General features: G+C 43.2%; 3 protein-coding genes and 1 long non-coding RNA gene across 14 annotated transcripts; 1 reads left to right on the forward strand and 3 right to left on the reverse strand.

Moving 5' to 3' along the window:
- Window positions 1-21,322: 21,322 nt before the first annotated feature.
- On the reverse strand, window positions 21,323-23,454 carry LOC309339922. The gene is made up of 2 exons (XR_014155661.1): window positions 22,182-23,454; window positions 21,323-21,772 (listed from the first exon to the last, which is right to left on the reverse strand). It is a non-coding gene; the product is annotated as an uncharacterized lncRNA (long non-coding RNA).
- A 4,489-nt stretch (window positions 23,455-27,943) lies between these two features.
- RBM26 (RNA binding motif protein 26) lies at window positions 27,944-74,134 on the reverse strand. Of its 4 annotated transcripts, none has more exons than XM_081858066.1 (22): window positions 74,050-74,134; window positions 61,744-61,862; window positions 60,384-60,520; window positions 59,604-59,692; window positions 57,548-57,765; window positions 56,171-56,431; window positions 55,653-55,892; window positions 54,683-54,820; window positions 53,885-54,025; window positions 52,373-52,481; window positions 51,013-51,172; window positions 49,631-49,795; window positions 48,224-48,355; window positions 46,786-46,857; window positions 43,971-44,099; window positions 39,930-40,004; window positions 38,498-38,668; window positions 37,096-37,200; window positions 35,628-35,837; window positions 34,176-34,262; window positions 31,258-31,371; window positions 27,944-28,772 (listed from the first exon to the last, which is right to left on the reverse strand). In XM_081858066.1, the coding sequence occupies exons 1-22, from the start codon at window positions 74,106-74,108 to the stop codon at window positions 28,683-28,685; spliced, it is 3,021 nt and encodes a 1,006-aa protein (XP_081714192.1). In that variant the 5' UTR covers window positions 74,109-74,134; the 3' UTR covers window positions 27,944-28,682. The 4 variants fall into 4 exon arrangements, with proteins under 4 accessions (XP_081714192.1, XP_081714191.1, XP_081714193.1 ...); XM_081858065.1 differs by lacking the exon at window positions 74,050-74,134 and adding an exon at window positions 70,519-70,842; XM_081858067.1 differs by lacking the exons at window positions 43,971-44,099; window positions 74,050-74,134 and adding an exon at window positions 70,519-70,842.
- A 70-nt stretch (window positions 74,135-74,204) lies between these two features.
- Window positions 74,205-138,150, forward strand: NDFIP2 (Nedd4 family interacting protein 2). 4 transcript variants are annotated; one of them, XM_081858320.1, is made up of 9 exons: window positions 74,205-74,345; window positions 118,748-118,907; window positions 119,393-119,532; window positions 121,015-121,074; window positions 125,050-125,137; window positions 128,711-128,835; window positions 131,229-131,295; window positions 132,813-132,918; window positions 135,880-138,150. In XM_081858320.1, the coding sequence occupies exons 1-8, from the start codon at window positions 74,283-74,285 to the stop codon at window positions 132,914-132,916; spliced, it is 807 nt and encodes a 268-aa protein (XP_081714446.1). In that variant the 5' UTR covers window positions 74,205-74,282; the 3' UTR covers window positions 132,917-132,918; window positions 135,880-138,150. The 4 variants fall into 4 exon arrangements, with proteins under 4 accessions (XP_081714446.1, XP_081714448.1, XP_081714447.1 ...); XM_081858321.1 differs by lacking the exon at window positions 74,205-74,345 and adding an exon at window positions 107,677-107,796; XM_081858322.1 differs by lacking the exon at window positions 121,015-121,074.
- Window positions 138,151-164,049: 25,899 nt separating this feature from the next.
- On the reverse strand, window positions 164,050-176,282 carry LOC309340549 (uncharacterized protein). Of its 5 annotated transcripts, XM_081859407.1 has the most exons (9): window positions 175,950-176,277; window positions 166,552-166,628; window positions 166,115-166,146; window positions 165,864-165,980; window positions 165,656-165,735; window positions 165,346-165,439; window positions 165,164-165,247; window positions 164,972-165,076; window positions 164,579-164,840 (listed from the first exon to the last, which is right to left on the reverse strand). In XM_081859407.1, the coding sequence occupies exons 1-9, from the start codon at window positions 175,958-175,960 to the stop codon at window positions 164,604-164,606; spliced, it is 837 nt and encodes a 278-aa protein (XP_081715533.1). In that variant the 5' UTR covers window positions 175,961-176,277; the 3' UTR covers window positions 164,579-164,603. The 5 variants fall into 5 exon arrangements, with proteins under 5 accessions (XP_081715531.1, XP_081715533.1, XP_081715530.1 ...); XM_081859405.1 differs by lacking the exon at window positions 175,950-176,277 and adding an exon at window positions 164,050-164,572 and having other exon boundaries at window positions 164,789-164,840; window positions 166,115-166,915; XM_081859404.1 differs by having other exon boundaries at window positions 166,115-166,628; window positions 175,950-176,282.
- Window positions 176,283-266,788: the final 90,506 nt, after the last annotated feature.

The following is a 266,788-nucleotide window of genomic DNA, read 5'->3' on the forward strand; positions in this document are numbered from 1 at the left end:
TTGCATGTTCCCTACTACCTACAAAATCATACCATTGTAGAGTTGGAAGGGACCCTGAGGATTATCTCGTCTAACTCCCTGTAATGCAGGAATATGCAGCTGTCCCATACGGGGATCGAACCTGCAACCTTGGCATTATCAGCCCCATGCTCTCACCAACTGAGCTATCTAGCCTTGTGCAAATACATACATCATCATCAACATTTTATTTATGTGCTGCCTTTCCATAATTCAAACCACGCTCAAGGTGGCTTGTTGTTGTTTAGTCGTTTAGTCATGTCCGACTCTTCGTGACCCCATGGACCAGAGCACGCCAGGCACTCCTGTCTTCCACTGCCTCCCACAGTTTGGTCAAACTCATGTTGGTAGCTTCGAGAATGCTACCCAACCATCTCATCCTCTGCCGTCCCCTTCTCCTTGTGCCCTCCATCTTTCCTAACATCAGGGTCTTTTCCAGGGAGTCTTCTCTTCTCATGAGGTGGCCAAAGTATTGGAGCCTCAGCTTCACGATCTGTCCTTCCAGTGGGCACCCAGGGCTGATTTCCTTAAGAATGGATAGGTTTGATCTTCTTGCAGTCCATGGGACTCTCAAGAGTCTCCTCCAGCACCATAATTCAAAAGCATCAATTCTTTGGCGATCAGCCTTCTTTATGGTCCAGCTCTCACTTCCATACATCACTCCTAATATGATTTTTTTTTTTTTACATATTTACGAACATAACAAAAGTAATCACAAACAATAAAGAAGACATCAAAAAGTACACAAAACCGTGAGATTAGGGATTAGCGTGCAGAGCAAAAGCATAAAATACATGTGCAAAACTGCCTTGCTAGATGATGCAGCTACTCAGGAGTCTGCCACAGCCTCAAGATGCAAAATTAAAGTACCATATTTTTCGCCCCCTTTGCCATCGTTATGATTTTCTTCCATTTGTTAATGGCTACTGTACAACTCCTCTTCCTTGCCCGTGGTAGTGCTTTCCTAGGCGTGTGAAGAAAAATATTTACCGTGGGATAGAAAGGCAGCTGCTGAATGGGTTTTTGTAAAAACAGAAGAATACAAGCTCTCTGCTTGGGAAGCATTTGGTGAAAAAGTTGGAGCATTTTTAAATCAGATGGTCTGAATCTGCTTTGAATCCCTTTTATTGCAAGAGGAAACCTGGGACGTTTTTCTGTCTCAGTGATCTCAGCTTGGCCTCTATCAGTACCATTAAGTGTAGAATAGCTTGTAAACAACTTGTCGCCAGGAAGGCTCAGGATCAGGACCATAGTGGAGACAAAGGGTTAAAGCCCCTCTCCAAATGTTAGGGTCACAATCCAGAGAGAGATCTCTGCATTGGCAATTTGAGTGAAAAAACAAGAATGCTGCACTTATAACAGGGAGCTAGCGGCTGCTGTTTAGGAATCTGAGTTAAAATCTAACTTCAGCAAGGCTGGCAATGCCCAAGATTTTACAAGAGATTCATTTCAAAGTTGTGAGTAGCAGAATTCCTCCCTGTGGTAAAAAGAAACCACAGTTCTCTCAAGGCACACTGTGATCCGTGAGGATAAAACAGAAAGTGAGCGTTAAGCATCTAGAAATTCACTCCTAGGTAGGGCTGCCATTTTCCCAGACATTACCGGGATTTCAAAGGTGGAATTGACATCCAAGGGGAATTCCCGAAAGGTGGCACTTTGTCCTGGATCTCAGGCAAGTCAAATTTGCGTTTTTTGGTGCTTTTTAAGAAAAAAGCTCAACAACTTTGGGGGTTCCTGAAAAAAGCTCCACAATCTTGGGTCTTTCCAAAGAAAGCTCAACAACTTTTGGGGTGTCGTTGTATTTACTTTTTTGAAATATGGCAACCCTACTCATAGGGCCACACAGGAGCCAACTCCTAGGGGCTGAAGGGAGTTCGGTCCACCCATAAAATTCTGAGGAAAATTTTGTTGGAAAAACGCCCCCGGGGAAAGGTGCCAACTTCCCAAGACACCGGGGCTTCTCTCCGGTGGTCACTCTCTGGCTGGAAATCTCCCTCAGTCCAGAGAGACCGGCAGTAAGCGACCCCTCCCTCCGGAGAGCACACTTGCATTCTTCTGCCAATCCATCACAGAAGAGAGAGTCCGTAGTCTACATAAGACTGTACAAGCATGACTGCTCTCCTGAGCAGTAGAACACAAGAGTCTCCGACTCGACTCCAGCTTCAACTCAGAAGCGAAAGTAACTCACAGTAACTCCCCGGTTACAATGAGAACTGGCAGAGACTTCCTGTCTCAAGCTCAGAGACATCACATGATGTCATAAATCTAGCTGCCTGCTCGCAGCTGGTGGGAACTGAAATCCCAACACACACACACACACACACACACACACACAAGTTAATGGGTATTGCCATTCAAATGGTGTGTCTGTGCCACATAATGTGATCGACTGGGGGGACAGACGGACACAGTTTTTGTAAAGAAAAAGCTCAACAACTTTGGGAGTTCCTTAACAAAGCTCCACAATCAAGGGGTCTTCCTAAAATAATAATAACAATTCAGCAACTTTTGGAAATATGGTAATCCTATTCTTTCAACGTAATTATCTATGGTTTAGGGTGCAATTCTACCAGTCCTCACTGCCCAGTGGGGCTGACAAGAGCGATGGGGCAAGCACCGCATTAGCAGCCGGGCCACACACAGTAGCAGGGCCAGAAGGGGGTCAGGCTGAATGCTGGGCGAAGGACCCAACAGTTTTGACATTGGCTCAGACCCTCTCCTTCCTTTCCCCCATAATGTCCCAGTTTGGAACTGGCCACTGGCATTTCTGCCCACATGTCTAGTGGAAGGTTACCAGACATCCCCGTTTCCTAGGGACAGTCCACGGATTTATAAATCAGTCCCCATACAAAATCCTATCATTCCTACTGAAGTTGAAAAGTGTCCCCGGATTCATTGAAAAAAATCTGGTAACCTTAGTCTAGTGGTCAGAAGGGAAGCTGGCACACCGACATTACCTTCAAGGCAATGGGTGGTAGGAATGGATGGAAGGTCCCCTCTGATCAATGCAGTTCCCCCAAAAGATGCTAAGTGGTGAGTTGCTCTGCCAGTTTGTGTTTGTGTGTGGAGGTTGTTTTATTTTAATCTTGATATTGCAAGTTGTCTTAATTGTTTGGTTTTTTTCAAACAAAAAAACAAAACCCAGGAAGGTAAGGTATAACTGTTTTTAATAAATTACTACATCATCTTGGGAACTGTAATTTGGAGAAGATGCTGAGAATTCATTCAGCCCACTTCACAGATAAGAACAACAGCCATCGGAATTCCTCAAGGAGAGGGAATGACTATTAAACCAAATGTAAAGACATGCATACATCACTACTGGATGGAAGTGAGAGCAGAACCATAAAGTAGGCTTCTTGGGAGAAAAGCAATAGCAAACCTAAAGGTAAAGGTAAAGGGACCCCTGACCATTAGGTCCTGTCGTGGCTGACTCTGGGGTTGCGGCGCTCATCTTGCTTTATTGGCCAAGGGATCCGGCGTACAGCTTCTGGGTCATGTGGCCAGCATGACTAAGCCGCTTGTGGCGAATGAGAGCAGTGCACGGAAACGCCGTTTACCTTCCCGCCGGAGCAGTACCTATTTATCTAATTGCACTTTGACGTGCTTTTGAACTGCTAGGTTGGCAGGAGCAGGGACCGAGAAACGGGAGCTCACCCCGTCACAGGGATTCGAACCACCGACCACCTGATCGCAAACCTAGACAGCATCTTAAAAAGCAGAGACATCACCTTGCCGACAAAGGTCCGTATAGTTAAAGCTATGGTTTTCCCAGTAGTGATGTATAGAAGTAAAAGCTGGACCATAAAGGAGGCTGATCGCCGAAGAATGGATGCTTTTGAATTATGGTGCTGGAGGAGACTCTTGAGAGTCCCATGGACTGCAAGAAGATCAAACCTATCCATTCTGAAGGAAATCAGCCCTGGGTGCCCACTGGAAGGACAGATCGTGAAGCTGAGGCTCCAATACTTTGGCCACCTCATGAGAAGAGAAGACTCCCTGGAAAAGACCCTGATGTTGGGAAAGATGGAGGGCACAAGGAGAAGGGGATGACAGAGGATGAGATGGTTGGACAGTGTTCTCAAAGCTACTAGCATGAGTTTGACCAAACTGCGGGAGGCAGTGGAAGACAGGAGTGCCTGGCGTGTTCTGGTCCAAGGGGTCACGAAGAGTCGGACACGACTAAACGACTAAACAACAACAACAAAGACATGATCTGTGTCAGTTCATGAAATCTGAAATAATCTTCAGGTGCTGCAGTGGAATGCTTTAAGGTTCACGTAAATTGGATATTTTGTGCAAGAGCTCAGGAGCAGATTTGGTTGCAGTGGTTTTGTGAAGCTGGCAAACATTGCTGGGGAGGTGGTGCTCTGCAGCCATTGTTTCTGCCGAATCTTCAATAGATCTGGCTCCTTGCTAGATTTACTTTTGTTTAGCTTTAAGAGTTCCTTTAAAAGCTAGCCTATTTCGGTGGAAGTGGCGTGCGAATAGGGATAAAGAGACCAATTAACCATTTTTTCTTGCCTGTTCCCTCATACCCAGACATGTTCCGTACAATCCCCAGTTTTGATGTATTATTTTAATTAATCCAAGTCTCTTTGATTTCTGGGGGGGAGAAGAAGCAGGTTAGCAAATGTAACAATGCTCGGGAGTTTCTTTATCGTAAAAGACACATAATTTCAAGCATTTAATAAGGTAGATTTATTCTGGGTAGTTTAGTTTGCCCAGGCACTCAAACAGCCCTCCCCAAAGACAACATTAAAAATGTGATTAGTTAGCTGCCATCAATAACACAAAATAGAAAAACGCTCTCTGAAGGGACAGCTTTGTGGAGGGCACTGCACAGTGTGTAGTAAAAAATATATGGCCTAATAAGTTTACATTTGCAGGCTCATTTGTTAAAACTCTTGAATTTCTAATTTGTGTCTGAAAGATAAATGGATAGCACCTCAGTAAAGTGTGAGATTAATACTGATAGATGGGGATTCGGTTTTTTGCTAGGCTCTAACTTCCTTGCAACCCAGTAGGCAGTTTATGGGAGAAACCAAATGTAAATAAAAAGGCCGCACATTATTTACGTTGGTCAAGACCAATTACCTGGGATATTGTTCTTCGGAACTTTATAGTATTGATGCAAATTGCCCTTATCTAATTATTGTTTTACTGTGCTTTGGTAATCGGGACTGTTGCAAAGTGTAACTCTCTGCTAAAAGGGACTGGCAGCCATCAGGTTGAAAAGGAACCTTTTTTGGGGTGCAGGACACTTTTGCGGGAGATACCAAGCAGATACCAGAAAGATAAAGGATTTCGATGAGTTTTATTTTCAGTTTTCAAGAATTTACAAGTACACATCTTAGAATCATGTACTTCCACCACAAATACATATCAGACTCCCCCCGCCGCCTTTGTGGTTTCTTCTCTTACTTAGATTTTTAACACTGCATTTTCCACTTTACTCCTGTTGTAATCTTGGTAATACTTTTCACTGCTCGATTTAAGTTAACCTTACCAACGCACTTAGTTGCATACTATAAAAGGAAAGATAAAGGATTTCAAATCGGCTCCGTTAAGTTTCAGTTTGAGATCAAAATTTGCAACCGGAAAGGAAGTGAGGATAATGTTAAATGGAATCTTAAAGAATTTATTATTATTATTATTATTATTATTATTATTATTATTATTATTATTATTTGTACCTCATCCATCTGGCTGGGTTGCCTGCCCTAGCCATTCTGGGTGGCTTCCAGTATATATAAAAACATGATAAAACATTACACATTAAAAAGCTTCCCTATACAGGGCTGCCTTCAGATGTCTTCTAAAGGTTGCATAGTTACTCATCTCCTTGACATCTGATGCCATTACCAAGAAGGCCCTCTGCCTGGTTCCCTGTAGCTTCACTTCTAGCAGCGAGGGAACTGCCAGAAGACTCTTGGAGTTGAACGATGGGGATGGAGGTAAAGGTAAAAAGGTAAAGGTAAAGGACCCCTGGACAGTTAAGTCCAGTCAAAGGCGACTATGGGGTTGCAGCACTCATCTTGCTTTCAGGCGGAGCCAGCATTTTTCCACAGACAGCTTTCCATGTCACGTGGCCAGCATGACTAAACCACTTCTGGTGCAACAGAACACTGTGACAGAAACCAGAGAGCATGGAAATGCCGTTTACCTTCCCGCCACAGTGGTACCTATTTATCTACTTGCACTGGCATGCTTTCGAACTGCTAGGTTGGCAGGAGCTGGGACAGAGCAACGGGAGCTCACTCCATCAAGGGGATTTGAACCGCCAACCTTCTGATAAGCAAGCCCAAGAGGCTCAATGGTTTAGACCATAGCGCCACCCGTGTCCCTTGCTCCTTCAGGCATACAGGGCCTAACCATTTAGGACTTTAAAGGTCAGCACCTGGCTTGTTCATCCCTTCATTCAGTTCTTATGCACCTGGAACTACCCTTGGCCTCCCCACTTCTTCTCCCCACCTCTAGTGTCCTGCCTTTCACCTGCTCTTTTTTATTTGGTCCCACTGACTTTTCTCTTTTTCTTCTCTTTTTCATTTTATTTCTACTCTCTCCACCACACCCCTACTTATAGGAAATAAACATCCCCTGGTTGGCAAGAAACCATTGATTATAAATGGTCATAATTGTACCAACTTATAGCTGTGACTGGCGTAAATTTCCAACTCTCCTATTTTAATTTCTTCCAAGTTATTCTTGTTTGTTTAGTACGGCGCTCTTTATATTTTGTGTGTAACAGGCAATTAAATCAGGTACATTTTCTAACATGTTCTTGAGGAACAGCCCAAATATCTAAACGGCCTGACCAATGGCATCTGTTCCATATAATCTCATTATTCTCAACATTGAGCAAAATGGTGTAATTACTGTAGGAGGTTTTATTCAGTTGTGAAATGGCTGGTTAAATTGTTTTAACCAATGATCTGTAGAAACGCTAATCGCACTTTCATAGCTCCTTTCCCAGCAGCAAATACAAACATGGGCAAGGTCTGGATTCTCAAGTTTAAACATCAATGGTATTTAAGGTATTTTTATTTTATTTTTTAAAAAAACAGGGTTGGTCATGTAAAAACGAAACTAGGCAGGTGTGAGGCACAGGGGGTCCTGAAATGGCAACCTCTGAGATCTCAAGTGGAGATTCAGCCTGGGCAGAAGAGAAGAGCTGCTAAAAGGAATACTCCGACAAGGAAGCGTCTGCTTATTTAATCTTTCCTGCTGCAAGTATTTAAGTGAAACATTTAAATATTCTAATAGACTAATGTTTTCTTATGCATTCTGAATAAATACTGCTTAGTAATTGAAACCCTGCCAGCAACTTCATTTGCTTACATTCATCCTTTGCTATCCTGCCTTTCCCTCTGTATCATCCCCAACACCGAAATTCGGATTTGTAAAGTGTGGATTCAAGCGAGCTCTAGTAGGAGCAGGAGCTGCTTGCAGTAGGGTTGCCATATATCAAAAACTAAAAACCAGGACACCCCCAAATTGTTACTTGTTGAGCTTTTCTTTACAAAAATGCCAAAAAAAGAGGCAAATTTTCAATTGGCTTGCCTAAGATCCAGGACAAAGCACCGCCTTCCAGAAATTTCTCCTGGACATCATTTCCACCTCTGAAATCACAGTAAAATCCAGACGTATGGCAACCCTACTGTAAGACTACTCAGCGAGATCATGATTATATTGAGGTGGCTCTAGAAGCAGACGTTCAGGCTTTTAATCCCTATGTTATGCCTGCTTCAGAAATTCTAGGACAAACCTAAATTCCATGCATCTAACTTCAGATAGCGCTAATACAGTAAGGGACAATGTGTTAAATAAGGGTAAGATGCAAGCACATATAAAATGCTCCAAGAACACTGAGCCAGCTGTTCTCAAACTGATCCCGTTTGCTGACAGTCATCAACAATGGCTGGGCAATCACACGTACAATTTCTTGACTGGGAGTGGCCACCGAGACCAGTGGCGTAGCGTGGGGGGTGCAGGGGGGGCCGGCGGCACCGGGCGCAACATCTGGGGGGGCGTGCTCGCACTTGCAGCTCTCTGCCCCTACTAAAATCCACGGGTTAGGGGGCACAAATTACTTGCCTTGCCCCGGGTGCTGATAACCCACGCTACGCCACTGACCGAGACCATATAACACCAGTCCTGAAAGATCTTGGCTCCCAGTATGTTTCTGAGCACAATTCAAAGTGTTGGTGCTGACCTTTAAAGCCCTAAACGGCCTCAGCTGAGTATACCTGAAGGAGCATCTCCACCCCCATCGTTCATCCCGGACACTGAGGTCCAGCTCCGAGGGTCTTCTGGTGGTTCCCTCCCTACGAGAAGTGAGGTTACAGGGAACCAGGCAAAGGGTCTTCTAGGTAGTGGCGCCCACCCTGTGGAATGACCTCCCATCAGATGTCAAGGAAATCAACAACTACCTGACTTTTAGAAGACATCTGAAGGCAGCCCTGTATCAGGAAATGTCTAATGTTTTACAATTTTTTATGTGCTGTAAACCCAGCCAGATGGGTGGCGTATAAATAATATAATTATTATTACTATTATAGTGATACCTCGGGTTACAGATACTTCAGGTTACAGACTCCGCTAACCCAGAAATAATACCTTGGGTTAAGAACTTTACTTCAGGATGAGAACAGAAATTGTGCGGTGATGGCGCAGCAGCAGGAGGCCCCATTAGCTAAAGTGGTACCTCAGGTTAAGAACAGTTTCAGGTTAAGAACGGACCTCCAGAATGAATTAAGTTCTTATCCCGAGGTACCACTGTATTATTATTATTTGGATGTCAAGGAGATAAATAACTATACAACTTTTAGGTATATGGCAGCCCTAACTTAGAGCCAGACAAGGGGTGGTCTTTTTGATTTCCACCTATCACACACACAAACCCAGCTACAAACACTTTTCTAGACCTCAACCCCTTAAGAAACCCTTAAGCCTTACGAGGAATGGTTGAGGGACTTGGGTATGTTTTGCTTGGAGAAGAGAAGGCCGAGAGGCGATGTGATAGCCGCCTCAGAGTATCTGAAGGGAACATGGAGCAAACTTGTGCTTACTGCTCCAGAGGGTAGAAACCAAACCAATGGCTTCAAGTTACAAGAAAGGAGATTCCCATTAAACACCAGGAAGAACTTTCTGATGGTAAGAGCTGTTCAACAGTGGAATGAGCTATCTGAAAAGGTGGTGGACTCTATGCCTGACGCTACCTGAAGCAGTGTCTCCACCCGCATCGTTCTGCCCGGACACTGAGGTCCAGTGCCAAGAGCCTTCTGGCGGTTCCCTCGCTGTGAGAAGCCAAGTTACAGGGAACCAGGCAGAGGGCCTTCTCGGTAGTGGCACCCGCCCTGTGGAACACCCTCCCACCAGGTGTCAAAGAGAAGAACAACTACCAGACTTTGAGAAGACATCTGACGGCAGCCCTGTTTAGGGAAGCTTTTAATGTTTAACAGACCACTGTATTTTAATACTTTTTTGGAAGCTGCCCAGAGTGGATAGGGAAACCCAGCCAGATGGACGGGGTATAAATAAATAATTATTATAATATTATGATTATTATGCTTCATTCACCATCTGTCCGGGATTATTTAGCTGTGATTCCTGCACTGCAGGGAATTGGACTGGATGACCCTTGGGGTCCCTTCCAACTGTATAATTCTGTTTGTCGAGAGACATTGGGGGCTACAGCATAAAGGAGGTGGGAAAGCCCATTCTTGTGCTTGCCAGTGCTTGCCCCATAATACCCCAACACAGCATCACTCTGAGGCATTGTGGGAGATATACAAGGTGGCTTTCACATCCTCCCTTGTTAAAGCAGTTGTCTGAGAATGCTGTGTGCCCGTTTCAAGATCAGAGCCTATCATTCTTATGGTGTTGATAGGAGTAAAAAACCTAATTCGCTTTATAACTGGATGAGCAAGCATGAAAAAAGAAAAAACAAAAGTTTTGCACATGCTAGAACTTATTATAGGAGAATAGAGTTCTCTGCAGAAAATCAAATTGCATGTGTGTGGATACTTTGCTAGCTCTGCAAGAGAACGTGGGGAGAGGGAAAGAATGGAGGGACGGTTATTTGCCCAGGTAGACAAGGGAAAATGAGAAAAATCCCTGCACAATTCACAGAGGTACTAATGGAAGCGGGAGAAAGGACTGCTGTTAATCAAATGTCAATAGATGTCTAATAGGAGGATAGGAAGGAGTTGTGTGTTTGAGACCTAGGGGAACGGCACAAAACAGTTTCCCACTAATATTGGTTCAAAAATTAAATGGATCGTTAGACTTCACACATACCTTGTGTCAGTTCTGTACAAACATTCCGTCAAGAAATTTTACAAGCGGGCAAGGGGGGTGGGGGAAATACCTCTAAAAGTAAACTTGGGATCATGAGTCCTCACCAGCTCAGTTTGTACATCTTAGGAATTAAGAACTGGCCATCTGGGGTGAAAAACAGATGCACATTCAGGTGAGAGATGACCACATAAATGAAGGTGGAGCAGAAAATCTGTGGGTCCTCTAGATCAGGCTCCCTGAAACTCAACCCTCCAGATGTTTTTGGCCTATAACTCCCATGATCCCTAGCCAGTGGTCAGGGATGATGGGAGTTGTAGTCCCAAAAAGCTGGAGGGCCAAGTTTGGCCATGCCTGGCTTATACGTAAACCCGGCACTTAGTTATAACTTATTTAGGAGACCACTGGAAGCAGATGGAAACAAGAGCAGGATTTTGACTCACTTATGTAAAAAATATTATGGATAATATGGCTTGATATAAAAAATTGGACTAATATGCAGTTGTAGATGTTTCAAATAAGACTCCATGGATGGGATGGGGGGGTGAGTCTTGAGATTTGGAGAATCCCCTCATACAGTATGATTCTATTGATCTCTGTTTATTTGTAGTTTTTATTTTAAGACCAATAAAATGTCTTTTTTTAAAAAAAAAAAAAGACGAAGTCTGGATATTATGTGACGCACACCAATCCCTCCACTTATGTGGCAAATCCATTGGTGTGTAGAGTCTACTTATAACCTGTAGTTCTGCCCCCCCCCCCTCATTTTTCAGTGTTGATTAAAACACAGACCCTTACACTTAACAGATGTCATTTGCTATTACGCTTTTCAAAATTTAAAAGCCAAACAATGTGTTTTTAACAGCAAAACTCCCTGATCCCTTAAGGCACAATGTTGGAGCGTAAGTGCTTTTCATAAGTGTTGCAGCAAACATTATTCAGCTTTCGCTGGCTGGCATTTAAAAGCCATTCAGCTATTCATTCCTGGATCCATGACCTCAGTGTGGAGAGCCCGGACTTGAGCTTTCTTGTCACCGCACAAGTCGGCTTTTGTGGAGTGTTAAGGATTCACACATGTAATCCCATAAAGAATTTATCCATACCCACAATACCTTGACTCAAACAACTACATTTCCACGGCAGCAAGCACACACATTTGCGCAGTTCATCTCCTCCTCTTGCACTGAACCAAGAACACCAGGGACTCGGCTACATTAGTAAAGAAAAACATTTTATATGCATTATAACACTGTGACGCCAGATGGCGCTGTGGAGTCCCGTCTTTCACCAACGGGATTCCCCTCTTTGAGGTTTACAATGCGTTTTCCTGACCTGAAACGCTTTTCTGATGTGTCTAGATCCAGCCCAGGTCAAACATCTGAACTGGCCGTAGATAAAAGATATACTTCATACCTGTTTTACACCTTCAGGGTTGATGTGTATGTATATGCAACAGATACACACTTTGTAATAGAATGCTACTTATGCTGAAAGTTATAGTTAACATATGGAATTTCTTCCCACAAAAGGTGGTGATGGCCACCAATTTGGATGGCTATACAGTGGACACTCGGGTTGCGAACGTGATCCGTGTGAGATGCACACAGAGTCATTTGCAACTGGACTTATCTGTCAGGGGTCCTTTACCTTTATCTTTATATAGCCAAGATGCACAGCCCTATAGCGTTGTAAAGGAGAATCAGGGGAAGGATTAGCAACAGGGGAGATGTCAGGGAGAGGGCAGCAGTTGGGAAGAACAGTTAGGGAGGTAGGGAAAGATGCTGAGATGGAGATGAGTAAGTGAGATAAGAGAAAGAATAGGTTAAAAGTTGGTGGTTTAGATAGCTGTCGAAGAGGGGATTGGATTAAAGTCAGAGCCAATCTTTGTAAACCTTAACGCAATGACTACTTTTCCCGATTGGTGTTTTTTGTCAACAAATATATTCAGCAGTCCTTAAAGCAATGAATGTATTCTGGAGGATTCTAGGAATAGCATGTCTCATCAGTCCATGTACTAACTTTGAGAGGCAGAGTTAGGCCCCATAAAAGGAAAATCCTACTGCTCCCTGTAACTCAGTCGGAAGTGGCAATATGTGGAGTGCTGAGGAAAGGATAGACTCAGTGGAATAGCTGAATAATAATAATAATGTCATTATTTATTATATCTCGTGCATCTGGCTGGGTTTCCCCACTCTGAGCGGCTTCCAACAAAACACTAAAATACAATAACCTATTAAACATTAAAAGCTTCCCTAAACAGGGCTGGCTTCAGATGTCTTCTAAAAGTTTGGTAGTTATTTTTCTCTTTGACATCTGGTGGCAGGGCGTTCCACAGGGTGGGCGCCACTACCGAGAAGGCCCTCCGCCTGGTTCCCTATAACCTCACTTCTCGCAATGAGGGAACCGCCAGAAGGCCCTCAGCGCTGGATCTCAGTGTCCGGGCAGAACGATGGAGGTGGAGACGCTCCTTCAGGTATACTGGACCGAGACCGTTTAGGGCTTTAAAGGTCAGCACCAACACTTCGAATTGTGCTCGGAAACGTACTGGGAGTCAATGTAGGTCTTTCAGGACAGGTGTTATATGGTCTCGGCGGCCACTCCCAGTCACCAGTCTAGCTGCCACATTCTGGATTAGTTGTAGTTTCCGGGTCACTTTCAAAGGTAGCCCCGCATAGAGCGCATTGCAGTAGTCCAAGCGAGAGATAACTAGAGCCTGCATCACTCTGGTGAGACAGTCCACAGGCAGGTAGGGTCTCAGCCTGCGTACCAGATGGAGCTGATAAACAGCAGCCCTGGACACAGAATTGACCTGTGCCTCCATGGACAGCTGTGAGTCCAGAATGACTCCCTGGCTGCGCACCTGGTCCTTCAGGGGCACAGTTACCCCATTCAGGACCAGGGAGTCCTCCATATCCACTCGCCTCCTGTCCCCCCAAAACAGTACTTCTGTCTTGTCAGGATTCAACCTCAATCTCTCCTCTCCCCCGCCTGAAGATCCACATGGTCTTTCTGTTGTCGTCTGCACTCATCCTGCACTCATTTTACCATCCCCTCCTCCCGATCCGTGTGCTTTTCCTCCCACCCGACTCGCGAACTGCATGCTTTCAAATGCCTTCCTGCCCGATGGTCTGTGCCCCAACCCTGCGCTCTTTTCAACACCCCCTCCTCCCGATCTGCATGCTTTCCCCCTGCACAATCTTTGCATTGAAACCTCCCCCTCTCGCCCCAGCCTTACCTTTGCAGGCTCTTTCTCCACCGCTGCAGCTAAGCCTTGGCCTTTTTGCATCCTATTCGGCCTCAATGAGGTTGCCGGAAGCGGAGCACCTGAATCTGAATGTGCTGCATATGTGAATATGGCGGTGGCAGAGGTAAACCACACAATGGCAGTGGAGCCTATGGCGGAGGCTGCCTGCCCTGGACCGTTGAGTTTTGTGTATATGAGAACATCTACCCTGCATGGGAGCATTTAATTTGCACAATGGGTTGCCATATGCCGAGGTTTCCCTGGAAATTTTGAACGGTAGCTGAAATTCCCACCTAGACGAGACTTGGCAGCCGAATCCCGGCAATGTCTGTGATTTTCCAGACTTATGGCAGCCCTAGGAATGATGCTTTTGATGCTTTTGAATTATGGTGCTGGAGGAGACTCTTGAGAGTCTCATGGACTGCAAGAAGATCAAACCTATCCATTCTGAAGGAAATCAGCCCTGAGTGCTCACTGGAAGGACAGATCGTGAAGCTGAGGCTCCAATACTTTGGCCACCTCATGAGAAGAGAAGACTCCCTGGAAAAGACCCTGATGTTGGGAAAGATGGAGGGCACCAGGAGAAGGGGACGACAGAGGACGAGATGGTTGGACAGTGTTGTCGAAGCTACCAACATAAGTTTGACCAAACTGTGGGAGGCAGTGGAAGACAGGAGTGCCTGGCGTGCTCTGGTCCATGGGCTCACGAAGAGTCGGACACGACTAAATGACTAAACAACAACAGGAATGACACAAGAGTCAATATAATCCAAATATTAATCTGGGGCTGGAGCAATCCAACCCACCATGACTTTTCAGGCTCTGATATCACCTAGTAGCATGTTTTTTTTAGACAGGGATCACAAGATCTTGGATGGTATGAGATGATTGGGAGCAAGGAATTCCTTTAAAAAATCACTGGAAGAGGCAGATTGGAAGTGATCCTTTTTGTTTCTATAATATGCATGAGCCAAGAATACAACAAAATGGATGAAACCATTTTAAAACCAATAAGGGGAAACAAGTTAAGTGTAGAGGAATTTTAGAGATTCATCAGAAATTTCCAATATGGCTTTGGTTTGGGTTTTTTTTTTTTTTTTTTTTTAAGACAAAACATTTTGGAAAAGAAAATGATCTGCCATACTCATATGGCATTCGGATATCTATTAATATTAATATATAATACTCAAACCGCTATATCGAATGTAAGAAGTGATATCACACATATTTTTTATTATGGTCCAAAGACCCACAAAAACAGTTTCTAAAGCAAAATGCAGCAGGAATACAGAGAAAACATCCCAAGGCAGCCACTATGTTTTATCCAGAGGATGTTGATTTCTAATTCTTATGACCTCCGAGAGAAGTTTTGACACGGCCAGGGTAATAACGTTTGTCTTCCCTTCGAGAAGATACTTGAGATAGGTTTCAGAATTTCCAGGTAAATTTACCAATAAGGGTTTAATTATGTGATCCCTGGAAGTAACTTTAACGATGACAACAAGTAGCAATATATTCTGCCAACACAATAAAAAAAACCACACAGAATTAGAGAGGGAGGGCACTCAACATGCCAGTACACAACCGCAAATATCAATTTAGGGAGATGCAACTGCCGTTGTCTTACCAGGTTATGTGTTTGTTTGCCGTGGTGGCCTAATTTCGTCAAGTAGATGAGCCGACATTAAAAGCTGGGGGGAGAGGTAAGTAATCCCCAGGGCGTGAGGTTCACGCAGACAGTTTAAAAGGTACAGGTATGGTAGCATAACGGCACGGCAAATTTGAGAAAGGGGGTCTGGATGATGAACAGCAAAAAGCCGGCAAATCAGATTTTTCACAATTAGTTGGACAACAACTGTGACAGGTTCGGCGCTTAGCGTTTTCATTTGTGTGCTCAAATTTGGTTATCCGTCCTCTTTTATGCAAATGTGATGTGACAGGAAAAGCTGAGATCACTCAAGCAGGCCGATCCCTCACAACAGGAGCTGGAGCCGTACAGAGGAGAGGCCCAGATTAAATGGACCGAAAGCTGATGGAGAAGTGACAAGGAGGAGAGCTCTGGAAATCTCATGAACTGATTTTCTTGTTTTATTTTATTTTATTTTCTATTAACTGATATTTTATTGGGGGGAAATTCAAACATAAAGCAGTAAAGTGATACAAAAAGAAGAAAAAAGCACAAAACAAAGAGCTGTGTAAAGGGGGGGAACATTATTTGAATACATACCAAAAACACCCAAACCCATACATTCTTTGATAAATTTGATATTGTTATCCTAATACAGTGGACCCTCTGGATATGAATGTAATTCGTTCCAGGGGTCCGTATGTACCCCCAAAAAGTAGAGGCGCTGCTTCTGCACACGCACACAGAGCAATAGAGCGCTTTTGCACATGCAGGCAAGGCGAAACCCGGAAGAATACACTTCTTGGTTTGCCGCTTTCACAGCACGAAAGTTACATTACCCAAAGGTAACGTAACCTGAGGGTCCACTGTACTAATAGAAATATTAATAGTCTACGTTTTGTATAAATCCGTTCCAAATATTGTCATATTTATCCAAGCAGAGTCTACGTCTGTAAGCGGTCCGTTTGTAGGTTGCAAGTGTTATCATATTATCAACCCACCGATTAAAGGAGATCAAATCTTCACTCTTCCAGTTCATCAATATCAGGCTCTTGGCTACCATTACAGCTCATATAATCCATTTTTGTTGTCGGGTTGTTAACTTCCATATAGTAGGTATATAGTTCAGAAGAATATTCTCTGCTTTTAGTTTTTTTTCCGGAACAGTCATAGTTATACAATCCAGAGCTTTTTCCCAAAATTTAGTAAGTATAGAACACCGATTTTAAACTTCTCCGGGAAGGTGCACGCTGCAGGACCTCAAATGCCAACGCAAATGTGTCAAAGCAGAACAATAAGAAATGAATGCCAGTTGGGCGTATACCTTCATCAAAGCCAATGCATTTGCCCTCCGTTGTGAAAAGAAGAAAATACATGATGAAGATTGTAATAATTGGGTTATGCATCTTTTTACGGGACTGTGACACTTTATGGAATGGCACTTGAGGAAGAAAGCGGGGGGGGGGGGAGGGAAGAAAGAAAGAAGAGAATGCAGACAAAGAAAAACATACTAGCCTAAGAGTTACAGTGGTACCTCTGGTTACGTACTTAATTCGTTCCGGAGGTCCGTTCTGAACCTGAAACTGTTCTTAATCTGAAGCACCACTTTAGCTAATGGGGCCTCCTGCTGCCGCTGCGCCGCTGGAGCATGATTTCTGTTCTCATCCTGAAGCAAAGTTCTTAACCCGAGGTACTATTTCTGGGTTAGCGGAGTCTGTAACCTGAAGTGTCTGTAACCTGAAGCGTATGTAACCCGAGGTACCACTGTATTGGACTATACTTGTTTAACTTGTTTAAACAATTCGCCTTTTGCTTAACCCAGTCCCTCTACGGATATACAAATGGTACAGCAATAGAAAGAACTGGCCAGTAAATCTTACAGCACTCCAGAGGGTTCAGTTACTACGATGCTTGATTGAGCTGGAAACAGGGCTGCCATGTGTCCTCTTTTTCCAGGACACATCCTCTTTTTCAGGGGTAAAATTTCAGTCCGGGCGGATTTTTAAAATTTGCCAAAATGTCTCTGGCTATACTTTCTGGATGAGACATAGACACAACCGGTGGTTGAAGATTTGCCTTCCTCTTCTCTTCTCCTCCCCGCCCTCTCCCCGCTCAGCAATATATCACAACTTCTATAGCCTACATATAGTTGGGATATTTAAAATGAGTGTCATCATAGTGTCCTCTTTTTTGCTCTTCAAAATATGGCAACCCTAGTCAAGAAAGGATGTCTTTAGCCTAAACCTGACTATTCAGAAGTCAAGTCACACTGAATCCCGCATAGTATTGCAGTCCTGGCCACAGGAGAGAAAGAAAGAGAGAATAGTGTGCATAGCTCCACTAAACGGCAGGTAAATTTTGATAGAAAAATTACAGATCAGAGATTTCATCCAGGTTTTTTTAAGAAACAGTCTCCCACTTGTAATATAAACCAGAACTACCCCGAGAGCTGGTGCCTTCCATCTCAACCAGTTGAAGAAATGAACACTTGCATTTTTCTGCACATAAAACAGAGTAGCCTTCCATGTTTCAATTTTTTTCATGTTTTTTTATATACTTCTGTTATAGCCACCAACTTTCACACGGCCTAAAGCCTGGAGCCGTCTCTGCATACTGTGAGAGGAACAACAGCTTGGTCTCTAGCCAGAGCACCCTGTTAAAAGGTATTTTCTTAATAAATAAAAAAGCAGAACCCACCATACCAGTAGCTGGGGCACAACCAAGCCTAGACACTACTTATCCCAGTGCTTAGCCGAGAGAGACAAGTAATGAACCTCATTCAGTGTCCTAAGAATGCATACCCCCAACATTTCTCTGATGAAAATAGGGACATCCTATTCAATAATAGGGACGTGGGTGGCACTGTGGGTTAAACCACAGAGCCTAGGACTTGCCGATCAGAAGGTTGGCGGTTCGAATCCCCGCGATGGAGTGAGCTCCTGTTGCTCGGTCCCTGCTCCTGCCCACCTAGCAGTTCGAAAGCACGTCAAAGTGCAAGTAGATAAATAGGTACCGCTCTGGCGGGAAGGTAAACAGCGTTTCTGTGCGCTGCTCTGGTTCACCAGAAGCGGCTTAGTCATGCTGGCCACACGACTCGGAAGCTGTACGCCAGCTCCCTTGGCCAATAACGCGATGAGCGCCGCAACCCCAGAGTCGGTCACGACTGGACCTAATGATCAGGGGTCCCTTTACCTTTATTCAATAATAATAAAATAATAATACTTTTATTGTTTATACCCCACCCCAACAGTCTGTTCAGCAGCCTCAGCTTTTGTAGCTGGAGTCAGTCAGGGCCCTACCCTTCCAGGCCAGGCAGAAAAGGTCCTACATATTCAATAATAAGAATACCAATAATAATTTTACTATTTATACCCAGTGGCGGAGCTCACGCTACAGCACCTGGGGGTGGAGAGCAGGTGGGCGCGGGGCTTGTGAGTGTCCTGGGGGCGTGGCACCCAGTGTGGGCAGGGGGTCAGCCGTGATGGCACCCCACCGTCTGCCAGTGTTTATTTTTTTAAAAAAATAATTTTTATTAATTTTCATAAACAAAAAAACACACAAATAAAAACATTCACAAACAACACATGACTTCCCCATGCCTCCCCTTCACTGCACCCTTGTTTCAAATTTTTTAGCAATCCTTCATTCCATTTCTATATTTAATTTCCCTCAAGGTTCTCTTGACTTAAATATTTACAGCTATAATTCTCTGTTTCTTAGCCCTTGACATTTTATCAGTCTGAGATTTTGCAACAGTTCTTAAGATATATTTTAAATTTTTTCCAGTCCTCTTCCACTGTCTCTCTCCTCTGATCACGGATTCTGCCGGTCATCTCTGCCAGTCCCATAAATTCAGTCACCTTCGTCTGCCATTCTTCCAGAGTAGGTAATTCTTGCATCTTCCAATACCTTGCCAGGAGAATTCTTGCTGCTGTAGTTGCATACATGAAAAAAGTCCTATCTTTCTTTGGTACCAATTGGCCGACCATACCCAAGAGAAAAGCCTCTGGTTTCTTTGCAAATGTCCACTTAAGGATTTTCTTAATTTCATTATAGATCATTTCCCAGTAGGCTTTAACCCTTGGGCAGGTCCACCAAAGATGATAGAAAGTTCCTTCACATTCGTTACATTTCCAGCATTTGTTATTGGGCAGCGTCTGCCAGTGTTTATACCCCAACCAACAGTCTGTTCAGCAGCCTCAGCTTTTGTAGCTGGAGTCAGTCAGAGCCCTACCCTTCCAGGCCAGGCGGAAAAGGTCCTGCGAGGCAGGGGGCAGCTCTTCCAGGGCTCACAGCTGAGATGAGTATTTGAGTAGTTAGCAATGTAACAAATAATTGACGACACTACAGGCTGCCTTATGTATGCACATGGAAGTTCATCTTTTAACATCAGAATTCAATTTTTTTTTTCTACTAGAGGCCTAACTCACAACAAGAGGAGAATTTATAACATTTGTATTGCATCCTGCAGCCAGAAGCAAATTATAATATCCTAGCCTCACAGTCTATATGTAAAGTAAGACCAGAACTATCTAGTGATCTTCATAGCTGAGTTGAGGAACGCTACTCACACTGGGATCTACCTCGCCACAAGTCATCTCCTTTAAACAAAGAGGTCTTAATACCCGCAAATGAAATCAGAGCAAGGGATCTCAGCTAACATGCAGGAACTATGAGTGTTTCAAACTCTGGTTAAACTGCGCCAAGCAAACTTCCCCATTTTAAATTCCTTCCTTCGCACACAGATGGGAAACAGAGCTGGTTACGTTCAAAGGAAAAACCAAGCCACCACAGAAACGAGTATTTCAATGTCACAAGCTATGGTTGCTGCCACAATGACTGGTTGTAGCTACTTTTTTGCTTCCTCACATCGTCTCATACTTGATTGAACTTGGCAGGATACGTCTCAAGAAACTCGTGTGTATCTTATCTAAATCATTATGATATGCTTGTATCCATATTGGGATCTCAAAAAGTAGCTGGGATGACACTTTAGCTTGAAAAATCCAAATAGCAGCTGGTATAAATTGGTTAAAGTCTTATGAATTTATGTTCCAAGTAGTCTAACCGCCACTTGCTCAAAGGTCTTCTTTTCCTTTCTTCCTTCTGCTTACTGTCTCAACCAATACTTTCATTCCCCCCCCCCAATATTCAAAGGATAAGCTTCCCAGTGAGAAGGATTAACTACCTCTTCCAGCGACCAGAAGGTTATCATCATCCTACAGAACTAGTATTTGAAAAGGGGAAGAAGAACATGGATCGTGGAAAGATTAAAAGGATGAGATGAGGAAACGGAGAATGGTTGAGGTATAAGGAACCATTGAGAATAATACCCCTCACCCTGACACAACGTCCTTTGGGGTCTTTATGTGGCTAAAATGCGGCCTTGAATTTTGACAATATCTCTTGCTTGTCTAGACAAGCTGGGGAAGGCACTTGTAGCTACAGATGACATCTGGGCATCTAGAGACAAAGATGTCACAATATGTCACAGACTGCCTCTCCCCACATAAACAGACCCGGATTTTGCAATCATCAACCGCGGCCCATATGCGGCCCCCAAAAGAATGCCCAGAAGGGCTGAAAAAGGTTCCCCACCAATGGTATATGTTTATAGGCACCAGTTCCTGGGGGACGAGGCACTTTGGGGCCCCCTCCAGGTTTCCTTTATTTGAGGGAGGCAGGACCCCTCTATGTTCAGAAGGTGTTTGGCTTCACCCCGTTGTGCGTGTGATAACAGGGTGTCGCGTAGGGCCCCCTCAATCATCCCGAGAAGTTGGCGCCTCCGTACACATTAATGATGTGCAGGAATTGTGAGAAGTTGCTGGAGATAAAAATAAGAGAAGGAAAGGAATGGAAAGGCTATACAACACGCCTGTGTTGAGCTTCTCTTCACCAGATTGTGGGCAAACTACACATTCAAGCTGCTGATCTAAGCATATGCCAGGAACGGAAAAACATTAGGCCAATCCATCCAAAGCATTACTACCCCAAAGTAGGATACTGGGAACCATGAAAGAAATTTTCTAATATCTTAACACATTAAAAATATCTTCTTTTGCGGTCTTGAAGAAAGTTGTGCATTAGTATTTTCTTTTTTAAAAAAAGACTATTTTAAAACTACCACAACATAATGAGCATTTAGTCGACTTTATTGCTGAGTTTTGGCAAACGTGCAACTTTCCTACGTTTACAAGGAACGGAAATGAAAATTGCTCAGGAAAATGCTAGAAAGACACCTGAACCTTTTAAAAATAGTGTCTTTTCCCTCTCCTGGCGAGTTGGAAGTTCATTCCTCCCCGCCTTTCATGTTGCAAATTATCGTTTACATAGCCCCATGATCCATGTGCTGGCGACTTTTCTGGCACATCAAGAACACGCAAAGCCTCTTCCTGTGCCTTATGCCTTTGGAGCAGCTGGCTAGCTAGGAAGCCATCATTGTGACCGTCTGGAGATTATCGGAAGAGAAGACAGAACTATAACAGCAGCTGAAAAACAAAGCAAAAAATTGTGCAGCTGTGGAGTCTTCTCTGTAGGATTATCTATTTCTTTTCTGACTTGCTATGCTATGCTTCAGCAGCAACCTGTAGGAAGGGCAGGTAATGCAGGCAGGTAGAGACAATAATATACCTTACAATTGGGAATCGCCTTCCAGGTCACGAAATCATCACCAACCATGCATTTGATAAGAAGCCATGCGGTGACTTATAAGGTTAACAAATCACAAATCACATTATCTCAGTGGCTCTCAAAGCAGAGGAGGCTAAACTCTGAACTTTTGACGGAACCAGTTTTCAAGTGGGGCCTTTGTAAGAATGTGTAACCTCAACGCAAAATACTGGCCACAAACATTCATTCATTCATTCGACGGGAAAGGCCCAAGAGAGGGGAAACTGACTGAAGAGGAGCCGGCATGTGTGAGAAAATGAATTTGGTTTCACTTACGGAGACAGACTGCCCCCTAGCCTTCAACAAACAAAAGAAACCATGTACATAACAGTATTATTGCCATCAACATGTTTCTACTTCGTTTTCAGAAAATCTGGACGGAAAGCGTAGCTTTTGCTATAAAAAGGAAACTTTCTTCAAACTTGGCAACGACCTGCAAAGCATGTGTGTTCTCAAAATCTGGTCTTTGAGCAGATTGGTGGCCTTCTACATCCTTGCTACAGAAAAAAAAGGGGGGGAATTAACAGGTGAGGAAAGCTTTCAGTCAGAAGAAGCACGATCTGCAGGGATTTCAAAAGCACACATGCAAATCAAGGGTCATTTAGTCCAACGCCTTGCAATGCAGGAATCTAAACTAAAGCATTCAGGATTCAGGACACAAGGTCAAGCAACAGCCCTCTCCTGTTCTTGCTTGACAGCACTGAGAGACAAACCACATTTGAATCTATATTCAACACTTAGCTATCATGCCTAGTAGCTGATAAGACTTCACCTCCATGAATTTGTCTAAGCCCCTTTTAAAGTCATCTAAGCTCGAGGGCAACACTTATGAACATCTGGCGGTAAAATCCATAAACAGAATTATGTCCTGTGTAAAGTACTTTCCTTTGTCGGCCAGACATCTCCTTACCCAAAAGTTTTGTTGGGTGGTAGGTTTCAAGAATTATAGGAAAGGACCCCTTATCACCAAAAATGAAAGAACAGCTGTTATATTTCAAAAAGTAAAAACCAACACACCCTAAAAGATGTTGAGTCTTTTTGAGGAAGACCCCAAAATTGTTGAGCTTTTCTTAGGAAAACACCAAAGTTGTTGAACTTTTTTTCTTTTCAAAAAACACACAAAAATCCCCACACCCGTGGTTTTCCAATTGACTTGCCCAAGACACCGGGCGAAGCGTCACCTTTTGGAAAATTTCCCCTGCATGTTGATTCCACCTTTGAAATCCCGGGTGTGTGGCAGCCCTAGATATAGACCTAGCTGAGATGTCAAAATTGGCATGTTAAAGCCTGGAAACCTCTCATGGACTTTTTATGTGAAAAAGAAAATGGTATAATGATTACCTGGATTGGAGATAATGTTTGTTGATACAGAAAGTGGCTTAGTTGGGTGTTGGATTGGACAAAGTGAATATTGTCTTGATATCGCATATAGATGTAGAATCAGAAGCTCTTTACTTTCTGAATCTTATTTTTCTAACTTTCTCTTTTAATCTCTTTTCTCTTTTTCTTTCTTTCTCCCCCCCTTTTGTGTTTTTTATTGTATCTAGATAAAAGTCTTGGTTTGGTTTAAAAAGGGGGGAAGATATTAAGCTTTGTATTTGCCATTATAAAACTTAAGACTATTTAGAGATAGATAGATAGATAGATAGATAGATGATAGATAGATGATAGATAGATAAGATACGATACGATACGATACGATACGATACGATACGATACGATACGATACGATACGATACGATAGATAGATAGATAGATAGATAGATGATAGATGATAGATAGATAAATATTGAAAGGGAGGAGGAAACTCTAACCAGTCTCTCAACACCATGCATAAAGGCATGGAATTATAATTGGCAAAAATACATTTAGATTTTGCAGGCAAAAAAAAAATCTACTTGAGTGTCATAAAAGGTTTTGTTTCAGGGTGGCTCAGTTGTTTCCTACAACCTAGGCTCAGAATTAACAAGAATACAGACTGACAATAGTTTGAAAAATGCAAGGAGAAAATAATTATTTGAGACAACAGCCTGTGTACCACTGATCAAATGATATGCTGCATTTTCTAACCAAGCAAGTATTGAAATAATTTAACATGCAATCCTCGTCAAGTCTCTTTAACAATGTGGAATGTAAATGAACATTAAAATTCTGAAATGTCCCCCTTCACATGATATTAATCAACAAATCTGATAACAAGCTATACTGAGCCACTCATTTTTGTGGGGGAATTGGTTTACATAAAGGGCCCTTTTTGATCAAGTAAATTTTGTCACTTAACAGATCAAAGCCAAAATGAGACCAGATGAGCCATGTTCATTTCAATATTTTCAAATTTGACATTCTGTTATGGTGCTGAAAGGAAAATACCGTCCAGTTAGAGGCCTGACAAAAAATTAAGCATTTAATACAGAGTAACAATGATATGGAAGATTAGCAATTACTTTTTATATAACACGAAAACACTCAGAATGTGGGAAACATCTAGGGACTCCAATGTCATAATGCATTTGGCAATGAATATTAAAAAATACTTTTAATACCTTATTAGATATAAACCCAAAAGCAGATCCCAATAGGTGTTTTTTTAATCAGTGGTACTTTATAAAATACAAATTGGGGGGAAATACCTTCAATAATGATGGCTGTTGAAGTCTTTTGTTTATCTAGTAGTTCATCCATTTTGGAAATGTTCCATTTTGGAAATTTTATGTTGACAGATTACAGAAGGTGCAAAAGTTGTTTTATTAATTTAAAATGGAGCAGTTAAGGTGAGAGAAAGCAACGAACTTACGAAAACATCAGCAAAATCCTCAGTTGCTTATTTTTGGAGGCTGATCCTTGCTGCGTACCATGGTATCCAGTTGGTTCTGTCGAATCCAGGATATGATTTTGACATGTTGCATTCAAGCTTGGGAAAGTTCTGTAAAACAAGGAAGTTCATTTGAGGATAAGCCGTGTTTCTTTAATACTAGTATGATAAATTCTGCAGTAATATTTGGCCGTATACACCTTTCTTCTTAAGTCAACTGCTTTTAACCCTGTTTTTTTTTCTATTTTGTTGTTTTCAAGACTTAACTAAGAGTATCTAGTCATTACTTTTTTAGAAAAACACATTTAAAGCCTGCCTTTAAGAGAACTCAAGGGGAGTCTCCAAACCAAGCACTAACCAGCTCCAGACCTGCTTAGCTTCAACAACTTTGCTTTGCTTTCCAGTAATAGACCTGTCTAGAAACGACATTTCCAGCATACAACTCAATGGCTTGAATTTAAAGACAGTTCATAGAATAATGTATCTGATCCAAGCCTGATATTGGGCAATTCCCCCTCCCTTAGGGGTCCCTGTGCCCCATCACATACAGAGGTGCCTCGCAAGACGAAATTAATCCGTTCCGCGAGTCTCTTCGTCTATCGGTTTTTTCGTCTTGCGAAGCAAGCCCATTGATGGCTTAGCGGATTAGCGCTATTAGCGCTATTAGCGGCTTTTAGCGGCTTATCGGATAAGCAGATAAGCGGCTTAGAAAAAGGGGGGGGAGGGGAAAAAACCCGCAGGAACTCGCAAGACATTTTCGTCTTGCGAAGCAAGCCCATAGGAAATTCGTTTTCGAAGCACCTCCAAAGTAACTCCAGTTTTCATTTAAAAAAAGAAGATTTTATTGGTACCATGTTTCAAAAACATAACATGACACATAATTTATTAGGGTACATTGGACCTCGGATTATTAACTTAAAATTCCTCCTTGGGCTATCACGAAATCTTGGAGGAGGAAACAGAAATCTGGAAGTTAAATACTGGGGTAGGGGGCTCATAGCAAAAGAGAAAATAAATCAGAATACAAATAATTACCTAGGTGAAATACTGGGTTCTTAGTAAGCGGCAGGAGTTCAAGGTAGCCCAATAGACAAATAAGATCCCCTGGCCCCCAAATCAACAATGCAAGAAAGAAATCAGTGGTACAAGTTCACACTAAGGAGAATGTTAACTCTTGTGTCATGATAAAATTTGGAGCAGAATTAAGCCCCAGGACCTGCTTCACCAAACTTTTTAGTTGGTGGGCAAATTTGTAGAGTAGAGACACTGTCATGGGCACAACCTCTTCTATCAGCTACAAGAGAGTATGTTTTTCAAGCCTAATTTCAGCAGGGTTGGTTCTGCAGTACCTGTGTCCCTGCTACAAGGGCTGGGCAATATCTGTTTTTCAATATCAGGATATATCAGCAGCTAGCTACCGCGATATGCTGATATATCACAATGTCTGGAATGTATCTCCCACCTTAGGGGAGGAAGAAGCAGTCAAGATACATCGTCCAGCCCTACTGAGCAAGCCCCCCTATTGCTCTAGCTCACAGGAACTGGAGGGGCAGAGGCTTCCTTAAATTGCTCCGCTGGGGGCGGGAATCTGAGTGAACCCCGGTAATGTTCCGGCTCGCACGAGCTGGGGAGGGGGGCTTCCTCAAAGCCACAGGCAGGTAAGGCAGGCAAATGGAGCCCCAAAAAGTGCTTGCCCGGACTCAGATTCCCATCTGCCTGCGGCTTTGCCACCTGCCTGCGCCTTTGCCATCTGTACTGCCAACTCAAAATGTCTGAAACCGGCATCGTGATCTGAACGCCGTACCAGTTTCTGACCATTTACCAATACATTGCCCAGCTCTATCTGCAACATTGGAGACCTCAGGGTAAAATTCACTCTCGCGTTTCAATGAACCCCTGCACTGCTTTGTAATGGGTTCATAGTGGGGTGTTTTTTTTTTGGTATACACAGGAACATACAGAAAAAGGTTTACAAAAAAATTAACAAATCTCCTCCGGCATTCTCTAAGTTGTATAAGCACACTCTTAAGAAGAATAAAAATGATAAGACGAAACGCGAAGTTATTTTCTCTAGCCTATTTGAGAAGTTGTTGGGAGACAGAACAGACCCCAGCAAGCTTAAGAATTCGGTAGTTTCATCTTCTTGTTCATTTCAACATGGGTAATCAGACCCCACTAAGCCGGTCAGGGAAGTATGAAGTGCTTCAAGTTGCTAAAAAATATTTGACAATATTTTGAAACAGCTGCCGGAGTCCATAGCAACTCCATTAGCTTGCAAGAGTTAACTTCTCTTAGGTTCCCAGCTTACATGGCTTACCAATAAGGCATGTAGACAGTACAGTTGCGATACAAAGAACAAATCAAAATTAAAGATGGGGGGGAAAGACCAAGAGTTGCGGCTCTCTTTGTTGTTTTTCAAACCATCTGCCTGAAATGAAAAAAGGAAATCATCAGAACAACTGTTCATCGGGTGATAAAATATAAAGGATGGAAAGCATAACTTTAGAAGGAAATATAACAGCAATCAATTCAATATTTAACTGGCTTAATGGATTTAAAATTGAGTAATTTAAAACTGATGGTAGTCAGAACAACCTAGGAAGAGGCCTCGTGGAGTGATGAAGTAGAATAGGCCTGCTGTAAATAGAAGGGGAGGGTTTTAAAAAATAATACTTAACACTGGAGAATAATGGATGCCCAAAGCTGTAAAGGCAAAATAGACACATTATAATCTGGTGCTAAATTTTATCTATAGGGTAGATGGCAGGGGCAAGGAGGCATGACTGGTCTGGCTACTTCTGGGTTCCTCCCTCCCAGGAAAGAACCTATCAGTCTGCCCTATCATTTGTAAAGTGATTGGAGCAGCTTTCTGAATGCTCCTGTTTTTTTTTCCTCCCGTTGTCCCTTATGCTTTGTCTATTACAGCATAACCCATTGTGATAACCTCAATTTTTATTCTGTGTGCAATATTGAGAGCTTAATGAAGATTAAATAAAATTAATACCTACCGGTCACGTCACTTTGCTGCATTTCTTTAAACGTGAGCTTCTGCCACACAAGAAAAACAAGCCCTCTTGCTTTCTCAAATATGAGTGTGGCCATGCTGTTCTTGAAGCAAGAACTCCCTTTGAAAGCCTGGTTCTGAAGTTAGGTAGCCAGCTGGCAATTTAAATTGTGCGTAAAAGGATTTTCAGCATTTGGCTTCAAGGCCAAATTGTTTCATCGTTTATAAGGTTGAAATAGTGATAGTGATTCAGCTCTTTTCGTGAATATGGGGGGGTGGGGGTCGCCACATGGAATGGTCTCTCTTTTTTTCCAAATTTTTTTCTTTGTTATCATGGGCCATAGTATAACGTCATTATTGCTTTTTTTTTTTTTTTGCTTTTTTTCCCCAAGACCATTCCATCTCTTTATTTTTTTAAACATCTTAAAGTGATAAGGAGATATATGCAAAGCAGTCATACACTGTATCATTAAAACTCATACGTAAAATACGTACACAAATCCAACAAAAGGCTAGTACATAGTAAAGCCTAAGTATACTACTATGCAATATTATGAATACGTAACTTTAGAGACTTCAGTTTAGTAATGTTATCTATTATTATTTCTGAAAACATTCACAAAGATCTTAAATGCAAATTTCCATTCCATACTTGGAATAAAACAAAACAAAACAAAAATCTATGTTATAACAACTCTTGGTCATCTTGGTGTGTGACCAATTCTTTAAATTACAAAGAACCCAAAGAATTCCGTAATGTTTCTGTAGGAGTAATAAAAACATTGCATATGTTCCTAATATGATGTCTTTAGCAATCATTTACCGAAATGTAAATGCAACTCAAACATCAATCACTCAAAAGACGGGACCAATCAGCTGCTTGAGTCTTATCTGAAATCCAAATTCACCACTTTCACCCAAACTCCTCGAAGTACAAATATGCAAAAGTACATTAGAAAATGCTAATGCAACACAGGAACAGTTCTAGCATTCTCAGCAATCCGCTGAATCATCTTCTCCAAGAACGAGATTCATTGTCGTCGTCTTCTTCATCATCATCTTGAAGCAATGAGTCATCTACCAGGGATTCTTCCTGAAACTGAAAAAGAAATGTTTCGTAAGACCCTGCCGGAAGCACTGAAGATATGAAATTCCCTAACAAAAAAAGGGGAGGGTGGCATTCAGGCACCTTTTAGGACTATGCAAATTACTTCTGCAGTTTGAAAGAATGGGGAAAACACAATACCTGTGAAAATCAGAATGTTAGCATCTTCCACGCCAATTGTTGATTATGAAGATTAACAAATGGAGGGAAATTCTATAGATCATGAGATATACATCTCATGCTGGGATTCATTTATTTATGTTAAGCCGTTATGCTGCTGCAAACTGTATAATGCTTTGAAAAGCTATCTAATAAATTCTAAAAATCAATGATTTATTCTGTAAGTGACATGAGGTATGGATAATGGTTGTAGGTCTTGTCTGGACAAGCCAACTTCCAAAATGTGATTAATGTTCCTGGCTAGTTTTGGCAAACCACCGTTTAACCACACTTCAGTGTGCATGTAACAGCAAACCATGGCTAGCTACAAATGGATAAGAAAGTTTCCAATCTCCTTGTTGTAACTGCACCAGAGGACTAGAGGGGAGAACATGAGTCATTTGCTCATTTAATTTACATCCAAACCAGTCGTTCTTGTTATTATGGACCAGCCCACACAGGGCTCACAAGGGTTGAAGTCCTGTGCTCTGAACACTCAGCAAGACAGCAGGTGCATATTCAGTTTTGGTTTGCATGCCACATTAAAACATAGTTAAAATAAACTTTTTAATGTAAACATGCATTGTCCTGGTACATGTGCTGAAATCACAAGCTAAAACAGTCCCCCTGACCCCTTCCTGCTGCTGCTGTACTGCTGGGAAACAAACCATGGTTTGGCTGGTCATTATAGCCAACCTTGGACTTGTGGTTTCTTTCCCTCCATGCAATCTACAAGATATAAGCCCTAAACAAACCTTGCTATCTAGTAATGCACATATATTTTACTTCCATCCTGAGCATTTTGGATAGGGTTGAACCCAAGTAAGGGTCTAGCCACTATTGAGCCAAAATTCTCCTATTATTTATTGAATATAGATAATTACTTAATATTTATTTAAATAAATATAATATTTTTGCAATGAACACATACTACTAGTTCAGAACGAGAGATAATCCATACCAGTGAGAAGTTATGAAACTAATTTTTCATAAATGGAGTGTGCATTTTCTAGGAGGTGCTTACGCAAAGGTCAGAGCCAAAACCCATAAATAACAGAAAATATCCTGACATTAGAACAGCAACTCTGACAAAATTTATAGTGAAAGCAATGTAGGTTCTCACTCATAATTTACTCTACATACATCCAGGACCTGGTGATTACAAATATTCTATTTCAATACTCCTTGGTGTCTGTGCTAGAAGCACTCGTGAAATTCTATCTTAGGAAAAGCTGACATTTAAGAAATACAAAATGCTTGAGGGAACTTTGATTGGAAATCCATTATGCATGGGAATTTATTGAAGAAAAGAGGGGTTCTGTAATAGTGGAAGAGAACGTAAATTAATATAACCTGGTTAAGTAAATCAGAAAAAGGCCAATGCATACAGGAGAGAAAACATGACTTAAGTAACAGAATGTATATTAAGACTATGAGCTAGTAAAAGGGGGAAAAAGGGAAAATATAGGTGTGTGCTGTGCCAAAACTATTACAAATGCAAAGTACACAAATTCAGAGAAAATTAAGGACTCCCAATTGCATCGCAAGAAGATAGCAAGAGAGTTTGCAGTATTTTTACATTCAGCATATACACCAAGTAAGATCTGAATATCAACCACTAGCAATAGTTCTGCATGAAAATTATTATCTGAGCATGCTATTTTGAATGCACTAGTTTGATGCTGTAGATAGAACCGGAAGTCTCAGTTTTAAATTTCTGCTTAGCCACAAAGCAATCTGGATAGCTATTGGCAACTCACTCTCTCTCACACAGCTGGTATAAGGATAAATACGATAACATGACCCCTAAACTACTTGAAAGGGGGAACAGTAAACAAAATGTAATAAATATATAAAAGTTGCTCCAATGCATGGAAATTGTAGGGATATTAAGACGAAAGTGTGTATATGAACTACCCACTCAACTTTTGAATCATAATCTATGGATGGTATCTGATCAAGTCTTATTCCTAGTAGACTCACTGAAATAATGGACACTTATTAATATATTATTTTACATTTTACTAATATGAAATAAATTGCCTTTCTTCAGTGGGTCAACTGAGTATGATCTGGTTGCATACTATCCGTAAGAGCTTTATATTGACATCCTCTTTTCAATAATTGTTTTCAAGTTTTCTGCTAATATTTCTTTTTACCCAAAAAGACACACGCTCCCCCAGAGAAAACAAGTGGTATTAGTGTTACAAAATCACCAGAGCTGTTATGAATCTGCAAAAGCTATCTTTATTAAACAGCAACAGTAACAAGTTTTCTATTCCTTCGTCCGTTTGTCAAGGAGGAGGAGACGCAAACTTACTTCTTCTTCATCTGGTTCAGTCTCCTCCGTTTCCATCGTTGAGATATTTGCGACTGGCTTGTTCCAGGCCAACTTCAGGTCTTGCCCTTTGAAGCGAGATCCATGGATAGCAGCCTAAAGAGAACAGCAATATTCTCTTTATAATGAAACATGTCCTCTGGGGGGAAATAGTTGAATGGCAACAAATACCAGAATAAACTGCATGCACCTCTGCATAACTAGGCTGCAACTGAAGTAATTGTCCCAACTCTCAGGACTTTTGCTTTTAGGACAGTATTTCACTATGCCACATGACAAATCACTTTGGAAAATGTGTGTATTAACAAAAGCAGGTTATGATATAGCATTGGGAGGTGGGTTTTTTTGGGGGGGGGTTGTTGTTTAAAGAACAAATCAACACCCCAGTGGGCATCCCCAAGTCCTTTGGCAAATTTTAAGCCTAGGTTTCAATGCAGGTGTGCTGTATACAAGGTATACTGTAGTCTTAGTATTCTACTGCAGATTACTATTTCAAAGGTAAACGTGCATGCAAGCCTTTCCAGATTTCTTTTGGTGTCTACACATACGCAAGGCAATGAAGAAAAATGATTTTTTTTAAAGTCCTGAATTATTTCAACATGCAGGTAGCATGCTGTTCAGAGAAACCAACTGTTACTGAACAATCTCCTCATTGGTGTTTTGCTTTTGAAATATTGATACTTTTTAATCTTCATACATTATTACTACTGCCCAAAACGGGGCATCCTGAAAATAAAACTGAGTTGGTTTTTTAAAAAAATCAACTTAAAGAATATAACTTATTCTGCCGAAAAGCATTCCATTTTCTTTAAAGGCTTGGTAATTGAAATGTAAAAAATAAAAAAATTAACCTATGGGATATTCATGCCTTCTTAAGTACCAGCTGCATTAAGTGGCTGCTTTGGAAATAGTATGTTCAAATTAAAGTAACATGAACTAGCATAAATCAGTGTTAGCAACATTCCGAAATAACTGCCACAGTCACAAAAGATTTATAGTACAATCTGAAAGTACAGCATAATGTGAAATGTGGAAACAATTACATGTTTGATGACATCTGAACATGAATTGTGTGATATTAAGGTCCCCAGGTATAAATTTTAAATCTGTACATATAAATTTATGATCAATTTTAAAAGATTCCATGCCTATTAAAATGCACCACAGGAGTGGGTTTTTTGTCCATGGTCTCATCACAATGTCACAAACTGGAATTTTTAAAGAATACTTATATATGACATTTGGGTTCAGAAACAACTTGTAATCTTTGAAAGAAATTACTGCAACATAAAAATGCAACATTTTACGACTAGGGAATCCTCCTCACCCTTCCAAGCTCAAATGCACACGGCCATAAAACTTAAACCTCTTTCATTCAAGACGGTAAAATATTAGCTACCATTCCTTCAAAGAAAGCTATAACTACTTTGAAGATTAACTTCTACTACCAATTATTATTTATAATATATTTGATTTGCTAACAAGTAGAAACTTAACTTGCAGATATTTGATTTATACACTATGAACTTTTTTTTTGTTAGTTTTACAGCTAATCAAGTTCCTCTTCTTGTATTTGAGAAAATATTCATATTCATAACACAATCAGATTGAAAGTTTTAGAGAAAACACAAATCTGTTGTTCCATTCGCAATGTCACAAAGGACCCCTCTTCAAGCACTCAGGGTTTTGGAGAGCATCTTTGGGGTCTTAATCTTTCCAAAGTTATTTTGCACAAAACTTTGCTTCGCCATTTAGTGATGAAATACTGTTAGAAGCTGCAAGATGTTAAAGAGAATCCTAGTTGACAATCCCTGTGCTCACAAGCATGGAAAACAAACGTGTTACAAGGAATTTAGGCCGTAGCTCTTTCTCACAAGCATGAAAAACAAACGTGTTACAAGGAATTTAGGCCGTAGCTCTTTCTAGCTTTGATAAAGCACATTTTCTCTTGATTCTTCAACTAAAAGCTGAGAAAGAGAACTACAGCCAAAGAAAACGCCAATATGACAAAAGCTGATAAATAGAACAGAGGTCAGCGTTTCAAACTGCATTTTACACACACACAACCATGAAGGGAAGAATTCAATGTAGCGCTGTGGCAATCATTCCCTAGACCAGGGGTCAGCAAATTTTTTCATCAGGGGGCCAGTCCACTGTCCCTCAGACCTTGTGAGGAGCCGGACGATATTGGAGCGGGGGGGGGGGGGATGAGCGAATTCCTATGCCCCACAAATAACCCAGAGATGCATTTTAAATAAAAGGACACATTCTACTCTTGTAAAAACACACTGATTCCTGGACTTCCCGCGGGCCGGATTGAGAAGGCGAGTGGGCCAGATCCGGCCCGCGGGCCTTAGTTTGCCTATCCAAGCCCTAGACACAAGCATTTCCATATGATGCTTGGAACGAACCCCCCTCTCCACATTCTGCATGCTGTTGTGGAGGTTCTCTCAACGCTCCCACAGCCCATCGGTTGTCTGTGTGGTAGCCCGGGGTGGGGTGGAGAGGGAAGATCCCTGCAAGACCAGCAGAAATCCTTCCATTAATGGGACTCCTTAACTGAAACCAATCCAAAGTGCTTAAGGTTACATTGCCAGATACACTTCATTATAGGAAATGCACCCCCCCACCCCCCTGGTCGCAGTCCTTCGTCCGCCAACATCTTAGATTGAAACGGGAAAATGAGAGCAAAGCCTCTGTACACACTCACTTTATTTCGGTGGTTTGGTCTTCATTATTTAATTAAATAACTGAAGCCAGACAAAGCGTATACTAATTCACGACACATGTATTACAGGTAATAGAAAGGGGTGGAACACAGAAGCTCTGTACAATAGTTAGATGCCGTTAAACTCAACCTTGCCACCTAACAAGAAAACAAAAAAGGAGGATATACTTACTGCCTCAGCTTCTGCTCTCGTCTTGAAAGTAATCACTGCATGGAGAGACGAGTCATCTATCTGGCAGTCTTCAATTTCACCATATTGCTTTTTAAGAGGAGGAAAATTGTCACCTTACTGAAATAATCTCTCCTTGATGCATAACATGCAAGGGCTGTTAACAGTTCTGGATTGATAACGCAACCTAATGGTCCAAAATCTTCTAAGATAGTTGTAAAATAAACCATCCCCCAAAATTTAAAAAAAATGGAAGAACAGGAAACTGAAAAATGAAACTTAAATATCAAGGAAAACAGATATTCAATTTATAAATAGGTCATTAATGATAACTTTTATGATTCCAAAGAGCAGCCCAAGAATTTATTATGTCGGATGTACTTGAAATTTGACCTGAAACTTTGCTTGCTTTTGACTTTGGATCAAGAGAGCTATTTTCAGTTCTTAGTTCTGCTAAGGGTAGCTTCACATGAGTTTGTGAAATAAATTCCATGTAGAAAAAAACATAGGCATCGAGTGTTTTACACAGGTCAGGGAATGGCTGTTGCCTTTCTAGTTTATTTATTCACAGTAGAAACAAACAGTTGCAACATACTTCAAATTATGCAACAGCACACTCTTGAGATAATTTCTGTGCAGAAAAGCCAACGCGTGTGAGAGGTGCCCATTAGTCTTCTCTCTGAATGACTGTTTGCCAGCACGGACGGACAAGTTAGGAAAGGCATCAAAACAAACCTGCAGTCGTGACTATAAGAACCAATCATCCTTGTCCACTGCACTTAATTTCACATACTTGACAGGACATTATTATAGTGCCCGCCTAGCCTAAGGCCTTCCTCCGGAAGTTAGAGATGCATATTTGATTTACAACACTTTGCTGATTTTCACTGATCGCAATCACATTGCAACAGAATGTTAGGTTTCTAAGACATACAGTGGTGCCTCGCAAGACGAAAAGAATCCGTTACGCCAGTCTCTTCGTCTTGCGGTTTTTTCGTCTTGCGAAGCAAGCCCATTAGCGGATTAGCGGCTTAGGGGCTTAGCGGATCAGCTGATAAGCGGCTTAGCGGATCAGCTGTTAAGCGGCTTAGCGGATCAGCTGATAAGCGACTTAGCGGATCAACTGTTAAGCGGCTTAGCGGCTTAGCTGTTAAGCGGCTTAGCGGATCAGCTGATAAGCGGCTTAGTGGATCAGCTGTTAAGCGGCTTAGCGGCTTAGCTGATAAGCGGCTTAGCGCCTTAGAAAAAGGGGGGGGGGAGGAAAAAAACCCCGCAGGAACTTGCAAGACATTTTCGTCTTGCGAAGCAAGCCCATAGGAAATTCTTTTTGCGAAGCACCTCCAAAACGGAAAACCCTTTCGTCTAGCGGGTTTTCTGTCTTGCGAGGCATTCGTCTTGCGGGGCACCACTGTATTATCACACTGAGATCAGGAAGGCAGTGGGGCGGGTACATACCGCAAAATGTGGAAGGAGATCTTCTCGGTCGTTCTCTGTAAAAGCAGAGATTTCAAGTGCCCTTGGACGATGATCCACCACGGCATGGATAGGAAGACCTCTTCCCCGACCCCGGCCTCGTCCTCCCCTGCCTCTGCCGCGAGACGCACCGCGACCTCGTGTATGAATTCCTCTCCCACGACCCGAGGACAAAATCCCTCGTTTCGCAGCCTAACATGAAATAACAACAACATCTAATACAAGCCAAACTTATCCATATGTGTTATGCTACTGTAAACCTTAAAACATCTCAATGATATACCAGTATTATAATTATTTCCACATTGCAAATGGGGACTCAGGGGAGATTGTCTAATTGCAGTGTTTCCCAAACTGTTTTCAGACTGCAGTTCCCTTCATCCCTGACCACTGGTCTTGCTAGCTACGGATTGCGGGAGTTGTAGTCCAAAAATAGCTGGAGACCCAAATTTGGGAAACGCAAGTCTAATGCTACCTCAGGAATTTATGGAATAGGTAAGATCTGAGCCAGACTTGCCAACTGACAGCTTATTCTCTTTGCAACACCACACCAAGTCACCTTGAATAGCAAACCTCTTGAAAGACAACCCAGAGCAATTACATGCAACAACTTTCATAGGCACAGATTCTAGGACTCCCAAAGACATTTGATCATTCCAGATGCTTACATCCACCCATTCATTTTCTTATCTTTCTAATATGAGGCAGTGGTCAGTCTGTTTTGTCCTGGGCCAAATTCATGTCTGCCCGATTTAGGAAATACTATGTGCCTGATGGGATTACAGGCTCTCTTCCCATGGGTACGCTGCACTGAGTCAAAGATGCAAGGCAGGCAGAGGAAAACACAGGTGGAAAGATCCTTGAAGACTTTGCCACTTCTTATTTCCATATTCTTGGGGACAGCATGACAGCAATATATATATGGTGCAGCCAATCACCTAACAGGGCAGCAAATGCCAGTGTATGAAGTTTAGGCCTGGTAAAGGCACTTCCAAAGAAATGAAATATGAAAGAATGCTGATCAAGCTGGCATTACGTAACACTTCATTTTAATATGCTTTGCAAACCGATAAGAATTGGGAAGCAATAATTAGCAAAATTCAGTTTCAAAGAGAAAGAGAACTAACTTTGCATCAGATGACCTTCTGCCATTCATTTCACTTCACTCTAGAAGTCTGGGCTTAACATACAATCATTTTAAGGTAATGCATTATTTTCAATGCGCTCGCGCTCTTTTAAAGGCAGTGAATCGAAAACAGACATTTCAGTAACTGCTTAACAGTTCTAAACACCAACAGCACCACCTAGGGGAACATTTTGAAAATGCATGCTGCTACCAAAGTTAAGTTATTTGGATGTTCCTTTGGATAACTGTTACACAAATTCACTGGGGGGGGGGGATACATGTGGAATAGTGCCGTGTTGACCATCAAAAATGAAATCAACTTACTTCAAGCTGCAGTTCTGTGTACTTTCGTCTTAGTTCAGTGACTTCTTCGCCTGCCTGCATCTTCTTATACAAGTCCAATTCAGTGTCCAGTAGTTCTTTTTGCATCTAAGGGACACTAAGCAATTTAGTATGCATTTCTTAACTCGTGCAGAAAACGTGGCAGTAAATAGCCAGACTCCAAAAGAGCATTACAATGTTTCAAGTTTTAGGGGGAACGTCTTCAAAAGAAACATTAGCTGACATCTACAGAAAGGATGATTGCTAGGTTAGAATAAGGACCCACTTCTTTTTTTAACGGGGTGTAAAGCCAGGAGGGTAATGCAGTTTTATTTTTCTCAAATTTCAAAAATTGTCTCCTCCTCTCCCACACTGAAAACCGCCTTAAAGGTAAAGGTAAAGGGACCCCTGACCATTAGGTCCCGTCATGGCCAACTCTGGGGTTGCAACACTCATCTCGCTTTATTGGCCAAGGTAGCCGGCGTACAGCTTCCTGGTCATGTGGCCAGCATGACTAAGCCGCTTCTGGCGAACCAGAGCAGCGAAAGGAAACACTGTTTACCTTCCCGCCATTTACCTTATCTACTTGCACTCTTAAAACTATGGAGAGACCTGGTTTGAACAAAGACATTGGATTCTTATCTCATTATACATGACAAAGCCATTTTTCACCTTCTCACCCCTTGCTTTTTCCTGTTAGACCTATTGCAGTCGTTAAGAGTCGTCAACAGGCTCATCGCAGCTATCTGCCAATCACCCATTCCCACCACCCTTCTGAGTAATACCCCTCCCCACCTTCTCACTATATAGAAAGGTCCGGTGACTTCTGTTTCAGTGTATCTGAAGAAGTGTGCATGCACACGAAAGCTCATACCTAGAACTAACTCAGTTGGTCTTTAAGGTGCTACTGGAAGGAATTTTTTTATTTTGTTTTGACCATGGCAGACCAACACGGCTACCTATCTGTTACTTGCACTCTGACGTGCTTTCGAACTGCTAGGTGGGCAGGAGCTGGGACCGAACAACGGGACCTCACCCCGTCACGGGGATTCGAACCGCTGACCTTCTGATCAGCAAGTCCTAAGCTCTGTGGTTTGGATTTAGCATAACCTTGGTGTGTTGTAATGACCCACCAGTGACAGGTGAATGGATTCAAACTTCTAGTCAGCCATAAAGGTCACTTGGTGGTTTTAAGCAAGTCACTACTTCTCAGTCTTATCTATTTCATGGGACTGTGGTGGTGGGAAAGAGAGAGTCCTATGTATGTTATCTTGGAGGATAAGCAAAACAAAAATGTGATCAATGCATCCGCTCCCAGCTTTCCGCAGCAAACTTATACATCCAAAGAAAATGATTTAAAGAAAAGATAGCTTAAAAGCATCCAATGATGACAAAATACAGATACCTGTGTTTTTGTTTTCATGTTTTTCAGGGGAGTGCTTGCTGGAGTGGAGACCCCTTTCAATTCATCCTTTAACTTGGTAATGCTGTTAGTCAAGGTCTCTAGAGTTTTCATGATTTCAGCTTTGTCCTCCGGTTTCATCGTTTTATTCTTCTCCAGTTTTGAAATCAGCATCTATTGAAATTACACATATTACTAACAGGAATCCTTTACACGTGGGTTATTTTTCATCTTCGAAGGAAGTTTATCTAAGCTCCCCACCATCGCACACATTTATGAAGACACAAGTTGTTTTTTTTAAAAAAATATATCCATACATAATAAGGAAAGCTGCCAAATATCCAAAATGGCACCAACATCCATGGAAAACAGCTCCAACTGGAGAGAGGAATTAGACAACCCTTAGATTCTGATGTAGGAACTACAGTCTTGACACCAAACTTAGTGCGCTTAGAAAGATGCATTGAGAACTCTCCAATACAGATTTCCACTAGTCATTCTTGTAACTCTTCTACAAAATTTGTCAACTGTGCTCTCCTCTGTGAAGAGCTGGGAAAGAACAGCTAGGACAACTTGTGGAAAAGCTTGGCGGCGTTTGGCAGATTTGAACTGAATTTGAAGCTCTCCACAACTTGACTTGGGAATATTTTTTATTCTTAAAGTAGTACTAGCTTGGCAGTAACACCAGCTGCGAATAGCATGGATTGTTTCATCTGAGAATCTGGAATTATTTTTCCATGAGCCAGATGCAAAAGGTTCTGTCCACGGAAGGAGTTATTTCGTTTTTGGAAGGAGTGGTTTACCTTCCACAGGGGCTTCCATGAATGAAAGTGGGAGGGCGATTCTTCGCTAGTTCTCCCTTCAGCCCTGTGGCATCACCTCACACAGTTTGGGCCTTCCAGAGTGGATTTTTGGTTGGCGACCCAAGCGGAATTCCACTCAGATGACACAGACTAATACCTAGGATACGGAGGCAGAGGCTTCCACCCCATTAATTCCATCAGCACTTTCTGTTTTACTTGCAAAGTTTCATCTGGGTGTGCACAAGCTCACACTGCCCCAGATTCATTAAGTTTAGTGGGATCCCTATGAGCCCTGGAATGATAAGTAAGATTTGTGTTTCACCTGAATCACCGCTTAGCAACCTTTACAGCACAGGATTTTACGGTGACGTAGCAAGCACTGTGTCTTATAACATTGCTTCTCAAACTATGTTGCTGTGGTGGATCAACAACCCACCCACAATATGCCATTATTTGGTTCCTGAAGTATCTTTTTCAACCTGGGCTGTGATGGGGTCATGGACCAGCAACTGATGGCTTGTGGACCAACATCAGTACATGGACCACCACTTTGAGTAGCACTGTCTTATAATACATCAATAATTATTAATATTATTCAACAGTAGTCCAGTTGCATTAATGTATATATTTACCTTTTGTGTTTCAATGTGCTTTTCTAAAATCTCTTGCTTTTTCTTTCTCACGTCTTGCTGAAGTCTTAGTGCCTCCTGGAAGCATAAAAACACAATTATTATCACCCATTGTTAAACATAAGCTGATGAGTAACTGCGCAATTCCACCCATTTTATCCATATATTCTGTCCGATTAGAATAAACCAATAATGTGGAATGAACCGATGTGACTGAGCATGGGCACGCTGAAGGTGATCTCCAATAATGGTAGCCATACCGCTAACTGGTGCCTATGTCTTAGTGTAGCACAACAGCAGAATCCAATGGGTATTTTGCATTTGTGAAAGATCATATTCAGCCCCTAATGCAACTACTATTATTAAACTCTGTATGCTACCACTTGCACAATGTCAGTTCTCAAACATCTTGAGCGAACAATACATGGAATCTCGCCTTGAATGGTTATGTGATATCATCTCTTCCTATATTTATAACTGACACAGAACAGCAGTATACGCAGTTACATCATTTGACAACCGATATTTTTTGACCAAATGCTTGTGTTATATCTGCTCCTCTGGACACTTGTACACTCCCTTACCATATTCAGGATTAAGAAGTGCAAGGTTCCACGCTTTGCTATGGGGATGCTGCACGATTGCATCATTTATATATTTAGAGCTTTTTGTGCATTACTTTTTGTCACAGGTGCCATTCTGGAATTCCAAGATTACCAATTCTGTGCTGTTTACAGGATTTGTTGGAGCATTTCTAAAGTTAGGGGTCGGGAGGATGCATAACTTTTATGGCTAAATTGCACCTTTCTAGTAGCTAAATTAACAAAAATATTGAAAATATATTGGATTTCCAACCAATATGCATTAAGAGCCTACAGAAAAATAGCTACACATAGCAAGGAAATGCAATTCATTAAATCTGGAATGCATTCTTAGGACCGCTTCAGTAAATGTTTCTGAATTCCTTGTTTCCTTTCTGTTTGAACTTTCCATGACTCTTTGAATAAGGAATTGCAAATGAAGCTGTTTTATGTTAACAGAAATCTTTACTGGTTCATCACAGTTGTGACTGCGCATTTATGTGTTGTTTTTTTTAAAAAAACCATATTAGCAGAAAGTTTTCCATTTTGAGGCAAGACACGGTAATGACAGTCATATGCTTCAGTTTCATAACTTGAACAAAAGTGAAAATCAACACAGTTTAACAGAGAAAATTTGTCACAAAGCATGTAAGACTCTAAGTTAAGGAAATAATTATCGCTGTAACCCTATGTGGCCTATTTTGCTATTCCAAAATCAGTTTGTTCTCCTCAAGAACAATTTCTTAAAGCATATTAATCATATTTGTCACCTGCATCATGACTTTCAGAGCAAGATATCCAGAAACCCAATTTCTGGTGACAAATATGATTAATATGCAAGGAAATTAGAGGAATTACTTTTCCCAATGATTAAATACAAAAAGATCTGACACAAATCTGGGTTATTCTGAATCAATGGCCTCTGAGAAAGAAATCTGCATATTTGGTCTCTGCAAGTGAAGAAACCAGCCTGCAGAACTGCTACATTAATGGGACTACAGTACTGAGTAAGCCAGTTGTTTTCAAGTGGAGGTGAATCCCATTCATGTCTGAATTACAATTGAAGAAAATGTGATGCAATAAGAGACCCCTTACAAAATATTTGATCAAATGAATTTTATTTTACTGATTTTTCTGTAGTAGCTGAAACAAATTTGAACTTGCAAGAGAAGTGAAAGAAACTCTTATCATGACAACTTTCTAAAGTGGTTAATACCAGATTTGTAAGAAATCAAACTTGTTTCTGAAAGCAGGTAACTATGGATCTCACCCCTTTTTATTAGAAGATATGCATAGAAATTCTAAAACGTTAGAATTAGGTGTCAATGTTTCAGATGTATTGCACATAATAGCCCTATGTGGCATCTCTTAACCATAGTTGGGCACCAAACTGAAGGGGTGCTATTCAACTTATTCAGAGTAGACCCATTTAAATTAATGAACATGACTAAGCGCTATTAATTCCAAGAGGTCTACTCTAAGTAAAACTTAGCTGAGTATCACTCAAGGCCTTTCCCCAAATAATCCAGACCATACAGAGAAATGCAAAGGTCAATAAATGATTCCAAATTGTTATGTTTGGAGACTAAACTGGATAATGCAAGAGTTTCAATTGGTGAATTATCAGATTTACTTAGATAACATAGATGTGTTGCTCATCTTGGGACATTAGGAAGTAAATTTACGAAGTTTATTTATCTTAACGGCAAAATGAAGTATGCAGAATGTCAAATGATTTCTACCACTAGGTGTTACGTATATAAATAATACCAGAGTTCGCTTCTCCTGATAAATTTTACCACCTGCATCCCTGTTCTGAAGATCTTATCACCTACCGCAGCATTCAAATAAATTCTCATGCCCATAGCAAAGTTCAAATACTAATCACCTTCCCCTAACTATAAAAAAAACTATAAAAAATTTTCAACTAATGAAAAATGGTTTGACATTCTGAAAAGGAATGTGCACAATATTATGTTTTTATACTAGGGTTTCTTCAGCGAAATACTGTGCAGAATACTGCAAATCTGATGTTGGAAACTTACAGCCCTGAAAGGAAAATGCCGATAAAACATTTTACACTTGTCCAAATCAAGTGAAAAAAGAAACAAGTCTCCTCTCCAAGGATAATGAGAAAATGTAAGACGTTAAGAGAAGAGAAGCAGCAGCTTAAGGAAGATTGCTCAGGATTATTTAACTCTAGAAAAGGGAGATGAATACACCCAAAGATGAAGTGCATTGGTAAAAAAGGTAAGAAAATTGGTCCACTATGTTGTGAAAAAAGTGACGACTCAGAAAGCTATGCAGGAAGAACAGCAGCAGAAAATACATACTACTGTAAAATGTAACATGAAACAAAGTTCTGTCCTTAAGATCAACACAAGATTAAACTGCTACTTGGGGCTAAGGGCATTTCAGTAATTGGTACTGAAGATGTTTCTTTCATGCTTTTGAGTGTAAGATCTTCAAATAGCTCATTGTGCTTTATTGTGTAGAGGTCATCGTTTGTCTTCTTTTGTCCACAGTACAGGGATTTAGCGGGCCAGACGTAATTCATGATGGTATTATTTCTATATAGGTGCTGAATACCAGAAGTTAGGCACCAAACCAAGTCTAATGAAAGTCACAAGATATGAGTAACTCCTATCTAACTTCCCCTACATTCTTCCTTTGCTTCTGCACATAAATCCTGCTTCCATCTTGCTTTATAATGCTGAATCTGCACCTGAATTTCCACTAGCCATGAACTGCTCAACCTTCAGTTTACAAATCCACCGCTAACGTTGGCTGCAACTGATTTGGAGTAGAGCGTTTTTAGCAAGCACACTAGTGAGGACACTATAGCATAGTTAGCTCGAAAAATGGAAGGGAAGGGAATCTGTTAAAAAGAGGGGAAGACGCAGAAAAGGGAGCATCTTCAATCTAATCGTTGTTAGATGATCAGAAAGCTTTAGCTTGCATCTGGCCTGACCCACTGTAAGAAAGGCATCCTTCACCTACAAGCACAACTGCAATTACAACTGTCTTATCTTTTTGTAAATCGCTTTGGGGTTTTTCTTACATTCAAGCAGTATATAAATATTATGAAATAGAAAAATAATTCACACAACTAAATTCTAACAATTGGTCTGAGTACTATATCTTCTGCAACCCTAGAAGCCAAGTAAGATAATCAAATGGCATCTAGCAACCCACTGCCCTAGGTAGCAAAGAGAAAATTACCCCTCTTCCTAAAATGTGTCCATGAAAGCAGATTCAGGTTTAGCCTTTACTGAGAAGGTGCACCAACAAAACATCTCAAACTGCAACTTTTGAAATAATTTTCAGAACTTGACAGAGATTCTGGCAAAGGCACAGTATCCAGCTTCTTCAGGAATAAGCAATCATGACAAACTATGTTCTAGATGTTGCAAATTTCTAAATAAATTATTGCTGTTTTATAAATAAGCAGAGTTCAATTTACCTGTTTTTTCTTCTGTGCTTCACTAGAATCTAGCATGGAACTGTTAACAACAGGCAACATTTTCTGCGCTGCTTTCAAAGCAGCTGGGTTATACACTGTTTTTGTCAAGCCAGTAGAAGTAGACAACACCTACAGAAGGAAACCATTTTATTTTGCTAGTAAATAAAGAATTCGTAAATATAGGATTCAAAGTATATTACTCCAAGACAGATGCTTGTTGCTGTGATTGCAAAGATGACATGAACATAAAAAATGGAGTAAACAGACTCATGTCAATTTAAAGACAGGCTAGGACTGCCTCTAAAGTCAGAATTCCAGAATTGTTTTCTATATGTTGCAGAAAACAATCTACTTGAGTTTTATCAACATGTGCCTCTGTTTCAGCAGGAAAGTTGTGCCTGGCAGTTTCTATATAAATCAGACTATGCAATATAATCAGTTAATTAAGAAATGGGAGTTCCCATTTTTTCACTTATTTCGGGGTGAATATTTTAAGTGCTGGCAAGTGATGTAGTTACAAAGTCATAGAAATCCACAGCTGGAGTATAGCTAATAAGATCAATTCCCAGCTGCCAGCAATTGCCCGAGATGTTTGTATGTCCCTAGCATCCTAGAAAGAAGCATTATATCCAACATGGAATATGGTTGGTTAAAAAACATACAGCTCAAATAAACAAGCAAGCCAAGCTGCATGCAAGCCAAGAATTATGCAGTATTGGAGGATGAAACACAACAATTCAGTAAAATTGACTTGGGGAGAGATTCATTCCCACTGTGGAACAAATTGATCACTTACACCCAAGTATACAAGCAAGACACATAAGTACACTTCTGACTACAGAACCCTAGGATATAGTAGCTCTATAGCCAAGGGAGATATCTGCTTAGCAAACCTAAGAATTTCTACATCGCTAAAAAGTCTTTCATTGAAAAACACAAACTATACAGAGATTAATGTTCTTCTCAGAAGTTCCTAGCACAGTAAAACCTAGAAGCAGATTCTCCACCGATCCCTACCCGCTCACCCCCAAATGGTTGTTGCTTAACATCTGAAGATATCCAGTGGGATTGTTGACTTTCCCCTTTGAATGGCAGATCACCACCCTGCCATACAAAATTGCTTTTAAACATTGTTCGGCTTCAAGAGAGTTTTGCTATGCAGTACTGAATATTATGGTCTAAGAAACAAGTCTCAGAAATACACTCCATAAACTTAGCACAGATCTTATTCGTCACCCAACCCACACGCAGGGAAAAAACAATAAAGCGGGGAAAGGTGTTAACTCTCTTGGCTCACATTGTGTCACAAACGAAAGGATTCACAAATAAAAAAATCAGAATCAGTCTTATTTTGTATTGTGCATCATCAAATACAGAAGCAACGCTATCAAGCCAAACAGTTTGTTTATATGCATATCGAAGCTATGTCAAAGTCGAAGTAGATAACACCTATAGAAGGAAACCATTTTCAAAATATTCCTTTAACAATCACTAGAAATAAATTCTAGGCTGTCAAATCTATTGTAAGCATTCACAAACATGCATGACCTCAATTTAAGGTTATTCTCCCACCCCCTTTTCTGCAACACTGACCCTATTCACACGTTACTTGCAAGTAGGGCATAATAAGTATCTAGAACAAGCAGCTGGGCTGTGTTCTTAGCATGACCTGAGTCTTTCCCCACTCCTCAAAAACCATCAAATGTTGTATGAACAAAAAGCCCAATATGCTGAGTTCCTGCAGCACTCAATCAGGACACCTGATCATGTGGGTGTCCTGTTCGTGTGGAGCCACTACTCGTGAGCAAGAGTCTGCCACACATAGTGCTACATTTGTGGGGAGAAGGAAAAACACACAATGCTGTGGGCAGGCCTAAAAGCATAGCTCTGCTCCTTGCTCTATGTGCTTTTATGTCCAACTGACAAGTAAGATGTTAACAGGGCTTCCAACTAGCTTTCAGAAAGCTTATAGCACGAAGCGTGAGCAATTTTATCCAAGTCAAATGATCCTGAAGCACATTTCACTTATATTGGTTCAGCAAAGGCAAGAAGCTAAGTCCACAATCCAAGGGCAGCAGTAGATGAAGATGCTGCACCTATTCCAGACGACCTCTCTTTCCCCTTTCTATCATGCAGTTTTCACCAAGCAGAACAGAAGAGCTCTAGAAGGGAGCAGCATCTCAATCCTGCGGGATACAGGTCACCCAAGCAGACTGGGCAAGCAGTAAGGCAACAGCAAAAGCAACACCGAAAGCAAAATGCAGAACTCAGCAGAAGCTACCCCTCACTCACTAAGAGCATTCAGAGTTTTCAGGAAGAAGGCAGCTCACCCATGCAGTTCCAGCTCTTATTGAATATCCTAGACCTCCAAAGAAGTAGAATCACGGTAAGGGATGCCTGTCACCAGATCTCAGAGGCCATTTCCAACGGACCATAATTTTGTCCATTCTTCATTCATAGGCCCAATCTCAATTTAGTATTACAAATGATAACCCTGTCATGCAAGCTCCTGCCGAAACCACAACCATTTAGGTTTCATCCTATATATACTGAAAACTTTATTTCATCTTAACTTTGTCAGCAAGGTTTAGTTGTGTTCAATTCACTGCAGAGCTCTATTCACTGGAAGGAGGAGGAGGAGGAGGAGGAGGAGGAGGAGGAGGAGGAGGAGGAGGAGGAGGAGGAGAAGAAGAAGAAGAAGAAGCATGCAATCATTTTGCATTCACATGTTTAATGGACATTAGAAGCACCTATGCTAAATGTGCATGTGATATTATTGCTATGTGACAGTTCAAGGGCACTACTATTTCCTTACCTTTTCAGTGGTTGGAGTAGGTGGTTTAGGTACAAAGCCCAGCCTTTCCTTCACAGACAGTTTTGTTACATTCTAGGAAAAAGAATTTTAAAAAAATAGTTTGTGATCATGTATTTTTAAACCAAGCACGGGCACTTCTCACTTTAACTGAAGCTATAAGCAAAGCCATTATTTCTTAAGCTTCTGCATTTTCAAATATTATTTTAAGTTCAGTTAGAAAGGCTGGCCTGGTTGGTAGGTAGGCCGGAGAGATGGATCTAGTACAGCCTCCATGAGGTTGAAAGAAAAGGTGCTTGCAGTATACGAGAGTAAGGAGCACCACTTTAGCAGTCATGGCCAACAGGTTCAAGAATCTGTCCCGCCCACCTTTTGCTGGATGTGGTAGGATTCAGGAGCTCCATTGCTGGCATGGCAGGTGCCTATCCCAGCAACAAGGAGGTCAAGGTAGTGAAAAGTTGTCAGAGCACCATGGTAACACATCCTCCTGCATTATCACAAGACCCTGTAGCTTTGCAGGACCTTGAGGGTTGGCAGAGAGATGTCAGCAGTTTGGAAGCCATGCTACAAAATGCTTGGGAAGAGCAGGCCAATGAGATGCAGCAACAAAGCTTGCAAAAGGGAATGTGGAGAGGCTAGGATGAAGAAGAACGCATCAGGGCATCGATGAACCAACCCCCTTTCCTCCAACTAAGGTCACATGGTTTCCACACCCAGGCTGAAGCTGTGCAGTAGTTCTCGTTTGGATAATATACCAAGAACTGCATGAAGACAGAGTGCAAACCGATTTAACAAACGTGAATACAATTCATCAACTCAACAGTGTGCTCTCTGCATTTTCTTTAGAGGGCACACCGTTAAGATAATCTTATAATGGAATTAGGAGTTATGGGAAGCACACAGATATCACAAAAAATAGCAGTGCCCCGTCACTACCTCAATCTCCCTAAAACATGTGACAAAATGACATTGTTTTTCATAGTTCCATAAAAACAGAAAATAAAAATTGCTTTGCCCATATTTTTTCCACATAAAGAACTTTGCATAAGTGTATAGGTTTTGCTTGTAAAATAATTGACATTTTCCAATATTGGTATGATATGTATTTTGTACCAAGACTTTTAATATTACCCAACCAGCAGCATAAAAGACAGATCATTCATCTTTGACAAAACAGTTTATCACAAGGGTATTATGTCAGTTATCGTCTAGGGCTGTGAAAGTGAGTTTTTCTAAAGAGCCTATAACCTGGTCCAAAAAATGAAACATGATTTTTTTACCAATTGTCTGTATTAGGAGAAAAAAAACCATTTATAAATTTCAGTATGTTTATTAAATAAAGGCCACCAATTTCTGCTAAATAGAACCCTTTATCAAAGAGAAAATTTCAGTTTAGTTTTACAGATCTCTTAATATTTTGGAAAACAAATATTATACCCACCTGAACAGCTTCTGTACTGGCACTCTGAGCTTCAGCAGGCTCAATGTTACTGGCAGGTACTGGACCTAATCGTTCCTTGACAGACTGCTTCACAACAGGTAAAATGGGCTGTTGAGCTAAAGGCTGCATTACCTTAAAAAGAAGAAGAGATCTTTATGGCAACACATGAACATTTCAAAATGAACTTTTCACCCCCACTACCATTTTTATGTTTAAGTGCAGATGTTCTCATTCTTCCATTGCTTTCTAAACTGCAAGTATTCATCTGCTGAATAAATTTCCTAAGCTAAGCATCAAATACTTTTGAAGGAGCATTTATATTTCAGAGCAATTGTTTACAAGGCTGCAGTATTAGAGTAAATTCTAAGTCTAAAAATGAATTACTTCAAAGTCTAAACAGTCTGACAGTTTGTTTTTACTAACCATTGTTGGAATAAATCGGAATTCTTCATTCCAATGTCACTAGGAAGTGTAGTTCTAAACCATAAGGTGAAAAATATTCTCCTTTCTTGAAGGAGAAGCATGCAAACCTAAGGTTCATGCAGACTAATTTCTGAAACACTGGACTCTTTGGAACATAAAGCTAAGCCATTGTTTGCTTAAATAGTGTGGCTTGTTTGAACATTTGAACTGAACACAGTCCTGTAGGCTAATCATGGTTTGTCTTCTAGCAACAAGCCCTGATGTGAAGCCATGGTTTTTTGATGGCTTGTTTTAACTATGGTTTGGTATTATGCCTGAACAGCCTTGCTTAACCATGGTTTAGTTAGCTACTCTACCCCAGGTGCTTGCCAGGCTACAAAGGAACAATGCAAAAACAGGTGGAAAAGCAAGCAAGCCATGGCTCATTTGTTCATCTATGAGATTACTCGGGGTTGTTGAGCAAACCATGGCTTGGAGTTAGGTGCAAATGCAGCCACTAAATTACATCTGAGCCAGGCTGCTATCTTGTGTTTGTAGCACATCAGATATTACCGTATTTTTCACTCTATAAGACGCACCAGACCATAAGACACACCTAGTTTTTGGAGGAGGGAAACAAGAAAAAAAATATTCTGAATCTCAGAAGCCAGAACAACAAGAGGGATCGCTGCGCAGTGAAAGCAGCAATCCCTCTTGCTGTTCTGGCTTCTGGGATAGCTGCACAGCCTGCATTCGCTCCATAAGACGCACACACATTTCCCCTTACTTTTTAGGAGGGGGAAAGTGAGTCTTATAGAGCAAAAAATACGGTAAATGAATTACCACTGCTAACCTTCCAACATTACCCCTGAGGCCTCCTCAAGGGTAGGGTGTTTCTGCATAAATAAACACAAGCATACATAAATGTGTATGAAAACTAATGTATATTTACGTGGATTTAAAAAAATAAACAAAATTTAAACCAGGTTTCTTCTACCCCTTTACCTTCTGTACTGAAGTTGACATTGGTGGAGCACTGCCTTCTCTATGCCAATAGACTTTGATGAAGCGATTATTTAATACTGCTTCTGTGCTCGATATAGCTTTCTTTGCCTCCTCATGGGTAGCAAACTGGATAAGGGCACCTTCTGGATCTCCCTGATAAGCAACCTATGGTTTTCAAGAAAAGCCAAGAATAAGAGCACAAATAACAACACACAGGCTTGCTGTCCCCATTCAGCCACATCACTTGGGGAAACTGGGGAAACTAACCCCAAACCGCCAGCGTGCTAGACTTTCAGAAGCAAAATGTGTCCTGCCTCAAAGATACCTACAGCTATAATCTAAGCTGGCAACAGGAATTGGATAGGGAAGGGGGGAGTAAGTAGCAAAAGAGAACGGAGATAGAAGAATAACTATTAATACAGTCAAACCTTGGTTCCCAAACACCTCCATTTTGGAACGCTTCGGCTCTCAAAAGCCAAAAACCCAGAAGTGTTCCGGGTTTCAAATGTTTTTCAGAAGCCAAATGTCCAATGCGGCTTCCACTTGAGTGTAGGAAGCTCCTGCAACCAATCAGAAGCAGCACTTTGGTTGTCGAATAGTTTGGAAGCTGAGCGGGCTTCCAGAATGGATTACGTTCTACAAACAAGGTTTCACTGTAATGCACTTGGAACACCATTTCTAAATGTACAAACACTGTCCAAAATGGGCATTAGTACTTTATAAATAGTAGCCTTTCTTTCTAATTTCAGGCCCTCTTTTTTACTATATATTGGTGGAGGGGATGACAGAACATTATTTTCCAGAGGGTGAAAACAACAACATGGTCACACTTGCCTCTGCACATCCTTCTGTATAATGATTTGATGTGTGCAGAGCTCCTTTCTTTTAGGAACAGCAGTGTAGAAAACCACTGCAAGGCTATCTGAATATGCAAGACATGGCTATTTTGTGACATCGGCATCCCTAGACCAATCATGCTTCATGTCTCTGCATAATCACAAAGACCTTTGCTCTAAGGGATGGCAGTAGTGGCCAGAAGTAAGGAGACAAACTACAGCAGGAGACAAAGGCAACAGGGCTAAGGAAGTGGGATGAGTGCAGAAAGCATAACCATTTATACTTGGCTGTTATATTACCGGTAAAGTGGACTAAATAAAAGAATTTTCAGCTCATCCTTATAAAGCATGGGTTGCTAACCTACAGCCCACCTGATGTTGCTAGGCTACAGTTTTTTATCATCCTTGACCACTGACTACACAGGTGAGGTCTGATAAGAGTCTAATAACACCTGTAAGGCCAAAGGTTGCCACCCTGTTAGAAAAAGCACCCTGATGATCTAGGCTCTAACAAGGAGCAATGAAAAAGTCAAAGACACCACCTACCTGCAAATTTACTAAATTTCCAAATTTGCTGAAGTGCTCATTTAGTTTGCTGATATTGTTAAGCTCTGGAGGAACTTTCCTCAATTCAAGTTTAGTATTTTCATTTCCAAATTGCACCTTCTTCTGGAAAGCAGGACTGCTTGTTCTATTAAAGTTTTGCCTGCAATAAAACAATGAATTGGGGACTGTTTTGAGCTACTAGTAATTAACGTATTTGCAATGGAACAGACAGGTAAGATGTGGAATTTCAGTGAAAACAAGTCTAAAGCTACATTTTAGGAAATGTTCTGGTCTCAACTGAAGACGCTCCTGTTCCTTTGGGCTTTTGGGAGACAGATGTGGAGTCTAAGAAGACATCTGGTCTGCTGAGATAAGGAAGTTGTTGCAGATGAACAAATGCTTAAATACGTTTTTAATCACTGTTCCGAAATTCTTACTATTCTGTTAACTGCCCTAAGAAGGGCTGTTTAGAAATGCAAAAAATAAACGAGAGTGGAAGGAGTGCACATATTGACACCAAACAACTACCAAAGGTAGCAACCCTATGTTCCCTTGGCCACACAGCTAAGGGGCCACAGGATGTTGCAGACCTCCCTCATTGCAGGCAAAGGCCTCCCAATGGTTTGAGTTTGCGGTGTGGATGCACAAAATGTCTCTTTAAAAGATAAGTAGGGAGTTAAAAGAAACACCAGTTATTCTGGGAGCTGATCCCCTTTAAAACACTTGCATCAACTCACCAGATCTGGGCAGATCTGGGTGGGAGGGTGCTCTGAAATTTTCAGTAATCCAATGCCGAAAGCCTCTTAAGATCACAAGCTTTGTCCACTTTAGATTTTAAGGTTAAAAATGTCTGAATTTCCTTAATTTGCAGATATGTACATACGTTGTCCTTCCTGCTACAAGCTGTAGGTATCCATTCATTTGTGCCTCTATAATTGGCACTCAGAGCAGTGTGACTCCCTCATAGGCCAACCAGGGTTTGCATATACTAATTTACTACAATGTCATGCCATGTTGAACCAGACTTAATCATGGAAACCAAATGCTCAAGACTTAAAGGATGAAAGTCCTCTCCCCCATAATCTAAAAACACATAGTGATGGGGAACCAATTGAAAGGCTGTATAACACAATTTAAACACCTGATTGTACAGGTGTATGGACAAGTGTCGACTATTACACAAAACAACCTGTGACAAACAACCATATCACGGAGAGGGGGATACTCCAAACCAAAAAACAGAAATTTTAATTGGAATATATTGAATGGTTTGGAAATTTGAACACTGGAAAAGCAAACTTGAAACACATTTCATAGTTCAGGCATTAGTATGCAGTTAACACATCTAGCAACTACTCACTTGTCAAACCAATTCTTCTTTGCTGGAACTCCATCACCTGCACCAATAGTTCTTTTTCGGGACTCAGAATCCACCACTATCCTCATGCTGCTTTTATTAGGAGGTTTTTCTGTGTGGAAGAGAAGAGTACACTGATTAATTTTTAAAAGATGTTTGTCTGTGCATTTTATAGTAGGATTTTCTCTCCTTATTACCATCAGCTGACTTATTGCATTTTTGGAACATACTAAGTGCTATACTTCTATAAACCCAAGGTCCCTTTGGTTCAGCACTGGTCTCCAACAGATACCAAAACCAGATGCTTCAAAAGGAAGTGCAAGAAACCCCACAGGGCAACTATAGAATACATTGCCCAGAAAGCAAGATTTCTTTTCAACTTTTAGATATTTAGCAGATGGCTTATGACTTGAGCCCGAAAGGGATGCCTTTGATATTTTCCAATATTTTTGAAAAAGAAGCTAGACAAGAGATGGGGGGCTGTCATAGATGCACAGTACAAATATAACATGGGTAGTTCAGGAGAGCCTTGTAGCTTTGAAAACTAGTCTCTCTTCCTCCCACACAAATTTACCCTTCTTTTTCAGATCCAACCATGCCTTCCATTGATACCCTGAGTTTAGGCAAGTCTTGTTGGCCCCCAAACTGGCAAAAGTAGAGTTCCCCTAAACATCTTTCTGAGCAAACTGCCCTGGCCTCAGGTGATTCAAGCTGCAAGCCAGGGAACCAAACCAGTCCACCAGAAAAATGAGGAGTTTTGGCATGCGCAGAAAGAATTAAAGGAGTACCATCCTGCGCTGTGTGATGTATTGCAAAGTGAACCAAAACGCTTTAGTTCCCCACAACTCTTCAAGCCAATTTATAGTAAAGCAAGATGAAGGTAGAATATCATCTGCACCAATCATATATGTAACATGGCCTTTTTATAGTATCCTGAAGCAGCTATACCATTCCTAGTGCCCTAAGTACTGACCATTCCAAGTTTTCCAAAACGCACAATATGTTTTATAGCAATGATCAGAAGCCCAGGTCTCATCATGCATTAGCTGATATCTCTCTCCCTCCCCACCAACCATTTAATTTAAATTTTTCTTTTTTGGTGCATTTTTTAAATCAGATAATGAACTTGTAAACTGGGACTTTTATCAATGCAAACACATCTATTATTTTGGATGGTTTAGGTACATGTGCAGAACAGTATGGGATTAGCTTCTCCGCAGTATTTTCTCTACTTCAGAGAAGATATTCTTAACATTTCATAACTACATAAATACTTCCTTAAATCAGAAAATTAAATCAGCATGTCATTGTCAAACAAGTCCTGTATTATCAATATGTTTTATTCTAACATCACAAGTTGGTTAGGCAGCAGAGCTTGGAAAACATCTTGCTCCTAGCAGATTTCAAAATGGCAAAAAACATAACACACACACACGCAATTATTCCTAGTACTGCATTAAAAAACAATGTTAAGACGAGTCTTGAGAACATAGATCAATAAATCTTTCACGATACCTCTTGGTGGAAGGTCCATATCCCCTGATGTAAGTCCTATCAAATTTGGTCTTTGGGCATGCACTCTGTGTCTATACATGGGCCTTGAAGTGATAGTTATACTTGGTGCTTCAGGATTATAGCCATCTGTGTCGTATGTTTCTGTTAAAGACAAAGTTATCTAGTTACACTACAATACAGAAAGGGTTACATAGCTCCAAATTCAAACAAGGCAGTCTATACAATTCTCCATAGAAGCTAAAACTATTCTCCACAGAAGCTAAAACTATCTGTAGTGGACAGATCAAAACCTTCCTTTCCTCTGGACAATCTTCGCCAGGATCCAAAGAGCTGCTTTGGCTCCTCTGTGGAGCCTGAACTAGCTCAGTGGATTTAAAAAATAATAATTCTGTTTTGAATATGAACATCTGATCCCCATGACATATTTCGTATTTTGTAGATTTTATCTTATTTTTATCCTGTTGTACACCACTTGGATAGCTTCAGGCTATGAAGCATTCATAAATTTGCAAAAAATAAATAAATTACAAACTGCTTAAGCCCCATGAGTTTCAAAAGTAGTTTGCTGCAAGAAGTTGGCTGCTTGAAAAAAATACATTTCATGTTCTATGGGGCTCGGAACTAATTTTGCAATGCTTTTGATCCTGTTGTCGAGTGTAAAACTACATTCTAGTTTTATTCTTTGACAATGACAAGTTTCTACCAGATGATAAAATCTGTTACACTCCAATTGTCCATTGCATCTGTCTAAGGATAATAAAACTTTCTTTATCATGAGTAAATATTCTAGTACTGCACCTGTAAAAAGAGAGGGTGGAGCAGGCAGTGGCTGGTGATGAATACCGGTTGTTACAACCGTAGGGACAGAACTAGTTGCAGAATTTGGGGGAGCATCCATACCAGAGGGTTGCAAAGGTGGGAGAGGAGGTGGTGGTCCTGTCAAAACCAGAAATAATTTAATACCAAAAGTGAAAAGAAAAAAGCAACCACATACAGCACAAAATATAATATCGTGACCATTGACAGCACTATGGATCTTCAGAGGTAGACAGCAGCATAAAGGCAGTCATAGGGATAGAAGAACTCACTGTTTAGCTTCTGGCTGTTTAATTAAGGCTATCCTCAGTATGTAAATAAAGGTCCTGGATGTTTTAACCAATGTTTAACAAGTGTACAGTCACCAGGGAAGCTACTTGCCATACTATGTAGGTTCACCGTAAAAATAGTAGCATGCTGTTCCCTATTAGTGTAAGGTGAGTAGTAAAAGGAAAGAGGAGTAGTGCTTGGTTGGTTACAGATTTCAGCTTGGTGCCTGAACCACAATTAGTTCAAACTTCGGCCACCAGAATTTTAAATGCAACAGGTAATAGAGACAATATAAACACTCATCCTTAGAAATACAGTTGGTCTGAATGCAAATTTAATAAATGTGCCAATTTTGACCTTTAAAGCTTACGAGATCTGCACCGTTATACCTAAAAGTACACTACTTTCTATATATTCCCTCTCCCAAGCAGCGAGACCTTCTGTGCTTGTTTTGCTGAGGCCCTTATGCTTTAAGATGTATCAAGCTGCTGCAAAACCTAGGGACTTCTCAGTGACGGAAACCCAGTTATGGAACTCCATGCCCCAGGATATTTTCTTGTTTTCCTCCTCATTTTTAAGAATTTTCCCCAATTTGTTTTAGAAACATTGTATCTGAACAGTGTTTTAATGGGTTTCAACATAGTACAGTAAGTTATTTTGAAATTTAAAAGGTACATCCTACCTGTAACAGGTGGAAGGCTGGGTGGCAAAGGGCCTGGAGGTGGAACAGGAGGTCTAAGGTTTACAGGAGGAGGAGTAAGAATAGGAGGGGGTGGAGGGAGTCCTGGAGGAGGTGGTCCTTCAACAACCGGGGGCTGCGCTGGAAAAGGCAGTATGCCTGGAAGGTTCACATCTTCTACAACTACAGGGTCACTTCCGTGATCAAATGGACACATATCTCCTCTCATACAGAAACCCTTTTCTGAAAAGTTAAAACAGTATGTTACCAGGATGTTCTGAGCAGTGCAAGTTAATAGCTTTCCATTCAGTTTTGGAAATGAGTTCATAAACCTCCAATCGCAAAGAAAGCTCCACCCATTTTTACTTTTTATGTTTCACTTGTAAAACAATAAAATGAAATACGAAATACTAAGGATAAGAAATAGTTTAAAAGAAAATATTTAAAATGTCTGGAAGATATACTGGTTATTGTCATCAATGCTCGGCAAGGCAATGGGAGAACTCGTTTTTTGTTCTTACCATCATAGTCTCTGCAACGTTTCTTTGGCAGTGGAGGTCTCCCATAGGAATTGTGGTCTAATTGTTCTTCATGAAAATCTGACCAACTTTCAGTAGTATTATTTCCATGGTGAGCAGGAGCGATGACCGTTATAGTGCTACTTAGTGTAGGGGCAGGGTAATGGCTGGATGAAATGTTTGTTACAGAAGAAACAGGAGTATAGCTGTTTTCTAATGGCTCTGTTCTGTCCAAGTCATATTTTGGTTTCCCTATATCCCTTTCTGCAAAGAAGAACAAGGCATCCAGATTATGTCAGTAAGACAAGTATTACGCAAACTGATGAACATTTTTAAAACTAAAAAAACTCCCAATCCCAGCTGGTTTATCGATCTGAAAGCATGCAGGACAGCCAATGGCAACCTCAAATCACATTTACAAAATACAATTGGCTAAGCGTCTTAAATCCTGAAACACATAAAGAAAGCCCTTTGCTGTGGGACAAATGAAGTATCAAACCCAGTAACTTGTTGTGATGTCATTTCATCATATTTCACCCAGAGAGAGATCGGGAGGAGGCCCCATGTGTGTGCTCTTCTTCCCCAATAATCTCACCACGGGAAGAAACAGGCAACTGAACCAGAAGAAAGACCATTCAAATATATACAGTTTTTCTCGGTTCAATTGCTCCTTTGCACCTCTAGTGTACAGAGTGTGGAAAAAACATGCAAAGGAAAGCAATAAGCATGTGTCTGCTCATCCAATGCATGAGAACACACACCATCAAACACCATGGTTTTACTTCTAAGTATATATCCACAGGATGGCACTGTACTTAAAACGTGTGTGTGTTAGAACACACTTGTGTGGCATATTTGTATATTATTGTCCTGGTACTTTCAAAAGAAATCTTCATAGCTTTTCTAGAGCATAAACATAATCATATACCCTCCATAACACGCACAGACATTTCCCCTTACTTTCTAGGAGGAAAAAAGTGAGTGTTATGAAGAGAAAAATACGGTATATTTTTTCCTACTTTATATCCTGCGTCTCCTTTGAGGCAGCACATATGATTCCTCGTCTCTCAGCGGTATCCTCAGACTTTTGCAATGTCCAGCATTGGACAGAACATTAATGATCATCTGAATGTATCAAATGATATCTAACCACATATATTGAAAAGTCTTTGGTAAGCAAGTCTTATCCATCCAAACCTGAAAACGTTCATTTTCTACAGAGTACTAATTTGTAGTTTGGAGACAGTCCTACACTCACTCACTCATTCATTTATTTAAGTTTATATACTGCTTGATTGCAAAAAAACAGCAAAAACCTTTAAAGCAGTTTACAAAAAGAATTGCAATGCTGCAAGTCAGCATGTGCAGAGCATCGCTCACCTCTGCTCCTTGTTCTACTTCTACTTCGACTCCTGCTCCTGTCGCGGTCTCGATCCCGCAACCTCTCCTTGCTCCAGCTTCTGCTGCGACTCCTGCTGTAGCTCCGGCTCCGCCCCCTTCTTCTGTTGTAGCGGTCTCTATAGGACTCTCTTCGCGGGGGATTCCGGTCGTAGTCTCTCTTGCGAGAACGCTCCTCTTTCTTTCTTTCATCCCTGCTTCTAAATATTTTGGATTGTTACACAGAAATAAATTCTAGGCTCTAAACAGAAAATTCATACCAAATATAAGAGTGTAACCATTTGTATCAGAATCAGTGAAAATATTTTTAAAATGAATGCAAACACTATTTTAAGTGCCAATTCTGGGCAAAAACAAACTTTGAACCAGCACCAGTTATCACCTACCACAAGCCATTTTAAAAGCTATATAGTTTGGGGCAGTGCTATTTTTCTAGAAAGAGGTGGTGGAACTAAGTCCTGGTGAGTTCCAGCTGAAAAAAAGCCCTGGTTCGGGTATCAAGACATCGCCCAGGACTGGTCTGAGGGCCAGAGCACAATGGCATTTTTCTGAGCGGTATATCATGAGTGAATCCACCACCACTCTGGAGTCCCTCTGCTGCCAGCACTCAGAACGCTGAAGGGAAAACGAACTGCATTGGCCCCGGCCCCCTGAGGCACTAGGGGTCGATGTAGCTTGTTCCCCCCCTCCATTTTTCATCATCACGATGCATTACTATATTGTAATATTTGGCTGGTGATACACTGTGATGTTGAAAAGCAGTATCGCCCAGCCTTAACTTACACTCCTATTCCCACCCCCCATGAACTCCCCATAGATACAAGAACATGCTATGCCATTTGCGTTTCTGAGCTCAAGGACATGAAACTCTGTTACTGTATATTAGAAGCAAACTGGAATACCAATAGCACAGCGCCAGTGTTAGAAACTAAGATAGGAAAGCTAGGAGCTCCATGACACCTTAAACCTAGGTCATGGGCACATCAACGGAACGTCTCAGCATGCTGTTTTATAACAAGAATACAAAGCTGAAAATGAATGAACTGCAGCTAAAATATTATGCTCATTTTTCACAGGTCTCTTCTCCAGACTTCAGAGAGTAGCTGGAAGTGGGGAAGCAGAAAAAAGTCCTCCTTTCCTTCCATTCTGAAGTTTTAATCTGAAATCTCAGGTGCAGTACTGCACCCAGAGCGGAGAAGCTGATCACACTAATGACATTCCACATCACAAAATGCACCTAGAACAATCCAATTTTCGAGCTGCACAGTAGACACCCTCCTCCTCTCATTGGAAACAGAGGAGCAGAGAAAAAAGTCCGCCCCGAAGAAGACTCTTACAAGAGAAAACAAAGCAAATGAAAGGGGAGCAAATACTTCAAATAACCCAGCAATGTATTGTAAAGTGGCTTATATTTCCACTGTTTAATATGCAGCCTAGACCTTCATGAGCTCAGACATTCTAAGCGGTAGTCAAGGCAGGATTTGCTTCCATGAAAAATGGACGCATACCAAAGGCAAATCCTAATTCAAATGCAATAATCTGTGCAGTTGGGTGCTTTCCTGCAGATGCAGGTGTTGTGCATTTTCCCCAATTTATCATACAAAATGTATATTGACTCAAGACAATCACCATCCATTTAAGTGGGTGTAAAAAACACTGATGATGCAGTTGTAGGAAAATTCAGAGGTTGACAATTTTCCAATACAAAATTCACTAAGGTGCTCTTTAACTTCAAAACTGTCAAGTAGAAGGAGATAGCTATGTTTGAAAGCACACTCCCTTATCTATCTATAAAAACTTCATTAAAAACTACAAAATTTGGATTGTGCTCTGTATGTATTACACGTGGAGACTTGCTCATTTATACCTTTGTATCCTTACCATATAATTTGTTTCAAACTGCTGTAACAGCAAACAATGTAACTAAATCCACCTCAAAACATTTATACATGAAAAAGGCAGGCAAAGCCAGTAAAAAACAGCAAACAGTAAAAAACCTCTCCTGGTTTTTACTACAAGGGACAGAATACATGATCACCTGGTTTCTCGATAGCGTGAACTTGACTGAGGGGGACTATGGTTTAGCCTTCTAGAAAACTTTTTCTCTCGCTCTTCCTCTTTAATGACCTTGATAAAGAAGGAAAAGGAAAATCAGACAAGAGTACAGCACCTAGAGAAACATCCAGCAACCAAACAAAATAGAACCATTTCAAAATCCTTCTCAAGAATTCTACGCCAACCTGAGTCCTCAGAACTGCACATCTTTGTAACAAAGAAGATGCTTTGACATGAGAATTTGAAGTTTAGAAGAGGCATCAGGCAAAAAATTCCACTTCTCCCATGCCTTGGGTTAATTAAACAATCAATGACCTTTTAAACTGGGAGGTATTGCTTTTGTTTGTTACCATGGTATGTCCTTTTGTGTTTTTATATTGCAAATCGCTCTGTGAACTTTGGATGAAGGGCGGTGTAGAAATTTAATAAACATAATAATAATGAATAATACAATAAATAAGGGTTTTTAGACATATATGTGATAATCCACTCTTGCTCAGGGTTCTCCAAACAAATATTGCACCTGTAAATACTAGTCTCACACCCTCAACCCAATAGTAACACCCATAGCTTCATTCTCTAAGGTTCACTATATCATGTAGTTAAGAGTCACCAAGTGAAGTTTATCCTCAACAATCACCTATCAAAAGTATTGAGCTTTAAGAAATTGGCATTTAAATGCATTGTAACTGAAAACAGATTAAACATACAGACACAAATTGCAAGATACGCATTAAGAAGAGGATGCATGACTGATCCCTACCTCTTCCTTCTTAGTTTCTTTTTCCTGATGCTGAAAAAAGTCTGATTTCAGGCTTCCCGATGTCGGCTGCTCCGGTGGAGGTAGATAGCTCTTTGTATTCACAGCATCAAAAAGTTTTTCTACGAATATCTGGGTCTCTAAAACAAGATCCAAAGGTAACACTTGACAAACAATTTCTATGGCTAGTATTACTCAGAATTCAATTAGCCATTTTGCATTGGTTGAGCAAATGGTCACTCTTCTGTTTGCTTGGGGTACATGACAACTGTAGGCAGTAGAGAAGACCTACAGTAAACCAACCCTTTCCCATCCAATGGCACAGTACTATCCCCAAAACCCATTCCTGGAGCTTTCAATCTTGAGAAAAGCAGCATCAGGCATTCATCTGCCTCCTCAAGTGTTGGCACACTCTTTATGGACAGCACATGGAAAAAGAGCAGTTCTAGCAAGCAGAGCACAGAGGAGAGAGAAGTATATCTACTATGCACTTTCGAAAGTTTTGTTCATCTGTTCTCTATAGGTTGCCTCTTGATATACCGTCACCAAACTTGGTAGAAGAATGCAAAAGCTGGGGGAGGTAGTCTTCGTCAATGTTTGGGTGCCAGGGGCCATTTTGAATCAAGATGGTAGACTAAAACACAACTTTGGGTTGACTACAATCAATTTTTGGTGTGACAGATACAAACTCACAAACTGCACTATTCATTTTAAAATGACAAAATGTTTGGGTTTATAAAAATGCCTGGGGAGTGCTCTGTAATTGAAAGCATTTGATTTATTATATTTACAGTCATACCTCAGAAGTCAAACACCTTACAAGTAGTCCGTTTTGGCTACCGAACGCCGCAAACCCAGAAGTCAGTGTTCCAGTTTGCGAATGTTCTTTGGAACCCGAACGCCTGACGCGGGTTGCGCAGGAGCTTCCTGCAGCCTATCAGAAGTGACGGCTTGATTTCTGAAAGTTTTGGAAGTCAAACAGACTTCCAGAATGGATTCCATTCGACTTCCAAGGTACGACTGTATTTTTTATATATCTAAGGCATCTACTATTTAATTCTTAGCATTTCTAATACTTAATTCTAGATGATGATCCAATAACCACTCAAAAGGATTCATAGCTTCCAAGCGTGAGACATATGATGCATTTATTTTCTACAACAGGATTTGAGTATCTATAATGTCTCTTAGATGTTATACACTACTTTATTTCTTTGAATCAACAAATCTGTTGGGCTGCATACTTTTTTGTTCTATTTAATGCAGAGCCATTCAGCCCAGGATGCAATAATAATCATATACAATTAATTCAAGATGGAGTCAGAATTCAGAACAAGTCAATGATATATTTACAAGAGCTTACCCTTTTGAAGAAACACATCCAACTGATCAACACATAACGCCCTCAGTTCTTTCTCACTTTTATCCTTCTTTACCAAAGCAAGAACATACTTAGCTAGAGCTGATGGGTCTGCATCACATCTGTAAAAGAAGCAAAACAAGATTTCTGTCAGTAATGAAGATATCCTAAAAAGTTAACTCAAGCTGGTGCAGTATGCCCAGGGTGTTCCGTATCTTTACACTTTCATTTTGCATTGATGTGTGTTATATAAAATGAATCAATTGTCAACTTCTACTGAAAAAGCCAGTCTATGAGTTTCATCCATTTGTTTTGCTTCACTGTGTTTTGGACCACTGTTGTGCTCATGGCTGTTCCCATCCCTTAACAAGGGTTACCCAGCCTTCAGTGACAGGGTCAAAATGTGTAAGGTTGACCCAAAATGCTGGACATTGTGTACCCTTCAGCCAGGCTTTCTGCAAAGTATTAAATCCCCTTTGCCCCAATCATTAAAATACAGGCATGACCATTTTAGGAGCATTCAACTGATGTGTAATTGCCAACACTTGGGAGTTTTTGGATGTGGAATAGGGGCGGGGCAGAACAGGACTGGCTAATATAAGCTCCGCCAACATGTATGGGGGGGGGGGCAAGAACAGAAACCCCACGCAATATGGTCACCGCCTGTAACATTTTGATAGATAGTAAAGGAATTGTGGCCTCTGCTGTTCTTACTTATTTAAAAAAAGGTGGGTGAAGTTTCATTGGAATAGTTTTACCAATGTGATGTTCATTTTATCAATGATAATTACTGGGCTTCTAGCCATTAGTTACTGTTCTGCAGACTATATGTAATTAGCTGATGAGGTATCACACAGAGAAAAAGAGAACCGGCTAATACTAAACATAAAAGCATTTCATGGCTAACCAAAAGTTGGCTCAAGGACCATCACACTGTCACTTCTTTCTTAACCATCCGTTGACAAGTGGGGTTAAATGCACCCCAACAGCACTGAAAAAGCATTCATAAAACTTTTGGGTTCTTCCACAATTCAATGTTGAAAATAGTCCTCAATGATGAAAGGTTGTGGAATACTGTTATATATTGATACCCGTATGTATTTAGCTTGTTCTAATACAGTTCTATTTTAAAAAGCACTATGGTGAAGTATAAATTGCCATAGGTTGTTTCTGTGAGGATTAAATTATGGAAAAATCAAGGTTTTTACTTTTACAACTTTTGATGTCAGTTCTGTCACTACTGTAGTAACTGAGAAACCATAAAAGCTGCACGAAAGTCCAAGAAGTCAACATGATCCCAAGACATTCACTTCCTTTAACACCACCACAAATGGTATCAGGGCAGGGTCAATAACATTCCACACGTTTACCACCAAATTGCTTTAGAGTTCCAGATAAAGGGAGATCTAGGCTTTTCAATATGCTCATACGTGTCATCTTCAAATTTACCGTATTTTTTGCACCATAACACTCACTTTTTTTCCTCCTAGAAAGTAAGGGGAAATGTCTGTGCGTGTTATGGAGCGAATGCCTACGGATGGCGGGGGGATCTGCTGCAGTCGTGAGCAGAGGATCCATGGTTCCCCTTCCTTCCCTCCTCCGTGGCTTGCTTTGAAACAACAAAGCAGGAGAAGAGCCGCTGAGTGGGGAGGAGAGAGGGACAGAGAGCCTGCTTGCTTTAAAGGAGCAAAGCAGGAGAGGAGAGGAGCCTTCTCCTCTTATACCCCTCTTCTGCATTATTAACAGCATCCTTCTCCACCCACCCCACGCGTGTCCCTTGTCCCTTGAGTGCTTTTCCTTCCCTCCCCACTTAAAACGTGGTTAGAAAGCACAGATCCACATGGATGCTCAGGATTTTTGCACTGGGTCACCCCAAATTCACCATCAGATCACATAGCATGTCCATGGCTACATCTTCCACCAAAAAAATCACGCACCCAATGAAGGGTGCATAGGAAGTCTTAAAGATAAATAAAAAAATGTGAGCTTCTCAGAAATTCAACAGTCTGACTCAAGAATGAAAATCATGTTGAGTAAAGAGGAAGGTGAGCCAACAATGGTGCTGGAATGATACCAAAAGACCTTGTAGGGGCTGGTTGGCATGATGATGTCCCTTGTTGTGTACCCTTTAAAACCTTTACCATATGAAGCTTCCCATGTCATGATTCCCCTGGATGCATCAAGTTCAGAAGCTTACATCTGCTTCAAATGTTTCAAAACCATGCTAGACTACAACACACACTTGTTAAAAATCACTGTATTTTGCAGTTACTCAGCAAACCTTTCAAGGCTGGAGAATTTACATAATTACACGGTACAAGATTAAAAACCTTTAAAAAAGAAGTCATTTAAAAAATGGAAGTTTAGCTCTCTTGTCAATTACAGACATTCTTCCAGTTTTTATATAGCTCACAAACTCATTCAAACTATTTACATACAACATTTACCATTTTTAATTGACTTGTTGACAATATAGCATAGTATCATAATTTGTTTAGCCATCTGAGCAAGTATTTCCAGAAATCAAGTTTCAGAAGCCTAATCAAAGATATAAATGTATACCCCAGTTCTGAGCTCCAAACTCTGCCCACTCAGCAACATTCAGTTGTATACACACTTTAATTTTTGTATTCTTTTGGATAACATTATATAACAGTGGTGTAAACAGCAAAGAACAAATCCAACTACAGTGGTGCCTCACAAGACGAAAAGAATCCGTTCTGCGATTCTCTTCATCTAGCGGTTTTTTCGTCTTGCGAAGCAAGCCCATTGACGGCTTAGCGGATTAGCGCTATTAGCGGCTTAGCGGCTTTTAGGCTTAGCGGATAAGCGGATAAGTGGCTTAGCGGCTTAGAAAAAGGGGGGGGAAGGGGAAAAAACCCGCAGGAACTCGCAAGACATTTTCGTCTTGCGAAGCAAGCCCATAGGAAATTCGTTTTGCGAAGCACCTCCAAAACGGAAAACTCTTTCGTCTAGCAAGTTTTCCGTCTTGCGATGCATCCGTCTTGCGGGGCACCACTGTACTAGTAGCTTACCTGCAACATATTTTCCAAACATAACAGTTTTTAGTGCTGTTCCCTGGGAGCAAAATGAATGGGTCATCCATGCAACTTGCTCATATATTAAACTATCAACTATGTATAAAGAATCCAAATGACATGAAAAATGTGAGAAAATCTAAGAAAACAGGAGACCAAAAACTTTTAGAATATAGGAAGAAAACAAATCCTCTCAGGAAGTTAAAAAAGAAAAGAGGACTTTAAGTCCCAAAACAGGCAACTGCAGAAATTCATTACAAAATAAAGTTTGTCCATCATGCTGTATTTACTCGAATCTAATGCTCACCTTTTTTTGCCTAATGACGTTGCAAAAATTAAGGTGTGCATTAGATTCTATGGCACATTTACATTCGCCAGCAAATACTTTTTCGGTTTCAAGGTTCTGAAAACTGAGGTGTGCATTAGATTCAATGGTGTATTAGATTCAAGTAAATAAGTGATCTTCTTCTTCAAGAATAAGATTTCTATTCCACATTGTGTTGATTCAGTCAAGCAATTTTATCATTTATTCAGGAAACGTAAATGGAATAGAAATTTCTTTGCCTCAGAAATATATACAATGCATTTCAGTTTACTGTTCCAATAAATGTCTGCAACATTTTGAGGCTTTGCCTCCTTTTGGGGACTTGCAGGCCTCTCAATGCTGCCCCTTCCTCTTCCTGCCCAAAGATTTCTCCTACACACCGCTTATTTACGGTAATATAAAAGAAGGGAAACCAAAGTAGTAATAAAACCATGAACTACATTTAAACCATCTCCTTGATTGTATTCCCGTCATAATGAATTACAGCAACAAAATCCCAGGGCATTTAACAAGCAGAAGGAACACTTTCCATTTTAATGAGCCAATGCTTCTACAATGTCTCTGTACAATACAAATGTTTAACCATGATTTCCCAAAATAACCTGAGTTAGAAAATAGTAAGCTTGCGCAAAAAGTATCATTCCAAGAGAACTAAAGGACAATAGGTTGAATATCCTGAAAAAGCCAAATCAAACAAGTAGTACAAATGAGAAATAAATATGATTGAAAACTCCAGGGAGCACTGCAGTGAATCAACACAGCAACAACAATGACTGAAAGTGTTTGCCCAGTCTACATGGACAGCACCTCCAGGGATGCTTTTAAACTAGGAGACAAGTATATTAACAAGGAAAACAGGGAGAAAGATTGTTCAGAATAATAATCAAAACCTATTTTCACAATAACCATTCCATATTTACTTATTGTGTTCACAAGACTGCTGTCTTATGAGGACACTCATCTTTTATCAGATAGATTCTCCATTAAGAAAATCTACCATATTTGAAGTGGCATCGGTAGCCATATGAAAGAAAGGTTTATGCATGTGTCTTGGAGAGATTGATTGCAAAGAAGTCTCCATGTTTGGTATCAAAAAGTGATATTAAAAAAAAAAAAAGGATTCCAAGTCAATGTTTTCCTTAGCCACATATTTATCTGCAAAGAATAGCCTGGTCCAGACATGCAGAACTATAAGATGGGAATGGCAGAACACACCATCTCACTTCAGACGATGGAATGAATCACATTTTTTAAAGCTCTCTGGTGTGGGAAAAAAGGGTGCCCATCCAGTGCAACAAGAACAAGGCTGAACTAGAATCTTTCTCCATGGTGTGCTACTATTACTTGCAAATGTAGCTATGCAATTTGCTACTCACTTACGGCTGGTAATAATCGTTTCCAAAGATCACCCGAGAGTTCAAGGTGAACCTACCCAAGCAACTATTGCTGCACTATGCTACTCCGCCCCAAGTAGGTAAATAGTGAAATGCTACAATGGTTGTATTTATTCCCTCAACTCTACCTAGATAAGACATTTTGCTTGTTAAGAAGGCTAGACAACAGAGCACTAGGACTGCATCAGCAGCAGTGCTGCATTTCCCAATTCCACAATTAACAGAAAAGTACTATTCAGTATAGGAAACGACCATACACTTAGTCAAAGCAGCTCAGTATTATCTAGACCCGTGATTCCCTAACACTTTCCCCTCTATGAACCGCTTGAAAATTAGACTCTTGAAGGGCCACTTAATGATTCCCCACCCCCACCCCCCGCACGCGCCTATTTTAGCTATTGTAATGCACTATGCGAAATGATGTGTGACTTCTATTTGCATTTTAACTGCTTCTTTTATTTCTTATCCAACACTGATTACAAGTTGAAGTCCATAGAATCCCACAGAATTCACAGGCACACTGTGGAACACCAGAATGATGTTTGTGGACCACAAGTTGTGAAGCCCTGGTCTAGACTGACAATGGCTCTCCAGAGTTTCTAGCATGAATTTCTCTTAGCCCTACCTGGAGTTGCCAGGGATTGAACCTCCATGCAAAGAAAATGTTCTACTTCTGAGCTGCAGCCCTTCCCATTTTATGAAGTGGCTGCATGTGTCCTATCTTTTTCTGTTCTTAAGGCAGAGAGTAACCACACTGCGGTGCCGCTTTTACAAACAAGATGTAGCAGATGACCAACCACTCCTGAAACCTAACTGCAAACCTGCACAAAAATATACATATCTGACCAAGGATTTCAAGATTTCCCCTTGTTTGAACATATACACATGAATGTTTCCACACACAGCACACTTCACTGGGCACAAGTTAAAGAATCATCTTGCATTTTCAGTACAGTGGTACCTCGGGTTACATATGTTTCAAGTTACATACGCTTCAGGTTACAGACTCCGCTAACCCAGAAATAGTACCTCAGGTTAAGAACTTTGCTTCAGGATGAGAACAGAAATCGCATGGCAGTGGCACGGCAGCAGCAGGAGGCCCCATTAGCTAAATTGGTGCTTCAGGTTAAGAACACTTTCATGTTAAGAACGGACCTCAGGAACGTATTCAGTACATAACCAGAGGTACCACTGTATTTATTTGGCACCCAAAATCACACCTTTAGAATCTAACTGGTCATCTGCTCCTTCCAGGACTTTTGTGTTTAAAAAGCTCATATTGCATTTCCATCTAGGGTTCACTATCCTCAGCCAAACAAATCAGCTCTTGCAAAGAATGTAACGATTTCTGTACAAGATCCCTACTTCTGCATTTGAAACAAGAATCCCTGGCATGACCAAAAACTGGACAAACTGAGAACCAACAATAACTCTTCATACCATTTCTTATCACGCTGGTTATGGAGGCTTAATCTGCAAACAGCATAAGATTGTTAATCTCAGGGTTGTGGGTTTGAGCCCCATATTGGGCAAGAGAGTCCTGCATTGCAGAGGACTGGAATAAATGACTCTTGGGGTACCTTCCAACTCTACAATTCTATAATCCCAAAATGTAGTTACACATCCAGAAATCAACTTACAGTGTTCAACTTCTGAGACAATGCAAAGGAGTAGCACAGTCATTAGATTTTCTTATCGTGTTTTGTCCATTCTGCTTTTATGCAGTAAGTTATATTAAAATGATGTTTTGTTATGTTAAAAGAATTACTGATTCTTCATCCCAGGAGTATTTCCACTGCACCAACACCCTGCTTTGCCACAAATCACAATTCCTGCATGTTTTTCTACATATCAGCTGCACAGTGCAAACCCTTTGAATTGGTGGTAGCCCGGAAATAGCTGGCAAGAATAAACATCTGTTAAAAACACACTGCACTCTCAAACTTTGGTGTCAACAATTCAATTCAAAGCACCAAAGAATGAACCAACAATTCAATTTAATACACTGTTAGGCAAGAGTCTCAAACAGGCAAGAACGACAGTTGACATTTCGAAAATTTCTTGCAACTGAACTTTTACTTTTACTTTTACCCTTTAATTCCTTGCTCACAAGGAACTATGTAGCACACGACTTTATGACAGAAGTGCATAAAGCATTTGTTAATTAAGTGTGCTTTCTCATAAGGAAACTATACATCATCCAATATGATGGCGGTATAATTCTATACAGCATCAGTTATTTACACACTATAAAGTCTGAAACATACATATGTAAGAGTCAGGTGTACCAGATCAAGGCGTATGCATACATAAGCCATAGGTGCAGATCAGTTAAGCACAGCAAACTTTCACAACAAACACAGCAAGAGAAGGTCAAGTCACCCATCCTCTTGCGCAGAAGTCCCTTCCACAAACGTCGAGGCAGCAATACCTATGTGGGCTAATTTCCAACGTTTGTTTCGAGTTGTACCACTACAAGCTGCAGGTATAGGGGCTGTCGTGAGTTGAAAGCACCTCCATACACAATGTTCCCCCCTCCTCCACCCCACCAAAGACAAAAAACAAACACACCTTCACAGAGTGAACTAGATCAGTGGTTCCCAATTAGCTAATTACTGAAGACCCCCTATTTTTCAAAATCCAAGCCATGGGAAATTTTTATAACTCTATGGTAGCTACCTCTGAAAGGCAATTTTATGAACAAAATGTGGAGCAGCCCTAATAAGCAAACAATTTTAGGTACGCTAAAAAAAAGACGGTAAAATTTGTGATATTACCATGCAAAAATTTATTTAAGGGAGAAGCAAGGGATGGAGTTGCAGACCCCCAGGATAGGTTCTGTGGACCCCCAGGGGTCCCTGGACCCCTAATTGGGAACAGTGTTCGAAACTTTTTATGAGTCAATAATCATAAGGTGATGATGGTTTTCTTGCTAACCACAGACAGCCTTTAAGGCTGTCACTTTCTGTTTGGGTAGTGCACTGCAATAGCTTTGAACAGAACACGTGTGCTACTTTTAAATTGCCTACACCCAGTGTTCGAAACTCCCATTATTCGAGGCGGGTTCTGTGAGAGGGAAATCATTAGTGTGAGCCGTTTCTGAGCTCTGGGCACAGTACAGCACCTGGGATTTCTGCTTAAAACTGCAGAGGGGAAGGAAAGGAGGACCTTTTTCTGCCTCCCCACTTCCAGCTGCTCTCCGAAGACTGGAGAAGAGGCCCTCTTAAGAATACAGTGGTACCTTGGGTTAGGTACTTAATTTGTTCCGGAGGTCCGTTCTTAACCTGAAACTGTTCTTAACCTGAAGCACCACTTTAGCTAATGGGGCCTCCTGCTGCCGCCACGTGATTTCTGTTCTCATTCTGAAGCAAAGTTCTTAACCCAAGGTACTGTTTCTGGGTTAGTGGAGTCTGTAACCTGAAGCGTATGTAACCCGAGGTACCACTGTATTAGGGAGGACCAGACCATGTGCAACATCAACGTAACATTTTAGCTGCTGTTCATTCATTTACAGCTTTGTAGTCTTGCTAAGACAATAAAAAAGCACCCCGTGGAGCCCATAACCTAGGTTTAAGGTGCCACCGGGCGCCTAGCTTTCCCATCTCGGTTTCTAACACTGGCATTCCAGTTTGCTTCTGAGGTACAGTAACAGAGCTTGACGTCTCGAAGCTGTTCAGACACTGAAGACTGAATGGCATAGGGTGTTCATGGTTAGGGGGGGACGGGACAGGGGTGTGTTAGGGCTGGGCGACCCCGCTTTTCAACACCCCCAGCCAAACCTTGCCACGATTGGGAACCACTGAACTAGATGCAAGGGAGGAGGAAGAAGTCAGCTTTCTGCACACCAGACACCCCCACCCCAGTGACACTATGGGTCCATTTTTGTAACCCCCGCTTGCAGAGGCTCCACGCGGGCGGGTGCGCATTTATGCACCTCCGCACACGCATAGGCAGAACGAAGGCGCCCTGGATACACGTGTGCGCGGGCGTTCAGACGTTCCCCACGCTCCCTCCTACTCACATGGGCGCCAAGGTCTTGCTGAGCCACGATTTCAGCGCCTCGAAGTTTTCTATGATCATTCTCGCCACCATCCAGAGCCGGCCCGAGCCCCGCCTCCTCAGGCAGCGGTGACGAGGGCTTGGCGGCGAGGGCCCCGGGCCTGAGGGGACGCCGAGAGAGAGGCCCGAGCCAAGGAAAGGGGCAACGGCAGGCGGCCAGGCAGCCTCCCCGGCCCTGACTCTGACCCCGGAATGCTTATGCAGACGCGGCCCCAGCTAAAGCCTCTCTCCTTTCTTGCTGATTTCCAACCCCCCCTTTTCCCGCCCCCTTCCCTTCCTTTCCTCGTCTTCTTTTCGCGCAAGGAACAACTAAGATGGCGGCGGGGAAGCGTCGCGAGACTTGCGGAAACCTCGCGAGGGGGCGCAACGCGCGGGGAAAGCGGGAGGCGGGAGAGCGAGCTAGCGCGCAGGCGCACGGCGGGGCGGGGCGTCACTAGCCGGAGGAGGCTGCGCGCGCATCCCCGGCTGGTTTGAAGGGCCGGGATCGCCTTCAAAAGCGGGGGGGGGGGGCGTGGCCCGTCGGAGGGAATGGAGTTACAATACAGTATATGCAATCCCGAGCCGAGGAGATAAATAATTATACAACCTTCAGAAGACATCTGAAGGCAGCCCTGTAGAGAGAAGTTTTTTAGTGTTTTGTTTTTATTATGCTTTCTATATGTTGAAAGCTGCCCAGAGTGGCTGCAGCAACTTACACAGCTGCAAATAAATGTGTTTTAAAGTGCAATATACAAATGTGATGCTAGATGGCGACAGGGAACTCTGCAAAATTCAATGTGTTTTTCAAAACATTTTTTAAAAAGCATTTTTACAGCGTTTTTTTATATGTGTGTAGATTCCACCCCAGTCTTGGGAGGGCGGGGAATAAATAATAAAATTATTATTATTATTATTATTATTGAATAAGATGTACCTATTTTCATTGGAGAAATGTTGGAGGGTTTGGAATTTCCGCCCTCTATATAAATGTGCTTGTGTGCCTGGAATGAGCCCATTCTGCCACAATGTGCTTGCCTTTCCGTGTTCTGCAAGACTCTCCTGCGTCTGGCGTATGACTAAGCTGCACCTTTGGAACATGTCCTGATGCCTTGTGCTTCTTTTCTCCTCTTGCTGCCAAACCCTGCAAGAATCACTTTCTGGATGCACATCATTGGATTGTTAGGAGCACAATCTTTTCAGTGCTCATCTATGCTTCTTTATTGTTAACTTAAGGTAAAGGACCTCTGGACAGTTAAGTCCAGTCAAAGGTGACTATGGGGTGTGGTGCTCATCTTGCTTTCAGGCCAAGGGAGCCAGTGTTTGTCCACAGACAGCTTTCCATGTCATGTTGCCAGCATGACTAAACCACTAAACCAAAGGGACACTGTGACAGAAACCAGAGAGCATGGAAATGCCATTTACCTTCCCGCCACAGTGGTACCTATTTATCTACTGGTGTGCTTTCGAACTGCTAAATAGGCAGGAGCTGGGACAGAGCAACAGGCGCTCACCCCATTGTGCGGATTTGAACCACCAACCTGATCGGCAAGCCCAAGAGGCTCAGTGGTTTAGACCACAGCGCCACCCGCTTACATATTGACTCCTTAAATAATGCCCAAACCAACCTTTAAGTGGTTTACAAAATATAAAAGCCAGATATGCAAAGCAAATTGAAATCCATTATTGAAATCCACAGTAAAACAGTACCATAAAAACAAGGCAACAGGTTAAAGGGTCAGGAGATCAGAAACACGCTTGCATAAATCATGGGAGCGCTAACAGGGCACAGCTCTTCAGTGTTTCAATGATGGGTGTCTTCCAGCTTTTCCTGGAAATTAGTGAATTGTGCCAGGGACCTTGCCCATGCAAAGCTCTATGGTTGAGTTTTATGTCTTGGTACACAATGGGGTTAGCTAAGTGTGGCATGAGTAAACATACACAGAATGGCACCTTTAAAATGTATTTCTAATATAGGCCAACCGCCCTTGCTGTGCTCACTCTGAAGTATTTTAAACTGTGGGTCTTTCAATGGGACCCGTTTATGAGTGAGTAGCTTACTTCGGACTGCAACAAATGCATCATTCTCAGTTCATGTTCTTGTGCAAATACTTAAAAAAAATAGTAGTAGAATTTAATTTGGAGGAAGCACAGCTTCCAGGCTCACAACAACTCGGATGCATGAGAATTTCAGCTCTGTGCAACTGAGTGGATTGCAAATCTGAATGGTATATTATGTATCAGATTGGTTAGCAGGTGACCTGTGCTTTTCAGAGACCAGAGATTTCTAGCGCAATCCTAGGCACGTACAATGGGATTTGCTCCCAGAGAAGTGTAGAATTGTGACTGCAAGGCACCGACACAGACAGCTATCGTAAGGACACATCTCAGTGTCATCGTTGGCCCTCAAAACAGACTCTGGGGCTAAAATGAAGCCTTGGTTGCATGTAGAAAAAGGCAGTGAAGTTGTAGCTAATTTGCCTGTGTCACAGATTAGTTCAGAGCTTTCCAAATAGTGTCTGGAACTGGTCTGTGACCAAAATAATAAATTCCTTCATTTCCAAATAGTGCAACACGTTAGTATGTTGGCTGCAGTCTGTAGGTGTGTCGCATGAATGCTCCTTCTGGGGCTAGAAAGGGGTTAGTTTAACCTCTGGTTTGCTAATAAATCATGCATTGCAAAATGATGCATGTCTAAAAAAGCATATCAGCAACATGAAAAGTTTGCAAAGCTCTTATTATACCACAAACTCAGCACTCAGTCGCTAAAGTGGACTGGAAACTCTATACATAAATATTCACTGGAGAAACAGCTATTTTGCCCATTTTTGCCTACCCTAACACCGAATATAGCAGGGAGTGTATTAAAGTGTATCTCGCCGCCATTAAGTGGGTTTGAATATACCAATATGGAATAACAAACTGTATTAGTGATGTAATTACAAAATGAAGAATTAACTTCATGATTTAGCTGGACTCGGGGCTGAAGGAATAGCAGCGCTTGTAACTCCATGCTTTATGATAGAACATTTTCATGCTGGATGCAGTGTTGTACAACCTTAGTTGCATTCCTGTTCATGTTTTATGAGATATATGTGGCCTGTCCCATGTAAAGCATGCTGAGAATGCTAGTCTTGTCTGATGATTCAATAAATCTTGAGTATGAAGGCCCACGACTGTATGGCATATGCAATTTGTGGCTGCTAATTTAAAAGGAAAGGAAGGGACCGTTTTGAGGATAGAAGTTTTTGGGCTTTTTACCATTCCCCATTTGGCAATTTATAGTATTCCAAGTGCCTCCAAGCAGCTAACTGCTTCCGTGTTCATGGGAGTATCAATTATGGTCATCAATACTGTATAATAAATATTTATAAATAGTTTTGTCCTCCTCCTGAACACAGCAAAAATAGAAACGAATTCCGTCATGTGACTACAGCAGTCAAATGTGAAGCCATTAAAATCCTGTAGTGTGACAAATACGGTACTCTGAGGATTTGAGCCATAAAATGCTACATACCGCGAATGGACCTGAACTGAGGATCTCAGGCTGAAATTCTCCATGTTCCTGGAATGCATCAATATCCTTAGCAACACGGAGACTCTTGGCTGTTAAACAATTGTTTGTAGAATGGAATGACCGTGCGTGGAACTTGGTGACATCGGGATGAGCCTGTCAAGCCCATGGCTGTCGTGCGAAAAATGAGATTTGACACTACAGTCTGTGGGCCTGATTTTGTGTGCCCATGAAGTATGGAAATTGACACAAGAAGAATTTCACCATCTGGCATAGGAAACAGGCAGAATGGATCTCAGGTACTGCATCTTCCCTCATTCGAATAGATCGTTCTTTTACAGAGGAGGAGAACAGTGCACCCCCGGAGTAAAAACAGCAGGCGTCCAGGGAAAACACTGTGATGTAAGAATATCAATGTGTTATACATTTACATGGAGTTAGAAAGCAGTTGTCTTTTTGTAAGCTGGGAATGTGGGGGGAAATGAACGAGAAAATCCAAATGGAAATCGCAATATTTCAGGTTCAAGACTGGAGGGGAAACGGTTAATTCCAAATATTGGAATGTTGATATTGGCGTTCTGGGTAGGGTTTTTTTTTGGGGGGGGGGAGAGAACTGTCAGAAATCTTGTTCCTAGAAAATGGACCTCCACAGCAAAGCTCATATACTTTCATAAAATAAGAATGTACACATTTGAACATTTCTAACTTTTAAAAATGCTTCGGTTTGACAAATTTCACCTCCGCTTCTTGTTGCGACTTAGAGTCGGCAAAAGGAAACTCGGCAACGTAAGCCTACTGACTTCTGTGCTTGCTTCATGCGGATTAGTGTCTTAGTTGGGTGCCATGTTTGGAGGTGGCATGGCTTCCCACGGGCATCTAGCTGGCCTCTTTGAGAACAGGATGCTGGGCTTTTTGTCCGATCCGCTGGGCTCATCTCTATGTTCTTGTGCTCCCTGTTTCCTTGCTTGTGACACCGCAGCTTTTGAAGTGGCAAGGACACTGCCACCACAATCCTGCGCGTGTCCGTTCAGAAGTCCCAGGTAAGTGGTTGGATTGGAGTTACGAATCGGCAGATCCTCAATTCAAATCTTGCCCCTTCCATGAACTCATGAGGTAGTTTTAGGTAAGGGACGGCTTTGCCTCAGTTCTCCGTCAGTACTATGGGCATAATAATACTGTTATGAGTTGGGGAGGGCACAGGCACCTGGCTCCCCCTAACTTTTTTTCAGAAGGGTTGAGAATGTGAGATGTCACATGCTCCAAGGAGACCGCAAGGCCCGTCACGGCAGCGGGAAGGTCTGAGGGCCCCCGCTGCAAAGTTAATTTTCAATATGGTGAAAAGGAGACTGTTCTGTTGCCACTTAGCCTTGTTTGAATAAGTGGAGTGCTTCCTAGGTATAGTTTCAACTAGGGTGGACTTGGTTTTTCAGCGGCTCCCTGTGTGAGCCCAAAATTTGGTGCCCCCTCCCTGCCTCTTTCTCTGTTTTGCGCATGCACCGTGTCCTAACTGCAGTACCCCGGCGTGGAGAAACCAGTCACACTGCCCTAAATCTGACTCTGTTTCAATACCATAAAAAGGTAAAGGGACCCCTGACCATTAGGTCCAGTTGTGACCGACTCTGGGGTTGTGAAATATACTCGGAGTCGCAAAGTGATTTCATGCTCTTTATTCAGCTCATAGTGGTGAGGAGGAATGAATGAAAGTCCCCTCAAAGTATCTGCCTTATATACATTATTTACACAATGGGCTGCACATGATTGGCTAATTCCGGAATTGTACTGTAAACCAATCAGGTTGTGGATTCACTTCAATCTGGAGCATGATTGGGTGGTTCCTGCCAACCAATCATACTGCTGCATTGTTCTAGGACCAATCAGACTGCTGCATTCTGAATCCTATTGTTCTAGGACCAATCAGACTGCTGCCTTTTGGATCCTATTGTTCTAGGACCAATCAGACTGCTGCAGTTTGGATCCTATTCGACTCAGTACATAACACCCCTCCCCTCTAAGTTCCAGTCCTGCCCGGGAGGTCGCATTCATAGTCCTCAAGGTACGCTGGCGGCCTACGTGTGCGTTGCGGCCTGGGGTGTTCCCTGGTCCGGGGTTCTGGTTCTGGCTCGTGTTCCAAGGATGCTGGCTGTGATGGGGCTGTTTGGTCTGGCGCAACCGGCTCGCTCAGTCGTGGTTCTGGTTCCGGTGTCCTTTCGGCCTCCCGGGACCTCTCTGTATTTACTGGTTCTGCCTCTCCTGCTGGCCCCTGCTGCTCTATGGGCCTCACTGCCCCACTGTTCCCCTGGGACTCCTCTGACCTGTCCTCCTCCTCCTGGTTTTCTCCCGGGAATCGTCGCCGTATCTGGTCACAGTGGCGGCGCCAGCATTGCCCCCCATCCGTTAGCACCTCGTACGACACGGGGCCAGTGACCCTGGTGACTGTGGCGGGTACCCATGCAGGGCCTGCCCCAAAATTCTTTGCGTACACTGGGTCCTGGGCCTCGAAGGTCCGGGGGTTCCTGCCTTCCCCCACCCCTACCTCATCCTGAGCTCTATCGGGGTGAAGGCGGTCCAATCTGATTGCAAGGCGCCGACCCATTAGTAGTTCAGCGGGGCTCCGGCCAGTCGTTGAGCTGGGGGTGCTGTGCTGTGCTAGAAGGAATGTGGCAAGGCGGTACTCCCAATCCCCTTGCGTCATGCGGCGAAGGGTGTCCTTGGTGGTCCGCACCATGCGTTCTGCTTGGCCATTGGTGGCAGGGTGGAATGGCGCCGAACGGATGTGGCGGATGGCGTTCTGCGCTGTGAAGGTTTGGAATTCTCCTGACGTAAATGCAGTCCCGTTGTCTGAGACGAGAGTGTCAGGGAGCCCGTGCGTTGCAAACAGCCTGCGTAGTACCCGGATGGCTGCGGATGTAGAAGTGGATGGTACCAGTGCGACTTCCAGCCATTTGGTGTAGGAGTCCACCACTATGAAGAATGTTTTCCCCTGAAAGGGGCCAGCGAAGTCCACATGCAGGCGTGACCATGGTGCTCGGGCAGACTCCCAGGACTGGACTGGGGCCCTTGGGGGATCTGGGCGGGATTCTTGGCAGGCCTGGCAGTGTTTGACCCAGGCCTCTATCTCTCCGTCGATCCCCGGCCACCACACATAACTCCTGGCAAGGGCCTTCATTCTTACTACCCCTGGGTGTGTCTCGTGTAGGGCTGTGAGGACCCTTTTGCGGAGAGGCTGGGGAACAACGACCCTGCTTCCCCATAACAGGCACCCCTTGTGGGCCGACAGTTCATGTTTGCGGGTTGTGTAGCTGGCGAATTCTGGCCCGGGGCTGCTGCTGGGCCATCCCCTCCACACCCAGTCCAGGACCCGGGAGATGACCCTATCTTTCTTGGAATGGTGTGCAACTTCTTGTGCCTGAATGGGGCGGTCGGGAAGCAGCTCCAGGCTCATAACCTCTTGTGCAGGTGCCGGGTCGGGGCCTGTTTCTGGTAGTGGTAGCCTGCTGAGGGCGTCCGCATGGCCCATCACCTTCCCAGGGCGGTGAATCAGTGCATACTGGTAGCTGGCAAGGAAAATTGACCACCTGAGGACACGAGGAGACAGCACTTGGGGGGTCTGCTTTTCGGGGGCAAACAAGCCAAGCAACGGTTTGTGGTCAGTCACCACGGTGAAGGGCCGCCCATACAAGAAATCATGGAATTTTTTTACTCCCTTCACGATTGCCAGGCCCTCCTTGTCGATTTGTGAGTAGTTCCGCTCGGTTGCGTTGAGTGTCTGGGAAAAGTATGCCACCGGTACCTCTCTTCCATCTGGGAGTTGGTGTCCCAGGACAGCGCCAATGCCATAGGGTGAGGCGTCGCATGCTAGCACCACCGGCAGCCTCTCGTCGAAGTGTGCCAAGACCGAGTTTGAGACAAGCAAGTCCTTGACTGCCTGGAATGCGGCCTCCTGGCGATGGCCCCACACCCAAGGGGCCCGCTTGTCCAGGAGTCTGTGTAGGGGCTCCGCTACCGCCGCCTTGTGGGGAAGGAAGGAATGGTAAAAGTTCAATAGTCCCAAGAAGGCCTGAAGTTCAGTCTTGTTCCTGGGCGCTGGGGCATCACAAATGGCCCGTACCTTGTCCCTAGTCGGGTGGACCCCTTCTGCGTCCACCATGAATCCCAGAAAGTCCACCTGGGGCACTCCTAGTAGACATTTTTCCCGCTTTACCTTGAGACCCGCTGTCTGGAAACGGTGCAGAACGGTGCGGAGGCGGTCCTCAAACTCCTCTGGTGTGGGCCCGGCAATCAACACATCATCGAAGAAGGGGGTGACGCCAGGAATCCCTTTAAGGAGAGAGTCCATTAGATTCTGGAATATGCCTGGTGCCACGCTGACACCGAATTGCAGCCGCTTTACCCTGAATGCTCCTCTGTGCGTCACAATCGTCTGTGCCTCTGCTGTTGCCTCATCTACTGGCAGCTGTTGATATGCTTGGGCCAAGTACAGCTTGCCAAAAATTTTCGACCCAGCCAGGGTGGCAAGGACATGGCTGACCACTGGCACTGGGTATGCATGGGCCGTGAGGGCCTTGTTTATGGTACATTTGTAGTCTGCGCAGATGCGGACTGAGCCATTAGGCTTGACAGGTGTGACGATTGGGGTTTCCCAGGGGGCATTAGGTACCGGTTCCAGCACTCCTTGCTCCACGAGCCGGTCCAATTCCTCGTCTATACGGGGTTTCAGAGCGAACGGGACCCGGCGGGCCTTGAGCCTGACTGGTCGTACTGCGGGGTCAAGCTGTAGAGCAATGGGGGGGCCCGTATACTGTCCCAATTTCCCATCGAAAACCCCCGGAAATTCCTTGCATATGGCGTCCACGTCCACTTGTAAGCTAGTGTGGTTCACCCCGGTGACAGCTAGCCCCAGTGGTCCAAACCATGCCAATCCCAGTAAGCTAATGTAGGGGCCCTTGACCACAAGCAAGTCCAGTTGCCGCGTCCGCCCTCGGTATTGCACCCTGAAGGTCCCCACCCCCATTGTGGGGACCTTACGTTTCTGGAAGTCCCGGAGGGTGAATGGGGCCGGCCTGAGTTTGGGACCCCCAGTAGGACACAGTTTCCTTAAGGTCCTTGCCGAGATTATGGATAGAGTTGAACCCGTGTCAAGCTCCATGCGGCATGGGGCCCCCTCTATCTGTACCTCTACATAAATTTTCTCTATGTTGGGGTGGGGCAACTGGTATACCTGGATGTCCGTGAGCTCTGTCGAGTTGCCTTGGTGCGTTGGGCCCCGGGACCTGGGGTTCTTGGATTGGTCGTCTGATGCCTGGTGTCGGGTGGGCCGAGCCCGACACACCCGGGCGATGTGTCCCGATTTTCTGCACTGTCTGCACTCTGCATTGCGGAAACGGCAGGTCCTCCTCTCATGACTTTCTCCACAGCTTGCGCAGTTCCCTCCTTCTCGTCGAGGCAGCTGTGGTATGTGGGCTGCTTGAGTGCGCTGCTGTACTCGGTGCACCTCCTCCCTGTCAGATCCTGAGTCGTCGGTGAGGTCTTCATGGTGGACCCTCGGTTGGGACGGCTGGCTCGGCCGTGCCTCTTGTGTCGACCTCTCGGCAGCTTCCGTTGCCAGGGCCTCCTCCAGAGCGACCTGGAACGTTAGGTTCTTCTTAGCGTAGAGGCGTCGTTGCAGCTTCTCATCCCTCAGGCCACCGACGAGGCGGTCACGAAGCATGTTCTCCAGCTCTGAGAAGTTGCAGAACCGGGCGGCTTGGCGGAGAGAGGTCACAAACCCAGTTATGGTTTCCCCAGGGGCTTGCCGCTTTGCGTAGAAGGCATTTCGACGAGCCACCACTGAGGGCTGTGGCGAAAAGTGCCCCTTCAGCTGTTCCATTATTGTTTTGTATGGAACAGTAGCAACGTCTTCAGGCGCAAGGAGAGCCCGGGCGATTTCAAATGTCTCCTCTCCGCAGACGCTGAAGAATATTGCCCTCTTCTTGGCGTCTTCATCATCGGTGACCCCTTTGGCTTCTAGGAGGAAGGTGAAACGGGAGGCGTACGCTTCCCAGTCTCCAGATGCTGGGTTGAACGGCGAGAAGTTGCTGTCAGTTGCCATTCTGAGTTCCTTGTGTCCCGGAGCTGAAGCCTGGATACACGGTGCGAGGCAGCGGTGCGGCAGGTGGCGGTGTTGCGGTGCTGTGTGTGGCAGTCAGCTCAGCGGGATCCCACCTTCGTCGCCAGTGAAATATACTCGGAGTCGCAAAGTGATTTCATGCTCTTTATTCAGCTCATAGTGGTGAGGAGGAATGAATGAAAGTCCCCTCAAAGTATCTGCCTTATATACATTATTTACACAATGGGCTGCACATGATTGGCTAATTCCGGAATTGTACTGTAAACCAATCAGGTTGTGGATTCACTTCAATCTGGAGCATGATTGGGTGGTTCCTGCCAACCAATCATACTGCTGCATTGTTCTAGGACCAATCAGACTGCTGCATTCTGAATCCTATTGTTCTAGGACCAATCAGACTGCTGCCTTTTGGATCCTATTGTTCTAGGACCAATCAGACTGCTGCAGTTTGGATCCTATTCGACTCAGTACATAACAGGTTGCGGCGCTCATCTCGCTTTATTGGCCGAGGGAGCCGGCGTACAGCTTCTGGGTCATGTGGCCAGCAGGACTAAGCCACTTGTGGTGAACCAGAGCAGCGCACGGAAATGCCGTTTACCTTCCCGCCAGAGCGGTACCTATTTATCTACTTGCACTTTGACGTGCTTTCGAACTGCTAGGTTGGCAGGAGCAGGGACCGAGCAACGGGAGTTCACCCCGTCGCGGGGATTCGAACCGCCGACCTTCTGATCGGCAAGTCCTAGGCTCTGTGGTTTAACCCACAGCGCCACCCGTGTCCCTTCAATACCATATTCATTCGTTATTAAGACCTTGGCAGCCCTTTCTTTCTATCATCTCTATCTATCTATCTATCATCTATATAAAATTCTTATTTACTGTATGATTTTCAACTTTATACATTTCAATAATTTTACAATCATTTTAAAATTTTGAAACACAACTTCCTTCCCCCTCTTTCTGCGGTTCCTTAAATTTATTTTTTATATTTTCTGCATATTCCAAATTAACTGAACTTAATCATTTATTCACCTACTTTAAATGTTACAAAACTGCAGGTTATTACAATAATCCTGCCAATGTTCTTATCTGGTTACAGTTTGTTTGTAAATATTCAATAAAACCATTTCCATTCTTTTATAATAAAAAAATTGTTATCTTGAATTTTTTATTTTTCCGGTAAGCTTTGCCATTTCTGCGCATTCCATAAGTTTTTGTATCCATTCTTATTTTGTCAGGATTTCTTCTTCTGTCTCGGCAGCCCTTTCAAACAAAGTAATTATAAAGGTGCCTTTTCCTTACAGTTTGTGTGTATGTGTGTGCACATAGAGTGAGGGTTTTAATGTCAGTGACCGTGAATGACAAAACAATCGCTGTATCCAATGAAATCTCATCCCCTCCATCTCTTTGGCAGGGTTGGGGAAAATCCGGTAACAGCTCTGCAGGAGGCATGTGGTGGCAGAGGTAGTATAATTGCACAGGTAGAAGTCCTTGTGCCAATGGGATGGCATTGTTGGAGTCAACTTAATGCCTAGTGGAGTTGCTATTACCGGGAGTTGGGCATAAATTTTGCTCTATATAAACAGGGATGCAGGTGGCGCTGTGGTCTAAACCACCGAGTCCCTTGGGCTTGCCGATCAGAAGGTCGGCGGTTCGAATCCCTGCGATGGGGTGAACTCCCATTGCTCTGTCCCAGCTTCTGCCAACCTAGCAGTTCGAAAGCATGCCAGTGCGAGTAGATAAATAGGTACTGCTGTGGTGGGAAGGTAAACGGCGTTTCTGTGTGATCTGTCTTACGTCATGGTGTTCTACTCTTCCAGAAGCGGTTTAGTCATGCTGGCCACAGGACCCGGAAAGCTGTCTGCGGACAAACGCTGGCTCCCTTGGCCTGAAAGTGGAGATGAGCGCTGCACCCCATAGTCAAATTTCACTGGAGTTAACCACCCAGGGGTCCTTTACCTTTACCTATATAAGCAGTTGCTTTTAGAGCCAAAGATTTTGTATGACATTGATCCTCTAGAGCAGGGGTCAGCAAACTTTTTCAGCAGGGGGCTGGTCCATTATCCCTCAGACCTTGTGGAGGGCCAGACTATATTTTTGGGGGGGAAATGAATGAATTCCTATGCCCCACAAATAACCCAGAGACGCATTTTAAATAAAAGGACACCTTCTACTCATGTAAAAACACCAGGCAGGCCCCACAAATAACCTAGAGATGCATTTTAAATAAAAGCACACATTCTACTCATGTAAAAACACGCTGGTTCCCGGACCGTCCATGGGCCAGATTGAGAAGGTGATTGGACCGGATCCAGCCCCCGGGCCTTAGTTTGCCTACCCATGCTGTAGAGAGAACAGGAACGGGGAACTTGTGATCCTCCAGATATTGTTAGACAACAGTTCCCCTCATCCCTGATGATTGACCATGCTGGCAGGGGCAGATAGGAGTTGGGAGTCCAAAATCTGCAGTTCTGCAGATTCCTCATCTCTGCTCTAGAAAGAGAAGTGTTCTCCAGGTGGCTTGTTTATGGAGCATTCATTCTGACTTGCTTGCACAAAACTTAAAAGGGGGCTAGACGAGTTCTGGGCTCTGCTGAGCATTTGCTATGACTTGTTAGCGGTGAAGTTAAACAGTAATGAGATTTTTCATCCTGATGTGCTTAAAAGGTAAAGGGACCCCTGGCCATTAGGTCCAGTCATGTCCGACTCTGGGGTTGTGGTGCTCATTTCGCTTTATTGGCCGAGGGAGCCAGCGTACAGCTTTTGGGCCATGTGGCCAGCATGACTAAGCTGCTTCTGGCGAACCAGAGCAGTGCACGGAAACGGCGTTTACCTTCCCACCGGAGCGGTACCTATTTATCTACTTGCACTTTGATGTGCTTTTGAACTGCTAGGTTGGCAGGAGCAGGGACCGAGCAATGGGAACTCACCCCTTTGCGGGGATTTGAACCACTGACCTTCTGATTGGCAAGTCCTAGGCTCTGTGGTTTAGCCCACAGCACCACCCGTGTCCCTGCTTACACAGTAGTTAAACACTGCGCTTTTCTTCTCGAAATAAAAAGAGTGCTGCTTACAAACCATGATGTTGCTACAAGAAGCGCCACACTTTTAACCAGTTTTTTTTTTCTAGGGGAAAAAGGGTTCTGGTACTGCTTACCCTTGAATACCTCCAGAAAAAAGTACTGGTTAATTGGCTATTTGTGCCACATTTCAAAGTGCATTTCCTCATTCCTTTTCTAACCCCAAAGTGACCTCTCTCTTTTCCTTTACAAGTGGATTTGTAGGGCCAGAACAATACAACATTTTAGTACTCTTTGATTGCACAAACCTGAATTTCTGGTAAGGCATTGATTCTCTGCTGTAAAACAACTGGCAGTCTGTCAGTGACCAGTTTATTTTATTTCCTTCTTCTGTGGTCCCACCAGAGGGAGCTCAAACATTGTTTCTTCTCCTTAAGTGGCTGCCCTATACATTTGCTTTAACAATTCCCATATTTCTCTTTTTTTAAAAATAATAATATTTATTACTTTTAAAAGGAAAGAAGACAGAAGAGAAAAAACAAAAGGAAAAAAAAGACAATACAATACAATATATGAACAATACAAAACACAACCTAAACCCATTAAACTAAACCCATTAAACTAAACTAAACACAACCCACTCCCTAACCCTAACCCTAAATAAAACAAAACAAAAACAATTTAAAAGAAAAAAAATAAATCCCCCCTTTTCGATACTCTTTCTTTCATTCCCTTGTTTCCTCGACCTCCTCTCACCTCCCTTTTTGTATTCCACTTCTACTAGTTATTTCAGCAAATCCTTTCCATCTTTCTCTATTCTCTATCATATTATAAATAACATATTTTTTAACCTTATTTTAACATTAAAACTAAAACACTTATATATACTTAACTCCTTATAACATTTCTGCTAAATCCATAAAATATCAATCCACCATTTTTCTATCACTCATTAATTTTGCGATATTTCTATATATAGACTTTAAATTTTCCAATCTTCTTCCATCAACTCCTCTCCCTGGTTTCGGATTCTGCCAGTCCTTTCCGTCAATTCCATATAGTCCATCAACCTGGAGATCTTATGTCCGAGGCTCTTAACTCTTTTCCAAGTCCCTTCTGCAGATCTTCTTCATATTCTTTAATGCTAGAGAGCAAATCTTGAGAAAACTCCATCCTAACAATATTTTTATTCCTTCTGGACAGTTCAGCCAAATTTCCATAGTTGAAGCTAGGGTCTATAAAGTGTTTCAGGACGTATTTCAAGATTCCTCCAAATCCAAAGGCCCCCAAAACTTCAATCTCCTCCAAATCCAAGTCCATGTCCCAAAAGTCAATTAATCCCTGGATAGAGGGATCTTTCCAACTTTCCTTCTTCAGTCCAAGCCGGGATCCAATCCTCAAAGTCTGACTTTTTCTAGATTCAATCATAAAATGCCTCAATTTATAGTCCTCAATTTGCTTCTGTAAAACTAAGGATCCCGCTTGTGAACAATTCCCATATTTCTCCCATAAGGATACACAGTTCAGAGGTATGCCAAAAAGGAAAACTCTTCCTGATCTTTTTTAAAAAATCTAAATCTCTCCAAATGTGTACGTGATACAGCAACCTTAACAAATACACACGTTTCTCTTTTTTAAAAAAAAAAAAAAAAAATTATAATACAGACAGAAAACCTACTCTGCAGCAGGGAAATCAGTACGGCTTCTCTTTAAAATAAATAAATAAAATTGCAAACATATTTATGAAGGACTTCCTTTTATCAGACAAATGTACTGTATACAGTTCATTTGGATTCTCTCAGGAATCTTCCAGACAGGACAAGTTCTGTAATCTTAGAAGTGTTTGTTGTGGTGGTAGTTGTACAGAAACAAAGCGCAAGACATCAGTATTTAGATATAATTGTGATGTTTCTTTCCCACGTCCTTCCCTCCTATATGTTTCTTTTGTCCTAAGTTTCAGCAGTTCACTGTACTCCACAAGGGTCAACTTTCTTGCACCCCCAAAGTTTTATATGCAACATTGGCTTCGCTCGGGTACAATCTCTGGATCATTATGAAATAAGAAACATACTTGTGATAGATAGTTCTCCTTTTAAGTGGCTCAAATCATCTCAAAATGTTTGCGCATGAATTTAAAGAGAAAGATCTTGTAATGCTAATGCTTGCAGCCATTGCCTACAGAACTGGACTTTAGTAACTTTGAAATGATTTGGGCTATTGGTGTGGTTTGGGTTTTGTTTTGTTTTATTTAGCAATCGCCCAGATCCACTTGAGCTACTCAAGGCAAAACTTTTGAATAATATAAAGACAGACATAGTACACAGGGTAAAATGGCATTCATTCATGAATGTCGTTCATCAGAGCCGACAACTGAAAAGTTTGCTGTATTGTAAATCTGAAATCAGAACTCCTGCCCTAGGGTGGACTAATGTGCAGTTCAGCTAAATATAGAAATTGCCACCTGACTGAAGGGTTCTGCAAGGAGATGATATTGGCTATAAATACACTAGGATGCATGCAGATTAGAATAATCTTGCAGAGAAGATGCATCGCAGTTGCATGCAGCATTGTGAGGTCAGCATTGTTACAATTAAGTAACAAAGCCTATTTAAGCAGCCACTTTGTGGAATTCCATTCAAGATGCAATTTTATTGCTAACTGAAAATGGCAATGTATGCAGAATACAAATAAACTTACCAAAGTTACTGTTTTGCAAAACGTGAACCTTACAAATAAGCTTACCAAAGTTACTAGTTTGCATTGTTTATCTATATATGCCCGTTTAATCCATTTGGGGCACATTTACAACCTTAACCAAAACGGGTAAGGAGGGAAATTTATACCCTACATTTACAGTACGATTCCCTTCCAATTTACTGATGGAAACTTCATATTTTACTATACTGATGTTAAACCAGCGTTTCCTTTAGTGAACACAGAACATACATGTATGATCATCATACCTGTGGACATCTTTCCCCCCACATTTTATTTAAAGTTTTCAATTTTACAACAAATACACATTTATTAAAGTAATCTCATTATCCTCAACTTTCCTTCCCCACCTTCTGTGGTTCATGAAAGTTTCCCTTATTCGACTGCATATCCAAAATGCTCTTTTACCATTTTATATTCACCTTCAGCCTTATTTCGTTTCTCTGCTCTGATTATTCTAGTCCTGCTTGCGTTTTAAGACGTTTACAGTAATTCTTCATCTATTCCACAAATTTCTCCCTTTCTTTCTTAAACATCTCCTTCTCTTGGTCTCGAATTCTGCTTGTTAAATCAGCCAGTTCAGCATATTCCCACAGTTTCATCTGTCATTCCTCTTTTGTCAGAGTTACTCCTTCCATTTCTGGGCATATAACATCCGTGCCACGGTTGTAGCATACATCAATACAGTAAGTTCTTTTGATGTTTTGGAATCTCCTCCCCTGTTATTCCTTTAAAAAGCGCTTCCGGCTTCTTCTTAAAAGATACCTTCATCATTTTTTCCCCATTTCATTATATATCATTTCCCAGAAGTCCTTTACTAATTTGCAAGTTCACCACATATGATACAAAGTTCCTCCTTTTTCTTTACATTTCCGACAAACACCTGTGGACATCATTTTTAAACATCACTTTACATGGATTTTGGAATCTTGGCAAATTACAATTTCCTTAGCATGTGTACATGGGTGTACTGTTTAACACGCTCATACTTGTATGTACGAAACCAAGGCCTTTTGTGCTAGCTGAATTAAACACCAGTGTTTCCCTAAGCACTTGTCAAATGGATAGATCTGCCTTAAGATGGTGGTTTCATGGCACTGTGACTGATTAACATATCTGCTTTTTGTACCTACACATGCATTCAATGAAACTTCTTCAGCACATTACCTGATGCTGTTATGACATCCTGTATCTTTGTACTCGCTGCTTACATTACAGATTTGATTCTACTCTCAGAAGAACTATATGCCTTTTTGATGACGCCTTTCCTTCAACATGTCGTGTTTTGTTTTCAAGAGTGATGGCCCTGAGGCAAATACAGGCCTCAGCTGGAGGGGTGGAGAGAAAACGCATGTTTTCTTTTGAAGGATCGTGCCTCCCGTTTCTAATTCACGACAGGGTGCAAAGTTACAATAAGGAAGCACTAAAAACAGGGACCAATTACCATTATTCATTCCCAGCTTCTAGTCCACAGACAGGCACGGCCCAAAGCATCTCCCAATTTATCCACAGTCCACAGACAGGCACGGCCCAAAGCATCTCCCAATTTATCCACAGTCCACAGACAGGCACGGCCCAAAGCATCTCCCAATTTATCCACAGTCCACAGACAGGCACGGCCCAAAGCATCTCCCAATTTATCCACAGTCCACAGACAGGCACGGCCCAAAGCATCTCCCAATTTATCCACAGTCCACAGACAGGCACGGCCCAAAGCATCTCCCAATTTATCCACAGTCCACAGACAGGCACGGCCCAAAGCATCTCCCAATTTATCCACAGTCCACAGACAGGCACGGCCCAAAGCATCTCCCAATTTATCCACAGTCCACAGACAGGCACGGCCCAAAGCATCTCCCAATTTATCCACAGTCCACAGACAGGCACGGCCCAAAGCATCTCCCAATTTATCCACAGTCCACAGACAGGCACAGCCCAAAGCATCTCCCAATTTATCACTGACTATCGAGGATAATAATTGAGGATCAAAAGATTAAGGCTTGAAAGTCTTATTTGTTATCATGCATCTGACTTAGAGGAACCCGCTCCGCGAAAATCGGGTCTTGCCGCCGCGGCGAAGGCAGAGACCCTTCAAAAATCCCAGGCAGAGGAAGCCTGGGAACGTGGGATTCGGCTGACACCAGGAGCGCCCCCCCTACCCGCAGGGAAACCCCTTTTTGGGGGTTCGAAACGACGTGGGGTGAGCGGCGCGGTGTTTTGAATCGACCGCTATTTTTACGGAGTGAAGCCGCACAGCCGTGGCCAGAGAGCGCTGACTTTTTCTTGTGGACAATTGGATTTCAAACAACATCCCGTGAGTAGAACGGGAAATTAGGTTTTCAAAATAATTTAATTTGGCAAGGAACGGGGGAAGGTCTAAACAGGTCTAAACAGGAAGTCCACCTCCCCCTTCTGTAAATAGACTGAAGCAAAGAGTTCCAGTTACAGATAGGTAGCCGCGTTGGTCTGCCATAGTCAAAACAAAACAAATTCCTTCCAGTAGCACCTTAAAGACCAACTAAGTCAGTTCTTGGTATGAGCTTTCGTGTGCATGCACACTTCTTCAGATACACTGAAACAGAAGTTTCCAGACCCTTCTATATAGTGAGAAGGTGGGGAGGGGTATTACTCAGAAGGGTGGTGGGAATGGGTGATCCTTTCTTTAACTATATGCTCCCTACCATAGTCACACAAAGTAGCTGTTTTACTACAAAGGAATTTCAGAAATAGACTGGAAAGAGAAGCTGCTGAATTACAACTTATCACCAAACTCAAAACCATGGAGAAACCTGGTCTGAACAAAGACCTTGGATTCTTATCTCATTATACATGACAAAGCCATTTTTCACCTTCTCACCCCTTGCTTTTTCCTGTAAGACCTATTGCAGTCGTTAAGAGTCGTCAACAGGCTCATCACAGCTATCTGCCAATCACCCATTCCCACCACCCTTCTGAGTAATACCCCTCCCCACCTTCTCACTATATAGAAGGGTCTGGAAACTTCTGTTTCAGTGTATCTGAAGAAGTGTGCATGCACACGAAAGCTCATACCAAGAACTGACTTAGTTGGTCTTTAATGTGCTACTGGAAGGAATTTGTTTTGTTCTGAAGCAAAGAGTTTGTTAACTAATCCAGAATGTGGCAGCTAGACTGGTGACTGGGAGCAGCCGCGAGACCATATAACACGGGTCTTGAAAGACCTACATTGGCTCCCAGTACGTTTCCGAGCACAATTCAAAGTGCTGGTGCTGACCTTTAAAGCCCTAAACGGCCTCGGTCCAGTATATCTGAAGGAGCGTCTCCTCCCCCATCGTTTTGCCCGGACACTGAGGTCCAGGACCAAGGGCCTTCTGGCGGTTCCCTCACTGCGAGAGGCCAAGTTACAGGGAACCAGGCAGAGGGCCTTCTTGGTAGTGGCGCCTGCCCTGTGGAACGCCCTCCCATCAGATGTCAAAGCGATAAACATCTACCTGACATTCAGAAGACATTTGAAGGCAGCCCTGTTCAGGGAAGTTTTTAATATGTGACATTTTAGTGTATCTTTCATCTTTGTTGGAGGCCGCCCAGAGTGGCTGGAGAAACCCAGCCAGATGGGCGGGGTACAAATAAATTATTATTATTATTATTATTATTATTATTATTATTAGACCCCTGACCATTAGGTCCAGTCATGACCAACTCTGGGGTTGCAGCGCTCATCTTGCTTCATTGGCTGAGGGAGCCAGCATACAGCTTCTGGGTCATGTGGCCAGCATGACTAAGCAGCTTCTGGCGAACCAGAGCTCCAGCGCTCCGTTTACCTTCCCGCTGGAGTGGTACCTATTTATCTACTTGCACTTTGACATGCTTTTGAACTGCTAGGTTGGCAGGAGCAGGGACCGAGCAACGGGAGCTCACCCCGTCGCGGGGATTCGAACCGCCGACCTTCTGATCGGCAAGTCCTAGGCTCTGTGGTTTAACCCACAGCGCCACCCGCGTCCCACCTTACACTGTACACAACATTAAAGTCTCACATTGAGTACTGTATAGCTGATCTGCGTAAAGGACTTTATGATCTGAAAATGGAGGTGTCTGTGTCATCCAGGAGATTGCAGCCGCAGAGATAAGAAGAGTCGTTCGTTGTCTGGAGAGTTCACTTCCTGGTTTGCAAGGAGAAGCTGTTTTCAATGAAGCCCAGCAGTGGATACGTGCAGCTGTATTGAGGCAGCACCTGGTGTTGAAATGTTGTGCCCCTAACAATTCTGCGCCCAGGGCAACCACTCCTGTGCCCACCCCACAGTATGCCACTGTACGATGTTCTTGGAATGGGTCAATCCCTGACTGCTGGTCCTGCTTGCTAGGAATGATGGGAGCTGTATTCCAACAGAAGCTGGAGACCCAGAAACACTGCTCTAGGCCGTTGCCTGCTAATGCCATTGAATACAAGCCGGTGCTTTAGGGGCCTCTGGGAAGTTTAGATCCTTGGAGACTCATTTCCAAAACTGCAACCATCTGCTGATTTCAAACAGACACCTCAAACCAGAGATTATTCAACTCCAGTTTAAGAATTCTGCTGAACTAAGAGTTCACAAGCAATTCTGTTCTTTCCCTATCCGAGAGCTGTTGCTCTCCCAGGAAGAAGGAACACACACAGCGAGCTTCCTGGGGCTCGTCTTGGAATCGTTAATCTTCTTTCTAGATAAACAGCCAGATAACCCAGGTATCTAATACCTTGATACCTTGAGATATTGGAGTGGTTCCGGAAAATTATGCTGCATCTTTTAAAACTATTCGTGATTTTTCTTCATTTTCGCACGCCACTGTTAAAAATACTGTGTATCTTCAGCTAGAGACAGGAACATAAGATGCTACCTTATATGAATCAGACAATTGGTTCACATAGGTAAATATTGTCTTCTCTGGTAGGCAGCAAATCTCCAGGGCTCTTTCTGACCCCTGTCTAGAGATGCCAGGCATCTTCTGCATATGAAGCAGATGATCTTCCACTGAGCAGTGTCCCCAAGCTATGTCCCATTGCTCCTCTAGTATAGTGGTCACCAACCTTTTTGGGCCAATGGGCACATTTCAAATGTTGAGAGAGTGCTGGGGGCACCAGTCACAAAATGGCTGCAGTGGCTTTTGTTTTTGTTTTAGTTTTTTTATTCAAAATTAAAACAAGACATATTATCCAAAAACATATCATCCTTGTCCCCCCCACATTTTTCCTCCCTCCCCCCTCCCACACAAAACCCACCTGCCCCCACTCAACTTCCCCCAGTTCAAGTCTTTGGTTTCTCTCAGACTGCTTTTTTCTGCATGTTACAAAGTTGTATAGATCCTCAAACTATTTAGCTGATTATTATCAATAAAAAGTTTGTGAATGTTTATTCAAAACCTGCCAAGGAGACCAGTTCGCTTTGTTGCATCTTCAGATACTTTGTAAAGGGTTCCCATTCATCCTTAAAGTCACAATTATCCTTGTCCCGTAGCTTATATGTCAGTTTTGCCAGTTCTGCATAGTCCATCAGTTTTTCTTGCCATGATTCTTTAGTTGGGGTTTCTTCAGGCTTCCATCCTTGTGCTACCAGAACTCTTGTGGCCGTTGTCACATACATGAAGATGTTCTTCAGCTTTTTTGGCAGTTCTTTCCCTACAATCCCCAACAAAAATGCCTCAGGTTTTTAAACAAATGTTATATGGAACATTTTCTTCAATTCATTGTATATCATTTAGAGAGACAGCCACTTTAGACCACCTTAAATGGGGTGTCGGCTATACCCTACTGGCCCGGAATGTGGAGATCAAAAGGTATTGATTTCATACACACTGATGCTGTCGAGGTCTAATCGCAACAGGGAGCATTCCTCAGCACTAGCAAAAATATGCAAGGTTGTCGCCAACAACACACTCATTCTCATTTCACAGAAATCACTTAGAGTGGACCTGCACCTTTTGCTCCATAACTTTCAGTGGGGGGGGGGTTGGCTAAAGGCTTGTTTCTCCCCCTCCTCACTTTTAAAAAATGAAAGCTCAGTCTGGGACACCTGTCCAGCGACACCAGTGGACAGGTTGCCAAGTTGGCAACCCTTGCTTTGGACAGTGGTTTGGGTACTGAACCTAAGACCTCCCACTCAAAGCAAGAATTATGCTGCTCCATTAACAAGTTAGACACAATAAGGAAGATTTCATTTCGTTTCTTATAGGACATGCCAACACATGCTGATTTTCCATTGTGCAATCAGCATCTATCACGCCCTGAATTACAGTGTAATGCCATTTGGGTTTTCCTTTTTCAGCATCAACAATAGTACCCCACAACAGAGGCATATCAACCTGGCTACAAAATGACTTGTTAGCAAAGGGCATTTGGTACTGAAATTTCTTTCATCCTGGGTTTCATCTCATGAGTTTTCTACCATCTTCCTCTGAGGTTTGGACTGCATATTTTTTAATCTGAGTCTGCATGTTTCACTGTTCCTGAAAATTTCCACCAAAGAGGCTTCTTTTCAAAATTATCTCCTCACCCCCACCCGACTTTAATTGTCACCACATTCTTCTGAATCTCTCGGTCCATCCCCTCCCCTATTCCCACAGTAAATGTATGGGATGAAGGGGACTAGCAGCCAGGTGTGTGCACATTTGGCACGATCAGTTTCAAAACAGATGCAAGACATCCGTCACTAATCACAAGAGAAGGAACTGTGTGTGTACTGTAAACAAGGCACAGTGTACAAAGAGCACAAAACCTTCTGTTTGGGGCTAACATGGTGACAAACATCAACAAACAAAACATTAACCCTAACCCAGATCTTTCTGGGTAAAACTACACCCCAGGTGCACTTTTCACTGCACAATTTGCACAGAAGTAGACCTATAATGTAGTCCTCCTAAGATATTGTTGCTTGCACAGAAGTAAAAAATGGGGCTTGTCCACGCCTATATTTGATGTGCTTTCGATGCTGTTTGCATTCCTATTAATGTGGTGTTGTCCGCATGACGTCTCACTCCAACAGCAGCTATCCTGCTTGTTCCCCCCAGTGAATTTGGATTTCCCCAATCCAGGGATAATTCAAGAAGTTTGGAAAAGACGGCTTCCAAGCCACTCCACCCAAGACAGTGGGCACATCACTTTTATCTTGGGGGGGGGGGTTGAAGAAACACCCTTTTTTACAGCTTTCCCTTTCACACGCCCCACGTCCCCTTAATGCCCTTTCCGTTTCAGCTTAACCTTAGTGGAAACTGTCATTGATTGTGGAGCTGAAAGACTCCTCTTTTTCAGTTTAGGCGAAAACAGCCTGTGTGGGCTTCGAGGACAGATTTGACTGGTAATCAGATGCCTACCCAGCTGTCTGCTGTCAACCAAAGAGCTCTGCTAGATCTGAGGGTGTTCAATTTGCCCTTTCATGTAATCCTAGTGTGGGTACACTTGGGAGTGGATATTCTTTCCTTAAGCACTGTTTAGGCTCAAGTGTTATATCAGGCTTCCAGTTTGAAAGCAACCTGCGTCGGGTTTTCAGGGTTTTCAAGTTCTGCTCATCATGTTGATCTTTCAAAACAAGTCTTTTTAAACAAATATGCAACTTATGGATGCAATGTTTACTTGCAGGAGAAGTTTCGCTATATTCCTGGCATGCCCATTTAGCTATTGAGAACCACACTTTTCATTTAATGCAATTAACATAATAGTTGACCGACGGATTGGCTGTTATTTCTTTGTAGTCATTAATTTAAAGAAAGGGTGCCATCCTTGCTTAAGAGTAAATTACATTGAATTCACTTGCTTATGACTATGAGTAAGCAGGCAATGGCAGAAGCTTCTGCTTTGGTTTATGGTGTGAATTTTCACCTCCCAGTCTGTTACGTCCTTGGCTAAGTCAGTGTAGAAAAATCTATGCATCTGTTTATTTTTGTTGTGCAATTCTAAGGTTGCCATATTTCAAGAAATAAAAAATCCAGAGCTTTTTTTGGACAATCATCCAAAAAGTTGTTGAGGTTTTTTTTTTTTGGTGGGGTGGCAATCAGCAGATGTTTCTGCTTCCACCAAGGAACAGACAAAATCCTGGACATTTAGTATTAAATTTTAAAAATCCCTCCGAGTGGCCATGTTAGCCTCCGCTCCCAGGACATCACCAGAATTTTTCAGTATATATGGCGATCCTATGCATGTCCCTTGCAGCATCATCCAAGGTCGAAACTGCATGTCATGTGGGCAGCAGAACTTAATACTGGACTTGGGGCTGCTCCATTCTCATCCAAAGCAGAAAGAAGGGGTGCAGTTTAGTAGGATGCACAGCTGGAGGGTGACAAAACCTTCCTCTGCTCCTGACATTTCCTCTTGGTGTCCACCCTACCCCCTAGCCTTTGCCATCCAGCTAGGTTCAATTTGCTCTTAGAGACTGACCAGAAGAAAGAAAGAAAGAAGGAAAAAGCTCCGTGGAGACAGATTGTAGGGGTAGGGATTGATGGTGCTGAAGGGGACTGTTCAGTACCTACACTTCGGCACCCCTTTGCCTCACCCCTTGGCTCAGCATGTAGCCTTTTTTCAAATTAATTTTCCAAATTTATAATAATAATAATAATAATAATAATAATAATAATAATAATAATAATTTTTATTTATACCCCACCCTCCCCAGCCAAGGCCGGGCTCAGAGTGGCTTACAAGCAATAGTAAAAACAAGTTGAATGATTACAACTTAAAAACAAAATTAAAATACAACATTAAAATATTGAAACATTAAAATATTAAAATGTAGCCTCATCACAGGAAGAGAAGGAAAAGAAAAAAAAGAGAGAGGGAGGGAGGGAATCAAATTGTCTCCAAGCCAAAGGCCAGGCGGAACAACTCTGTCTTACAGGCCCTGCGGAAAGAAATCAGATCCTGCAGGGCCCTGGTCTCATGAGGCAGAGCGTTCCACCAGGCCGGAGCCAGAGTTGAAAAGGCCCTGGCTCTGGTTGAAGCCAATCTAACTTCCTTAGGGCCCGGGACCACAAGGGTGTTGCTATTTATGGACCTTGAGGCTCTCCGTGGGGCATACCGGAAGAAGCGGTCCCATAGGTACAAGGGTCCTAGGCCGTGAAGGGCTTAACAAACATAACAAACATAAAAGAAAAACATTACAATATAAAACAAACAAACAAACAAACATTTATCCTAACCGTTAAAATCCCAATTTGGTTATCATTGTTGGGTGACTTCCTCAAATCCCCCTAGCTGAGTTTCCATATAAGTCATTGTAGCAGTTTTCTAATACTTCTTTCAATTGAGATAAACTTAGTCAATTAACATCTTTCTTTTCATATTATCCTCTATCCATAATGTTATACAATTTTACATATTGAACTCCTAGGCCAATTTGGTACTTACAAATAATTCTACTTATGTTATCTTAGCATATTTAACTAAATAATCCTTAAATTTCTTTCATTCTTCTTGGTGCTCCTCCTCTTTATGTTTGCGGATTCTTCCAGTCAGGTCAGCCAGCTCCAGAAAGTCCATCATCTTCATCTGCCATTCTTCCACTGTAGGCATTTCTTGTAGTTTCCAATTTTTGGCTAACAAAATTCTTGCTGCAGTTGTGGCATACAAAAACAATCTAACATCTTTCTTGGGTGATTCCAAACCAATTATTCCCAGCATGTAGCCTTTAGACGGACCATTCACTCCTATGTGTAAGAGAATGAAGGGTGCCTCTTTTAGGACAGAAATGCTACCTGAGGTTTCCTGCAAGTATTCCTATTAAAAATAAGCAATGCTTTTTAAAAACAACTGTGTTTCTAGTAGACTATTGCTTCTTCTTCTTCTTTAAGCCTACTGCAAACCCAGCTGGCTTGTCCACTGGGCAGAATGCCAGTTTGGAGGCTTCCTTCCTTACCTATCTGATGATATGATGTGGGCCTTCTCGGGTTGTGTTTCAGGATATGGTTTTGCTCATCAGACGCTTATAGCTTATCTGTCAAGGAAATTTTAACAATTGCTTGGGTATACGGATGTGAGCTCAAGCAGGTCTCTTGTAACATCTATTACTGGAGAGCTGATGTTCAGAGAGCCCAGAGAATCCTGGCAACAAACCTAAAGGGGTGGTTATGTTATCCCAACTCACACTGTAAGGTTTAGTAGCTACATTTATCCATGCCATAATGATGATGATAATATTTTTAAAATTTATATCCTGTCTATCTTGCTGGGTTTCCACAGCCACTCTGGGCGGCTTACAACATATATAAAAATACAGCAAAGCATCAAACATTAAAAAACAAAATATCCTAAAAGAGCAGGAAACAAACCAATAAATCAATAGAAACCAATAGTAACAATAATCATAACAATAATAGCAATAATAAAGACTTTACAGTTATACCCAAATTAAAATAACCGCCATTCCCAACTAAACATTAAATCAACATCAAACCGACAAAAACAAAACAGAAGAACCAAAATTAGAACCGTTTAAAACATTTTAAAACCTTTTAGCCAGTTGCCCCAACCCAAGAGTTGTGGCATCACATTGAGTGTGCAGTCAGTAACGAGGTGCACTTACATGAGTTATATGTCAGGGATGTGTATACCTGTGAAGAGATCCAAGATTTAGAACCTCAAAGCCAAAGTGAGAGCATTTGGGTCAAAATTAAGGGAGAGAAGAATAACAGGGACCTCATTGTGGGAGTTTGCTATAGATCCCCAAGCCAAACGGAGGACATAGATGATGCCTTCCTGGAACAGATGGCCAAGCATGCAAAAGGAAGGGAGATAGTAGTAATGGGGGATTTCAATTATCCGGATATTTGCTGGATGTCAAACTCAGCCAAGAGCATAAGGTCAAACAGATTCCTCACTGGCCTTGCAGACAACTTCATTGTCCAGAAAGTGGGAGAAGCAACAAGAGGAACAGCCATTTTAGATCTGGTCCTAACCAATGTTGATGACCTGGTTAGTGGGGTAGAAGTGGAAGGATCATTAGGCGCGAGTGATCATGCTCTTCTGAAGTTTACTATACAGCAGAAAGGAGCAGCCAAGCATACTAGGACTCAATTTCTTGACTTTAAGAAAGCCGACTTCATAAAAATTAGGGAAGTGCTGGGTGAGATCCCATGAACAGTAATACTAAAAGGAAAGGGAGTTCATGATGGCTGGGAGTTTGTTAAGAGGGAGATAGTAAAAGCACAACTTCAGGCAATACCAATGAGACGGAAACATGGAAGGTGCCTAACGAAGCCAGGGTGGCTATCTAAAGAACTTTTAACTGAGTTAAGATTTAAAAAGGATGTGTACAAAAAATGGAAAAGGGGGGAAACCACCAAAGAGGAATTCAAACAAATAGCCAGCATGTGTAGACACAAAGTCAGAAAAGCTAAAGCACAGAATGAACTCAGGCTTGCTAGAGAGGTTAAAAGCAACAAAAACGGCTTTTATGGGTATGTTCGTAGCAAAAGGAAGAACAAAGAAACAGTGGGGTCGCTCAGAGGAGAAGATGGTGAAATGCAAACAGGGAATACAGAAAGGGCTGAACTCCTCAATGCCTTCTTTGCCTCAGTCTTCTCCGATAAAGAAAACAATGCCCGACCTGAAGAATTTGGAGCAAATGATTCAGCAGAGAAAACACAGCCCAGAATAACTAAGGAGATAGTACAAGAATACTTGGCTAGTTTAGATGTATTCAAGTCTCCAGGGCCAGATGAACTGCATCCAAGAGTATTAAAAGAACTGGCAGATGTGATCTCAGAACCACTGGCACTCATCTTTGAGAATTCCTGGAGAACAGGCGAAGTCCCAGCAGACTGGAGGAGGGCAAATGTTGTCCCTATTTTCAAAAAGGGGAAAAGAGAGGACCCAAATAATTACCGCCCAGTCAGTCTGACATCAATACCAGGAAAGATTCTGGAGCAGATCATTAAGCAAACAGTCTGTGAGCACCTAGAAAGGAATGCTGTGATCACCAATAGTCAGCATGGATTTCTGAAAAATAAGTCATGTCAGACTAACCTGATCTCATTTTTTGACAGAATTACAAGCCTGGTAGATGAAGGGAACGCAGTGGATGTAGTCTACCTTGATTTCAGCAAGGCATTTGACAAGGTGCCCCATGATATTCTTGTAAAGAAGCTGGTAAAATGCGGACTTGACTATGCTACCACTCAGTGGATTTGTAACTGGCTGACTGACCGAACCCAAAGGGTGCTCATCAATGGTTCCTCTTCATCCTGGAGAAGAGTGACTAGTGGGGTGCCACAGGGTTCTGTCTTGGGCCCGGTCTTATTCAACATCTTTATCAACGACTTGGATGATGGACTCAAGGGCATCCTGATCAAATTTGCAGATGACACCAAACTGGGAGGGGTGGCTAACACCCCAGAGGACAGGATCACACTTCAAAATGACCTTGACAGATTAGAGAACTGGGCCAAAAGAAACAAGATGAATTTTAACAGGGAGAAATGTAAAGTATTGCACTTGCGCAAAAAAAATGAGAGGCACAAATACAAGATGGGTGACACCTGGCTTGAGAGCAGTACATGTGAAAAGGATCTAGGAGTCTTGGTTGACCACAAACTTGACATGAGCCAACAGTGTGACGCGGCAGCTAAAAAAGCCAATGCAATTCTGGGCTGCATCAATAGGAGTATAGCATCTAGATCAAGGGAAGTAATAGTGCCACTGTATTCTGCTCTGGTCAGACCTCACCTGGAGTACTGTGTCCAGTTCTGGGCACCACAGTTCAAGAAGGACACTGACAAACTGGAACGTGTCCAGAGGAGGGCAACCAAAATGGTCAAAGGCCTGGAAACGATGCCTTATGAGGAACGGCTAAAGGAGCTGGGCATGTTTAGCCTGGAGAAGAGGAGGTTAAGGGGTGATATGATAGCCATGTTCAAATATATAAAAGGATGTCACATAGAGGAGGGAGAAAGGTTGTTTTCTGCTGCTCCAGAGAAGCGGACACGGAGCAATGGTTCCAAACTACAAGAAAAAAGATTCCACCTAAACATTAGGAGGAACTTCCTGACAGTGAGAGCTGTTCGACAGTGGAATTTGCTGCCAAGGAGTGTGGTGGAGTCTCCTTCTTTGGAGGTCTTTAAGCAGAGGCTTGACGACCATATGTCAGGAGTACTCTGATGGCATTTCCTGCTTGGCAGGGGGTTGGACTCGATGGCCCTTGTGGTCTCTTCCAACTCTATGATTCTATGATTCTATGATTCTATGATTCTATGAGTAAGCATGCCTCATTGTTGGTGTGTGTTGGTCTCAGGGCCGGATTTAGGTTTGATGAGTCCCTAAGCTACTGAAGGTAATGTCCAGCTGTCCCTTGTCAACAACAAATTGTCACTGTTTTTTGTGTTGAATATATGCTATATGTTAACTTATGGACCTAATAGGTATCTAAAGCCATTTGCACATAACCAGTATGTATTTTATCAAAGTAATTTTTGAATTGAAATATAATTAAGAAGAAGTATATTAATAGTGACATTTTGGAGGGTGCCCAAAAGAGTGGGACCCTAAGCCAGGGGTCAGCAACCTTTTTCAGCCGTGGGCCGGTCCACCATCCCTCAGACCATGTGGTGGGCTGGACTATATTTTGAAAAAAAATATATGAATGAATTCCTATGCCCCACAAATAACCCAGAGATGCATTTTAAATAAAAGGGCACATTCTACTCATGTAAAAACGCACTGATTCCTGGACCGTACGCAGGCTGGGTTGAAAAGGTGATTGGGCCACATCTGGCCCCCGGGCCTTAGGTTGCCTACCCCTGCCCTAAGTTATAGCCTGTTTAGCTTATACGTAAATCCGGCACTGGTTGATATGTGTAAAACTCAACATAGGCTTGTTATTTACAGTGATGCTTCTGTCACAAAGATTGATGAATGCTCCAGGGCCAGTCCGAGGGGAACCCAGTGCTAGAGCATCTGTTTTGCCTGCAGAAGATCATACAGTCATAGAGTTGGAAGGGACCCTGAGGATCAACTAGTCCAAACCCCTCCTGCAGTGCAGGAAGATGCAGTTGCCCCATACAGGGATTGAACCTGCAATCTTGGCACCAGGCTCAATCCCTGGAAGCGCCAGATAGGAATCTCAATTCCTGTAGCCAGTACTAGGCTAGATGGACCCAAGGTCTGATTCAGTATTTGGTGGCTTCCTTTTTGTTCTTGCCAGAGTGAGGTGGCTGTGATGCAGCGAGCGGCTAGGGTCAGCCCCATACCCTCCATCCACCTTAGCTAGTAACCCACTGGTGACAGTGCTTGCTTGCTGGTGGCCTGGCTGGCTAGCTGCCTCTCACTTAATAGCCAGCTTCCTCTTCATATGTCACAGACAATACTATTCGGAAAGGCCTCAGGCCTATTGAGCAGCTAGACTATGGGGATGGTGAGGTGAAAGACCCTGGGCCCAAGCACACATGCATATTGTATAAAGGTGCAAAGCCCTTCTTTCGCACCCTGTGAAACATAAATGCACAGAGCTTTTAAAAAACTGGGCAACGGCTGCCCACCTGCAACTCCCGAGCCTCCCCCAATCAGTCAAAACAAAAGGGGAAGGGGGCAGGAGATCTGTACTGCTGGACGTCCCCGGTTCCCCTTCTGCAGTGGCGGTGGCAGTCAGTAGCCTAGAGCCAGCCCGGTAGCACAGTTGGCTCTGGCTGACTTCAGAGGCCGCTTGCTGTTGGCTGCCGTGGCACCCACCAGTTTGCCTCCTGGAAGTTCCCATATGATGTGTCTTGTGCGCAACACATCATATGGGGACTTTCAGCGACGAAAAATGGCGGGCGCCACGGCAGCGAGCAGCTCCTGAAGCCAGCCAGAGCCAACTGCACCTCCAGGCTGGCTCCAGGCTGCTGAGGCTGCTGCTGCCACATTTCCCGGGAACAGATTTGCAAATCTGGGGACATTCCGGGGACGGAATTTGTCTGGGGACAGATTTGCAAATCCAGGGACTGTCCCCGGGAACCGGGGACGTCTGGTAACCCTAAGCTAGAGAGGCAACCGTCCTGAGCCATGCAGTTCAGCAGTCAGGATGCATGTACAGATGTGCCTTGGCTTATGTGATACAAGCTGGAGCTGCGTTCCTTTTGCAACTGCACTCTCCCCTCCTGTGGTAGACAGTAACTGGTATTCAGAAGAACAGTGTTATGTACTGAATTGAATAGGATCCAAATTGCAGCAGTCTGATTGGTCCTAGAACAGTAGGATTCAGAATGCAGCAGTCTGATTGGTCCTAGAACAGTAGGATTCAGAATGCAGCAGTCTGATTGATCCACAGGAGCCACCCAATCCAACTCCAGGTGGAAGTGAATCCGCAACCTGATTGGCCTACAGGAGAATCCCGGAACTAGCCAATCACGTGGGGCCCATTGCGTAAATAATGTATATAAAGCAGACATTTCGGGGGAACTTCCATTCCTCACTAATATGAGCTGAATAAAGAGCATGAAATCCACACTCGACTCCGAGTATATTTCAAACAGTATTCCATTGCCAGTGTTGAGGTAAGATTCAACTTACTTCCACGTGCCTTCTGCATGTGGAACAGAGGGAGAGGAACCAGATCAGGGCAGATTTAGGGCTGTGTGTGTGGTGCCAAGCCAACTTTACTGGTCTGTTTTTAATTAACTGAGTCAGTTAACAACTTAGAGGACATGTATGATGGCAACTTTCTCACAAATGTCCCTTAGAGAGTATACAGCTTTTTTTCCTATGCATTTCTATATCCAAAACAATAGGATTGCCTCTGGATAATACTTAGCAAGTATATATTGAAAAGTGAGCACTTCAAACCTAGCATTTTAAGTATTGGGACTAAATTGAAGGGGTTTTAGAGTCTTGTGATGTCACTGCCATTCTCCATCACAACGGAGATTATTTTCCTCTACCCCCAAAACCTTGCCAATCTGTATTATTTACCTTGAGTGTTCTGACTCAGGTATCACCAAGGCCAGCATCTTAGCATGGTCACGACCAACCAGAGACAATAGCAGTGCCTACGCTTATAAGTAATAACTAAATGAATGTGCTTGGTGGTGGCCTTGAATGAAGCAAATGTGCAGGACAGTGGAGAGGGTGGCAAGAGAACTTTTCTGTGAAAGGGGACCTAACTTAATTTCCCATTACCTCCTACCATGTATAGGCACTTATAAGCGGGGTAGCTGCCTGAATGAATAAAGACCTCTGTTGCTATGATACTTTTTTCACCTTATAGAGGTGTAACAAATAACTCCTGCAAAGTGTGATATGGGGAGGGTTAGGCCCGCCGACCTTGTAACGTGGGAGGGAAATGTCTAAATGTAAAGAACTAACAATCATAAACGTTAATGTTTCTGGGTCTGTTAGCAGAGGCAGTAGGAATGAGGGAAACTACAAATCTAATCGGCAGGCTATCAGAACAATCCATGCAGCAGTCACAAGCCTTACGCTACGCTTATAGCCCCCACAGCCCCTCCAAGTGTCCCTATTTTCCAGGGGCAATCGTGGATTCACAGAAGTTTCTGATTTGATCCCAGAATGCCCCACTTTTCCTTTTTTCCTATTTTCATCGGAGAAATGTTGGAGGGTATGGTAGTATGTCCCTATTTTAATTGGGGAAATGTTGGAGGGTTTGGAGTTATTTGTTTTGTTTTTTTAAATGATATTTTATTCAATTTTCACAATGAAGCAATAGAAAAAGAACACAGGAAAAAATACAAAACCCCCCACAAAAATACAAAAATACATGAAATACAGATTAACATAAGAAGACAATAAGAAAAAAAGGAAAAGAGAAAAAACGAAAAATCCCTTTTTTAATATCTCTTCTTTAGTTAACATATTTTCCTGACTTCCTCACGCCTCCCTTTTTTGTATTCCACTTAAAAATTGGTTCAGCAAGTTCATCTAATAATTTATCCTTTATTATTTTCCCTCCCATATTTTAACTTTTAACTGGAGTTATTTGACCCCTGAACCATCTGAAGGCAGCCCTGTATAGGGAAGGACGTTTATTATGTTTTTATATAAGTTGGAAGCCATCCAGAGTGGCTGGAGCAACCCAGTCAGATGGACGGAGAATAAAAAATAAAATTGTTGTCGTCATGGAATAGGATGTCTCTATTTTCATCAGAGAAATGTTGGAGGGCCTACCCCCATGGCTGTAGGGCAAGGGAGAGGAAATTGCAGTTCTCCAGATTTTGTTAGACAGAAGCTCCCATCATCCTTGATTACTGACAATGCTGTCAGGGTCTGATGGGAGCTGAAGGACTACAGGTTTCCTTGCGTCTATCTTAGAGCATGTCCAAAAATGGCATTTGAATGACCAGGATCCCATATAAAGCTCCGTAATTATCTCAACATGTTGTCTAGCTCCTAAAACTCCTAAAAAACTCCAGCTCCTAAAACCTAGGAGTTTTGTATCTATATAACAAGATCCTAGTAATCAGTTGTGCATGGCTTATGTTTATATTTTGCAGAAACAGATTTACTTGGGTTTATGATGCCAACTTTTATCTTTAAAGCTGGAATGCCAAGGTAACTAAGATAAGTTGCAGATGTTACTGCATACTTTCCCATGATTGCAACCTTGACCCATGGCCAAAGAGACATAACTGTCTGTGAGTCTTGTCCTTCAACATTAAACTACTCCTTCAAGCAGACCACTTGCATGAACAGTTGTTTGCATGGACAAGCTTACTTGAATAATGCCTGCATTGACTCTTGGACTGGAAAGTAGAGTACCCCAATCAAATATCAACAAAACCATTAATTCATTGGGTGGCCTCAGGAAAGCTAGTTTCAGTCTGCATTATCCCCTCCAAGTATGAAGCCATTGTAAGGAAATACATTTATTAATAACTCAGATAGCTTAATAATGACTCACATTGCAGTTCCATATTTTATGAAACTATTAAATTTGTGAGACTGCCCATGTTGAACCTTTTAGTAAATAGTTGTGTTGGTACTAAGCTTGAGAGTAACTCCATTGCTCCTACTTTGTGAGCGCTTGCCACAGTTCCTGCTTAGAGTAATAAAAGTGGCAAAAACTGATAAAAAGTTAATACTATCTGCAAAGCCAGAAGTGTCATGTTCAGGTATCAGTATCCAGATTATTTTTCCTAGTTGAAGAATTGCGATTCAAATATTATGTTACTCTGTTGCAGCAAGAACAACAAAAAGTCATAATTTTTTGAATTCAAACATATTCATAGTGATGCAAGTTTCTGGGAATCACAGCCAACCATCAGATACATGTTTTGGGCATCAAAGTGGGGTGGGTGGGTATTCATATCTTGAATGCCAGCAAACAATGGCTGTGGATGCCAGCAAACAATGGCTGCCAGATGCAGCAGCATAAAAAGACGTGATGCTTCTCTATACTGGTGAATACAAAACAACCCCTTTGTAATGCTACAAATCCAACTCAATGGTGTAACGTTAGAAAGTGTCAATCCCTTTTCCTACCTGAGCACTTCTCTTTCCACAAGAACTGACATTGATGCTGAAATCCAACATCGTTTGAGGTCTGCGAATGCAGCTTTCTTCCGAGTGAAGTGCACAGTGTTTGAGGACTGGGACATTTGCAGGGAAAACAAAATGCTTGCATACAAAGCTATTGTACTACCTACTTTATTGTATGCTTGTGAAACATGGTCCACTTATAAATGTCATCTCCAACTCCTTGAAAAATTCCATCAACGGTGTCTCTGAAAATTTTTACACATCACCCGGGAAGACAGGCAAACTAATGCCAGTGTGCTGGAAGAAGCAAACATCACCAGTGTCAAAGCAATATTCAACATCAACTTCGTTGGACCGGTCACGTTGTGTGGATGCCTGATGATCGTCTTCCAAAGCAACTACTCTATTCCCAACTCAAGAATGGAAAGCGAAATACCAGTGGGCAACAAAAGAGGTTTAAAGATGCTCTCAAAGCAAATCTTTAAAAAACAACAACATAAGCACTGATAACTGGGAAACATTGGTCTGCGAGCACTCCAATTGGAGAACAGCCTTTACCAAAGGTGTCATTGACTTTGAAGACGCTCAGACTCAGGACAAAAGGGAGAAATGAGCTAAGAGGAAGGCACACTTGGCAAATCCACACCGTGATCAAGTCCCACCCGGAAACCAATGTCCCCACTGTGGAAGGATGTGTGGATCCAGAATTGGCCTCCACAGTCACTGACAGACTCACTGTTAAGACTGTGTTTATGGAAGACAATCTTACTCGGCTACGAGTGATCACCAAAGAAGAAGAAGAAGAAGACCATCTCTAAACAACAACAACAAAACAGCAACTGTGTGTGTTTGTGTGTGTGACCTTATTAAAGAGGATGCAAGGAAGAGTATTTTTACAGAGCAAGGGCAAGCGAAGAAAGAGGTAGTAGTAGGCGCATTACAGTTGAATTTGAGCAGAGCACGAATGAATGCAGAAGCCAACATGGGGGAGCTGCAACAAAATGTTGCAGTGTAGAGTGAACAATTTATAATTTCACTCAGCCAGTCTGGAGGGTCATTCCACTCCATTCCTTCTTCCACCTCTCCCCGCCCCAAAAGTGATTAAGCATTCTATGAATCGTGAGCATGCCCAGTCCTCATCAACTTTCCTTAATGATTTTTTTCTACTGCTTCAAGCCTCAGGGTTTCACCAAGCCTATTGCTGTCAACTCTTGTGGAAGTGTGTGGTGTTGTTTTTGGTTGCATAAGCAACAGCAGTCATGCCTGTGAATCAGAAAAAGTGGGAATGATTAAATGAACGAGTTCAAGATGCCGTCAGCATGGGTGTGATCTACTTCTGAGGAGCAGCCACAACAGACGAATAGGTATAGCAAGAACAATAGTGCAAATAAACAGCTAAAAAGAGACAAACGCTTTCGGTAATGAGCTAACCACACGCCATAGCATCAGAACTGCTAATGAATTCCAATTAGGAAGCTTCACGCTAGAGTTGCCTGCCTCCAGAGAGACTGAAATGCCCCCTCACTGGTTTTGGAAACAGTCTAAATGTCGTGATGTGTGCCCATTTATTTTCCGCAGTTGAACCTGACCTATTTGAGTTATGCCAGTTGCCGAAGGGCATTGTGGAATCATGATGGCATATATCGTGTTTGAAGATATGCATGTGAACGAGCCTTTGGCACCTCTCAGATGGGCTCCGTTGCCATCCTAAGAGTACAAGGGAAGCATTCACGGTGAGATCCGGCACCTCTTTCCCTAGAAAAACAGCACTGACGATTATGATGTTGCTGATGATAACGACATGGTGGACGGACACCATTTGAAAGGCAATGCAACTTTTGGGTGAGGGGTGACCCCCTCAAATAAGTTATTGGGGGGGGTGCGAAGACCCCTTGGCCAATGGGCGTAGCTAGGATTTTTGTTTGGTGGGGCAGAACCTCAGATTTGTATTGATTTGCATTGATTGGAGGGTAGAACCTCAGATTTGTATTGATTTGTGGGTCAGGCTTTTGTTGGGGGGGTCAGAACCTCAAATTTGTATCCATTTCGGTTGATTGGGGTGGGGGCTTGGCTGTGCCCAAGCCTCAGCCCCGAGGAGTTGTCTCCTACGCCTTACTTAAGAGTGATGCTCTGTCCTATTATATAGTCATATGCTCTGAATACTCCCAAGCATCGCTGCATTACATGGGGGGTTGGACTAGATGACCTTTGGGTCCCTTCTCATCTCCACAATTCATTTTAGGCAGCCCTGCCGCCCCCAGTTAAAAAAAAGCAGCTCCTCTATCTGTGTATAGAGCCTTGCCTCCCCGCAGGGCCGGATTAAAGTTTGATGAGGCCCTAAGCTACTGAAGGTAATGGAGCCCTTTATATGCCCAGCTGTCCTTTGTCAACAACAAATTGCCACTGGTTTTTGTGTGTTGGATATGTGCTATATAGTTATTTATGGACCTAATACTGTAGGTATCTAAAGCCATTTGCACATAACAAGTAGGAACCTGCACACAAAAAAACCCGTTGCTGTATGTAGGTTTTATTTTTATCTTATATTTTGGAAATGCACATTCAGGTTTTTTTACCCCCTTTAATTTTTTGGGGGGCTCCCAAGAGAGAAGGGGTCCTAAGTTATAGCTTGTTTAGCTTATACATAAATCCGGCACTAGCTGGACCATAAAGAAGGCTGATCGGCGAAGAATTGATGCTTTTGAATTATGGTGCTGGAGGGGAGACTCTTGAGAGTCCCATGGACTGCAAGAAGATCAAACCTCTCCATTCTGAAGGAAATCAGCCCTGAGTGCTCACTGGAAGGACAGATCGTAAAGCTGAGGCTCCAATACTTTGGCCACCTCATGAGAAGAGAAGACTCCCTGGAAAAGACCCTGATGTTGGGAAAGATGGAGGGCACAAGGAGAAGGGGAGGACAGGGGACGAGATGGTTGGATAGTGTTCTCAAAGCTACCAGCATGAATTTGACCAAACTGCAGGAGGCAGTGGAAGACAGGAGTGCCTGGCGTGCTCTGGTCCAGGGGGTCACGAAGAGTCGGACACGACTAAACAACAACAACAAATCCGGCACTGCCTGCCTCACACGGCGCCACGCGCCCGGAATTTCCCGGACGCGCCGCCGCGCAAACGGGCGGTGAGGTCCGAACCAATCCGGACGCGCAGTTTGTGAGGGCGGGGGGTGGTGGGGGGCCCCCAGTTTCATTCGGGGAGCCTCTCGGAGAAGTGGGTTTGGCGAAAACGGACCCCGCGGCGCTTCGGAGGCCTCCGCCGAAGCCGCCTCCTCCTCCTCCTCCTCCCGTCACGCGCGCGCCTCCGAGGGGGACGAGCCGAGAGAGGGCGGCCTCGACGCGAGGGGAGGAGCCGGCCCGAGAGCGACGAAGGCGGAGGGAAAGGGAGAGCTAGAGAGACGCTGGAAAGCAGCTAGCCGAGCGTCGAGGCCCGAAGAGGCCTGCGTCGCCGGGATGGAGCACCACCACCAGCAGCAGCAGCCCGCCAGCCGGTACCAAGTGGTGAGTGGCGCCGCGGGGTCCTGTCAGCGCGTCGGCAGGGCGGGGTTGGGGCAGGCCGCAGGCCAGCTCGAGGCCTCCCCTGGCCAGCTTGGGAGGCGAGGCTGAGGAGGGGAGCCCTCCATTCCCTCAGGCCTCCGGGGGCGAGCGGAAAGCGCCTCCGCTCTCTGTAATCCTGAGGAAAAGCTCACCTGGGCTGAGGCCTCCTCCTTCCTCGTCCTTAACGGTCCCCCCCCCTTTCCTCCTCTGCGCTTCCCCTACCCTTTTGGCTGCCGCCCAGATGAGCTTTTCGGAGCCCCCCGTCGAGGGGACGCCGAGGGTCATCTAGTCCAGCCCGCGTGAGAAACGGGAGGTCGCCCCTCGACGGCCCGTGGCTTTCGCCGAAAAAAAAAACAAAACAAAACACCTTGGGCTTTGGGAATAGGGAGCCGAAAGAGGAAATGTCCCAAATCGCGAGGACAAAATGACACACCACCCTCGATGTGAAATAGTACACAGTGTATTGTTGTGTCTTTGTAGGGTGGCTGATCCCAATCAGATGGGCGGCGTAAAAATAATAAAGGTACAGTGGTACCTCGGGTTACAGACGCTTCAGGTTACATATGCTTCAGGTTACAGACTCCGCTAACCCAGAAATAGTGCTTCAGGTTAAGAACCTTGCTTCAGGATAAGAACAGAAATTGTTCTCCAGCGGCACGGCGACAGCAGGAGGCCCCATTAGCTAAAGTGGTGCTTCAGGTTAAGAATAGTTTCAGGTTAAGAACGGACCTCCGGAACGAATTAAGTACTTAACCACTGTATTATTATTATGACTATGATTCGTGCTTGCCTTTCAAGAGCAGACCTTTCTATGCTACAGTGGGGTTCAATGTTACCTCTGATTCTGCCGCAGGGCTGCGGTCATAAAAATAATAATAATAATAAAAAAATTATCTATACCCCACCCATCTGGCTGGGTTTCTCCAGCCACTCTGGGCGGCTTAAATGCTGCCACGCTCCTTTCGGAGGTCAACACAGTGAGAACAGGTTTGTAGGGCTTTGCGCCAGAACAATAATTCATCGCCTGCCTTGCCTTTCGGTGGATATGATTGCATCAATGAATTGATTCATGTGAATTCAGTTCCTACCCAAAGTTTTACTTTAAGCCCTTTCCCTGCCTCCCCTCGCTTGGTGAAGGGAGCGAGAGGGAACTTTTATGATTCAATAAGCAGGTGATGATGCTTTTCTTTTGCCAACCGCAGACAGCCTTCCGTGCTGTCACTTCCTGTTTGGGTAAGTGCTCTGCAATAGCATTAAATATACAGTAGCACCTGGTTTTGAGTCTCCCCTAACAAGCGTGTGTGCTGCTTTCGAAGGGCCGCCAATGAAAATGGCCTACACCCCCAGCATTCGAAACGCCCATTGTTCGAGGCGCGTTTTCCGCCAGGGAATTCCCTTAGTGCGAGCAGTTTTTGAGCTCTGCGCATAAGATTTCAGATTAAAACTGCAGATTGACCTTCTTCTGCTTCCCCACTTCCAGCTACTCTTTGAAGACTGGAGAAGAGACCCCTTTTAGGAGGTGGGCAGGGGAAGGACTAAACCATGTGAAAAATGAACATAATATTTTAGCTGCCGTTCATTCCTTTTCAGCTTTGTATACTTTTTATAAAAAAAAGTGTGCCTAGACATTCCGTTGTGGCGCCCATAACCTAGGTTGAAGGTGCCATTGAGCTCCTAGCTTTCATATCAAAAGTTTCTAACACTGCCTATACCAATGAATTGGGCAAAGCCTCAGTTAAGAAATCTACTGATTACCCATGAAATCCTTGAAGCCTGTAAAACAACATGCAGTTTCCAGCTCCAGCTCTTATACTTAATGCCACACCTATATCACTCCGGGGCATCCCAGATCTATATTGCTTGGTAACACTGAAGAGTCCATAGGTGCACAGTTTCTCTTATTAAATGAAGAAACGACCAAGCACAATTCTTGTTGGGATTTCTGTATTGCATTTGAAAGTGAATTTTGTAATGGAGATAAGTGGTCCGAAGAAAGGAATATGTATTGGCAACATACTGGCATAATAAAACGTACTCTCATGGAATCAGGTTCTCTTTAATTTTCCTCTAATTGCTTTTTATTTCACATTGAGGATGATCATGTAGTTTTGTCATTTTGTTGCTTCATATTTCATATTTTTGCTACCTATTTCTGAAATATTTTTTTTTCCAGTGAAAGCCACTCGTTATTGACTGCCATCATAACTAACACTTTTATTAGGGTCAGAGGCTTTGGAACAAATCCCACCTATTTTATTTCCTCAAGATGGTACCTACTACCCTCTAAATAGAAGGAACTTAGCTGAAATATGGTGGGGGTGGGGAGTATTGTTTTATACCAGGAATACTATCTTAATAGAGATGTTTGATGTCAGATAGCAAGCCGAGAGAGGAAAATGTTGGTGTACCTATAATATGCCAAATGCCAGTCATTTCTCAACTTATATGAACAATTTTATCTAAAAATAAAGTAAAAAAGGGATTTGTTCCTTGCCATTATTAACAGATTTTTCTACATTGTTTCAATGATGCTCCCAAATTTTTGGCAGTACCTCATGTCTTTTTTGGGGTCAGTTTGAATGCTCTTGGGTCGAAATTGGACAAAAGGTGTGAAACCTATATCCCCAAACTGGATGTTACCTATTCTTTGCTGCTGCTTTTACATAATTAAGGTGTTTTTCAGTGATGGGTAAGCATTTTACTAGAAACGTAGACTATTAAAAAGAGCCTACCTCATTCTAGATGTTAATGACCACTCCTTATCTGTAAACTAACATGCCGTATTAGTACACTTTTTTGGATTCTTACATCTCTCTGTAGGAAAGGGCTGGAGCTTAGTGGTAGAGCACTTGCCTTGCATGCAGAAGATCCCAGGTTTAATCCTTGGCATATCCAGGCAGGGCTGGAAATGTCCCCAGTCCGAAACGCTGGAGAGCTGCTGCCAATCAATGTAGAGAATACTGAGCTAGATGGACCAATGGCAGGACTCACTATAAAGCAGCTTCCTATATGTAGGATGAGTGAGCCTCAACTTTCTGAAGCTCCACCCTATAAAATTTTGTGCCCTGAAATAAGGAATATATTTGAATATAGTAAAAGAGCTCATATTTTGGAATAAAAGGTATTCCAGCATTGTGATTTTATTATGGTTTGCAAACCATTTTGAGAATGGCTGAATAAGAATGCTGGATTTAAATTTATAAACAAAAGTATTTGGCAAAAAGTTGCTTTGGACTACGCTATTTCTTTATATTTCTCTTTGCTTTGAATACACAGTCCCTGGAAATGTGACTATATACAAAGTGTACTTCGAACAATGTGCATTGAAACATGCTTAAAAGCAGATCTTTGCACATACAAGATTTAGAACCAGAGCATCTCTTACCCTGTGCCTCATTTTATGGAAAGAGTGTAAAGCTCAATGTTTCTTAGAAGGTTTCTTTCACCCCTGCTGAACCTTTTCTGTAAGCAGATAATAGCATTTGTTTGTGCTGGGAAACCGTAGGTGGTTTCTTGATTCTGCTGGAGGCAGCTGTAGTTACATCATAGGTGCCTTTAAGGATTGGCTGCTTGCAGAACTTAAGGAACTAACCACATAGCACTTAACTTGTTCCTTCCTTGGCTTATCACATGATGGACGATTTTGGCATGGAGCAACCCTTAAAGCAAACTCCTTTGCACTTATTGCTTTTGCTTGTTTGTTATTGCTCATGGCAAGTAGAAATTAAGGGTGTTAAAACAATTTAAAAGAAAAAAAAGAAACAAAGAAATAGGCTTATAATTGGATATGTTCCAGTCATTAAAGCAAGTAAATCAGAAAAACATAACCCTTGGCTTGCAAATGAAACTTTAATAGGCATTAATGAAATGATGTACTGTAAGACTTCCCCCATGCCTCTGATTTTAGGTTACATGCTGATGTGGTTTTAAATCTGATTGCTCATGCACAATATACAAAAAAGTATATCATGCATATTTTGGGAAGAGAAATTAAGGAGTATTTTGGGGTGCACATAGATATGCATAGTTTGAGTGAGGAAACTGCTGCAGATCTGTACTTACCCTTTCTCCAGAAAATCAAGCTCAGAAATAACTATTCCCCTCCACCCCCAAGCAGAAGCTGACTATACAGATTGAATCAAGTCACTTCCCATATTTGGCCTATATATTGGGATGGTAAATTGGTGGCCACCCATTGACTGTAACTCCCCATTAGCCATGAAACTGATGGGAGGTGGAATCCTAATTCTGCTGGAGAGCCATAGGTTCTCCATTCCAGGCCTATGACAATGTTTAAAGTTTAATCTTCTCTCCCCAGAAACATTAGCTTAAGAAATGGAAAGTGGCAAGGGAAGGTTCACTAGATGTCTTGACTTTTTGAAAACTGAAAGCCTGCCGCACCATATGCGTATGCGGGAGGCAGGCAGCAAGGGGTACGTCTGAAAATTGATGTACCATTTGAAGTATTTTGTCACTGGCCACTTAAACCCTTAGTTCTTCCCCTTGCTCCCTTCACCCCTCCCACCCTTAACTAATTGCACTGCTGTTACAGTCAGCTCCAGATACTCCCCCTTTGTATTACATTTCTCTTTAAAAATCAAAACCACCCAGCTCTTACTATGCTGTATAGGGAAAACTGAAAATTTATGCTGGGTTTGCTCCTCCTTCTGTATACCGGTTATGTATATCAGCTTTTAGTATTTGTGTGCATTATGAATATGACCAATTAGTATTTCACAAGATGGCTTTCTACACAGTCACTGGTTGAAATCTTTGACCTAGGCCAAATGTTTCTCCACTTCAATTCCTTGACTTCAGTATATTAATTTTACTGACCTAGTTTACAGGAATGCTGTAAGGGTAACTGATTGAGCATTAATTAGCATTCTATATAAGAACATAAAGACCTGCTGGATCAGTCCATTGGCACATCTAGGCCAGCATCCTGTTCTCACTGTGGCCAACCAGATTCCTGTGAGAAACTAGCAAGCAGGATTTCAAGCACAAGAGCACTCTCCCCCTCCTGTGGTTTCTTGTGGTACTTGGAAGTGTTGCTTCCTCGACTGTGGAGTGATGTAAAAATTGGGGTTTGGCTTTTGCTGCCAAGTTCCCCATGGGACTCTTGAGTCCCCTAAGTCCATGATCGGTCAGAGAAAAATGGATGGAGACTGGATCCAGTGGAAAGCAAGGCAGATACTTATTTTTCTGTTCCAATGAGGGAGACAAAAGTGTGCAGGAACCTTTAAAGACTTTTGACATTGCCCAACCCCCTTAGCCAAAGACCACCCCAAAATCATCATACATACATCACATGATTTGTAAGTGAAAATACAGTGGGAAGGCTTTCCCCATTTGCCTCCCTTACTGCAGAGGAATATTTGAGGTCATTGAGAGAGTCAAAATGGGCATCAGGATTGCTCTCCTGTACTATTTCAGACACATGGTTTATATATTTAGATATGTGAGCATTTATTAATATTTATTCTATATTTGAGACCTTAGAATTCTTATAACAGGAGGCAGAGTATGGTAGCCATCAATAGATTATAACTATGACGGCATAGCTCTTTCTATACAGGAGTGTTTTGCAAGGTTTGCTTATTTTTGTATGAATAACTTCCTGAGGTGTCTTCATTCTAACAATTTCTCCACTTCAAGCAAGTTCCTTGTATCACAGTTGCTCATAAATGCATTGAGGAAGTGAGGCAACTGCTGCATCTGAAATCTATATGGACCTTGTAAGCAACCTGGCTGATCAACTATTTAGAAAACAGGAAGGAAATGCAGCATACTATGTCCTATTTCTCCCTTTACTTCTATTACATAACAAAAGAGGGAGAAGAGCAGGGCGGAGAACGTTTTATCAGCTCAAGGGCTTCACTGCCTTGTAGGCATTGGCATGGAGAGACACTATGGCAGTGGTGGGAGTGGCCAGAGTCAAAACGTGGGTAGGGACCATGGCAAAATGGGTGGAGCAAGATATGAAGCAATGGTGCCATGGGTCAGTGTGTCTGGCTGTTAAGCAGAAAGTTGATGGTTTGAGCCTAACCAGGTGTGGCTGTGGGCAGGATTCCTGCATTGCAGGGGGTTCGACTGTATGACTCTCAGGGTCCCTTCCAACTCTACACTTCTACCTTTGTACAGTAAGCTGCATAAGTCAGATGTTTCTATCTGTCTCCCTCTCTCTCGCACACACCTAAATCCAGGAAAGCAAGGGGCGTTATCACAGAGCAAATTCCAGCCAGGTAAAAGCAGTGAAGGAAAGCATGGAGCAGGACTGGGGGAAGGGGTGTGGCCTGAGGGAAGGGGTGTGGCCTGGTTTGAGTCCTGAGGGACAAATTGGGAGTCCTAGTGGGCCTCCGAGCCTTCACCAAGCTTCAGAACAGAACTCACTTCTAACTAGTGAAAATTCAGTAGATATCTGCTGTCTCACTTTTGACATAATTCCGTCCATGTTATATGATATGATCAACCTCATTGTGAAATTTTGAACCACAGCCAAGAAAATCTGTAGGTTGTATATCTGAATGCGATAGGCTTGAGTTAGTGAAAGGGGCTTGTGCTACACTTGGAATCAATAATGTATTTCTGTCTATTACTGTGAATGTGGGAAATTTACAGGGTTTTTTTTACAGATTTTTGTTGTTATTCTGAATATAAGAAACCACAAGTGAAGGGGGGCACCAATATTCAGCAGCAACGGGCAACTTTCCCAGTTTTTGAAGCTTATAGTAACAATCATTCACTGTGTCTGTTGCAATAGTGTTTGAACTCTGTTCCAGTGATTCCTTGGAAGGCTGTTCAGGGTTTTGTAAAGGTGGACAAGCTTCTCAGTAAGGCAGCTTCTGCATCGCTACTGATCTTCTCCTTCAGTTTGCAGCAATAGAGATAGTGAGATTCACTCTCAGTTCACATGGTGCCTATCAAGATTGGCCCAGGGCCCTTCCTTCATTTGTGCCCTTGAACAGGGCTGACTTCAGTTTTCATCATCTGTGCTTTTTTTTTACTAGAATTCTTATGCTCCCCCAATGTTGGTTTAACAAAGCAAGACTTGGGCATAACTTAATCTGTACGTAAAGTTTTCCAGCAAAGATAAATTGCTCAGTCCCCCTAAGATGGGCATTCTTGCAGGAATTCCAGCAGGCACTAATAAGTCCATCAGAAGTTAGCTAGGATTCCAAGGGAGAGCTGTCATCCCTCCCCTCATAAATCCTAGAACACTGCAGAATTCTCTGCAACACACAAGTGTTGCAGATTATTCTTTCTTTCTTTCTGCTGAGAAAGTAGATGGTTTGAAAGCTGCTACCTTGTTTGTCACTCCCATCTGCATTCCATCACACGCATACGAGTATCACTTCCAATGCAATATTATCCAAGTCTGATGAGAAGTAAGTCTTCTGAGTTCAGTGAAACTTGCTCCCAGATAAGGGTGAATAGGACTGCAGCTTTTCTTTCATTTGTGGCCAGATCAAATATCACAGAGGTGGGCGGGGGGGGGGGGGGATAGGCACATCACTCAAAAATGTAAGATTGCTTATCATTATTGTTGTCAATGTTTCCATCTGTGAAACATAAATGTAATTCAAACTGCCGGGCTAAGATTTTCAACTTGCCTCCCTGCTTCCTTTAGAAGTACGTAGTTCAGAGGGCAGTGCTGGTCTTCTGTTGCTCCAACCCCCCCCCCCCCCCGTCAGTGAATTCACAGACTTTCTGTTCAAGGAAGCAGGGATGGTTAAAAAAAAGTTTAATGTTGGCCAAAGCAATAAACCAGCATGGTGTAGTGGTTAAGAGTGGTAGTCTGGTGAACCGGGTTCGCTTCCCTGCTCCTCCACATGCAGCTGCTGGGTGGTGACCTTGGGCTAGTTACACTTCTCTGAAGTCTCTCAGCCTCACTCACCTTGTTTGTTGTGGGGGAGGAAGGGAAAGGAGATTGTTAGCCGCTTTGAGACTCCTTAAGGGGAGTGAAAGGTGGGATATCAAGTCCAAACTGCTCTTCCTCTTCCTCCTCCTCCTCCTCTTCTTCTTCTTCAGAAGTGCTTTCTTTGTCTACCAGAATTCTGGAAATTATTCTTCCTTATTACTAAATAGTACAACTCAAGGAATAACCCAAGAAGCAATAAAGTGGAGCTGGGAAAATCTACTCTTTCCTACAGTTCACCCACACAGCCTGCTCTTATTTAGTAGAATCATGGTACCATAAAGTTGCATGGCACCCAACGGTCATCTAGTCCATCTCCCTTCAATGCAGGAATCACAACTAAAACATCTGCTTAAATTAGATTATTGGGAGTTTCTTTACAGTTATTGAAAAAGTGCTTATGTTCTTAGGTGGCTTATAGAGGTTTTAAATTGTCTTAACATTTTGATGTTTGCTGCCCTGGAAGGAAGGGTAGGGTGCAAGTTTAATAAATATTAATGAAGATAATATTCCTTGAAGTAGAAAAAGTTGTGTACTAAGAGCATGGTCCAATTGGCAAGAAACCTGTGTTTTGCTTCCTTTCTGGCAGGAGGCCAGAAATTATATTGTGATGACAAAGGATAAGTTGCTACCTGTGTTCTTTAATGCTGTGCCTCTTAAGCCCAGCCCTGCCCTTAATAAGATTAGCCTCTGTGTCAGAGCAAAGCAGTGTTGGTATTTGCAGAGTAATTATGCTTGTTGCAATGAAATCTGTGGTGCACAATTGTTTCTTGCATAGAAACATGAGTAGATCTGGTAACAGTTCATATTTTCCCACAATTTGCATATATATTACAACCCCCCCCCCAAGTTACAAAAGTGCATTTTTAAAAAGTTCAGAACAGAATTTTATTTTTCAAACAATTGTGCATTTCATGGCACAGGAGTTTGGGTTTCATGAAACAGAATATCTGGGGTCACTAAGAATCCAGTGCATTTCTTAGTATCTGTCTTTGCAATTAACACTCTGTGCAACCCCAAAAGGCATAACGTCAACATGTTGATCTCCAAATGTCCAAAGCAGAAAGTAAAGTATGGTGGTTGAAATAAAACACCTAAAAAGAACAGACACCACAGAGCTAAACTGTGTGTGAGAAGCTGCAGTATTGTGAAATGCTATACACTTTCATGTGTGCATGGTGTAAAGTCACATGCTGTGAAGAATGTGAGAACGTTCATCTGGACGTGAATCTAGGGTTGTGAAATGTAAGTGCTCTGGATGTCTAAGCATTAGGCCTAGATGTCTGCAAAGTAAAATTTGTGTAAATACGTCTGTATGTATATGCTTTTCTTTGTAGAAGACATCTTCATTGAACATGAACATTGGGGTTGGGGCAAGTGGTGCCATATGACCTCAGGGTGCTTTGAGACATTGGCTGTACAGCCCTGTTGGACACAAACACCCCTTCACAAAACTGTGAAATCAGGGATGTTTGTTAGATTTCACAGAGCTTTTAAATTTTGGTATAAGGTCCCTTTTCATCAAGGGACATTGGGAAAGGCTTGAGGAATTGGAAGGTGTCTCGCAATGCTTTCATTTACAGGATAATGCTTTTTGAGTGCTGTTATATAACCTTTTTGGTTGTAGATTGAGTGGTGGAATTTTTCAACTCTTGCTCAAGAGGAGGACTTTAAAACAGCCAATGTGATCTGATGTTAGTTGTTAGTAGAATTACTTCTGACTCGCACAATGCGAGCAATGTAACTGCTGATAATGAACAAGTTATAGTACAGTTCTTTTTATCTCTTTAGTTCATATCACGTAAGTGCAAACTATAACTAGCCTCTTGAACGTACCTAGATGAATCATAATGTAAATGCAGATGAATCACAAACCTGGCAAACAGAATGAGCTGTATAACAAGAATTCAGAAAAAGAACAAGCGCCAATTTGATGACAAGAATTTACACTTCTTGAGGAAATGGTAAATGGCTGCATCTCAACCATTTCTGAATATATATATATATTTAAATCTGGGCAGCTACAAGTGGTTTGCATAACCCTTATTTTCTACTATCATGGCTTGTTCTGGCTTCATATTCTGAAACTAGGACTTTGTAGACATAGTGAAATAATTGGAGGATTTTCAGGCAAATCTGAAATGTTATTGTTGTTCATAGGAAACTCTTTCTTCACACTCTGGACTAGTATTTGAATCAACCATAATTACACATTATAGGGCCTAACATCAAGGGTTGTTAGAAGATTGCCTAGTACAAGCTACATAATAAGTCGCAATACATCAAAGGTGCAATGAGTTGGACTCTGCTCCCAATTATCTGTCAGGAAGAGGGCAGTTGACAGTTTAGGCAATGTTCTGTGATATTCTGAAATAGCACATTGTTATCTGCATATCATGAAATGGTTTCATATATTCTCACTCATTTACTTTGTCTGGGTCTAGTTGATCCTTATGTTCTTTTATGAAAACTCTCAAATACACCCCTTCCCCCAATACACACAATAGGGTGATGGTGAAACACTACAGTACCATTCAGCCTTTTATCACGGGCAAATACTTTTAAGTAGTACATGTTTTTTTGGGAAAAAACATTTTACGTACTTGCTGCCTTTTGGGAGAGGCGGGAGGTGTGTACAGTGGTACCTCGACTTACAACGCCTCAGGTTACAAACGCTTCAGGTTTCAAACTCCGCTAACCTGGAAGAGTTACCTCGAGTTGAAAACTTTGCCCCAGGATGAGAACGGAAATCGTGTGCTAGCGGTGCAGTGGCAGCAAGAGGCCCCATTAGTGAAAGCACGTCACTAGTTAAGAACAGTTTCAGGTTAAGAACAGACCTCCGGAACGAATTGAGTTCGTAACTAGAGGTACCACTGTAGTATGGTTAAGTCCAGATTAGGAGTTACTCTTGTTACTGGTTTCTCTTCAGTCATTACTTAATAAATTGCATTGTAGTAGATGAAACAGTTCCCTGAATGTATTTGTTTTTCTTAAAAGCTTCACAATGAAGATGATCTTCCAGAATCATCAGTGGCTGAACAACCTTCCACCTCTACAGAAACTGCACCAGCCTCTCAAATGGAGGCATCTTTACCTGAAGAAGATACTTCACCTCCACCTTACTGTAGTATTGCTGCAGAAGCAGCTGCAACAGCAGGTATTTCCTTTCATTTATATAACCTCAGATATTTTTAGCTATGCTGGAGCAGTAAATATAGCTTGAATAATCTTTTCAGAAGCATATGGTGTCATCATCTCTTCATGCTTCCTTCTGCTGCCCTTTATAAAATACGATCTGCTCTTTTCTTTTTGTACAGGACCCCGAATGACTTTGTGCTTAATAGAGCAAATAACCCGATTAAATTAATGTTCTTTGTGATATGGATTTGTCTTGGATGCCTTTCTGTCTATGTATGCTAAGGCTAGCATGTCTTATTTGATTAAACTTGGACCACAATCCTAACAGGACAGAGATATGAGGAATCAATTGTTTTGATAAATATATAAAACCACCCTCAGTATTTCTAGCTATAAGAAACAATACAGCATTCTTAAAGGCTTTATAGACTTGTAGTTCTGACTAATGATTATTTAGCCTCTAAAATGTGAGTTGATGTTTGTGTCTCTGTGTTTTTTTAACAGAAATGGAATCACCTAATGACTTTTACCCTGTGCCACCTCCATACAGTGTAGCTACCTCTCTTCCCACTTATGATGAAGCGGAGAAGGCCAAAGCTGCAGCAATGGCAGCTGTTGCAGCAGAAGCAGCAGCAGCTCAAAGAGTGAGTGAGCAATCTGGGCAGCATGAAAACATGCATTTTTGAAATGCGTAACTTTGGATTGGCTTTGCTATATATTGGATAAAAATCAATTTCCGAAGCAAACTTCACTGACACTCGCTTAGCTTGTTAAAGGTTATATTAGCTAGCTAAATTAAGAGGGGGTTGTTTTGATTATTTGTACAAAGCATCTTAAGAATAGAGAATGTTTCTGTAGCACTTTATGGAGTAAAAGAAAGAAAAAAAGGACCCGTTGACTACTTCGCGCTTTGTTTCATGCTTAATATTCATGAACTCAGTTCATAACTAATCAAACCATGCACAGTCCACCAGCTACAAGAGCACAGTAGTCCTTTCTACTTCGTAGACCTAGAAAGGCAACAATAGTAGCTCCACTGAATTCTTGGTGGGCCACCATGTGCAGTGGTTAAGCTGCATTTAATCTGAAGGGTCACCAGTTACAATGCTAGAGAGTAAGTATATGTCACAGTACAAAACTGCAGGTACCTGGCTGCATGCACATGCTTAATAATTTTGCTGGCACATAGGAATTTTTGCAGGTTTTTATTCTCATTCTTGTTCAAGGCTGGTATTATATATAAATATAAAACTACTGCATAAATATTTGAAATGTTTTTCCATCTCTGATGTCTTTGTACTGGGCTGTAGGTGGTATTCAGCTAAATAGCTGTGCTAGTACAATTAGTGCTGTTACAAGGGGATTTCCCTTCCCCACCTCCTTGCACGCTCCTTGTACTACCCCAAATCTTCTAAACTGGGTTGGAGGAATCCCCAAAATTGATTTAGGGGGTGCAGGAGCAAGGAGAAATCCTTGCAGTGATTGAATGTTTTGGTTAGCTCTACATTGAATGCAACATATTGTATTCATCTTAATGAAGAGACATTTGCTTACTTAAACTCACTCACTCACTCTTACACTTAAATGGGGGTAGCATTGGAAACTTCCTGCCCTTTTTAACGACTCTCAAATCTTATAAATCAGATAAGAAAGTATTTGCTCAAATACAGGGGTTTGCCATCACAGTAACAATGTGATATGCTATCTCAGATAAATGTTAAGACCACAGAAAGCTGTTTTAGCCTGTATTTTGACCTCAGTTGCCCATTTGTAAAAGCTGTTGCATACTGTGTAGTAAAACACCTTTTTGTGTGACTGTTTCCTCGTAAGTTTTTAATTTCTAATCGGACCAAATAGCAATGATCTATTTCCATGCTAAAATTCTATGCTTCAGAAGTAAGTCCCATTGTACAGTGGGGCTTGCTTCTGAATACAAATGTATAGAAGAGCACTGTCAGTATTTGAATTACTGGATCTCTCTCTGTGAGCTATTTTCAATTCCTTTTATATTACATTACATTTAAATTCTAATTTAGTTTGCTAGAAACATTGCTTGAATGTTTGACTTGTACTGAATGGCTTAACATTCCTTTAGTTCTTCTGTCTTATTTTCTTTACATGCTTAGCACGGCCAATTTAGGGAGTCTAGGAGTCTGTTTGATGAAATATTCCTGAGCCCACCAGAGGTATGAAACAGTTCTATGAAGTTTAGATTTTGCAGTGAGTTTTCTTCCTGCCAAGCAGAAACAAATGAATTTCTCAATGCCTTCACTTGATGAACTTGCCGCGATTCTAATCTCACAATGCTGTACGAAGATTCTCATTAGTTTTCTATAAAGACTTAAATAAAGATAAGGACTACGGAGCACACTGGGACTTACGTTTAATTGTAAGCATGCATAAGATTGTGCTGTTATGAAGATATCCTTTCATCCTCTACAGTAGTCGAAATAAATTTGAAAACATGAGGGAAATAACCAGGAATACCTGGTAAGCTGGGCATCCTTGCTCTAGAAGAGCCTTCACTGTGTGCCTTCTACCACAGCTCCCATCATCCCTGACTATTGACCATACTGGCTGTGATTGATGGGAGTTCTAGTCTAAAACAACTGGATAACATCAGTTTGGGGAGCATTGATCATGGTCATTCAAACTAGTATCATTTCTGTGGGCAATTGAGCCTCCCCTGTTTTAGAGTATATCTTGCTGTGAACAAGGTTTCTTCCTTTGGATTGGATATTGATGCAATTTCCAATATTTGGGGTTGGGGTTGGGGTGGGGTTGGAGTGGGAAATGTATCCAGTAGGAAGGATGAAAGGAAATAAAATGCAACACTTGCTTTCGGTTCATTGAGTTTCTGTGAGGTGTTACTACACAGCACCTTTATGCTTCCAAATGATGATTGTTTGGTACTTCTAAAATACCAACGAAGATGTGTTTAGGCTAATTTCTGTTAGTATGCTGCAGCTACTAAACATTATCAGGCAGAATGTGAAGCAAATATATGTTTGTTATAATGTCTTTCCATATAGTCAAAATAGGTATAATTTTCACTATTATATAGTACATACTAGCAAGTAAAAAAAAAGAAAGAAAAGATGATGAATAAATATCCCTTTAATGTAGGGACGCCATACTGCTGGTTAACATTGCAATGGTATGAGCAACAAAACTATGGTACCTCAACTGAAGTTGTATTTTTTAGGATGTTAGCACCCTCTGCTGTCTGACAGCAGCAAAGCTTTTGATTTAGAATATTCATTACACACTTGTAATGAATGAACTATTGTCTTACATTGGACAATTACATAAGCACATGTTGAATATCTCAATAGCGTAGCTAGAATCAATGAGATTTAAATTCATATTATTTAGTGGGAATTTAGAGAGAGTCCCTAACTACTAAAATGTATGTGAACAGTTGAGGGTGGAAATCAGAAAATACTTAGATAGGTCTGTCTATGTTTACACAGGGGCTGCTGCAGCATTTTAAATAATGCTCGATAATGCTCTATATGCATCTTCAAAATAAAATATATCCAGGAATGCAGTAGAATTGGGGGTTCTCCAGCTTCTTTCATGACAAAGTTAACAAAAATAATCTTCAAACTTCCCAAAGTGCCACTAAGACAACAGGAAAACAATGACAAGAATCCTTGGAAGTTGCTGAAGTGTCTTAGCTGTAGTTCTATCTTTTGTGCGTTTTGATCTAACGCTAAAATACCAGCTGGATACCTTCTGACCACCTACTTTATTTACTAAAGAACAGAAGCCAAAAGTTAAGACTTGAAGCCCAAGGCTCAGTAAGCATAGGGAGCAAGTTAAACATTGGGCTTTGGTGGAGTTTCATTGCGCCTGTCTCTACAGCGGAAATAATTTTCCCGGAATAATAATAATAATAATAATAATAATAATAATAATAATAATAATAATTTGTTTGTACCCCGCCCATCTGGCTGGGTTTCCCCAGCCACTCTGGGCGGCTTCCATAGAAACCAAAAATACACTCAAATATCACACATTAAAAACTTCCCTGAACAGGGCTGCCTTAAGATGTCTTCTGAATGTCAGGTAGTTGTTTATTGCTTTGACATCTGATGGGAGGGTGTTTCACAGGGCAGGCGCCACTACCGAGAAGGCCCTCTGCCTGGTTCCCTGTAGCTTTGCTTCTTGCAATGAGGGAACAGCCAGAAGGCCCTCGACACTGGACTGATTTCCTGATTTCCTTTTCAATACAGAAGTTGGAGAACCAACTTAGACCTTTCTGCAGTCCCTCAGTAAACTATGGCTCCTTGTTTGAGACACATAAACTCAACAGAATCTAAAATCTTAATTACTGTAGCAAGACTTAGGGAAGAAAGACACACACCTGAACTTTTCCGTTGAGTTAATTAGAAAGCACGCAGGTGTTTCATACTTTAGGGTGTTGTTTTAAATATCCATACATAAACTGGTGGCCCGTTGACATTTTACTGTTTCCCATAAATGTACATTTTGGGGGAGCGGCCAGTCACTGCTCCCTTCTGTCTGTGTGCATTTTTAACCAGTGTCTTTGTCATGCATGTTACACTGCACCCCAACAACTTGAAACGTGAAGGGGCTCTCAGCGGCTAAGTAATTTTAGAGCGCAACTTTTTCGTAAAATTATGTGGTTCAATGAGGCCGCCACCCTTTGCTGCTTGTTTTGTTTGACTCTTGAAGGATACAAAGGAGCAACCAGGAAGGAATGAGTGGGCCTAACCCATTAGCTTTGGAAAGAGATGAAGTGCTGAGGAATGGTGGGAATATAGAAGCCATTCATGGGCCTATACCAGGGTTCCTCAACCTTGGCCCTCCAAGTGTTTTTGGCCTACAACTCCCATGATCCCTAACTAGGAGGACCAGTGGTCAGGGATGATGGGAATTGTAGTCTCAAAACTTCTGGAGGGCTGAGGTTGAGGAAGCCTGGCCTATACTTTGGTAAGAGGGAGACTTGGTTGGTGGGTGGTTCCTAGGTCTGTATGGGACCACACTCCTTCTGATGGACCAGATGTGTCATTTGGGGGCGGGGTGTGCTCTGTGATCCATCTTTGCCGAGGGAGATCTGGGTAACATTGATGGCAAGGCATGCCTATTATTGGCTTAATTTGGTTCACCAACTGTGCCTTTTCCTCAGCAAGGATAGCGTAGCCGCCTGATGTATGTGTGTTGGTAATCTCAAATTGGACTACCTTAATGTGCCTTTCAAGAGACAGCTCCACAAGCCGTAGCCAGTGCAGAACACCATACCGCAGCCAGGTTGTTGAGTTGAGTACATGGCTGCAGACATATTACAGAGAGAACTATACTGGCTGCCAGGTCATTTTCAAGGTCTTGTTCCAGTTGGACAGGGCTTCCGTAAGTTATTTACCTAAAGGACTGCCTTCCTCTGTAAAGTCCTGTACTCATACCATACCCCACAGCAAGGAGAGAATCCATGGGGGCTGCAGATGCTGCTGAACTCCAATTGTCATCAATCCGTGCCAGCGTGGTTTGGCCAGGGATGGTGGAATTCGTAGTCCGGCGACATCCGGAAGGCTGCAGGTTTCCCATTTGAGCAGTAAGCGGAAAATCAGAATTTTCTGCTCTTGCTCCTGTGTTCTGCATCCTGCATCCCTTCACTGCCCCTGAAGTGTCCTCTTATCAGTTGCTTTTAGCATCTGACAAAGACATAACTTCTTGTCCCAAGTTTTCCCAGACCCATAAGATTGGACCCTGCCATTACAAGATTTGTTTTTATGATACCGTTTTTCTGTTTGTCCTTAGAAATCTTAGAATATGAAGCAATTTAGAAACACTTCAGTAAATAGGTTTAGCTTGGCTTCAGTACAATATTAAAATAAATGATACTGAACTAGGGGTTTTTTCTTAGTTATTTTTCTGATTATTGCATTTTATGTTTTTAAATATTTCAGTTTTTATTTTGTAAGTCACAGAATTTTACTGATGTGTGGCCACGTACACTTAATAAATAAAAATAACTTATTATGAGCAAGCAATCTAAGCAACTGAGTGTACATATGTATTCACCTTGGTTTTTTACTTAGATACCTATTCCCACTTAAATTGGTAGTTTGAAAAGTATTAATTTAATTCCATGCAATGTGTGTTTATTAATCATCATCATCATCATCATCTTAAAGGAAGAAGAGTATCCCCCAAGGGACGATTTCAGTGACGCAGACCAGCTTCGCGTGGGCAATGATGGCATCTTCATGTTGGCTTTTTTCAGTAAGTAACACATCTTTGTGTCCTTGTAAGCAGCAGTTGTTCGAGGCATGGGTGGGGAACACCCTTCAGTCCAAGGGCCCCTTCTCATTGCAAACAACTTTTTGACAGCTGCATACCAGTGATGGGTGTGGCCAGACACCGATCACTGTCCATCTTCCATTCAGACATGCAAAAGGTTTCATCATAGTTCAAGGACACATTCCAGCCAGGTAAAATCGACAGAGGAGGATGTAGAGGGAAGGGGGAGCACAGGGCCTGGATTGAGTCCTGGGGACACACTCAGACCCTGAGCCAGAGGTTCCTCCTCCATGGCAAATGCAGCAGGATTCTTGATGTCACTCAGTTGGTAGAGCATGAGACTCTTAATCTCAGGATCATGGGTTTCAGCCTCATGTTAGGCAAAAAGATTCTTGCGTTTCAGGGGTTTGGACTAGATGACCCTTGTGGTCCCTTCCAGCTCTGCAGTTCTATGATTCTAAGAATCCTCTTTTCCCAGCCACACAAGACACAGCATTTACTAATGGAGAATAGAGAAATATATTAAAGTCTTGTTCATAATTTGGCTCTCTTCTGAGGGCTGTTCCACACGTTAGGCAGCGGCAATTTGCAGTTTGACCTAGATTCATGTGCACCACAAGGAGCCACAACCAGCCTTGATCCTCACGTTTTACGATTTTAGGCATATGCGTCAAATTATAAAGCATGTTAGAATCCTGAGAGAGATCTGTGTTGTTAAGAGTTGCCATTGACATGCGGGTTGAGCAAATTTAACTCCATGAGCAGCCAATGATATATTTGCACTTGACTTCCGAGGCTGGATAAGTGGAGGCAAAGTGTAGGTTGATTATCTGTACTCTCAAATATCAGTTTTTACTGACATCAATAACATAGGCTGGGCTCTTGATATGTGGAGTAGGATGAATAATCTTTCTCACCCAGCTCCTATCCTCCTCCCCAGTAGACCAGTGTTATGATAAAAGCACCTGGTTCTGAATTTACAGTAATTGAAGCATTGTAATTTGAATCTAGTAGTTCCATAGTGTGTCACACACACTGAACATTGCTCCTTATTTTGAAGTTAAATTAATTTCCGTCCTTGCTGTGGATCATGATACGTGACTGCCATCCTGTGACAATTCCCTGTATTGCACCTGCTGTCATTGCATGACTTATATGCAACAAGTGTTTAATGTTTTGCAACTATTCATGTCAATACTTGAAATTACCTGCAATAACTCAGGTCTTTAGCATAGAGATTCTGTGTTTATGTTTTAATTGAATACTACAGATAGGTTATACAAGCATATCTTTGGGTGCTGTTTGCAAAGTAAAAAAAGCACATTAGAGCAGAGCTTTCCAAACTGTGTGTCGCGACACGTTAATTTGTCAGCTGCAGTCCATGTGTCGCACGAAAGCCTCTGGTTTGCTAGTAAAACTGAATTACTGTGTCGCGAAAAGATGCATGCTTAAAAAGTGTGTCACCAACATGAAATGTTTGGAAAGCTCAGCATTAGGATAATGGGGCAGGGGCTTTTTTCAATTCATGTCAGCCAGGTCAGCACTGCCCAAGCACAGCAGATGAGCCACGTATGATAATACCAAATGGTTTCGCCGCCCCTAATTTTCACAGGCAGCAAAATCGGGAGATTTATCAAGCTCTGGGTAGTCACCATATATGGCCTTTAGGCTATGTTCAGTTCGGTGGGTTGCAAGTTGTGCAATCTAGATGTAAACAAGGAACTGGTGGAAGAGTAAAATTACATTTTGACAGCGCTGATTAATGTTTCTGGGAAACTGGAGCAGCTTCTCGAATAGCTGAGTACTCTAATGAAAATAAGAGCTCCACATGATGGAACTTGCCACTTGTAAATGGAAATGTGAGTTTGTGCACCTCCTTAGCACAAGGCATAAGACGTGATGCTCCTTTAAATATTTAGCACACCACTGTGGAGGCTGCTTTTCCAGTCTAGCAGTATTGAGCAATGGGGTGGGGAATACAAAACCTCCCTGCAATTTCTGGACCTCTAGAAAGAAAAGGACCATTAAATCTGTTAATCTTTGGATAGTGGGTTGTGTTTATCCCCAGCAGTTGAAGGCCCTCACTTTTAACAGAGAAATTTCCAGAGAGGCAATGTAAAATCCTTAAAAATAATGAAAGGGTAAAATATCTTCAATGAAAAATACAGATGGAGCAGCCAGCAGCCAGATAAAAATAGAGTTGAAATTGGTGACCTAAAAAGCCTGTTAAGTGTTTCACCCTATGCTGAAAAGATAAACTTGGTATCTGGAAAATCTTTGGGAAGAGAATTCTAAAGCCAGGATGATGCTATAGAGAAGGTCCAATTGCTAATTGCTATCATCCTAACATCCTGGAAGAGGGTCTCCAAGGCAGATCTTAATACACGTTAAAGATCAATACGGATACTTTGAATTATTCCTGGAAATGAACAGAGCACTATTTTAGCCATTTTAAAGCGGGTGTAATGTTTTGTTCAACCAGACCCAGCTAGTTTGAAATATAATGGCTAGATTGCCAACTACATTTTCTGAGAGTTTTTAAAGGCACCACAGTACACTATAATCAACGGGAGTGTTAATAGATCATGGATAAATTATCGCCAGGGTATCTGTGTTCAGAAGGGGCTAGAGCTGGTGCATAGCCAAAGCTGGTGAAAGCTGCATTGTGCTATGGAAGCTACTCAGGGCTCCAAAGACAAGGAGAATGCAATCCCATCAAGAACAGGTTGAACTTCTCCTAGAGCAGACAAACCACCTCCTAACACCACCTCCATCTTGTCTGGACTGGATTTCAGGTTTCTGGCCCTCTTGCATCACTTACCATATCCAGGCATCCGTTTAGCATCCCTACAGTTTCATCTGTCTTGCATGAAAAGCGAAAGTGCACCTGGATGTTATCTGCGTGTTGATGACATCTTGCTCCAAATCTCTGGATGACCTCCCGGGCTATTAAAACAATGAGTGCTTCTTTTAAAGCCATTTTTCATGGGGAAACTTTGTTATGTTAGAAGTGAGGAAGTCCATATGTCCATAATACACTTTTTTGACTCAAGCTTTTTGCTATTTATTGGGAGATCCTCAGAGTTGCTCACTCTGGACATTTGTCAGGAGTGTCTGTGAAGCCTTAGAGCAGGGGTCAGCAAACTTTTTCAGCAGGGGCCTGTCCACTGTCCCTCAGACCTTGTCGGGGGCTGGACTATATTTTGAAGGGGAGGAGGGGAAAAAAAGGACGAATTCCTATGCCCCACAAATAACCCAGAGATGCATTTTAAATAAAAGGACACATTCTACTCATGTAAAAAACATGCTGATTCCCAGACCGTTCACCCATGTCTTAGAACTTTGATTTGGTTCATTCCAGTTCACCCTAAATATTACGAGCTACTCCATTGCTTCTCCGTTCTTAGCGGTTTCTTTTTTATTGTTTGCTTTTACCTTTTAAACAGTCTTAAATAAGTATCTTGATAAAGTCAATTTACATACAGACACACACACATATGAATTCAGCTAAAAGAAATGCAATTAAGTTTTAATGAGATGTTCGTTTCATTTTAGTGGCCTTCATTTTCAACTGGATTGGATTTTGCTTATCGTTCTGTATAACGAACACCATAGCAGGAAGATATGGTGCCATCTGTGGATTTGGGCTGTCTCTGATCAAATGGATTCTCATTGTTCGAGTAAGTCTCTTCCAATTACAGATCTTAAAATGAATTTTAAAAGGACTTTTTTTGTTTAAAATGAATATTGGCAGATAATTATTTCCACTTTGATCAAGAATCTACTTAAAGGACCAATAATTTGTTGTAGTTTAATGCAACAAAATTTGAGTTATGTGGTTGTTTTTTGTGACATGGGGGAACTTTTGCCTTTATAGTAGTTTTGTTTCTTTGGTTATCTTTTAATGCTTTAATTTGATTGAACTATGATGTTGATATTTCTACAGATGATTCAGTTTAGGCAAGAGGAACATGTCTATCAAGCAACTTGGTAGTTTGTGTATTCCTTTCTAGCTAGTCATTATTATAAGACCTACTATTCACATTTAAGAATTGGTGTCTGAGTTTGCTTTCCCCCTTCTCCCTTCAGATCCTTTTTTCATTTTGGGCCATTCATTTTGGATTTTTTTGGCCTGAAGTCTGGAAGTGTCCTCTTTTAATTGATTGTATTTAAGCTGTTGTGGGACAGGGTACAGAAGCTCCCAATAAATGATACAACATGGTACCTTTTTGCCCCAAACCATTAAGAGCTTTTCTAAGTGCTATTAATGTTACAATTTGGGCCCAGGTTAGGCGTGAGGGTCTAGGCACGCCTAGGGCACATGGGCACCAGCAGCTACTTAAGGATGCCACAGATTCCCTGCTCCTGCCACATTTTTGAGAGGGTGCAAAGGTGAGACAAGTAGGTCACATCCAAAGGAAAGCAGTGGGAGCAAAGGCAGTCTGTTGCAGTTAACACAGCAGCAGAGACCCCCTTAAAATTGCTCAGGCATGGGAATTTTAATAGATGTCAGATACTTGACCTGTTCTGTCTACAGCTATTACAAACCTTCCTTGCTGGCCTGTTTGGGTTTCCTGTAGCTTCCCTCTTTTTGCCCACAGCCTGGGGAAATCTCAGGACTTACAGCAGGCTTAAGCCCTTTCCAGTGTGCGTCCTCTGCTGCACTGCAGCTGCGTCATGATGCCAAATCTAGGTGATATAAATAGGTGGGACCACACAAAAACAGAGGCAAGTGTACTGCTTGGTTGCAGTTGGCAGGAACAGGTTGTTCATGGCCCTGTGAGACATTCATAGTTGGCCAAGCTATAATAATGTGGCCACCTCTTACTAAAGTTTAGTGAATGTGTTGTAATACTGTGGGAAGCTTTTCTGCATTTGATGAAGGCATATTGTTAGACCTTGTTGGAAGTATTTTTGTTTTTACTGTGTTTTCTTTTTGCAAATGCCATAAATACACTAACAAGCTTTAAATAATGGAAATGCTCCATTAGCCAGTTTAAATGATTATGTGCAAACTGGCCTTATTTTTCTGCTATGTAATCATTTATAAGAGCATTTGGCCCTGCCTTGTTTCTTTAAATGTTTGACTTAACATACTGCATTAGCCAATTAGCCAATTATTTACTGACACGAAACAACCTAGAGTTGATTGGCAAGTTGGAGCAATTGTAGCAACAGAGAAGGAAGTGATTGAATAGCCCCTGCTTGACTAAATTGTTTCTTACCACCCTCTAAAAGTTGCAGTGCACCTTCTGCGTTACTTTGAGTTTCAGGCTGTAACGGTGCCGAGTTCTTGGAGACATTTGAGTCAACCCTTTTTATCAGTGAAGCATGCAGTCTGCAGTCTGCTGAAGGCCAGATACCTGTCTCCAAAACCATCGCACCCTACCCTCCAGCTGCCTGTTCAGATTCCCACATCACAGAGAAGACAAAACTGTCTACCGTGCTCGCTAACAGGAACGATTGAATTGGCCCTTCAAGGTTCATTTAGCTGCGTTCAGCTCACTGCTGGGAACTGAATGCAGGAGAATCTAGTTTGAAAATGAAAAGAGTTTAATGAATCAGGGGTCTTTATGGAACTGGTATTCTTGGCAGCGATTATCAGTAGGGGGTGTACAGAAGGTCAAAAGCTCTCCTTTTGTGGGGTCAGCCAAACATCCCCATCTGATAAGATTAAACTAATGTGACTTTTGGTGTTAATATCGAAAGCAGCAGGCTCCTGTAATGTGTTTGAGATGGCAGACACGGGGCGGGGGGCGGGGGAGAGAGACGGATTTACAAACGCAACCATTATTATGGTGACTGTCTGATTCTAATGAGCAATGCTTAATAAACCATTTTTTCACAGGTTGGTTGAGACTTCTTTGCTTACAAGAAAGTAAAAGAAATAACTCCTCTTTTATTCTAAAGCTGCACAGAGTATATTTGTCTTCCCAAATGCACCAATTGTGATTTTTTATTTATTTGTTGTGTATGTTCTATAATAATGTTATGTATTTTCAGTAAACCTAATACGTTACAAGCATGATTTGAAATGTAGCTAACATGTTTGGGGGCTTTTCTCCCCTTCCAGTTCTCAGATTACTTTACTGGTTATTTCAATGGACAATACTGGCTTTGGTGGATATTTCTTGTACTTGGTAAGTCCCAATCAAAAACTTTACTTTCTGAATTTCCAAATAACTTGATAACTGCGTAGAACAATCCTAACTGGGTTTAAGAAAGATTGGCAGTAAATTTGCACATGTATGCTCATTGAAATCAAGGGCTTACTGTAGCAGTGGTAGAACTTATCACAGATCAAGCACGTTAGATAGAATTTCCATATTGCCTCTTCACAGACAAAGTAATTTTCACAAGAGGCGGTTCATGCTTGAATGTGGCACCAGTCCTTAATAAATAAAGTTTGATCAATTAAATATTTAATTTAACTTTTAAAAGCAAAATCCCAAACATGCTAATGCAAAGGGTCGTCTGATACCTATCCTCAACGTTCTGTTAGAAAATCTGTTTTATATTTTTCATACTCTGTGGGTTTCATTGATACTCTTTGTTTTACCATCGCTCCTTTTTAAAAGTCAGAAAAATAGAAGTCTGTTAGAGACAGAGGGTAGATTTTTCTGAATTATTTTTTACGTTTTCTAAATCTGAATAAGATGAAGCTTGTTTCTGAATTGATCTCATTATGTTTAAAACACAGCATCATAACTGAACTAAGACTATTCAAGTATATAAGGTCAAAGTTTGTGTATAAGCTTTTCTTTTAAGATACCTAGTTTTTATAATTATTTTCTTGGACTATATGAATGGTTTTGAATGCGAGTGTGCCTGTCACTTTGTATTCAATCCATGGAGGTATCCTTTTTGCCTTAGAAATGCACTGTGCATTAATCATTATTCACTCAGGCAAGGGGAAGGGCTTTATGCTGCTGAACACAGTGCTTCTGTTCCCTCAATTTTCTTTTGAAAAGCTGTCTGCCAAGCTTCAGGCTTCTGGGGCAGCTGCAGGGAAGGTTGCTGGGGAAAAGAAGGCTTTTAAATGTATTTGAGCATCCATTGTACATCCGAAGCTTGGCTCACTTACTTGGGTCAGCTGGTGATCTTGCCTTGTGGCGTAACTATCACCCCAACTATTTACTTCTTATTCCTACCACTTTATTTTAAAATTCCATGCCAACTTTCTTGAAACGGCCCGTAAACAATAAAATATAAGAACTAAATGTAAACAGCGGCAATTTATAGATGCACCGCTGATGCAAATAAATCCCCATATAGCCCATACATACCTTGGCAGAAAAAGCAAGAGTAAAACTCAAGTCTAATTAAAATTAAGGCCGTTGATTGATTCAGTAATTAATATAGGTTCCTGTTGGAGATACTGTGATTGATTGCATAGGAAAGTTAAGCTTTCATCCTACTTGCCGCATATTTTTAGCTTCTCTGTACAGTCCCCGACTTCCTACTTAGAAAGCCAGCTTAGGAAAGCACCCTTTCCTTGAACTTGCCAAGGTATGTTGATGTGACTGTGACTCTATAAAAGTTCCTTGGCATACGTACTGAACGTGTAAAATGGCAAATCGTTGAAAGCTTGCTTCCTTTCAATTAGCATAAGAATGCATCTTTTAATCAACGTTTCACATTGCACCTCTGCTTTCAGGTCTCCTCCTATTTTTCCGAGGTTTTGTTAATTACCTGAAAGTCAGAAACATGTCTGAAAGTATGGCAGCTGCTCATAGAACAAGATTTTTCTTCTTGTACTAGAGGTAAGCACCGTAGCTCCTTTCGTAGGTAAGTACTTGGCACAGAAAATGCCTTCAGCGAAATTGCTTTCTCAGTTTTGCATACTTGGGCTTGCATGCACAAATATTGCCTTCTATTGCTTGATAGTTGCCTTTGTCTGTCAAGCCTATTTCTGCAACGTCAGGGTTGTGTTTCCCCCCTTCTTTTTTTTAAAAAAAGCAACAGCAAGTCCCATGCATTCCTCTGACAGAAAAGCAAGCTGTTAATATCTGATTTCCCCAACTTTATTAAATGTTGTAGGCCTCTGCATAAATGCCTGACTCTTCTGTAGTGAGGATAAATCAACTCCCTAAACACCTTTTTAACATTTGGCAGGCGTAGCTATTATGTCTTCAAAGTCCATGAGCATTTAAACTTCAACCCACATTCTATAGAAAAGAGACATACCAGGCCTTAACTGATGGTAGTATGGTCCCATTGAACGTTGCCCATGATATTTGCATTCCCTTTTCAGTTTCCAGATCACTTATCTTAAGGCTTTTGCAAGGACTTCTGACAAAAATGCAAGTTAGACCGGCATTATTATCCCATGTTTCAGTTTGGGAGTGTGTGTCATGCGGGCTAAGAAAATAGTAAGGTGCATAAAAGTAGCTTGCAAGTTCATTGCCAAAGTGCGATTTGAATGAGTGGTTTCCCTTTGCAACACTTGTGGTCCTAGTGTAATATTCATATCACAATACTGACTCTTTCCAAACATGCTCATCTCCCTGGACAAGGAAGAAGATGTTTAAACTGCACCGTCAGTGTGCAGTGGTGCCTTACAGAATTATGCCAGCAACGTAGATGGGTTCCTGTTTCCCAAGTAGCTTAAAATCTAAAAGGGAGAGTGGGGAGGGGGGGGGGACAGCAGAAGAGGGAAGAATGTGGGCAAATGCTGTTGCAAACACTTGAAGTTTGGATGAGGATTAAGAGGATAAACAAAAAGCCATGTGGAAAAGGTGGGTTGTAAGGAGGGATTTCAAGGAAGAGAGAGGTGGCATGCACAGTGTTCACTTTCTGGAAGGGTCTTTCATGGGGTGGGGGTGGGGAGGAAAGGACAGAGTAGTTTAAATGCACAATAGTCTGATTTATTGATTCATCCGGGTTATTTCTTGAAGTTTGGGCCACAGCGGTAGTCATCCCTATATTCAAAAAGGGCCTTGCATGCAATCCGGCTAGTTATAGACCAGTTAGTTTGCTACCTGTAATTAGCAAATTATATACAAAGCGTCTTTACAATAAGCTAGTTGATTGGATAACCGATGGAGCTATTTTTGCCAAAGAGCAAGCAGGATTTAGACGAGGGGGATCCACTATAGACCATTGCTTTGTACTAGCCCATTTTATAGATAAGTATGTTAAGAAACCAGGTGGTGTGCTATATGCAGATTTCATTGATCTGAAAGCTGCTGATTCAATGTCTCGAATAAGACTGCGGGATAAGCTGAACTCTTCCAAGTATAGATAAAATATTGTTGCTCTTTGTTAAATGTCTGTATAAAAACACAGTGCTGAAAGTGTGTTGCTCTACAAATGGGCAGTTCACAGGATCCGTACCAGCCACAAAGGGAGTTAAGCAAGGTTGCATCCTAGCTCCCACACTATTTAATTTATATATAAATGATATTGTCCAGAGTTTAACATCCCCAGAGTATCATGCCCCTAAACTGACCACAAAAGCTATCTATATTATTATACGCAGATGCATAGAAGGGATAAAATGAAGAAAGGGGCCCCAAATATAATGTGGTAAAGCTGTGTTTAAGGCAAAGACTATCTTCACATTTAAATAGTTATCAATATTCAGTATTAATCTTTTATAATCTGCTATACTATACTATAATCTAGTATTAATCTGTTATTACTCTTTGTATCAATGTCTGAATATAATTCAGGGGCTGCAGATAAGAATGTAGACCAACCAATTTAATATGGCTTCAGAATAATGTAAATGAGCTGTGTGCTTGTTTTCAAAATGTATAACTGACTGGAGCCCTTAAAGCATAGGTGAAAACAACATCATAGCATAAATTCTCAAAAAAAAAAAACAGCTGAATGTCTGACCATTCTTGACATGGAATAGGTAAAGGGACCCCTGACCATTAGGTCCAGTCGTGGATGACTCTGGGGTTGTTGCGCTCATCTCGCTTTATTGGCTGAGGGAGCCGGCGTACAGCTTCCGGGTCGTGTGGCCAGCATGATTTAAGCCGCTTCTGGCGAACCAGAGCAGCACACGGAAATGCTGTTTACCTTCCCGCCAGAGCGGCACCTATTTATCTACTTGCACTTTGACGTGCTTTCAAACTGCTAGGTTGGCAAAAGCAGGGACCAAGCAATGGGAGCTCGCCCCGTTGTGGGGATTCGAACCGCTGACCTTCTGATCGGCAAGCCCTAGGCTCTGTGGTTTAGACCACAGCGCCACCCGCATCCCTTGACATGGAATAGGTTGCAGTCTGTAAACCGTGTCTCCCAAGGGTTTACAAACCTAAGATGTTTCCAAACAGAGAGATTCCCATGGGCTTTAGAAGGGGCAACTAAATGAAACTTGAGTTTTTCTGAAGGAAGGGAATTCCGCAATAGTTGGCCACCACCCTAAGGTGGTGGCCAGTCACATTTCTGATGGTGGTTACACCTGCAGGAAAAAAAGCCTTGCTTCCTGTTCTTAACACCTGGGAAGGAATGCAGGGGGAAAATGCTCACTCAGATACCACAGGGGGAAAGCATATGGGGGTTTTAAAGATTAAAGCACCTTTAACTTAGCCCAGAAACTAATTTGCCTCTACTGGAGTTCTTGTAATGGTGAAAAATTCTCCATGTACTGAAATATCCCCGAGAGACTATATTCACATACATATTTCAGAATGCAGTATTGTTAAATATGTTGTTTGATTATCCCGCTGATTTTTTTAGTTAACTAAAATACAGCTCTTTTCTTTTATTCCCAGACTGCATCGACCAGACATTCCTTTCTCATACCAATGTGAACTTCCAGCCAATCTGTAACCTTCCAAGCGAATAGGGAAAGACGACTACTAGAAGCAGGAGATAAATTTGAAGCAGGATCTTTTTGCCGCTTAGGGAATGACAGGGTGGTCTATGCTTAAGTGCCATTTCTGTTCATTCCACTAAATATTTATATTAAGCATTGCCTTTTGTCTTGCACATATGCATATGTGCTAATTTAACAAGAACTTTAAAAAGAATAAATTCCATGCATATGGTCTGCTAAGCAGTTGAATACAGCCAGACTTGACTAATTTGTGTTTTGTATCTGGAAGATTTAAAGTGGTAACTTGTTTTCACAGTATTATGTACTATCTACTTAACAGAAGTTTCATTAAGTACAAGTCATTTGTACTGAATGACACAGTAAGCACTCAGACTCTGTTAGTATGTAAATTGCATTCATCCAATTATGCACATAAAAACTGCTCTATCACATGATATGTAGTTCTATAAACACACATTGAAAAGCTGTCGAGGGCTAACCAAGGTTTCCCTAGTGCACCTCTCTTACACTGGTGTGAATTTGGGTCCCGTCCCCCCCTACATAGATGTGGGCCATAAAAGCAGTAGCCTTAATCACTGCCATTTTAAGCCCAATTTGAAGAGATTCTTAAAGTATGCATATACAGTAAAAAAAATCTGCACGTGCTGTAGTTCGTAAAGTCCCAATATTTGATCTGATAATTATGTTACAGGAAAGTGTAACACCATCCCATGCTGTTCTAGTGATCTAGGAAACCAGATGAGAGATGGGAGCAGTAGCCTCAGTTATCAGATCAGGGAGTAATGGGATTGCTCTCTCTCTTCCTCTGTGGCCTCTCCATTATTTCTGCCTTAGCAGAGCAACATGGGATTGAGCCATGTTGGATCAGTGGCTGCGCTGCTCCCAAAACATTCCCACCAGCCCTTAAGCTTCAAAAAGAAGTGTCCGGATTACAAACAATGGCAAAATATTAGCAATATCACTTCTTCTCCAATGTCTTACCAGTTTGATGTGCATACGGGTCTTTGGGGCTGTGTAACTTTGTGAGCGTTAAGCCCTGCAAGAAAGCTTTTGGCAACAATCTGTACAGAGCCAAAAGAATTAAGACGTGCATCAGAACAATGATGTTTCCTTAAGGGCACAAATTGATGGATTTTGAGTCCCGGTCCTGCAGGGGGGGAAATCTTACACTCGTTTCACTGTCATGTTCATCATCTCATTGGAAAGGCTAGCGTAAGATAATTGCTAGTCTGGTCCTGCACTTTTTTCTAGGTAGGTAGACCTCTACCCCACTCCTTTTTCTCGCCCTACAATCATTGGCTCTAACTGGAGATCAGGACTGTACACTCTCTGCACAATCTCCACTCCTCTAGGTGAGTTTGTCAAGGAGCCCTGCTCCATTCCAGGTGAAAGGAACAGACATTGCACACCACCAGTGGATGAACAACCTAGTTCTTTAAGCCGGAGTGTCAGTTTTTCTTGTCGTTGTGTTTTGTGGGAGTATTTCCATAATCACCGTTCCTTAACCCCAAAGGTTACTCGCCATGCTTTCACAGGAATGATGTTAAGTTTAGGTCAATTCCATTGGGCACATTTTCATTTTCCTTGCAAAAATACAAGCAATTCGCCATCAGTGGTATCCACACCATAGTAATGATGGCCCTCCCGTGCAAAGGAATATATCTAGGGCTTTTTATGGGGAGGCAAATGTTGAAGCACATGTGTTTCTTCCCCAAACATCTCTGGGACTCTGCACTCTGGCATGACGGGAGACAAAATCTCCCAGATATCCACAAACAGCTCTCATCTCAGTTGCTGCCAATCACTAATCACTCTGCCTTTGGGGAGTGGTAGATGCACATTTATTCTTTTGTTTGTTTCTTAATTTGAACTCTTGCATTTTTAATACTAATGTGTAGAGGAATTATATGTCTCATTTAGTGCTGTATCCAATTTTGTATCTATTGTATGCATACGGTTTATATTCTTTAATATTTCAGGATTAATAATAATTTAAAAAAAGGCCGAAGAGTTTGAAAGCAAAAGCCCACTACTGCTTTTCATGAAAACAAGATTCTCTTGGGAATTCCCATGTGTTTCTCTCTGAATTCATCAGTATTTTTTCTATGATTTTCTCTCCTCTCTATCTCTCTTATTTATCTTCCTTTTTTTGCATTATTTGTTCTCATAAGAGGCAGGTGAATAAAAGTTTTTGTTTTGGAATAAAGGCTCCTGGTTTTATGTTGCACGTTAGGAAACTGCTGCAGTTTCTATCCGGTCAAATGGTTTATCTGGATTCTTTCTGCTTGGTTCCATTTTTAAAACTATAAATTTGTTACAGTGTTGTGGAAGATTTGTAAACGTGTGTGTGTGTGTGAGAGAGAGAGAGAGAGAGAGAGAGAGAGAGAGAACGAACGTACTTGTGTGAGTGGTGTTTTTATCTAAGATCAAAGCTGCTGCTTTGGCGATCACTCATAGCTGAGTAAGATTGTCTTCCATGAATATGGTCTTAACAGTGAGTCTGTAAGTGATTGTGGAGGCCAATTCTGGATCCACACATCCTTCCACAGTGGGGACATAGGTTTCTGGGTAGTAGCTGAAGGTTTGCCAAACACAACTTCCTCTTGGCACGTTTCTCCCTTTCGTCCTGACACCCTTGGTAAAGGCTGTTCTCCGATTGGAGCACTCGCAGGCCAGTGTTTCCCAATTGTCGGTGTTTAGACTACATTTTTAAAGATTTGCCTTGAGAGAGTCTTTGAACCTCTTTTGTTGGCCACCAGCATTACACTTTCCATTTTTGAGTTGGGAATAGAGTAGTTGCTTTGGAAGACGATAATCAGGAATCTGCACAACATGACCAGTCCAACGAAGTTGATGTTGCTTTGACACTGGTGATCTTTGCTTCTTCCAGTACAGTGGCATTAGTTTGCCTGTCTTCCCAAGTGATGTGTAAAATTTTTCTGAGACATTGTTGATGGAATCTTTTCGAGGAGCTGGAGATGCCGTTTATAAGTGGTCCATGTTTTATAAGCATACAGTAAAGTTAGTGGTACAATAGCTTTGTAAACAAGCATTTTGGTTTCCCTGCAAATGTCCCAGTCCTTAAACACTCAGATACTAGGGGCAAGGCACTAAGGAAGAGTCTCTCAATTCTTCCATCCTAGTGGCAGTGTCCTGTTTTTAAATAACTGTGTGCACATAGAAAGAAAGAGACTTCATATTTGCCCACAAGGGAAAACATACAGGAATTTGAGATGAGTAGAAAAGTTATTTCCCGTGGCTAGAGCTAAATCATTTTAAGGTGACTTCCTAGGTTTGCTGCTGCTTATAAGAAACTGGTTCCTGCCTGGAAACTGCAAGGCAATGAAGGAATTTCTCATTCGGAATGATCTTGCTGCGGAAGTGGCTGCATTCGTTACTCTTCCCTGAGAAGTCAAGCCTGCAAGTTTCTGTTGTATATATGTACTTTGCAGTCCCCTTAAAAATAATGAGGTTGTAGGGCTAAGTTCTTGAATCTATTGTGTCTGCTCCACACCTACACCTGCCCCAGAGTGGATTATTTTTAAATGAAAGATATAGATGAGACATTATTTTGAATCCGTTTCCCCCATGTATACTCCATGTGAAAGTGTTCAGCTAAATAGGAGCTTCATTCTACCTACAAGCGCAGTCCAAAGCCCTTAGAAGTGGGAGGGCAAGTAATAATGAAATGAATTATTTGGGTTTCTCTGTACACATAAATGCTTCAAGATGCAAGAGCTCAGTAGCTTTCATAAGGGGGAAGGACTGGTAGTAAGAGGAGAATCCGCTGTCTCAACGGGAAGCAAAGTACAAGCTCCTAGTTTGCTGCTTTAGGTCCCTTGGCTTTTGACTATGAATTCATCCTCTCCCCTTCTTCAGTTCTTCTATTAAGAAAAACAACCTGAATTATTTACAAGGGTTTTTATTATAGCTGCCTTGGTTTCAGTGGGGAAAAAATTAAACGTTCTAATTTGCCACAATAATACATGATTTATAGAAGGGTTTCCCAAACTTGGGCCTCTGGCTGCTTTTGGACTACAACTCCCATCATTCCTAGTAGGACTAGTGATCTGGGATTATGGGAATTGTAGGGAAGATGGGGATTTGTAGTCCCAAAACAGATGGAGACCCAAGTTTGGGAAACTGATCTATAGTGTCAAATGCTTGGATATTGTTCCCAATAGTTTTTTTTAAATGTAGAATAGGCTTTAATAGAGGGTCATGGACTTGGTTTTTAAGAGATTTAACAGACGTCTGATATTAAATATAGATTTTAAAAATAATCTGTTTTACATTTGAAACAGGCATTTCAGTTCCTGGGGACCAAAAGTCCTTCTGCATCAGAGATCAAAATAGCAGAACCTTAAACAGCCCATTCATAAAGTTTTGTTCTTTGACTTCAGTTCTGGATATCTATGAACTTATCTCAAGTTCATTTTGTGCTCTCTTCAGACAAATATTAAAGCCGAGGGATTAGTAGACATTGTTCTTGTAAAGAGTTATTTGAGGAAAATAAAATAAACAGGACTTAGACGATCTCTTCTGAACATTTTAATGGTTTTTGGCTGTAGTCTCTTGTTATTGCCATGTTGGCAGAAAGTCCTGCTTTTTTTTTACTTCTATATTAAGCTACTAGTATCATAGGAAGAGTTTAAATCTGCCATTGGATTGACTCCTATACAGAATCTCCATCAGTTGGGGAGACTTACTTGAATGGGACTTGTGCACATGTAACGAGCTGTAGGCTCATAGCTTAGGATTGCCAAGACACCCTGAAAGTCTTTTGGGGAAGGCCTTTTAAGGAAAACCCCAAAGTTGTTGAGGTGTGTTATTCTTGTTGTTGTTGTAGTAGTAGTTGTTGTTGTTTTACAAAAACATGATTTTCAATTGACTTGTCTAAGATCCAAAACCAGCTTTCGGAAATTCCACCTTTGAAATCCTGGTAATGTTTGGGGGAAATCCCGACAGATATCAGCCCTATCATAACTTCTGGGTATTGGATGTTTTGAGAAGTCTTGTAAATGTGGATTGGCTTTTAAGATTTGGTATTTTGATTGTGGAGCACCAGTCGGGAAACCCCCAGGGGAAGAAGGCTGACGAGTCAGGGGATTGCTGGTGGGATGATGGCGAGTGGTTAGCGAGAGGAGAGGGAGCAGATTGGGAGGAGGAGGAGGTGTCAGAAGCTGACGAGGCAACAGGGTTTAGTGAGCAGGAAGAGACTGTGGCAGAGAGCAGTCCAGACTCCTAGGCAGGAGCAGAGACTGGAGAGGAGAGAGGGCAGGCTGCTGAAGAAGCCAGGGAGTCTACCCATCCTTTTGTGTCTAGTTGCCCTCCTCCCTGGTCTCCCAGAACACGGAAGACATGAAAAACGAGGAAAAGGAGCCTCTGGTTGCTGGGGGAGGAATCTTAGATAGCGGTGGGAAGGTGGGGACCTTCATTCCTCACAATGGCCTGATTGGGGCAAGACCTAGGAAGAGTTGCTGGGATCATGAGGCCTGCGCTGTTTTGGTTTTTCTGAATAAAGAGTTGATGTCACAGATAAGAATTAAGTGGCATCTAATTCTGTACGTTCCCAAAGTGACCACTCTCTGCTACGATGAGCAGAAATGTTAACTATTGGAGACCCCATCCCTAGGGTTGCCATATGTCAGGAATTTTTCGGACATACCCGGAATACTGCAGCCACAAAAAGTGTCTGGGTGGAAATCGGTGGAGAACAATAAAAAGTAGTGTGGGTGGGTGTGCAAAAATGGAGCCCTGTTTATACTGCAAATAAAATATCGGCAGCAAATGAAGGAAATGGTGAAGCTGGCGTACAAAGCCCTTCCTTTGATTTTGACGGGAAAGGTCACCAATCCGCCTTAAATTCTTTAATTGCAATGCTTTGGCAGCCAGCAATTTTGTAGGAAACGGGTGGGAGTGTCGATTCCTTTCTTGCAAATGGAGCCTTACACTGTCTGCTCAGAAGGAAGTCCCACTGTATTCAATGGAGCTTACTCCCAGGTAAATGGGTCAACACTGGGCAGCTTTACACTGCAATCCTATGCATTTTTACTCAGAATTAAGTCCCACAGGGTTCAATAGGATTTACTTTCTGGTATGTTCCTGATTGTTCTCACAGTTTCCATTATTATTATTATTATTATTATTATTATTATTATTATTATTATTTCCCCGACAGTGACTGGGGCAGCTTGAATTTAATTTCATTCCATTTTTCTGTTTCTGTGGAAGGTGTTGCAAGTGATCCCTTCCCTCACACATTTTTTTTATATACAACAATCCTTTGAGGCAGGTTTGGAGGAGAGGCTGTCGTTGGCTCAAGGAAACATATTTGTATGCATTTATGACGTCTATGTGTGCAGCGAGATCAAACGCGGGAGAAACTTCCTGATGCAAAATAAAACGTCACTATTTTCGTGTGAGAAATGTTGGAGGGTCTTGCAGTTTTTAAGGGCCCAGAAGAGGCCTGATAGTAAAAAAGTCAATCCTATTCAAGGCCCAGGAGAGGGTTGCCATCTCTTTCCCTCCCAGTGTGTTTTACAAGAGCCTGACAAATTACAGAGGTGATGCTTTTTCTAAAGGCTTTCTTTCTTTCTTTCTTTCTTTCTTGGATAAGAGTTTATTAGTGAAGATTTTCCTGGATTGCAAAAGAACGTGCAATGTCTCTTTTCAGGTCTCAGAGTCATAGATTAGTTATGTTCAATGCAAGACATCAATGTTCAGTATAAGGTTGGAGGGGAAGACAAGTTGCGGGAGAGGGTGGGTGGTAAACTGAATCTTTTAAAAACTTAGTGCATGCGTCAGGTTTTTGCATCAGCTTGGCTATGTTCTCTTTCCATTCATTTATTGGTTTTTATTGGCCGTGGGAGAAAGCTCTGCCAGCTTTGGAGGGTGGCTGGTCCCCCATTTGGGATTGGCAGGGTGTAAGGCAGGGAGGTGAACAGTAGGGGGAGCCAGAGCCAATGACAGACAGAGCCAACTGATTCTCGTTTGTCTTTCTCTTCCTGCCATAAGTCCTGATTTTCTAGGACATGTCCTGGAATTCGCCTCCGAAAATAGCATCCTAGATTGTTTCTTGGAAATCGGGCAAATGTCCCGTGAAAACGGCAACGGGGATTAAATCGTGCTGAAAGTGCCCAAACAAAGCTCCAAATTTCTTGTAGATCAACAACTTTGGTTGCCCTAAAAACAAACAAAAACTCAACAACTTCAGGCAAAACTTGTATTTTCCTGTTCATTTCCTTACCACGTAAACTCTTGATGTTTTATTTTTTGGGGGGGAGGGGAGAGGAGGTTGTTGTGCAAGAGCACCGGATCCCTTTCATCGCACAAATAGATTGCACTGGGATTTGGTTGAATCCCACCTGCAAAAGAGATTGCAACCCTCTAGAGCAGAATTTTCCAAACTTGGGTCTCCAGCTGTTTTTGGACTACAACTCCCATCGTTCAGAGCTAGCAGGACCAGTGGTCAGAGATGATGGGAATTGTAGTCCGAAAACAGCTGGAGACCCAAGTTTGGGAGACACTGCTCTAGGGGGTAAAGGAGCTTTGGAGACTTAGAAGTATGGGGCCTGCCTGCAGCTTCTGCCTGTGAGTTACCTGTGCAACGTGCCAACGTCCTCATGGGAGCTGTGCAACTGGGGAAGCGTCAGGGCAGCATTCTGCTGCGCTGTCTGGTCCATCAGCATTGCACCTTGGCATTTTAGGATCTTTTGGCTTTATCCAACTGACTTCTGTGTGGAGTACCCTCATGTCAAATTAATAGACCTAAGTAAGCCATACGGGACGCTGGTGGCGCTGTGGGTTAAACCGCAGAACCTAGGGCTTTCAGATCAGAAGGTTGGTGGTTCGAATCCCCGCTCCCGTTGCTCGGTCCCAGCTCCTGCCAACCTAGCAGTTCGAAAGAACGTCAAAGTGCAAGTAGATAAATAGGTATCACTCTGGCAGGAAGGTAAATGGTGTTTCCATGCACTGCTCTGGTTCGCCAGAAGTGGCTTAGTCATGCTGGCCACATGACCCGGAAGCTGTACGCCGGCTCCCTCGGCCAATAAAGCGAGATGAGCGCTGCAACCCCAGAGTCGGTCACGACTGGACCTAATGGTCAGGGGTCCCTTTACCTTTACCTTAAGCCATACTGAATAAATTTCAGTGGGTCTACTCTGCCTCTGGCTGTGGTTTGATGCAGCCCTATATGTATCCCTCTGCCCAGAAAACTTAAAATAGAATCGTAGCGGTCCTCTAGTCCAACCCCTCTGTAATGCAGGAATGCTCCTTTAATCGTTTTCAAACTCACCTGAGATGCTGATTTTGGAAACAGACACCCATTTTCCCCCTTCTGCTTTAAAGCACATTCAAACCACATTCCCCCTCAAACCCTCAAAGAATTCTGGGCACCGTAGTTTGTTAGGTCTGCAGTTCTCGGCGTTCGTTTATTGGGAAATCTTTCTAACTGTGACCTTTGGTCAGAACAGATCATTTCCCTTCTCCTTTCCAGCCACTCCACTAGAATTTAATGGTGTTCTTTTAGTTATCAGATACAGGGGAACCGAAGGACTTTGCAAGATCGGGAGCCAACTTTAAAAAAACAGTTACAGGTAGGTAGCCGTGTTGGTCTGCCATAGTCAAAACAAAAAATTCCTTCCAGTAGCACCTTAAAGACCAACTAAGTTAGTTCTAGGTATGAGCTTTTCGTGTATCTGAAGAAGTGTGCATGTACATGAAAGCTCATACCTAGAACTAACTTAGTTGGTCTTTAAGGTGCTACTGGAAGGAATTTTTTGTTTTAAAAAAACAAAACAAGACACCTCCCTCTCGTTTGACTTGAGTACAGAACATGGACGAGAGAGAAAAAAATGCCCACAGATATTTACACAGGGTAAATAACCAGTTGCGTAATGAGTATCCGTATGAGGACCTGAAGGGTAATGAGTTCATTAAGCTTGGGTTTCTTCTTGACCGTTGTGACCACCCAGAAGGCTCAATAAACCACTTTCCTCTCTTCCGTTGTTCTCCGGAGAAGTGGCCTTCCTGAATCCAGCTATATAAGCATTTAATGAGTGACCTATTTGTGAGGCAGCTTTCTGAATTGGCAAATGAGAGGAGGATATGGAATGTCGAAAGCCTTTCCCTTTTATAACCCCATCTTCCTCGAGTTCCCCTCTGCGTGGAATGTGACCAGCGCAGAAATGGCACCAGTCACCGCAGGGCTGAAACGCAGCGCTGACAATAGCTGTCGCCAGCTTTTCTCACCTAACTGTCATCAGACTGAGCGGGGAAATGGGAGGGGTGCGAGTGGGGAGAGAAATATCGAGCCAAGGTGGGACGCTTTCGGATTTCAGCTACTGAGAAATCCCCTAGCCCAAATGCAACATCTTTTGCTGCATTTCAGAAAGTGAAAATCCGGACAAAAATGTTGTTGACTTTCTTTCTTTCTTTCTTTCTCTCTCTCTCTCTCTCTCTCTCTCTCTCTCTCTCTCTCACACACACACACACACACACACAAAGTTTTTCTGCTAGTTTAAAGAAAACTGGCAAAAAAACCCCAACCACTTGCAGAATGGGTTGCCATACAACATTTGAAACGAACAGTAAAAAATCCGTCCAGATGCCATTTTGGGGATCAAAATCCAGGTGATGTATGGGATTTTCCGGGTGTATTGCAGCCTTCTTTACAAATACAGATGTTCTTGTTTTCAGTGTACAACCTGCTTAACCTCCCAGTCTTGGGGTAGGTAGGTAACAGGGCCAGATTTAGGTTTGGTGAGGCCCTAAGCTACTGAAGGTAATGGGGCCCTTTATATGTCCAGCTGTCCTTTGTCAACAAATCATCACTGTTTTTTTTTTGTTGAATATATGCTATATGGCAATTTATGGAGCTAATAGGTATCTAAAGCCATTTGCACATAACAAAATATGTATTTTATCCAGTTTTTTTTCCCTTTAGTTTTTTGGGGGCCCCCAAGAGAGTGGGGCCCTAAGCTATAGCTTGTTTAGCTTATATGTAAATCCGGCACTGGTAGGTAACCACATTGGCCGATAAAACAGTGAGGGACCCATATTACAAAGGTTCTCAAGCTGAGCTGTATCAGCCATGCATAGTGAGAGGAGAAGGAAAAGCATGCAAGTTTAGCATCTTGATCATTCGTGGCTCATTTTTGAAAGTGTGGACTAGAAATTACATTTACGACCCCCAAGAAGAAAGAAAGCTGCAAGGACAAACCGCCTCAGGCTCCATTTGAAGCAGTATCATACCGTTTTAAACAGCAGCGGTTTCTCCCAGTGCTATTTTTCTAGAATATGAGGTGCCAGAGCTCACCATGAACATCACCCTTGTTCTTTTATAACAGAAATGACATCCACCTGAGAGGTGCCAGAAATGAGTTCTGGTGTGTTCCAGCCGAAAAAATAAGCCCTGGTTTCTCCTAAAGAGTCCTGGGAAGTATAGTTTGTGAAGACCTCTGAGAATTGTCAGGAGGCCTCTATTTCCCTCACAGAGGTACAATTCCCAAAATTCCTTAGGAACAGGGATTGACTGTTAACCTCTCCGAGAATTGTAGCTCTGTGAGGCAAATAGGGGTATTATATTCCTGTGAAACTTTACCTTTTCATGTATGTGCATTTTGGAATGCAAAATGTCATTGGGTACTGAGGGGCAGAGGAAGATGATGATGATGATGATGATGATGATGATGATAATAATAATAATAATAATAATATTTGTACCCATCCATCTGATTAGAATGTCCCTTGGCACTCTGGGCGGCTTCCAACAAATATATAAGCATATGAAAACATCAATCTTTAAAAACTTCCCTATACAGGGCTGCCTTCAGATGTCTTCTAAAAGTTGTATAGTTATTTATCTCCTTGACATCCAAATAATTTGTATGTGTGATTGCCCAACCATTGTTGATCCCTGTCAGCAAATGGGATCAGTTTGAGAACAGCTGGCTCTGTGTTCTTGGAGCGTTTTATATGTGCTTGCATCTTACCCTTTATTTAACACACTGTCCCTTATGACATATTGGAACTCTCTGAAGTTGGATGCAGGAAATTTAGGTTTGTCCTGGAATTTCATTGTCCCTGTTTTTTACTTTTTGAAATATGGAAACCCTACCTTACCGCCAAAGAGAGTGTTTGTCATCCCCAAAGAGAGTGTTTGTCTGTGTCATGACTTTGTTTCACAAGTTGAATGCACAGTTTATAAGAGAATAACTGTATGCCTGCATTTATTCACATCATGTGAAATGTTTGTCCTGCTTGTTTTAGATGTATCGTGGATACTTGGGTAGGTGGTTCAAGACAGGTATATCCCAAGTAACCCCAACCCACCACTGTTTCTCTCAACCTCCTGGGTCTGCAACATGCTGATAGCAATATTGGCCCACATTGCAGGTTGCTGGAAGGATTTCTGAGATGATCCTAGAGCTCTTAAGGAAATCGCTGTGTTTCTGAACAGAGAGTCGCATGACATGTGTCTCTTGCCACCTGCACGTTCAGAAACCAAAACTCAGGTGTGCGTTGCCGACTTTAGATATTTGAAATGGCAATATCTGAGCAGCCTTGCACGTACAATCCTTCGGCAGTTCTCAGGTGACCCTGGCAGGTGACTGGTGAACTCTGGATTAAAAACAATGTTCTTCCCTCAAATACCAACGTCTTGATCTTGCCAAGGTCTGCATCGCCTGAAGCTTTGACTTCAAACGTGTTGGAGCGGATGTCCCGGGGAGGATGATCATTTATTTGTGCGCATCGCGAAACCACCACATAACTTGGCAGGGCAGACAGGAATGGCAAAGCTTTTGCGGGTCAAGAAGGAGGTCAGCTGGCAGAATGTGGAAGGAAATGCACAAGTTTTCAGACAACAGCACTTCTGATATGTAGTCTCTTGCATCTCTTACACTGGGACCCAAACTGGGGGGGTTAAATGCATAGGTATTTTTTTAAAAAGAATGCAAATGAGAAAGAGAAGGATTAATGGGGTCACAGCATGCAGGGAGAGGGGACTTTAACCCTTTCCTGCTTTCTGGTGTCCTGATGAAAAACATTTGTTGAAACTGCTATTTGCACTGTGAGGAATTTCTCCATTTTTGTCAATTATTTTTTTTTGCATTCCTCCCAGTGCAACTAGTATCCAAAAAAGACTCCCACATACATGCTATATGCAGGATTCTCTGCACCCTGAGCCTAAATAAAGATGTATTTATTAAGAAAAGGTGAATTCTGTGGCCAACATACCTTTGAATTACTTCGCATCATTTTTATATACTTTTAAAACATTTTTTTCCGGCTTTTGCTCGCTATGAAGAAGAGCAAGGGACATCATGGGGTCCCCAAACCCCGCAACTGGAGGCTATTTTAAAGTTGCAGTTACATGCGCTTACAACCCAATCCTATGCTTATTTCTTCAGATGTGATTCCTACTGAGTTCAATAATCCCAAGTAAGTACAAATAAGACAGCAGCCTTAATTAGAAGCAAGATGCATTTTGAGCAATAGAACTGACTTCCAAATAAACAGGGATACAGCAGGGCCGCACATCATTTATTTTTGCGGTGGAATTTCAGACGCTTTCCCAAGTCTATCATTATATCAGTAAGAACTATGAACTTTTAAAAAAATGAGATTTATGTTTTGCCTGGAAAAGAAGAATCATAGAATCATAGAATCATAGAACTGTAGAGTTGGAAGGGACCCTGAGGATCATCTAGTCCAACCCCCTGCAATGCAGGAATATGCAGCTGGTCCATACAGGGATCGAACCTGCAACCTTGGTGTTATCAGCACCATGGTCTAACCAACTGAGCTATCCAGGCTGAGAGAAGATATGATGGCCATACTCAAATATCTCATGGAGCATCACATGGAAGAGGGAATAAGCTTGGGCGGCTTCCAACAAAATATTAAAATACAATAGTCTGTTAAACACTAAAAGCTTCCCTAAACAGGGCTGCCTTCAGATGTCTTCTAAAAGTCTGGTAGTTGTTTTTCTCTTTGACATCTGGTGGCAGGGCGTTCCACAGGGCGGGTGCCACTAGCGAGAAGGCCCTCTGCCTGGTTCCCTGTAACTTCACTTCTGGCAGTGAGGGAACCACCAGAAGGCCTCGGAGCTGGATCTCAGTGTCCAGGCAGAACGATGGGGGTGGAGACGCTCCTTCAGGTATACAGGACCGAGGCTGTTTAGGGTTTTAAAGGTCAGCACCAACACCTTGAATTGTGCTTGGAAATGTACTGAGAACCAATGTAGGTCTTTCAGGACTGGTGTTATATGGTCTCGGTGGTCACTCCCAGTCACCAGTCTAGCTGCCACATTCTGGATTAGTTGTAGTTTCTGGGTCACCTTCAAAGGTAGCCCCACATAGAGCGCATTGCAGTAGTCCAAGCGAGAGATAACTAGAGCATGCACCACTCTGGCAAGACAGTCTGTGGGCAGATAGGGTCTTGGCCTGCATACCAGATCGAGCTGGTAAACAGCTGCCCTGGACACAGAATTGACCTGTGCCTCCATGGACAGCTGTGAGTCCAAAATGACTCCCAGGCTGAACACCTGGTCCTTCAGGGGCACAGTTACCCCATTCAGGACCAGGGAGTCCTCCATACCTGCCCGCCTCCTGTCCCCCCAGAACAGTACTTCTGTCTTGTCAGGATTCAACCTCAATCTGTTAGCCGCCATCCATCCTCCAACTGCCTCCAGACACTCACACAGGACCTTTACCACCTTTGCTAGTGAAAAATTGTAGAATGCACACCATTTGCTTTTCTTCGTTGGGAGCTGAGTTTAATTTGATTCGGTCTTGAGAAAACGTTTGGAAGCAGAGAATTTCAAAACACGGAGTTGGGACACTTTGTAACGTCAAGATCTGCAGCTATTTGTTTGAAACGCCATTGTTACCTTGGCCATTCTTCCTTGTTAGAACACCCCCCCCCCCAACCCTGCAATAGTCTCTTTTTCACTCAATGTCTGGTTTCTGTTTGCAATACTTCCACAAAACAGCTCGAGCCAGTAGTGAATCATTGCTGTTATCAAGTGCTCTGACAGCCCGGTTTCAACAAGTCAAGCCTCTCTTTAACCTACTATTTTAAGCTGGCGGGATGGAAGCCTCTACCTGCCAGAACAAAACCCTTTTGCATGTACTAGGAACAATATCTTATTGTATTCGGGGATAGCTTGGTGTCGATAGAAGGAAGAATGGCAAGCGATGCAGTGATTCTGAACATGCAGTCATTCTCACCATCGCATGCTGCTGTTTGAATATATGTAGACCCAGAAAGTGGAGCTTGGCTCATATTTGTATTATGAGACATTGAGGCTAGTGCTAAATACTAAATGCATTTATATCACACGGTCAATGGCTTTCCAACTTCACGGCTCGCTTTCCACACTGATCTGTCCACGAAGGAGCTTTTGAGCACCTGTCAGAAAATCCCCACATGCTGCTAAGGATTTGGTAGGTAAAGGTAAAGGGACCCCTGACCATTAGGTCCAGTTGTGACTGACTCTGGGGTTGCAGTGCTCATCTTGCTTTATTGGCCGAGGGAGCTGGTGTACAGCTTCCAGGTCATGTGGCCATCATGACTAAGTCACTTCTGGTGAACCAGAGCAGCGCACGGAAACACCATTTACCTTCCCGCTGGAGCAGTACCTATTTATCTACTTGCACTTTGACATGCTTTCGAACTGCTAGGTTGGCAGGAGCAGGGACCGAGCAACGGGAGCTCACCCTGTCGCGGGGATTCGAACCACTGACCTTCTGATCGGCAAGTCCTAGGCTCTGTGGTTTAGCCCACAGTGCCACCCGTGTCCCCAAGGATTTGGAGGCATGTGCTAATATGCAGACCCGTGGATAAAAAATGAGAGACATTGGAGATCTGTGGCAAAGAGCAGAGAGGGATGTTTATAGGTAAATGGCAGAAGGGGAAAGTGTTGACCTCCTTTCCACCATAGCAGTGTGGACAAATTTGTCAGTATGGGGTTCCTTCCTTTTCTTGTTTTTCCTCCCCCTTAAACCACACCTCCACATTTCAACACCAGTTTGAGATTTTCTTTGCAAAGCCCTCACGGAAATTCATCTGGGTTTAATGTGGATTTCTCCGAATTTTTGCCAACCCACCTTCTCTAATGCAATGCATTTGTTGCATTTTATTTCTTACAAATATTTGCATTTTATGCACACTTGAGCACAGGCATTATCATACACATTACTTGGCCAGAAACTGCAAAATTTGGAGAAGTGTCAGTTCTGAAGTTTGGCTGCATTTTGGTTTGCATAGCATTTTGGAAAGCGCCATTTTGGTAGATTCGCCTTTAAATGTGAACCTCATCAGATTTTCCATTGCATATCCAGCCAGGGCCATAAGCCCCTTCTCAGTGTAATGCCCCTGTTTACTGCTACAAATTTTGATAGGGGACTGGTGGCTTTACTTGAGATACGCAACCCTTAGGGACCTGCCAAGCGAGATGGCTGAGATTGGCCCAGTGTGGATTTCTGCAATGAACCTAGTGCTAAACTCTACCCACTTATTTTATGAGCTGCATATTTGGCTCTTCCTTGGTTCCTAAAGTTAGCGTAGCTTTCTGTCAGCTTGGCTACCTCGTGGAAGCCTGTGTCAAGTGAATTCATTGAATGTATGTCTGTAGAGATGGAAAACCTGGTGACCTTCAGAGGTTGTTAGACTCCAGCTCCCATCATCCCTGACCACTGAACATTGTAGCACCATGAGGGGAACAGGGGTCTCTTCACAGCTCTCAGTTTCCTAAACCACCTGCAGTTCCCAGGATTCTTTGGGGAAAGCCATGGCTGCTTAAAGTGGTATATGGTGAAGATGGAGCCTAGCTCCTTCTTATATGGTCTGGAATCAAGGTCCAAACCATAGAGGAGTCCTTCTGCTCTTTCCTAAGTGTGCCACAAACTTTTGTGGCTTCCTTACCTCACTTGGGCACCCATGTCTCAGGTTGGCCATATAAATACACCCTTCCGGAAGGGGCAAGCAGAATATAAAATGGAAGAATGGTATAAAGAGGTGTGGGATATAGCTATTCATGTTAAATTAACTTGTACCATTAAGGTAAGACAGGGAATACACAGGAGAAATGATTTTGAGGAGATATGGAAGGTGTTTGTAGAATTTGTACTGTTAACCAGCACTTCTCAACCTGTGGGTCCCCAGATGTTGTTGGACTACAACTCCCATCATCCCTGAGCTCTGGCCTTGCTAGCTAGGGGTGGTGGGAGTTGTAGTTCAACAGCATCTGGGGACCCACAGGTTGAGAAAGGCTGGTTAAAACGGAAAGGGGTCAAACCATAGCAAGAGGTGCTGAAATTTTGGGAGGTTGGATAGTGACAATGGAATGGTCTCGGTGGTGGGGTGCACATTTTTATTCTTATTTATTTATGATTATTACTTTGCCAAAAGAAAAAAAGAAAAAGAAAAAAGAAATACATACTTCCAAAACCTTCTATACACCAGCTGTGTGTCGTATTAACAGCATTTATGCTTTTACCATGATCTGCTAGAAACTCACTTTCTCATCTCCCTCCCCTACTGGGGAAAGGCTCGTCCCACATTAACAATGGGCCTTTTGTGCTCCCAAACGCATTCCACCACGCCCAATATCCCAAGTTTTATTTCACTCACACACGTAACATCTTTCTTTTTTTCACCCATAGCTTTACCTGTGTTCCTTGGACTTTGTGAACATTCCTCCGACTTGTTTTTGGAGGGGAGAAAGGAGCAGCGAGCGTGCTCTGAAATCAGGGTCAGGATCAGGGCTGGCCCAAGATTATGACTACTTTTCTACCACTCTGGACAATTTCCAACTCTACTCCCCCACCTTGTCTTATTATCATATTCGCACACTAAAGCTGCAATCCTGACCAAAGTAGGCCCCATTGAATTCAATGGGGTTAGGAATGTGCTGGAAATTATAAATAGGTGGTGGATAGAAAACAGGCAAGAATGGGATTTTCTTAGGGTGTGAGGCTGAGAGAAGGGAAAACCTCACTAGGTGTGAGTGTGTGTGTTATTATTTCTAATGTTTTTCTTCTCTCTTTTCTTTCTTTCTTTGCTTTCCTCTCTTTTCTTTTGTTGTTGTTTCTTCTTTCTTTCTTGATACTGATTCCTGAGATAACCCTACTGCATTGTGAAAACTTTAATAAAAACCTCTGCAAAAAAAGAGGAAAATTATAAATATTTTACTGTGATATTCTGTCTCTTTTGTTTTAAAGATTTGTCCTTGTTTTACTCCCGGGTCCTTTACAACAGTGCCTGGGGCACCACAGGACTTCCCCCATAGAATCCCTTTAAATGTGTGTGTGGGGGGGGAACTACAGTTCCTGGGATTTTTGGAGGTAAGCTAGGGTTACCAGACGTCCCCGGTTTCCGGGGACAGTCCCCAGATTTGCAAATCTGTCCCCAGACAAATTCCGTCGCCAGATTTGCAAATCTGTCCCTGGGAAACTTGGCAGCGGCAGCCTCAGCAGCCCGGAGCCAGCCTGGTAGCGCAGTTGGCTCTGGCTGGCTTCAGGAGCTGCTCTCTGCCGTGGTGCCCACCATTTTCCCTTGCCAGAAGTCCCCATACGATGTGTTGTGCACAAGACACATAAAGGTAAAGGTAAAAGGACCCCTGACCATTAGGTCCAGTAGCGGATGACTCTGGGGTTGCTGTGCTCATCTCGCTTTATTGGCCGAGGGAGCCGGTGTACAGCTACTGGGTCATGTGGCCAGCATGACAAAGCCGCTTCTGGCGAACCAGAGCAGCGCCCGGAAACGCTGTTTACCTTTTCGCCAGAGTGGTACCTATTTATCTACTTGTACTTTGACGTGCTTTCGAACTGCTAGGTTGGCAGGAGCAGGGACCGAGCAACGGGAGCTCACCCCATCGCGGGGATTCGAACCACTGACCTTCTGATTGGCAAGTCCTAGGCTCTGTGGTTTAACCCACAGTGCCACCAGCTCAATCCTTTAAATATATGGTGTGTATGCAGCCCAACTCAGGGAAGCTCACAAGTTCAGAGGACTCTGGTTTATTGGTTTGCATACTGACTGAATCCGCTTTTCAGACAGGTATTGACTCCTGAAGCTGCTTCCTGTCATAAAGCAGAGAGAGACCACCAGGCTCACAAAGGAAAAAGGCAAGACATACACTGAAACAGGGAGAGGAGAGAAAAGGTGGAGGAAGGAGATCAGTTCTTCAGGGCTGGAATAAAATTGGTCATCTGTAATAATGCAGTTCATTTTTTAATTTTTTTTTTTATTCAGTTTTACAAATGACATTGACATTTAAATAAGAATCATAATCATAAAAATATGGGATTCCTTGAATCACTGGACTTCCCTCCATGGGTTCCATTGTTAATCTTATTCAACTGCATCTAATAATGTTCTCCACTTTTCGTTCAAAATTCTATTCTTACCATAGTTCTTGTTACATTACAAGTTCTATTACAAGCCTGCTAATGTTTTTAATTGTTTACAGTATTCTCCAAGATAACTTATAATTTCCCCCCATTCCTTGTGGAAGTTTTTATCTTCTTGGTTTCTAAGCTTCCTGGTCATTTCCGCCATTTTGGCGTATTCCATCATCTTTATCAACCATTCTTCTCTTGTAGGGACTTTATTTTCCTTCCATCTCTGGGCAAAAAGTATCTGCGCAGCTGTCATCACATACATAAACAGTCTTTTCTGCTCCTTTGGTATTTCTGCCCCTAAAATTCCTAGTAAAAAAGTTTCTGTTTTTTTCAAGTTATTTCAAACATTTTTTTAACTCGTTATATATTATTTCCCCGTATGCTTTTGTTATCTTGCACATCCACCACATATGGTAGAAAGTGCCTTCCTTCTCTTTACATTTCCAACAAATATTCATAAGAATGCAGTTCAGATCAGGCTGGTCTTCCATTGCTGGTGTTCTCTTGCTCTTTGGAATGATGGTTTGGAGGCAGGATGAGCGATTCTCAGTGTCTCTCAGTTTCTCATTTCTCCAATCTGAACTTTAGCTCTTCAAATCAGAACTTGCCATTTTATTTTATTTTTTAAAAAGTCCTCCTGATAATTCACCTGCATTTTTGCGTAAATTCTTCCTAATATATATAATTTGGGGGCAATTTTCCCGAAGACACATTTTTGCAAAGCAATGTCCCTCTAATAAACACACAGCTTTATTGCTGTCCATAGACCCAAAATACACAGTACAACAATAGTATATATCAACAGTTATTAAGGTGTAAGATCGTCCTTGCTAGTCAACAGAGGCTGCATATACTGATTTTTTCTTTTTACTGCCTCCAAGATAAATTATGCTACAGCCAGTGTAATAGCATCAGATGTATCCTCAAGGAGGACCTTGACATGAAACAAGTCAGCAATCCCAGGTTGTTCTATTCGTATTGGATGGCTCTGATAAAACCCTTTCCCCCACCATGCTATTTTCACTAATAGATGCACATTTTATTCCTGGGCTGGGCATTCTTGTTCACATTTCCAGAAAACGGCATTGTAAAATTCGGAGGAGTGCGATTTTCGAAAGAGGGCTGTGTTTTGGTTCACGGATTGTGTCGGAAAGGGTGGATTTGAGAGCCTCTCCTTTCAATGCAAACAGAGTAGAAATTCTCCCCAGTCCCTAGGCCTAGGTGTCCTCTTTCTCCGGCTTGGCTTCTGCAACAGTCAACTAGAGTTGAACATTCTTTCAGGCATGGAGGGGGAAAGTAAGTTCCCTGCAGCTGCTGCTTCTTTGGCTGATGGATAGAGCCAGGATGGCTTCCCGGTTGCCTTGATGTTTATTCCTGAAAGGCAGAGGAGTGCAGCCACTCAGTGTCTCTCAATCCCCTGGCTGATGTAAGAAGCCAGAGTACACTTCTCTTCTGTTTCTCCTCATTGGGAAGTTAGTAAAGGTAAAGGGACCCCTGACCATTAGGTCCAGTCGTGGCCGACTCTGGAGTAGCGGAGCTTTATTGGCCGAGGGAGCCGGCGTACAGCTTCCGGGTCATGTGGCCAGCATGACAAAGCCGCTTCTGGCGAACCAGAGCAGCGCATGGAAATGCCGTTTACCTTCCCGCTGGAGCGGTACCTATTTATCTACTTGCACTTTGACGTGCTTTCAAACTGCTAGGTTGGCAGGAGCAGGAACCGAGCAACGGGAGCTCACCCCGTCGCGGGGAATCGAACCACCGACCTTCTGATCGGCAAGCCCTAGGCTCTGTGGTTTAACCCACAGCGCCACCCGCGTCCCTATTGGGAAGTTAAGTGGTTCCCAATTACCTAAGTTCTGCACACTCCATGTTTTTCAAAAGCCAAGCCATGGACCCCCACCTTTTGAAAACGTTGATATCTCTATACTAGTTTTTGTTATGTGAATGGTGCCACGGACCCCTGGCTGTGTTATGCAGACCCCTTAGGGGTCCCCGGACCCCCAATTAGGAACTACTGCCTTAGAGTATTAATTGATCAGGTGTTCTACCAACCTACTTATTATGCTACAATTTGCAACCTGTCTTTCTCTTTGAAGACACGCAGGGAGACTTACAGTTATGGCTGAGGAGGAGTTTGATCTGGTTTCCATCTGAATGTGAAACCACCCAATTCTCACTTCTCAGACCAAGGCAAGAATTGAAATACAATTGAGCCTTGAAATTCATTCTTCTCTGAATTCTGTGATGACCAATGTGTATAAAAATGCATGTGTCAAAGGTGTGCATAAAAATGCAGTTATGAGTAAAAGTAACATACATAAATTAGGGAGAATTGCTTGCAAAAATGTGTATGTTGGGAGAAATCGGCATGAAAATGCTGGCAAACTTTCATGAAGTTTTATAAACAAGCAAGCAAGCAAGCCACTCTAAAATGTGGAGAATTGAATTTAAACCAAAACCAAAATTAACAGTTTTGTCCAGCCTTTCAATAAACCAAATAAACAAATAAGCAGCATCCAAGGAGGGGGGCAAATTGGCACCCCCAGAATAAATTCTATATAGTTTGACCCATAGAAGCCTCGGTGAAAGAGCCTGTCTAACTTGCATGGCCCTCTCTCCTCATTTGCAAGGCCCCAGTCTGTATTATATTCTGCAGCCATGTTAGATACCAAGACACTATCTGTTCTCTATCTATCATCTATCTATCTATCATCTATCTATCTCTATCTATCTATCTATCTATCTATCTATCTATCTATCTATCTATCTATATCTATCATCTATCTATCATCTATCTATCTATCTATCTATCTATCTATCTATCTATCTATCTATCTATCTATCTATCTATCTATCTATCTATCATATCTATCTATCTATCTATCTATCTATCTATCTATCTATCTATCTATCTATCTATCTATCATCTATCTATCATCTATCTATCTATCTATCTATCAATCATCTATCTATCTATCTTTCTATCTATCTATCTATCTATCTATCTATCTATCTATCTATTTATCATCTATCTATCTATCTATCTATCTATCTATCTATCATCTATCTATCTATTATCTATCTATCTATCTATCTATCTATCTATCTATCTATCATCTATCTATCTATCATCTATCTATCTATCTATCTATCTATCTATCTATCTATCTATCATCTATCTATCATCTATATCTATCTATCTATCTATCTATCTATCTATCTATCTATCTATCTATCTATCTATCTATCTATCTATCTATATCTAATCTAATCTATCTATCTCTATCTATCATCTATCTATCTATATCTATCTATCATCTATCTATCTATCTATCTATCTATCTATCTATCTATCTATCTATCACCTATCTATCTATCTATCTATCTATCTATCTATCTATCTATCATCTATCTATCTATCTATCTATCTATCTATCTATCTATCTATCTATCTGGAGACTGTTTACCAGGCCTCTAAAGTAGCTTTCCTCGCTTGTCTTCTATTAATCTGATACCTTGTTGTTTTTCTCGGGCTCCTTCCTTCCTTTGCTCCAGCTGTTCCTTTGCTCCTATGCTTCACTACCCAACACAGAGAAGCTTTTGTGCGTTCCTGACATCCGCAGCAGATGTTTGTCTGACTCCAGTGCTCCTGAGCACCTGTCGGTTTGCCTCCCCCCGCCCTCAAAACTCTTATTTTAAAGAGCCCCTCGGAGCAAACACATCTGGATCTGCTATTGGGGGGGGGGGAGAGAAACCTGGGGAGAGTGATTTTGAATTCGACATGCCTGCTCCCTGCCCCACCGGTCCAAACCACAGCCTCCTCAAGGCTGCTCTTCAGTGTCACATAGCTCCGCCACTCAATTTTGCATACAACAAGAACCATGCCCTCGACTTTGGACCAACTTATAGCCAAGAATGACCAGACTGAATTTAGGTCAGAAAAAGTGGGACTTAAATTAACAGAATTTACTTTCTTGTTCAGCATTTCACCCAGCCAGCAATGCCTCCATCTAGAATATTGAAGTCCAGCTACATTTGGCATGATGAGTGCATGTGTCTTCTGGGGTGCTGGTCCCTTATTTGCTGCCTGAGTGTGCTTGGCTCTGATTTTTTTAAAATGGAGATTCCACTGAGAATTATCAGGGGTTGGGTAAATAAGAGATATATGTACAAGTGCGAACCAGCTGTTATTTATTGAACCAACCACCTTCTACTGATAAATATTTCATCTGTTCAGAAGGTTGCATTACCAACCTTACTGTATGCTTATGAAACATGGACCACTTACAAACACCATCTCCAACTCCTCAAAAGGTTCTATCAATGGTGTCTCTGAAAATTTTTACACATCACTTGGAAAGACAGGCAAACTAATGCCAGTGTACTGGAAGAAGCAAAGATCACCAGTGTCGAAGCAATGAATCTTCAACATCAACTTCTTTGGACTGGTCATGTTGTGCAGATGCCTGATTATCATCTTCCAAAGCAACTACTCTATTCCGAACTTAAAAATGGAAAGTGTAATGCTGGCGGTCAACAAAAGAGGTTAAAAGACTCTCTCAAGGCAAATCTTTAAAAATGTAGTATAAACACTAACAGCTAGGAAACGCTGGCCTGCAAGCGCTCCAGTTGGAGAACAGCCTTTACCAAAGGTGTCATGGGCTTTGAAGACACTTGAACAGGACGAAGGGGAGAAACATGCTGAGAGGAAGGCATGCTTGGCAAACCCTCACCGTGATCAACTCCTGCCCAGAAAACTATGTCCCCACTAGGGGAGGATGTGTGGATCCAGAATTGGCCCCTACAGTCACCTATGGACTCATTGTTAAAACTGTGTTCATGGAAGACAATCTTACTTGGCTCTGAGTGATGACCAAAGAAGAAGACTGATGAACATTTCATCCATTCAGAAGCTCTGGACTTTTCAGGTGATAAAATTCAGTGTGTGTACAAGGAACATGAACCTGTTTCTCTTTGTTGCTTGTCTATCTGTTGTTCAGTGCCTGCAACAAAATGCCTTATGTGTGCCTTTCTGTATGAACAACCATTTGCCATTACTTAATGCAATGTCCACTATATGCAGACCCAAGAAATTGATTCCTAAAACCCTTTTTCATGAAGGAAACAAATCTAACCAGGGCAGAGAGGGTGAAATGGCTGCTGAGTGATACTGATGACTCTGTGACTTATAAGGTGGATCTCAATGCCTTGGCAGCTAGGAAGATTAGGAAGAAAAAACTGGATGGGCTAGCAGTCAGTTGCAAAGGGGACTCAGAGATCTAACTTGAGCATTTTATTTGAGAATTACTTTTTATTCTGTGTAATAAGGAATTTTGGTGGATTTGATCATGGTTTTACTGCACATGTAGCAACTGCTGTCTCTCTCTCCCCCCTTCCCTTCTTTGGATGATACCACGGCCTTTGGCTAGCACAATAAAAGTTTATGTTATGTTATAGATTTAAGGGGAGGATGTGGGTGATGCTGTGGTCTAAACCACTGAGCCTCTTGGGCTTGCTGATTGGAAGGTCGGCGGTTCGAATCCACCAAACGGGGTGAGCTCCCGTTGCTCTGTTCCAGCTTCTGCCAATCTAGCAGTTCAAAAGCACACCAGTGCAAGTAGATAAATAGGTACCACTGTGGCAGGAAGGTAAACAGTGTTTTTGTGTACTCTGGCACTTGCCACAGTGTCCCATTGTGCCAGAAGCAGTTTAGTCATGCTGGCCAAATGACCCGGAAAGCTGACGCCGGTTCCCTCAGCCTGAAAGAGAGATGAGCACCGAACCCCATAGCCGCCTTTGACTGGGCTTAACTATCCAGGGGTCCTTTATCTTTACCTTTTACCTTAGTCCAACCCCCTGCAATGCAGGAATCTCAACCAAAGTTATAAGATCTTGACTCCCTCCATGCAGACTGAAGGTATAAATAGGTGAACAAACCATATTTCTTAAAGCCACAACAGTCTCCACTGCGTCTTCAAAGGGACACAGGCCTTGTGTGGGTGCCTGTGACTCCGTGGGTTCTTGCAACCACTCGGCAGCGAGAGGGGCAGGCACCTGACTTTTGTAAAGATATACTTTTTAAAAATACTAATTTTATTTATAATTTTCCTTTATATAGTTTAACAAATGTTCCAACATTTCAAACCTCGACTTCCACCCTCCTCTTTCTGAGCTTCCTTCAATTTATTTTATCATTTCCACGTTTGTAACAGTATACTTTAAAAAGCTACCCCCACCCCATGAAATCCTTCGATCTTCACTGCAATCACTTAGCAAAGAGCGTTGCTGGAAAGATTCCCCACCCCCAATAAAATGCATCTGGAATAGATCTTTTTGCTGAAATGTCTGCCACCAATGTCAGTTTCCTCTGATCTTGGCTATTGCCTGTGTCTTCTTCCTGTGCTCCAGCTGACTGTCTGAGACCCTCTCTGCTTTGCAGCATGTTTCCTTCATCCATTTGTATACCTGCCAGTCATTGCCACAAGGAACTTCCTGCTTCATCCCTGCTTGACAAGGTTAAGCCAGACTGATGATCTGCAGTTGTGCTTCACTTCATCTCTCCCTCCTCCACCCTGCTCCCCCCCCCCCCCGCGCCCAGATCATTTCTGAGCAAATGTGAACTCTGTGGTATGTGTTCACTGCTGAAGGAAGGCCAAGTGTTAGCCTCTGTATTTCCACATTGGCTAATTCTCCAAGGAGTGAGACTGTAATGGCATCTATGGGGTGGAGGGGAGGATAGAGGAAACTGCTCTCTCCCCCCCCCCAGCCCCCAACCTTCTCCCCTCCAAATCTTCAGGAATGAACTTTAAAGCCAAATCTGCCTGTCTTACTTAGGTGTCAGTTCACGCACAGCTGGAAATCCTGAGCGATGGGATTGCAAGAATCATAAGAAGATATTGTTAGGAGTATTGCTGTCTTGATTACTGAAATGAGTCTATCACCAGGCAGCTAACAGAATTCAGAGGTACCCGATTCTAGAGCAGATTTATGCTAAGTCATTTTTGCCAAAGGTAATGCAAGAAAAAACCCCACATGTGCCTGGGAGATTCTGTAGGAGGCTGCAAGCCCAGGAAGCACAATAATAGTAATAATAATTTATTATTTATACCCCGCCCATCTGGCTGAGTTTCCCCAGCCACTCTCCCAATCAAGTGTTAAAAACAATAGAGCATTAAATATTAAAAACTTCCCTAAACAGGGTTGCCTTCAGATGTCTTTTAAAGATAGGATAGCTGCTTATTTCCTTCACATCGGAAGGGAGGGTGTTCCACAGGGTGAGCGCCACTACTGAGAAGGCCCTCTGTCTGGTTCCTTGTAACCTCACTTCTCGCAATGAGGGAACCGCCAGACAGCCCTCGGTGCTGGATCTCAGTGTCTAGGCTGAACGATGGGGGTGGAGATGCTCCTTCAGGTATACAGGACCTCTCCTGTATAATTTTGTTACAGCACAAGTGAGGAGAGTGCTCAGGGAAACTTTCCTATCCTAGTGTTGTTTAGGACCTTTCCACCCTTTAAATGTGGGTCTCCCAGTGCTTTATTCTTTTTTAAGGGGGGGGGGGGGGAAGATGCTGGTAATCACCATGAATTCGTTACAATAAGTGCCACACTTTTAACACGGGGTGTGTGTGTGGCTACTGCATACCATTGCGTACCCCCGGGGGGAAGTCCTACTTATTGTGGCCATTTCTGACTTTTCAAAGCTCGAAAAGATCTGGGACAACACTGGGATGGGGAGGACGTAATGTGGACATCCCTCTATTAATGAGACAGGCAGGTGCAAAGCCACATATTGCTCAGGTGTGGATAAGCCCCAGGATGCCGGACGAGGTGGCCTGATCCAGTAGGGATCGTCTTATGTTATTGTGTTACAGTCTCATCTGTATGGCAAGGTGAGATGTGCTGCCGCTGCAGTTTTGAAGAGTTAAAAGGTACGTTTCCCTATTTTGCCACATCCCAGTATATTATAGGTTGCTTCCAGACTGGTGTTTATTGTGGGATTGGCCCTGCTCTCACATACACCCCCATGACATCAGCATCAAAATGCTGGTCTGTGTTTCATTCCTTTTATATTCAGAGTCACAGTTTTCACAGAAAATCAGGTAAGTAAAAACAAACAGAGAAAAACCTGCTGCCAACGTCCCATTTGCAATGTCTGAACGGCCAGTTTGCAGTATTCAGGCTCCAGCCGGAAGGACCCATAGACATGTCAGTTGCTGCACAACTGGGGTGGGGTTAGGGCAGGATGCAATCATATTGTACACTTCAAATGTTTGTGCATAGCACCAGCAAAGGTGCAAGATCCTGCTGGTGGGTAAATACGTATCGGAAGGTATATGCTTCAGGGTTTCCTATAGACATCTAGCTGGCCACTGTGAGAACAGGATTCTGTTCCAGATAGGATTCAGCAGGGCTCTTCTCAGTGGCGTAGCCAGCCAGTGGCATAGCGTGGGGGGTGCAGGGGGGGCCGGCCGCACCGGGCGCAACATCTGGGGGTTAGGGCTAGAGGGCGCAAATCCACGGGTTAGGGGGCGCAAATTACTTGCCTTGCCCCAGGTGCTGACAACCCACGCTACGCTACTGTAGCCAGCCGCTCGGGTGCTGGGTGCACATCCTGCAGCCGGGGGGGGGGGGGGGGCGAGCAGCCCAATGGGGGCAGGGCAAGCCACCCATGGGGCCAGGGAGTGCTGTGTGGAACCTCTCTGCCGTCTCCCCATTGGCTGTAGAGCAGCTGATGGAGAGGTGGAGGGCAGATGCAAGCCTCATGCTGCCGTTTCAGGCAGCGCGGAGCCTACAGGCCCCCAAGCCACCATGTCACTCCCAGGAGAGACGTGTGGCTCGGGCACGCTGCAGGCCCTGTGGTAAGTGCCGGCCTCTGTGGTGTGGTGCCCAGTGCCAGCCACATTTCGTTACATTTGTTGACTGAACTCAAAAGTTTTGTGAGCTCAATTTTTTAAAAAATAAAAACCCCTCTTATTTTTAGTTACAGATAGGTAGCCGTGTTGGTCTGCCATGGTCAAAACAAAATAAAAAAATTCCTTCCAGTAGCACCTTAAAGACCAACTGAGTTAGTTCTAGGTATGAGCTTTCGTGTGCATGTGTGTATCTGAAGAAGTGTGCATGCACACGAAAGCTCATACCTAGAACTAACTCAGTTGGTCTTTAAGGTGCTACTGGAAGGAACCCTCTTATTTTTGTTATTTTGTCACCCCCCTCAGTGATGGCACCAGGGGTGGCCCCCACCCCCCACCCCTTTCCTCCGCCACTGGCTTTTCTTGTATTCTAGGTAAGCTCTTTAAGAGTGAGGGAATATCCACACTGGTGCTTGTTTCTTGCAGTTCCACTCACACAGCACCTCAACATCCTGCACTTCACATCAACAGTAGGTTCCAAAATAGCAAAATTAAGTAAAAATAATTCATTCATAATAAATTCCCACTGTGAAAAAAAGGTTTTAAGTGCTTATGCTCACAATGTTAAGTAAATAAACCAGAAAATAACACTTGCAGCTGAAAGTATCTTATTTTTCCTTCTTTTAATAATTTCAATGGGGGGGGGGCTGACAAGAAATTTTCCACATCGGGTCCCACCTAACCTTGCTACGCCACTGCCCCCCCTCAGCTCATCAGTCAGGCTCTGAGTCCGAAGCCAGCCCCTCTCCTTGCCCCTTCTCAATAGAAGACAATAACACAATGAAATTCAGAACAGTAACAATTTATTGCATGTTTATTCAAAATCAATTAAAAACTATTTCATTTAAGTAATGCAAGAAAATCGATCAGCTTGATCCAATGACACCAGAGAGAGCCATTTTCACTTGGAAGATGCAGCGAGCTTTTTTTCTCCTGCTCTGGACGGTAGGACTCGAACCAATGGCTTCAGGATACAACAAAGGAGATTCCAACTGAACATTGTTCAACAGAGGAGTGGACTCCCCTGGAAGGTGATGGACTCTCCTTCCTTGCAGGTTTTAAAGCAGAGATTAGATGACCATTTGTTGTGGATTCTTTCTTTCTTTCTTTCTTTCTTTCTTTCTTTCTTTCTTTCTTTCTTGTTCTGCCCAATCTCAGTCCATATTTCATGGCTGCTTAAATCATCTGTCCCCCTCCTGATTCTCAGTGAGTGCCTCTTCTTCTGCCAGTCTTTGGCCAGTTGAGATGTCCAAATAGATCAGCAATTTCTTCAAGGAGAAAAATCACAACTCCTCAACGATTATGTCATCTGGATGGAAAAGAATGAAAAAGAGAGAAAATCAGTTCAGTCCTCTCCGCTTCTTGTAGCTGGAGTCAGTCTGGGTGCTGCCCTCCCAGGCCAGATGGGACAGGCCTGCCAGGCAGGGAGCAGGTCCTCCAGGACTCCCAGCAAGAAGACCTGGGAGGTGTGTCTTGGGCAAACAAGGGACAAGGGAGTTCACTGTCCCCAAGGTGTGGGGCTTACCTTCTTTCAGATTATTCCTGAAACATGTCAGCTCCGGCCGAATTACTGTGTTCTGCAGAGGAAAGACAAATATGAGTCAGTTGACTCTATGAACCCCACCCTGGATGGGTGTAAGAGAAGCAGCCCCACCCAGGAAGGATAGAAGCAACCAAAGAACTGAATACAGGAAGGCAAAATACTTACTCTGAGGTTCGGGAATCTTCGTGAAAGGGCCAGCAGCAGGGATATGCTGCTGGCCGCTAATTTCCTTTGGTCTTCACTCCCCAAAAGGGCGTAATATCGGAGGTCCTGCGGGATGAAACAAATGGGACAGTTAGTTGGGTAAGGGACAGGAGGCAACCCTAAAACCACTCCTGGTGCTATCAGGATACTTACGGTAAGCAACTGGAGAAGGGTGCTAGTATTGGGGGCTTCTAGGAGGAGACCCCCCAGCAGGCTTTGAAATGGCCTCTTCAGTTCCTGTGGGAAAAGAGAGAAGAGAGGTTGAGTGTTAAATTTTGTAAGAGTGTAAAAAGAAGAAAGAGCTGTGCAAAGAGAAGTTAAAGCAGAGGACATACCTCTTTGTCCTCCTCTGCACTCCCCAGAACTGCCTCTGTTGTTCTATGGAGGATTGCACTCATCATCGAGAGACTGAAGTGGGGTCTCATAAAACTGGAGAGAGAAAGGGAAGGAGTTAGACACTGACTCCTCCAAGTCTCCCTTGACCCTTCTCCCTCCTGCCAGACTTGCCCACCCAAAGCTCCCCCTGGAGTTCTGTCCCCCTGCAGCCCTGCCCAGTCCAAAGACCCCACTCACCTCAAGGACCCCACTCACCTCAAGGACCCCACTCACCTCAAGGACCCCACTCACCTCAAGGACCCCACTCACCTCAACTGCAGGAGTGCCTCGAAGGCCAGGGCCAGGCTCAGGGGGCGATCCCTGAAGTACTCCAAGTGGCCGAGGATGTTCTAGAAGAGAGCAGAGGAGGAAAGTCAGCTCCTCCCAGGAGTCTCCAGAAGACGGCTCCAACCCCAAACGCCAGCCCCTCTCTGCCCCTCCCTCCCCACGGGGGTCCCTCACACCACCCATCACTCACCAGAATGGCTTTGGCAGTCTCCTCCTTGGAGTACTTCAGGGTTCGGAGCCCCCTGAGCCGAGCTGCCTGGCAGTCCTGGATGATGCCCAGAAGCTGGAGCTGATCTTTGTCAAGCAGCTGAAAGGCAAAAGTCAGGCTGTCAGTTCCTTGTGGGGGGAGGGCTCCTCCACATCTGAGAGTGCAGAGTGGAGTGCAAGAGGGGGGCAGGTCTGAGGGATCCCCTCCCCACTCTCGTTTTATCCAATACTCACCGCAACGGAAGGGATGTGGATTCCCAGCACATCTGCAAAGTGAAGGACATGGGGACAAGTGAGTTCCTCCCTGAGCCCTTGCAAGGCTTTTCCAAGAGTTTTCTCCTGGATTCCAAGTCCTACTACAGGAGAAGGACACCCCAGGCCTTGGGGGGCCAATCCTGACCTCCTGCCCCCAGAACATGGCTCCCCAGGGGAGATGCCCCTCCCGCTGACAACTGTCCCCCTGCCTTGCCCCGTAGCCCAGCCCCCTGCTTCCTCCAACAGACCCCACAAAGTGGGGTGGTTGCTTGGGGGGGCGGTGGTTGGGTTTCCAGATGCTGTCGCAGATAGGCGGGTTGGATCCAGCCGTCTGGCTCTGTGCATCTTTTTACTAGATGCGCCCCCCAGCCCATTCCTGCCCTCCTCCATCTCCAAAAGGAGGGCCACTTGCTCACCCGACACCGCGGGCTGCTCCAGAACTTCTAGGGGGGCCACCTTCTTGCAGCTGATCAGCCGCCTTAAGCGCCTGAACCTAGAAGAGACGAGCAGAGAGAGCGACTCAGAAGCTGGCAGCCCCAATTCGGGTGTGTGTGAGAGAGGAGGGGTGTCTGGCCCAATTCCTGCCATCTCTCTGCAGTTCTGTGACCTGAAAGGGCATCAGCAGAGATGGAAAGAGGAAGCCCAGAGCACGAATGGCTGGCAGAGAGAGAAAGGAGGCCCCAAGTGCTATGGGTTCAAGAGCTCCAACCCAAAGGAAAGACAAGCATTGCCAGCTGTTAAAGGGCTGCTCTGCCTTGTCTTCTTAGGACTGTCGCAGGAAACCCCCACCAATCAAGCCATGGTGGGCCTTATCAATCTTAAACAGGACAAAAATGAGAATGAAGTGTGCAAATGTTTGTTATTTGAGAGAGGCTCCAAAGAGAGTCTTCCTCCGAGCGGTAAAAAGAAAAAAAGGGAAAAAATCCTGTATATGTGTTTACTTGTGTTTTGAAAGGAGAATTACCCCACCTCTTCCCTCTATAGCTTAAGTGAGGAGGATGATTTTAAGTGGACGGTAAATGATGTTTTGTTGCAACTTTTGAGTTTGTGAGTCTACATCCGTGTTCCAGTTTTTTTGTTCTGGTATTTTGGAATGTGCTGTGAAGAAACTAATGTTTCTGCTGCAAAAGCCTAGTTGAGCACAACTGCTAAAATGCAGTGTCTGTATTTCATTAAGCATATGCCTAATTTTTTTTTTTTAAAAAAATGGTGTTCCTTCTAAGAAAATTTGTTATTAAAAGGTAGAAGCTCCCATAGTCAGCGATTGTCTATCTGAGTCCTGATATCAGTCTCTATAAGAGTTCCTGGCCTCTTGTCTTGGAAAATGCCCCCCCTTGTTTCAGTCTTTTTCAGTTTTTCCCCCCTTCTTACTTCTGTGCCAGGTAAATTTACTCCCGAGTAAGGTTCCTTTAAAAGGAAACTGCGGGGAGTGGGGGGCAATCTTTGCTAAATGTACCCTGCATCTCAATTTCCTATGTGTGGTAATTTTAAAATCCTTATTAGGCTTACTATTCCTATGCAAGTTCAGAAAAATTGTTCACTTTTGTATTCCTTTTAAATCAAATCTATGGCTGTTTTATTATTTGTGAGTGGTTATATCAATTGAATTAACCCTATGGTTATAAAATATTCTCTCCCTGATTCTCTTCCTATCTTATCTTAGGAAAACTGTTCTTTCTTTAAAGATCATTTCTCTAGGAACTTGCACTCTTTAGTCTAAGGAAGTAAACTCTCACTCAAATTAGCTTCAAGATCTGCTAAAAGGGTTCTGTATAAAGTTGGGTACTTTTATTTTCCTCTTCCTTGGTACATGTGTGTGCTTGCTGTGTTTTCTTTCCCAGTTGCGCATCTATACTTAAATGTGTGTCTCTTTGGTAGTACAAATCTTGCTGTGAAATCTTGCTGTAAACCCTATATTTTGGAGGGTTGGACTAGATGACCCTCCTTTATTCTAATTTAGCCAAAAGATGCAACACTTTCAATGGTATAAAAGGTTTGCTGAAATATGAACTCTGCACATGCACAGAGGCTAGATCAGCTTAAAAACAAAAAACAAAAAAAGGAGGGGGAAAAGGGGGGGGAGAGGAGGTTTGGAGAGCGTGGGCTGCAGGGAGAAACTTATCCAAATTTCCTTATGTAAACTTGGAACCACTGAGGGAAATCACCCTTAATGTCTCCTTTGCTCCAGGGGCTACGTAAGATAAAAGGGTTAAGTACTGGACCATCAAAGGTCAAGAGGTTGCCAAGTTTCAAATCTTAACATGCCAAATTCTTTTCACAGGTAAATATCAAAGCACTCCCACTGTGAGTTCCTCTCTTCAGTAGTCCCCCCCCCCATGGGATTTAAATTTTATAACAGGTTTTGTTTGTGTGCATTTTAGGAACAGCATTTCCTGACAGACTTCTCACATAAAATAATTTTGCCTTTTAACAGGATATGGGAACCTCTAACAAAGTGTTTGTCCCTTCTTTTCTCCCACAAAAAAGTGGGGGGGGGATACAAACAGTAATTTAAGTATTCTGTACCCAAGATTCTCAGAAAAGTCATTGCATTTGTATTTCTTTTTGTCTTTCTTCCCTTACAGTCAAACAGTCACTTTCTTTCTGTTCTGCGAAACAAGTCTGAATCCCTGCTATATTAGTTGACTTTCCTCTGTTTCTTTATGGCTTTGACACTGTTACGGCAAAAATCTGGGTGCGAGGCTGCTCTGCCACCCAGCTCATCGGACTAAGTCCGTGGGTCCCTGCGGAGGAAAAATGAGCTCAGCCGGAGACAGGAGCAAACTGCAGAAGATCCAAGTTTATTGCGCAACAGGTTCAAGGCGAGATTGAACAGTGAGAAAGGGGTGACATGAGTTTTTGAAACTCCCTCCATGTCCCAGAATACAGTGCAAAACACGTCATGAATACATCACAGAAAGGTGGGGTTACACAGATCAGCAGTTCAGTAAGGTAGGGGTTGCACAGATTAACATATGGAGGAGGGAGGGGGGAATATGCAGAGCTGGAGATATGCACAGATAAACACTTCCTGGGGATGAAAAGACAATGGTCTCAAATATGCATAGTCTGCCACCTGACATTGTCTGGAGGAAAGGCTGATCAGAACAATTTGAAAGGATTAAGGTCTTGACACTTTGCTTGAGGGATTATGCTGGACAGGGGAGATGTGATGGAGTCCTAGAGTAATTGAGCAAACTGGCACGCTGATTTTCTATGAATTTTATAGATTTTAGTCCCTTTTGACAATTGGAAATAAATTGATATATTGTAGCGAAGAAGAAGGTGAAGAAGACATGCCCCCCCCCTTCCGTAACAGTCCCCCATTCGGAGATAGATTTGCATTAAAGTTCTGTAAGAACTTGCAAATCTTTTCTCCGCACCCTAAATCTCGGTGAAGGTAGGGGTGCCGTGTGAGTGGGAATAGGCCCTAATGGAAAAGGAGGTGGGTTGAGCAGGGCAACAAAGGAGGGAGCAACACGGACCAATACAATGTATGTGTATGTTATATAGATATGCACTAAATAATAACTTTGTATCTATCGTACTAGATGTGTGGGTTTGTGCAAACCTGAAGGGGACTTGCAAATCATGCCTCTTAAGGCCATTTGCAAGTATAGTAGTGCAAAAAGGACACCTGTTGTATTTTGTTCAATAGTGGTCTATGCTTTACATTTAGCAGGAAGGTCCACTACTGACTGAAAAAAAATGTAGTTTGCTTTGTCCCCCGCCATTTTTGTGTTCTCAGGTGTCAAGGTAGCTTTTCTGTGGTCTCACAGTAGTGGCAATCCCTGGTGAATCCACTTAGGGCTTTCATATTAACCATGTTGCCTGGCACTCACCACAGCTGCCATAGGTTCGGGCACGTCCTGAGGGAAATGTCCTTGCCTTGGCTTCCTATGGGGGTTTTATTATTGGTCTTGCAGTCATGGGAAGTTGCGCACTTGCACTTTAAGGACCAAAAGCTAATTGCAGCCTGGATACACTTGCCCAATTCAAACTGAGTCCAATTTGAATTTATCTTTCCCCATGGTTCTCAACTCTTCAAACCAATCTGTTAAAAGAAAACCATTCTTAAAGGGGCACTTGTCGAAATAAGTCAATTTAACTGTATAAGGGATCATTCCTGCTAAACCAAAGCATATCCACCTTCATGTATCTTAGAAGCTTCTCCTTGGTAAAGTGGGTTTTAGCACATTTTTTAAAATGGGTAGGGAAGTTGGCAGAGTGCCAGGTGAAACAACGAAATATGGTAATAAATTTATCTAAGTCTAAACATTGGACTACATAATATCCTGATCTGTTAAAAGGTATAAAATGTATGAGGATCCTCCACTGGGGTGTAAGGAATAAGACATTAGACATAAAACACTTACACACAAAAATAGCCACAAAATAGCCCCCCCATTTGTGGAAATGACACACTGTCAGACACATTTCAACATTCCTACGTAATAACACATAATACAAAACAAACTAATTAAATATCAGTTGCATATCTTGAGACAATTGGGATATTTTATATATGTATCTTGAGGTTCAAAAGTCAGAAAATGTCCTTGTAATTCAACTCCACCCCCCTTTGTCAGCCCCACTCCCCCCGGCAGTCTATATCCTTTGAAAGAGACATCACTTTGAAACTTTGGTGTCTTCTGTTGTGGTGGCGAAGTCTTTCATTGGATCTGTAATAACACACTTGTAGAAGTGATATCCTGTAAGGGCAGGGTGGACTTAAAAGACACAGTTAAAATAATAATAAAACACACACACACACACACACACACACACACAATGACCTATGAGGAACCAAAATAAATAAATGCTAAGACACAGAATTTTAAGAAATCTGAAGTAACAATGAAAATAAAAGAGTGTTTCTTGATGTGACCACATCAGTTAGAATGTTAATAGCAAAATACTGGGAAATGACTTAATACCAAGAAAATGAATGGCAATTTAAAGTTGTGCAAGTACCTTGAACTAGCCAAAATGACAGAATTAATAAGAAATGATCAGGCAAAGGGTAAACAAATACCATTCCACAAACAATGTTAGGTTGTGCTTCGCTTAATTTCGTAGACATCATGGAAAAACTGATTAAATAAATGAAAAGAGATTATTTGTAACTTAAAGCGTCAAAGGCACGAAGAGATGGAAGTCACAAATACAGCAGGGATTCAGACATGTTTCACAGAACAGGAAAGAAAGTTGCTGTGGGAGAAAAGAAGGGACAAAAACCTTTGTTATCGGGGTTCACATATCCTGTTAAAAGGGAAAAATTATTTCATGTGAGAAGCCTGTCAGGAAATGCTGTTCCTAAAATGCACACAAAGTCTGTGATTTTAAATCCCTTGGGGGGGGGGAGTGCTTTGAAATTTACCTGTGAAAAGAATTTGGCATGTTAATCATGTTAAGATTTGAAACTTGGCACACCTTTTGTCTTGCGAAGCCCCTGGAGCAAAGGACACATTAAGGGTGATTTCCCTCAGTGGCTCCAAGTTTTTACATAAGGAAATTAGGATAAATTTCCCCCTTCAGCCCAAGCTCCTCTCACTCCCTACAGTTCCCCCTCCTTCCTCTCTCTCTCTCTCATTTCTTTTCCTATCCTCTTTTTTTTTTTTTTTTTTTTTTCTTGCTGATCTAGTCTCTGTGCATGTGTGGAGTTCATGTCTCAGCAAACCTTTTATACTATTGAAATGTTGCATCTTTTGGCAAAATTAGAATTTGAATAAGGGAAGGGTAAGTAGATTTTAAAAGAGGGTTAGATTTAAAACAAAAGAGAGAAACTCAGCAATTGAAGTATTCACCAACAAAAGCTAGCAATTTCAGCCCAAGCAAAGCGACTGCTTCCTTTATGTACAGGAAAGGGCTAATATCCCTCTGGCCATTCGTGGAACAATGCCACGCCCTTATATATGGGGGAAAATGGCCAGACTCAGAATTCATAAGATTTTTAATATTCCCAATCATTTCAGCCTTACCATTTGCAGACAAATTTTTCTGCCCTTTATTTACAGGATAAATGGTCAAGACTCATATGTATTTGATGTGCTTAAACTTTGAATTGACTTTGAAGTCTGATTTTTTTTAATAGTAGACAAAATGATAAACACTGTAATCACTCAAATGCTTGATATTCTCAGTTGTGCTTCGGCTTCACCTCTCATGTTTTAAAACTAAAGAGCAAAGCTAGGCTGAATTTCAACTCCATCACCACACCAGAATTTAAGAATTACCCTCAAATCCTCCAATGCTTGCAGACACATGTCCTTCCACACAGCCTCAAATTGGGAGAGCTAAAAGGGACCCTGGGGTCATCTAGTCCAACCCTCCAAAATAAAGGGTTCACAGCAAGATTTCACAGCAAGATTTGTACTACACACACATACTTATGTACACAGGCACTACTGGGGAAGAGAGCACAATCAGTGCTCCTATCATGTACTAAGGAAGAAGAAAATAAAAATTCCCAACTTTATACAGAACCCTTTAGCAGATCTTGAGATTAGTTTGAGTTTACTTCTTTAGACGTGCAAGTTCCTTAGAGTGCAAGTTCCTAGACAAATGATCTTTAAAGAAAGATTGAAGTGAACATTTTCTTAAGATAGGGAGAGGATCTCTTATAAAGCATAGTTAAAACAGCCATAGATTTGATTTAAAGGGAATACAAAAGTGACAATTTTTCCTGAATTTGCAGAGGAATAGTAAACCTAATCTATGCCCCCCCCCTTTTGCAGTTTCCTTTAAAGGAAGCTTACTCAGAAGTAAATTTACCTGGCACAGAAGAAGAGAAAGGAAAAAAAAAAAAAAAACCCTGAAAGAGACAGAATGAAACGGGGGGGGGGGGGGCATTTTCTAAGAAAAGAGGCCTGATATCAGGAGCCTTACAATAACTCTTCTGTCCAACCAAATCAAAGTTAAAACTGGACTCAGATATTTTCTTAGAAGGAAGACCATACTTTCATAGGCATGTGCTTCATGAAATAAATACACTGCATTTTAGCTTGAGAGAGCAGTTGTGCTCGACTACGCTTTTGCAGCAGAAACATCTAATTCACATTAGAAACATTCACATTCCAGAAACATTAGAAACATTCACATTCCAAAATAGACTGTAGACTCACAATCTGAAAAGTTGCGGCAGAGCACGAGGTGGGGTAAACATTTGCACCTTTCATTCTCATTTTGTCTTATTTAGGACTGATAAGGTCCAGCATGGCTTCCTTAAAAATTTAATTTTGAAGCAAGCTTGCAGTTTAAACTATGCGCGCTTAAGAAAGGCAGTCTGTCAGAGACAGAAGGAACAGACAACACACATAACAGACGACATGTAAACACACATATTCTCATATATGTATTAACACACAACACACATAACAGACAACATGTAAACATATATACTCTCATCCTTTAGTTGGTTATTGCAAGGAGTTGGGCTGCTTCCTTTAGCTTCATTAAGTGAAATTAGTAGGAAGGTCCCACATGGTTTTAAGAGCCTCCTTGCCTCTTCAAACACCACCAGTTAACCAGCCGGCCAACGCAATTCGGGCTTGGCGGAGGCGGTGCTGGCAGGCCAGATTTCAGAACAGAGGTTCTCTAATTTTGCTTCGATAATAATTTGTGGCCAGGAATCGTCTTCCAATACGTGATGACAAATTGGAGAGGAGAGTCAGGGTCCTTCTGAGACTGAGATGGCTTTCTAGAAGCCTTCTTCCCAGAGTGAGCCCGCTCGCGTTTGGAAGCCTGGGTACCCATTTTATGTTTTACGCGTGTCTAGACAGAAAGAGGGAAGAGAAAGGGTGGTAAGGATTGGTATATCTAGGAGATTGATATACTTAATATGGGATTTATAGTAAAGAGGGGTCTTTAGTCGCTTGGCAACTTCCTTAGAGGGTTTTTAAAGAGCTCTAGCTATCCGGTATTCCTTCCTATTTCCTTAGTCAATAACCTGGGGTCCTTTTCCACTCTGCCGATCCCGCCCAATTCCTCATGGGCTATCCCTCCTGGCAACCTCCTACCTATCGTCAATCTCAGGAAAAGGGGCCCTACTGAACGCCCGCGCCGTGCGGTGCCAGATCGGGTGATCCCTGGATAGAGTTTCGAACCGAAAATCCCCCTTGCTTTTGGAAGCGGGCTCACGCACGATACACGTGTTACGTGGCACCGACCAGTGCGGCTGGGATTGATACAGAAAGCAAGACCCCTTCCTGCCCCCTCCGTAAGGGCGCTCGGGAAGTTCGGAAGAAGAACTCCAGCCCCTTGCTTTCAACTGGGATACCCGTTGCGGAGAGTCGGCTATCTTTCAAGTCGGGTCTCTCCGTCTTACTTTCGGACTCCCAATTGGTGCGGCTGGCTGGAGGGTTTTTAGAGAAAGAGATAGAGCTCAGAACCCCCCTTTCGGGTCGAGCAGCAGTCCACGGTCTCTCTCACCAATTGGACCAAGAGACAGGCGAGAAGGAGCGATAGAGAGGAGGGCAGAGAATTCAGTTGCCAGGAGATTTCCACCCCTTTCCCACCAGTGCACTGGATTTTTCCTTTTCCTTATACTCACATGTCTTCTATGATGATCCCCGGATTGATGAATAAGCCGGCTGGATCCCTCTTTGCTCCCCGGCTGAACTCCTGGGGCTTTCGATTACCGCCCGGAGGATGGCCGGGGGTCCAAAGGATCTTCCCAGGCAAAATGGCCTGGTGCCGGCTGAAGATTTCAGGGCCCCCGGTCAGCAACGCGGGAGAACCGCATGCCCCACGTGGGGCGCCAACTGTTACGGCAAAAATCTGGGTGCGAGGCTGCTCTGCCACCCAGCTCATCGGACTAAGTCCGTGGGTCCCTGCGGAGGAAAAATGAGCTCAGCCGGAGACAGGAGCAAACTGCAGAAGATCCAAGTTTATTGCGCAACAGGTTCAAGGCGAGATTGAACAGTGAGAAAGGGGTGACATGAGTTTTTGAAACTCCCTCCATGTCCCAGAATACAGTGCAAAACACGTCATGAATACATCACAGAAAGGTGGGGTTACACAGATCAGCAGTTCAGTAAGGTAGGGGTTGCACAGATTAACATATGGAGGAGGGAGGGGGGAATATGCAGAGCTGGAGATATGCACAGATAAACACTTCCTGGGGATGAAAAGACAATGGTCTCAAATATGCATAGTCTGCCACCTGACATTGTCTGGAGGAAAGGCTGATCAGAACAATTTGAAAGGATTAAGGTCTTGACACTTTGCTTGAGGGATTATGCTGGACAGGGGAGATGTGATGGAGTCCTAGAGTAATTGAGCAAACTGGCACGCTGATTTTCTATGAATTTTATAGATTTTAGTCCCTTTTGACAATTGGAAATAAATTGATATATTGTAGCGAAGAAGAAGGTGAAGAAGACATGCCCCCCCCCTTCCGTAACAACACCTTTTAAGTTACAAATAATCTGTTTTCATTTATTAAATCAGTTTTGCCATGATGTCTATGAAATTAATCGAAGCACAAACAAACATTGTTTGTGGAATGGTATTTGTTTACCTTTTTATCAGATAGCACATGGTGAATTTTAAGCTTTTTTCCCATTGTTTTCCCATTTTTTCAGTCCAGTAGTAATCTGTGCTGTTTTGATAATATCTTTGTATTATTGGTTGGTGTCTTTGTTTTTGTCCAAGGGAGCCCTCAGATTTTTCCATTAACAGGACAGCTTTGCCCTTCCTGGTGAGGGAGGAGACTCTGGCCCCTGGTGGACCAGAGAGCTAAAGCTGTGGAGGGGACCCAGGACTCACACCCCGCCCCCAGGAGACCAAGAGAAAGCAAAGGAATGGTACTTACAGCTTGCACATCTTCTTGATGAAACCCCTCCCCCTATCTAAGCTAACTACCTAGCTAAAATTCCCACCCAAGCCTGATCCCAAACTCTGATCCCACCCCCACCCCCAAACCCAGCCCTAACCCTAAACCTAACCCCCACCCTAACCCTACACTTACCCCTAACTATTTCTCTATAAACAAAAGAAATATATTCAAAAATGTGCACAAATGCTCGCAAATGCGCACAAATATGCGCAAATATGCACAAATGCGTGCAAATACGCACAAATGCACGCAAATATGCACAAATACGCACAAATGCACGCAAATATGCACAAATGTGTGCAAATGCGCACAAATATGCACAAATGTGCACAAATGTGCAAAAAATAACAAATAAAAAATAAAAACAAATAAAAACAAATAAATAATAATAATAAAAAAAATAAAAAAGGTAAAATAAAAAAGGTAAAATAAAAAATAAAAAAATAAAAAATAAAAAATAAAAAAATAAAAAATGAATCAAATAAAAGTAATAAATAAAATAAAAAGAAAAATAGCAAGCAAACCTCTCCTCTTCTACAACTACCACCACCACCACTACCTCTCTCTCCTGACTCTCCTCACTAACCCACAATGGTCGCCTGCCAGTCAGAGGCTTTTAAGGGAAGAGCAAGAGATGTCACAAAGGAGGGCAGGTCCTTGTCACCATGGCAACCCCTCCACCTGGACCAGGCCCCTCCTGAGAGGTGATGCTTCTCTGTCAGAACTTGGAGGCACCTTCTGTTCCGCCTGCAGCTGGGCTGTATCTTCTATCCACAGATTCACATCGGCATTTCACATCCTTCTTGCTGCAGCCCCATTTCCAAAGGGAGACCACCCCCACATCCTTCAAGGCAGGCTAGGGGTCTCCATAGCGCAGCATTGGACCATTTGCTTTGCATGCAGGCCTTCTGTCCTGGGAATGTCCCCCCCCCCCATCGAAACCCTGGATAGCTGCTGCCAGTCAGCACTGGATAGTTGAAGAAGGATATTGAGCAGCTGGAAGGTGAGCAGAGGAGGGCGACCAGGATGATGAAGGGTCTGGAAACCAAGCCTGATGAGGAACAGTTGAGGCAGCTGGGTATGTTTAGCCTGGAGAAGAGGAGAGAGGAGAGCCATCTTCCAATATCTGGGGGCTGCAAGAGGGAGCAAGCTTGTTTTCTGCTGCTCCAGAGGGGAGGGCAGGAGAGGAGATTCGGACTAAACATTAGCAAGAACTTTCTGACGGTAAGACTATCTGGGACGGTGGTGGACTCTCCTTCCTTGGAGGCTTTTAGGCAGAGGTTGGATGCCAATCTGCGAGGGATTCAGCTGCAATTTGGGGAGCGCATGGCACTGGCCTACTTTACAGGGTTGCTGTAACCACACAAGGCTGCTGAGCATTTGAAAGTGCCTAACAAATGTTGAGCCTTCCATTTAATTGTGGGGAACAGCTGCAGTGCTTCAGGAGGTGTCCCTCAACTTCCGTTTCTTCTCTCTCCTGCAGCCAAAGGGGCCAGGCTGGATTACCAAATAGGCAGAGTGGGCACTGGCCTATGGACCCCACACTTTTTAGGTGTCCCATGACAATGGATCAAAATAAGATTGATTTGATCTTGAAAGAAAACAACAATCAAGCTTTCTTAGTTCAAGGTTATTCCAGTGTGCGCATGAGGCCTGCCCCCCTGCCCAGATTTTGGCTGCCAAGGGGCCTCCACAGGGTTTAATCCAGCACTGCCCCATGAACAGCCCAGTATACCTGAAGGAGCGTCTCTACCCCCATCGTTCAGCTCCATCCCCACCCACTGAGGTCCAGCTCCGAGGGCCTTTTGGCAGTTCCCTCACAGCGAGAAGTGTTCCCTGGTTACAGGGAACCAGACAGAGGGCCTTCTCGGTAGTGGCACCCACCCTGTGGAACGCCCTCCCATCAGATGTCAAGGAAATAAACAACTGTCTGACTTTTAGAAAACATCTGAAGCAATTTCCCCAAATACTTTCGTATGCTATTTTCACTAACCAATACAACGCTAGGCACATTTTACTTGGAAAACTGCACTGAAAAACCTGAAGACGAGCAAATTATGAAGTATAGCTGCTTTGGAGTTTGCACTTTGGTGAGAAGTACGTATTAGGCACTTTCTCACTGAAATGCAACCAAAGTTGAGTTCTCCCTCCATGATAAGGTGGTATGAACATTATAATTATATCTCCCAATTTCAGTCTCATGCAAAAGTATTTCAGGCCATATACAGCCATGATGGGCAAGAGAAACAATGGTTAATATATAATATAATTAATATAATATAATATAATATAATATAATATAATATAATATAATATAGCAGTCATCTGAACCTGTCTCTGGCAGTAATCAGGACTCACAGACACCTTGTAAGGCAGGGAACAGAAGTAAAGAAAAACACCACAGTAAATATGTCAGCCAAGCAGTTTGGACTCCTAAAGTTTATGTTGCCATGGAAGCCAAATGCAACATTTGGTATATCCAAACTGGCTTTTGGCGGCCAATGCAGCCAGAAGTACAATAAACCTGTAATTCCTCAGGATGTCTGCCTTCACTAGGTCCATCGCAACAGCTTCTAAGCTACAAATCTCCCTCTTTGGCTGTTTGCTCTTCTTGCTGAGAGAGGGGGTCTTACAGTTAATTTCAAACACAATTAAAGTTCAAAGATTTACCGTGGAGATGGGGGTCTCCTCCAGATGTTGCCAGCTTATTACTAGCATCAGTCCCAGCCAGCGTGGCCAACAGACAGGGATGATGGAAACTATGGTCCCAAGCTACCAGAAAACCAAGGAGACAGCACTAACAGGAAAAGATGCTAGCTGCTTGAGGAAAGATTCCATTCAGGCCTGACACATTTCAGAGTACAGTCAAACCTTGGTTCCCCAATGGCTTAGTTGCCGAACAAATTGCCTCCCGAATGCAGCAAACCTGGAAATAAGTGTTCCGGTTTGCGAGCCGAACATCCGACGCAGCTTCCGTTTGAGTGCAGGAAGCTCCTGCAGCCAATCGGAAGCCGCGCCTTGGTTTTCGAATGGTTTCGGGAGTCAAACGGACTCCTGGAACGGATTAAGTTCAAGAGCCAAGGTACCACTGTCATCATCATAAACTTTATTGCACTAGCCAAAGGCCAGGGCATCATTCACAAAGGAAACAAAAAGAAAAACAACAATAACCATAAAAACACCAGGCACTGCAAATACACTAAACCACAGTCACGTCTCCTAGAAATTATTTGTTGCGTACGATAGAATAGCAGGGGGTTCTCAGATAGAATGTGCCAGCTTAAATGTCCGAATCACCTTTGCAATTGGCCGCTATTTTATCTAGTTCTTTTCTCTGGATCTTCTTAGCTTGCCAACGCATATAGTGCTACTTTGTAAGTTACGAAGTCATCAGTCAGTATCACTCAGCAGCCATTTCACCCTTTCCGCCCTGTTCGAGTGTGTTCCGTTCGCTTGTTTGGAGGTTCTAGCAGGGGAGCGCAGCTATTGTATACCCTTGACCGAAGAACGGTACACTCCTTCTATCTGGGATGGTCGTCCTCTTCCACCGAGCGCGCAGCTTCGGGAGGGACGCACATGGAGCGGTGAGGGAGGAAGGGGACACCCGCCTAGCCAGCCAGATCAGCCGAATCAACCCTGGCGATCAATGGGGTGACAGATGTCGCAGCCAGATCGCCCTCACATCCGATATGAAATTTACGGCGTGTAACGCCCTGAGAGAAAATATTATGAAAATGATTTATAGGTGGTACATGACCCCAGTCAAGCTCGCAAAAATTTACCACTTGCCAGATAATAAATGTTGGAAGTGTAAAGAAAATGAAGGCTCATTCTTTCACCTCTGGTGGACGTGCCCAAGGATTAAGGCTTTCTGGGAAATGATATATAATGAAATGAAAAAGATGTTTAAGTACACTTTCCTGAAGAAACCAGAGGTCTTTCTCCTGGGTATGGTCAGCCATGTGGTGTTAAAGAAGGACAGAACTTTGTTTTTGTATGCCACAACAGCAGCAAGGATCCTGATTGCAAAGTATTGGAAGACACCAGACCTACCCACTCTGGAAGAATGGCAGATGAAAATGACAGACTACATGGGACTCGCAGAGATGACGGGCAGAATCCGAGACCAGGAGAAAGAGACAGTGGAAGAAGATTGGAAGAAATTCAAGGACTATCTTAATAAATATTATAAGATAAATGAATGTTAGATTGACATGGGTTTAAAAATAATGTGGTTTTCAGAGATGTTGAGTAAGAAAAGGAATGGAATTAGTAAAAAACTTTTGGGAAATAAGGGAATGGATTTGCTGATGGGATAATGAAATTAGAATACAAAACGGTGAGGTATGAGGAAGTCGGGGAAATTAGGTTGAGAAAATAAGGTTTGAAATTATACTTGTTGTCTTTTGTTTGTGTTTGTTCTTATTGTTGTTGTTTGTATTTGTATGCTCTTATTGGAAAATTTAATAAATATTATTTTTTTAAAAAGAGTGTGTTCCGTTCGCAAGCATGGGTTTTTTATAGCGGGTATTGCAATAAATAGTGGTACAAGTCCTCTACGCAAGGTTGCCCACACAGGCCAAGTCTCTCCTCGTACTGTACTTTGCCGTACCGACCATCCACCATCGCCGAGGGCAAGGTACCACTGTAGTTCTTCCTCAGGGGCACGTAGCAATGATCATTGAGTTCTTGAACCATGGCAGTGACCCATTTCCACTGCATAGGAAACATACCCCCAAAGAAGCACTATTTCCCCCTAAGTGCATCATGATAATGCAGATTGTACCTTCTTTGACGCGAGCTCAGGAGAGAACAGGGAATCCACCACCTTGAAACTCATTTCATTAGCTGAAACACTTCTGCTGTTCAGTGCGGTCTGTAGTTATCCAACTCATAAGAGGAGCACTTACGCCTGCCTCCTTACCCTGCAATTATGTAAAAAAAGGAAATCCTGTGACTCTCTCTAAGACCAATATTATGCAGGCTAGCTAAAAATGATTCTATTTCTGTATAGACTTGCTCATTCATTGTCCTCCCTAATCCTCTAGTTTTTCCATAATTATCTGGATGAAACTCGAACGTTGAGTTCCATGCCCCTTATAAACTGCAATTATTATTATTATTATTTATTTCATTTCTATACCGCTTTACATTTTCAAGAAAAAAAACCTCAAAGCCGTTTACAACACATTTAAACATCAAATAAAACAACCCAGAATAAAACATTACTGAAGAAAGTATACATTCAAAGCAATGTACTGTGGTACCTCGGGTTACAAACTTAAGAAGACATCTTAAGGCAGCCCTGTTCAGGGAAGTTATTAACGTGTGATATTTTACTGTATTTTTGCTTTCTACGGAAGTCGTCCAGAGCGGCTGGGGAGGCCCAGCCAGATGGGCGGGGTATAAATAAATTTATTATTATTATTATTATTATTATTATTATTATTATTATTATTATTCGTTCCGGAGGTCTGTTCTTAACCTGAAACCATTCTTAACCTGAGGTATCACTTTAGCTAATGGGGCCTCCCACTGCTGCTGTGCCGCTGCCATACGATTTCTGTTCTCATCCTGAGGTAAACTTCTTAACCTGAGGTACTACTTCCGGGTTAGTGGAGTTTATAACCTGAAGTGTTTGTAACCCGAGGTTTTTGTAACCTGAGGTACCACTGTAGTTAACAGGAAACTAAATCATTGTCTTAAAGATTTCAAAACAAAACATTATGAAGGTAGTCAACTACAGCATTAACGCAGCAAAGTTAACAAAAAACCCCTTAAACATTTCAAAAAAAGCATCTGAAAGGAAGTCAACTATAAAATGCACATTTAAAATAGCACAATTAGCAAATCTGTTATGATTTGATACTTTTTTTAGTATTCTACTTAATTAAATTTCAGCCAGTTCCTGGATCTCCTATGATCATGGCAGATGGGTGTGCGAGAGAGAATTGTGCATCATATTTAGAAAATGACCTGTTTTGAACTTCGGTGAGCTACCAGAGGGAGGACGTTATTTACCCGGCATGCAATTATTGAGAACTTAGGACTTCTGGGGTTTCCTGAGAGATGCTCCATCATTTCCTATTGAGCCAGCTGGGCCTGTCTACATCACAGTAGGTTTAGCTGTTGTCATTCTCTACCCAAGGTACCTTGGGAACTGTAGTTCTTTTAAACGTTCTATAGCAAATGAAGTCAGGATTGTTTGAGGGTGGGGTGGAATGGTAGTTAATTAAACTGCCTTTCATGAAGTTTAGAATCTGTTGTGTAGTAATGGGGAGCTCTAAATGTGTTCCTCCCCATGAGTGGAGTGCCAAGGCAGCCCAGCAATTCATCATGCACCAGCTCCAGTACATCGTGACTTCATGGAATATCTGACAATATTTGTGGGGGTCAAATAGGAGGAAGGTTAATTAACTAGTGTCAACCGACAATTTTGACTAGTCGTCTGTCTGATGTGCCAACCTGAGATTAATGGTATCAAGAAAATGGTAGCATGAAACTGTTTACAAGAAAAAAAATGCACACTTGCTAGCTTATTTTTAATTGAAGTGAACAGAGCAGTGGGAATTATTTGAGGAGAGTGCCCAGTGTGGTGTAGTGGTTAAGAGCGGCAGACTCATAATCTGGGGAACCGGGTTTGCATCTCCGCTCCTCCACATGCAGCTGCTGGGTGACCTTGGGCTAGTCACACTTCTCTGAAGTCTCTCAGCCCCACTCACCTCACAGAGTGTTTGTTGTGGGGGAGGAAGGGAAAGGAGAATGTTAGCTACTTTGAAACTCCTTAGGGTAGTGATAAAGCGGGATATCAAATCCAAACTCTTCTTCTTCTTGTGTACACCTGAGTTAATGATCTGGGTCTCACCCTGCAACCAATTCACTGAACAATGCTGAACAATCCAATGCTGTGGAGAGCAATTCCAACACGAGTACTCTGTTCTTTACACCACCTTCTGCTTTCTGTCTTCATTCACAATGTCATTCTGGTTCAGGGCCTTTTGAAAATGTGTTGCCAGATGGTCAGCCTGAGAATTTTCTGCTGGTTCTCTGAATGTCCCGATTGCCTTTCCGACAAGCCTTCTTTGACTCTCCTTCCCGTTTGGGTCATCACGTTGGGAAACATGAGATGTTACGTTAATCTTCAGCAGGCGATTTCAGACCTTTTAGATCCACTTTATAACCTCGCGATGAATTACTTCACTGTTTGGCAAATATTAAATAACATCTTTTTGTTGTGTGTGTTGCTGTGGCAGTGTCTGTGATCTTCGGGCTCCAGCTGGCTCCAGAAGCTGTTGCTGCTCAGTCTCAACTCGCCTGCCTCTTCCTCTCGCTTGTGTCCTCCTGTTGAAACACAGCTGGTTTGCATCTGTCAGGACGGATGGAGGGACATTTCAAACTAACCTGGCAAGAGCTGAGAAGATCCGGAGCTGCCAGTCTTGGAGAACAACTCTTGGCTCCAGCCGAATACCGTATGCCTGAGCCTGAACCAATTATCTTGCGTTACACAGTTAGGGAAATCGACTCGCTCCTCAATCCCCACATCCTTTCCACATTGCGTATTTCAAGGCTGATCCAAACATGCAGAAAGAGTGTGGGATGCCACTTCAGACAGCAGGTGGGAAGCTGCGATTGCAAATACACCCTTAGCAGGGAGCAAGCCCCACTGAGCTCCATAGATGTACTTACGAATGGACACACACCTGCTATGAATGTTAGGGTACCAGGAATCAACAGCAGGACCCCTTGGTAGGTGCCTGATGATGGCAACTCCTGATGCCAGCCCTGTCTAAGTTGGCTTGGCATGTGGAGACTGGTGCTCTGACCTTTAAACAAAGCTGAAAGCACCAGATTAGAAGAATGATGGGTCTAGGCTTGGGAAGAGGGGAGTGAAAATGAGGAAAGAACCATGCATCATTTCTTCACTAGGCCTGCCTGACAGCCAGCAAATCTTCCTGCAAAGCCCTCTTGCCTTCTTGCTTTTCTTGACCCTTGGCAGATCAAGAATCTTTCAAATCACAGCTGATTCCGCTGATGCTGTGATAAATGCTATCTGTTAGAATAAGTGATCCTATTTGCCCAACCGAAGCATAAAAAAATGTTTCCATTAACAAGTATGCCCTGTGATGTTTTAGACATCTTGAATATCGTTTTAGACATCTCTAATATGCGGGAGGCAGTGGAAGACAGAAGTGCCTGGCGTGCTCTAGTCCGTGGGGTCACGGAGAGTCGGACACGACTAAACGACTAAACAACAACAATATCGTTCTAATAGGAGGAAAATAATGTTAAAACAGGTCAGTGTAGATCCAGCCACAGTAAGCCAGGCTCTCGCTTACCATGATGTACAAACCAGAGAAGTGTGATCCACAAAGCCTATTAAAGGTAAAGCGACCCCTGACCATTAGGTCCAGTCGTGGCTGACTCTGGGGTTGCGGCACTCATCTCGCTTTATTGGCTGAGGAGGCCGGCGTACAGCTTCCAGGTCATGTGGCCAGCATGACTAAGCCGCTTCTGGCGTACCAGAGCAGCACATTCAAATGCCGTTTACCTTCCCGCCAAAGTGATACCTATTTATCTACTTGCACTTAGACGAGCTTTTGAACTGCTAGGTTGGCAGGAGCTGGCACCGAGCAACAGGAGCTCACCCCGTCGCAGGGATTCGAACCGCCCACCTTCCGATCGGCAAGCCCTAGGCTCTGTGGTTTAACCCACAGTGCCATCCACGTCCCTACAAAGCCTATTAGCCAGCGTTTAAAAGGAATCTGGGCTGCATTCTCACATATGCTCACTCAGGAGCAAGTTAGATTGGATGCAGTGAAGCTTACTTCTGAGGAAACTTGCTTAGGATTGTGCTATTAGTCTTCCTGGGATCTGTGGTTCAGCTGTGGGTACACCGGTTTAAGCAGTCTGTGGATTTCAGCACAGTGCTCCTCGAAAAGGAAACCATGCAATAAATACAGAGGTTTCCCCACTCTGTTCTCTAGCACATAAGGGCTGACAGAGCAATCTAGGGGGGAATGCTGGCCAGCCTCAATTATAGCTTGCCTTGGGCCAGTATTTACCATTTCCCTGCCTCAGCTCTGCAATGTATGTAAAGTGGGAAGCTTGTGTGGTGTTGTGGATAACATCTTAGGCACTGACTCATAACATAATAGGCAGAATGGTGGAGTGAAGTGGTAGAGTTCATGAACTGCTCCACTTCAGAGTCGGGACACTGGTGGTGCTATGGTCTAAACCACCAAGCCTCTTGGGTTTGCTGATCGGAAGGTTGGCGGTTCGAATCTGCACGACGGGATGAGTTCCCATTGTTCTGTTCCAGCTCCTGTCAATGTAGCAGAGCAAAAGCACACTAATGCAAATAGATAAATAGGTATCACTTTGGCGGGAAGCTAAACGGCATTTCCGTGCGCTCTGGCTTCAGTCACGGTGTCCTGTTGCACCAGAAGTGGTTTAGTCATGCTAGCCACATGAAGGAAAGCTGTCTGCGGCCTGAAAGTGGAGATGAATGGCGCACCCCATAGTCACCTTTGACTGGACTTAACTGTCCAGGGGTCCTTTACCTTTTACCTTACCACTTCAGACAGCTGTTTGCATGCACACACATTTTTGAACGGTGGTGAGGACGATTATATCTGCACACTGAAGCCCAACATGAAGCGAGGTTTGCTATAGCCCTCTTCCAAATTTTCAGGGGGGCTGTTTTCTTTGTGCAGGGGGAGATTCGAAAAACATGACCCCGCCAGCCTTTTGAAGTGGTGCAACCAGAATTCTACCCCATCTCGTTCTATGCAGTGCTATTTTTCTAGGAAAAAAGTGCCGGAACTCACTATGAACTTGTTCTCTTAGAATGGCTATGGTGCCCACATAAGAGGTACCGGAACTGAGTTCCAGTGAGTTCCTGCTTTAAAAAAAGCCCTGATTGTACGTAAACTGTAGTTTGGCTCTTAGACGAAGGGGAATGACTCCATGCAGCTGTGAAGCCTGCTGGCTGACTTTACCCTGTCTCTCAACCTATTCCACTTCGCAGGGTTGTTGTGAAGATGAATGAACTGTGTGTTTTCCACCCTGGGGAAGGTTGTTGGCAAAGAGGCTAAAACTTGCCCCTTGTGCACAGGAGTTGGAATATAAGACTTCCATATCAATCAACGCTAAAGCAATAACACATAGTATAATAACTGGCAACTGCTTCGTATCTCGGGCCTTTGCTTGCCAAATGTAATCGGATACCTGGACGCCTTTAGGATCCAAAAATCTGAAGGGCCACATTAATAGACACAATGCAGATGTCTTGAGTTTTATGAGGCCTGGTTCTTAATAGCAGCTGTCTTTCCCACATCGGTTGTGACCATCTGTAGATTAAGCCGAGCTGCCAGTTTCTTTCTGAAGCCGAGACCCCAAACAACACCGCCACATGCTCTTTCTGGGTTCTCCCTTCGTCGTTCCTCCTCAGTTGTTCCAGCTTTTAACATCCAGCCCTTTGAGGAATGGATTCAATTTTCACCGAGGGCTGTTCCCAAGTACATAAAAAACAAAAAGGCACTTTGGTTCTGTGGATTACACGTTTAATAGACGGCCGTGGAGCTGCTCCGTGGGAAATTCTTAGCTCATATATTTTGCAAGGCGGTGCCATTTGGCATGGTGGAGCATGGAATTGGTACACAGCTCAAATCAGTTGCAGCTGACTCGCCCACATGTGCGCTGAGGATTCGGGGGGAGGAACCCCCCCTTAACTCCTATTAATACATAATTGGCGCACTGTGCTGCGCAGATTTGCTCAGAAATGAGGACCACTTTGTTCAACGGGACTTTCAACCCAGTAAGAGTGCTTGGGATGGCAGACTGACCATGCAATCCTATCCCGGTCTACTCAGAAGCAAGTCCTGAAATAGCACCTCCAGGGGGTATAGGATTGCCTCTGAGGCTGCACAACAGGCATCACAGCCCGGCTTCCTCTGAAGCCTTCATGCCAGTACATGGAGGCTGCTCAGACTGTGGTCGGCTTTGCATTTGATTGCCTTCACAGTAAAGCTTTGAAAGCATGGGAAATTGTGACTAGGGAATGGGCTGGAGATTATATATTGAGGGAGACTGTAGAAAAGTACACACATAATGTCTCCCGGTCTCCCGTACATATCGATTGTGAAGAAATGGGGGGGGGGGGAGGAGGAACTTCAAAAGGGAATTTTGATTTATTAAACCCAGAGGTTTGCTTCCTTTATGCAGAAAAGGATTCAAGTGTGCATCAATACCTTTTTGTCTCTCTCGCAAAAAATGATAGGAGCATGAATGTCACCTTTTCCTGTTTCCAACTCCACATGTGCAAGGTTTGTTTGGGTAAATTAATGGACACTGATTTTTTTTAATTAAAAAAATTAGGATCAGAGACATCATCATCATCATCATCATCATCATTATTATTATTATTATTATTACCACCTGTATTATTATTAAAATTCTATACTGCTCTTCATCCAAGGATCCCAAGACAGCTTGCAATATAAAAACACAAAAATACACACCTTGTAATAAAAGAAAACAGTACCCCACCACAGTGGGGCCATAGATTGTTTAATGAGCCAAAGGCCTGGGAGAATGTTTTTGCCTGGCACCTAATGATATGTAAACAGGGACGTGGGTGGCGCTGTGGTCTAAACCACAGAGCCTAGGGCTTGCCGATCAGAAGGTTGGTGGTTCGAATCCCTGCGACGGGGTGAGCTCCCATTGCTCGGTCCCTGCTCCAGCCAACCTAGCAGTTCAAAAGCATGTCAAGTGCAAGTAGATAAATAGGTACTGCTCCGGTGGGAAGGTAAACAGTGTTTCCATGTGCTGCTCTGGTTCGCCAGAAGCGGCTTAGTCATGCTGGCCACATGACCCAGAAGCTGTACGCCAGCTCCCTCGGCCAATAAAGCGAGATGAGCGCCTCAACCCCAGAGTTGGCCACGACTGGACCTAATGGTCAGGGGTCCCTTTACCTTCACCCTTTAATGATATGTAATGAAGGCACCAGGTGAGCCTCATTGGGGAGAGCATTCCACAGATGGGGAGCCACTGCAGAAAAACCTCTTCTCACGTTGCCATCCTCTAGACCTCTAGCGGAGGAGGCATTCAAAGAAGGGCCTCAGATTATTGCTATTTTTATTGTTGTTTTTTGTTGTTGGTTCAGATGCTCTAAAGCACACGTGGGCAGCCTGTGGCTGGGGGAGTGGGCTTCCCCCATTCTTCCATCCCACCAGATTTCTTCCAGTTCCTGGAAACTGATGGAGGAGAGAGGGCTCTTCTTGTGCTCAGGTCCTGATGTCACGAAAGGACAGGCTGGCTGAAAGGAAAGAGGCAGTTCTGAGTTGGAGAGAAGAGATAAGCCATAAAACCACTGCAAAACACTGCTTGGAACCTAAAATGTAGGTGTGGTTAAGATCAATTAAATACTTGTAAAAAAGCAATAGATGCACAGCATTTATTTTTAAAATGCAATCTGATTTTTTCTTTTTAAAAGTCTTTTCTGCCCACCTGAAGGCCTTATAGAATAGGGAGAGGTTGTGGCATACCTGAAGATGGATATTCTCTCCATTCTGCATGGAAGAGCATTCATTCATTCATTCATTCATTCATTCATTCATTTGTTTGCTTGCTTGTATATGACCCTATTGTCAGGGGCGCCATCAACAGCTCACTGGCTAACTGCCTAGTGAAGTCAGAGATGCAGAGAGCTTCTTTCAGTTTCCTTATTTTAATCCACAGAAACACAGGAAGACATGGAATGTACACTCTCAAGTTGGAGCCAACGTTGCTCAGAGTGCTGCTCCAACCCCCTGGCAGCTACTTCCTAGCCCTCCTGCCACCTGCGGCTGCTGCTAAGGGAATCCCTCTGTCTCTATTTGGCTTTCTGCTCCGAGACACGAAGGGCACGCCTGGTTCTAGGGATGAATCCTAGGTGGATTTAGAACAGTGGGTCCAGTTCCATCACACCAGGTGCTGAGCCTAGGGGGCGCTGCAGGGCATCAAAGTTATGACATAGTGAATTGAACAGAACAGAAGGCGAGAAGTAGGGTGGGGGCATGGACAAATTTTGGCCTTGCACAGGGCACCGCTGAAAATTGAAATACCAAAGTCCAACCCTGCCAATGGCTCTAGGAGAGAGTCTAGCAATCTCTCAAATACATCAGTCTAAGACCTCTGGCACAAGAGAGGATCGTATTCAAATATATACAATTGAAGTGGTGCATATTTTCCTCTTTCTCATTACTGTCTTTCAGTTTTTGCTCCCAGAGTATCACATTGTCGAAAGATATCGCCACTGCTGTTGAGAACAGTTTAGCTACTCTATTTCTGGCACCAGGGGAAAAAGTTTATATAACAATTCACCACAAATATCTGTGCAGTCATATATTTTAATGTTTGCTATCACAATATCTTCCCCAAGTGGAATGCATAATTCCAGAGGGCTTTTTGTGTCCCGACCACAGCATGTGTTATAATTTATCCAATGACTGGGAGCCATCGTCGTGCAAATTGGAAATCTCACCTCCTTCCCTTGCTCCCCCGCCTTGAGTTAGTAAGAGGAGGGAAAGCAGGCCAGCCAAACAGCCTGACTTTAATGCCATGTGGTATTTCATTCAATTGGATGACAATCTTTTGCTTTGGAACCAAAATGGAAGTGTGGTCTTGTGGTTTACATGCTGGAACTGAAGTGGTACTCAAAAGATTACAGCAATGTTCCCAATTCTCACCAAATCGCAGAGAATCAAGTTCGGTTCCCACACACACACACACACACACACACACACACACACATCCCTCTCCTTAGACACATCTAGGACTGTGCTTCATATGCTCTTAATATGTTAAAAATGGAGCCAAGCAGCTTTCCTCTGGGCCACCCAGAACAACTGGACTGGGTCTGAAGACTCCAGAGTATGCTTGATCTAGTGAAGACCTCCAGTGTCATGAACTGGCAGGACAAAGGGGAAGAGGATCCCAGAGAGGTGTGTAGTCAGGACTGGGGCAAACTGGGGATGGGGGTGGTTGGTGTAGGAAGTACTCATGGGGTGATGGAGGATGACGAGGTAATGGGAGTCAGGAGCCGGAGGAACCAGAGTGGCAGGACGGGTCACCAGAGCTATAGCGGCCCCTGTCTCCATCAATGTGGTGGGCTCTGAGGAGCAGCAGGCTGGGTGATCCAGGAGGCTGAGGCAGGTAAGGGCCCACAGCCCAGCTCACTAGTTGGCCAGGTGGGGCTTGCTAGCTCTGGGAGGTGTGTGATTCCTCAGCTGGAGTAGGCTTGGAACAGATGAGGGTCACCTGCCTCCTCAAGCCCAGATGCTGCAATAATCACGCAAGATACAAAAGAGCAACAGAGCTGAGGTGCTGGGTCTGCTCAACTACCCATGTTGATGGACCTCAGCTTGGATGCTCCAGGAGCTCTGCAGGACTGTGCTTAGGTTTGGACTTTGGACACGTGGATTGACCCTGGACTGGGGACTTTGCATACTTGTTTGCTACTAGGTAGGGACGCGGGTGGCTCTGTGGGTTAAACCACAGAGCATAGGACTTGTTGATCAGAAGGTCGGCAGTTCGAATCCCCGCATGGTGTGAGCTCCTGTTGCTCGGACCCAGCTCCTGCCCACCTAGCAGTTCGAAAGCACGTCAAAGTGCAAGTAGATAAATAGGTACCGCTCCGGTGGGAAGGTAAACGGTGTTTCTGTGTGCTGCTCTGGTTCGCCAGAAGCGGCTTAGTCATGATGGCCACATGACCCGGAAGCTGTATGACGGCTCCCTCGGCCAATAAAGCAAGATGAGCGCCACAACCCCAGAGTCGGTCACGACTGGACCTAATGGCCAGGGGTCTGTTTACCTTTACCTTTAGGTTCAGGACATCCCGTAACATGAGGGTATAAATGCAAACATAGGGAAGTCTAACTGATTACTCCTGGCTACGTGTGTATAGTGATGGCAACTTTGGTGTGTGTTTTTTTAAAGTCACAGATAAAGCAAACATTTTAATATGTCTTGTTGCACCATTCAGACACCAGTTCAGTTCCTTCTGCCATGCCCACCCGCTTCATGATACTGCTTGGAGCAGGCCACCCAGTTGTCAGGGACTGGGCAGAGGAGGAGTGATGGAGACTGCCTCCCTTTCCTGACCCTACCAGGGAGGAGGAAGAGGAAGACATTGTAGTTTTACAACAGGGGTTTGAGGGAGGTCGCAGCTCAGAGGCAGATGAGGGGGAAAGCTGGAAAATCATGGGAGAGCCAGAACAAGACCCGGCTGACAAGTTGTCATTAGAAAGCATCCCAGACCCTCCATCTCCCAGAACCCGGCGAGCCTTAAAAGTAGGAGAGCAAAGAGCTCAAAGACAGAGGGCACCTAGCAGCAGCTGTAGAGATGATCATGATGACGAATAAGGAAGTGGGAGAGATGTGTGTGTGTGGAGATTCACATGGGACAATGCCATTATCCAAGAGGCTGGGTTCTATAGCCTCTCTGTGTAAAGACTGAAGTAAAAAAGGACGGTAATAAACTTCCCCTTGTCTTTATACTTTCCTGGGCAACCAGCTGGGAGCCACTGACAGCATGCTGACACCTGGTTTCACCCTGCTCCTCTGAATGAATGTCACACCTGCGTTTATACCTGTGCTGCTTTGCACCATGCTATTGGAATATTGTGATGATTTATTCCTGTTGCTTTCTTCCTTTAATTCCATTTCAAAAACAAAAACTTCTTTATAGTCTAAATCAGGGTGTCCCAAACCTGGGTCTCCAGCTGTTTTTGGGCTACAATTCCCATCACCTCTAACCACTGGTCCTGCTAGCTTGAGATGATGGGATTTGTAGTCCTAAAGCAGCTGGTGACCCAAGTTTGGGAAACCCTGGTCTAAACACAGCAATATCTAGTGACTATTGGTACTGTCAGGGTGGAAGGCAGAGTGATTAACACAGGATGGAGCCAGAACCAATGATGGACATTTTTGCCACCATTTCCCCCCAAACTGAGTTCTGACACTAAGTGCAACTTTGACACTAAGGAAGCAGAAATTGACAGCAGTGATGTCTCCTGGGCTGGATGTAAGAATTCTGTCAGGTGGGGGCTGGCTGAGGAGAGACTGAGGTTGGTGGGGCAGTTCAGTCTAATGGACCAGCCTCTGCTATGTAAACATTTGCAAATAATGCATTCCTTGGTTTGAGGGGGGGGGGTGAGATTAAGGAAGAAAGTATGGTTTTGTTCATAAATGTGCTGGCGAGAGAGTAGCTTCGTCGGTCTGAATTTTTCATTACATTTTTGAGGTGAATCAACTGAAGCCTCAGACATCCAAGACAGAAAGTTTCAGGCATTTGAATTACTGAGCATTGAAAGAACTTCTGCCCAATGGCAAATATTTTTTTCCCATTTTGACAGATGTATATTCCAGATATCCGTTACTGGCATTTTTTCATCTACCTCATCGGATACTTTGCTTCCTGCTCTGGATCCAGTATTAAGCACATGTGGTATCCCATCTTTTATCAGAGATGACAGTGGGCCAGCGCTCCAGCATCTAGTCACCCCCCCCAACCATCTCCCCCCCCCCCACATCAAAACGTTTTTGGAACTTTTGGGATTCAACTATAAAGAAGATCACATCTTCTTGGCCATAATCCAATGGCATGGCTAGGATACTTTACACAAAACAATTGAAACTGAAGATTATAAATTGAATTCTATTAAAAGCACTCTCTAAATCCATTTTGAGATACTGCAGGCACATACCTTATCCGGCAAGGAGAAAATGTCTGGAGACTGGGGGAAAACACACCAGGAAATGAAAGATCCCCCACCAAAAAAAATAGAGTGAATCAGGGCAAAGTTAAGTGGGACATCTCCTCTGGAACCCAGTTAAAGATTGTTGACCTCAAACCAAAAACATATCCAATAATGTGATTTTTTAAATATTAAAAAATATCTTACTTTTTCCTATTTGGTAAATGTTCTTAACATCTGATTGAAATTTTGTCTCACAAGGACACAAGTTCCCTGAACTCCTTTATTTATAAAGGGAATTAACTTTTATGGAACTGTTACAGTTGTGACTAAAGGCAGGATGGAAGCAGACGTGACAATTTTACCTGTGTTCCCAGCAGGTCCTTCAGTCACAAGGTGAGCCCAGTTTAGCTGCATTTTGCTTCACACACATGCAAAAGGAATCAAATACTCATTCAAGCTGTCGACTGCCTTTTCCTCGTGCAAACCTGTATCCCTCCAGATGTTGCTCCCACAATCCCTGACCATTGACCAAGCTTGCTGGGCCTGGTAGAGTTCATCAACATGCAGACGGCCACAGCAAACAGCCATGCCTTCAACAATGTAATAAACTACTGCACACTGGCCCTTTTTAGGGCAGCTGTTCACATGCTTCGTGGTACATATTCATGTTCACTCTGCAAACTTTTGGGGTACCCATGTTTCCTGAAAATCCCATGATGTTCTCGGTTTGACTTTCCTGTAGGCATGACAACAACCTTGCTCCCTGCTCATGCGAATTCATTGAAAGTTTATCTAGCCTTTGATAGATTTGTAATGCAATTTCTTTTCTCATTATTTGTTGAAGAATGGTTGCTTGGGGTGAAGGGGTGGAGAAACCACAGGATAAATTTTCAGCACACCACTAGGGAAGATGGCGACTGTGGCCTGTGCCTGCTCAGTCTACGGCCCAGATTTTGCTGGCTGAAAATTTCAAGGCCCCTGTTGTCTCTTATTATGCTTCTTTCTCTTTTAAAACAGACTTGGACACTACAGTGGTACCTTGGGTTACATACACTTCAGGTTACATACGCTTCAGGTTACAGACTCCGCTAACCCAGAAATAGTACCTCAGGTTAAGAACTTTGCTTCAGGATGAGAACAGAAATTGTGCTCTGGCAGCACAGCGGCAGTGGGAGGCTCCATTAGCTAAAGTGGTGCTTCAGGTTAAGAACAGTTTCAGGTTAAGTACGGACCTCTGGAATGAATTAAGTACTTAACCTGAGGTACCACTGTACAGTTCTTCAGCAGAAGACTTCAAATAAAGGATGGTCCTCTACTGGCTCTTCAAATGGAGGACAGCTTTCTATGATGTATGTACCCTACACTCACAGCCAGACACACCCCATGAGCTTTTCCAAACATGTCTTTTCCAAACAGTTATGTGCGTTCAGTAGACTAGGGGGACTGGGCTAGTAACCTACATGTCCCCCTGGTGCCTCCTTCCCAAAGACTGGGAAGCTTCCGCCCGGCTTAGGGAAGAAGGAAGGCGTGATGGTCACGTATGCAATGCCCCTCCAATCTTCCTCACAAATTGGTGTCTCTGGCCAAAACTGTCCCCCTACGAAAATTTTCACCACATCCCACTGTTCCCAAAGCATCATGGGAACCGTAGTTCTGTGAGGGTAAAAGACTGTTCCCAGGGTAGTAAAGGTAAAGGGACCCCTGATCATTAGGTCCAGTCGTGGCCGATTCTGGGGTTGTGGCGCTCATCTCACTTTATTGGCCGAGGGAGGCGGTGTGAGGGAAAGCGTGTGTTTCAAATGTACAGTCATGCAGAAAACAACTTACTTGAAAACAACAACAGGGTTCCCCCCCCCCTCACAGTACGAAAGAGCTCAGTATTGATGAGTGGAATTGCAGCTTAGTTTTGGGAGGTGAGGGGAGGGAAAGGAAGAAAAAAAGAGAGAGGGAGAGAGAGAGAGAGAGGAAAGGGGGCTTGGAATTCCAGCTGACCATATGTGTCTGGATTCCTTTATGGTGTCCTAACACATAGTTAATTGTAAAGCTCTCTGCGGACAATGAAATTAGTGTCACAGTTTTTATTTTTATTTTTTAAAAAACAGCTTCGGCCTCTGGGTGCACCTGTTTACAGCCTTTTGGCAGACATGGTCAGGAGGTTATGCATATGTATGAACGACTGTGTCTGCCTCTGCAGCTGTTCCACTGCCATTAAAATACTACATTTATTTAGCCTTTCTGAACTCCACAGTTTAGGCTAATTAAAAAAAGAAGAGGGAAAACAAGGAGATTCTTCCAGAGCCAGGTCTGGATTGCGACTACAGTTTCGAGAACAGATCCAGTGTGTCAATTCTTCATGGCAGCATGAAGGCAATGGAATGCGCCACATATCAAGCTGCTCAAAAGATGCCAACTTAAGTGGCAGGCATTGGATTCTTGATTTTTCCAAAAGCTGTGGACCAGCTCCCCTTCGAAATCTCATAAGTAAACTGAGTAGACATGGGATAGAGGGATGGGGGTAGAAATTTGGCGTGGTTCACATTTTTGGGCAAAGCAACCTAATTCACACTTCCTGAAACAATACACAATGCAAAATGCTGCTCTCCTTTAAAAAATTGCAGGTCTTCGAAGGTTTGCGATGCAATTCTCCAACCCAAATATTGCGGATATAAAAAAACACACCAAGAACCCAGCATATGCTAAGGAAAAATATGCGTAAACATGTATGGGTCCCTGAAAACAACATGCAAAAATTATCTTAGGGGGAATGGTTGGCAATATATATGCATTAGTAATAAGTTGTTGTTGTTGTTTTTGTTGTTTTATTATGCTGCCCATCTGACTGGGATGCCCCAGCCACTCTGGGTGGCTCCCAACAAGAAACAGTAAAAACACAATGCAACATCAAACACGACAAACTTCCCTGAACAGATGTCTTTTTTAAAAACCATAGTTGTTTATCTGTTTCATATCTAATGGGAGGGCATTCCACAGGGCAGGTGCCACTAGGGAGAAGGCCCTTTGCCTGGTTCTCTGTAACCTCACTTCTCGCATGTGGGAACTGCCAGAAGGCCCTCAGACGTGGACCTCAGTGGCCAATGGGGGTGGAGACACTCCTTCAGGTATACTGGGACAAAGCCGTTTAGGGCTAAACGACGTAGAGAAATGTGTGTATGTGGAGAAATTCAAACTAAAATGCTGGTGAATTTTCAAAAGCAGTTTTTTTAAAAAATGGAAATGTGGAGAACTGAATGTAAGTTTGGAAAATATGAAAGTGAGAGACACCAAAATCTGATAGATTCCTCCATCCTAACAGAATGTTATTCTATTTGTGTAGTTCTATTGGAGTGCAGCAGGGGACACGGGTGGCGCTGTGGGTTAAACCACAGAGCCTAGGGCTTGACGATCAGAAGGTCGGTGGTTCGAATCCCTGCAGTGGGGTGAGCTCTCGTTGCTCAGTCCCTGCTCCTGCCAACCTAGCAGTTCGAAAGCACATCAAAGTGAAAGTAGATAAATAGGTACTGCTCCAGTGGGAAGGTAAACGGCGCTGCTCTGGTTCGCCAGAAGTGGCTTAGTCATGCTGGCCACATGACCCGGAAGCTGTACGCCAGCTCCCTCAGCCAATAAAGCGAGATGAGCACCGCAACCCCAGAGTCAGTCATGACTGGACCTAATGGTTAGGGGTCCCTTTACCTTTACCTATTAGAGTGCAGCAGAAAGAGAGAGAGAGAGAAAGTGTCCTTAGTGCTCATGGCTACAGTGGCCTATAAATGTAATATATTATAATATTATAATAAACAGCAGACATTTTCAAAATTGAGTTACCTATGTGTCCATAAATGAGGACCACTAAATTGCTTCCCAGGAAGCCATGTGGAATGAAACTGTGGATAGTTCTTGACTCTGCTTGTTGACTGGCTTCCTGGCATTTAAGAAGAGAGCCTTATTTCACAGCAAATCCCTGGAATGTGTTTGCACATTGAAATTCTAATCTGGGAAGGAGGCACAAAACGAATTCCATGTTTATTTTGGAAAACCACTTATGATCGCTGAGAACCATCCACTCTGCCTTGGACATCTTTCCTCCAGCTGTAGGTAGCCCGGCAGCATGGAATAATGAAGCCCATATTTAAAAGAATAGTTTCTGAGATACTTCAACTTTTTGAATATTTTTAAAACTGTTGTGGTTCCATAGTTCTACTATGCCAACTTTTATTTTCCTAAATATGGTGATTTCTGTGTGTGCAAAGCAGGGCGGGGGGCACCCTTAGTTTAATCTAGCCTTTAAAGCAAACAGACGTTTTCCTACAGCAGTGGAATTTGTAAAAAAAAAAAAAAAAGTCACATAGTACCCTCATTGATAAAAGTGCAATTCCACCAGGCCTTAAGAGGCCCTACTTAACAGGATTAATGCACACGAGGCAAAATTATAGTACATTTCCTCTCCATTTTGAAGCAGTTTTTTTAGTGTCCCATTAAAGTGGAAGGTATCTCATATATGGAGTTGCCAGCCTGTTCTTCCCTGGCACAGTTTGATATGCAGAACTAAATAGGTGGTGCTTTTCATAGCAACAACAGGGCAGCAGGAGACAGTCCAGTCGTGGGCGACCCTCTTACCTGACCTAGCAGTGAAGTCGTTGCTGACTGCTTGCCAGGAGGGACAGGCGAGAAAGCTCACCTGTGCTCTGATGCATCCCAGATATCAGGTATGTCCTTCAGCAGCATCTGGTAAAAATGGAAATTTGTAATCTCCCCCCCTTTTTTTCAAACATCTTTACTGAAAATTCAAAAAGTACATAATTATATGTGCACTAAACATGGTGAGTCCCAAGCTGGAATTAAGACTGCCGGAAGAAATATCAACAACCTCAGATATGCAGATGACAGAACCTTGATGGCAGAAAGTGAGGAGGAATTAAAGAACCTTTTAATGAGGGTGAAAGAGGAGAGCGCAAAATATGGTCTGAAGCTCAACATCAAGAAAATGAAGATCATGGCCACTGGGCCCATCACCTCCTGGCAAATAGAAAGGGAAGAAATGGAGGCAGTGAGAGATTTTACTTTCTTGGGCTCCATGATCGCTGCAGATGGTAACAGCAGTCATGAAATTAAAAGACGCCTGCTTCTTGGGAGAAAAGCAATGACAAACCTAGACAGCATCTTGCCAGCAGAGATATCACCTTGCTGACAGAGGTCTGTATAGTTAAAGCTATGGTTTTCCCAGTATTGATGTATGGAAGTAAAAGCTGGACCATAAAGAAGGTTGTTTTTTTAAAAAAATAATTTTTATTAATTTTACAACATAAACAAAAAAAAAAAAAAAAACAGACAAACATAACACGACTTCCCCAAACCTCCCCTTCACTGCATCCTTGTTTTAAAAATTTTTTAGCAATCCTTCATCCCTTTTTATATTTAATTCTCTTTAAAGTTTTTTAAGTTTCAATTTTTACAGCTGTAATTCTTTATATCCAATCCCTTGACATCTTAACATTCCGAAATTTTACAACAGTTTTTAAGATAGATTTTGAATTTTTTCCAGTCTTCTTCCACTGTCTCTCTCCTCTGGTCACGGATTCTGCCGGTCATCTCTGCCAGTCCCATAAATTCAGTCACCTTGGTCTGCCATTCTTCCAGAGTAGGTAATTCTTTAGTCTTCCAATACTTCGCCAAAAGAATTCTTGCTGCTGTTGTTGCGTACATAAAAAATGTTCTATCTTTCTTTGGAACCATTTGGCCTACCATGCCCAAGAGAAGCTGGACCATAAAGAAGGTTGATTGCCAAAGAATTGATGCTTTTGAATTATGGTGCTGGAGGAGACTTTTGAGAGCCCCATGGACTGCAAGAAGATCAAACCTATCCATCCTTCAGGAAATCTGCCCTGAGTGCTCACTGGAAGGACAGATTGTGAAGCTGAGGCTCCAATACTTTGGCCACCTCATGAGAAGAGAAGACTCCCTGGAAAAGACCCTGATGTTGGGAAAGATTGAGGACACAAGGAGAAGGGGACGACAGAGGACGAGATGGTTGGACAGTGTTCTCGAAGCTACCAGCATGAGTTTGACCAAACTGCGGGAGGCAGTGGAAGACATGAGTGCCTGGCGTGCTCTAGTCCATGGGGTCATAAAGAGTCAGAAATGACTAAATGACTAAACAACAACAAAACATGGTGAGACGTAAATAAGAGAGAGAAAAAGAAAAAGAGAAACTGAACACACATAGAAGGGAAAATAGGGGGACACACACACCCAAAACTGTATATTTTACAATTATTGTACTTCACCAGATCTTAACCTATCACAGTTTTTGTAAGAATGGATTCCAAATATTTGTCCATGGCAAGTCAGTGTTTATATGCAAGTTGTTCATATGTTGCGAGTTTGTATGAGTCTTCAATCCAATTATAGAAGGGAGCCGCATTTTTATTTTTATTTCCAGTTCATCAGTATCAGTCTTGTTGCTGTGATAAGGGCACGAAGAGTCCACTCGTATTGTCCTTTTGTAAGGACACATTATGGGTACATAATTCAAGAGGATATTTTGCTCTGTAAATGTAAGCTTGTTGCATACAGTTCTGTTGATGGTTTCAGTTACCTTCTGCCAAAAATCCTTTAACATAGGACAATGAAAAAAACCATATGTTTTAGAGAAGCATTATCCCTATTGCACCTCCAACATTTAGATACCTTAGAGAGCCCCCTTTTTGGACAAAAATTTGTAATCTGGTAAAAATGGAAATTTGTCTTACTGTGAAATTATGTTTGCAAATGGTTGTGGTGAAAGAGTTTCCTTTGCTCTGGCTGTTATTCTGCTGAGTGGCCTAGAGAGAAGACAGAAAACTAACAGTGACCCTGTCTGATCCACCAGAGGAAGGTGTCAAATGATGGACAGCCACATCTAATCCAGTTGTTGAAGGGGGGGGGGAGATGAGACCCTGGAAGCAGGACTAAAAGCACGACCTTGCTCCACACTCCACACAATTATGTCCTAGACATGAGTAACTTATGAACAGAGCTCAGGGACTCAGCTACATTAGTAAAAATAAAATGTTATAAATATGTTATAACACCGTGACACCAGATGGCGCTGTAGAGCTGAAACCAGAACTCTATGAAATTTTCCATTTTGAGCTTTAAAACAGTCTCTCCCCCCCCATCCCCGAGCATTTCCAGAGCGTTTTTTTATAGCTATGTAGATGCAGCCCAGGTCAACATAATATTGAAATGATAATGTGAATTATATGATATCTACATACCTGATGCCTTAACACTGGTGCTCTTGGGTTGCTCTTATATTCGGCGTACAAATAATCTGGAGAAAATGCCTTTTGGCTCAGCTGTGATAAAGAGGGGCAGTGAAAATTCTGACTTTGAACAGCTGACAACTTTCTCAAAAGTGAAAGTATGGAAACTCTATGAAATAACAGACACTTTGGCACTCAAAGCAGACAGAAAGACAGCAAGAGGGATTGTGATATAATAAATATATCAGTGTAATAAATAACTCTTGCATATTTTCCACCCAAAGGAATACTACTTTGCAGCTTCCTATTTGGAAGGTACACCTGTATCAAATTCACGAGCATCATGGTCCTGAACACACAAAATGGGAGAACTTGATAGCACAGAAGTTTGATAGATTGATGTGTCTGTCTGTCTGTCCGTCCATGCTTCTCTTCTGGTGTCTCTGCAAGTGGGACTTCAGGAACTGCTTTGGAAAACCGCAGCTTGTTCTGACATCTGAACCTCAACAAACTGTGGCTAGTTAAAACTATGGTTAATGGACACAAGGCGACTTCAAACTATGAAGGCTGGCTTGTTTAGACTACCCATAGTTGAGATCAGGCATAGGCAAACTCGGTCCTCCAGATGTTTTGGGACTACAACTCCCACCATCCCTGACCACTGGTCCTGTTAGCTAGGGATGATGGGAGTTGTAGTCCCAAAACATCTGGAGGGCTGAGTTTGCCTATGCCGTGTTAAGATTAATCGGAATTTAGGACTTGAATGCAGTGCTCAATTGTGCTTAATCTAAAATGGAATCAAAAGCTTCCAATCACCTCCTTACAGCCACAGCTGAGCAAGGGAAGGAAAGAAGGGAGGATGGAAGTCTGAGGCTTACTGTGGCTTTTCCAATTTGAGGCTATTTTGTGACTAGGCAAGACTAACTGCTTGCACTGCTCCCCCCCCCCCCAATTCCTGACTTCGATTTTCAAAAACAGATGCCTTGTAGAAAAAAAATGAAAAGCACAAAACTTGAAACAGCTCAATTTATTGGATTTATATATCGGATATGGACTTGCAATGAAAGAACAAATCATGTGATCGTCTACCTAGAATTGTAACCTACTTGCAGCTGCCTAACCAGCGATGCACAGGAAATCTAAGAAACCAAAATATCAATGCAGGTTAGAAAGGATCAGTCTGCCATCTTGGTTCAAGCGGGTGTCCAGTCATATCAAAACTTTATCCCAAAGCTGATCCTTGATCGCAGGGACCATAATGAAAAAAACAGTTATGATACCTTAGATAAACAGCTTTCTAAAATATATTGTACATTGTCCTAGGAGGGTGATTGGGGCCCAGGTCGGGAGAGAGGAAAAGAAAGAGAAGTCAACAGTACAGTGGTACCTCAGGTTACATACGCTTCAGGTTACAGACTCCGCTAACCCAGAAATAGTACCTCGGTTTAAGAAATTTGCTTCAGGATGAGAACAGAAATCGTGCAGCAGCGGTGCAGTGGCAGCAGGAGGCCCCATTAGCTAAAGTGGTACCTCAGGTTAAGAACAGTTTCAGGTTAAGAATGGACCTCCGGAACGAATTAAGTTCTTAACCAGAGGTACACTGTATTTCAATAGTAGAAACACCCCCCCACCACTTTTTATAGCATTCCCTTTCTTTTTGTTATGGCTGCTAGATCTCTCTTTGAAAGAAAACAGGAGAATACATTTCCTTCAGCTTGACACCACCTGAGTCTCCCTCCAACACCTTCTCCTTGAACTCTTTGTTCTTTCCCTGAATCCGTTAAATTTATGTGCACTGTCTTTTTGAATCTCCCTGGTACTCATTCATCAGGGAGAGTGTTCCAAACTGATGACCACTAAATTCTTCAGCTTAAATTAAACCATTCTGTGTGGACGTACATTTAAACATCTTCCAGCTACACTGTTCCACCGACAGATAGATGCGTTCTCTAAAAACGTTGCCAGCATGTCTTTTCCAACATATTTTAACAAAACACTCTTGCTCTCTCAAACCGCCCCTACCAAAGAATATATATTTAGGCTGGCAGAGCCTGGAGACCAAATTTGTTCTTCTGGTGCATGCATTGGGTTCTCATTGAAGTTAATCAGAACCACCTGTCAAGGGTTCTTGAGCAACACTTTGATGAACAATGAACTTAAGAAGAGTGATGGTTGGTTGCTGCAATTTTACTGCTTGAGCAACATCAATGATCAAAAGATGAAACATGCGCAGCCAACACAATCGCATACACAAGCAACAAATTGTCGGCTGCCTGGGTCCAATTTTGTGTGTGTTACACAGTTCTGAAACGGCTCATCCAATTTCCTCCAACTTGAAGTGATTCCCCAAGTCTATTGGTTGGTTACATTTGGTTTAACTGCTTGGTTTAACAAAAACTGCTTGTTAGGAAATGGTTAGCAGGTTTTGTGTGGTATAAGCAGCCATCTACATTGCCCATGTGGAGTGTTTCTGTCAGATACTCTTCCATCAGTTTGTCTCTCCCAGTGAACATTTGAGCTCTGAAGTCTGCAAGTATCTCGTTCCTATTCCTATGCTCCTTCAACTAAAGGGTAGTCCAGTGGGAGGCAATAATGTTGAAGGAACGGACTGGACTGGACTTTGAAATGTTTGAACAAGAAATGCTCTTCCACTATAAAACGCAACTTCTGTCCCGGATTAGAGAATTCAGAAAAAACACTTTTAAAAGACCTGAAGCCCTCCCCTCAACTATTTTAACAAAAGACGTAAGTGTATGAGTAACTCAGATAAGTATATTGCCTTTAAGAGAGCAGGGCATTTAGATGAATTATTTTACAAGCAAAGTTATCTATGTAATACTGGCCTAAATCTGTAATACAGGGATGGGAAACCCATTGCCCTCCAGATGTGGCTGAGAGCAGTGGCGTAGCGTGGGGGGTGCAGGGGGCCCCGGCTGCACCAGGTGCAACATCTGGGGGGCCCGCGCGCTCGCGCTCGCAGCTCTCTGCCCCGACCTGGCTCGCTCACTCTCTCTCACTGCTGTGCTGGCTGTGCGAATCCGATCCGAGCCGCCGGGTCGCCGCCCACTGTGGGGGGGGGGTGCCAGGCGTGCGCGTTAGGGGGTGCAAATTACTTGCCTTGCCCCGGGTGCTAACAACCCACGCTACGCCACTGGCTGAGAGCAGTGAGAGTTGGAGACTATCAAGATTTGGAGGGCCACATGACCCCTGTTTCTGCTTTAATCCTAGCCACAATGACATGGGAGAGAGCTCCATTGAATACAGTGGGCCTTACTTATGAGTAAGAATAAGACTGAGCTGTAAAGGTCTAACTCTAACTAGACATGATGGCGGCAGACCCATGGGTTGTTGAAATAAAGGAAGCAGGAGGTTAGAGTTTATGTGAACTTACATTTCAGCTCGAGAACATCTTGATAATAGCCAAAACTTGGGTTGCTATTTAAGGAAGGTTCTATCTATTAGAATAGGGCTGCGGAACCTGTCGTTTTCCATACGTTGTTGGACTCCAACTCCTGTCCAACCCCAAACAGTGTGGCCAGTGGTCAAGAATGAAGGGAGTGCAGTCCAACAATGTCTGAAGGTCCCGTTGTGTTAGAAAATGAATCTGTATACAGCTAAACAACATTTTATGTCCAGAATGAGAATCTAGTACAGTGGTACCTCAGGTTATATATGCTTCAGGTTACATACGCTTCAGGTTACAGACTCCGCTAACCCAGAAATAGTGCTTCAGGTTAAGAACTTTGCTTCAGGATGAGAACAGAAATTGTGCGGCGGCGGCGCGGCGGCAATGGGAGGCCTCATTAGCTAAAGTGGTGCTTCAGGTTAAGAACAGTTTCAGGTTAAGAACAGACCTCCGGAACGAATTAAGTACTTAACCTGAGGTACCACTGTATAGAAAGATAAATCGTATTCAATACGTGGACCTTCAGTGTTATACTAAATTGGCCATCATAATCCAAGTGATATCAAGGTGTATAAGGTAAAAGGGAAAGGACCCCTGGATGGTTAAATCCAGTCAAAGGTGACTATGGGGTTGCAATGCTCATTTTGCTTTCAGGCTGAAGGAGCCGATGTTTGTCCACAGACAGCTTTCCGGTTCATGTGGCCAGCATGACTAAACCACTTCTGGCACAACGGAACACCCTGACGGAAACCAGAGCACACGGAAACACCGTTTACCTTCCTGCCGCAGTGGTACCTATTTATCTACTCGCACTGGCATGCTTTCAAACTGCTAGGTTGGCAAGAGCTGGGAGCTCACCCCATTGTGCAGATTTGAACTGCCGACCTTCCGATCAGCTAGCCCAAAGAGGCTCAGTGGTTTAGACCACAGCACCACCTATATGCTCCCCCCCGAAAAATAACAAAAATAACAAAAATATAAGATTAGCCCTGCTGCTTTAGACCAAAAACTCATCTAGAACATCCTGTCTCATACAGTGGGCCTCCAAGCATGACCTGAGTCCAATTCAAACAATGGCCATTTGTAAATTGCTCCACCCAACCTGCTCTTCAGGCCTTGGTCCAGTATATCTGAAGGAGTGTCTCCACCCCCATCATTCTACCCGGACACTGAGATCCAGCACCAAGGGCCTTCTGGCGGTTCCCTCACTGCGAGAAGCCAAGTTACAGGGAACCAGGCAGAGGGCCTTCTCGGTAGTGGCGCCCTCCCTGTGGAACGCCCTCCCACCAGATGTCAAAGAGAACCACAACTACCAGACTTTTAGAAGACATCTGAAGGCAGCCCTGTTTAGGGAAGCTTTTAATGCTTGATGTATTACGGTATTTTAATTTTTTTTGGGAAGCTGCCCAGAGTGGCTGGGGAAGCCCAGCCAGATGGGCGGAGTATAAATAATAAATTATTATTATTATTTGTTTTTTTTTTATAAAATATTTATTAGGGTTTTTTATAAAAGAAATACAAAGATAATAAACAGCATTGCTTTGTTATAACAAAATTTCATAACTTCTTTGGACTTCTTCACGTCTCCCGCTCCCACTTGCATCGTTAATAATTTTTTTCAAGCAAATTATCATCTTATTTGCAAATTTATAACCACTCAATTCAATATAGTGTAACAATTCTCCAACAAATTTTGTTTCTCTTAATCTCATTTATCATCAATTTCCGATCCAATTTAGTGATGGCCAATTATTTATAACCAAGCATCCTTATTAACATTCCTCTAAATCACAATATTTTTGTAGATAAATCTTAAATTTCTTCCAATCTTCTTCAATCCTTTCTTCTCCCAGGTCTCGAATTCTGCCAGTCATCTCCGCCAGTTGCATATAGTCCATCAGCTGCATCTGCCATTCTTCCAGTGTGGGTAGATCTTGAGTTTTAAATTATTATTATTATTTGGGGACCAACAATCATTTTCGAAATGGATATGAAAGCAGTGGGGAGAGCGGATCTGAGTAGACAACTAAACAGAAAAGAAAGGGTTAAGCAGTTCCACTCCCCTGGTCGTCTACTCCTGCTTGCAGCCTCCAAGGCTACTTTTCAGTTTGAAAACAAAACTTTACCCCAAAGTGCTAGGGAGGTTTTTTCTAAGCATCCTCTGTGAGATGTCTAGTTTAGCCTACCGTTGCATGGGAAACTGGGATTTTCTTCCCCCATTAATGAATGCAACATACCTTCTTTGATTCGAATGCTTTTGGAGTGCTGAAAAGATCCAAAAGGCATTGCTTCCTGCAACAGCAGCAGCATGCCTTTATACTTCTCAGTTGTTCACCTCTACCCAGCTGCTATTTCTCATTAACAAGCGTTTGGCTGGCCTAGCCAAGGGCGGGGGGGGGGGGGGGGAGAGAGTGTTGACACTTGAAAGGCAGGCACTGGCAGATCTCAACTGCAGAGGCAGGAAACTGCCTGAAGGTGGACGGCTGACGGAGAGACAAGGATTTGCAGGCACCCCTGGCAGCAGCGTCCAAGGAGGGGGGCAAATTCGCACCCCCAGAATAAATTCTATATAGTGTGACCCATAGAAGCCTTGGGGAAAGAGCCTGTCTAACTTGCATGGCCCTCTCTCCTCATTTGCAAGGCCCCAGTCTGTATTATATTCTGCAGCCATGTTAGATACCAAGACACAATATCTGTTCTCTATCTATCTATCTATCTATCTATCTATCTATCTATCTATCATCTATCTATTATCTATCTATTATCTATCATCTATCTATATCTATCTATCTATCTATCTATCTATCTATCTATCTATCTACCGTATTTTTTGCACCATAACACTCACTTTTTTCCTCCTAGAAAGTAAGGTGAAATGTCTGTGCGTGTTATGGAGGGAATGCCTACGGGTGGCGGGGGGGGGGGGGATCTGCTGCAGTCGTGAGCAGAGGATCCATGGTTCCCCTTCCTTCCCTCCTCCGTGGCTTGCTTTGAAACAACAAAGCGGGAGAAGAGCCACTGAGTGGGGAGGAGAGAGGGACAGAGAGCCTGCTTCTTTAAAGGAGCAAAGCGGGAGAGGAGAGGAGCCGCTTACACGAGTGTAAGCGGCTCCTGTCCGGTTGGTTCCTTTAAAGCAAGCAGGCTCTCTGTCCCTCTCTCCTCCCCACTCAGCTTGCTACATAGCAGCAAAGTTTTTCAGCTCGCTAAGCCGGGGATGAGCGGGGAGGAGGAAGAAAAGCAGAGCCTCCTTGCTTTAAAGGAGCAAAGTGGGAGAGGAGACGAGCCTTCTGCCCTTATACCCCTCTTCTTCATTATTAGCAGCATCCTTCTCCACCCACCCCACGCGTGCTCCTTGTCCCTTGAGTGCTTTTCCTTCCCTCCCCACTTAAAACATGGTTACAAAGCACGGATCCACATGGATCCTCAGGATTTTTGCATTGGGCTACTCCAAACTCACTGTCAGATCACATGTCTGTGGCTACAGCATGAAGCATAAAAATCATACATCCACTCTTTCGTTTAGAATATATATATTTTTGTTTTCCTCCTCTAAAAACTACGTGCGTGTTATGGTCAGGTGCGTGTTACAGAGCGAAAAATACGGGTATCTATCTATCTATCTATATCTCTATCTCTCTATCTCTATCTATCTATCTATCTATCTATCTATCTATATCTGTCATCTATCTATGTCTGTCTGTCTATCTATCTATCTATCTATCTATCTATCTATCTATCTATCTATCTATATCTATCTGTCATCTATCTATCTATCTATCTATCTATCTATCTATCTATCTATCTATCTATCATCTATCTATTATCTATCTATCTATCTATCTATCTATCTATCTATCTATCATCTATCTATCATCTATCTATCTATCTATCTATCTATCTATCTATCTATCATCTATCATCTATCTATCATCATCTATCTATCTATTATCTATCTATATCTACCATCTATCATCATCATCATCATCTATCTACAGTGGTACCTCGGGTTACATACGCTTCAGGTTATGTACACTTCAGCTTACAGACGCCGCTAACCCAGAAATAGTACCTCGGGTTAAGAACTTTGCTTCAGGATGAGAACAGAAATCGTGCTCCGGCAGCACAGCGGCAGCAGGAGGCCCCATTAGCTAAAGTGGTGCTTCAGGTTAAGAACAGTTTCAGGTTCAGAACGGACCTCCAGAACGAATTAAGTTCTTAACCCGAGGTACCACTCTATCTATCTATCTATCTATCTATCTATCTATCTATCTATCTATTGGGACTTGATATCTTTCCGCAGGGCCTGCAAGGCAGAGCTGTTCCACCAGGCCTTTGGCCAGGGCACAGCCTGACATCCTCCTTTGGCAATCTTCACAGAACTCTAGCCCAATGGTTGCCATCAATTTGAGTTGAATTAATTTTATAATGAAATGATTTTAGAATGTTGTATTATTTTATTGTTGTTAGCCGCCCTGAGGCCCGGCTTCAGCTAGGGAGGATGGGATATAAATAAATTATTATTATTATTATTATTATTATTATTATTATTATTATTATTATTATCTATATCTATCTATCTATCTATCTATCTATCTATCTATCTATCTATCTATTGGCTTGTTAGCAGATAAGAGATGGTCATGAAGTTAATTGCTACAGGCATTGCCTTTCAATACCTGCCCTCCTTGCTTCTCTGCCTCTTTCCCCAAACCAATCAACAACTTTCGGGCCCTAAGAGGAATCTGAGAAAGCCTCCCGCCTCCCCAGGACCTGCATTTTGAACATGATGCGTCAAGAAGAGTATCTCTTCCTAAGGGCCATAACTCAATCATAGAGCATCTGCTTTGCATACAGAAGGTCCATAGTTCAATTTCTGGCATTTCCACATTAGGATGGGAGCGGCTTCCTTTTGAAGCTTTAGAGCAGTGGTTCTCAACCTGTGGGTCCCCAGGTGTTGTTGGACTACAACTCCCATCACCCCTGAGCTCTGGCTTTGCTAGCTAGGGGTGATGGGAGTTGTAGTTCAACAACATCTGGGGACCCACAGGTTGAGAAAGGCTGCTCTAGAGCACTGCTTCCCAAACTTGGGTCTCCAGCTGTTCTCAGACTACCATTCCCATCATCCCTGACCACTGGTCTTGTGAGTTAGGGGTGATGGGAGTTGTAGCCCAAAAACAGCTGGAGACCCAATTTGGGAAACTCTGTTCTAGAATGTTGCCTCCAGTCAGAGTAGCCAATATGGAAGTACAGTGGTACCTCGGGTTACATAAGCTTCAGGTTACAGACTCCGCTAACCCAGAAATAGTACCTCTGAAGGAGGTGAGGACAGGTGCCCCACCTAGGCCTGAAGTCACCCCCCCACTAGGCCTCAAGCCTCAAAGCTTCTCAAAGTAGCTTTGAGAAGTTTAGCTTCTCAAGTAGCTAAAAGGCATTAGCTAAGCATTTGCTCATTTCCTCTGCTGTAAGAAAGGTAGCTGAAAAAGAACAATGCTTTTTCGCTTCCCAGCCTAGTTGACCTTGCTAAAAGAACAGAACCGACTCTTATCTCATTCGGTTCCAACACATCTTGGACACGCTGAAATGCAAGGCTCCTTAACCCCCTTGGTTTCTCTACCCCCTTTTCTGGGAAGGGTGCCAAGAGTCTCAAGACAGGAACTTTCTGTTCATGCTCAGGAAACTCATCATGGGGCAGGGCTTCTGAGGAGGGAGAAAGGGGAAGGAACTGGAGGGGAATATATGCTCTGTGCAAATGGCTGTGCTTGTGCTTGTTCGTGAATTTATCACACTAGCTCCTTCTAGCAAGCCTGGATGATAGAAATAAAGCTTTTTCTCTGAAATTATTCCTTGAGTGTCTGTTTGACTCCCATTTCCCTGCTCTTCCCACCCGAGGGCAAAGCCTAAAAAGGCTACACCTCGGGTTAAGAACTTTGCTTCAAGATGAGAACAGAAATCGTGCTCCAGCGGTGCGGCAGCAGCAGGAGGCCCCATTAGCTAAAGTGGTGCTTCAGGTTGAGAACAGTTTCAGGGTAAGAACGGACCTCTGGAACTAATTAAGTACGTAACCCAAGGTACCACTGTAGATGGACTGAGGTTCTATATTATTATTACTCTATATTATTCAGCTTCCTTTATTCCCATTACTCTACAATCCATACAGTGCCTGGTGCTTGCCTTTGTACCATTGGCCAGAATGTTTGATGGCAGGAGCAAGCATACTTCTTAGTGAGCCACTGAACAGAACACCAAAAAAAGCAGTGTTCTGTGTTTTTCCACAACAAAAGGCCGAGGACATGGGTGGACATTTTTGAGGGAGTGGGTCACAGGCCACATTTCTCTAGAGATCACTAGCATTACAGGTGTAGCAGTGAGTGGTGCCTCAGTCAAAACTGGGGAAAAGGACCAACCCATTCTCTGTTTCTTCTGCCTCTTCTTTCTCTCATTTTCTAACACTGCTTCTCTCTCTCTCTCTCTCTCTCTCTCTCTCTCTCTCTCTCCAACCCAAAAAGTAGCAACAAATTATTCTTTCCAGGGATGAGAACTGCAGATCGATTTCGAAATTAAGCCAAGGGCCACAAAAAGTGAAATTGAGGGCCACATGCAGCTATGGTCTAGGCATTTGCTTTTTCAACCAAAAGGTGAACATTCACAGAGAGGGTCTGGATTATCCCTGAAGGGGGGCTGGGCTGTTAGTACAGTCCTGGCATTTGGTCATAATGTGGATAGGGTGGGTAACTGACATCACAAAGGACTTCAGGGAAGTTTTTAATCTGTGATATTTTAGTGTATTTTTGGTTTTTATGGAAGCCGCCCAGAGTGGCTGGGGAAACCCAGCCAGATGTGCGGGGTACAAATAATAAATTATTATTATTATTATTACTTCTACCTCATGCTGTTAGGTATCATGGATGAATCACCTTGGGCATGATCCAGCTGCTTTGAAGCACCGTTGACTCGAATTGGAAGGCTGCAAACCTTTCCCGCTGAAACCAATGGGACAGAAAAGTTTTGAACTTTGGCTGAATTGTACCCCGTGATTTGGTTATGTTGTCATTTTGTATTATTATTATTATTGCTATTCTTATTCTTTGTTAGTTGTTTGTTGCTCAAAGGTCTCCAAGCAAGTCAAAACACATTTAAAATAATAAATACTGTTACACGCCACCCTTATCTCCAATGAGCAGTGCACAAAACATTCCAGCCACTTACCCAGAGTTTGTGTTTCTTTTGAACACTGGGCACAGGGTAGACTGCAGTGTCTTTATGACATATGGTTTATTTAGACATATACAACCTGAATTTACAATGAAGAGAAGGTTCACAGCATTCACATCTCAAGATGATTATTTAGGAGCAGCAGGCTTAGGTCTACAAACAGAAGAAGCAGCCATACTTCCTGTTCCTTTCTTCTACCCTGCTCCAGCCAGCCCATCAAGAGTTCTGCTGGACCCCTTTCTGGCCTGCTTTTTGAACCTCTAGCAAAGCGCCACTATTCATTCAGCCTGCATCACCCAGCACTGAAATCTTAACCTTTTTCTTGCCCTGCCCACTAACATACACAGCTAGAGAAGGAGCCATTCTCCTCCTTGCATGGCAGTTTTGCCCTCTGATGGTTTCCTCGATAGGCCATCACGGGCCTTTGGCCCCTGCTAATGGCCCATCTTAGCGGCTATTCCAAGTTGGAATGGGTTGCTAGCATAAACTAAATACAGAGGGGCTCACTTTCTCACAGTTTAATCAAACCTTGATTAATTCTAATTTTTACTAAATACAGGGATTACGGGGAGTCTCCCCCCCATGAACTCATAACAACACATTGCAGTATACTATAAAAACAGAACACAACATAGTGCCACTGTTTAATTACAAATAGGGTGGGGTTTTTTTTGGGGGGGGGGTGTATGTGTGCTCAGAAATAAATCTGCTTCTGTATTTACCTATATGATACTTGCATTTTCAGACCTTTGTTTGTCATGCCTTACATCTTTAAGATGTATATTTTTAAGAAACTTCAAGCATACAGCTCAAATTTAGACACCTGAATTGTACAGAGGCCCTAACTGATGAGGGAAGAAGCACATATGCAGCCACTCTTCAAATAACACAATAGGGATGAAAACCGACAGTTATTTGGCTAGTTCTAGTTTTTTACCATAAATATACAGGTGTGAGTTGTACATGCTATCATCATCGCAGAGAATGGAAAATTTCCCCTCTCCACCATAAGCTAAAAGTAGATTTTTACAGTCCTTTGTGTACTCTTTGTGTTTCCTGTGAAGGGGGACCACAAAACAGAAATACACCCACCGCTTGAAGTTTCCTTTCCTCAGAGCTAAACTCAGCTGAGTTTTGTACGGTTTTGGCCACAGCTACATCTGCTTTTAGCTTTCTAATATGTGGTTCAGTCAAGTGAAAAATTCAGAAGACGGTACCCATCACTTCGTAAATGTTGAGCTCCAGGCCCCAGCATCCTTTACAGCTGCCATCTCACAACCCCATCATGTCACCAGTGTCTCCTCTCATCCCTAGACCTCAAAGACTTCTTTCAGATGTCACGAAACTGAGTCAGTCAGATGTGGGTACTTCTGGGACCAGCTGTGATATGATGTATGTAGAATTATCCTCCCTCCTTTTAATCTTTACAACAGCTCTGCGAAGTAACTTAGGCTGAGTGATAGAGACTGGCCTGAGATCACAAGAATACGAAAAGAGCTTGTTGGATTAGGCCAATGGCCCAGCATCCTGTTCTCATGGTGACAAACAAGATGTTTACAGGAATCCCACTTGGTGGGGTAATCTCATGAGAGCAGTTCAACATGACTGTGGTGGAGTTTGAATTCAGGAGCCCTTGGTCCACACCTGACTCTGTCTCCATTACAACCTGCTGAGAAAAGGAGAGAAATTGGACACACCTAATTAGACATCCCCATCATGGATCACTGCCTTGCTGTGGCAAAGGGGCTTGAATAACTCAGAGAAGCTATGAACTACGCCAAGCAGGGCCACCCAAGATGGACAGGTCATAGTGGAGAGTTTTGACCAAACGTGATCCACCTGGAGGAGGAACCGGCAAGCCACTCCAGTATCCCTGCCAAGAAAACTCCATGGACAAAGGCAACAGACATATAAAAGTTATGACGCTGGAAGATGAGCCCCTCAGGTCGGAAGGCGTCCAACATGCTACTGAGGAAGAGCAGAGGACAAGTACAAGTAGATTCAGAGCTGATGAACCGGCTGGGCCAAAGCCGAAAGGTCGCTCAGTTGCGAATATGCCTGGAAGCGAAAGGAAAGTCCAATGCTGTAAAGAAAAATATTGCATAGGAACCTGGAATGTAAGAACCATGAACCTGGGTATGGTTGGATAGTGTTCTCGAAGCTACCAGCATGAGTTTGACCAAACTGCGGGAGGCAGTGGAAGACAGGAGTGCCTTGCGTGCTCTGGTCCATGGGGTCATGAAGAGTCGGATACGACTAAGCGACTAAACAACAACAACAATTAGACATAGCACTTTCTGTTAACTTCATGTTAATTTCATGCTGACTCCTCTGCTTAGATCTGGGTATCCAATGTGGTGATTTTGGGCACCATGATACCCTCAGACACCCTTTGATATCTGTCAAGGACTCCCACCCTGACCCTCTCACTATATAATCTTTTAAAGCTAATTTTTTTTTTTTTTTGGATCTTAGTACATGCTCAAGCCAGCAATTTGTATTCACTACCTGAACGGAGTTTATAATCCTGACAGACAAAAATCCATTCTTGGTTCCCTCACCTATGAAGGATTTAATATCGGCAGCATAATTTAGGAAGAAGAAAGGAATTTCTCGAACAGTTGCTGCTGTTAAATAACTGGCATTTTAAAGGGTTGAATATGCTTCATGTTGAGAGCGTTCGAGTTGTTCTCCATGGCAACCCAGAGGTGACGGAGCGCGTTACTTCTGGGTTTCGCTGCTCGCGCATGCGCAGACTCTCAAAATGACATCACACACATGCGCAGAAGCGGCGAAAAGTGACGTGTGCGTGCGCAGACCTGCTGTCACTAGTTATGTTTGTTTCTGGATGTGAACGGGGCTCCGGAACGGATCCCGTTCGCATCCTGAGGTACCACTGTATATGATGCACTTTCTCTATGCCAATAAAGGAGATTGATTGCTTGATTATTTCTGTTAATTACTTCAGAAATGTGAACTGAATTTACAGTTGGAAAACTGAGAAACTGAGAGAGCTGAGATATCTTTCATCCCTAGGAACGAGCAAGCTTACAAATTCAGAAATTCTAGAGCTCCTTCTGAATTCAGAAGAATTCTGAGAAACCTTCTGAATTCAGAAATCCTGGAGCTCCTTCTTTTGGATCATAGAGCTCCTTTGTTTTGGATCATAGTTCGCACCAGCCTCAGCATTTCTGGGGGGATGCTTGCTTCTTGATCTTTGGCAATTCAAAACCACGTTTTTTGTGTGTGTGCTCTGATTTTTACTTTTTGAAATAAATATGACAATCCTATGATAGGAGCTGTAGACCCAAACATCTGGGGGTTGAGGAAAGCTGGTCTAGGAGAGATCCCTTGGCAATATTCATGGGATCCTCTTTCAACAAGTTTTCAAAGTGGAGGCTTCTCCCAGCTGATACCTATGTTGGATTTGCAATTGCTTTTTTATATTTGCAATTGCTTTAACTGTTTTTATATATGCCGTTGTTTTATATATTCTTCTATCATATGATGGAATTGCTTTGAGATGCTTCATAGGGCGATGATGAAGATGGTGTCCTTTTTTGAGGCTGTGTTGCTCTTTAAAAAAAGTTGGAAAGATCTCTGTCTGCCATGCGACCAGGCAATCCTATATATAAATGATTAAAATTAAGGAAGGTCTTAGCAAGAGGAAGTGTAGAATATTTTCTTAAGCTCAATGACCCCAAAGTAGGATAGAGACTTACAAGCAGCATCTCCTTCTTCTGCACTTCCTCCAACTTGATTAGTTGTGCAACAAAACTCAAAGGCATGGGAACGGGAAGAGCAGAACATCTGTATGCCATTGCTTAGCGGGGGTGAAGTTTGCATTTAGAAAGCAATTGCATTGTTGGGCTAGAGACAACAGGAAGCAGGGGCAGACAGCCCCTTGCCCCTCGCCCCTCGACACAAACACACACAGACTTAACCTACCACTGAACCTTTGCCCTTGAGTGACCAGTGCTCTTAGGGCAGAGGTCAAAAGGTGGCAGGTTGACAGAAAATGGAGCTCTATTGGATCAAACTGATCGTGAAAAATTCCTTTGTGCTTTGCTGTTCTGCGTTGTTGTTTTACACAACCAGCGTGCTCATGGAGTGGCATCTGGAATGAATAAGTTAGGGGGGTTCCTCATATTGGTAAGAAAACAATAGGGGATGTTAGGAAGAGCATCAACAGGAAAACATGTCAAGGAATACTGCTAAAGGCCTGGAATCTATGCAATCAATGGGTGTGCAATATATTTGGGAAGTGGGATTTTTTTCTTCTGAAGTTGCTAGAGGGTGGTTTTGTTGTTGTTGTTGTTGTTGTTGTTGTTTTGGTGCGGAGGGAAGGGAAGGGAAGGGGGAGAGGTTGCTAGCTGAGAGATTTCCTTCCTGTGTGAAAAGGAGCTGTCCCACAGTCTGAAGTGACACACTCCATTTTGCCCTGTCAGAATCTGGAGTCAATGTGTTTCACTGCTGTAGTTCCCGAGTTGTTCTGATCACAAGTTCCCAGTTCAGCTGTAAAAGAAAACTACATTTAATTAACCCATGAACTGCATCAGGCGAAGAAGGGACGCGGGTGGCACTGTGGGTTAAACCACAGAGCCTAGGACTTGCAGATCAGAAGGTTGGTGGTTCGAATCCCCGCGATGGGGTGAGCTCCAGTTGTTCAGTCCCTGCTCCTGCCAACCTAGCAGTTTGAAAGCACGTCAAAGTGCAAGTAGATAAATAGGTACTGCTCTGGTGGGAAGGTAAACGGCGTTTCCATGCGCTGCTCTGGTTTGCCAGAAGTGGCTTAGTCATGCTGGCCACGTGACCCAGAAGCTGTACGCCGGCTCCCTTGGCCAATAAAGCGAGATGAGCGCCGCAACCCCAGAGTCGGTCATGACTGGACCTAATGGTCAGTGGTCCCTTTACCCTTTACCTTTAAGAAGGGAGGGTGAAAGATGTAGAGTAAGCACAGAGTGTAAAAGGTCCAGACCTATCTTGGGTTAATAAGGCAGAAAAGTTTGTGTCCAAAGTTCTCCAGTGACACAGGAAGGCCAGTGCTGGGATAGTGTTGGTATACATAGTATAGTCTCTACATGGTGCTGGACTTAGTTGTATCTGGGTTAAGTTAGGAGTTTCCCATTGCTGTTTTGTTCTTGTTTAAGACAGATACTGTGCCCAACATTTCTCCAATGAAAATAGGGACTTCCTAATCATCAACAACAACTTTATTATTTGTACCCTGTCCATCTGACTGATTGCCCCAGCCACTCTGGCTGGCTTCCAACATAGTTGTATAGTTACTTATCTCTTGGCTCGGGGGTCGCTTGACTCCATACCCTCCAACATCTCTCTGATGAAAAGGGGGAGGTCCTCCATTCCCTCCAAAAGTCATCTCATTCTTCTAATACATATCGAGCTTCCTCTGAAAAGCCAGTGTAAGGGGCCGAGAACACTTGCTAGGCCATTCACACAAAAAAAGCCCTTTTTCTTATGAGGATGCTCTCTGGGTTTCGAGTGGAGGAAGGTTTATGGTTCTCAGTTAAATAAAGAGGGTCTGCTTAAAGATCTCCCCCAAACTTGTGCAGTCTGCATGCACAACGTCTGAGAAATGAAAACCTCCAGGAAGTCAATGGCCTTTCTTTGCAGGTCAGCACTGGAGCTATCCTCCAACATTTCTCCAATGAAAATAGGGACGTCCTATTCCATCATCGGGACGCGGGTGGCACTGTGGGTTAAACCACAGAGCTTAGGACTTGCTGATCAGAAGGTTGGCGGTTCGAATCCCCACAATGGGGTGAGCTCCCATTGCTCTGTCTCTGCTCCTGCCAATCTAGCAGTTTGAAAGCACGTCAAAGTGCAAGTAGATAAATAGGTACTGCTCTGGTGGGAAGGTAAACAGCGTTTCCGTGCGCTGCTCTGGTTTGCCAGAAGCAGCTTAGTCATGCTGGCCACATGACCCGGAAACTGTATGCCAGCTCCCTCGGCCAATAAAGCGAGATGAGCGCCGCAACCCCAGAGTCGGTCATGACTGGACCTAATGGTCAGGGGTTCCTTTACCTTTATTCCATCATCATCATCATCATCATCATCATCATCATCATCATACCCTACCATCTGCCTGGGTTGCCCCAGCCACTCTGGGCTGCTTCCAACATATATAAAAATATAATAAAACATTAAACTTTTTTTAAAAAAACCCTACACAGGGCTGCCTTCGGATGTCTTCTAAAGGTTGTATAGTTACTTATCTCCTTGGCTCTGGGGTCACATAACTCCATATCTACTAACATTTTCCCAATAAAAACAGAGACATCCTTCATCCCCTCCAACATTTCTCCAATGAAAATAGGGGTGCCCTAAGGAAAAGCAGAGCATTCTGGGATCAAATCAGAAACCCAGGCAGCTTCTGTAAATCTGGGACTTTCGCTGGACAATAGGGACACTTGGAGGGTCTGTAGTAAAGTTCTTGTTTTGCTTCTGGACTTAATTCTGCTTAAAGGGCCCACACAGTAAATGTAAGGCCATTGCAGAGCATAGGTTTCTGACGAGCTTGTACCTGGCTAGATGCTTATATGGCTGTTCCTCTCTTTCTAAGGTTAGTTTTCTTTAATCAGTGGTAGTTAAATACACTAGAAAGAGCTTGTATTTCCCACAGTGCTTGTTCCCAGCACTGGATGGAAGGGTGAAGGAAATAAAAATATAGGTCAGCTGAAAGTTCTGCAGCTATCAGACTCTAATTTGACTATGCTACGAAATGCATTCATCTTGTAGTAGTTAGGAAAGGATTTTCCTGACATCCTTAATTATTTTGAACGAGCATTTCCCCCACCGTGCTCCTCATGGATGCCAAGTTTTGAGAAGGAAGTGCTTTGTCTTTCAATTAAAAATATCCAAACAACCCCACAGAGTCATGATGGGAGAAACCAAAACAAGTCTTCCACTGCAGATAGATGGAGGCTGGCTGATCCTGATCCGTGGGGAGGGAGAGGAAGCCCCCTTTGCTGACCTTCTGCCCTCTGGCATCACAGGTGGCGAATGAGCACAAAGGAGACTTGGCTGTAGATGCTGCTTGGGTACTTCACATCGGCCGGATTGTAAACTTGTCCATTTACGAGCACCCCGTGGGGTTTCCACCAAGTCGGCAGACACAATTGCGGCTGGAGGGAAATCGCCATATCCATGAAGTCTCCTCTGATTGCCGCTATTAATAAAATGGGGGCCATAAACAAATTTACAGCGTGTTGTTTTCAAGGCGGGGTGGGGGGTGGGGGCTCAGCAATAAAGCAAGTGTGCAAAGAATGGCATGAAGAGGAGGGAGGAAAGAAGGAAAGGAGGGAGGAAGGGGAAAACATGTAAGCAGGGCAACAGAAATGGATTGGGCAACCCAGAAGATAACACAGCCCATGTGGGTCTCAAATGTACCCAAATAGTTTTTTGTCCGCTGGATGTTCCACCACAAAAGCCAGCTTGCCTTTTTATGAATTTATGTCTTTTAAAAATAAAATAAAATAAATAAATAAATCAAAGCTGGTTTGCCTTTTTTCCCTGAGCAAAATCGAAACAGATGCCACTTTTAACATTTCCAAATGCGGACAAGAGAAGGCTGAAGTATGGTGAGATGTGTCTTGCTCTTCCCGTTTCTGGAGATCTCCCAGATGTTTGTGTGCTCCTCTTTTTCTGCTGCTGCTGTTTTCAAGTGGTAGTTCAGCTATGCTTCTCTCAGAGAATCGTAGAGCTGGAAGAGACCCAAGGGTCATCTAGTCTAACCCCCTGCAATGCAGTAATCTCAACTAAAGCATCCATGACACATGGCCATCCAGCCTCTGCTTTATTTCAATTCTTTGTATCCTGACTTTAAAATGATCTTCCTCCCCACAAGGCAGCGCACGTCAATGAAACAATAAAACAAATGAATAAATAATTAAATCTATGTAGAATATTTTCTTTCTTCATTTTTTAAAAAATAATGTTTTAAAACACCTGAAAGCTACCATACTCTGAATTCAACCCACCTAGATCAGTTAATGCAATGCTGCAATGTTTGACAGCAGGTCTTTAGGGTTTTAGAGAGGACTTATCTGGAATACTGCAGTCAGAAGCAGTGCCCAGGCGGAAAGCACTTAAACGTCTGGGAAAATATGGACGTACGGTAAACCACGTTGGCAGTGTCGTGTTTGGTGATTTTCCTTAAAAAAGAAGCAGCATTTTTTCCGTCCAGATTTTTACTGCTTGAAATATGGCAACCCTACTCTCTGCAGACAAAGCCTTTGTTTCATGGACTATAGTCCTTCCCCCAAAAGTACAGTCTTTCCCCGATGAAAATAGGGATATCCTAAGGAAAAGCAGGACATTCTGGGATTGAATCAGAAACTGGGATGACTTCTGTAAATCTCTGGCTTTACATGCTCACATGTGGTAGGCCCAATCAGCACTGATTTTTCTTCCTTGGAACTGTCTGCTTACATACGTAGTGGCAAAATCATGCAGATGCCAGATGCACACAGGGACATGGCTATTGTTATTTTGCTTCCTTTGGCTGCGTGTATTATTTTGTGTTTTTCGGGAAAACAAGAGACCATAAAAGGATATGTCTTCCTGCATCAATCACATTAATTCCTGGAAACGGAACCATGTAGCAAGTAAATAAATTGCTCCTTTTAGGAATCCTATATTCCTTATGTTGAAGATAAAGGGCGCTATTAGATGTCAGTGAGAAGAGAGGAATGCTAAATAGGGACAGATTATTTATACTTTTCTGATATCACAATAAGCTGCCACTCCAGCCTGCAATTTGTATTCAGTTCATTAGTCCTTAATTAATGCCCCCATAATATAAAGAGTAAACAATGGCCGCTCTGCTTTGTTGCTTAATTAAGCAGAACGAGACTTCCCGAAACGTGGAACCTCAGGAGCGGAAGGTATTGTGCCTCTATGCACAGGGAAGCCAACAATAATATGAAAAAATGCAATTCCTTTGCCAAGATTTGCTTCCCTGTGAAGTTGAAGCCTCTGCAAGTTACACAGAGCATTGTCAGACACATATGGATTCTGCTTTTTTCCTTCAACACAGCTTGAGAAATATATTTTTCAGTACCAATCACCTCCTCATCAATCTGCAGGCTGGCCATCTGTCTTGAGAAACTTTGATTGACAGCGCAAACCTACGTGCTTTTAAAATTCGTTATGAATTACACTTAAATCCCACTTTTCCTCCAAGGAGCTATCAGTCTGAACTAAATAGTATGGGGACATTTGAAGCTGCCTTATATTGAGCCAGACCTTTGGTCTATCCAGATCAGGACTGTCTATGCTCTCTGGTAGCAGCTCTCCAGGGTCTCAAAAGGGAGTCTGTCTAAGCCTCACATCAGATTGTACCTGCGGCCTTCCTGTCAGTGGTGGTACCACTGAAGTTGACTTGGGGCTGGATCTACTGCCGGGATCCTGATGTCAAGCAAAACATCACGTTCCATAAACAGATGGTTCTGCCACCCAGCAGACAATGACATGGCATGTTTTCTATCTGAGTTTGTTTTTATATGGAGGAGCATTCAGGCATGGGAATTGTTGTTTGTTTAGTCGTTTAGTCATGTCCAACTATTCGTGACCCCATGGACCAGAGCACGCCAGGCACTCCTGTCTTCCACTGCCTCCCATAGTTTGGTCAAACTCATGCGGGTAGCTTTGAGAACACTATCCAACCATCTCGTCCTCTGTCTTCCTCTTCTCCTTGCGCCCTTCATCTTTCCCAACATCAGGTTCTTTTCCAGGAAGTCTTCTCTTCTCATGAGGTGGCCAAAGTACTGGAGTCTCAGCTTCACGAGTGCTCACTGTCCTTCCAGTGAGCACTCAGGGCTGATTTCCTTCAGAATGGAGAGGTTTGATCTTCTTGCAGTCCATGGGACTCTCAAGAGTCTCCTCCAGCACCATAATTCAAAAACATCAATTCTTCAGCGATCAGCCTTCTTTATGGTCCAGCTCTCACTTCCATACATCACTACTGGGAAAACCATGGCTTTAACTATACGGACCTCTGTCGGCAAAGTGATGTCTCTGCTTTTTAAGTTTGTCATTGCTTTTCTCGCAAGAAGCAGGCGTCTTTTAATTTTGTGGCTGCTGTCACCATCTGCAGTGATCATGTAGCCCAAGAAAGTAAAATCTCTCCCTGCCTCCATTTCTTCCCCTTCAGGTCATAGTGGAGAGTTTTGACCAAAAATGATCCACCTGGAACAGGAACCAGCAATCCACTCCAGTATCCCTGCCAAGAAAACTCCATGGACAAAGACAACAGGCATGGGAATAGCCCAGCACAAATGACCAGCTATCAAGAGGCTACTGATCATCACCATCATCATCATCATATGCTGCTCATCTGACTGGGTTACCCCAGCCACTCTGGGCGGCTTCCAACAATTAAAGCAAACACATCAAACATTAAAAACTTCTCTATATAGGGGAGATGTCTTCTAAAAGTGAGATAGTTGTTTATTTTCTTGACATCTGCTTGGAGGGTGTTCCACCACTACCGAGAAGGCCCTTTTCCTGGTTCCCTGTAACCTCACTTCTCGCAGTGAGGAAACTGCCAGACCCTCAAGGCTGGAGCTCTGGACAATGGGGGTGGAGACGCTCCTTCAAATATATACTCACTGACTGGGAAGGTAAAAGCGAGACTTCCCTGAGGGCTGGCAATCCATCTGCATTGTAAATTATGGGGATAATCCAATTGCATGGCTTCTAGACCTCTCTGCGGAGGTTAACTGGAAGGAGGTAAGGCCAGATCATGCAGAGTGGCGTCAGGCAGACTCCTCTGAGAGTGGGTGGATGTGTGTCCTGGAATGCGTGCATGCCACATAAACAGCCAACCAGTCACTTTTTAAACCTTTTGCTGCACTTTAGCCGTTCTCTCGCAGCGCACTGCTGTAGCCCACCTCTGTTTGAGAATTACTGCCATAATCTATGAGCTGCCACTGCTTATCAAATCATTATAAATTGCACGGCTGAGCGTTATTCAACCGGCGAACCCTCCACTAGGAGAGAGCATTATTTTCCTGGCCTTCCCGCAGCAGGTTAGCTACGTTTCTGAATAGTTTCCATGGAGATCCAAATGAGTCGAGCTTCCTAAAATCTGAAAAATGAAGAGATCATGACAACACAACAAATTGCTGTGGTATTGTGGTATTGACTTGCCTGCTCCCGAGAAGCACAGCTAGATGTCATAGTGGCATGAAGAAAGCTAGCAGAAGTCAAGTTTATTACAAACCCTCTCCCAAACAATTAGGAGATTTGTTGCCCAAATCGGCAGCTCTTTTCCCTTAGGGTCTAAATAAAGGATATTTTAAATGTATGCTCACAATTCAGTATCTTGAGCTTTTTTTCTTTTTTTTAATAAATCATTTTTATTAAGTTTCCCATTTTAGCAATCCAATCAAATCACATTAAATATTCCAAATTATACAACTGTTGTTGTTTAGTCGTTTAGTCGTGTCCGACTCTTTGTGACCCCATGGACCAGAGCACGCCAGGCACTCCTGTCTTCCACTGCCTCCCGCAGTTTGGTCAGACTCATGTTTGTAGCTTCGAGAACACTGTCCAACCATCTCGTCCTCTGTCGTCCCCTTCTCCTTGTGCCCTCCATCTTTCCCAACATCAGGGTCTTTTCCAGGGAGTCTTCTCTTCTTATGAGGTGGCCAAAGTATTGGAGCCTCAGCTTCACGATCTGTCCTTCATTATACAACTACATGTCAATTATTCCAAATATTCCGCCTGAATTATAATTTTTTTGTTGGGACTTCCCATGCTTTGAGTTTGGTGGGGCTCTGATCATCTCATATCTCTGCTGCCTTGGATAGTTTCAATTTAAATCTTTAAATCTTAAAAAGATGCAGACAGTGTTTGTGTGCTTGTGTTGGGACAGCTACAAGGGAGCAGGTTTACATGTAAGGATACAGAAATGTGTTCATCCATTTTATGCATTGTCGCCTTTAAATTATCCAGATGCGTTGACCAGATACTTTAATTTAGAGGATAGGAATGGGCTGAGAAATTTGGTTCTGTTCACATTTAAATGTGAGCATACCAAAGCTTGCACTTTCCCAAATAAGAACCAAAAGGAAACAGAGCCATTCTAAATAATTCGTGCTTCTCTGAATGTTGCCACGCCGTTCTCCAACCAAGTGTTTTGTACATGAAGGAGGATACTAGGGTAAAGTCTGTACATACACACATAGATTGCTGAAAATAACACACATATTGGGGAAATTGCTTCACAGAAAATGTGTGTTTTAGGAGAATTTTGGATTATTATTATTAATAATAATATTTGTCTATACTGAGTGTGGACACCAGGGCTGATGCACAGCGTGACACCCTGAATATGGGTCTTTGTCAGGATGACGGTAAGGCTGAACTCCACGCAGGCTTGGGCAAAACAATTGATGAGTTTCTTGTAATGGCCCTTTAAATATGGGCCATTCAGGTAACAAAGGAAGGGGCTCTGTGCTAAAGAAAAAATGGAGGATGCTCTTTCCCTCAACTATCTGGTAGTTAAAAAGACAAGAGCAAGACTGGTTGCAGCCAGAAGCCTGTGAGACAGAGCCATGCCTGGTTTCTGCAGGAATCTAAGACTGTGGCTCTGAGCAGAGCATGAACTTCTTGGGGTGTTGATGCTGTGACCCCCCCCACAGTATCCTCAGATTTCATATGTGTGTCAATAAACCATAGATCATAAAGACACCACAGTCTCTGCTGTCCCCCCATTCTGAGGAAACAAAAACCTGGGTAAGCTCTCAGAACCCCTGGAACTGATGGCTGATTCAGGACTTTAAATTGTGCTCTTATATCAAATTTCCTTTTCTGCGTATACTGTACAGTGGTACCTCGGGTTAAGTACTTAATTCATTCCGGAGGTCCGTTCTTAACCTGAAACTGATCTTAACCTGAGGTACCACTTTAGCTAATGGGGCCGCCTGCTGCCACTGCACTGCCGTCACACGATTTCTGTTCTCATCCTGAAGCAAAGTTCTTAACCCGAGGTACTATTTCTGGGTTAGCGGAGTCTGTAACCTGAAGCGTATGTAACCTGAAGTGTATGTAACCTGAGGTACCACTGTAATGTTTTACTGTTGCTATGGCCATTGGCTAATGTGAATAAAGTTTTATCTTATCTATTTCAGAACCCCTGGAATCTTGCTCAGAGATTGGGGTGGCATGCAACAATATGTAAACTAGAAGCTCCCCAGTACTAATCTTATCACTATCACAAGCAAGCCACTATTTTTCTCAGGCTCCCATCTGCAGGAATGATAATAGCAGCTTGCTGTAGTAACACATTACAGAAATATCATTACAACAAGCACTTAGAAAGCGTGGTTTTAGTGCTAAGCATTAGTCTCTAGTTCTAACAACCAACAGTCGTACCAGATTTATGGCAGCTTCAAGTTAATCTAATTTACATAGCTTGCACAGTAAATGTAACTTTCAGCCGTGTTGTTTATTTTTCTTTATTAATTTTTACCAGACCTTATTGCGTTTACATCGATCAAAATAGTTCTGTAACAAAGGCTCTAACGACTTGCAAAATCTATACAACCACATAACAACTTTGGAAAAGAAACCGGCTTGACAATAAATCTTGAGTAGCAAGTTTGGGCCTTATAAGAATGATAGAATAGTAACATCAGCCGAACATTTGACTGTTTTATGAATCTCACGAAGACATGCCCTACTGTTCTATATTATCCCCATAAAACTGTCCTGATTACGAACGGAATGACGAGAGAAGCAATTCTGTGAAGTTCCACATGTTACAATTATAATAGTGCACAAAAATATTACAGTTATTATGAGACTAGAAAACCTTTTGCTTAATTTAATACTTTTTGAAACATTTTCCGAATGCTTTTTCATACCAGGGATGTGAGCTGATGACAAGATTTTTAGCGGTGAGTCCATTTACTCCTTTTTGGTCCTTTTCCTCCTGTATCTGCTCAGGGAAATGTTTACTCTTGGTTTGCAGCCCAAAGGACTCTTCACGGTGCCAGTCAGCTCCCCCTTATGTCACTCAGGAACAGCGATGGTTAAACCTGTGAGTTTCAGTTTCTTTCAGCTTCCTAGTTTTAAGTTCCGCTCACGCAATATTTCTGCATCAGCTTGAGGTTTTGTTTTTGCTTTTTAAAGCATCCCTGAAAATTCACCTGTACAATTTTGCCTAATACCTGCATCTTTGCAAGCAACATCCCCATAGTATGCATTTTGGCATGTGAATATCACTAACATTTACATTTTTATGAACCTTTTGTTTAGTATATTCATTTTTAAATGCATGATTTGGCTGGGGAACTGCATAGCAGTTTGGAGAAGTGGAAGCTGCAGCTTTCAGCGAGATCTCGTGGCGCTCAGCAAGATCTCATGAGAACTCTGTGAGGTCTCACCAAAAGCCACCGTACAGTGATCCATGTAACTGACTCTGCCCCACATGGCAGATGACTTTTGCAAGTGGCGGTATGGTTTCTTTAATTCAGAACACGCACAGAGCAGCTTTTGCTAGCAGAAAGGCAGCTTTTGCTAGCAAAATGCAAGTAAGCTTTTGCTCAACTTAGAACAGCAGTTTTAGGCAATATGGATTCATCTGTTGTTATTATCATCATTATCTTCATCTCTTCCCTAGCCAAGGCCTGTTCCAGTTTCAACAGTGCTGTCATTCTCCTTCCCCCATTGATTGATTGCATTCCCACGTGAGAAAAGCTAAACAGTTTGCCCCATAGATCTCTGGTTCGTTTCTTCCACCAAGCCTATGTTTTGCCCTGAGTCCTGGGCACTCAGCTATCCAGCTGCAAATAAAACGTTTTAAATGTGTTGTAAAGTGCAATATACAAAGGTGACACTAGGTGGTGACAGTGAGCTACGCCAAATTCAATGTATTTTTCAAAACATTTTTTAAAAAAGCATTTTTTTAAAAAATATGTGTGTAAATTCCACCCCAGTCTTGCGAGGGCGGGGAAACAGAATTTGTTCTGTTATATGCCATATGCGCTTGGTCTTTGCCATGCAGATGTATACAATAAGTCGAATATCTATTCAGGCCAGACTAACCTGCAATTCAGAAATGCATATGTTAATGAGATTGGTAGGAAAGAGGGCAACAAATAAAAAAGTAATCCACCAATGGTTTCAATTTGAGAGGTCTGGGAGAGCAAGCTATTTTTATACTAGGATGCTTTTCATTTGAATCAAAAAATGCTTTACCATCTGCTTTGCCAGAAGTTCAAAAGGACTGGTAACAAACATTTAAGCCCCCCCCCCCCTTTTTAAGCAAAAAGAAAAAGAAAACCCTCTAGGATTGGCAATAAGCCCTCATGAAGAAGCATATGTAGTTGAACAGCTTATCTCTATCGAGCTGTTTCCCTTAATATGTTCCCAATTATGATTCCATATATTTGCTCGTTGCGACCGGCTGAACAATATGGCAGTAATTTCTTAACAGGCCTTGCTGTTCTTTGAACTACGAGTACAGAGGGCCAGAACGGAACCAGATCAGTGAGACAGAGTGCTGGGAAGTAAAGCCAGATGCAGTCCCTGGAGATGCATTTCCAGATGTTCTCCAGAAAGAGACCTGAGCTAACAGCTGGGAACACTCCCCTCCTTCTTCAGGAAATATCCTGAAGGTTTTTTTCATTAAGAGCGCAGCCGTTCTCTTATTGAGGTCCGCACCCCTCTAAGGAGGCTTTCTCAATAGGCACAAAATGTTGGCAAATTTAACAACAAAGCCTTGGTGGGGAAGCGACACCCGAGACGTTGTGGGTTTGGATGGGGTAGGGGTTCTTTTGCACCTGAAGCAACAAGTTTAAAATGATTCCCTACTCTTCTGGAATGGAACTGCCTCCCCAACTGCTGCCTGCAGTGCTGCACAGAGATATATTGTTGTTGTTTAGTCGCTTAGTCGTGTCTGACTCTTTGTGACCCCATGGAACAGAGCACGCCAGGCACTCCTGTCTTCCACTGCCTCCCGCAGTTTGGTCAAACTCATGCTGGTAGCTTCGAGAACACTGTCCAACCATCTCGTCCTCAGTCGTCCCCTTCTCCTTGTGCCCTCCATCTTTTCCAACATCAGGATCTTTTCCAGGGAGTCTTCTTTTCACATGAGGTGGCCAATGGAAGGAAAGAAGATTGCCCCTCTCTTGGAATTTGCTGCCTGGATATAGTGCTGCTTCACAGAAGTGAGTTGCTACCGGCATTATGTAAGTGCTGAAGTCAACCCCACAAGTTGGTCTTTGTCTATACGATGAATGCTTTAACACAGGAGTTGCCAACATGGTGCGCTCATATAGGTAAAAGACCCCTGGACGGTTAAATCCAGTCAAAGGTGACTATGGGGTTGCGGCGCTCATCTCGCTTCAGGCCGAGGGAGCCGGCCTTTGTCCACAGACAGCTTTCTGGGTCATGTGGCCAGCATGACTAAACTGCTTCTAGTGCAACAGGACACCATGACAGAAACCAGAGCGCACGGAAACGGCATTTACCTTCCCACCACAGTGGTACCTATTTATCTACTTGTACTTGTGTGCTTTTGAACTGCTAGGTCGGTAGGAGCTGGGACAGAGCAATGGGAGCTCACCCTGTCACAGGGATTTGAAGCTCCAACCTTCTGATTGGGTTCAGTGGTTTATATGGGGTTTATATGGGGTTTATATGGGGTTTATATGGGGATGCTTAGGATAATAGACAAGGAAATATTTGTTAAGTATTATCCTTCCTTCCTTCCTTCCTTCCTTCCTTCCTTCCTTCCTTCCTTAAGTTTACTCATAAGTTGCTCACAGTACAAATCCTTGAAGGCAGTCTTTAAGCTTCAGGTTAAAACATATAACGTGGCTCACATCCTTTGTGAAGATGGGCCTAGGTGCTGCTGGCTGAGAGCCAGAGACTTAACTGAACTGAATCAAACAGAGTTGAAATCGAACAGAAGAGAAAATGGCTGTGTGTCTCTGCCTTTTATAGAGTCATACTCCTCTGCGGTGTCATTTACAAGATGAACAGGAAGTTACATATCCTCCCGTCTCTGTCCACTCTAGGAATTAAAGTTGTAATTGACTGTACTGATGTAACACATCCCACAGTTTAGATCAGGCATAGGCAAACTTGGCCTTCCAGATGTTTTGGGACTACAATTCCCATCATCCCTAGCTAACAGGACCTGTGGTAAGGGGTGATGGGAGTTGTAGTCCCAAAACATCTGGAGGGCTGAGTTTGCGTATACCTGGTTTAGATCACAGCGCCACCTGCGCTCATACATCACTAGGCCACCAGTACCTTTTATGGGGGCCTGAAAAAGACATCCAAGAGGCCCTGTGTAATGGCCTGGAAATCTGATTCAGAGGCTGAACCTGAGGAATCCCAGCCTGCACAGGAGTCCCCGCCTCCAGGGCCAGCTGAGCTGGGCTTGAACCTGAAGGGCCCTCACCTATGCCGGATCCTTAGGAGCAGACACCAGCTGAATCTGCTCTGGCTCCGGAGGTGATCGAGGACCCATTGCCTGCAGGTGCTCCTCTCCCAGCCCTGTCAGGGGAAGGTGAGGTTGCCTCTGGGTCCAGTAACCCTCCAGCCTCTCCAGAGCTGCAGAGGCTCAGGGCAGAGAGGCGGAGGGAACTAAGTTCTCACAGGAGGAGTGCTTGCCTTAAGGCCAGGAGAGGCGAGTCACCTGTGGGCCGGGACCGCCCTATGCCTCAGTGGAGATAAAGGCCAGTCAGCCCAGCCCCAGGTTGCGGGAGCAACATCATTGGTTACCTGTTCCTGCCGGCACCCTGTCCTGCTTTTCCAGAGTTCCTGACCACGCCTGGCTCCTTGCCTTGGACCCCGATTCACCCTTGATGGACAGCCCCCATACCCTTGACCTAGGACCAGACTCAGACCACGCCGAACGGTAACCCCCCCCCGGGACCAGTACACCCTGGCTGTTCAGGCACCCACAATTCTTTTGCTTTGGGTGCCCGGACTCCACCTCTGCTGCCACCATCTACCACTGCTTGCTTCTGGAGTGCATCCACAGTGGGGAAGCAGGCCCTGGCCCAGTTGCTGTCATGGCTCCAGAGTGCGTAAATGCACCGCACTGTCACGACATGGCATGATGTCATGATGTCACATTGACGTCACATTGTGCTGATGTCATGATGGCATGGCATGTGCACGCTGGGCACCCAACTTTGGACAATCGCCCTCAAAAAGCTCAGCAACTGTGTCCGGATTTTTACTTCTAGGCAATCCTAGATTTGTACTCCTTCAACCAATGTGTGGGTCAAATCCTATCTACGCCACAAGATTCTGCTCTTCTCTCGATGTTATGATATTTACACCACTCAGCAGTTTCAGTGCATCAAAATATGTCTTAAAGTAATACTTTGATAGAGAAAAATGGCATTTGAAAATACATATTTTGAGAGGGCTGCTTTTTTAAAATAAATAGACAAATTGCAGGCGGATGTGGAAATGGAACAGAGCAAAACGTGTGAAAGTGTCACAGAGAGGAAATGGACATATTTGTCCATTCTAATTACAAACGAAATGAATGACTGTTAGTGATCGGTAAAAGGCAGTTATTACCATTTAAGCACAAAATTATTTTGTAGCATCAGCAATGGAGTTCCCCCAGCCACATTAAATTTGTAAGTGAGTAGCTAGAGTTTGCAAATGAGGTGACCTGGGGTGAAATAGTGGAACCACATGAGATATTTTTTCTAGCCCCCATCATTTATGCCAAATTGCCTCAGTTTTATTACTATACAAGTCCGGAGGGGGCCCAGTTGACAGGCAATGATTTATGGTCAAATAGATAGTGTTGGGTATCAGACATGGCACTGTGGTGAGACTTAACACCATTCGAACAAGACTGTGGTTGTGGCGTCTGGCCAGTGGCTGAAGTGAAAATTCAGAGTGACAACAACATCTTGCCAAGAGATGGTATTGTCTCATGGACGTTCTTTTTTTATTTCAAAGGTCAAAACACTCCAGAGTCAGCCAAATCTACTCCATCAGATCCGCAAGAAAGAATTAGAGCTGTGTTGACTTTTTAAAGGCCTTCTTTGTACAGAATCAGACTTGGAAAATAAGGTTTGTGTTTTAAAACGTGAAAAAATGGGTAAATGGATAAATCTTGTACCCCAGTGTTTTACATGGGGTGAGGGGAATTCCTCGTGCCATATATCTGATAACGGTACCAGGTCGGAGAAGCTCCACTTTTCAGAACTATACAATAAACTGCACTAGGAAGCTCATGTAACACTGAAGTTGGAATGGAAAGTGACTGGGCTCCAGCAGACCCTCCAAGTCTCCCTATTTTCCAGGGAAAATCCCAGATTTACAGAAGCCATCTGGGTTTCTGATTTGATCCCAGAATGTTCCACTTTTCCTTAGGGCACCCCTATTTTCATCAGAGAAATGTTGGAGGGTATGATAGGATGTCCCTGTTTTCATTGGAGAAATGTTAGCAGATATGGAGTTATATGACACCCAAGCCAAAGAGATAAGAAACTATACAACCTTTAGAAGATATCTGAAGGCAGCTCTGTGTACGTCTTTTTTTTAAGAATATGAAATGTTTTATTATGTTTTTATAAATATTAGAAGCCGCCCAGGGTGGTTGGGGCAACCCAGCCAGATGGGTGGGGAATGATGATGATGATGATAATAATAATAATAATAATAATAAATTTTATTTATATCCCGCCCTCCCCAGCCGAAGCCGGGCTCAGGGCGGCTAACAACAATCAACAATCAAACAATCAGATATTCACACATTCTAAAAATATTACATTATAAAAATCAATTAAAATCAAATTAATGGCAACTAATTAAGCAAGATTCTAAGCAGGTTGCCAGAGGAGGGAGTCAGGCTGCGCCCTGACCAAAGGCCTGGTGGAACAACTCTGTCTTGCAGGCCCTGCGGAAGGATGTCAGGTCCCGCAGGGCCCTAGTCTCTTGTGACAGAGCGTTCCACCAGATTGGAGCCGCAGCCGAGAAGGCCCTGGCTCTAGTTGAGGCCAGCCTAACCTCTCTGAGGCCTGGGACCTTGAGGATGTTATTATTTGCAGACCGTAGGTTTCTCTGTGGGGCATACCAGGAGAGGCGGTCCCGTAGGTACGAGGGTCCTAGGCCGTATAGGGCTTTAAAGGTTAAAACCAGCACCTTAAACCTGATCCTGTACTCCACCGGGAGCCAGTGCAGCTGGTATAGTACCGGTTGAATGTGATCTCGCAGCGAAGACCCCATAAGGAGTCTCGCCGAGGCATTCTGCACCCGCTGGAGTTTCTGGGTCAGTCTCAAGGGCAGCCCCACGTAGAGCGAGTTACAATAATCCAGTCTGGAGGTGACCGTCGCATGGATCACAGTGGCTAGGTCAGGGCGAGAGAGATAAGGGGCCAACTGCTTAGCTTGGCGGAGATGAAAAAATGCCGCCTTTGTTATAGCTGTAATCTGCGCCTCCATAGAGAGGGAGGTATCGAAGATTACACCCAAACTCTTAACGGACGGTGCTGGCACTAATTGCACCCCCGCAAGAGATGGGAGTTGCCCCCTCAATCCCATATCATCCCGCCCCAGCCAGAGGACCTCTGTCTTCGAAGGATTTAACTTCAACCGGCTCCCACGTAACCATCCAGCCACAGCTTCCAGACATCTCGCCAGTGTATCGGGGGCCGAGTCAGGATGGCCATCCATCAACAGATAGAGTTGGGTGTCATCGGCATACTGATGGCAACCCAGCCCAAAACTCCGGACAAGCTGGGCGAGGGGGCGCATAAAGATGTTAAAAAGCATCGGGGAGAGAATCGCACCCTGAGGCACTCCACACACCAAGGAGTGGCGCGATGACAATTCCCCCCCGAGCGCCACCCTCTGTCCCCGACCAGAGAGAAACGAGCGTAGCCATTGAAGGACTGTGCCCTGGATCCCCACGTCGGCAAGGCGGTGGTCCAGGAGTTCGTGATCGACCATGTCGAAGGCTGCTGACAGATCTAGAAGAATCAGCAGCCCCGACCCGCCTCGATCCAGCTGCCTACGGAGATCATCTGTTAGGGCGACCAGAGCCGTCTCGGTCCCATGACCAGCACGGAAGCTGGACTGGAATGGATCCAGAGCAGATGTTTCATCCAGAAACCTACCAAGCTGTTCAGCAACCGCTCTCTCAATCACCTTACCCAGGAATGAAAGATTCGAGACCGGGCGGTAATTGGATAGATCTAAGGGATCTAATGATGTTTTCTTTAAGAGCGGACGCACCACTGCCTCCTTCAGTTCCCCTGGGAATATCCCGGTGCCAAGGGACAAATTGATGATATCCCCCAGGGGGGCCCGCACCTCGTCTGGACACGCTCTAATCAGCCATGACGGGCACGGGTCAAGAGGACAGGTGGTGGGCTTTCCAGCTTGGAGGAGTCTGTCCACATCGGCTGGAGATATCCGGTCAAAATGGTCCAATACTGGACCCGAGGACAGTCGAGGGGCCTCCAGTTCCTTTATTGTATCCAAATTGGCAGGGAGGTCATGGCGGAGCAACAGGACCTTCTCCGCAAAAAAGCTCGCAAATGCCTCACAGCTGTGTGTCAGATTGTTATTTAAATTTGGCTGTCCTTCAAGGGACGTTAAAGACCGAATTATACTAAATAATTGCGCCGGGCGAGAGCTAGCGGATGCAATGGAGGCCGAGAAGTAAGACTTCTTAGCGGCCTTCACAGCCATCTCATAGGTTTTCATAAAAGCCCTATAAGATGTTCTTGAGGCTCCGTCACGGGCACCCCGCCATACTGGCTCTAGCCGTCTGAGGTCCCGATTCATTTTCTGAAGCTCCTCGGTAAACCAGGGAGCCCGGTTTCTGCGGGGTCGCAGAGGGCGCTTAGGTGCGATCTCATCGATGGCTGCCAGGAGCTGGGTATTCCAGCCCTCAACAAGCTCAGTCAATGAGTCGCCAGGGAGAGCAAGGTCCCGCAAGGCTTGACGGAATCTATCAGGGTCCATCAGCCTCTGCGGGCGAGCCCAAATCGGCTCGCCACCTAAGCAGGGTGGGGGTGGAAAGTCAATCCTGGCTTTCAGAGCGTAGTGATCAGACCATGGCACCTTCATCGAAGGAGACATGATCACATCTATACCGGCACCAAAGATCAAATCCAGCGTGTGGCCTGCTTGATGTGTGGGGCCCGAAACAAACTGGGAGAGCCCTAGTGTCGCCATGGAAGACACCAGGTCCAGAGCCTGTGAGGAGGGAGCGGCATCAGCATGGAAGTTGAAGTCTCCCAATACCAATAGGTTAGGGGATGATGATGGAATAGGACGTTCCTATTTTCATTGGAGAAATGTTGGAGGATATAGCTCCAGTGCTGACCTGCGAAGTAAGGACAATGACTTCCTGGAGGTTTTTGTTTCTCAGACATTGTGCATGCACACTCCTTGAGCTGAGTTTGGGGGAGACCTTTAAGCTGACCCTCTTAGTTAACTGAGAACCATAAACCCAGAGAGCATCCTCATAAGAAAAAGGTCTTGGGTTTTTTGTGTGTGAATGGCCTAGCAAGTGTTCTTGGCCCCTTGCACTGGCTTTTCAGAGGAACATTAATATGTATTACAAGAATGAGATGCCTTTTTAAGAAAACAAGCCGTGAAATTTCAACACAGGGAAGATGCCCGATGGTTGCTGTGGTCTGGAGCTCCTAACACACAGGGCAGCTGTATGGTAAATCCAGGGCATTACACCTATTATAATTTCCCTGGTAACTATTTCAAGCCGTGGCTGGTCTTACCATGCTGTAAACCATTAATTTAACATATTTGTGTATCTCTTTTTTTAGGCTGATCCCACAGAGCGTTGCACATGAATTTAATATGACGAGAAGAGTCATTGTCATTTTATTTTTTTCCACAACGACAACAAGAGTGCCAACAACGGTTTTGATGAGGCGGTCTCTTTCTTCTACTCTGCTCTCCTCGGGGTAAGAGGATTCACCAGAAGCCCATGTAGTGGCGGTTGAGGGAAGGAGAAGCCAGCACTGGGCACTAGATGGTGACAGCTCACCAAACTGCTTCTGCAGTTGGATTCAAAGCGGGATGGGGTATACAGAAACCGGAACGCAATGACATCACATTTTGCTTTACTGAATGCTACTGGGAGTAGGGAGGAGAGGAGGAGGAGGAAACGTGAAGTTGCTACTTTTGGTTACAGCTCCATCGCTCCCGTAATGTCTCGTCCCGCCCTTACTCCCCATAAATAACCTCTTTCTAGTGTTTCTTCCCCCTCCCTACGGATCGCTCCAGGGGGTTGCATGCTCCCAAATGCCCACACCATACCTAGGAATCCATAGGACAATTGTGCAGTAATCCCAGCAGGGATATGGTGTATTTCCAGTGACGGGGAGAGAGGAGCTTTATCACCCCCCTTGCCTAACAGCTTTAGGATGTACGTTTCTTTCTCCCCCCCCAATCCCACTCTGTTTCGGTTCCACAATGTTCCATTCTGTACCTCATAAGCACTTAATTTATTCCCACTCCTTGGCCTGACCTGTAATCCCCCCTCTCCTCACGCATCTGACCCATCTGTGTTTCATTTCCCGCTCATCAATGGCCAAAGAGCTAGGCCTAGGCCTGTTTGGAACCATTCGACAGGGGTTGGCAGCGTTCCCTCTTCCTGCAGCACATCCTCCACAGAAAAATATGACCATCAGATCGGAGAACAGAGTCTGCTTTGTCCCCCGGCAACCGAGATCTGGAAGTGCTTTCAATGATTTGCACTCTATACCCACTCAAATGCATTAATGTGATCAACATTGGGCTTGTTGTGGGCATTTTCCCTCTCTCTCTCTCTCCAGCAAATAGCTTGCTAACATTCCAGGCATGTACTTCCCTGAAAACAAGACCGAGACGGGGCCCTGAATATTCAATTGGAAAATCACCAAGTGCGAGAGCTTAGCTTGGCACGGCTGGTGTTGATTCTTAATAAGTGACTTCCTAAAAGCTGAGGCATGGGGCTTACGGCTTCAATGACTTGTTTGAAAAATATTTTGTAGGTGCCTCATACCACTTTATTTCCTGTGGTATGCGTCATATCGTGAGTTATTCCGAGCCGGGCTGTTTAAGAGTGCTCGCATTTTTTTCCGAGGTTGCGGGGTTTTTAACGAAAAAATGTGCTTATACGAGATGAGCTCATAGCTATTAGTGCTGATGTAGACTTAACTACTTGGAGACCAGAAACCTTTGAGCTCTAATACCTGCTGGAGTGCTCAGGAAGGGGGGGGGGCAGGCAAAGGAAGGAAACCTGAGCACCCAAGTGGAGGGTGGGGGATCTGAAAAGAGTTTAAAATGCTTTTCAAAGAGACAGGAGCACTCCGTTTATATGAGGAGAGAGATTCTGGAACAGTCTACACCCTGTCGTGTATACGATCAACAGCAATGCAACACAAAACCTTTCATTCTCATTAGAAAAGATCACTTTTTGAGGGATTGTTCAATTAAATGGGCCTGAGCTGCTCAAACAGGAGGCTCTTCAGCATAACTGTACCCAAGGAAAGCCATTTCGTTCAGGACAGCTGGGCACGCTAGTTAAGGTTGCCATTTTCCTGAACATACCTGGAATACTGTGATCAAAAGCAGTGTTTGGGGAAATCTGGATGTGTGGCAAGCCATGTCAGCAGTGCCGTTTTGCCGATTTTCATAAATGACCGTTCAGATTTGCTCAAAAACAGTTTTTTTGTGGTTTTGCAAATAAAGCCCAACAACTTTGGCAAAAACAAAACAAAACAGAAAAGCTCAACAAGTTTTGTGTCTGAGTTTTCACTTTTTGAAATATGGCAACCCTACACTAGGTAAATCCTTATGTTTATTCATTTATTTGGGCCTTTCATCAACCCATACCACCACGATAAGGCAAGATTGGCTGTGTTGAAGGGGGGGGGGGTTCAACTGGCACTTGTATCAACAAGCAGGACTGAGCCCTAGGTGGCTCATTCAGCCAATCCCATAGCGTGATGGTTTTGTGATGTCAACTGGAGAGGTTCATTCACCCATTGTCTCCTTGGCTTGGTCCCCTTTCTCCCTAATCTCAAAGAAGCTGGGTTGTATTATGTAGATGATACTTGAAAACCTGAGTGGCAGGATTTGTACCATTTTTTGTTTAGCTGGCTAGTAAAAATGATGATGTATTAACCCTTGGAGGGCAAACTCATTCCTGTACTTTTGGCCAAGGAGTTCACTTTACTGTTACAAGGTTGGTTTTAGAACACTTCGGACTTAGCTACGCCAGTCAAAAAATAGCACTTCAAATGTGTTATAAACATGCAACACCAAACGGTGCTGGAGAGCAAATAAAATAAAATAAAATAAAATAAAATAAAATAAAATAAAATAAAATAAAATAAAATAAAATAAAATAAAATAAAATAAAATAAAATATTTGGGATTTTCCATAGCAGTTATTTTCTTTTGTTGTAACCTTTGCTTTTCTTCTAGAAAAAAAGGTGCTGGTATTGCCTTGCCTTGAATACCTCCAGAAAAAAGCACTGGTTATAACAATTTAATTTTTGACTTATTTACAGCGTTTTCTTCCAGTGTGTAGATCCACTCTTAAGACAGAAAGGATGGGTGGTCCTGTTGGGGGTCTCTTATATGTTTTATAGTCCTTGTGAAAATAATCTGCCCGGATTGTCTTCCTCTGGCCAGGGATAGCATGTCAGGTTTAAACCTGCTTCCAAACCATAGCTTTTGATATAAAATGGCTTTTCCACACATTGTGCAGCAGCAAACCCAGGTTTGCCACTCTGGGCATACTAGACCATGAGTCATAGGGCACACAGTTTCAAGGTGTATTATTCAACATCCACAAGCTGGGCCTTACAGACCCTCCAAATGTCCCTATTTTTCAGGCACAGTCCTGGATTTACAGAAGCCATCCCAGTTTTTGATCTGATCCCAGAATGTCCCGCTTTCCCTTAGGACAACCCTATTTTCATCAGAGAGATGTTGGAAGGTATGGAGGATGTTCCTATTTTCTTTCGAGAAATGTTGGAGGTTCTGGAGTTATGTGACCCGTGAGCCAAGGAGATAAGTAACTATACAACCTTTAGGAGACTTCTGAAGGCAGCCCTGTAGGGGGGAGCTTTTTAAATGTGTAATGCTTTATTATGTTTTTATATGTGTTGGAAGCCACCCAGAGTGGCTAGGGCAACCCAGTCAGATGGGCAGAGTATACACAATGAAATTGTTGTTGTTGTTAAATAGAACATTTCTATTTTCATTGGAGAAATGTTGGTGAATATGGCCTTAATCTCTGAAAGTTCATATGCACTTATTATCTTTGTTGTTGTTTAGTCGTTTAGTCATGTCCGACTCTTCGTGACCCCATGGAACAGAGAACGCCAGACACTTCTGTCTTCCACTGCCTCCCGCAGTTTGGTCAGACTCATGTTTGTAGCTTCGAGGACACTGTCCAACCATCTCGTCCTCTGTCGTCCCCTTCTCCTTGTGCCCTCCATCTTTCCCAACATTAGGGTCTTTTCCAGGGAGTCTTCTCTTCTCATGAGGTGGCCAAAGTATTGGAGCCTCAGCTTCAGGATCTGTCCTTCCAGTGAGCACTCAGGGCTGATTTCCTTAAGAATGGATAGGTTTGATCTTCTTGCAGTCCATGGGACTCTCAAGAGTCTCCTCCAGCACCATAATTCAAAAGCATCAATTCTTTGGCGATCAGCCTTCTTTATGGTCCAGCTCTCACTTCCATACATCACTACTGGGAAAACCATAGCTTTTACTATACGGACCTTATATGTACCTTATTATCTTATTATCTTAGATGCACACAATAGGGTGTCCAGGTTTGGGGGCACAACACCATCTCTGTGTGGGCCCCAATCCCTCAGTGGGTTCACCACTGCCTCCCTGCTATTGTCACCAAGTGACGGAGGACAAGACTGCAAGCAAGCAGATAGCAGTTGCTCCTGATGCTTCTCCTCTCCAATGCCACTGCTGTAGCCTGGTCTAGGGCTGCCATATTTTGAAGAGCAAGGAAGAGCACACATTTGCAGACTCCTACTTTTAACTATGGATCGCTATGGTGACTCTACCCATGAAAAATAGGACATGTCCCAGAAAAAGGGAGCACAAGGCAACCCTCTGAAATACCTATTAGGGAAATAGATTGGATGGATGCAATATGGAAGAGTAGATAAAAAAAGCAGAGAGGAACCAAAGGAAAAAGGGGTGAGTTGACAAAGGTGCAGACGGAAAGGTTGACCGGTTTTCCCATAAAGGATTTTGCCAGCCTGCAAAAGTTGGGGTTGAGGAATGGGACCTTTGGAAATTCCTATACAAAATTATTTGATTTGTACGCCTCCAACTAATGTGTGGGTCAAATCTGATCTATGCTACCAGATTCTGCTCTTCCATCAATGTTATGGACCTACTACACACCTCTCAGCAGTTTTAATGCATCAAAATATGTCTCGAAGTGATATTTGGATAGAGAAAAATAGCATTTAAAAATACATGTTAGGTTGGAGCTCTCAAATTCTGTGCATAAATCCGTTTAAAATTACTACCTCCTCCATCCCCAAACTGAGGTTTTCACCTTGTTATGATTAAGAGATTTTAATGTGCCCCATTCACCTTTGTCTTCAGGTGAAGACTTAGTCCTGAATGGTTCATTTGCCTCACCTGCTTGCTCTCTTACACCATCCAGCCTGTATTTCCATGCAACTCTCTTTCTTGGGGAACCACATACAAAAATCTCAGGAAACAGTGAGCTTAATTGGGACCCTGGTTAATAGTTTCACCTGAAAAAATATGTTTCTTAAAAAATCATATATGGCTTCACTGTGCAGATTTTCTTGTCAGTAAACTCTTAGCAATGAATTGCATTAATGGCACTCCTCTTAAATGTTGAAAGCAAATGAGAAGCCAAACTAAATAACCCATAAATATCCAATACAAGGACCCTCTCTGCATTTTTGACAAGCATTGCTCAAGCATGCATTATTTCCCATTAAGAAAAATATCTATTTTTTTATTTGCAGCACTAAAGTGGAGAATGCGATCTTATTGCAACTTATCATTTAGCAGACACCAATATTCTTATTATTGTAAAACTAGGCCTACTACATGCTGCTAAATGCATGGTAGTGGCCTGGGTGCTGCTTGACACCACTGTTTTTGCAGTTCAAGGCAGAAAAACAGATTTATGGTGGCCACTCCATATTTGGCTTGGTGGGTTACGGGTTGTGAAAACCTGTTTCAAACCATCGTCACTAGGGGTTGTGAAAACCTGTTTCAAACCAACGTCTCGGCCAGAAGGTGTTAAAGAAGGACCGAACATTCTTTATGTATGCAACAACGGCAGCAAGGATTCTCATCGCAAAAAACTGGAAAACTCAAGATCTACCCACACTGGAAGAGTGGCAGATGCAGCTGATGGACTATATGGAACTAGCCGAGATGACTGGCAGAATCCGTGATCTGGGAGAAGAGAAGATGGAGGAAGACTGGGAGAAATTCAAGATGTATCTACAAAAACATTGTAATTTGGTTGAATGTTAAGAAGGATGCTAGATTATAAAAAATTGGCCACCACTAAATTAGATTTAAATTTGATGATAAGTGAGACTAAAGAAAATATAAAATTTTTTGGAAGAAGTGCTAGATTATATTTGAATGAGTGGACATGAGATTGTAAACAAGTTGATAATTTGTTTGGAAAAAATTTTTACCGATGTAAATGGGAGCGGGAGACGCGAGGGAGTCCAAAGAAGTGATGAAATTATGTCTGTGATAGAAGTAAGATTGTTTATTATTTGTGCATTTATATTTAAAAACTTTAATAAATATTTATAAAAAAAACAACAACAAACCATCGTCACTAAATCTTACTCACTAATCACAAACATGGGTATTCTTTTTTTTTTACTCCAGTAGAAAACATCTAAAACTGGTGCTCTTTGACATAAGATGCTATTTTTATCAGGATATGTCAAAAACAGTAAATCGTATTAGAAAGTTTAATAATACTATTATTAATACAGTCGTACCTTGGAAGTCAAACAGAATCTGTTCTGGAAGTCCGTTCGACTTCCGAAATATTTGAATTCCAAAGCACGGCTTCTGATTGGCTGCAGGAAGTTCCTGCAGCCAATTGGAAGCCGTGGAAACCCTGTAGGACATTTGGCTTCTGAAAGAACGTTAAAAAACCAGAACAGTCACCTCCAGGTTTCAATTGTTTGGGAGCCAGAACGTTCAACTCCAAGGTGTTCGGGAGCTGAGGTACGACTGTACTAATAATATTTACATCCAGCTTCCAGCACATATAAAAACATAATAAAACAAGAAACATTAAAAACTTCATGGTACAGGGCTACCTTCAGGTGTCTTCTAAAAGTTGTGCAGTTATTTATCTCCTCGTTCCACAGGGAGGGCACCACTGCCAAGAAGGCCCTCTGCCTGGTTCCCTGTAACCTCACTTCTCGCAGTGAGGGAACTGCCAAAAGATCCTCAGAGGTGGACCCCAGTGTTTAATACACTACATTTACAACTCTACATCTAAAAATCCATGTTTAAAACTCTTAAAGAACAACCTGTGTTTAGAAGTTGAACTCTTAAAAAACACACACCCTCATGTGAACAAATGTTTGAGATACGCTTGCTACTAAATTTAATGGGGTAGCCAATTTGGTTTCCAAAGACATGGACTTTGGAGAGAGCCAATGTGGTGCTTTCCAGTCACACAATTCCCATTGTTCTTAACTATTGGCCATCTTGGCTGAGGTTCTCCATAATTTCAGACACAGGACACTTCCCAGACTTACCTAGAGATGACAGGTATCACACAGGTCAATTAAACCTACCTGGAGCCCTGCACTTTCCATGCATGTAGGGTTCCACAGAGACCATGTTTCTCCTGAAATGAAATGTTAATCTATCTTCCTTTCCTCCTTTCCATGTAGCTCACTGGATGCCATATTTATTTTCTTTACAACGGGTGCTGATGGTCTTTATTTCCCAATCCTTCATCATTGCCATGAAATTATTTTCCCTTCTGGCTTTTAAAACACAAAGTTCACCTTGCGATTTCTGTGGTCTTGAGGGTTGGCAAATATTCCTGATGAATATTTGAAAAACATCAAGCAAGAGGCTGCAGATGTCAGCGTCTTCTAAAAATTAAAAAAAAGGTGGGGGGAAATAGTCCAGTCATGGAAAATATGCAGAAATTAAAGGAGGTCTAAAATCCACTGGCTGGACTATGACATGCAGGGAGTGCATAAAGGGTTATGTAAGAAAACATTTCTAAAGTTGTTTAAATGTTTACTTTTTTAAAAGGAAAAAACCCTCAGAATAAATCTGCAATGCACATAAATGTATGCATCAATTGGATGAACGTCATGACAGATGTGTTTATGAGGAAGAATGAAAAAAGACAAAGAAAATACAGTGGTACCTTGGTTCTCAAACGACTTGGTCCCCAAACACCAAAAACGTTTTTCGGAAGTTGAACGTCCAATGTGGCTGTCGCCTATTGTTTCTGGGGCGCCTGCACCAATCAGAAACTGGGCCTTGGTTTTCAAACATTTTGGAAGTCAAACGCACTTCTTATTTGAGAACCAAGGTATCACTGTATTCGGTGCTTTTGGTTTTGCTATTTATTTTGTGTTTTTGTTTTTGAGGCTTTTTCGGTTAATTTGTTTTTGTGACTGCGTGGAACCCAGTTCAGCTGATTGATTGATTGTGTGACTGGAGAAATGGATAAAAGTCCATCCTCCAAACAATGACTATGATCAGAGCAAGTAAGAAAATAATAATAATAATAATTTTCATCATCTACAATACTGTCTTTTTTATTTTATAGGACAGTACATTGATTATTAGGGACGCGGGTGGCGCTGTGGGTAAAACCTCAGCGTCTAGGACTTGCTGATCGCATGGCCGGCAGTTCAAATCCCCGGGACGGGGTGCGCTCCCGTCGCTCGGTCCCAGCGCCTGCCAACCTAGCAGTTCGAAAGCACCTCAAAGTGGAAGTAGATAAATAGGGACCGCTTACTAGCGGGAAGGGAAACGGCGTTCCGTGTGCTGCGCTGGCTCACCAGAGCAGCTTCGTCACGCTGGCCACGTGACCCGGAAGTGTCTGCGGACAACACTGGCTCCCGGCCTATAGAATGAGATGAGCGCACAACCCTAGAGTCTGTCAAGACTGGCCCATACGAGCAGGGGTACATTTACCTTTACATTGATTATTGCTTTCATTTTATGGATCAATGGCCTCGTTAGAGAGTAAAATTCATGTTAAATGGCTGTTTTAGGGGTTGTTTTTAAAAGTCTGGAATGGATTAATCCCTTTTGCATGACTTTCTATGGGAAAGCGTGCCTTGGTTTTGGAACGCTTTGGTTTTGGAATGGACTTTTGGAACGGATTAAGTTTGAGAACCAAGGTACCACTGTATTCATAGAATCACAGAATTGCAGAGTTGGAAGGAACGCCTAGGGTCATCTAGTACAACTCTCTGCAATGCAGGGATCGCAACGAAAGCATCCTTGATAGAAGACCATCCACTTCACTTGTGCAAGTTGTGTCATTGTGCAGGCTGCGTGTGTATCATGTGCATGTCGTGTGGCCCTGGCCCCCTCAATTGTGGGGGCAAGCTGGTGCGCCTGCGTTGCAGTGCATGCTTGGTTGTGATGTGTCTTTCTCCAGTTTGCAAACACACCACCTCGGGCCTAGCGATATTAGTGGCCTCCTGCTTTAGCAAGTTTGGCCAATGTTTCAGCCTGCAGATATTGCTGGACTAAAATTTCCCCCATCCCCCTGACCATTGGCTGTGTGGCCTGGGGCTGATGGGATCCAAGAAGGTTGAAAAGTCTCCATGACGGATAGACCTCTCATATACAGGGGCAGAGCATGAGCTTTCCAATGTCCCCAGTCCGATCCCTGTCACCTCCCAGTATATCATTCTGGGATGATATATAATGAACTGAAAAAAATGTTGAAAATAACTTGTGTTAAAAAAAACAAGAAGCTTTTTTTATTAGGAATTTAAGGTACCGACATTCCAAAGGAACAGAAAATACTCTTTATGTATGCGACAACAGCCACATGGTTGCTGCTAGCCCAGAGATGGAAAGAAGAAAGAGTCCCTACCGGATAGGAATGGCAAACTAAGCTGATGGACTCTGCTGAAATGGCAAAGCTGCCTGGAAAGCTCAGGAGCCAAGAGGACAAAAACTTCAAGAAAAATGGGGGGAAATTATAATTGACTTAGGAGACCACTGTAAGCAGATAAAAACATTAGCAGGGCTTGTAACGTAACAGGTAATATGGACAATATGGATGAATATAAAATATACCGTACTTTTCCGTGTATAAGACGAGGTGTTTTTTTACTGAAATGTTATGTTTAAAATCTTTGGGCAATCTCCCCCCAAACTAGAGGGTGTATTATACATGGGGGCGTGTTATACATGGAAAAGTATGGTAGATTATGAAATAATATGTAGCGGAAAATGTTCACATTAGGACCCATGGAAGGGACCGGGTGAAGTTGCGAGATTCAGAGAAATCTCTTCATGTGGATATGTATTGTGTATTATTATAAACTCATTTTTGTAAAATCTAATAAAAATGTTTTTTTAAAAAAGGGATCTTAGCAGTGCTATTTTTCTAGAAAAAGAGGTGTCAGAGAGAGGTGTCAACCTCTCTCGTTCTCTTAGAATGGCAATAGTGCCGCAACACACCTGACAGGTGCTGGAACTCAGTTCCGGTGAGTTCCGGCTGAAAATAACGCCCGGATCTTAGTGAAGGGGACATCGACAACTAATGCCAGTCAAATAAGTGCTGATTAGTTCATTGCTCCATAGTCTGGCTCAGTGCGAAGCAGAGTCAGATGTCGTTCAAACGAAAGAGAAACACTCTGGCTGTAATGTATAGCCCATTATGAAATGGTTCTCATCTGCTTTTTATCTCACATTAACCAACGCAGGTGACAGATTCCAGACGAAAAGCCATTCTGAATGCATTCGTTGGAAGCCGAGTCAGTGCACTGCACACCCCCAAGAGGTCTATGCACTTGTTAAAATATTAAGAAAGACACACTTGTTAAAAAAAGGGGGCTGTTCTTTCACGAGCCCCCTTAAGGAATATGAAAACGCCACCCTCCTATGGACTCGGGTTAACACTGTTGCATTGAGAGTCGACGTTGCTCAGTTCATTTAGAAATGGCAATAAACGTTTTTACTATGGGAATCTGGTGAAGGAATTAGTTCATAAATAGGAAATATTTGACTGTACATTGCCAATCAAGTGATGTTTACACGCTTTAGTAAGATTTTTCAAAGATTCAATATCCTTCAGCTGCGGCTCAGAGAAAACAGTTTGTGAAACATGCCATTTAAAAAAATAAAAAAAGAGGAAAATTGTATGATTAAGGAATTATTTGTTTGTGGAAATTATGTTCTCACTCTCAAGGGATCCTAATGCTGACTTTTTAGTTGTGGCACTGTTCATTTGAAAGAAAAGCCTCAATATATGAAGATGTTTTTTGTCGTTTGTTTCTTGGAACCAGCAGGCTTATGCTGCTGATTTCCCTGCCTGTCAGAAGACTTTTATTTTATTTTTAAAAATTTATAATCCATTCTCCTTCCCAAAGGAGCATGGGGGGGGGGCGGCAAACACACACACAAAAATAAAGCAATGCAGTTAAAAAATAAAGGCATATTTTAAACATTTTAACACAATTTCTAGAAAAATCTAAAATACTCATAGTGGAAGCCGAAACCTTTCCAATTGGAAAGTTTAGAGGAGTTGAGACAGCATGTTCAGAACATGAGAAGATCTTTCCTGTATTATGTCAATGGCCTATGTAATCGAGCATCTTTTCCTACATGGCTAACCAGATGCCCAGGGGAAGACCACAAGCAGCGCATGAGAGCAATAGCCCTCTTGTGTGTTGTTGTTCCCCAGCCCTTGGTATTCAGAGATATGGTACCTCTGATGCTGTAGGTAGCATGTAGCCATCATGATTAGAAGTCACTGGCAGCCTTCTGCTGCATGAATTGGTTCAGCCCTCTTTTAAAGTCTATAAGAATATAGAAGAATATATTCCTGGACCTTTTGCTGGTTGAAAAACTTCTTACCTTCAATTCAAGTACCCAGTGGTGGGCTGTATATAAGGAGCACTCGGGAACAAAAACACAATCTTACCAACTTTTAGAGCTACTAGATGCTCATCATCATGAAAAGCATGGTTGTAATAATTGCAAGGGAACAGCATTAGCTTTTTTTGCTGATGCATCTTGCTGTTGACTTAGGTTCAGCATGTGGTCCACCAAGAACCCTAGATCCTTTTCACATGTCGTCTTCTTCTTTGGCGATCACTCGTAACCAAGTAAGATTGTCTTCCACAAACACGGTTTTAACAATGAGTCCGTAAGTGACTGTGGAGACCAATTCTGGATCCACACGTCCTTCCACAGTGGGGACATTGGTTTCTGGGAGGGAGTTGATCATGGTGTGGATTTGCCAAGCGTGCCTTCCTTCTACCACGTTTCTCCCTTGTGTCCTGAGTTCAAGTGTCTTCAAAACCCATGACACCTTTGGTAAAGGCTGTTCTCTAACTGGAGTGCTTGCAGGCCAGTGTTTCCCAGTTTTCAGTGTTTATACTACATTTTTAAAGATTTGCCTTGAGACAGTCTTTAAACCGCTTTTGTTGAACACCAGTATTATGCTTTCCATTTTATTTATGCATCTGTGCTGAAGTTGTAAGCTTACTGTATTCACTATATAAGAGGGTCTCTGAGGAACCTCTCATGCTCAACTGATCACAGTGCATAGTCCAGTCCTAGCCAATGAGTTGTTGTTGTTGTTGTTGTTAAGGCATTTTTACAACATATACACACCATACAATATTTATCTTTATCTCCTGGACTTCCCAGACCATCTCTACCTGGTAGTCTTTTGTCTAGGTAGTCTTTCTAGGCAGTCATTGTGATTGTGTGGCTATTCCCTCCCCCGCACAGGTGGAATAAATGAAGACAACGGACACAGAGTTTTAGGTTAATGGGCGAAAATGGCCACAACTTTATTGATTACAGGAAAGAAGGGTATTGGCTTTAGGCATTGGCCCTAACCAACTATCCGGTCTGACCGGGAAGGGTTAAACACCAACAGGGGGAGCCACCCGAGATGCATATCCCTAGGCGCTCCCCGAGGGGTTACCGCTCGGGGGCGCGCTTTAGGCCCTAGCCTCCGTAGGTCATCTCCAGGGAAGAAAGGGGGCGAGCCAGGGGCTGCCCTGACCTTAAGTGGCCCTACGAAGGCCCGCCCCTGCTGCCAGCCAATTGGCTGGTGCCACAGGGTATGCTAATTGGGGGAATCCCTGTCTCCCGCGAGGCTGACGCCAGCCTCGCGAGAGCGAGTGTGGGCGGGGTCGTGATCCCACAACCCCCCCTCCTCCTGAAGATTGGAAGGGGCATTCTAAGCAGTCTTTTGTTGACTGGACAATCTGTTATTCCACCCATTTTTGTCTCAAATCTTCCTTTATTTAATGTTATTTGCTGCTCATATGTTCATTCCTACTTGTAGGTTAAACTGACTATTATACTCTCTGAGATACTCTTCAAAACACTTCCGTTCATCTCTTATCTGTGACTCATCCTTATTTCTTAGTTTTGTGGTCATAGTTGCTAAACTATGAGTTTTATTACCTTTCAAACCCATGACAATCTGCTGTCACTGACTTGTTCAGTAACTCGGGGAGGTGGGGAGGAGCTGGGTGAAAGGCCTTTCCCCCCCAGGTAGAATGAATAGCACATCTAATGTTTCTTGCCTTTCAAGTCTTTTTAAAGTTGAATAAAATCACTAAAAGACATGCACACAAATCAGCATACAACCCAGTGGACAAGGGATCCGGCTTGTATAGAAATCCTGATTGAAAGATTTATCTTCTGGAAAAAATCCATGGAGATAAAGTGGCCAGATAAGAAAGGATGGAATAGCATACAGTAGGCAAAACAGGTTTTTGTGAAATGCTATTCTTTTGTCCTTTGTATAAAATATTCTAAATAGCCTCAATGTGCATGTTAACCGGGGGAGGGGGGGGATACAAGGTCCCTTCCCACATTTGTGATTGCTTGAAATGTTCAGCATAATGTTGGGAAGGGAATCACAGAATGCGCTCTTTCTGCACCACCTGAGAAACACTTGGAAGTAGAAATATGGAAAAATCATAAACACTGTGCAGACATCCTTGCAATGGGCATAAGCAGGCAGTGAAGGGGGAAACTGGAATTGCACTCATTGGTCCTGACCGCAGGATTCGTGTGTATATGCAGGTCGGTTCTCTCTGAATGGTTCATCCCAAGTGGTTGTGAGCATGTGAATCATGTGGAGAGAGTTTACACCGACACAGCTGAAATGCATGGTGATATCGCTTACAAGGTACAATCAGCAATGGAGGGTGAAGATGGGAAGCAATCCTATTCTCCTGCCTGCGTTGAACATTTGCACAAATTAAAAAATATACAGTATATCCCTACGAAACACAGATGGAACAACTGATTGGTTCAAAATTGGGAAAGGAGTACGACAAGGCTGTATATTGTCTCCCTGCTTATTTAACTTATATGCAGAATTCATCATGCGAAAGGCTGGGCTGGATGAATCCCAAGACGGAATTAAGATCGCCGGAAGAAATATCAACAACCTCAGATATGCAGATGACACAACCTTGATGGCGGAAAGTGAGGAGGAATTAAAGAACCTTTTAATGAGCGTGAAAGAGGAGAGCGCAAAATATGGTCTGAAGCTCAACATCAAAAAAACAAAGATCATGGCCACTAGGCCCATCAGCTCCTGGCAAATAGAAAGGGAAGAAATGGAGGCAGTGAGAGATTTTACTTTCTTGGGCTCCATGATCACTGCAGATGGTGACAGCAGCCACAAAATTAAAAGACGCCTGCTTCTTGGGAGAAAAGAAATGACAAACCTAGACAGCATCTTAAAAAGCAGAGACATCACCTTGCCGACAAAGGTCCGTATAGTTCAAGCTATGGTTTTCTCAGTAGTGATGTGTGGAAGTGAGAGCTGGACCATAAAGAAGGCTGATCGCCGAAGAATTGGTGCTTTTGAATTATGGTGCTGGAGGAGACTCTTGAGAGTCCCATGGACTGCAAGAAGATCAAACCTATCCATTCTGAAGGAAATCAGCCCTGAGTGCTCACTGGAAGGACAGATCCTGAAGCTGAGACTCCAATATGTCGGCCACCTCATGAGAAGAGAAGACTCCCTAGAAAAGACCCTGATGCTGGGAAAGAGAAGGAGAAGGGGACATCAGAGGATGAGATGGCTGGACTGTGTTCTTGAAGCTACCAGCATGAGTTTGACCAAACTGCGGGAGGCAGTGGGAGACAGGAGTGCCTGGCGTGCTCTGGTCCATGGGGTCACGAAGAGTCGGACACGACTAAACGACTAAACAACAACAACAATGAAACAGAATATCTTTAGCTCAATGCTGATGCGACGCTTCTTATTCTGCTAACCATGGTTAAGAGATCAGGTGTTCTATGGGTTCCATTCTTTCCTTCCTCGATGTTCTTCCCATCTTATGTGTCAATCACTATAGCTCTCATTGCAGAGCTAGCTGTGGTGTAGCCTTACCTCGGCGCCAGCACTTCTGCTAACCATGGTTAGCTCCGAAAGCGCTGTTTGCAGGTGTTAAAACACTAGCTTGCATTGCACATTGCTCCCATTGTAATTAAACTCCTTCCCCCTTTTCAAGGCTCCCAGAATGTTTGACAGCAAAGGATGACGTTAAACAACTAAGCAAGAGGTTTTCAAATGCTGGAAATATTTCAGAAAATTATCGTAACACTCAGAAAATGTGTTTTTTAACAACCTTTGGATAGGCATGCATGTTTAGAAAGTGTTCTCTTCACTCTTCCCCTTGCCTCTGTACTATTAAAGTGATTAAGTATTATGGCAAATCCTGCCTTTATTTGGTATAAATGGGTGGCTTGGTCAACATATCTGACATGACTTTTGTTAAACAACACCATTTACTTTATTGTTCAACAGGATCCACATTTAAGGGCTGAATGCTTGTGGCGCTGTGGTCTAAACCACTGAGCCTCTTGGGCTTGCCGATCGCAAGGTTGGCAGTTCAAATCCGCATGATGGGGTGAGCCCAACGTTTGTTCTATCCCAGCTCCTGCCAACCTAGCAGTTCGAAAGCATGCCAGTGTAAATAGATAAATAGGTACCACTGTGGCGGGAAGGTAAACAGCATTTCGGTCATGGTGTCCCGTTGCACCAGAAGCAATTCAGTCATGCTGGCCACATGACCCGGAAAGTTGTCTGTGGACAAACACAGGCCTGAAAGCAAGATGAGCACCGCACCCCATAGTCACCTTTGACTGGACGTAGCTGTCCAGGGGTCATTTACCTGCTTTTTAAATGTAATTTGGCTTGTTGATTCTCTGGGCCCATAGTTAGTGTTGCACAACCGGTTGATTAGATGTGATCAATATATTCAAAGTGAATTTTTAGAGTTTGGTCCTTTGTAAAAACAGAGCTTTTTTCCAGCTTGAACTCAGTACCAGCACCTCTCAGTTGGGTGCCATTGCCATTCTAAGAGAATGAGATGAGTTCATGGTGAGTTCTGGCACCTCTTTTTGTCGAAAATCAGCACTGAGCATACCTTTTGGCAGCCACATTGAATCAGCTGAACCTTGGAGTTGCTGAGAAGGGAAGGTTTTAACATACACACTATTCCTGATGCAGCCTAAATGAGTGTGTAATAATAATAATATTATAATAATAATAATTTTATTATTTATACTCCGCCCATCTGGCTGGTTTTCCCCAGCTACTCTGGGCGACTTACAGCACATAAAAAATGGTAAAACATTAGACATAAAAAAATTCCCGATACAGGGTTGCCTTCAGATGTCTTCTAAAAGTCAGATAGTTGTTTATTTCCTTGACATCTGATGGGAGGACGTTCCACAGGGCGGGCACCACTACTGAGAAGGCTCCCTGCCTGGTTCCCTGTAACCTCACTTCTCACAGTGAGGGAACCACCAGAAGACCCTTGGAGCTGGACCTTGGTGTCCGGGCTGGATAATGGGGGTGGAGACGATCCTTCAGGTATACTGGGCCGAGGCCGTTTAGGGCTTTCAAGGTCAGCACCAACACTTTGAATTGTGCTCGGAAACATACCAATGTAGGTATTTCAGGACCAGTGTTATATGTTTTCAATGTGTGCCGAATGGAGGTGTTCATTGTGCATCTGGGTATATGTCTCCATGTATGTGTGTTGAATGTGTACATGTGTTAATGGCGCCAGCATCAGTCACCCCCACCAGCCTTACCCACTGGCATGGAGGTCTTGAACATCAAACTACTGCCACATGGGGCTCTCAGGGTCCAGATATCTACACTCTCTTGGGATACTTCCTCCCTGAGATGTGAGTTTAGGTACAGTTCACAGCACCTTGAGCATCAAAGCCTGCAGTGCCATAGAGTGTTGCCCATCAGTACTAAAGCACTCTTCTTCAGTTTATATTTTCTTGATTATTTTACATGTGTCGTTAATGTTTGGTTATAAGCCTATCTTACAGGCCTCTCTTGTGAAAAGCTGGAAATAAACAGTATTTTATTTACCGCAGGAAAGTTCCACACTGGAAGCGTTGACATGGTCTGTAATTATGGCCATCTGTACCCAACCCAAGGGGAACCTCTAATTTTCTAGTTTATGTAATTTAATTTTTAACTGCATAGCAAAAGAGAGAGAGAGAGAGAGAGAGAGAGAGAGAGATTTTCACTGAGAAATGAACTCTAATTATAAAGCAAGCAGACTGAATCATTTAAATAAGCAAATAATGTTCTATTCTAAACTTCCCTCTTTTTTTTTGGAGGGGGAAAAAATGACCCTTGTAGGAATGGCTCCAATATTTTACAAAGAAAATACTTCCCCTAATTAAAATTAGCTAGCTATTTGTTCAGGGATTTGGGGTCAATTATGCTCACTAAGGGTTTTGAAAGACAACCATATGTTGACATGCCCTTGGCTTCCTGTAGTTCTGTAATGGTATCTCACTATTTTACTTTTTTCATATTTAATATTCAATTAGCTAGTAAGTGTCTAGAAACAGGAGGGCATTGACTTTTCAGAGCCTGAAAGATTGCCTTTTCCCCCTTTTTAAGTACAACCTGTTTTTAAATTACCCTTTCTTGTGACTCTTGCGGCATCTGGCATTCTTTAGACCAGATATCACCAATCCGATGTCCAGAGACATCAATATTCTCTCTTTATATATACAGTGGTACCTTGGGTTAAGTACTTAATTCGTTCCAAAGGTCCGTTCTTAACCTGAAACTGTTTTTAACCCGAAGCACCACTTTAGCTAATGGGGCCTGGAGCACAATTTCTGTTCTCATCCTGAAGCAAAGTTCTTAACCCGAGGTACTATTTCTGGGTTAGTGGAGTCTGTAACCTGAAGCATATGTAACCTGAGGTACCACTGTATCTATATATTTTTATTCAGTTTTACACTATACTTTTGAATTCAAACATTAACCATAATAATTTAAGATTCCCTGATTCCTTAGACTTCCCCCCACCCCTCCACGGTTTCTATTATCAAACTTTTTCTACTGCATCATATATTTTCTCTGTTTTCTTAAGATAATCCATTTTTACCTTAGTTTTTAATGCATTACAAGTGTTACTCAAATCCTGCCAAAGTTTTTAGTTGTTTACAGTGTTCTCTCAAGTAAATTGTAACCCCCCCTCCATTTCTTAATAAAGTTCACGTGGGCAGAGTACCTAGGAATGCCAATGTTAAAACAAACAAACCAGTATTGGTGAAATTGATAAGAGTCCCACATTAGCCACCCACCCCCAAAACACCCACCTACCCCTCTGTTAGTGGAGAGATATTCAGGGAAATTGAGAAGCCTGGAGATTTAAACAGGTGCAAAGAAGGAGAAAATCTTTGTTAATTTCACCATTGCTTAAAAACACACAAAAGACCCAGATCAGAATGGGTTTTTTTCAAGGTGTGAAGCTGAGGAATGGGGGAGACCTCTGAGGTGGGAGATTGTCAGGGACGAGGCAGAGGAGGAATGGTGGAGACCACCTCCCCATCCAGACCCTTCCAGGGAGGAGGAAGAGGAAGACATTGTAATTTTACAACAGGGGTTTGAGGGAGGTTGCAGCTCAGAGGCAGGTGAGGGGGAATGCTGGGAAATCATGGGAGAGCCAGAACAACACCCAGCTGATACATCGTCATTAGAAAGCTTTCTAGACCCTCCATCTCACAGAACCCAGCGAGCCTTAAAAGTAGGAGAGCAAAGAGCTCAAAGACAGAGGGCACATAGCGGTACCCGTAGAGGAGGTGATAATGATGACATATGAGGAACTGGGATAGAAGGGGGGTGGAGATTCACTCGGGACAATGCCATTATCCAAGAGGCTGGATTCCAAAGCCTCTCTTTATTAAGATTGGAATAAAAAAGGACTGTAAGAAACTTTCCCTTGTCTTTATACTTTCCTGGGCAACCAGCTGGGAGCCGCTGACAGCATCTCCACAGAGATGGGTATTGTTGCCATATTCCCAAGGTGAATATCTGGAGAAAGTTGTTGAGCATTCCTCCCCCTCAAAATTGTTGAGCTTTTTGGGGGAACATTTCCTCCCAACCCAAAAAGAACATTTTTGGGCTTTCCCCTGGTTTTTATAAGGATTTTTTTTAAAAAAACAAAACCTCGCCATATGTTCGGGTTTTCCCCGACATTTTGCCAATTCAGCAGAAATCCGCTTGGACACAAAATGACTGCCTGATTCCTGGATCTGTCCTGGAAACACAGGATATATGGAAGCCCTAGAGATGGGGGATTCAGCTTTCATTATGTGGCTTGAATGCGGAGATAAAATGGAGATAGAGGGAGATAGAGGGATATATATATATATATATATATATATATATATATATATATGCTTTCGTAGATTTTCACGGGTACAGGAATGCAGGTTTTGGTGTCTTCGGGTGTCTTCCCGTGTAAAAGTTGGGGTGTCTAGGCGACGTTTCGACGAGGTCTCACTCGTCATCTTCAGGCTGGTGCTTTCGGCTTCTTGTTACTGGAACAGAGCAGGATCTCAGTGTTTGAGTTCCTATAAATACTGTAGAGGGGGTGTGGTGTATAGCCTCCAATGTTCTGGGCAGAGAGGAAGTTCCCAGGCTAGTGTGCCTTTTCTTCTTTTGTTCCTTAATTACTTGAGAGATCAAGTAATTAAGTAATTATCTCTCAAGTAATCAAGTAATTATCTCTCAAGTAATTAAGGAACAAAAGAAGAAAAGGCACACTAGCCTGGGAACTTCCTCTCTGCCCAGAACATTGGAGGCTATACACCACACCCCCTCTACAGTATTTATAGGAACTCAAACACTGAGATCCTGCTCTGTTCCAGTAACAAGAAGCCGAAAGCACCAGCCTGAAGATGACGAGTGAGACCTCGTCGAAACGTCGCCTAGACACCCCAACTTTTACACGGGAAGACACCCGAGGACACCAAAACCTGCATATATATATATATATATATAAAATTGTGTTTTATGAGGATCATGACTATTGTGTTTTATGTTTTCTTTTCCTATATTATTCTTTTCTTTTGATATATTGCCTTTTATTATCTTTCTACAAAAGAGTTTGGATTTTATTGCTTAATATGTTGAAACCTCTAATGAAAGCTGCTATATGTATATGAAAAAACACACACCAAAAAAAGGCAAACGATAAGCACCATTAGAGCAGTGGACAGAGTGGCTTTCCCTGGAGACAGGGATTGCATTACGTGCTGTCAGCAAGCACATCATAAAGCACTTCTCCACACCAGGCAAGAAAATAGCACCCAAGTCACTCTATATACGAATGGATTGTACTGCAATTCTGGTGGAAGTAAAAAAAAAACAAAACACAACGAAGTCATGCAGCCCCCAAAAACATAGTAGAAGAGAAAAATCCGTAGGAATGCAAAGGCAAAGTCACCTCGGTTCTTTAGTAAAGAAACAATGGGGTGTATGGTGTCCTAATGGGTGGGTGGGTGGGGCAGTTCAGGTGAATGGTGGGCAGGATTACTGGGTCCTAGCTGCTAGTATAATGATTATGAGAGGGGGAAAAGAAATTAGCAGCAGCTATAACTTTGAACGAGGTGGTGCTAGGAACGTGGGTGGCACTGTGGTCTAAACCACTGAGCCTTGGGCTTGCCGGTCGGAAGGTCGGCGGTTCGAATCCCCGCGACGGGGTGAGCTCCCATTGCTTGGTCCCAGCTCCTGCCAACCTAGCAGTTTGAAAGCATGCCAGCACAAGTAGATAAATAGGTACCGCTCCAGTGGGAAGGTAAACGGTGTTTCCGTGTGGTGCTCTGGTTTCACCAGAAGCAGCTTAATCATGCTGGCCACATGACCCGGAAAAACTATCTGTGGACAAACGTCGGCTCCCTCGGACAGTAAAGCGAGATGAGCGCCGCAACCCCAGAGTCGTTCGTGACTAGACTTAACTGTCAGGGGTCCTTTACTTTTATATATATATATATATATACACACACACACACACACACACACACACACACACACACACATTTATATATACACACACACACACACACACACACACACATTTATATATATATATACACACACACACACACACACACACATACATTTATATATATACACACACACACACACACACATATTTATATATACACACACACACACACACACACACACATTTATATATACACACACACACACACACACACACATACATTTATACACACACACACACACACACACACATTTATACACACACACACACACACACACACATTTATATATACACACACACACACACACACACATACATTTATATATATATATACACACACACACACACACACATACATTTATATATACACACACACACACACACACACACATACACTTTAAACTGGTTGAAGAGAGGGAAACTTTTTCCATATGTGGTGGGCATGAGGAAATGTAAAAGAACATTGGGAAATTATATATAATGAGATAAAAAAAATGTTCAAACAACCTCCCCCCCCCAAAAAAAAAACAAAAACCAGAGGCATTTTTGTTAGGGATTATTCTGACAGAGGTTTCCAGGAGTCAGAAAAAAATATATATATTTATGTACGCAACAACAGCAGCTTGAATCTTGCTAGCCCAAAAATGGAAAGGGAAGGAGGTCTTTAGGAAGGAGGATTGGCAACTTAAGATGTTAGAATATGCAGAGTTAGCGGGACTAACAAGTAGAATAAGAGAACAAGAAGAACAGGTATTTAAGGAGGAGTGGAATATTTTTTTGTTGAGTATATTGAAAATAATTGTGTGCAGTTGAAAACGCTGGCAGCAGTAAAGTAAATTCAACAGTATAATAAAGTGATGTAAGATAGGAAAATAGAATTAAATGGATATATCAAAATATGCAGGAATGGTGGGAAAATTAAATGAACCTTGGAACGGAAGGGAGGGAAGTCAATAAATACATGGTATAATAAAAGATGTTTAATTTGTAATGTAAAATTAGAAAATTTTATTATTATTATTATTATTATTATTATTATTTAAAGAGAGGGCAGTTAATTCATCAAGGCTATACACCAGCATTGTATCCCCAGGGATTTGTGTAAAGGCCGTTATTCAAAGCAGACCTCATTCCTGCATCGCTCAGAGAGGAAACTTTGGTCGTCTTCCTAATATTGCGCTGACTTGAGATAGTCCAGAGTTTGGAAGCAAACAATGTATGTGCTGTTCAAAAATGTGCTACATCTGATGGTCCCATATTAGGACATAACATAGGCTGGAAGAGTATGGATGCTTAGCTTGGATAAGTAAGTGTATCTACCTGAGAACATACACTGGGTGCTCCCCCTGTATGTCTCGGGTTCATTAAAACTCACATCATGGCACAAAACACCAAAGAGAGGCTTTGCACAAAAGCAGGCACACACATCATTGCTCATTTCAGCTCAATAATAATAATAATAATAATAATAATAATTTATTATTTATACCCCGCCCATCTGGCTGAGTTTCCCCAGCCACTCTGGGCGGCTCCCAATCAGTATTAAAAACAATACAGCATTACATATTAAAAACATCCCTGAACAGGGCTGCCTTAAGATGTCTTCTGAACGTCAGGTAATTCTTTATCTCTTTGACATCTGATGGGAGGGCATTCCACAGGGCGGGCGCCACTACCGAGAAGGCCCTCTGTCTGGTTCCCTGTAGCCTCACTTCTCGCAATGAGGGAACCGCCAGAAGGCCCTCGGCGCTGGATCTCAGTGTCCGGGCTGAACGATGGAGGTGGAGACGCTCCTTCAGGTATACAGGACCGAGGTCGTTTAGGGCTTTAAAGGTCAGCACCAACACTTTGAATCGTGCTCGGAAACGTACTGGGAGCCAATGCAGATCTCTCAGAACCGGTGTTATGTGGTCCCGGCGGCCACTCCCAGTCACCAGTCTAGCTGCCGCATTCTGGATTAATTGCAGTTTCCGGGTCACCTTCAAAGGTAGCCCCACGTAGAGCGCATTGCAGTAGTCCAAGCGTGAGATAACTAGAGCATGCACCACTCTGGCGAGACAGTCCGCGGGGAGGTAGGGTCTTAGCCTGCGTACCAGGTGGAGCTGGTAGACAGCTGCCCTGGACACAGAGTTAATCTGCGCCTCCATGGACAGCTGTGAGTCCAAAATGACTCCCAGGCTGCGCACCTGGTCCTTCAGGGGCACAGTTACCCCATTCAGGACCAGGGAATCCTCCACACCTGCCCGCCTCCTGTCCCCCAAAAACAGTACTTCTGTCTTGTCAAATTGTATAAGTAAGGTAAGCAGGCAGCCCAGAATGCTTTCTTTCTGCTTCACACCATTAATTCAACACCCCCCCCCCAATAATTATGTTTAAAAGATGTCAGATGAATTGTGGAAGAATGGGTTACTGGGGGGTGGGTTATTGTTTTGCTTTTTGTTTTACTTATTTACTTGTTTCTATCCTTCATTTTATTCTGTGAGCCGCCGTGAGATCTTTGGATGAAGGGCAGTATATAAATCTAATAATAAAAAGAAACAAAATAAAATAATATTTCCCCCTTTTCTACATTACAGTACTTTCTTTGAATGAATGCATGTCTTGCTTTTACAAGCTGCTGAGGCAGGGGTCAGCAAACTTTTTCAGCAGGGGGCCGGTCCATTATCCCTCAGACCTTGTGGGGGGCCGGACTATATTTTGAAAAATATATATGAATGAATTCCTATGCCCCACAAATAACCTAGAGGAGCATTTTAAATAGAAGCACACATTCTACTCATGTAAAAACACCAGGCAGGCCCCACAAATAACCCAGAGATGCATTTTAAATAAAAGGACACATTCTACTCGTGTAAAAACACGCTGATTCCTGGACCATACGCGGGCTGGATTTAGAAGGTGATTGGGCCAGATTCGGCTCCAGGGCCTTAGTTTGCCTACCCATGTGCTAAGGGCTTTATATACGGTAGACTCAACAATCAAAAGTTTATCGTATTAACCAGAGGATGTAACAGTTTCAATCCACCTGAGTTGCCACACTGCAAACCAAAACGTGGAGCATACAGCAGTTACGTAAAACAAGGCACCAATGATTTGAAGAAAGGGAGTCGGAATTAATAAATGTCATCTGTTATCTCATACAGTGGTGCCTCGCAAGACGAAATTAATCCGTTCTGTGAGGCTCTTTGTATAGCGGTTTTTTCGTCTTGCGAAGCAAGCCCATTGACAGCTTAGCGGATTAGCGCTATTAGCGGTTTAGCGGCTTTTAGTGGATCAGCTGATAAGCGGCTTATTAGCGGATCAGCTGATAAGCGGTTTAGCGGCTTAGGAAAAGGGGGAATAAAGGGGGGAAAACCCGGAGGAACTCGCAAGACAATAGGGAAATTTGTTTTGCGAAGCGCCTCCAAAACGGAAAACCCTTTCGCCTAGCGGGTTTTCCGTCTTGCGAGGCGTTCGTCTTGCGGGGCACCACTGTACTTAGCTCAACTTCTGTTAGACCTCCGAATCTCCGGCTCAACTTATTGCAATACCAGCTAGCTCTCGCTTTATCATCTTACTTGCAGCCAAAGCATTAAGCGCCACTCTGTGTGCCACAAATCTGTTAACGCGAAAAAACGAATCGCTTCTGTTTCCCGGAGTTAGTAAAGATTCTGGAATCGGTCTTTTCGATCCCCATGGAAAGGGCAGATCAACAAATCGCGTGCTGGGTTTTCCACCTGAAGTTGGCCACGTATACAGCGTATGTTTTCATATGGAATCCTGTACTTAATATATTGATAGCAGCACCGTGAACTGCCCTAACTGCAGCTTTCAGATCAAATGCAGGGGAAACCCCATATAGAATGCGTATAATATGCAGGAATATTTTAAGTGTGTTTTATAGGGCTGTGCTAAGTCCCTCAATCCAATGGGACCTGACATGGCCTGAGACAGGGGTCAGCAAACTTTTTCAGCAGGGGACTGGTCCACTGTCCCTCAGACCTTGTGGGGGTGGTGGTGGAATGTATTTTGAAGAAAAATAATAATGAACGAATTCCTGTGCCCCACAAATAACCCAGAGATGCATTTTAAATAAAAGGACACATTCTACTCATGTAAAAACATGCTGGTTCCTGGACCGTCCGTGGGCCGGATTTAGAAGGCGATTGGGCCAGATCCGGCCCCCAGGCCTTAGTTTGCCTACCCATGACCTGAGACAACACACCTGCCCTTACAGGGGCAAGGAAAGGAGATACTTGCAAAACAGACCACCAACTAACTAACTTCCTTCCTTCCTTCCTTCCTTCCTTCCTTCCTTCCTTCCTCCCTCCCTCCCTCCCTCCCTCCCTCCCTCCCCACCTGGTGCCTCGCCAACTGACAGCCTCAGATCATTGTGGGCAGTCAAAACCACGCCATGGTGATCTGGCTGTCCCTACCCTTCTTCAGAGAAGCAGCCTCCTCTAGACAGACCAATTTGGGATTCAGTTGAATCCAGTGCACAGCACTAGGATTTTGGCCCTTGGAACAAAAGATTTTAGCCAAGTTTTAAATGCTGGGGTTGTTGCTTTTAAAATGATGATTTTATGATGTGCGCATTGATTTTATGTGGATATTTGCATTGATTTATTGTTTTAACTTTTTCTGGCCAGCTCTCTCTCTCTCTCTCTCTCTCTCTCTCTCTCTCTCTCTCTCTCTCTCTCTTTCTGACATACTGCCCAGAAGATGTGGTTAATAGGCAGTCTATAATGTGTCAAAAATAATAAATAAATAAAGTGCTGTACAGGAAGAAGAAGTCCCGAAACTGCAGAACAGACCACAGCTTTTTCTTTTTTAAAATTTAAAACCTTGGGGGGGGGTCTGGGGTGTGTGTGTAAAACACAAAACATTCATACATATGCATATCATAAAACCCATCCTTGACAAATGGAGGGCAAATTTTTCTCCTATCCTATCTGGGTGAAGAAGAAACTGTGGTGGCCCTCTTAATTCACTGTGATTTGTGTTGTACGACTTGTCCCGTGAAACATTCCAACGTCGTAACTTTGGTCCAAGAGAGAACGTTTCCAGTTTGCCGAGGTGTCCCCATTCTCCCGGAGAGGGATTTCCTCTGACTCTGATGTGAATAATTCTTTCAGACACTGGTATTCCCTTGAAGCGACTGGGCTTTCACTGTGAATCACAGAGTCTTATGCTGTCTTGCTGAAGCCAGGGGTTCTGTAGACCTGGTGCTAACGTTCAGTTTCAATTATCCATTCCTTGGGTTTACCTCATCGGCATTGATTTAACATCCCTGTGTCTTTCTGTGAAAAATGATTACAGGAAGTAGTGGTTGTGTGGCAAATTCCAGCTCCCCCCCCCGGTGGAAATAATGACGCATAACACAATTATTAAAGTTAATGGGCTAAAAAGGCCACAACTTTATTGGCTACAGGTGATGAGCAGTATTGGCTTAGGCATTGGTCCTAACCGACAATATCCGACTTCAGCCCCTCCGCTTGAAGTCCGGAAAGGGTCAACCACCAGTAGAGGGAGTCCTGCTGATGCACATCAACTAGGAACTCCCCCGGGGTCACCGATAGGGGGGCGTGCCTTTGGCCCTCACCTCCTTAGGCTTTGGACAGGGCCACACGCCCCGGAATCCTTTATCAGACCACCCTTCAATATGCAGGGCAGTGATGGTGTTACCTCCCCTCTTCCATCTACAAAACTATACCAATAGCTAACCGCCAATACCCAGAAAGTTCTGACGATTTGCTATGAGGTAGGCGAAAACCAAGTGGCTGGTGCCAATTTGCCAAGTGGAAAAATTCCTACCAGGCCCCTCAACGGCGACCAACCAAGGTCCATAGCAAGGTCAAAGACAAAACCTTAAAGGGCAGGAGGGTGGGAAAACCAAACGGCTGCAGAGCAGCAAAGAGGTAGATCCCCAGCCGCGTCCTGCCTTGAATAGGGCAGGCCACTCCCCCAGAGCCAGCCGATTGGCTGGCCAGGTGGTGACGCAGCAGGGAATCCCCCAATCACGCGGGGGCTGGGCTGTGAAGCCCGCAACCCCACCTCCACTGACAAGCAGAAGAGGCTTTGAGGAAAAGCCACCTAGAAAAGAGGCTCCCCCTTGGCTCTCTGTTTATACATTTGTTGTTGCTGCTGCTGTTAGTGGTGGTGGTATTATTATTTCTATACCACCCTATACCTGAAGGTCTCAGGGCGGTTCTGTTGAGCCCCAGAAATTGAGAATCTGCTTCACTATTTGTTCTTTCATTCACTTCACTCTGAACCAAGAAACGGGATCTATTCTGCCTCATCTCTATTTCAATAACATTCCAGAAAAGATTTTCTACCGCCTGCCGGACACCGATTGTAGGGTAACTCGCAAGGTCTCTTTTAGCAGAAATGAAAATCCTGACAAGAGTTATATAGGAGATTGCAGTTGACTGTTTTGGGGGTGCTCTTAATTTAACCTTTATATCTTTTTAAAACTAATTATTTTTACCTGTATCAGATTTTACCCTTTCAATATGTAAGTTGTATATAGTATGTTACATGTGATTTATATTGTATGTTAAACATACTACACCCTATTTTCCAGAGACAGTCCCGGATTTACAGAAGCCGAGCCGGTTTTTGATTTGATCCCAGAATGTGTCCCGCTTTTCCTTAGGATGTCACTATTTTCATTGGATAAATCTTGGATGGTATGGAGTTATGTGACCCCTGAGCCAAGGAGATAAGTAACTATACAACCATTAGAAGACAACTAAACGCAGCCCTGTCTGGGGTAGTTTTTTTATATAAATGTTTTTATTAGCAATTTCAACATAACAACATATCAAAACATATCTGTCAGGGTTTCTGGGAGAAGTGAGGAGATGGCAGAGGAGACGGAAAGCGAGTGGGAGGAGGGAGAGAGAGACGAGGAAGAAGATGACGGAATTCGAAGGGAATCTATGAGCCTAAGCAGTGAGTCAGAGGATTCCCAAAAGGGAGCTAGCATGATCAGGCGAAAAGCAGGAGAAGAGAGAAGCTGTGAAAAGTCAGGGAAGGAGGGGAGAAAGCCCAGTGAAGCACAGACGCTGTCAGAGGGGTCTCAGCCGGAACGGAGTAAAGGGGGTGGAGTTGTCAGCCTCTCGGAGGGAGGAGGAACAGGAGAAAACAGAGAGAGGGGGTTGGAGCAAGGTGTTCAGCCGGAAAGGGTAGAGAGTGGAACAGGGGGCAGTATAGAGGACGAAGGAAAGGTCAAAAGCAACGTACGCGCGCCAAGTTCAAACATAGAGGCGCGCGGAAGTGGGGAAAGCTCAGAGGAGGAGCCCGGCCCCAAAGCCAGAAGGAGGGGGCAGGAGGCGGCAGAGGATTCAGCCTCAGGCGAATCCCGGAAAGAGAGAACCCAGGGGGGCAGAAAGACCCTGCGGAAAAGAAAGGAGAGGAAGAGGTGGTCTAGAGCCAGGCTATTAAGTTGGTGTGGAGGAGGGGAGGAGTCAGAGGGGGACTTCGGCGGTCTAACGTGACAGACGTACAGCCACAATGCTGAACTGTGAAAGAAGCAATTATCTTCAATAAACTTTTCCTGTAAGTAAACTACAACGGAGTAAGGTCTCTCGTGAGCTGGGACCCACCTGGGTGGCTGTGACAATATCATATTCATTATTTTCTCCCCTTTTGTCCCACTCCCCTCAAACCCCCCTCCCCTCCCCCAGAGACTTCCCTCAACTCCTCTCTATAACTTCTCAGCACATATTATTCTCTGCATGTTATAAAATTATACAAATCCTTACATTATCTGTCTACCGTGTTATCAATCAATAAATTTGTGTATGTTTATTCAAAACCTGCCAACGAGTCCAATTCATTTTGTTGTCTTTTTAAATAATTTGTGAAAAGTTCCCATTCTTCTTTAAGGTCACAGTTGTCATTATCTTGCATTAATGTGTAATGTTTGATTATGTTTTTATATATGTTGGAAGCCACCCAGAGTGGCTGGGGCAACCCAGGCAGATGGATGAAGTATAAATAGTAAAATTATTAGGATTGAATAGGATGTCCGTATTTTCATCAGAGAAATGTTGGAGGGTATGGAATCAAGATCATCATGCCCATTCTTGCTTCTGATATTCTGGTGTATGTGTGTGTAATATTTTTGTCCCCGTCAGTTCAGTTTTCCCAGAATGAGGTGTCGCTAGAGATTTCGTTTCCTCCCCAAGTGCCTCTTGCAGTCTTGGGAATGGATCCAGAGAAAGCACGGCCACATTTTTATTCTTTATCTGAGTTTGTTTAAGGAGCCGGAACGATCCAGGACTGAATCACAGGTCGTTTGCAGAGTCCCTGACTAGTGCCCAGCAAATTCTAAGAAATCTTTGATTCCAAGGCAGTGCTGTTCTGAAAGCCTGCGGAATTTGGCTGACCACAGGAAGCAGTTGAGAGGTTTTCTAGCCTGACCATATCGGCCGTCTCACCGCAAGAACGTCCTATTTTGGCTCCGTCCCTTCAATCAACTCAAGGTTGTGCCTCTCGTGATCTGCAGGGCCGAGTTTAAGGAGAGCTTGTTGGCTCTCTGTTTATGAAGTAGCCCTTGCTCTACACAAGCTCTCCTTTCTTGCATCAGAACAGCTCCTGTTTGCTTTATTAAGCGCTGGCTAATTTTCCAAAGGTGCATAAACGGCTTCCATTACATCTGAATGCTTAAAGAAAAAGAAAAATCTATTGCGAATCCACTTACGTTAAATACAGAAAACAGAGAGTCAATTGAATAATAGAGGAAAAACACTCCCTCCCACCTCTGCTTCTGTAAATTAATATGGCCCAGTTCAAACACTGGCCTGGCCAAGGATTGTAAGTTTTGTGGTGGAGGAAGGAGACCTGCATGCTAGGAACATAGCACTGAATCACAACATTGGTCCATTTAGCTTAATATTGTCTACACAAACTGACATCAACTCCTTGGGGTTTCAGAAAGGGGTCTCCCTCAGCCCTACCTAGAGATGGCAGGATCGAATCTCAGACTACCTAAGTAAAAAGTGTGTGCATTAGCTCTGTGCTATGGTCTTTCCTCTACTTCTGAGTAGACCTACCTGTCAGGCAGCGTGGCACAGTGGTTTGAGTGTTGAATGAGGAATAAGGAGATCCTAGTTGAAGTTCTTACTCATCCATCAAGCTCCCTGGGTGACATAGTGTCTCAGGTGGGAGAAGATTGCATGATCCTCCATGAAATTGACTCCCTGCACCTGGAAAGTTAGCATATCAGGGGAAAAGCTAGGATTACCCCTGTTCCTTGGTATGCTATATTTCTGTAGGCAATGAACTCAATTTGTGCTTTTGTGTAGGTATATATGTTTAGGTCAAAGCCTGTAATCCCTGACTCACAGTCAAAAATAGTACAGCCCACATGATTCTCCTGAATGTATAAACTGGTGCTAACTTCCTTTGGATAAGGGCCAATATATATGGAGCTGGACTGAAGCATTAAGCCATAATTATCTTATAATCAGTTGCTCTGACTTCCGCGGTGTATAAGGTAACTGTGGATTGTTAAATGCAAACATTTGCAGAATAAATTGAGTTCCTTTGTCCGAACAATTCTCTGATCCAGTGCTCTTTCCTAAGGTGCAGTAAATTTTCCTCCATGACATTTAAAAAGCCAGGCCTGACATTTTTCATCTTAATAGCCAGGACAATGTTTCTTATATTTCCAAATCTTTCCATATGTTACAGCTTATGGGATATAAACAACGAATGTTAGGCTCGTAGATCTCCTGACGATGTTTTTCCTCCTCAGTTTGCCCGAAGATTTAAGGTTTTCAGACATTGCTGTGGATTATATTATTATATTTGTTTTCCACCATTCCTTTAAGGAGCCCAGGACGTGAAGGAAGTTGCCCCATTTTATTCTCATAATTGTCCTGGGGAGGCAGGTTAGGTTAATGATTTGTCCCCAGGGCTACGCAATGAATTATATGGCTTAGTGACAAATTGAATTCCTATTCTCCCCAATTTAAGTCTACTGTTCTGTCTCATACACTCCCAATCCTCATCTAATGCTCTGTCCAGTATCTCCATATACAGCCAGGACCCAGAAGTGCAGTGGGACAGAGTTGCTCTGCTAGCTTCCAGGCAGTGGGTTGCTGTTGCTTACCAGGGACTCGGCTACACAGCTGCACATAAAACATTTCAAATGTGTTGCAAAGTGCAATATACAAAGGTGACACTGGAGGGCGACAGTGAGCTATGCGAAATTCAATGCATTTTTCAAAACGTTTTAAAATAAAACATTCTCACAGCATTTTTTTTAAAAAAGTGTGTGTAGATTCCACCCAGGTTGGTGCAGTGCAGACGCAATAGAAGGAGCATCAGATTGGCGAGTTTGCACCATGCCAACCTCCCTGCTGTCTTGTCCCCTTTCCAGTAAGCCACAGTAACCCACTTGTTTCTGGAGCCTTTACATCCAGATATTAATTTTGAGCAACGCAGTTTATTTGTTCTTCTGTTGCTTTGCAAGCTTTGTTCATCCAACCAGGGGCACATTGGGGGGGGGGGGGTCCAGAGGCCACATGTTTTTGAGGGGGCACGAGCCAGGTGCCCCTACATAGGGAGCTCTGCCCAGCCTGCCAGCGGGGGGCTCTGGAGCCTGGCCTGGCCTTGTTGCTGCATCCCTGGCCCCCTTGCAGAATGGCCACCCAGCTAGTGTTGGGGGGATGCCCCCGCCAAGGGCTGCATCGACCAGCCAGGCTCCCCCCCCCCCCCCACGGACAGGCAGGCGGCATAGTATAGCATGGCCCCATGAATCCTCTGTGTCCCGTGCCCACCCGGCGGCAGCAGCGAGGGTTGGGCTGGTAAGGTGGGTTTTGTTTACCCTCTGCTCCCAGCACCTGGTCTCACTTGGTGCATGCACACACATGCGTGAGCTCCAGACAGCGGCGAAGGATGCAACACCGCTACATTCAATGCCCTATTTCAGATACCAAAACCTCTTCAGGTTTATTTTCGTTCAGTACCTGAGCTTTTGGGCTGTGGGGATTTGGTTTCATATCTTTGGCCCATCCTGGTAAGAAGCAGAGGGGCTGGTGCATGAAGGGATGTTGGGGGCATGTGGGGGGGGGGGTGCTCCCTGAAGGGTTTGTGTTACATGAATTCAGCTGAATGCCTGAACAGGGCCCTAGCAAGTACAGTCCAATGACACCCAGTGTCAGGTGGCAGAGGATCCAACCCCCATGGCAGGTTACCAGAAACGGATAAGACAAGGGAAAGTTCTTACCAACTGCTTTTTATTCAGTATTCACAGAGAGAGGATTAGAAATACAGGCTCTTCAAATAATGGTGCTGCCCCGAGTCTCCACCCCCTCCCTCTCTCCCTTCATGAGTCACCACTACGGGTGCTGAGAAGTGCCCTCTGCCTTTGAGCTCTTTGCTCTCCTAATTTCAATGCTCACCAGGTTCTGGAAGAGGGGGGGGGGATCTGGAATATTTTCTAAAGGCACTGTGTCCATCAGCTGTCACCAGCGGCGGTGGAAGCTGCTCAGGCGCTTGGAGCGGCATGCCCAGTGACGGTGGGGCGAGCAGCCCATAGGGGCAGGGCACACCGTGGGGCCTCAGGAGTCTGCCTACTTCCTCCCTACAGCTGCCCTACAGCTGGGGGAGGGGAAGGCAGCGGGCGGACGATTTGGGCAGTGGCTCGGGCATGCTGCAGGCCCTGCAGTGAGTGCAACCTGGCATTTTGTCACCCCCCCCCTCAGTGGTGACACTTTGGGTGGTCCGCACCTACCGCACCCCCCTATCACCCCTCTAATGCTTCTGCTTCCTGCTCTCCCAGGTTTCCCCCTCATCTGCCTCTGAGCTGTGATCTCCCTTAAACCCCTGTTGTACTTCTGAACTGTCGTCTTCTTCTCTGGAAGGGTCAGGCTGGGAAGGCAGTCTCCACCATTCCTCCTCTGTGAAGTCCCTGACACGGCTTCGTGGTTGTGCAAGGATCTGACTTGGGTCTCCCTGGCACTAGTCATTGGTTAGCTGGGCAGTTGCTGTCAAAAACATTGGAAAGATGCCAGGTTGGGTAAGAGTTCCATAAGCCAGGGATGGGGAACCTGTGACCCACTAGATACTATTGGACTCCCATCTGCTCTAGCCAGGGTGACCAAGGTTCAGGGATGATGGGAGATGAAGTCCAATTCTTTTTCGAGTGCCACCACATTGACCACCCCTGCTGCACTCTAACACTCAAACTAATGCGCCACACCAGCACAGTTAATTGAGATGTGACGTTCTTGTATTTTGAACTGCAGCAGTTTTTAACAATCCAGGTGTGTGTTGTTCTCCACTCCTCCCCGACAACATTCTTAATAAATACTACAGTGGTACCTCAGGTTACATACGCTTCAGGTTACATACGCTTCAGGTTACAGACTTCGCTAACCCAGAAATTATGCTTCAGGTTAAGAACTTTGCTTCAGGATGAGAACAGAAATCGTGCTTTGACGGCGCGGCAGCAGCAGGAAGCCCCATTAGCTAAAATGGTGCTTCAGGTTAAGAACCGTTTCAGGTTAAGAACGGACCTCCAGAACGAATTAAGTACTTAACCCAAGGTACCACTGTACCTTGAACAACAGTACTCTACGGACTTCTCCTTTTAAAAATGTCCCTGTTTTTAAGTTCTGTCAAATGCGACTCATCTTCCAGT

Source organism: Podarcis erhardii (genome assembly GCF_964252035.2).
Source record: "Podarcis erhardii genome assembly, chromosome: 4".
Classification (NCBI taxonomy): domain Eukaryota; kingdom Metazoa; phylum Chordata; class Lepidosauria; order Squamata; family Lacertidae; genus Podarcis; species Podarcis erhardii.

Coding starts and splice junctions, on each gene's coding strand:
- RBM26 (XM_081858065.1), bottom strand. CDS start 70,589: ATGGTGGCGAGAATGATCATAGAAAACTTCGAGGCGCTGAAATCGTGG. Junction 61,863..70,518: donor AGCAAGACCTTGGCGCCCAT/GTGAGTAGGAGG, acceptor CTTCTTTTACAG/ATGTGATGCAGACCCATCAG. Junction 37,201..38,497: donor ACATGAAAACAAAAACACAG/GTATCTGTATTT, acceptor AGTGTCCCTTAG/ATGCAAAAAGAACTACTGGA.
- NDFIP2 (XM_081858320.1), top strand. CDS start 74,283: ATGGAAATTGACACAAGAAGAATTTCACCATCTGGCATAGGAAACAGG. Junction 119,533..121,014: donor AAGCAGCAGCAGCTCAAAGA/GTGAGTGAGCAA, acceptor TTACATGCTTAG/CACGGCCAATTTAGGGAGTC. Junction 121,075..125,049: donor TATTCCTGAGCCCACCAGAG/GTATGAAACAGT, acceptor ATCATCTTAAAG/GAAGAAGAGTATCCCCCAAG.
- LOC309340549 (XM_081859403.1), bottom strand. CDS start 166,723: ATGGCAGGAATTGGGCCAGACACCCCTCCTCTCTCACACACACCCGAA. Junction 165,248..165,345: donor GTGCAGAGGAGGACAAAGAG/GTATGTCCTCTG, acceptor CTTTTCCCACAG/GAACTGAAGAGGCCATTTCA. Junction 165,077..165,163: donor CCCTTCTCCAGTTGCTTACC/GTAAGTATCCTG, acceptor TTCATCCCGCAG/GACCTCCGATATTACGCCCT.